This window comes from Aythya marila, assembly GCF_965140915.1.
Source record: "Aythya marila genome assembly, chromosome: 11".
Classification (NCBI taxonomy): Eukaryota; Metazoa; Chordata; class Aves; order Anseriformes; family Anatidae; genus Aythya; species Aythya marila.
Window position 1 is genome coordinate 18,588,078 of NC_139052.1, and position 281,699 is coordinate 18,869,776.

General features: G+C 48.9%; 6 protein-coding genes across 11 annotated transcripts; 2 read left to right on the forward strand and 4 right to left on the reverse strand.

Annotated features, from left to right (window-relative positions):
* The first annotated feature begins 43,924 nt into the window (after positions 1-43,924).
* ALDH1A3 (aldehyde dehydrogenase 1 family member A3) lies at positions 43,925-79,313 on the forward strand. Its single transcript, XM_082769390.1, has 13 exons — positions 43,925-44,081; positions 47,538-47,642; positions 52,665-52,805; positions 55,380-55,509; positions 56,717-56,778; positions 59,495-59,623; positions 62,140-62,253; positions 65,341-65,443; positions 66,378-66,562; positions 71,583-71,747; positions 73,990-74,147; positions 75,317-75,391; positions 76,754-79,313. Exons 1-13 carry the CDS (start codon positions 43,983-43,985, stop codon positions 76,824-76,826), a joined length of 1,539 nt encoding a protein of 512 aa, XP_082625516.1. The 5' UTR covers positions 43,925-43,982; the 3' UTR covers positions 76,827-79,313.
* A 3,060-nt stretch (positions 79,314-82,373) lies between these two features.
* Positions 82,374-157,638, forward strand: LRRK1 (leucine rich repeat kinase 1). 3 transcript variants are annotated; one of them, XM_082769603.1, is made up of 34 exons: positions 82,374-82,533; positions 85,562-85,777; positions 101,910-102,073; positions 103,983-104,154; positions 105,176-105,355; positions 105,993-106,141; positions 113,223-113,449; positions 113,533-113,660; positions 113,924-114,087; positions 114,643-114,780; positions 118,221-118,333; positions 119,471-119,547; positions 122,918-123,047; positions 123,582-123,694; positions 124,565-124,779; positions 126,829-126,993; positions 129,061-129,233; positions 131,223-131,343; positions 131,589-131,748; positions 131,970-132,246; positions 135,287-135,458; positions 136,888-137,051; positions 138,311-138,450; positions 139,859-140,108; positions 141,554-141,720; positions 142,621-142,818; positions 143,477-143,754; positions 143,877-144,071; positions 144,894-145,045; positions 146,623-146,740; positions 148,051-148,167; positions 153,249-154,084; positions 154,662-154,763; positions 156,182-157,638. In XM_082769603.1, the coding sequence occupies exons 2-34, from the start codon at positions 85,711-85,713 to the stop codon at positions 156,357-156,359; spliced, it is 6,000 nt and encodes a 1,999-aa protein (XP_082625729.1). In that variant the 5' UTR covers positions 82,374-82,533; positions 85,562-85,710; the 3' UTR covers positions 156,360-157,638. The 3 variants fall into 3 exon arrangements, with proteins under 3 accessions (XP_082625729.1, XP_082625730.1, XP_082625731.1); XM_082769604.1 differs by lacking the exon at positions 82,374-82,533 and adding an exon at positions 84,616-84,727; XM_082769605.1 differs by lacking the exons at positions 82,374-82,533; positions 85,562-85,777 and adding an exon at positions 86,560-86,776.
* A 6,565-nt stretch (positions 157,639-164,203) lies between these two features.
* CHSY1 (chondroitin sulfate synthase 1) lies at positions 164,204-221,322 on the reverse strand. Its single transcript, XM_082768876.1, has 3 exons — positions 220,809-221,322; positions 213,551-214,046; positions 164,204-166,767 (listed from the first exon to the last, which is right to left on the reverse strand). Exons 1-3 carry the CDS (start codon positions 221,105-221,107, stop codon positions 165,175-165,177), a joined length of 2,388 nt encoding a protein of 795 aa, XP_082625002.1. The 5' UTR covers positions 221,108-221,322; the 3' UTR covers positions 164,204-165,174.
* An 8,275-nt stretch (positions 221,323-229,597) lies between these two features.
* Positions 229,598-235,019, reverse strand: SELENOS (selenoprotein S). The gene is made up of 6 exons (XM_082768757.1): positions 234,922-235,019; positions 234,426-234,563; positions 233,194-233,300; positions 232,624-232,713; positions 232,442-232,520; positions 229,598-230,479 (listed from the first exon to the last, which is right to left on the reverse strand). Exons 1-6 carry the CDS (start codon positions 234,998-235,000, stop codon positions 230,400-230,402), a joined length of 573 nt encoding a protein of 190 aa, XP_082624883.1. The 5' UTR covers positions 235,001-235,019; the 3' UTR covers positions 229,598-230,399.
* A 487-nt stretch (positions 235,020-235,506) lies between these two features.
* On the reverse strand, positions 235,507-240,942 carry SNRPA1 (small nuclear ribonucleoprotein polypeptide A'). The gene is made up of 9 exons (XM_082769491.1): positions 240,788-240,942; positions 240,361-240,508; positions 239,805-239,883; positions 238,829-238,875; positions 238,603-238,705; positions 237,983-238,062; positions 236,589-236,664; positions 236,095-236,188; positions 235,507-235,584 (listed from the first exon to the last, which is right to left on the reverse strand). Exons 1-9 carry the CDS (start codon positions 240,867-240,869, stop codon positions 235,526-235,528), a joined length of 768 nt encoding a protein of 255 aa, XP_082625617.1. The 5' UTR covers positions 240,870-240,942; the 3' UTR covers positions 235,507-235,525.
* A 4,153-nt stretch (positions 240,943-245,095) lies between these two features.
* Positions 245,096-268,845, reverse strand: PCSK6 (proprotein convertase subtilisin/kexin type 6). 4 transcript variants are annotated; one of them, XM_082769303.1, is made up of 21 exons: positions 268,616-268,845; positions 265,778-265,882; positions 262,485-262,595; positions 261,892-262,035; positions 261,596-261,672; positions 261,186-261,274; positions 258,701-258,873; positions 255,621-255,833; positions 254,507-254,607; positions 253,499-253,602; positions 253,165-253,282; positions 252,062-252,250; positions 251,762-251,898; positions 250,594-250,767; positions 250,115-250,217; positions 249,486-249,682; positions 249,032-249,119; positions 248,726-248,817; positions 247,712-247,841; positions 247,106-247,218; positions 245,096-246,720 (listed from the first exon to the last, which is right to left on the reverse strand). In XM_082769303.1, exons 1-21 carry the CDS (start codon positions 268,838-268,840, stop codon positions 246,623-246,625), a joined length of 2,781 nt encoding a protein of 926 aa, XP_082625429.1. In that variant the 5' UTR covers positions 268,841-268,845; the 3' UTR covers positions 245,096-246,622. The 4 variants fall into 4 exon arrangements, with proteins under 4 accessions (XP_082625429.1, XP_082625430.1, XP_082625431.1 ...); XM_082769304.1 differs by lacking the exon at positions 247,712-247,841; XM_082769305.1 differs by lacking the exons at positions 245,096-246,720; positions 247,106-247,218; positions 247,712-247,841; ... (2 more) ...; positions 249,486-249,682; positions 250,115-250,217 and having other exon boundaries at positions 250,647-250,767; positions 251,784-251,898.
* Between the last annotated feature and the right edge of the window lie 12,854 nt (positions 268,846-281,699).

Below are 281,699 nucleotides of genomic sequence, written 5' to 3' on the forward strand. Positions count from 1 at the left end.
TCCAGGCTGTTCTGTCCTGTCATGAAAGATTAGGCTGATTAAGACCAGTATGTTTCAAGAAATCATTTGTCCCTGCAGATCCATGCAGGATGTTCTTGTGGGCTTAAAGAACCTCTGAGGAGGCAAAAAACTAGCGGTTTCTGGAGGGAGGAGAAAAAAGAAAAAAAAAAAGGAAAAACAGGAGAGAGCCTGGATTAAAAATGTTAAAGATCCTCAACCATCCTTAATTTTCATCAATGTACCTAGTAAAAGATTTCCTCCTCCCCTTGTAGAATCAATTGCATGCTGCTGTGATGGGTAGGAGCCGCTCTGGGTGTCTCTGGTCATGCGATGCTTTCTTTTAAAGATCAGAGCTGCCCGAAATAATTCCTTCTGTGCAGGGAGGCCTAGAGGGGAATTAAAAACTGGCAATGGCTCCATCTGTACTGCTCTTCCTCACTGCCAGCTCGCGGGGAGTTTCGGCAAAGGGGGAAAATACCCAGCCTGGACTGTAAGAGCCCCTTTGCTGCTGCTAGCTCGGTGCTAGCTGAGCTGCCCCACAGCGGGAAGGGCAGCTCCCTTATCTCAGCCCTTCCCACTGAGCAGGGTCCCATGCAGCGTCGGGCAGCTTCCCTCTTCAGATCAGTTGTTTTCTTCCTTTTTGCTTAAAGATGAGCCTGGATTCAGCTCTTTCCTCCCCCTTCCTAACTTCTGATAAACTTGATCTGCGGACCAAGCCTCGGGAGCATCTTAGCCATGCGTAACGGACAGAACAAGAGCTCTGACCCGCAAATCCTGAGCGTTCAGATCCACCTCCAAGCTCCACAGCTTGAGCCCATCTCCCCTTTTAATTATACCAGACCATTCCCATGTGTCTTTGACTGTAAAAGACACATCCCCTCGTATCTGTATCTGCTTTAAAATTATATCAATTGCCGTTTTTCTAAATCCCTCTATCAAAGAAATCCTCTCCCCTCCCTGCTAAATCTCTTGCACTTGGAACTTCAGGGAACAGAGCAGATGCAGTTTGATGCCCTCATCCAAACTAATGATTTGTTTCTGGCCGAGAACATGTTACCATCAAGGGGTTTTAATATTCTGCAGAATTTAGTGGAGGCCAATAGAGTAGGAGGGGGTTAGATGCTCTGCCTTTGCCAAGATGTTTATGCAGCAGGAATGTTATTTATGTAAATCTGGAAGCACTCTTGAAGCGATAGCCTTGCTCTTGCATCTCAGACTTTTTTCATTAAGTCGTTGATCTTCCTTCAAAAAAAAACTTTTTTATTTTTTTTTTAAATAAAAAATCCCTCTGAAAAACCTTAAAACTTGAGCATGAAAACTGCTTGGGGAAAAATATTTACTGCACAACTGCTCCAAACTACCCACATTATACAGACCACGGCAATTTCTTGAAGAATGTTGGGGTGACAGCTGACTGATTCAGGGTTTCACGCATCCTCTCCCCCTCTTCTCTGACTGCCGCCTTTCTCCTTATAAACGAAGTTATTGCATGCTCCATCATCTGACTCTGTCCTCTTCAGAGTGAGCCTCTTTCACCTAAACAGGCCGTGCGCAAACGCTAAATTAAAGCGCAAAGCTCGGAGAAATCCTAATTGCCAAAGTATGTGTGCTAGGGGAAGTACTTCTCTTCATCCTCAAGTTACTCCTTTCTCCCTGGTACAAAGCCCTGCAGAGGCCGTGTTTCTTGCATGAAGCAACCAAACTCTGGCAAAACCCAGTTTGTGCTTCTGAGCTTTTTGGAAGGGCTTGCTCTCCTTGTAAAGTTTTTAACATGTTTTATAAATTTCCTCCCTGTAAATAGCACAATAAATAAGTGCCGCTTACAGCTTTGTCTGTTAAAAAGCAGCGCGTAATGAGAGAGGTCAGCAGGACAGGCTGGAGGGCACGGCGTGGGTATTGTGAGTATTTTCTGCTGCATGGGAAATCGGGCGAAAGCCAAAGCGTCAGAGTCGGGCAGCACTTGTCTGGGGGATGGCCTGCTGAGTGCTTACCAGATGAAGGGAATGCTTGTTTCTGAACTTGCTCTTTTTCTCCATCCTTCTATTGCTCTGTAAGAGAAGCGTGGCTAATCAGAGGTGCTGGTGTGCGTTGTGGCATGGTGCAGCTTTTGGTGTCTGAGGAGACAGGGATGGCAGCTCAGGGGATAAGGCAGAGGAAGCTGGGATGGACGTGTTGCATGGAGAACAGGGCAGTTGCATTTTGTGTGTATGAAGCTTGACAAATCGACCCTTACCCGCCTTCTTTGGAGGGGCAAGGGTGGCAGGCTTGCAGAGGTACTGCTCCAAACCCCACTGTCTGTCCTGAAAAGCTTTAAAAATATCTCGCGAACAGCTAATGGCAAGTCTGGTCCCTGCAGGGATGTACTGTGAGAAACCATAAAAAGCTGATGACTGCTGTGACCTGCTCCTTTCACCTTCAGGTGCCTGGCGAAGCTCCCCCAGCACAGAAAAGGCTCGCTGCCTCTGCACAGCACGGAAATGAAAAGCAGTAGAGAGGTGGGTGCTGTGTTTCGGGTATTTGAATATGATGATTCCCATATACATGCATACAAAACTGTGAACTTGTAGACAGCAGCCCCTATCACTGCTGGTGCAGCTAAGCGGGGCCCTGGTGCTGAGTATTAATACAACGTGTGCAGTGAAGTAGCAGGTTTGATAAGCAACGTGTTCCTGCACACCAGTAATGGGAACCACTCATGACTAGGAAGTAAGCAAAGTGTGGACTGAAATACCCTGGAAAATATCACTGATCAGTAACGTTGCCAACTGTTAGGTGGGCAGTGGAACCCATACAGCTCTTGAATCTCCATTAATGCAGAACTCTTTGCTTGGCATGTAATTCCAGTGACTTAATACAGATAATTGAACTCCCTTATCATCGGGGGATTTGCATTATCTGCAGTAGCAGCAGAATTTGACCATATCTGATCCTTTCTGAGTCCCAGCCAGTCCAATGGCAAAATATAAACATCTGCCTGGAAACTATTTTTGAAGGGCATATATGGTAATAGTGGCTCAAAGGCAGGAGAAAGGCACCTACAGACAGCACAACTGGCATCGCAGGCTGGTATTTTCTGCCTGTTGCTCTTTTAACTATAGCAAATGTATGTAAATCATGGTAGTAGCAAAAGGCAGTGAAACAAGTGGTGACTACAAGCCAGATATTAATGCTTTTACGACAGAACAACCCAAGCACTTTCTGAATGCTGGGGAAAACAGAAGGAAGTTGTTTTACAGTCAGCACCTGATTGCAGCGAGGCCATCGTCATCCAAGTTTGTCTGAAGCTGAGAGCGTGCGGGGAAACATCTTGAATCTCCCATTAATTAACCCTTTACACTTTCACATCCCAAGCTGTGCGAGACGGCTACTTTGAGCAAAGGAAGAAAGAAGTGCTATGGGCCAGACCCATGGAAGTAGGCAGATTACACCAGATGTGCATCTGCCTTTAAGCTCCAGCCATAGAGCTAAAATTAGCTTTTAGAAAAGAATGTTAAAAGCAACCAAGATGCATTTTTTTTTATTGCATGTTTTCTTTTGTCATGATTTTTTTTCCTAGTAGAAGGTATGAGTCCAATTATCTGCATTTTCTCTGAGCAGTTGTTACTGAGGTTTATTAACATCTGGTGTTTGACCTAGACCATCAGTGTGTGGCACTGGTAGCAAACAGGATTATGATGTGGCAAGGGGACATTCTTATGTGCATAAAGAATTCTTGGACTCCTTCCCGCCAGGGATGCTTGGATCCCTCAGAGATGGGTGTGGGGTTTATGAGGAGGGGGAGGAGGGGTTACTTGCTGGTTTTCGACTCTTGATGGGTAACACCCTACCCGTGGGGCAAATAGCAGGCAAATCAGAACCAGGAAGTGATGTGGCACATGCACATGAGAAATGATGGGTGGGGAATGTTAACCAAACTCGAAAGGAACTTGGGATAGGTGCCAGGTTGTGTTCTGGTTCAAACCCTTCAGCTTGGCTCCTAGTTCATCTCAAGTTAGTGGCCCATTCGGTAAAACCCTTATCTCTAAGAAGACCTGTGCAGCCAGGGGCAGGGAGGAAGTTTCTCTTTGTTTTTGTTGTTAGACGTAATTTGGACCAGAACGTGACAGGGATTGTCTGACAATTGCTTACTCATGGCTCTTGCGTTGCTCAGCACTCCTTCCTACTCTGTATCACACAATTTATCTTGAAAGCAACTAATGCTCTCAGCATGTATTGTTGATTGGCTAGGAAAGGTTTCTTATGCACGCTTGGTTTCTTTAGTACAGTCTAACAGCAAGAAATGATGCCAGGAGCCAGAGCCCAGGCAGCAGCTCTAGCACTGCACAAATTTTAGAGGAGATCTGGCAGTGGCTATGTTTGGAAAATCATCGAAGTCACCTGCTGCCTTCTCTGGTCACTAAACTTCATGAAGAATAGCTGGTTCTTCTTAGAGCTAAATGTGCAATCTCCACTCTGGTGTGGCTCTGTGTATTCATAACAGGATACTCTTTAGATACCTAGTAGGGCTAGTCTTTTGTGCTCATCCAGCCATGAATCTTGAGATTACAGTTTAAGGGGATGCTAGATCTTAGATATATTTGCATTGCTCTCGTTGTGAGCCCTGAAATCAACCATTATGGGATCAGAGCTTTTCCAGCTTCTTCATGAGAGAAGTCCAGTCAGCTCCTATGCCACCCTGGAACAACCAGACCAGTTGTCAAGCCCTGGGTCTTCTCCTGAGATGCTGGATTGAGGGGAGTGGAGGGTCTACAAGAGGTAAAGAACAAGGATTCCTGCGTTCCGTGTGAGATCTTGTCCCACTTCAACAGCTTTATTGACACAACACATCATGTGAAAGGAGCACAGTGATCATCGCATGAAGCAGCATTTATCTTTTGAATGTAATTATTCAGTAGAACCAAAAACTGCAGATTAAAAAATGTCCCTCAAGAAATGCTGAGTATTTGAGCCCAGGGAACTGCTAGATACACGATCTGATGAAATAATTGAGAGAATATGCCTGGTTTCCTTCAGTGAAACATACAAGCCATCTCTAAATGCTCATTTGTTATGTAGAGATTTTACTGCTTGGATCCTAATTTTTCACAGCTGTAAACAGAAGACAAAGGGTGGTGGAAAAAAAACAGTCTTAAGTAGGAAGGAAGAGGTGTGTGATCAGAAAACCTTTGGCAAGTTAAGAGGATTAAGAAAGGCCCCAATGTTCTGATTTTAAGTTCTCTGAGTTGGACTAACATCATGGATTAAATTTGGGTGGCTAAGAGGAAGAAAATACCTCATTAAAAAGAAGCAATTGGGTTTAAAGTTGTTGTAAGACAATGGCTGAAACAGCTCAACTGGAATGGTCTCGCATGCTTAATTCAGGGGTTTTGTGTGCATGTGTGTTTTTAATGCCCTCCCCCACCTCTCCACTCCCAATCTAAAAGCCCGAAAGATTTGCTTTAAAATATATTACTTTTCCTTCTTCCCTCTCAGTATTGCAGTATTTGGGCTGTGTCAGTGCTGTTTAGAATTGTGCTCAACAGTGAAGCTGGGCTGATGTTGGCAGCTGGGAAACCTTTGCTCTGGGCTGAAAAATGTGAGACCAGTCACAGCAATTATTTCAAGTCCACCTCTTCTTTTCCAAAAGTGATATCGGTAAGATTTTTGTACCCTTACTCGTTGCAAGGTGGTAACTATTGGCAATTAAGCAGGTGATTGTTCTGGTGGGATTAAACTCTGTGGTGAAGAGTGTTTCTCCATATTTTGGAGAAAAAAAATGGAAAAAAAAAAAAAATGATCTGAAAGAGCAGGAGCTGTGGTGAGACTGATGCTGAGAGCACGGCCAGAAAGCAGCTGGGAGGCGGTAGGGTGGCAAGCAGCGAGGCAGATAAATTAGGCTGTGTCCCTGACCCCTTTACTGAGAAGTCTCCTCAGGACTGTTTAGTGCTGGGTTCATGTGGCAAAGTTGCTCACGACCAAAATCTCTCGGTCAGGCTGCTGACAGCATGTGGCCGCTGCAGGAAGCCAACAGGAGGAGAGCTGAGTGCCGCGGCCTGGGCAGGTGCGAGCCCCGTCGGCTTCCTCCCAAACAGAGCCCCGTCCAAGGCAGGGATTAGTCCAAGAGGAAGCCAGAAGGGACCGTAACCCTCCTCGGTTAACCAGGCTTGGGTTTGAGAGGGATTTGCTCTCTCCTCGCTGCCAGCAAAGCCAGCGGCCAACCTTCCATTGACGTGAGCGGGCCCGGTTTCCACTCGGCCTATCTCGCCGTTACCTCAGGTGCCTTCTGCCGCGCCTTCCCCTCGCTCAGCCGGGCAGGCTTCTCGTTTTCGTACTGAAAGCGGAGCAGTTCCACTGAGAGCAGCTCTCTCAGCCGTAATATCTTGCCAATGGAAAAAGTGACACTAAAAATAAACTTGTTTCGGAAAGAAGCAAAGGCGGCTTCCAAAAAATCCCGAACTAAAAAGGAAAAAGGGGAAAAAAAGGAAAAAAAAAGAAAAAAAAAAAACAGTCTAGACAGCTGCAGTAGGTGGAGGCAATAACAACCAAAAGGAATAAATTAAACTGTGGTTGAGGGGAGAATTTGTCTCCCCTGATTGCAAGACAAAAGAAACCCAATTCCTTGTTTGTAGAAAGAGATGTTTGGGAATTTCTCGGGCCAGCTGAGGGCCTATTAGAGTGATGTGAACTGGAAATGGAGTTAGAGGGCTTTGGCTGGTTGCATGACCCAACTCCGGACCACACACAATACACGAGGCTTTGACAAGGCGGCGAGTAGTGGTAGGTGGCAAAGCCGTCTGCTATGGCCCTGAACAACACGACCAACTTCTGCTCTGCGGCCTCGGCACATCTGCAGCGGCGGTGGAAGGCAAAGCCGGCTTCTTTCCTCCCAGACGTCTACCTCTGCTTCTCGAAACCACCCTGCAGTTATAGCTGGATCGACACTTAATGGATGCAAGTTGTGACTGTGGTTTTAAAATTCACAAAACAAAGTTGTGACTGCGGTTTCAAAATTCACGAAGCAGTGGATTTCCCCTCTTTATTCTTCCAGTTGCAAGCAAACTGTAGGCTGGGTCCTGCCAATGCTCTGGGTGGGTTTTGTTGGTTTGAGTTTCTTGTCATTCCTGGGTGTTGAGGCTGCACAGTTTGCAAAGAGTTTGGTGCTTTTTATGTGTCCAAAGTGTACATGTATGTATGCATGCCACACAAACTTTGACTTGTTTGCCAGTTATTTGTTTCAGTGTGGGCAGGATTTCATCCTGTGTCAGTACTCACAGAGACTTCAATGGAAGCTCTTTACCATACTCATTTATTTTCCAACTTCTGAAGGAACAGATGAAAATCCATCCAAAGAAAATAGCCACAGTCAAATTCTCAGTCTACTTTGTCCTCTTAATGAAATCTGTCGTTGGTCTCTGTATAATCTGTCTTGTAAAAATGAAACCTCTCTCAAGACTGGGCACTTGGAACACAAAAAAGGGATCTAAATGTTTCTGCTTCAGGAGGTGTACCTGGAGTTAGGAGCCCGGGCATCAATTCCCATCTCACATCACACAGCAGAGGGGTATCCATGTCTCCTGTGCTGGGAGTTGTTAGCTGAGGTTAAAACACGAGGCTGGCTTGCCCACTGCTAGTTGTTAGGGGCCACTTGTCATTTGATAAAAGCCCAAGTGTCCAGACCGAATTCCAGTTTGCTTATTACAATTTTTCCTACATGAAACTCATCCCGTGATTTCAGTAGAAACTCAGATTTTCCTTTGCTTTTCCTGCAGCTTTGCACTGCAGAGTGGCTGCAATTTGGGTTTAAACATGACCTGTTTGTTGTTTTGATGTTGTTGCTTGTTTTGCTTTTTTAACTCTAGGACCAGTTAGTAAAATAGGTATGAGGTATTCTGACATCCAGCTGGAAGAAAAAATTGCAATTGGCTTATTTATTCACCACTTGCAAGCTTCCATTTTTTTTAATTGAATTGAATTTTTTAAATGAATTGTTATTATTTGTGTAAGGTTGTAACTAGCTGTATACCCCCAGACACAGATAGCTAATGAAATCCCAGTACCTTGGCCCAGCAGTTATTTGGTTTGACATCAGACCCGAATGAGAAGACGTGGAGTGTTGTGTTTTTTTTCAAAGCCCCAGTGAGGTCATTGCTGGCACAACTAGCAATCTCAGGTAGAGCTCATCTTGTCGATCCAGGGAGGTTAAACTCCAGGAATTTGATGCTCAGAAACATTCTGTGAAGTATCTCCATCTGTGGGCTTGCTTCCTGCTCGTGGTCTGTGGCAGCCTGGGTTTGTTTGCTTGGGAAGTGGCAACACCACTTAGAGGGTTTGGGTTGGTTTTGGCTCGTCTCCTTCCTGTCAGGCAGGCTTTAAGGAGCGGTGCTGGGGGTTCAGCCTGGTTTCCTAGGGAAATGAGCCTGATGTGAGTGCACTGTCCATGTCAGCTCACTCTTCCTCAGTGGTGCTTCCTGCACCTGATGGTCTGGGAGACAGCAAATAGCTGCAAGGTTTGTGGAAACATTGGGCTAGAGAGAAAAAAGAGAGAGATGTGTCAAGTTGTCATTGCACCCTCTTGCGAACAGTGTTGTGTTTTTTAACTTTGGTTAGAATTTTTTCCTACATCTGCATGAAATGACCCAAGACATACAGCCACAGAAAGTCCCTGGCTTCATGAGTGCCACTGCTGCTCTAAAAACTTCATATAAGTTCCTGTGTTTGCCCAGAAGCTGTGCTGAGTGTCAGATAAGCTCACTTGGAAATGACAAGCCTACTAAAACGATTTAGTGCGACCTGTGAAACTCTCTGCAATAATAAACCCGCCCTGTGCAAACAGAAAATACCCAGGGTGCTGGGTGCTGGGCACCTTTCCTGGCTGCACTTCAAGCATCAGCCTCCCCGGGAGGTGTGGGGACTGACTCAGCCCCGGCTGTGCTTACGGTCCGGGAACCGTGGGCACGGACAGGGATCCAGGCAGATAATGGGAGGGATGTTCCTGTATGAAGTGCGGATAAAAGGCAGCATGCTATTTCTGCACCACCTGATCTGCTTCCTCCTCCCTGGTTCCTTTTGATGTTTGCTTTCACGGCGATTTCTTACAATGTGAAATTCATCCTGGTTTTAATGCTTTGGGGATGGCGTGGTTTTTCAGATGAACAGAACAAGGATGTAGAGCTCTGAAAGATTCCTCTGCTCTTTATCAGCTATTTCTTTCAAGTACTAAATGCCTTTTCTTTTCCTTTTTGTTCTGTAAAGGTGAATTCTTCCCCTGTGCTGTTTACTAATTAAAAGTTAGTTGGTAAAGAATAAGCATATTGTCCCTGCTGCGGTTTGATCTATTGTTATTAGGGCTCTGTGTTGTTACAGATGAGATCAAAGAATTTAATTTATGATGGGTGGATAGGTCAAGTTCAGTCGTCTGAAGCGAGCGCTGGGTGGAAAGCACGGTCAGGCAATAATGTCTCAAGCAGCAGCCCAGGCAATAAGCTTTTCCTTATAAATAATACAGTCCCACTTTCTCCACTTTTGACTCAAGAAGCCCAGCGGTCCTTTGGATATAAATATTCGAGGACAGCTGGATGCAGGCTATTAAATCCCTTCTGCCTTTCCTTGGTACAATATACACAGGAGATAATATAGCACCAGAGGAACCCGAGGCTTAAGATAAAGTAGAAATCCCAGGACCACAACTGCATGTTTCAGCCAGCCTGGTTCACAGGTCTGCATCGTGTTTGCATGCATGCTGCAAGTTCCTATGATATTTTTAACATGGTTTTGAAATATCCCTTGAGCTTGCAGCAAGAACCTCTAATTAAGACCTAAAGCTGATGCTGCTAAGTCTTAGTCACACCCTAATAACAAAAGGGGAATGGGGCAGCGGAACAAATTTATTGGGTCTGCTTATAGTCTCTAGCTGCAATATTTTCCTTGAACTCTGCTCAAAGAGGAGTGGGTTGGATTATTTCCATTTCATCTTTATTTATTACACACCAGCGTGCAGCACTGTTATGAAACCAAGAAAGACACCCACCTCTCCCCCATGCCTATGGAAACCATGAGGACCGGCTTGACGTGCAAGATGAGTAACCTGGGAGCAGTTTCTGGGCTCTATTATTAGTCTGTGCCTATGAGTGCATGGCTAATATAGCTGCAAACGTGGTTTGTACTTTCCCTGTATTCTGCCCAACTGGAGCCTGGAAGCTTTTTTGGGTGGGAACCCCACCTCCTTGTGTGTTTGGAGAGCGCTCAGCATGCCATGGGCTGGCAGAAAAGGGGCAGGAGAGCCCATGGCTCTGCAGGATGGACTCACAGAGCTTCATCTCATTGTGTGCCTGCTTGTCCATGTGTGTTTTTCTGTCCCGGCAAAAGCTGAGGTTTCTTTGGGCCAGGCAAGCACATTATAAAGCAGCCAAGCTGCAGCCTGTATACATGAGCCAATGTGAAATATCGATGCTTTTAAAAATAAAGAAATGAATAAAAGCCCCTTTCCCTGACCTGATTTACAAGGGAGAAGTGATTGATTGGTGCTCTGATGGATGGCTCAGCCTGATCCTCCGCAAGGTCTGTTTTCTTCCCGCTCATGTAGCTTTAGGTTTGATCAGAGCCCCCCATGTGGAGACCCCAGGGTGTCCTGTCCTGTGCAGGGATTCTGCTCCTGGGCTCTCTCTGTCATCTGCCCCCAGCTTGTCCAGTCCCATCTGAACCACCAAAGTTACTCATAAACTTGGATTTTTTTTTCTGGGGTGTTTTGAAGCATGAGCAGTTCCTCAGGCAGGATCACGGCGCGGTGACGCAGTGCTGGCGTGACGGGGAAGCGGTGCACCAGGAAGGAAGGAGATGCTCGAGGAGGGAAAAATCTTGCACCCGCGTCCCAGTTGGGCTTCCACCCATGACACGGTCTCAGGAGACCAACTGGAAACCCTGTGCTGTACAGTAACAGATTCCTCCGCCTGTTGCAGGGGAGAAGTCACAGGACTGGCAGCAGCCTTTCAGCTGCTGTGATGCTTACAATATTTTCAGTTCCTGATACCATCGTCAGTTCCTGATTCTCCCTTTTTAGTGACTCTATTTTTAACAACAAGAGGTCAAACTCTACCGTGAAACTGCAGCTGGGCAGCTCCCTGCCCAGCCAGTGTGTCGAAGGGTTGGGGATTGGCCTCATTTCAGCTGCCGTGACTGGCTGATGCTCATGATTTTCAGCATCTCTTTGCTGTTGGGTCTTTTTTCATTATCACTGCACCCCGGGATCTTTTGCCCTGCTTAGCTACTTTTGGTCTTATCTGCTGGTTTCTTTCTCTGTTACTCTTAAAGTCTTTTGGTCTGCTTTTTTTTTAAGGTCCATCTCTTTTCCTGCAGTTGTTCTTCCTGTCCTTTGAGCACCTTATGGGGTCTGATTGCTAATGTGGGTCATAGCAGGGTGATACCAGGATGGAAGATGCTCCCAGGGTATTGTTTTAACCCAAGCAAAACCATGAATCAGTGTCTTCTTGTAAGTCTTGCACCCCATGAGTGTAGGTCCAGAAAATCCACACAGCCTGGGAAAGCCTTAGGGATGCTCACAAATGTGTTGCTCAACCAAACCTAAGGTCCAAAACCTTTAAAAATGTTCCCACTACCACTCTGTCTGCCACTCAGCTTGAAAGCTTAAAAGGGGAACTGGTGGGTGCTGCAGTGTCTGCCTTTCTGTCTTTGTTGCATTTACTGTGCTTTCATTTTCTGGAATAAAAGGTTAAGCTTTTATTTGTCGTGACTTTACAATGTATCGTCTTGGAAATCAATCTTCCCTTTTAGTTTACTTAATAATGCTGTCTAAAGTCATCAGCTAGAAAGCATTCAGTGGCAATTACAAGAAATCTTCTCAGAACCTACTCCCAGCAATGGTAAGCTAGAGAGACAAAGAAAATCTTTTACAACCTATTTTTCCTGTCTTAGTAAAATAATAGCAGTCCCCTGAGAGACATTAGTAACTGTTGAGAACCAATATTTAGATGTAGTAATTTATCTTCTTGTTTATAGAAACCACAATTAAATACTTTAAAATCTCCAGAAAATTATAATTAGGGATGCGTAGCCAAATTTGAGGGGGGGGCGGAGGAAGAAAAGAAAAAGAAGAATGACTTCTAATGTCTGGGGATTTGTGTTGTTTGTTTCTGTTGACTAATATATACAGTAAACTGCCCGAGTCCTGAGGTGACTCACGGGCTGTGCAGATGGTGAGCTTTCCTCCGGGCTCGCTGAGTTAATTGAGTAGGAAGAGATGCTGCACAACCGCCTCCTCCGGTCCCATGTCCTCTTCCCCTGCTGCAAAGGCAGGGGGTGTGTGAAAACCCCTCCTGCAGACCCAGCTGCAGGAACATCGGGGTTTCCAGGCGATTACGTTTTTTGGGAAGCTCGTGCTCTGACCCAGTGTGAGCAAAATGAAATTAGTTGGGGTCTTCTGGAGGCTGCCAAGATGAAAGCCATGCGAAGGACACAAGCACGTGGGAGGAGAACGGCTTTTTGAGGATAAAGTAGCTTATTTCAAGCCTGAGTGTGGAGTCTCAGAGGGATGATTCCTGCCTGGGAAGGGCTGTGGTGTGAGCAGCAATCTGCCTTTCTTTCACTGCTAGGAATGAGCATTTATCACCTTTATGGAGCTTTGGGAGAAAAGAGGTGTTAAAACATAAAAAAAAAAAAAAATATATATATATATATAAACTGGCCCTGGACAACCCCTTTCGTTGCCCATCCCTGCTGCTCTCACAGTTGTGCATGGGCTGCTTGAGGCTGGCTTTTGGGACCTGGGCAACCCCAGAGAGGGTGCCAGTGGGAGAGGGAGCACAGACCACAAGAACTCAAATTCTACATGAAATTCCCTGGAGACCTCTCATAAGTTGCTGCTTGAGTGAGATGCCAAGGAGCTGTGGTCTCTTCACCCAGCCTCTCAGGGCACTGTGCTTCTTTATCCAAGCTCACCTCTCACTGGCTTGTGCGTTCCCCATAAAACTGAAGAGCCCTCATGTTCCACAGTCCCAAATCACTGTTCCTTGTGAAGTTTCATGAAGATCCATTCCCCTATCCTAGGCTCAGGGAGAGTTCCCTTTACACCAGGCACAGGGAACAACAGGACGCCCCGAAGCGATGCTGGCCCCAGGACGTGGCTGATGAGATGTAGCCGAAGCGGAGGGTGACATCATGTTAGCTCTGGTTGGAGTCATCTGCTAATGGCACTGAGCTCTTACAGGAACCTGGCCCTGGTTGTGAGTATCGAGCTTTTCTGAAAATCCTGACTCTGTTCTGTATTCACAAGGACAGCCTTACTATGCAAAGCCTCTTCTTGGCATGGGGACAGATGCAGGCTTGTAACAGTATGCACTTAGTTATAGATGTAATTTTATTTGCCTTTGTTAGAATCTTTAATATAAAACTCAGTAAAAGGACCTCTCTAATAAAAATGGCTCAGAGAAATAACAATAAACAGGTTTTATGATACGGAAGATGCATTAAAAAAATCCTACTAAGAAAAATGATCTTAAGAGTCTCCAAAAAATATGAATATGGAAGGAGAGACTTTTTTCCCCACCCGCTGCAATCAAAGATGGGTGGTCTGCGTGCCATGTGAGCTTCCTCACTCCGGCTCTTGTGGGCAGGAGGAGGGGAAGCTGCACTCTGTCTCGGTAATGAGCTCTGACTGTCCAGGAAAGCATTTATTTTTGCAAAATTAAAAAGGGGGGGAGTCAATGGATCTGTTTATAGCTATATAAAAAGGCAGAAAAGTTAATGCTAACATATGTTGCTTCATGTTCCCAGAGCAAAAACATTTGCAGGATAGTAGTCCGGAGCGCAGGTGGTAGGCGATCAATACCTTTATTTAGTTTGGGGGGATGGCAGGACTGCTCACCTGCAGGAGGAGCTGCCGCGAGTGCACAGAACCCCTACAGACACGTTATGGTCATGTATGGATGTTGTAGGCACCATATTACAGAGACGTTAAGGGTTTGTTCCCCACTACCAGGATCTCTAAAGCTCAGGCTGAAAGCCACAGGCATCTGTGAGGCTGGTGGTGCACCCAGGCCGTGTCCAGGTGTCCTCCTGAGCACCCCAGGAGCCAACGTCCCTGCACCCAAAAGGCTTTGTTCAGCAGAAGGTGCCCCCACAGCCATGGTGACGGTGTCCTAAAGGGATGGGAGAAAACATGCACCAGGGGGGCAAACGGGTGGCACGGGGACCCCTCTCTGAGTTGTGGCCACGGTCGTGTCTTCTACTGAGGGAAGAGTGAACAACGCAAGGGGTAGAGCAGCAGTGTCAGTGCTCTGTGATTACTGGATTAGATTTAGGAGGTCAGGGACCTCAGCTAAGTGGATCTCTTCTTCCGTCTTGCACAAATGATGCACCATTTCCAGTGCCACAGATCTCAGTGTATAAAATGCTGAAAATCCATTCTTTTCCCTCCTTACAGAGGCAGACCTTTTAGGTCAGGGGCTGACTCCTGGCGTGAGCTTTCAGACTTTGCATCCCAAAAGCTGCAGGCTCTTGTAGGCAACTAACCGTGTACTACCATGATGATGATGTCCAGAGATGACATCTCTCTTTGCAGACCTACAGACGGTGTATTTTTCTTTAGGGATATGTATCCTCGGAGATAAATCTTTCTCCCCTTAATCTGAAACACTCGGTTGGCAATTACTCGTATCTCATGAAGATTTCACTGGAAGTGACCTCTGGTGGTTTTGTGACAGAACGTGAACCTTTCATCTTTTCTGTGGCTGTAAGTGATCAGATAGAGGCAAAACCCTATTTCCTGCCTCACTGTGTCTGCTGAGAGGGAGGCAGGGGGGCTGCTGGTGTGAGATCATCATCTTTCAGAGGACAACGAACTGCTTTATGAGACCGTGATCTCAATACAGATGAGATAACTGGCAAGGCTCCGAGTTACTGCTTCAGGACCTCATATATCCTCCCTGCCTTCAGGAGCCAGGTGTTGCCAGTTACAGAGCTGATCTTCCTGACATCAGATATGGTTTCCTCGATTCGAAAGACCAACAAAAGGGTTGACCACAAAGGTCCAGAACTTACAGGCGTTGTGATGGTTTGATTTGCAGGACAAACAGTGCTGTCATTATCTTCCATGGAGGGGGAATGTCTGAAGTGTAGTAGTTTGCTTTCCCATGCAGACCTGCCCCAGGTAGTCCAGTATAAGTTGGGACCTTTGGAGCTGGGACTTTGCAAGCTGGTTGCTTCTCTTTGTCCCCAGAAGACTTTCTAGAAGAAATTCTGGTGGAACAGCAGGCAGGACTGGTGTGACAGGCTGCCTTCTGCTGGGACCCTGTCTCTTTTCTCTTGGACTTGTCCATATTGATGTCTTCATGGAGTGCTTTGATCACTGGCAAATTGTCTGCCAACAATGTGCCACCAGGGAGTTTGCAAACTGATCTTAAGAGTGGGTGAACTAAGAATTAATGATGTTTTTGCTAAATGCATTCCCACAAGACCAATTGCTGGTGGTTTGACTAAAAATAAATAAAGAATGAATTAAGCTTTATTCCACTTCTGCAAGTTAGAAAGATACATCATTTTAATTTTTTTCAATAACATAAGCAGTTTTTCAGAGCACTAAACTAAGTGGACGCACCACAACTAGTGTCAAACCAATAGTTCTGTCCATTTCCCTTAACTGTTAACAGAGCTGAACCTTTTCCCAATGTAATAGCAGGATTTGCTGCTAGCAGGACGGGCTGTGTCCGAGGTCAGCTCCCACCCAGCCCCACATCACGTCACGCCTGCACAAAGGCCACCTGAAGAGCAGCTGAGCGAGCCCGCCTTGGACAGTGTGCGGTAAAGAGCGCTGGGAAAATTGTTCCAGAATTGAAGGCTTTCCTGATGTCTTTACTAGCAATATCTGTTTTAAAATCAAGTGAGCTCTGGCTTGGGTCTCTATATGTTCCAGCTGTAGCATTATGGCTCGAGGACAGAGGCGCTCTCCTGGGTGTGAAATGCTGCGAGGAGGGAGCGCGTTTTGAACACAAGGGTGGCCTGGCAGAGCACGGCGCCGGGGAGAGAAGTGGTTGGACTAGGGAAGAAGCTGCACATTAGAATTGCAAAGACGTTTCAAGCTTGCTGGTTTTGAGGGAGCTTCCTAGGATTTTAATTAATCATTTTGCTTGTTTTTGCAATTAGAACAATAGCGGTTACCTCACTGCTCTGGGCTTGTGCTGATGGAGGACACTGGGGAATGATCCATCACTGCTGTTGCTGAGGCTTCACCGATAACCTCTGCCCAGGGCTGGGTGAAGCTACAAACACTGCCCGCTCCTCTGAGATGGGAGAGTGCTTTCTTCTCTGCTTGATGTATTTTCTTAATGCATGTTGATGCTATATGTTATTAAAGTCCATTACCTCCTTCATTTATTTCCTTTCCTCTGGACTCAATTACTTCTCATTTCTTTTTTTGGAAAAGTAGGTTGAAGCTGATACATGAGATATAATATCCAATCTGTATTTCTTAAGGTACAGGACCAGTCTGTCAGGCTGTTGGCACAAAACAACAGTTGTTTTATTGTCAGAGCAAGTAAATAAGAACAAGAAGCCTTAAGTATTGGCATATGTTGATACGTGGCCAAAAAGGTCTCTAAACAATACGTTTTCTATTCATTCCAGAAACCTCATACTCCGTTATTTCTCATTTAATGCTGTTGGCAAATACCCATGTCACCATCTAATTTTGACTATAGTTCAACTTTTTTAGTGCAAAGCTAATCCTCATTATAGTTGTAAACATGTGTTTCATTTGGCCTCATGCTCATGTGCTAAAGTGACAAAGGCAATCTAGGATTTGTATCAGAAATGGAGATGTATAGGTAAGCATTTTGTTCAATCTACTTCATCTTTTACACAGTGAAAATCAGCCCAGTTGCTTAACAGAGAAGAAAGTTTTGTTTTTTTATAGGGTTCTCTGTACTCTTGTGCTTGGCCTGATTCCTGCTCTGCGTTGTTTTTTGGAAAGATGGGACACTTCAAGGAAAAAAAGAACAAGTGAGTCTAAGAACAGTTGTGAGAGCCATTCTCGATCTTGTGTAGTGGTTGTGTGCATCTCCTATGTCTTCATGTGCTCTTCAGACATCCATTTTTCATAGAATCATGTTTTTTTTTTGTTTGTTTGTTTGTTTTTAATTTTGTGCCTCAGTTTTCACACAAGAGATTTACAGGTTTGGCCCTTAGTATGAGACCCTACCCAAAGAGGATCCTCTTTAAAAGTAGATCTCTTATAAAGGACAAGAAGTGAGCATCCCAGAAGTACAATTCACTATCAAAAAATTTTGTATTGTAAAACATTTTATAGTTTTTAATGGCAAAATTCAGCTGGATTTCCCTGCCTCTGGAGGAGCAAATGACAAACTGTTGACCAAAATAATCTAATTCACGGGAGCCTGGTGGTAACCAGATGAAGGTTTGGCACTCTTGTGATGCCAAGGGTTGTCACAAGTCTGCAGTGCATGATGTGATGGAGGGATGCTCGGTGACCAATACCATCCTGTGGCAAAAATGCTGAAACAGGACATCTCCGGAGAAATTCCTGAGCAGGCACAGCCCATCTGCTTGGGCTGCTGCAGGGACCAGAGTTTGAACAGCTGGCAGCTTGGTCACAGTTTGTCCGCGCTCAAAGAAAAATTGTTTGCCACAAAACATTTTTCTATATTCAAATACGTGCCTGAGCCACAAACATTTCTCTGTGTTTGCGTATACCACCAAGTCACAAATTGTCTTCTTGTATTTAAGTAGGTCCCAAATTCAATCCATACATTTCCAGCCATTATCACCCCATTATCCTTTCTCTTTCTTGCTATTTTTCTCACCAAGCGGTGGTAAACCCCAGGCCCTTTCTTAAGCATGTGGTTGATATAATAGCAAAGGAAAGTTCTTTTCAAATATAAAACTGTTTTTAAATACTGTTTTATAACAGCCGTGGTCATCTGCAAGGAATCAGTTTTCAAAGAAGCATTGATGGACTGACAGTCATGCGAGCCCAGGACGAAATGAAATGATCCAATTCAAAGTGGATTGAGACTTACTGTTCTGGAGGCACGTCAGTTTGGAGAGGTTGATGAAGCTGATTTTTGAAACTACCAATTTGGCTTTTAAGGTGTGTTGGGATCCAGACTGGCAATAGGAAATTGAAGTTTTACAATATAAAATGGTTCTCCCTATATGACAGTGATGGAAAATTGTGACTGATAGCTGCTGGACAACCTGAAGCATCCATACCACAACACTTGGCATTGCCTTTAGCACCATCCAACAAATGTGTTGAAGTCAGGGTGAAAATGAAAAAGACTTTTGGAGATGAAGGCTGTAGGACACCTCGCTGCCTTGCATCAGATAAGCTTGGAGGTGCAGCACGTGGAGAGCTCACCTCGCTGGTGCTGTGGGGATACCGGCAGGGCTCTGATGTCTCAGATGCGTGCAGCAGCCAGGAGCATGAAATATGTTCCCAGAGGAAAAAAAAAATTCTCCTTTGTGTCATTGGCTTAGTGGAGTCTGCTTAAGCAAACTTCATCACTTAGGCGTTGCTTTTTTTCTGTCTGATTTTTGTTTGTTTTGTTTTGTTTTGGCGTGGTTCTTTTGTAAGGGATTAACAGAACTGTCCATGGAGTGAATTGGGGAACTGCTCTTGATGTGCGGTGTATGCATCCTAGGTGTCTGCTCTGTGAGGACTACAGCTTGCTGAGAACTTCAGGCTATGGCAGAGCGTGGCTTGCTTCACAGAGAGGGCAGCAGTAACGAGAGATGCTAAAAGTGTCAGGCAATCATCCCGTCCTTCATTGGAATGAGGGACAAATCCAGTCATGACCCCTGATCCTCTTGATTAAAGCTCTCAAGTTTTTACTGTCCCCCACCCAGTATTTCTGGTGCATTTGTTATATAGCTTCCTGCAATCATGTTTATTGCTCTCCAGTGCATGCAGAATGTTTGCTTCCTACATACCTCAATTTATATTTTTGCCATTAACTATAGACACTGTTCTGTTTGTGTATTTAAAGAACTTTCAATATTAAGTTTCAACGTGTTAATACGGAAGAAACTAGAAAGTAACTACTTCTTGGTTGGAATTCATCCCCTGGATGGTTGCATTTCGAGTTGTTGGGTTCTCTGTGCCATGGCTGATGTACGCACAGTGTGAGCTAGCTGTTGGATTTTCCATCAGTTGTGTTATCTTTACTGCACGTCCAGGTTCAGAAGCAGCAAAACCTTCAGTTTGAGGGTTTTGTGTTATTTGGTTTTCGTTTGTTTGCTTGTTTTAGGTTTGTTACATTTTTTAGTTTCCTTTTTATTTTTTTTTTATTTTTTTTTAGGGAATGCTGGTAAGAAACAGCCAAGTGATCACGAGCCGACGCTGGCTCTGCTTTAGAAATCATTCATGCTTTTCAGGTGTCCAGCTTCCAGACTACTTAGGGCAGGAGGGGAAATGTAAACATCGTGCTGTTATTCAACCTACTACACGAAAGCATTGAGTCTGACAAGGCTGCAGGTTCCCCCGTGCCCCATCCTGACCGAGATCGGGCGCTGATATCCCTGCCGGTGACATGCAATCCGCCGGCAGCCGTACGGCACAACAATCGCCCACTGTCCCTGCTGGAGGTGGGAGCTTGGTGCTGCCTTCCTCAGGAGCCCAGCTGGGAGCAGATTTTTAGTAAATACAGTTCGGGTGCATCTAAACACACCTTCAGGTGCGTGCGCCTTCGCCTGATCTGTATAAGACTTCAGGTGCTCTTTTGAACCTTGTATCAAAAGCCTGAACAGGCTTTTGTTTTGCCTGGTTTCTCTAAGAAAGATATTCAACGTAAGAAATATCATGAGACTTCATGATAGAGCTCGGGCTGTGCTGGGCAAGGTTGTCCCTAAGGCACGGAATTGGCTTCGAGGTGGGTTTAGGGTGGATGTGAAGCAGATAACGGAGTAAAAGAATCTGAAAGCAGCTGCTGCAGGAACCGTATACATGCTGAGGGCTGAGAGAAGCCATGGTGCTCTCCTCGTTACAGAGAGCAAAGCCTGGCAGCCTTGTTTCTGCACCGACCTTCTTGCAGGGAAAACAGAGCAGGAAACAAACCCTACCCGCCCGCCAGCGTACGCTCTGCTCTGCCTTTGATGAAAAAAATGATTCATATCCATACCCAGGCCAGCAAGGTTGGGAGGCCAGGTCTGGTGAGCAAATAGGAACAGCATAAGAGCATTCAACATGCTAATTTAAAGTATGAGGCTTATATATGAATTATAAGCAGCAATAAAATGTGCTCCGACCCAGGCAGGGGAGAATTACTTCTTCTGATCAGCTGGCGGAGCTGGATGTAGAACAGGGCTCTGGACTTCGCTGTAGCTTGAATGGAGCTGGATTTCTGCATTATATTATTTTTATAGTCTCTTCCTGTCCGACAGAGATCTCTATTTCTTCGGTAACTTAAAGCGTATGACTCTGGCCTGTGCGCCCCATGTCCGGGAGCTGTGCCGGGACAGTTTGGGCTGCCCTGGGATGCTGTTTGTGACCATCTGTGTGCGAGGAGAGACGGCTCCTTCCCAAAAACCTGCCATCCCCGCTGCCTCGCTGCAGGCCCTCCTCCGCTGGCCCCGCAAGCAGCGGGGGAAACATTTCCATCCAGAGCAGCTTGCTTCTCTTTGCTTACCTTTGGCCTGCGGGTCAGGAAACCTTAATAATTTCCTTGTTATTAATTTAATCCGTGGTTCCTAGTAATTACCATAAATTAAGCCTGCTGGGGGTGGAAAACACAGGCCATAAACCGCAGGAACGGCTGGCTTTATTTGCTAGCGTCAGTGCCCAGAGGATCGTTTCCTGTAGGTCAGTGCCCTGCTTGCTGTGATTAGCGCAGGATCAGACCCAACGGCACGGCGTTTCCCCCTCAGCCACTTAAACCCAGTCCTGGCCTGCCAGGAATGCTGTTAATACGCGGGGTCCTATTAAACGCTTAACCTCGGTGCGAAGTGAACTTACGCCTGCCCCCGTTCAGGCACCGAATATTTCCCGAGGATGGGTTCGAGTCTGGATTCGCGGCAGGAGATCGCGCAGCATCCTTCTGTGCCACCCCTCCTGCCATCCTCATCCCCCTTCCTTGGGACATGGGGTGCCCAGGGCGTTGAGCAAGAGGTGAGAACGACATGAGGGGAATTACACGGAGGCCCCATGGGTATAGGATCGCCGGTTTCCTCTCGGTGCTGGGCTGGAGCCAGGCATTCCCGAGTGGCACCGCTCTGCAGCGCCGCGCGGGAAGCGTTCCCGGCTGGGGAAGTGCCTGCCTCAGCCAAAGGTTACCCGGCCGAGGTGATAGCTTTGCATTCCTGCAATGTCTTAGCTTTTTAAAATTAAATTCTTGCAACATGAGGATTTAATCCCTTCTGCTATATATGGCGTGTGTGTGTGTGTGTGCGCGTGCGTATATATATTTTTTTCCCTACAAAAATTTCATCAGGCAAGTTATTTGTGTGTTTGAAAATTGGCTCGGATACAGGGTCAGTAACTTTCCACCCAGAGCCCATAGAAAGTTTGGGGTTTGTGGCTGAACATGGGGTCAAGTTTAGGGTTGTGCTTGAGTCGAAACTAGATCTGGAGTTGAGAGGCACTGGGGATGAAATCTACTGTGTTGCTCTTGATTTTTTTTTTTTAATTAAAAATAATGGAAATGAGCAGTTTTCCTGTGCCCAAGTCTCTCAAAAGCAGCAAGTTCTACCACATTGAAAATGGTAGAATTGGTAAAATTAGTGGTTTCCAGTATGGAATTGGTTTCAAAATCCAATCCTAGAAGGCTAGCTTTGAATCTGTGGACTGAAAATTAAGCTCCTACAGAGGTTTTTTTTGTTTGGTTTTGGTTTTGGTTTTGGTTTGGTTTGTGTTTTTGGGAAGTGGGATGGGAGAGAAGTTAATAAGTGAGGCTGTGATCTGTTGAGGGTTTTTTTTTGGTTGGTTTGTTTTGTTTTTTCGTTGTGTTTGTTTAATTAATTATTTATTATCCTTCTGTCAAGCTGCTCGGTCAGCTTGCAGACCATCAGGATCCAAACCCATCTGCACTAGTGCCCTGGAGTAAAACACCAGCAGCCTGGTCCCAGCCAAGGAGTCACCAGCTCTGCGGGTACAAAGGTGCTGAAGGTTGATTTGCACCTTAGAGAAACCACGATCCAGGAGCACAGCCCTGGGCAATAAATGCCCTGCTGCCCTAAGCCAGGGCCCAGATTTGAAGCACCTACCTTCTGGTGAGGGCAGAAATCTGCCTCCTGTTCATGGAGACCTCAATATTTTGGTAGCATGAAGTCTTTTCTCCCTTGGCTCAGTTCTCCATGGCTCGTGGTGCTGCCCGAAGCTTTTCAGCTCTTCCCTCCACGTGGCCACGGCGTTGGGCACAGACGCAGCTCTTCCTCGATGAAGGCATCGCTTTGTGTCACCACTTTGGTCTCTGGAAGAAAAATTGTTCCTCCAGGTCTTGACATCTGCTGCTATTTAAAGGAACATCATCATCATCACCAATACGTTCCGCTGGGGGTCCTAAGGTATGCGCAGCCTTATTCTTCCAAACCTTGTGATTGGAAACAGATATTGCACCATGGCGTCCCTTTAAATGCCATGTCAGTGCTGGGAAACTTTTTAATTAAGGGTTCTGCATGAGAGAAGCCTGCAATGAATGGGGGAGGTTTTAGGCAGCATTTAGCATCCCCGGGCAGGTCCTGCAGGCATTCAGAGAAATCTGCACCTCCTGCAGCTCTCTGCCTGTGCTGCTGCCTGCCTTGCTCAGGGATCCCCTCGTGCCTTTGGGCTCTATCGAAGGCTGGTGTCAGAGGAGGAATTTTTAGCATCCCCCTCTGCTACCCGTCACCTGGCCGTCCTAAGCTGGGGAGCTCAAATATTTGCTCCGTTGGGTGTGTTCTCCATGCAAAATGCTTTTTGAAGAAATGCATTTGTTGTTGTTTTTTTTTTGTTTGTTGTTGTGGTTTTTTTGACACACTAGAAATTTTTTACTGAATCATCTGGCTTTGCAAATATTTGAAAAAAAAAAAAATGGATTTTTTACCCTTCACTTTAAAATAACGCAGCTTCTTGCCCACTGCAGTCTGAAAACTGATGAGTAAATGTTAAAGCTGATAATTTGGGGGGAATGTGGGGTATAAATATTTTTATGGTATTGAATGAACAGACGATACTTTTATAATTAGAATTGATATAGCATCCTAAATTATATAATCCTAATCTGAGTTCTGTTGGCATAGGTAGAGCTGGGTCTTTTACACCTAAGCTGAACTTTAAATCTTTGCCGAGACCACAAAGTTTCAGGAAACCTTTGTCAGTGTGATCCAGGAGGAATAAAAGCTTTTGTTTTCCTTCTGACCCACTCGTGTTCTTGTTGGAGATTATATCTGAGTCCCTTCACTGATGGTTTTTGCTGTGTTACCCTCTGGTCTCTCCCAGGACACAGGCGACTGAGGTCAGGCTCTGCAGAGAGGAACCCGGAGCTTCCCCGGGCAAACAGAAGTGCTCTGAGGGGCTGCAAACCCCTGATGGCCACCGCAGCTGCTGCAGGCTTTTCGCAGTTATTGCTTCCTGGGGATGACCGCGAGGTCGCGGGACCTGCCTGATTTGTGTGCCGCCCGCTGACCTGCCGCATCGTGGGGTTTTTCTTCTGGTTCCTCGGGTACAGTTTCGGAGAAGATGAGAGAACCCCCTGGGGCTGGCACCTGCATCTCTCACATCCCTGCTGAAAGCCCTAGGGACTGCATGTGGTGCAAAAGGATAACACACATGAAAAAAAAAAAAAAAAAAAAAAAAAAAAAAAAAAAAAAAAAAGGTATGAAATGTTGTTTTGGCCCTCATGTTTGTCCCACAGTATTAAAAAACATAAATAAATCTGGAAGAAAACACAGGGACAGGGAGCGTCCCTCTTTGGAGGTCTTCAGAACCCAGGTTCTTCCCAACCTCAACTTTTCTGCAATTCTGTGACAAAATCCTGAGCTATTTGGTTTATATAGATTTACTGAAGTGCCACTGTGATTGTCTCTGCCTGGTGCCAGCACCCAGGCTCCTGTAACCATCCCTAGCCATGTGTACCCATATGTGACGTGCGAGCAGCCATGCGCAGGAGCTGCCTGGCGAAGCTTTGCAGTGCCCACAGCTCGGCACAAGCTGGGCGTTTGTAGCTCCTGGTCCTGCTCCGTGTGCTCGGAGCAGCTGACCAAGCTGTGTGTCACCCCCCTGGGCTCAGGACCAGGGCTTTCCAGAAGAGGAGCTCACACTTCGCTTTGAAGACAGCAAGGGACGAGGAATCCGCGGCATTCCTGGCGTATTCCGGCGGCGAGCTGCCCTTGTTGAAAACCAGATGTCTCCTTTCCAATTCGCATGTTGCTGACTTCCAGTTCCAGCCCTCACACCTTCTTCTGCTTTTTTTTTCGGAGCCCGAATCGATCGCCTCTCCTCCCTCCCATCTGCCGCTGCCGCCCAGCGAAGCGCGAGCCTCACCTGTCCCCCAGCAGCTTGCCCTCCCTTGGCGTGAATAAAGCAGAGCTATTGGGGTCGCAAAGATCAACGACGTCGTAAAACACTTCAAGCGTATTCCTTTGCATCGTGCCTGGGCTGTGATGGCCATTCTGTGGACACAAGGCCTTAATGTGCACAGCCCTGATCTGTTTTTCCCATCGCTGACACTTCGTTGACCTACCTGCTTAGGAGAGTGATGTGGGTCTGTCCTTAGTGCAGTTTTCCTCCTTTTGGAGAGTGATAAATCTGTTAGGGCATGTATTTTTTTTTCCTGCTTTACAGCTTGCCATAAATACTCAATAGTATCGTCTTACTCAGGCTGGTGGCTCCTGGGCTAGCAATGCTCAGTGCCCCCACGAGCAGCTCCTGGTGGGGCACGGGGGAGGCTGGGGACAGCCAAAGCACCCACACCTATGATGCCAGCACGGAGTCCTCATGAGCAAAAAAAGAAGGATTTTCTTCTTATTGATGGCTTAAAGGTCAAGCTTATTCTGTACACGCAGAATAATTTAGCTTTTCTCTTTGGTGCTCTCCCCTGTAGGTAATAAATTAATTTAATTTGATTCATTGGCAGCCTCGCCTTTGGTAGCGGAGGCAGCAACACTGCTAGAGACGGGGCATGAGACTGGAAAACTTCCCCAAGGGGTCTGGTCCCACAAAACACAGGGATTTCAGGATGAAATGCTGGGGGCACCTTGTCTCAGCTTGCTCTGAGCCAGATTTGAGTTTCCTGAAGTAACTTGGGAAGATGGAAAGGAAGTGAAGTCGTGTCCATAGGGCCAGTGGAAGCATCCTGCTCTCTCTCCCAGTCCCGTAAGTACATCATGGTAATTCAGAGCAGTGCTTGCTTGTTTACAGAGCGTGTGCTGCAGGAGAGCTATCGCTCAGCGGAGCAGGGATGTGCTTAATGCAAAAAAGAGCCCACGATTGCAGAGCTGCTCTGTGCACTCTGTAGCTGAAGCGTGTTGTGATACCCCTGGGTAAAGATCAAACTGGAAAGGACTCGCCGACATCTGATTCTCCTCAATTTTAGTTGGATCCAAATCTAGCAAAAGGGCATTTTATGTCTGGTCACAGTCCAAAAAGATATAGCAAAATCACCTGGAGTTACAAATGTGTTGCAGAACCTGTCCCTAATCACATTAAGAGCTCTAAACTGTAAGGCTCAATTGTTTGCCAAATGAAATATTCTCCTCCGGTATTTGCAGAAAGGAATTACAGTCTGTGAGTAATGTTTTTCATTTGGTATCGAAGTACAGTTTCTGTTTTATGGACCCAATCCTGAGCTTGGGGAAAGAGTCATTAAAAAGGCTTTGTTTTGCTGGGGAGTGAGGGCAGCGTTACTCCAACTTCACCCCACCTTGGGACTGGGCTCTGAGCTCCCGGGACCAGTTGCTTCCAGTTCAGACCAAGCTCCCTGCTGTCCCCACTGGACTGGCATCACCTGCCGTGCATGGCGAGGCGATGGTCATGGTATGAGACCCAGCAGGTCTAGGACGGGGGCTTTTCCCTTCCCTGTCACCAGTTTCCAAGGTTTCAAACCCTTGAGGTTCACGCCGTGACCCTTTCTTCTGCACTTCTGAGAGCAATGTTTGTTGTTGTTGGCTTTGAGGTCATGCTTAAAGAGAGGGGAAGTCCCGATGCTCCTGGTCATCAAGGGGCTGAGCTGTGTTCCTGGGGGGCCAGGAGGGTGAACCCGATGTCTGTGCTTGCTCCTCATCTCACGGCGTGTGCTGGTGTCCCTGCGGTGGCTTCTACATGTAACGGTGACCTGGGGGCTCTTGCTCAAAACTTTGGATGCAGCCAGACCTTCCCAGCGCAATGATGGTGTCACGGCTCCTGGCCTGCTGCTGGCCATGCTTCGTGCATCAGCTCCAGCTCCATGGTGTCCCCCAGTAAGACAATGGGTCAGGCAGCAGTTCTGAAATAACCCTGGCCAGTGACATACAGCCTGCAGTGCCTTTACCACGTATTTTTCCTTTCCTTCCCTCCATCCCAACATGTCTCCTTCTGCCCATCCTGCTTCGCCGCGGTTCCCGTGAACAATTTAGTAGTCGGGTAGCAGGAGTCTTCTGCAACAAAGAAACTACTTTACTTTCTGCTATGGTTAATGCCCCAGTTTAATGAGTCCTTCATATCATTCTCAGCACCCTAAATTAAAGGGTAGCCTATGCAATTAAACCGTTCAGCTTTCAGAATGCCCCTCTCAGGGTTATCTGCAAAATGGGTTGAAATGCAGCTGCTCCTAATATTGCTTGTATTAAAGCTGGCAAAGGAAAAACCTCTTTCTTCTCTCTGTTGACAGTCATGTGCCTTTACTTTCAATTAAACTGATTATTTGCACCATCTTGTTCCTGATCATTGTCCCACGAGGTTTTCCTAGCCAGGAAATATTTTATGCAATACATAACTGTAGATGTTTAGACCTTCGTGTTTGTATCTTTCAGGAATGAGGGGAGAGCTGAGACTTGCAGCCAAATCTTAGTCCAATTCACACCAGTATTAATCCAGAGTAAACCTGCAGTTTGCAGTGGAATTACACCAGATTTGTGCTCAGTTGGATCCATCAGATTTTGTTTGCTTGTTTTTTTTCCCCAAATAGCTGTTTAAGGAAACAAAGCAGTTCCCCGGCACCCCCTCCCCAAATCTCTCCGTTGCATCTGGAACATATTGCTCTATTACCAAGGGTCAGATAATATCCTGCGTTAACAGAGCATCCTCCAGGCCCCCCAGATTCTTTCCAGCCGATTCACTTCACCCACCCCTGATGTGCAGCCTGCTGGGGGGGAAAGGCAGCTGCTCCTCGAGGGTTTTGTTGCTGCTTTGGCCGGGAGCAGAACGGGGACCACAGCAGCACCGAAATCACACCTGAGGGAGGGGTGGCTGGGCTGATTTTTAGGCAAAAGGAAATGCTCCCTGCGTTTCGCTGAGCCTGTGGGGCTCACATCTCCATTTCCCCACCTTGCTGGGGTCAGGCACTGAAATCAGCTGGTGGGGCACAGCTCGCAGCAGAGCTGGGCTGGAAGGTGGTTGCACTGGTGCAAAGAGCCTTCAGCTCAGCATCCCTGGCCCCCAAAATGTCACACACGCCATCATCCCACATTGCCTCTTGCATAAAGTGCTGTAGACTCTGAGACTCAGCATTTCTTTTTCTCTTTTGTCCCCAAAATGTCAAAACAGAAGCATGAATCAATGGTGTAAGAAACAGCTCTTTTCTGCCCTTTCACTAAGAAATGCTCTGCGGTAATCCAAGGTATTATATTTGGGATTCATCTGCAGTGAAATTTCTTTCTGCCCCAAACCTGTCAGGCTCCAATTCTCATTTTAATGATCTCATTTTATAAATAATGGAAAGAAAAACAATACATTCAATAGAAATGAGATTAGAAATGGGAGGGGAGTGAATTACAAATGCAAGAGCCTGTAGTTATTCCAAGGAAGATAAATCTAATTTTTAGTGGTCTCCGGTGAAACAGCATCTTGCTAAGAAACAAACAAACAAACAAAAAAATACTTTTGCTGATAAATAAAGGTGCGAGGTGATGGCAAGGAGGGTTTTTTTAACACTAGTTGGTCGTTATAGCGTCTTGGGACTAGCAATACCTGGGGTTTATTCCTGGCCTCGCCACAGTCTCTCTGCAATAAATCATTTAACACCCTGTGCCAAAGTTGCAGCAGAATCTGGAAAATCAAACTCCAGTGAATAAATGTGCAAATGACATCACCAAGTAACGCTCAGTGCAGTTATCAATGCCAGGCTTCTACCTCAACAGAGTTATGAAGCCTGGTGTACACAATGAGCAGGGAGGTGCAAATTAGTGTCATTTCAGCAGCCCACACACAATTCACTGCAGACTGTTGTGGGAAAGAGTGTCACTGCGAATGATGTTTTGGTTCAGGGCTGGAGCCTGCCTGGCAATGAACCCTGTACACGTCCCAACATAGACATGATGCCAGCGGTGGCTTTAAAATTCCTCCTTTTATTTTTGTTTACCTTATGTGTGTTTGGGCAGATTTTCTGTTTGCGTGAGTGACAGAGCCACCCTCCTATAGGACTCAGAGGCGAGTGCACCTGTGCAATTCTGGGACCAAGCATCCTACATGATTCTGTGATTCGGTGATCTCTTGGAGGTCAGGGCCTCCTCCCCTCTGGAGGTCTGGCTGCTCACTGCCTCTTTGCTGTTGAAGCTTGATGAGGATGGAGAACATGAAGGATGGCTGAGGATTTGAGAATGTGGTGAGGGAAAAGGAGTATGGGGAGCACTGAAAGACTTGCTTGTATGTTGGCATGAAGATTGACGCCAACACGCTTACCCAATCATCAGGAAGCAGAGAACAATTTCTCAGGAACTTTAAACACCTCCTAGGAGCACATATGAACATCAGTTTGATGACCAAAAAAACAAAGGCATGGGTATAGACCGGGCTGGATGGATACAGACCTGATCCTTGCCTCTGCAGAAAGGTTTTATCTCAAGATATCTGCTGTGAGAGACAAAGTGCAGCCACTGATGATGATCTTGGATCATCAAGTTCATAGAGATGTGAGGGTGTTTATTAGAAACAAAGATTCTGATGTCTTTGCAAATAAATTACTCAAACGTTCATCTAATGAGGGTTGCAAATTAATCCAGAAGTACATTTAATAATGGGGAAACTCCTCCATAATCAAATATAGTGAAGCCAGTGACGTTCCAGTGATGTGAGCCAGGAGGTAATGAAGACAACAGGCCAGCCTAGCGTCCTGCCATGCTCCATGCCACGCTCCAAGGGACGATGGCAGGACGATGCTGGTATGGCCTCACCAGGAGCAAGGTGGTGTAAAGGAGCGGAGCGAGTTATGGGTCGAAGGAGAGGATTTAAAATACAACACAGGGCATCACCAGGTCGCCTCTCTGAGCAGAGGTTGGGCCGCAGAGGGGTGGGTTTTGTCAGACTCCTGGCAAAAAGCAGCTGCTCAGGGTCGGGTCAATCGTGTGAGGGGAAACTCAGCAAAAATGCAGTGAATTTGGATATAAAGGGTTTCTTTTGCTTCCTCTGTGAACAATGTCTTGCTACAAATAACTGCATACCCCCAGCCTTGTCCTGTCCTGGCTGATGCTTAAACTGTCAATAATCATCAGGTTGCTGTCAGGGTGCTTCTCAATGGGGCTGACAGATTATATCTCTAAAGTCCCTTTATTGGACCTTGTTCCCAGAAAAGCTTGCAAATTGCTCTCATCTTACCAGACAAAGGCGTTGCTCACACTCAGAGTCCTTGGATATCCTACACAATAACGTATGAATTGGTGAGAATTACCCGAGATAAAATATCCCTTACAACATCAAAGTTCCTGATCTTTTAGCTGTCAGCCGCAGGTATGTGAAAGTCCTGACAGGCTGGAGATAGAAGGAAGAGATAAAGCAAAAGAGGAGAAAAGAAAATGGAGAAATTCTCTGAATGAAATGTTATATCGTTGGATTTGGCGCAGAGATTTCAGTGTGAGGGGTCTGCAGGGCTAGCAAAGGTGTGAGCAAGGCCCAGGGCTTCTGCCTTTCCAAATGAGCGAACAGCAGCTGGTACCAAGCAGCCAAGGACAGATTCTGCTCTTAGTTACACCCATGGATAAAGCGAGCGGGGGAACAGAGAGCAGAATAAGGCTAAATCACACTCAGACATCATTCCAGCGTGTGCAGTCAGTTCTAGGCCGCGCGACACTGGGGGGGTGGAACTGTTTTTAGCAAACAGTAGCTGGCACATTGCAATTAGCACCTTGCAGCTGCTGTCAGGTGAGATCCTGATGGCAATTAGGGAGATTGCCTAATTGAGATGGGGAGGAAAGCACTGAAGAAGAGGAGGGCAGGGAGCAAGGCTCCTTGTTCCTTGTGGGAAAGCTGTGCTTGGTACTACCAGGCCCCAGTGCTGCCCTGCACTGGACCAGGGGTGACAAGGATGAGCTGGTCTCATTCTTCCCAGCTCCTGGTGCTGTGCTGGTGGCTGGGTTTGCACGGTGAGATGGATGGAGCAGGTTGGCTGACAGAGGGAGATGCTGCCGTAACCAACAGCAGGCCGGCCTCACTTGCGTTGTGCTCGCAGGTAGGCCCAAAGCCATTGCGATGAGGCAAAGGGGCTGAGCTGAAAAGAGATCTGAAAGCTGCTGAAACGAGATCTGAAAGCTGCCTTCAAAGCTGCCCTTCCTCACTGTGAAGATGGGATGAAGCTTCCCTTTGCGTACCTAACCTCCTCCTGGCACCGCGGCTCCGAGCGCGGATCAAATACCTTGCAAAGGGCCGCTCTTGGCAGAGACACGAAGTGCTTTCCTCGGGTGACATAAATATCGTACGTTATTTGCTGCCTTGCCAAAATGCAAACACACACATGCACTCCTAACTAAGCAGCATTCTTTAAAACTTAGGATCATTGCTTAGGAAAGAAATATAGAGCGTTTTATAAATCCAAATTGATCACGCACGGCGTGTGTTGAAAATATGTACAAAAATAGGACCCCAAAACTCCATTAAACCACTTCTGAGACAATACATCACTGCACCTTTATATTGCACAGAGGGGTTTAACAACCCTTCTCCAGGAAAATATTTTACTAGGTAACAAAAAAAAAAGTTATTGAAAACACATATATTTGATACTTTTGGCAATTCATTTTACTACTTGCATTTCCAATTCATTGGTATAGTTCATGAAAAAAAATATTTTCGCAGTTGGGTCATGTTATTATTTCTCTAATTTTTTTTTTCTACTTGAAAGTCACGATAGGATTTCTTTCTGTGAAACAACAAAGAAAGAGAAATGCTGCTTGCCTGCTTTGGGGATCCTGTAGATGTTTTAGGGAACTGGGGTCTGCTGGAAGTATAGATGTGTAGGACTATGCCTACAGGAGATTATGGCATGTTTGTGTATTTCTGTGTAGCCAATGTTATTTCTGAACCAACCTAAAAAGTGCCAGGGAAAACACTGGTGTGCTGACCTTTCTAAGGAACAAGAAGTCAGCATCCTTTATCAGCCAATAGTAAGATCTTTTCTAAAATTATATAATTTTACACTGGATCAAACCCTTTCTCCCAAATGTTACTACAAGTGTCCCTCGTGAACCACATTGCTTTCAGTTGCTTGCTACTTGTTCTGTATTGCAGGAGCCTGTATGTGACCTGTTGCTCAGCTTCTGAATGTGTGCTTGGAGGGTTTGTCACTGTTCAGCTGATGCACAGCAGCTTGCAAGCGGAGGGAGCTGCACTGTGAGTCTGTCCTTGGCATCCGAGCTGCCCCTGGCACTCATCTTGGGTGAATGACTTTGTTCTGCCCCAGTATTCCTCTTCTGCCTGCAGTGAGCACACCTCTCCTGAGTTTGGTCTGCCCACAGGTGGTCCCAGAAGAGTGCAAAGAAAGGGAGAGGAATGGGTGAGCTCTTCCTAACCCAGGCTAACGGCACATCTGCACCACAAGCCTGACTTGGGCTCAGGCTCAGGTCTGCTATACCCTTGTCCTGCCTAGACAATGGCTTTTCAGCTGGCGGTGCTTGTGCCTCAAGCCCATTCTAGCTGTTCACCATGGAAATGTGGACATGTGCTAGCCTCTGCTTTCCCTCGTGCAGATTTTGAAGCCAATTTAAACCAGGCAATTGCTTGTGGCCCTTCAGTGCTTGCCTGCAATCTCCTTCCCCTCCTGTTTCTTTCTGTCACATATGCCCAAGAAGATTTTGGTGGAGGGCTCAGTTTACCAAAGTGCAAAGGAGTGATCAAGCCATGCCCCTGGGAATGCTAGTGTCCTAGAGACCCAGTGATCTCCTGGTTCCCTGTAGTAATCTCTGGTTCCTCAACCCCAGCAGAGGTCATCTAAGAAAGCTCCAGAATGGGGACAACACTGAGCATCCACACGAGGATATCTGCTTGTTCAACCAGTCATCCAGGCCACCTGAGCACTTATCCCCAAGGATCTTACTTCCAGCAACAGTACAGGTAAGCCCAATGTTTGCTTTGAGAGAGGTACTGTAAGTACCCACAAGCACGATGTGACCCTATTTGTGTAGAAAACAGAGACTTTCCATTTTAATTGCTTCCTGTGCGACATATTTCGTTAGGTCCCAGCTTCTCACCAGTTGAGCTCCTCACAGCACTTGTCTCCTGCTGTGCATTTAATTACTACCGTGAAAGTCCGTCAGCAAAAGGCCAATCAATTTGAAAGATTAACGAATCTCACGCTTTACCTGTCTCCTCCCCCCCAAAATTAGAAAGCCCACTCTGTAGTTTCCAGCGCGCATCTATCATTACATACTCCTGGGTCTCAGGTAAATTAGCAACCTGATTCTTTCCCCTGCTGTCACTTAGAAGAAAAGGGCTTCTTATTTGCCATCCAAGGAAAAGTACAGTAAGCCTAGAACTAGATAAAAGGGGAGTAATCAAATATATTTAACTGTACTCAGCCAAATCCCATTATTTGTATAGATGTTAGCTGGAGCATTTGAAGAGTTAGGATAGCCTTGTCTTTATTGGGAAATAATGCTGCTTTATTGAAAAGTGCAATTTCTGAGCTAGTGTTCTTCCTTTTACTTAAAATGAGAAGTTCACCTTTATAAACACATACTTACATATATATGTAGGAATTGCTGTGGTCAGTTTAGAAGATGTTAAAAAAAAAAAAAAAAAAGTTACATGTCCTTGCTCTTCCATGAAGCATGTGCATCTGGGGTGCATACAGCATCCCTGCATTTTTCTTTTGAATGGAAAATGCCTGCTTGAAGTGAAGAGGTTCCCTGGGTTGCCCTTCTCTCTTGTACTTGAAGGAAGTAAGGAAAACCATTTGAAATATCACCTCCCATATACCAGCACCACCATCCTGCTGCTGTGGCAGAGAGGAGCGTGGGGTATGGTTAAGATGTAGCAGGGAACCGAGCAGACAAAAGGAACGTGCTGGGGGTACCTCATGGAGGCAATAACCCTGGTGAGGGTCACCTGGCGAGGTGAGTTTGCTGTATTTCCCAAGTCCTCCAGTTTTCTCTGTGGATCAGTGCTATAATCTGGGTTTTGCTGTGAAACCATTTGGTTAAGATGCTCCAACACAAGCACTAGGTCCATAGCCTGAGGGAAAGCCTCCCTTGGGTTGTGCTCGTGCCAGCATGCAGCTCGGCTCGGTTCGTTGCTCAGGCTCTGCGGGGAGCCCTGCACCCTTAGGGTGATGCACAAGTTCACCCTGCTTTAGATGGGCATGATGATATGAAGTGCATCCTGGTCCCTGGTTCCCAGTTCCACTGCAAAACATCACAGCGCGATGCTGTTTCACTACTCTGTGAGGAAGAAGGAGGGAGATGAGAGTCCCCACACTGTTTTTTTTACGTGCCTGAGTCAAATTACCCTCCCTTCTGCGGGGCTTCTTCTGAAATAACAGATCTTACTGTAACCAAATATTACCATCCAGGAAAGCCATTTTGCAACCAGCAAGGAGGCTTCTTCCTCCTCAGCAGCCGTTGAAAAGGCCCTTTGTTCTCAGGCCGAACACCTGGAGAGTGTTATCTGCAGCGGCCTCTCGGGGCTGGAGTGCTGGGAAGCTGTGGCAGGACCTGGTGGCACTGGCGTTGGTGGCAGCATCTGGGAGCTGCTGGCACCCAAAATCCATCTCGGATGGGTCATTGCATGGGCAATTTTTGGCTGTGTCTTCCATGGGGACTGGGAAAACTGGCCTGGTCTGGGTTTTCTTTATTTTCCAATGCTAAAATGAACAGCTTCAGGCCAAATGGTCTTTGGCCAAGCCTGAGGAGGTGGCACCTCTGCAGAGAATGGAAAAAAACCCTTGGGTGTTACAGTGCCTTCCTGGAGGAACTGGTGATGTGAGGGGTAGTGGGATCACCCCAAGCCCTGGGGTTCTGGGCACACATTTTGGAACTGCAGCGTGAAGAGATCAGGGTGAAACTGCTTGCTGGCAGCATCCTGACCCACCAGCAATTGCCCCAGCACAGAGGGTTCCTCTCCATGGGAACCACCTGAATGCAGACCAGCACCATGTAAACCATTATTGCCAGGCAAACCAGCTGCAAAAGCCAAAAGATTTTCATTCTTTCCCTGTGTTTTATACCATTAAAAGAAAAATCTGGCTGGAGGAGGAAACCTGGTGGCTCTGAAAGCAGGGCTGAGTAGATCTGCCGTGGGGTGACCTGGAGGGTTGCCCTCACCAGCTGAATCTGTGCTGGTTGTGTGATGAGGTTACCGGTGACCTCAGTGGAAACTGGACTTGCACAGTGTGAGTTATTTAGCAGGTCCAAGCCTCCAGGCCTTTCTCTGTGTATTGATTTTTCCACTAAAGTCACAGGCTGGAGAGCCCGTGTCAAAAAGCAGCCCAAGATCACTCCTTGTTTCCTGATGACCCAGACAAAACACTGGCTCCTTCAAGGGACTCGTGTCGGGGGATTTCGGCAGTGCCTCATCACAGGATGTGCAGTGCTGTGAAGTAGTGGTTCTGGAATATTTCTGACAAGTCCTGAGAGCAAACTGCACGATTTGCAAAGGGACAGACCACAGCTAGAGCTTCACGGTCTGCACCAGCACCTCAGGGGTGAAGTCACTGCTTCTTCCCTGTGCAGCAGCATCCTTGCCGTTTTTTTGGGGACTGGCTGGAGCTTAGCAGGGAAAGAGCAAACATTGCCAGAGATCCACGTGAGGCCTGTGGGTACCAGCTCCAAACCCCCATGAGGCTCTGATAAAGGGGCAACAAAATGCCCCGCAAAATTTTACCAGCCACAGACCATGATTTCTCTGCTCACATTCAGGCAGCTTGTAGCATACGGGTCGCTTTAAAGGTTTCTTGGTCCCTGTCCAGGCACCGCGACCGGTTCTCCCATGACTTTATGTTTATGTCTCTTTCTAACATTCCTCCCTTTCTTCCCCACGAAGGGAAAATTTCCAGGTTTGTTCCTTTCAACTTTGTTCATGGTAGCAGTCTTGACAGAAGGACTTAGTGTCCGTTTAGTGTCTTTGCAAGGAAAAGGGAGAAACTTCTCAGTTACATAAAAGTTTGTATCAAAATTCAAGAATCCAGATTAATTATAGGAGACTTGCCTTGTATCATTCAATTTGTTTGAATAGCTTTAAAGATTAAGCAGATCCAAGGCCTAACAGAACCAGAGCCAGTAAGACAATAGCTGAGATTTTCCTTTGAAACAAAATATACAGGTGGTTTCTGTGACTTTCTGTGTCTATCTGCCCGGCTTTTTTATTTTTATGTCGTATCCAATATCAGAGAACCTGGCAGTAGAAATCATATAGCAATTTGTGAGAGCTTGTTGCTGTTCTAGATATCATATAGTCTGTTCCACACCAGCAAAGACAAAACCAATGCCTTTACTCCTCGAGTTTTCATTCAAAGGATAATGATCTCTGGTAACAAAATATTTGGCAGTGGCATTATTTAAAATGCACAGAGGAAATGTTTGTCCCTAATTCAAGGGACTGTGGTCACACAGTCTCTATTCACTCGGTATTTACCAACGAATGCCAAAGGCCAATCTGCAAAAGCCCAGGAACAGAGTTAAGTTTATCGCACTCCGGCCTCAACCCATCCCATTGTAAGGGAGAAAAAAAGTAATTACTGGATTTCTTTGTGGTCAGAGAACTTATAAATTCTCTGTTTTACCCAGCAGGCTGTAATGGCTCCTTCGGTAAATATCTAATTAAGTGGTCGAGGTGCCTTTTTTTTTTTTTTCCCCCCCTTTCTCCGCATACTTTTGTGTTTTAAAATCCCTTTGCATTAAACGACTTCTCGAGTTCTCCACATTTCTCACACGCACGGCAGAGGGAAGTAAGAAGAGGAAAAAAAAAAAAATGAAGGGAAAAAAAAAAAAAAAAAGAAAAACCGGCCGAGGGGAGATTTCGGTCGTGGGAACAGGAGCCCGAGGCGGGGATTTGCGCGGGCCGGGGGCAGCCGCTGCGCACAACCTGCGCGGAAAGCGCCGGGAGAGGGACAGGGGAGGAGGATGCACCCCGGGAGGGAACCGCCTTGGGGTTTTGTTTTACTTAATTGATTAATTTATTAATTTTTCTCTCTCTCTCTCTTTTTTTTTTTTTTTTTTGGTGGGTGGTTCTTTTTTCTTTTTTTTTTTTCCTTTTTTTTTTTTTTCCTTTTTCTTTTTCTTTCTCTTTCTCTCTCTCATTTTTTTTTTCGTTTTTGCTTTTATTATTATTATTATTATTATTATTATTTATTATCTTTTTATTATCTTTTTTTTTTTTTCTTGCCCCGAAGCTGGTAAAGCCCCAACCGGGGCCACTTTTCGCCTTCGCTTTCTTTAACCGTGCCAACCCCGCGAGGTTTTACCGACCCCAGGAGGGGGGCTCCGGGCTCTCCCCGCGGGCAGCTGAGCCCTTCCAGCCGGGACCAGGACCGGGGCAGGACCGGGATCCCCTCCGGGACCCCCTGGGGACCCCCCCCCGACGCCGTTTGTGGGTTTTTAACGGAGCCGCGCCGGGGCTGGGCTGCAAGCGGCGGAGCCGGGCGAGCCCCCAGCAGCGCGGGGCTCTCCCCCTGCCCCTTCTCCCTCGTTAGGGAAGTGTTGGAAAATTGCTGAAGTGCGAAATGAGCCTGCGAAATCCCGTTGTCCTCATTAAACTCCGACGAGGAGGGTGACAAGAAGCAGCGGAGGGGAAAACAATGCGGCCAGTGTGTTGGGGGAGAGCCCCGAGCCGGGCCAGCTTTTGTCCCGGCCAACAAAAGCTCTTGTTTGCATGTGTTAAAACCCGGCTGCGAGCGGCGGCCCCAGGTGCAAACGGCAGCCCCCGGGCGGCCGCGCAGCATCCGCGCCCGCTCAGCACCGCGCAGCAGCGCCCCGCAACGCCAGGAGCTGCCTGTGCTGCCCCTAAGGAGAGCCCTTCTTCAACAGGACTGCAAAGCCAGCCTGCAAACCTTGGGGGGGTTCTCTCCTTTTTTTTTTTTTTTGCCCCCACCTTCTTTTTCTCTCCTTTTTGATTTATTTTTTTTTTTTTATGTGCTCTTTGGTTCTTCTGGCCCGCGCGTCGCTGTTAGTGAAAGGGGGGATGTAGGGTACCGGGGTGGGACATGTTGTGGATTTTTGTGCTCGTTTTTACCCCCTCGGTGGGGGGACAGGGATAGGACCCCCAGGGTCCTATCCCAGGTGGTGGATGAGGACCTGGTGTGAAAGAGCCCAGCAGACAGATGCCCTGCTGCCAGTTGGTTTGCCCTCGCTCGCCAAGGATGCTGTGGAATCCTGAAATTGTTAAAGAAAAGGACCCCGAGGTGAGGAAGGGAACTGTTTCTCAACACAAACAGCAGGATTCAGTCCAAAAAGTGGAAAAGAGAGGTGCTGAGTGAAGAGTAACCACAAACTAGCCTCGCACAGGTCAAAGCCTATCAACCCACCGTAGCGTTGGCATTTCATAGGACTGGCACCACACGTTGTCCAAGAAAAAGTAATTCCAGGTCCTGTTGCAACAAGCCTGCACATATCGCTTTATCCCCAGTGGGTCTGCCTGGGATCTGCCCCACGGCTATTTTAAAATGTGCTGTTAATAACAATTCATTACAGCTGATAGGACTGGGAGACGTGCCTTTTATTTTGCAATTAGACATAAAGGCTCTGATCTGGCAAACTCTCTGTGCTGTAAGCATGCGAGGAGCTCTGCTGGAGTCATCTGGGACTGCTCATGTGCTTAACATTAAGCCCGTGCAGGATCAAGGCCTGAGATGGTATCTTCTTTAAGGGTACGTGTTTACCTGCTCTGGGCTGTATTTTCTAGATCCGTGACTGTGCCCTGCAAAACTATTTCTCTGGGAAGCCCTGAAGTGGCCGAGCCAGCTGGGCACAGCTCTCGAGTAGCGTTACGAAGCCGAATGATTCTTCTTGTAAACAGAAATTGTGTGCGGGAGCTGGGTCGGTGGGGACGGCGCTGCAGCACGGGGCATGTTGCATCGCAGGCTGTTCAGCTGTGCGAGCCTGTGTGTACTGAGGCGTTAACGCAGGGCTGTTGGGCATCGGGCCCAGAACAGATGTGATGATGAGTGAGAGCGAAGAGGCAGGGAGGAAGGCCGAGGAGAAGAAAAAACGGTTCAGGCCCCTCGATTCCTGACCAGGCAATCATGGCTTACAAAGCCTGGGCACTCCCCCCAAATGCCTCTTATCAAGAGAAAGTAGGAAGCAACACGATCCGGGGAGAAAACAAACATATTTGTTTTTTTCCTTTGCCAATCCTGCTAACAATAGCTGTTTGTAGGCAAATAATGCTCAGGTCTGCATCGCTAGATCAATTCAGGGAGTGGTTCCCATCAGCTCGGCGGTGCCAGACACACTGAATGCTTTGTAAGGAACCGGGTCCTTGAACTTCTTCACAGCGCAGATGCTATCTTAGTGGGTTATCGTGCACTTGCTCCTGTTCCTGCTCCCACTCTCCTCATTTTCCAGTGCTAGGCCTGGCAGGGAGAAGTGAAGGCAAGAGGAAATAGAAGTTGTTTTAAGAGAAGGCTTCAAAATGTTCAGCTGTTTGTTATTTCCTTGCCACTAACCTTTCCAATTTATTTTTGGAGACAGGAAAACGAAAGAGAAGGCCAGTCCATGTGCACGGTCACAGTTTAATACCTCTGATACGCATGAAGAAAATTAATTTGATTGAGGATTTTGCTTCATGAAGTAATTACAGTGCAAAGTATAAAAGGCTGCCTTTCGTCTTGAGCTGCCAAAGCCTTGTTTTGCATCATGAGGACGTATTTAGGGTTACAAATAGACTGCCTTGCTTACACAAATAGCATCTTACAGTATCTCGCATTGTTTCTCTTCACCTTTCCTGGCAGATTTTGTGGATGTGGAGAGAAGTGGAAAAAGAAACTCTTCTTCAGCCCCAGATCTGTTAAAACAGAAGGGTGATAGAAATGCTGGAGAATGGTGAGTTCCTGGGTAAGGCTGCTCTGACTCCAAAATACATCCCATGCATACAGCCCTTCGCCACTGGTATTTGACACAGCCAAAGCGAGGTTGGGTTGACTAAAAAAAACAGAAAGCAAATGTAAGACACACAATTTCCAAAGGGTTTGCACAACAGCCTGATCATTTTTTTAAAATGAGGCACAACTCTAGACTCCAGTCCTTTTGAAAAAGCACGTGAATATTTTGATAAACCAAACAAAATCTGGTCTGGTATAAAATGGCAGCCTTTTAAATTAGTACTGTGCCATTGGCAGTGCATTTCACAGCTGAGCGCCGCAGTTCAATTATTACCACTTCTTGTTTTATATTGCATGTTTGGCTTCAATGAACTCATAGCAAAAAAATAAATAAATAAATAAAAATGCAGAAGCCAAACTTTTAAGCAGTAGAAATTGGCATTAGATAGCTAAGTAATTGTTTGGCCACCTAAATAAGCAATTAGGTACATTTGTTAATAGATAACTTCTTCAGATGGGTATCTAAGGCACGGTTTCTCCCTCCTGCTGCTAACCTATATCATGGGTGAATTTGATCAAGAAGGATGAAATTTTTGAACTTCAAGTTTCCCTAGAAAAATGAACTTCAGCAGTAGGAAACTATACCCAGAAAACAAAGTTACAGAAATTGTATGTCTGTAAAGTCCGGCGCTGACAAAATGAGAAAGTCCTCAGAGAAAAGTCACCGGTGAGCAATGCCCTGCGTGCTGTGGGTTCTGCCTTATCTTGGTGTTGGGGTGGGAGATCTTCAGATCGGGCTCCTTGTGCAATTACAGCTGCAGCTGAGCTGATGGGAGCTGAGCTCTGAATGCTGGCAGCCAAAGCACTCAGGCTGTAGGTGACTTACACCGGGAATCCCAAATGAAGACCCTTTTTAATTCATCACCTCCCACCTTGTTTTCTCTGGGGTCAGCATCCTCTCAGAGTTTCTGGGAAAGGAAATGCTGCTTGTGAAACATTCAGGCACAGCTATGATGAGCGTTAGGGAAAAAACTTATGGAAATGAATAATTTTGTGCCCAAAACACAGTCTGAATAACAGGCAGCAAAACACCTCCTTGCTGCACATTAAGCAAGAAGAGAATGAAACATGCAGATTGAGGGGGACACCTGTAGGAAAAGGACATTGATCACTCAATTATAACCCATCAGGATACACACAACAGGCAACTTCTGGTCACTCCTGGCCGAGTGCTGGAGTTCCCAGCCTCAGTAGCCTTTTAGAGCACACAGTTTCCCAGCCCTATTCCTGTTTGTGTGTGCATGTGCTTCAGGGTGTTTGTAAAACAAGAGGAATAGGTTTTGGCTCTGTGCTGTGCTCACTACTCTACACAGCTACGGGACTTTTGCTTGGCTTGTGGCACAGGCAGAGGTCTAAATGCAAGATGTTTGAGTATCAGCCAACCTGCTTGGGGTCTCAAGGGCTACATCCCTGCTGACCAGGCTAGGTATAAACCACGGTCCTGTGGGTGAATGTCAAATCTGTCTCCATCCACAGCTCTCCAGAACCAAAATGCTCTCAGGTACCCTGGAGACATCTTCAACAATCCTCTGGGTACACTGCACCCTGACATGGAGCCAGGATACAGGACACGCATACAGGAGCAGGGAGTGTTTGGAGTTACCACCCACAGTATTCCCTTCATCAAGGTTAGATAAGGTTGAGAACTCGAAGAAATTAATTTCTGCAGAGACGTGGCATCTACAGCAGATAGGGAAACCACTCGATCACAGCATGAACACGTCCTGGGACTGCTCTTGGCACAGACCGACAGACTGGAAGAGAACAGCATGCTCAGGTCCAACTGACGGTGGCAGATTTAGGAGCGTACATGCCTGACCCGAACCAGCAAAGGCAATCTTTGTGCTGGCTGGCAGACAAGAGCTGGTATACTCACAGTCTAGAAACTTTCTGTGAGATACAGCTCTGCGGAAAAGCACAGCCAAGCAGGAATTCACAGTTATCGCAGTCAGTGCATCAGGTTAAGGATACATATTGCAGACATCTCTGCAAACACTGCTGCAACAGTAGAATGTAACAGGGTGACTCAATAGTAATGTGACCTTTCATTAACAGGCTCTTTTCCTCTTTGTGTCTGTTTCTGACACATTTATGAACTGTTACAAAGTTAGGTAAAACCCACTTTTTCAGTGCTTCCATCAGAATAGCGGTGTGGCCCTCATGGAGCATGGGAACGAATACAAAACGCCTCTCACTCGTTCTGATCCACACCCTGCTGTTGCTTTTAGGGCATCTCCCACTGAGCTTGAGTGTCTTCTCCACTGTGGGGATGATATGAGCCCTGGCAACAGAGGACACATCTCCTGAGGCCGTGGAGTTGATCTAGGATGGTGTCCCAGTGAGGGACCACCCAGTGTCTGCACAACTCTTCAAAGGTGGAGCGTGTTGTTACCCTTCCTGTGATGTTAGTAAGGGAAATGTTGTGTACTGCTACATATGCTGGTCAGAGTTTATTATTTCAGCTCATCCTTATGTCAGTGACTCACAATTCCTTCGCTTTGTACAGCCTTTTAAAGCAGTCATATATCCTCAAACGATCCACTCAGAATTTTTACCTTAGGTACCTCTCACATCTACATTAACTCAAAGAAGCAATAATGCCTTAAAATAATGTTTCCAGGCCTGCCCTGTGAAAAATCTTCCTCATGAGCGACTGAGACAAGGTCATTCCATATGAAACAAACCACTGGAATGACTCTCTAGACACTGCTTGTCCTGGAACTTCTTATTCATCTTTCTCCTCGTCCAGAGATTTTGTTCTCTAATTACAAAAGTACTTTCCATGTCTGCCGAGTGTTTCTGTGGGCAAAATACAGACAGAGGGAAATGGACAAATTCATTCTATCGGTGTTGTGCCACCACTGTAACAGTTTCCTCTCCTCTCTCTGATACTCAAATTATCAAATTATTGTTGTGATACATTAGTGTAAAACTAAAACTGGCAAATTGTCAGAGAAACTAAAAAGTTCTGTTGCCAGACCATGCAACTAGCCCTAAAATGGATCAGTGGCCACATCTTTTCCAGAGAATAGACAGAAATGTTTTCCATCTTTGACTTTAACTTGCTCGATCCCATCATTCACCTTGTAGTCTTGTTGGTGACACCCAAAGATCACTTGGATCCAAATCCCACTTTATTGGGACCAGGATTACATGTGGATTTAGTTAAGGGATTCTTCTAGCTTTGACGCTTCTGTAGCTTTGTGGAAAACAGCAATTGGAGAATTAAAAAATGGACAGCTTAGAAAGAAACATTTCTGTTGTAATGCAACCCCTTATTTTCTAAGAATTATCTCTTGATTTCACCATTGAATACAAGGATATTTCCACAAATTTATTCATAACCGAAGCACTTTCTCATCTGAAGAGAAAATGTGACCTTACTACTGCGAGGCAGGATGGGTCCTCCTCTAGTTAATGGTTCAACAGAAATTGTGTTAGTGATTTGTGTGGTAAAGGTATTAAGGAAGAAAGGTCCCCTGCCTTACTGACAGCTCTTATCATAGAATCACAGAATTATTAAGGTTGGAAAAGAGCTTCACGATCATCTGGTCCAATTGTCCCCCTACCACCAATGTCACCACCAAACCATGTCCCCAAGCACCACGTCCAACCTCTCCTTGAACACCCCCAGGGACAGGGACTCCACCACCTCCCTGGGCGACCTGTCCCAACGCCTGACGGCTCTTTCTGTGCAGAAATGTCTCCTCATCGTCTGAGAGGTTTCCACCTGGAGCGGGGACCTCCGAGAACACCCCACGAGCTGCAGGAAGCGGGGTTTGATTCCCCGGTGGTACTTTCCCTTCTGAATCAGCACCAGCCCTCACGCCACGGTGATATCACGGGCGATCTGCCGATGGAAGCGCTGAGTATTTTGGAGCCTTTTAACAGCAAAGTGCTGACTATTGCTGGGGATTACAGATCCTGCGAAACATTTTGTAAGATAACTGCTGGCACCTCGCCACGTGTTATATGGAAAATATGTCGCATTATCTTCCATGTGTGTGGGGGCGTTCAGGGTGCTCCTCGCCTCCTGGCCCCCAGCCGGCGGAGCCTTACACATATTTTATTCAGAACGGAGTTAGGCAATACGCAGAGAGCTTGCTTGGGCGCGGAGCCGAGCCCTGTCACTTCAGACAACTTCCATGTCCTCCGGGGCTTCCTGACAGAGCATCTTCCTCACCGACCCCACCGCCACGAGGGCTGTGGGCGCCCACCAGCCCCGAGACGGAGCAGGGCGCTCCCCACCACCCTCAGCTTCACCCTCAGGGCGCCTCCGGGCTGAATCCCCTCAGTTTGAGGGTCTCCCACCCCTCACACCGCGCTGCGAGCCCCCCTCGCTGCCGCCCCCCGACCCCTCTCCGGCCGGGGCGCCTCGGCGGGGCGGCGCCGCCCGTTACCTGAGGGCCGGCACGGAGGGGCGGGGCCTACGGGGGAGGGGGGCGGGGCTTAGGGGTGGGCGGCGGCCAATGGGAGCGGGCGGCGGCGCCCCGCGCCTGGCGCGCGCCGCTCTTAAGGCGGCTCCGCGGGCTGTCAGCGGCAGAAGGGCGGCGGGGGCTCGACGGGGCGGCCATGGCCGCGCTCAACGGCGCTGTGGAGAACGGGCAGCCCGACAGGAGGGCACCGCCGCTGCCGCGGCCCCTGCGGAGCCTGGAGGTGAAGTACACCAAGGTGAGCTCGGGAGGGGGAGGGTGGGAGGCACTGGGGGGTTGTTGGGGTGTTGCGTGGGGCTTGGTGGAGTTGGGGTGTCGGCGAGGTGCTGTCGGTGAGCTGCTTTTTTTTCTTTTAAAAAAGTTGTTATCCCTTCAGAGGGAGTTTTATTTATTTGTGTGGTCTCCTGTGCTGTGATAGGTAGTGGGTTAATGGGGATGGACGGGTGGTTGAGTTGCTAGAGCAAGTGGATGGCTGCTCCCAGGTGAGCTGCAGTTGCCATGATCCATAAAGCCTGAAAAAATCCAACTGATTTTTTTTAACAACATATGAAGAGCTGCTCTGGGTGCCCATGAGCATCCCTGCCCCTCACTGTGTGGCTGGCACCGAGCTGTGACAGGCCCCGTGCCTGGCTGTGGCATCTCGCTGTGATGGCCATTTTCCCCCACGCAGTGTTCGCAGAACCAGCCCATAACGCCTTTACTTATACTGCTGCCTTTACTTAAATTTACTTATATTGCTGCTCAGAAAACCTGATTTGGCTGGAGTGAGGTCAGGCAGGGCTGAGATGGGGTTATGTGTCAGGGGGCTGCTTGCACGGGGCTCCTGCAAGGCTGCCCTGAGGTGGGATTGGCCCCGTGTGAGGCACAGGAGGGTTGGTGCCCGAAGGAGGCTTCTGAGAGGACTCTAACATGGAATTGGGGCCACCCGGCAGCTCTGTAGGGTGAGTTTTTGTCCACACACATCTTGCTGCCTGCCTGCTGTCCCAACAGAGCTCCTCCATGGCCTCCAAGCGGGATAAAAGCACCGGGATGGCGAACCCACGCCAACCCGTGCCTCTGAGCCTCCTGCTGCTGTTATCTGCCACCCCTCACGCTTAACCGAGGGCTCCTCGGTTTGGTCACTCCGTCCTTCAGAGGTGGTGTTGGTTTTGCAGCGAGGCTCAGCTCCACTCCACAGATCCCCGCTGCCTCACTCCGCTGTCGCTCTGCCACAGCCCGGCCATGGTCTGGTGTGGTGGAGCAAACATCCCGGCTTGTGACACTGCTGGCAGCCCTGCCTACCTTCGTGTGAACCATCAGAGACTAAAAGGGCTGAAGGAGTGTATTAATTAGTTACATTTCTGTGCTAAATAATTGAAAAAAATAAAGCAAAACTATGTTTATTGTCTTGCAGCGGGAGGGAGTAAACAGCGATAGCTTATCCAGCAAGGTGTTGATTTGAATTAGCCATTCAAAATACTGGAACAGATTAATCTAGTCCAAGTGATTACCACTAATTGTTATTTTTAACATCCTGAATTTACCTACTTTTTTTTTTAAGATAAACTTGTCACTTAGCGGCAAATTGGATCTGCGGCCGCTGATTGTCGAGTGGCGTAATGCTGCACAAACAGCTCTTTCCCGTGTCAGAAATGGACACGGCCATTAGGGTTCTTCTTAAACATACAAATGTTCTGTTTTGTGTTATTTTTATTGTAGTGAAGGCTTTTAAATACTCCTTTGGGATCCAATCCTGCAGCCGTGTGCGCTTTAAAACACGCGTTTTCTTAATTCTCCAAAGTTTTTGCAGGAGGCTCTGTGCACTGAAGGCATCAAGGTAGTCACTTAATAGTGGAAACCAACATTAATTAAAAGTGTGAATTTGACATCTGATCTGATGCTCCCGGTGCATATGAGAAAGTAACGAGCAGCAGTCAGTTTTCATAAAACTGCGAGGGGTTTTCGACAAGCTCCTTTGAGTCTCACCAGATGTTTACAGCTGACGGCACGCTTCCTTGCTTAGCAAAGATTTTATTTTCGGTTCCACCAGTTACTGGGCTGGGGGAGAGGGAAGGAAGATTACCAGCAAAGATCCCACTCGCAGAGCAGCTTAGTGCTTGTCCTGGGTGTGTGATGGAAGTGATTTGTCCATAATCTCATGTCCCGGGGTTGGGGTGGGAAGCGTGAACAGCCGATACGCTCTTCTGTTTGATTTTAGCTCCTGGCACCAAAACCTCAGGCTTGTGGCATGATTCCCAGAACAGTGCCAGCATATATGTTGTGTTTTAAAGGGTCTGATCCCAATGCACTTGTGTCCTATAGCTTATAGGAATGCTGCTTTCTGATCTTAATTCCTCCACATAGAATTAATGTTTAATGCAGAGGAATAACAGCATCTTCCCCTGTCCTTAGTTTGAGTATGTATCAGACTGTAACTTTACAGCTTTTGCCATCTCTTATTTAAAATGTGATTTTGCTAGTGAAACGGTGAAAACTGAAGTGCAAAACATTTAATTTTTAAAAATAAAATGCAGCACTTGAATACTAGAGGTAGTTTGGGAGCACTAGTTTAAGGTTAATTAGTATTTCTGACATTGACTTCACTTGGCAGCCTCTTTTTGGTGGAATTTTCTTCTCTGAGGCCTGTATGAAACAGGTGGGCCCAGAAGCGCAGCATCTGTGCCAGTTATGTCTTGGATGCTTTCTGCACAAATAGTTTGGGAGAAACTCCTTTCAGGGGGAAAAAAAAAGCTGCCCAAATGGGGAAAAAAATGACCCAAAGCAGAGGGAATTCTGAATGTAGGGGACGCAACATTAATCTCCTGGTCGTGTGTAGGGACTCATAAACAAGATTGCAAACGTGGAAGGCTTCCAAGTAAAAGTACTAGCTTATAGCCACTAACAGGCTACTAATAAAGATTACTTCATCTAATCTTACTTGAAAAGTATCTTTATTTATAAAACATAACACTGCCAAGTTAGATCAGCGTGGATGAGATGCATGCGGAATCAATTAATTGTATATAGGTATCCACGCTCTGTTTACAGCGTGTAACAACACTCCAGTATTTAATGCATTTTGGGTTACGCAACACTGGGACTGTTTGTTCTTGCTCTGGAAATGCAATATTTTGAAACACTTAAATCTTGTCACAGACGACTCCAAGTGACGTGGGAGGCTCGGTGCATCCTGTGATGAGGCGTAGCGGGGTAGAACCGAGCCTGTTCCTACCCCGTGCCCTCCGTGAGGGCAGAGTCCTGGAAGTAGCCCAGGGCAGGGCACTAATAACCAAGTAACATCGAATGCTGGTGTTTTGTTTGTAGCATGCGATGAGGGGTTCCTTTTGCCTGAACCATATGGGTTTCTCTTGGTGTCTACTTGCTGTTCCCATGGAAATGGATTTCAAACTGTCTGTTTCTCATTGCCAAATTATGGCATTGCACTGTGTGGGCCCCATCCTCTGTCCTCCTTTTGCTCAAAGCTAACTGGGTGCATGAAGGCTTTCTCGTCTGTTCCCTGGCTCAGGTTCTAGTTTGGATAAATGCTGTCTGTGTCACAAACAGTCTCACTGGGAGAGACTGAACATGCCATCAATGGAAACCAAAGAGCCTCAGGACCTTTGAGGAACACTTGTGGGATTTCTTTCTTTTTCCTATTGTCTGCATCAGTGTTTTCATTTTCCCACCTGTCCCGCTCCCCTTGCTCTCTCTTCAGATATTTATTAACAATGAATGGCATGAGTCTACAAGCGGAAAGAAGTTCCCCACCTATAACCCTTCAACGTTGGAGAAAATCTGTGACATTGAGGAAGGAGACAAGGTAGGTGTTACTGGAAAAGCAGTGCAAAAGACGGAGTTTCCAGGGGACTTGCTGTCTTAGAAAAATACCTAGAGGAAAAGCTGGCTCTTAACACTGACGTGTGGCCAGCCAGGCTGCAAGCTGGAGGCCTGGGATGCTGGATGTGCTGCCTGAGGATTACATGGGCTGGGTGGGATCAGTCCTCTGCAGCTCAGCTGAGTCACTTTCCCTGATAGGAACTGTCTGCTGACATGGTCAGAGGGATGAGACTCAGCATCATTCTGGCTTTATAGAGCTGGGAAGAAGCAGCTATGTTGAGGAAATAGCAATGACAGTGTATGTACATCCCTGATAGAGCTTCAGCATCATCTTGGGAGTGGTTTATAATACAAGCTGCATGGCAGCCTGTTGGAGACCCTGAACTGGAGCTCACCTTTTTTAAAAAAAGAAACAACAGATAAGCTGTTTGGGAGAACTTGACGTCAGGCATGCATCAGCACAGAGAAATCTCCCACAGAAAGTGAGCAGTGCTTGCTTTTCCAACTGGTATTGTGAGTTCTGCCCTCTTGTACAAACATGGCATCTGCCATTTGAAACCAAACCAGTGTTTCTGAAGTTCTTCAGAAGTCCCTGGTTTCGGGGCACTGCACAGTTGCCTGGGGCATAACTGCTTGGATTTGGTAACAGTCTGAGGTAAGGAACAGTCAAATATGACACTGTCCAGGACAACTCATCACACACGTGCCATGCCCTGCTCAGCGGGGGAGAGCTGGCCCAAGAGCTTGCTCCTGACAGTCTGTCACGGGTGGGTGATTCACAGCTTCCCAGCTCTACCATGCCTGTGGCTCATCCCTGCTGTGGGCAGTAAGTGGCAGGCAGCGTGCACTGCCTGTGCTGTGTGGCTTTTGGGTCAACAGAGCCTGGCCTTCCTGGAGATGGGAGCAAATTTATTTGGGAATGCAAGTCTGCAGCCTCCCTGCAGGTGGTGCACGAGGTAGCTCTCTGGATGGCACTAAGGCAGCCTCAGAGCCCTGTTACCACGGTGGATCTGTGCATCCGTGGGGCGACTATACATGGAGGTGGAACTTAACAGGAGAAAACAACACATAATAGTTGTGTTCTACCCAGTTAAATGTTAACTGCAGTGGCATATAAACAGTAGAGCTGAAGCTAACTCTGATGCAGCTGCATTTTTACTAGCTAGAAATCATGACACTGCTATTGTTCTCTGAACTGAGTGCCTCCTCAAGCAGTTACAGAGCATTACATGAGTGTTTCAAACCTGTTCTTAGAGACTTGGTGAAAGAAAACTCTTATGCAGAAATAAGAGGTCAGTGAATTCAAGGATAGCTTTTTATGTTTGTAGGGGAGCTGCTGAAAAACCTTGCCTTGAGACTGGTCAGTGGGGCCCTCTGCCCATGGTGCACAGAATAATTATGGGCTAAATGCAGTTTAGGTGCTGAAAGCCTCTTTGCCTCACACAAACTGACTAATTTTCCTCCAAGTAGGCTTGTGTGAGGGACTGGGAGAGGTTAGACCTGGATGCAGGTGAGGTGGAAGGCAGAGCTGGGCTGAGAAGTGCCCAGGCTGGCTGTTGGGCTCCTGGCGACACGTGGCCATGTCCCACCACCCTCTGGGCGGAGTCCCTGAGACTTCATTTGCCCTGGTTGATCATCCCCATCCTAAATCTGTGACTGTAGCCCATTGGGGATGAAGTTCCCTGTTAGTACTGGGAATAGTGGGTCATGGTTGGTGCCTCTCAGTGGCTTGTCCCTGTGAGCTGCTGTGCTGGGCAGTCCCATGGCAAGCCCTGGTTCTGCCTCTGGCCCCAGCTGTGCCAGGTTTGGCCCTGCCCTCAGCGCAGGCAGGGAGCAGGGCTCCACTTCCCCAACCCTGCACAGAAACCTGCCCCTCCCTGGCCGTGCAGGGTTTGTTTTGCTTCGGCTGCATGTGAGGGGTGGGAATTTGGCAGCCAACGTTTCAATGATGACAATCGAGTCTGGTGCTGAAACTTGGCCAACGGTTTATACGACTAGGAGCAAAGGTTTTGTTTGTCTTTCAGTTACAAAACTTAAGACGGAATTGCTCTTGGTGGGATGGTTGGGGGATGAAGGGAAGTCTCGGGTGGAAAATAAGCACTAAAAATAAAATGGCAAAAGCTTCTGCTGGGTGCTGGGAGGCTTTCTGCCTCCTAAACAAGGGCTCAGTGTCCTGATGGCTTCCAGGTACAGTCACAAAGGTAAAAGCCTGCAGGAATATTGTTCCCTACAGCAGTCTCACAGCACCCAACACGACGCTTTTGGACACTGAGGGCTGTGGAATTGCAGTCTGCATTACTTCTGAATCCAAGTTCCAGCCAGCTGCAGAGCGTTGGCTGTTTACAGAGGGCTTGCAGGGGAGCAGCTCAGCTCTGGGCATCTCCTAATTGAGGAACTGTGGCATGGTCGTGCCCTGTGTCAGAAAAGTGCCTTTCCAAGGATGTGCACAGTGGGATTTTCCAAAAGTTAATTCAGTGCAGGTAAGACAGTCTCCATGGGGTGTGCTCTGCCCCTGGCAGGTCTCAGTACTGAAGCACGTTGTCTACACTGAGCCTGAAGCAGAGCAAGGCTTTTCCTGCAGGTGTTTTCCCTATTTTCCCTTCTTTCTGAGCCACTGGGGTGATGGTTTCCCTTGTGCTGAGGCAGAAAAGAAGAAGGGAGAGGGTAGAAGTGGAGCAGTGATGAGCAGGACTTGAGCTAGAGGAGGAAGGTGGAGGATGTTAGCTTAGAACAAAGAAATCCTGAGTTTGTTCAGGGGAAAATGGCATGCGGTTGTGTAACTGGGCCTTGTATCATAGTGCAAACACCCAGGGTGGGTATGAAGGCTCACAGGCGTTTCTCAACGCCAATTGCTTGACTTTGCAATCTGAATATCCTCTTAGTGGAGCTTTTTATGTAATAATAAACCTGTGTAGGTCAGAACTGAGCACCAGGATGCACAGACCTCCTCCTCGTGGCTTCACACACCACGGTGCCCTTGGCATCTTGACAGCTGTAGGTCTGTCTCTGTCACACCTTGTGCTTACTGATTGCAACATGCCCGTGGTGAGCACACCATTCAGACTCCCCTAATGCCAAGTCATAACAGGATGGATTAAGAACAGCACTGCAGCCTTCCTGGAGAATTTCCTTGTTTTTGCTGGTCTCAGGCCTATAGAGACACTGCAGGCTCACAGGATCTCGCTTGGTGGTGCTGCCCCTGAGGGTGTTTTGGGAGAACTCTTTTTGCTTGTGTGACAGCGACAGTAGCCTGTGACCTGTCATGCATGCCCAAGAAAAAGGACAAGAATGAATACAGCTTTGACTAATATTCACCCCAGAGCTTCTGGACAGTAACACTAAGACACTTCTATCTGTAAAAGGCACCTTTTGCCATGCATCTGAAATTACAGCTGTGTCCAGTAGTAATCTCTGCAGGAAAAGAACAAAAGCAACAGCCTTTGTTCATTTTTTTTTTTTCAGTACAACATTACAAAAACCAAAACAGTGCTTTAGGGGAAAGAGGCATGGGGCAGCATCTCCATAGCCCCTGTGTGCAGGGGCTGCTTGCTTGGCCAGAGCCACTCTTAACCCTGTAACAACACAAATTTCTTGTAATGGTTTCCCCATCAGTGCCCTTCTGAAAGGGTGGAGTTCTCCTGGCAATGCATGTCAGGCTGCTTTAAAGCTGTGCAATCATGTAAAGAGACAAATTCAGTGTAAGGTGATGTTTCAGAGGGTGCTTGCTTGCCGTTTTCTCTCTGAACCTGTCTTGGAAGAGGTTTCTCTCCATAACACTTCTCCTGGTTGAACACAACAGCCTTATGAGGGCAGGATGGCCAACGCTTGTTGGATCAGAGCAAAGCATTACCCTGTAACTGGATCCAGTCTCTCTAGATAAGACTTGAGATAAGACTTAGCCCTTCACCAGCTGCTCTCCTTGGAAGGATGATGAAGGCCTGAAGCCCTCCCTCCTTTCCCACCTCCCTTTAGCCACATTGTGGTGGGGTGTAAGGACTCCTCCACCAGCTGAAGGGAGGCTTGGGCGTGCCAGACATTACGTAGAGCAGGAATCTGACCAAAGACAGGGTGAACTATGCTTTTATGTATGCTCGGGGTACAGTCTTGGCCCCGTGGATGTTCATGGCAGTGTTCCCGTTGACTTCATTGAGTCGGGAGGTTGCCCTTGGCTCCACTCTCTTTAATCAACGTATGCTAGTGGAGGGGAGAAGGGAGGAGTCTGGGGCACACTGTAGCCAGAGCAAATGCACGAAGCTTCTCTGGGGGCGGTGGTGATGTGGGAAGAGAGGGAATTTGCTGCCCTCCTGAGTAGCAACTTATGTAAACAGTTAGATTTGGGCCAGCATGAGCAAAGCATTTGAGAGAGTGACACGAAGTCTGTGTAGGTGAAAAGGCTTTGTCGAAGCACGGAACAACACAAACCCCTTCCCATCTGGTAGAAATGTTCTTGAAGTGCAACCTAGGATCGAAGGGAGCTTTTTTGGTGCGTTAACTGTTGCTGGCCTGGGCTCAAGTGGGACTGAATAGTGGGAGCTGAGCTCTGGTTGCTCCCCTGGATAAAACTGTGGTCTCTCGGGGTGGGACTTTCCTTCCTGCATTTGTTTAGAGTAGGCTGATTTCTGGAGGCCAGCAGCCTGTCATGCTTAGGGAAGCCCCAATGGGAACAGAATTGGGATCTCATTTTTCTGTTCTCCCCTGATGTCATTTACATCCTGTGTCAGCGGGAACATGATTCTGGATTATTTTATAAACAAGCCAGTTGCATAAAATTACCCCTGAAAAACCCTTTTGATCCTTTGACCTCAATGTTGTTTATCAACCTAGAGCAAACCTAGAATGGCTTGCAGGCTTGGGTCCAAATCCAGGAGTGAAATGAAGATGGTCTTGTCAAATGACTTGGGTTTTGCCACCACCCCGTCCTGTAGGAAGAGGCCTGCTGGGGTCTCAGTACTGTTGTTCAGTTCCTTACTTGTAACCTCACATTTTCTTTGTGTGGCTGCTGCAGCCTGATGTGGATAACGCAGTGGAAGCAGCGAAGGCAGCGTTCCAGAGGGGGTCTCAGTGGAGACAGATGGATGCCTTGAGCAGAGGACGGCTCCTACACAAGCTGGCTGATCTTCTGGAGCGAGACAGAGTCATCCTGGCAGTAAGTACTGTGACTGAGCAATAACAAACCAGCAGTGCCTGCAACTCAGCTCCATTCCTCCGGTTTTGCTGCATCCATATCTCATATCACGCTACTCCTAAGGACTCCCAAGAAAGAAGGAAGCCCGCAGAGAGGTCCCACCTTCTAGTTTCTCATTTTCCTGTGCTCATTGCTGTCTTAGGCTGCCTGTTCCAGTCTGTCTGGTACACCTGGGAAGGCCAGGCAGCTTTTTCAATACCTGCAGTCACATCCATAAATCCTTCCTGGACTAATCTGTCCTTGTGTTACCCTGGGCTTTGTTATTCCAGTCCTGTATTTTAGATTTCAGTGCCTCTGAAAGGGAACCATAGTTTCAGACCTGACCTAGCTCCTATTTCTCCTCTTCCACAGAGGAGTAGGGGATTTGGCCCTGTCCTTTGAGTCTAGGGTGAAGATCAGTGACACTGTCTCCCACTCAGAAACAACAGTGGCATGGGCCCAAGCTTTCTCTCCTTGGTCTGATTAGAGCTCTGACTCTATATGCATTTTCTGGAACTGGATGCACTCCCTGATTTCTTTTTCATTCTCCCTATATGAATCCAGGCAGGAGTCATGGCTTATCCTCCTCTTTCTGCAGGAGGATTTTGGGGGTCTTAGAAGAAGGCTGTTAGCTCTCCGTACTTGAGTTCTCCAAAACCTTGGCTAGTTCCCGAAGTGATTGCAGATGTCAGTACTTACATTTTTAAAGCAATAAACATATTAATTCTTGGTTTAACAGTCATCAGTGTTCATGTGTCTACCAGGTTAGGAAATATTTACATATTAAAAAAACAAACAAACCTGCCTTGGTCCTTCTTTATTATAAAAATGCAAGGCCAGTTTGACTTCTTTTCAAATTTCTTTTCGAATTGCTTCCCCTAAAATGGGGGGCTGGGAAAAGAATCTTTCCCTTGTTGGATGTCATCCAAAGATTGAAATGTGTATAAGTGGGAACTGGTGCTTTCCCCACTGAACGTCCTGGCTCAGGAAAATCTCTTTATAGCTGTGAAGCTGCATTAACTTGGACTTCTGCGCTGAAGAACTATTGCTAATGGTTCCTCATCCTGTCCTCCAGGAATCCTTCTCGTGCAGAATAAGGAGAGTAGGACCTGAATTAAAATATGCTGTGGTTGGCAGAGGCCTTTAGGCTGTGTGGGACGTGTATATCTTTCAAATAGTGCCCACAGATCTTTTTATCTCTCAGCTTTGAGCTGATGTCTGTCCATACATCACCTGTTCAATGCAGTACTTTCATTGTGCTCATCTTGGGGACTATGGCACTTGTCATTCAGTGCTGTTCTATGCAAAACTTCCTGAGCTGTTGTCCCAAGTCTGTACTTGCATGAGCTGAGCCTCTTTCCCCCAGCACATTGTCTCTGAACCACATGGCAGTCTCCAGTTTCAGCAGGACAGAAGCAAAAGCTCCAGGTCTGAAGGCAGTTCTGGCCAGCAAATAAAAGGAAATGCGTGTCTGTATATGTGTGCATGAATACACCCTGTTCATTTTCTGCTCGTTTTTTGATGCGACTTCAAAGAAGCCTCCTTTTTCCATAAACCAGGACACTTATTTCAAGCTTTCTGCTGTCCTTCTGATCTGGGAGGGCTTGTTTGGCATTGTTATTCTCACTGCAGAAAACCAGCCCTAGCTGCCTTGGCTGCATGCTAAGCAATGACTTATAAAAATCAGTCCTTTTAGCAGACGTTCGCAGTGGATAACAATCCTAGCCATTCCAAGGGGAACGTCTGTTTGAGTGCTGTTTGGGCCCTAATGCCTGTGGAAGATGACAGGGGATGACTTCATTTATAAACAAAGATGTTTCAATCTACCAAGGGATAGTGCTTCCTTTATGGATGTGCTGGCCACTTCCACCAACGTGCCATTTAATGACCTGAGTAGGGAACAAAGCCTTCACTCAGCTAATGTCCAGAACAACGAGAAGGACGTGGGCTGAGACTGGGTTTCATTTAGAGCTGCTCAACGTCGGCGCAACTTCAGCGAAGTAACTTCTCCCTTGCACTTAAGCACAGTTCTGAGCCCGAAGGTTACTTTACTAGATCTCTACAAAATGTGTTTTCTATCATCCTGTGGATAAAAGAGGCTTTTCAGAGGTTGCTTTTAGGACCACGAGCAGGAAAAAAATAGATTTCCAAATAAAAGGAAAATGGGTCAGGCTGATTTCAGTGACACCATCTGGAATCCAGAACATCTGTGTCAAGAGGGTCAGATACAGCGAAGCTGTGACACTTGCGTAACTGCTGAGCGGTGCCCAGACCACAGCCTGAATCCCACCCACAGCTGCCTTCTGGGGTCTTCCAGAAGATGTGCCTTTATTGCAATCCCTGAACAAAGCAGCTTGTGCATCTATCAGGGTTATTGGGTCTAGTTGTCTCCGTTCTACCTTATATTAACTAGATTGTTCCTTAAATACAAGGCAAGGGAAGGAAACTCCATGTCTGTGGCACAGGACAAAAGAGAATTGAGAGTTTTTCTGAAAGCTTTTTTATAAAGAAAAAATATGGAAGCGTCTGATGGTACATTTAATTTATTTTTTTCAGACTCTGGAAACAATGGACACAGGAAAACCTTTTCTGCAGGCTTATTTCATCGACCTGGAAGGTTGTATAAAGACACTTCGATATTATGCTGGATGGGCTGATAAAATCCAGGGTAGAACTATCCCAGTGGGTAAGTTCCTTCAGACCCAGTGTCAGAGCTGGGGAGGGATCAGGCTTCATGGGGCAGATTGGGAGGGAGATGCATGAAAAGATTTGCTTCTGAAAACCTGCAAAGGAAGGTGTTGCCTTTCTATCTTAGGGTGCATTTTAAGTGGGCGTGTTTTGAGAATTAAACTCACAGGAGAACAGTGAACGCCTGGAAGGATCTTTGGAAAATAATGGATGGGCTCTTCAGTTGTTGTTTTTGTTTGTTCGTTTTAACAGAGAAGCATTTTGATTTAACATTTAGGCTATTTAGTGTATTTTCAAAATGAGCTCTTGCTCCTGCGCAGAGGTGATCCCCAAGGGTGTATGAAGGAGAAGGATGGGCACTGCACACAAAAATTAGTCTCCAGAGGAAGAGCTGTGAAGGGCCAAACTAGTTCAGCCTGTGCAGTCAGCAAAGGGTCTAAAGTCAGTGATGGCAGTCATACAAACTGAGATCTGTCACCCTCGTCCAGAGAAATGTGAAGCTTTGCGTTCTGGATATTGGTCATTGGTTCTGATTGGAGATCGCTTTCAAGAACTATAATTCACATTCATATTTTCTGTCAGATCTTCCTAGTGAAACTAGATTTTATGCAAAAAAAGAATGTGTAAGGAAGATGTCCTTCTCACTGTCCTTCCTACTTCCTTTTGGAAAGTGTAGTATTTTAAGATGAATGGTATTAGTTTACTCCTAGAGTTTCTTCTTCTTTTTTTTTTTTTTTAGTGTGATTTCTTACCAGAAATGCAATTCCTCTTAACAATGAATGTGATTCCTGTGCAAAATAGGTTTGAGAACTTTCCCACTCAGGGAGACGAGTGCTTGCTTCTTTCATGAGATACAATTTGAATGAGATTTGGGCTTGTTCTTCAGTGCAGTAAGGAGTTGTTCTCCTCTAAGCCTCAACACAGGGAATCTGCAGAAGGAATTGACCCGCTGGTTTTAAAACTCCACTGTGCATGCGAGCAGTGTTTGGCTTTTGAGCTAACATAAGACCAATTCTCAAACAGGTCTTCATCCATCTGGGGTATCCCAGAGGCTTGAGTGAAGATGAACAGATATAGGCTTGTTTGTCTAATGTGGTTTTGGTTCTGTCCCCAACCTTCCTGTGAGCACTCATCTTACACTGTTTCCCTAGAAGCAAGGATGTTGACTGTTGTTTTTTTTTCCCCTTTGTTCTTCTGTTTTGCAGATGAGAACTTTGTCTGTTTCACCAGGCATGAACCAATGGGTGTTTGTGGAGCTATAACCCCGGTAAGAAACAGTGATGGTGCCCGGAATCTCTCTGGGAAATGGAAGCAGTGCATGCGCGCTTCCCATCTTCTGCTGCAGCCATTTGCTTCCTAGTTAAGTACAGCTGTTCTGCAGGGAACTCCCATTTCAGTTGCCTGATGTAGTTTCTTGTTTTACCCCCATGCCAATTGCTCTTGGCAGTGCAAAGTCCTCTGCAATGGAAGGGTGGGTCTCCTAATCAGATGCTCTGTTCCTCTCAAAGGCTGACAGCAGTCACCAGAGACCAGTCAGAGCTCTCTGACTCTTCCACTGCTAGGACAACCATCTTGTCATTACATGTGCTAGCTTCTCGCTGCCTAGAGCTGATGCATAGTTTTGAGTTTTAAATCATATCCATTATTAATAACCCCTGGCAGTTCTCTGAGCTTCCTGCGATTAAATCTCACTGGATACAGTTCTCTTTTTTCTTTGAGGTCTCATTCTCTGCTGAGGGGACAGTGTGGCTAGCTCTTGGAATGCCTCCAGTTTTAGTGTGTGTTGCTCGCTCTGTTTAAACAGCCAGCTAGAAAGGCTTTTACAGCTACATGGGAGACATAGTCTGTTCCTGTATGGTTGTAAAATGCTTTGAACATGGTATCCTACAGGCTGTGAGGCAAATGGTGGCGTGCCAAGATTCTTTGGATACTTAGATCAGTAGAGTCCATGGAAGATTTTGACCCTTGGGATAAGGTTATAGGAGAGGCTGAATGAGATACATGTGGGGTTGGGGATTTTCTGGACCCTGGGAATACCAGGTCTGGACTGGTTCCCAAAGACATCTGGATAAATTTTGCCTTTTTCTTCAGCTGGACTGAGCTTGTATCCCTGGTGATAAAGTGGTACGGTCTGCTTAGCCCTGTGAGGGTGAGGCAAATTGGGAGGTGGTTGGTACTAATTATCAGACATTTGGCTTTGTGACTTCTGCACAGCCTTCCTGGGTGAACCAGCAATGTGACTGATCGTAAGTAGCTAGAATTTGTGACATAAGATCAAAACATCAGATTCCTTGCTGATGATCGTCAGTGTTGTGAGATTAACTATCATCAGTTAAAAGGTATCTCCCTGTCATCCTTCAGCTACCTTTGGCACTTGGCAGTGCTTTCAGAAATGATGACTTCAAAAGCCTGCATATAGGATGTTTTGGAGGGCCACTGTAAGGGGAAATCGTGGGACTCTTACTGTTTCAGGTCGACCTTATATCAGCAATAAATATAACAGAAAGACCAAATTTGTCTCAAGTTCAACAGTGTTTGCAAAAAGGACGATTGGGGTCAACAGAACCACATCTGCTTCCAGTTTACTTAGAGAACTCCTCTCAATTATTTTCTTTCCAGTTTGATCTCTAACACGAACAGTCAGTGGATGTGTGTATTCCTCCTTGATATCAAGGGATTCTGCCACTATTCTGCATGTCTCCCTAGACCAGTTAACAGTCCTCTTGTGGCTTGACTTTATTTAAACCAATTTTCTTAGCAAGGGAAGTTCTTAGAAAGTGCAGCGTATGCCTGAACTTTATCCCAAGGTGATGTCATCAGGCTGCCCTGATGACCTTTTCTAATTTACTTTCACCAGCCATTCTGCAACAGAAAGGGACTGGTAGAGTTATGTCATACTCTGAAAGTGTAGAAAAGTAGTGAAGGTGTAATTAAGACCTTCAAAAAGGCTTAGGAGAAAAAGTCAAATGGGAAAAATTGTGGGATTTGGCCTTTGGAGAAGATCACTGAAATGAAACAGGCCTGGGAAAGAAGGAGAGATGAGCTGAAGAATAGCACGTTAGACTGAATTCCACTTTGTCTCAGGGCTGCTGGGTCAGAACAGAACTCATCTCTTAAAAGCTACACTGCTAATTTATTTGCAAGTGTGAATTTGTGGATTCCTAACATATTTGGCATCTTTGTTGATAGCTGAAGGCCTGTGGCTTGAGGCTTGACAAGAAGTCCCCTTGCTGTTGGCCTGCTTCCATCATCCCTAAAGTAGCATTAATTATTTTTAATGAAGAAATCCTTTCTGCTGCCAAATGACCTTTCCTGAGATTCAGCGTGAGCTAGATTTTCCACTTCTTGCTTAGGTTCCAAGATCTACAAATACCCATGAACATGAAAGAGATTAGCACAGAGGAAACTGATGGGGACTGGTTCCTAACTCCAAAAAAGAAAACTAATTGGAAAGGAGCAATTTATTTACAATTTGAAGGGAGAATAAGAGCTGCCCTGGATTTCCATGACTGAACACCCACTGGTTTCCTGGTTATAAACTGGAAATTAATGATATTGTGTAACTCCTAACTATTCAGACAACACCTGACACAGAAAAAAATAGTTTCTTTCATTGAGCAGTTTCTCCCCATAAGGATGCTGTACAAAAACGATGCATCATAATGCTGCCTCCAGCATGGTTTCTGTGAACAGCCAAAACCCTACACAGAGTGTGATCAGACTCCTGTAAGGAATGAGGGCACATCGTGCAAAGGTTTGGTCAACTTCAAGGATTAACTTGAGCGTTGCCAACAATATTTGGGATCTCAGGGGGAGTCGAGGAGGATGCACTCTGTAGTCCATGCAAACACAGCATTGTAAGCACTTTTCTACGTTCCTATAGTCCCAGTTGCTGGTTTCTCCACGAGCTGCCTGAAGGTGGGGAAAATGCTGCATGGAAGTGAGTAGGTGCCTCATCCAACTGACCTCTTGTGCTCTTGCAGTGGAACTTCCCATTGCTGATGCTTGTGTGGAAGATGGCACCAGCACTGTGCTGTGGAAACACTTTGGTTATTAAACCAGCTGAACAAACGCCTCTGACATCGCTGTACATCGGCTCGCTGATTAAGGAGGTAAGGCAATCTGAACAGCCTGTCTACGGACTGTTCTTCTAAGATCATAAGTAAGATTGTGATTTGAATTGCTGCTTTTATTCCTCTGTTCTGTCTTCCCTTTTCCCAAATGAGGGAAAGACTGCAGCTCAGTTTTATTAGGCAATGAGTGTGATAGATAAGTGTTGTGTTCATAGCGTTTTTAAGTGGGATAACTCAATTAAGACAGAGTGAGTGCCATGTGAAACAATTCTTCATATTTATGTGGCTTATAGAACAATTTAGCTACATCTGGCCTTTAAAGCCAACTCCTATACTGACACAGAGGGAAGATTGTAGGCTGAGAGTTCAAAATGTTGTTTTAGGTCTTGTCAGTAGGGATCCGAGGTATCCTCAGGTATTCATCATATGGAGGTGGTGGGAGGTGCACAGTACCTTTCAGGACTGGTTAGTAAAATGTCAGCCTCTTATATGTAATTATGTGACTAATTGTGAGCAAAAACTAAAGGTTTTGGAGGTATGCTTTTGCCTCTCAACTGGAAAAGTCTGTTTGTTAGGCTCAGTCTAATGAGGATGATTCTATCTGTTCTTGGCTTAGCCTGGGAGAAAGCAGAAGGGCGTGCTAATAAATTGACACCTAGGGCTTCTCTGCCTGGAAAGGCAATGCAAAAAATACTACCACGTAAGTACCTCCTACAGCTAATTGACTTAATAAGATTACACAAGGTGAGTGACCATAGGGTGCATTTATCATGACCTGCCACACCAGTGATCTTTTCACTCTGCCATACAGCTCCCCAAATGCAGGTATAGCATTCCCCCAGAAGAACCATTCCATTCTGGTGCAATTAATTTTTTGAGCTGAAAATTCAAGCTGTCTGTTTCTTGCAGCTAGTTTACACTTCAAGGCAGAAATTTAATTAGAGCAGAATAATTTTATTTGAAGATGTCCCTTTCTCCACCCAAAATTAGCTAAATTCCTTGCAGGTTTTCAGAACAATAAGTTCAACTTTTTCATTTTTAATTCTTGATAGGATGCAGAAGATGTTAATAAAGAAGCAAAACTATGTTGCATTGAATGAAATAATTTTGGGCCAACCAAAATATTTTGGCTTTTATTTTTGCTGAAAAACAGAAAAAAAAATCTACCTCAGGGTGACCTGAAACATTTTTTTTTTGCTTCTTTGTGGCTTTGCTGCTGACTCCAAACACCATTATTTGCACGGTTTGACATGCAACATTCTCCTGAAAACTCATTAGCCAAGATGCAAGCTCTATCAAATTCTTATTTATCATTGGTGCATCCATAGGAGAATCAGACTGCCCGTCTAATTTATTAAAAAAATATATATATATTACGAAAGTAATTTTTCCAAGGTAGCACATAAGCATTTTTTTCCATTTTGTTTCCATATTAGAAAGGAGCAGCTGCATAAATTGAGATTCTTTTATTAAAAAGCCACGTGAAATGAATTGGACGCTTAATATCTTGCAATTCCATTGTTAGTAAATTCAGGGAAAACAGCCTGTCAGTAGTAGGGAAGGGCTAGCCTAGAAGAACATAATCCTTGAAACTCTTATTTCAGGAAGTAAAAAAACAGACCAATAAGTTCCACACTTTTTCTTGCACTAGAATTTCATCTAAAGTTTTGCCATTTGTCTCTTTTGGCAGAATGTCTACTTGGCTAATCTAGGTTGTAAATGTGGTGGAAACTGGCATAAGTCTATTACCATCTGCTCTTGTATTCCTGTTTTATTAGCCCCCATCATCTAGTGAGATTTTACTGACTTCTTAATCCCTCTAGCCTCTGAAGAACCACAAATGTCAACCTTTGTTCAAAACAAACTTTCATGCAGTTACCCCTTGGCTCCAGCTGCACGGCAGTAGCTGAGGGCCAAGTTTGGCCAAAAGACTTGCTCTCTTTTGATTTTAAACTGGGACTCCTCCAAGAATTCGTATTGAATCTTGGCATTTCCTAAGCATGGCTGTTATTTTCACCCACATCTACTCCAGCTGGTAGCACGCAGCTATGTTACTGGAGAGCCTGGAAAACAGGAATGTATCTAGTATGGGCTCCTTCCCTGCAACTTGCAGTTTTTAAGTGCTGTGTGCACCTTGAATTACTTTATCATGCACTAGGCACATTAAAGATGTGGTTTTTTTTGCATATCTGTGTTTTGTATGTTAATAGGGAAATGTATGTTGGTGCCCTAAACTTGATTTCAGTGGGATTAGTAAAATGAGGTGATGCTGTTGATTATTCAAGTGCTAAGGTATTTTGCTCACTTATCTTGTGTGAGGCTACAAAGGTGGATGGGTTTTGCACAGCCTTCCTATAAATGCTGTAGAAATGCTTGCAAGGGAAATGCTTTGTAGGAGTTACTGTGATTGTTTTTAAGGTTTCTCATCATCCTTAAGAATACAGTGATGCAAATTCAAGCTTCCTGAAAACTGAACTGCAGCTCCCAGGAGTGCAGATATCCTTCAGAGTTCTCAAAATCCCTCTCTACAAAGCTGTGTTTAACCTCTGTTTTAGGTGGGTTTTCCTCCAGGTGTGGTGAACATTGTGCCAGGCTACGGCCCCACAGCTGGAGCTGCTATTTCTACCCATCACAGTATTGATAAAATTGCTTTTACTGGATCAACAAAGGTAGGTGATGGATTTCTCATAAAACACCTGCTGTTTCTTTTTCTCTTTGCATTCTCTCCTACGACAGCACCAATGAAATATTGGTAATTTCTGTGTTACCAGCTCTATTTTCCATCACGTTCCATGTGACAGGATTTCTCAGAAGTGTTTGGGATTTGTCTTGGTCAGGTCTCTCTGCTTTTGCTACTGATTCTTGCTCTAGTGGAAGTCCCACCTCCGTAAACTGGATTTTGCCAAACGGGCACATTTCTTAAGAACTGTAAGCAGCAGATGTTCTGAAACCAGGTAGGAGAGTCTACAGGAGAGGCTGGCAGGGATTTAACATCATGTCATCGACCTGATGGAGCTTCTGGGCAAGATTGCCCACTAATCCTGCCCTGCAAACGTGTGCAACTGGAAAACATGTCAGTCAGGGCCCCGAACAATTCTTCCTTGGCTTTAGTTACCACTGAGGAACTAGGACTTAAATAAAAACATGGCCCTGTGCCCACAGCTTCCTCTGCTGATGTGGATGGGATTAACATTTGAGCTTCTCTTGAGACCTGCACAGTAAAGCACCTTCTATCCATTTTTTTCCCATGTAAATAGCTACAGCTGCCTTGCTTGGGAGAGAGATGGAAGCGAGGCCTCTACAGTATCAGGCACCTCCAGCCATCCTCTTCCGTGCCTATGTGGCTTGGCCTAGTCCATAGAACTGAGCACAGCTGTGACATGCAAATAAATTTGTCTCCAGTAACAAGTGCTGCAAATTCTCAGACAAAAGCGTGCTTAGAAACATGAATGTTTTTCCACTTGCTGCTCTAGATTTTTCCTTGCAACTTATACGTGCGCCCAGAAGACGGGGCAGCATACAAAGAATGGAAATGCTGACACCAGTGGGTACAACTGAGGCAGATATAGTCTCCTCACTTGTATTTTCTTGAATAACGTTATTCTTGTCAATCATTTGCTGAATTCATCCATTCTTATGCCTGTCCTCATAATTTCAGAGTGTAATCGAATTGCTTAATTATGACAAATTACCTCAGATTGTATCTTGGTCAGTAAAGGTAACTCACGAAACACTCAAAAGCTGTTGCATTTAACAACAGTACCATCTAGTGGCTTTGTGTACTTATACTGGCTGCTTAGCTTATCCCAAAGGAGAAGGTGTGTTAAGCCTCCGTTTCTGTACAGAGATCATGGGAACAAACAAGAACACAATAAAGTAAAAGTTCACAGTGAGGTTTTACTCTCTTGATAGTTGCTCTAATCTAGAAGCTTATTCAGATTCGTGCTGGTCTCCAAATCCTAGATCAGAAACTTTTAGCCAGGATTAGATGCTGGCTATGTCAAAACAATAGAGCTTATTAGACTCATCCAGCCCACATGGATCTGTTTGGGTTTTTAATGAAAAAGGAGTATCCAGTGGATTAGGAGAGAAGGAAAACCTCAGCTGCTGGAGCCCATAGGCAAAAAACTCCTATAGAAGCTGTGCTTGTCTTCCTAATCCATGGGTGTGCAGGAAACACCAAGGGAGACAGATTCTTCGCTAATGCATGTGTAATTTAAAGTGTTTTCTTCCCCCTCCACCCATCTGTGAGTTCAGCTGCACCTCTGCAGCATTTGCAGCATAATGCTACTGTTTCTGAGCCAGGAAGTGAAGCTAATTCAAAATACATTTTGACTTAGTTTTTAAGCCCCAGTTTGGGCTCGGGGCCAGCCTGGAAATGCTGATCACAAACTCCACGAGAGTTTTCCCGTCTAGATGTCTTCCTCTCCCTCAGCCTGTTAACTTGCTCCTCTTTGGCCAGCTAGTCTGTAGCACTACCTCTTGTGAAGCTGTGTTCCTCTGCAGCATGATGCATCACTTTTTCTTGTGTCTCTGGGACTGGGCTGCTGGGTGACTGGAGATGTCTGTACTGCTTGGTGTAGGAGTCCTGCTTGAGTTACAAAGGCAAGCCACGAGAAATGCAGAGCTAGATCTGCCAGCTAGCTGCTGCGTGCTTTACTTCCTCACAGCTTCCCTGCAGGGCAACAATATTTTTAGGCAGAAAGGAAGTTAATTGCCACATGCAAAGGTAAGATACAAAAAGAACAGTTAGAAAATGAAGAAATTCAAATATAAGGTCACACTTAAAATGGTAATAATAAGAACCTGCCTTCACAATTGAAACTCCCACAGTGTTTTAATGCAGACTGTCTCTAATAAAATTACTTAGTGATACCAACATTTGATTTATGCCCTTCTTGTGAGGAATTCTATCTCATAAAAAGGGAAGATAAATTGCTGTTTGGTGTTAGTGGTATAAAAAAAGAAATAGCATAGTCAGAATTTGGGAAAAACACTTTTTTTCTGGGGGAGGTGGAGAGGTGAAATACCCTTAGTTTGACATTATTTGGATTAAAATCTGGAAGTAGAGTTAATCCTTCCCTGTGGCCAGATAAATTCCACCAGATCATCAGAGCAGGCTCCTGTGCAGAGAGCGCTGCAGCAAAGCTGGCCAGAGTTTATCTGTTGCCATCATCAGGTGTGGCCTAGGAAGGGACATATCTCAGCCACTCGTGCATGAAGCAGCTCAGCCTGAACTAAGGGAAAGATGTGGGTTTCTCCAAATGTCAAAATCTCTCTTTGGCTTTCTGTTTTGGGAGTGGTAGCAGATAGGAACAGTCAGTTTTTATCACCGTGTTGTCAAATTCTACTTGAAGAAGTTTAATTCCTCATTTTTAAAAAATAAAACATAATCCTTGGAGCTCCAGTGAGTACCAGTGCTGCTCACTACCTTGCAGTGGGTGGGAAATGCCTTGTTCTGCAGCTCTGGGTGGCAGGTAGCTTCAGAGTGCAGTTCCTGTAGCTCTCCCACATTGCCCATCGTTTCAGATCTGCCTAACGCAGACATTAATTCTGGGGCTGCTTTTAACCCAGCCCATCGCAGCAGTAGGAAATTCAAGGCATTTAATAATTTAATAATTTAATAAAGTCCCTGACTTGTACCTGCTTCAGCCACCCGCTAGGCTCTTTTATTCTTGTTAGCATCCCACTTGATGCACTTTGTTAGGACTTTCAGGGGAAACAGCCCACGTCCTGTTTGTGTCTCAATGCTACAGGTCGGAAAACTGATCAAGGAAGCTGCTTCTAAAAGCAACCTCAAAAGGGTGACATTAGAGCTTGGAGGAAAAAACCCCTGCATCGTGTGTGCAGATGCTGACTGTAAGTATGGGCTGCTGTGTTCGTTTGCTGTAATACACCAGGTGTGGTGCTCTTTGTCTGCCTCTGCTGTCCTTTGGCAATCAGTAGGGTGGTGTTTGTTCCTTCTTCCACCCCAAAGGCTAGAGGAAGCCCCTGTCCAAGAGCAGGAGGATGTTGTGCTGTCCTTGAGCTCTTCCCCAGCACAGGGAGTGTTCCCATGATGAATGAGCAGACCATTATCCTACTGTCTTCCCCGGGGATGGCTGTAGTTGCAGATAAATCTTGCTTTTGTGTGTCTTTGCTATTGTGGTGCCTTCTCTTTGGTGGTACTGCAAAGCCTGAGCAGAATGGTGGGGAAAGTAGTTTCCTAAAACATAGTCCCCCTACAGGCATTCATGGCAGGAAGGTTTTGTAGCAGTAGGAAATATAGGTAAGCTGTGGCCACCAAAGGGATTTGAAAATCATGTTTGGCTTGGGAAAATACTCTCTCCTCTCCCGTGGAGGTTGAAAGCCAGAGGTACTTGTGCCATCTGTTAACGGTGGGTGTTGCAAGGAGCTGGCCTGAGCTGGTTGTGCGAGACAAGGGCACGCTGCTTTCTGAGCAGTCACCACTGAAATGAGTCTTCAGGAACCAACACGTGGCATCTGGGGATCCACATCTCAGTTCCCACAGTGGAGAAAACCTACTTGCTGCCCTCAACAAGTCCTTGTGAAGAAAGTGTCTGTGGCTGTGGCCAACTAGACACAGACAAAAGGCAGGAAGGGGGGTGGAAATAATAAGAGAGCTGGTCTGAGGGCAGTGCGAGGCCGTGTGAGTGTCTTCAGAGGGTGTGGGCTATTGTCAGCATTTTTTTAAGAAGGCTTTCAAAAGAGAAAGGAAAAAACAAGTCTGGAAACACTGAAAAGCTGAAACTATGCATGTGGTAACGCTTTTTCCTCCTGGGCCGTGGTGCAGTGGACTTGGCAGTGGAGTGTGCCCATCAAGGCGTGTTCTTCAACCAAGGGCAGTGCTGCACGGCCGCCTCGCGCGTGTTCGTGGAGGAGCAGATATACCCGGAGTTCGTCAAGCGCAGCGTGGAGTACGCGAAGAAGCGACTCGTTGGAGACCCCTTTGATGCCAGAACTGAACAAGGGCCCCAGGTAACTGTGTGCCTGAGAACAGTCGTTGTTTGGTTATTGGTTGCGTTTTGGTTTAATTTTCCTTGTGTAAATATTATCCTTGTGAATACGGTCCCAGCAGAAGCCCAGAGGGTGAGTAATGTATCATGGCTTTATTTTTCTCTCTATTTTAAATACCAATCAATCACAACTGTTGAAATGTTATGTTGTAATTTTTTAAACACAAATGTATTTAATTCACTTCTTATCCAGCTTTATGGAAGGGGCTGCCTCCCTGGTACAGTAATACAAAGCATGTTGCAGCGAGGAACAGCGATGCACAGATGGGTGCAGCTGCAGAAACGACCATTCAGCTACTTGGCTGTGCTGGTGATGACAAGTAGTTAAAACCCAGAGACTCCTGAGTCCCCACTTTCCCTCTCCTCCTCTGCCCCGCTTCTGATCCTTTGGAGAGGTTTCAGCTGAATTAGCAGGAAGAACCATGCCAAGCTGATGTCACAACCCGTTTTGTCAGAGCTTCCAGAGCCTTCGTCTTATTTCTTCCTTTCAAAGCCGTTCGAGCTGAAGTCGAGAGCTCTGGAGGAAGATGATCCTTGAGTCAGATCTTCTGCAGGGCCACTGCTTGCTTCCAAAAATAAAGGGGGAATCCCAGAAAGCTATAGCCCTGGCCTCCTGTTCTCAGTATTGCACTGTGAGATTTTGTTCCTTGATGCCATATGGGATCTCGCAGTGAGGGGATGACCATGGGACATCTGCCTCCCCTTATGTGGATCTCTAGGTCCATTCACACTTGATCTGTGCAAGGAAAAACTTAATTAAGTGTCCTCGTGTATGGGGAATAAAACGATGTATGTCCCCAGATCATGCAGGTGCCGCATCTTTCCCTGTAACTGGCCTAGAATGGACTTTCAAATTGCTCATCATTCTTAGGAAGATAATCCCATGTTGGAACTTGCTTCAGCAGAGATGAGATGACCCTCGAACTATCACAGGGTCTGCCCTTCTGTTAAGAGCTCTCAGCTTTTCTTTTTTGTTTATTGTTTGATATAATATCATCCCAAGCCTTACCCAGCTTTTGATAGCAGTGGACGAGTTGCGTTTATAATTAGTCCTGTGATGACCATGTTCATCTGGCTGCTCAGAGACCACTGACTTCATGAGAGGAGCCCCTGAAATCATAGGAAGTAGTAGTGGGGTTTTAAAGGGTGAAACCCCCTGCACTGGGCAGAACATGTAGGACTGGGCTGCTGCTTTCAGCTCGTCCTTGCCCTCAGTACTTGGCAGGCTGGCAGAGCACCACGCTCTGGTATTGCTGCTGTGATTTAAGGGAGATTGCCGACAGAGCTATAATTAAGGGTAACAGTAAGTACAAATAGAGTCTGGCCAGGTTGTAAATATAGCTTGTACGTCCTCTTTCCCTGTTCTACCTTACCTGTTATGCCCGTGGGTAGGAGAGATAGGACCCAATACACACATACCTGAAGTTCTCTGCATGCAGCTGTCAAGCCCAGGATGGAAAAGTGTTGAGAAAGTGGAAGGAAACTGCTAAACCCTAGGCTTTCATGTGGCTCCCAGTGCAAACCACTTCCTCTGCACCTATTTTTGCTTTCTCTCTGGAGCCTATTGTAAGATGCAACACGCAGAAATTCAGGTAGAAGAGAGAAATGATGTAGTGTCACAAGGGCTTAAAATACCTCCAAAGTAGCAAAGATTCACACCTGCCCACCAGCTACCATTGAACTGTAGTTTCCAGACCAGATTTCTCCTCTGTTCCTGAAGTAACCTGCTGTGCCGTGAGGAGAGGGGTTTTTCTGAAGTGATGGAGAAGGGAAGAAGTCACTAGGAGAAAAAAAAATCTCTTCCTCTTGCCCTTCATCTCTCCACTTTGGGCCTTGGTTGCCTCAGATTCGGGTCATTGCTTTTACTCTCCTCCTGTGGGTCAGAGAATGAACAAAACCTGTACAGAGGCTGCTGTATAGCCCCCATTCTGAGACGATCACCGGCTTAGATGCCAGCAATGTGAAGAAGTTGGAGCCAGCCCTTAGGCTCTGGGGTTTGTAGCCCATCATCTTTTTGCTCCTTCACCAGCTCCCTGTGCTTTTAGCCAGACAACGGGACCAGGAACTTAAAACAGAGCTCAGAAAGTGTGAAACAGGAGATCTCTGCAGCCCAAGCTCTGAGCTGGTGCTGTGTGAAACCAAGCTGAGCACAGTGCTCTGGGTAGCTGCAGGGGACCTCCTGGAGTGGGACAGACAGTACTGCTCTGTGAGAACTTGATGTAAGCTAGTCCAGGAAAATAGGGCCTGTCTGCAGCTGTTCCTTCCTATAGTGTACCGCGTTTATAAGCTAGATTGGGGAACTGGCTGATTCAGGTCTGAACCAGCCTTTTTGGAGGTGAGGAAGAAACGTTTTAGTCAGATCAGTTCCCTGCTATGTGTTACCGTGCACTGGCATGGATGCTTGTGGTATGGGTATAGGGAAAATACTGTGTCAGCTGCAATATTGGGTTATGCTGATATAAACTGTGCTTCTCTGATCAAAATTAAGTCAAATTTAAACAGTATTAAGTTTAAATAGAAGAAGTGAGGCATGCTTCTGATGTGACTTCTCCAAAGCTCACATGTGTCTGACTGTGTTGGCTGGCTGGAATTCAAAGGACACCACAAGAGACCTGAGGGGTAATCAGGGCTGCAGGGCTGTTTGAGTAAAGTGCCAACCTCAAATAACAGACCAAGGGCATTTTTCAACTTCGGATTCCTGTGAGCTGTATCATAGGAAAGAATAAAGTAAATCTGCACAGATGGCTGGCTGGTTAACCAGAGTATTTACAAAGCTGTGAACAGCAGACTGCGTTAGGTAAGACTAAGGTCCTGGTGGACAAGAACAGGGATTAAATCAGAACAAGACTAGGCTGGTTTTCTTGCTGTAAAGCCCCAAGTACTGGGGTTTCTGGACTATAAAGGATGGTTTACAGGAAGCAAATAAGCTCTAAAGCTGCTGTGTGGTACTTGCCAGCCAGAAGTTATTCAGCCCAAACCCCACTGCTTGAATTTTGAGACGGTGAATATTTTCCTTAGACCGTAGTTGTTTGTGGATGTTAGGATTAAAGTTTGAAAGTAGAGTATGTGAGTAGAAAGAGCGTGTGTCAGTCTGTTGGACACAGTTGTGGGATTATTCTGTAGGATTACAAATGCTAGGTTTGGAAAAGGAAAAACTGCTTCTGGCAATCTTGACTTAAATGAAGCAAGACGTGAAGATTTGGGGGTTCTCAGCATTACAGCAATCTTTAAAAGCCTTCCTCTTTTTTGAATTAGATGGACAAAAAATAGAATTTGCTCTACTAGTGTGTTTTTAATAGAAGGCAATAGTCAAACCATAAATAATAGTGGAGTAGGGAACAGAATTTAAACAAGCCTTGCAAGCTCTGGTTACAATGACAAACAGTTCCACCCTTGCATGTCATTTTTACAAATGTTTTCTTTCCCCAGTGTCTTTTCATCTAACTGTAGTTTGCCTTGCAACAAGTTACAGCTGTATAAATATCCTTGTTTTGTTTTCTGTGTTGTGAAGTGGATGAACTGGATTGGTCTGGATCACAGACATGCCAGGATGGAAAGCAGTTGCAGATATTTTCAAATTATTTACATTTGGCAGCTAAGCAACCAGGCAAAGAGACAATATGCGTGACACCTGCCAAGCTTACTTATGTGACACCCTGTATCCTACACGAGGGCACGCATTTCTTTGTGCAGTAGCATGTATCAAGTGTTTTCTTGGGTAGCATCATAACACATGAGAGAACACGAGCACTTAGTACAAGCTGTCCGCAGCACATGTGATATGCACATCTGTGTGGCAGGAGATGTGCTGTTCTGGTTTTGCTGTGTACCAGAAGTACCCTAAGGACACCCTCCTGAAGCTTTGATATTTGTCTGCAAGCATGAAAACTTGGATTGTGTGTGGCCAGGATTAACAAGGGACAGGATATAGTCTGTAATCTGGGGGAGTCGAGCGTGGAACGCTCCGTGTAAACAGTCCCAACTGGCAACTGGCCCTGCCAAAATGAAAGCAGATGTCTAGGGAGGGGTACTGAACCAGCACAAGCATTTGGTGATAGCTGGCATTCAGAATCACCTCCCAGGCAACCAGGAGCCAGTGGTGGAGCCTTTTATTTAATTCACCTCCATGGATTTGTTGATTTTGTTTGTTTGTTTGAAGTTCTCCATTAGTCTTTGACTACCTGCAGCATGCTGCGAGGAAGTGTTTCATTGCTTAATTGTGCATCGTGCAAACAGCCACGTTCCTTTGTTTGAAGGCTAATGGTATCTGCAGCACAATGCTGCACGTTGGAGCACAAAAGAAGGACCAGTGCTGGTCAGTACTGGGCTTCTGCACCTCTCCCCAGCACACAGCCTGCTGTGTTGATGGAGGGATGTCTCCTGCCAGTGCAGAAAACCAAAACATGCTGGGATGCTACTAGTCTCTGAGATCCTCGAAAGGTGATTCCATTTTTACAAATATGACTTCAGTGCAGTCATTGCTCTGAAGTCACCCAGGTGACCAGCTGCCAGCCAGATGTAGCCCCGTTCACTACGGGCTCTGGGTTTCACCCTGTTCGTCACCCAGTGGAGTGTGAACCTGTTTATCTCACAGCTGGACAGTTTGTCCAGAAGGATGCTGTGAGGGACAATTGGTACGTCCCAGAGCTGGTGTGAAGTGAGCCATGGGAGTGCGTGTTTGGGATGCTGCGGAAGGGAAAGTGGAGAGACTCCCTCCGTGTGGCAGCAAACTATTAGATCAGATTAAGTATTAGATTAGATTAAGCTATCATATGTGTTTTCTGTGGCTCAGGGATATGCCTATCTCATGTCTTTCATCGTGCTTATTGCCTGACTTGCTGTCATAGATGAAGTGTAAACTTTCTTGCTCTAACGGTGCCCTGCAAATATGTCCCTGGACATACAACCTGGCAGCAGCAGGTCTCAGTCTCTGGAACAGCGATGGTAAATCACTGATGTTTTCTTTCTTTTTTGTCTGACAGATTGACCAAAACCAGTTTGATAAGATCCTGGAGCTGATAGAAAGTGGGAAGAAAGAAGGTGCAAAGCTGGAGTGTGGGGGTCTTGCCATTGAAGACAGAGGCCTCTTTATAAAACCCACTGTGTTTTCAGAGGTCACTGACAACATGCGTATTGCCAAAGAAGAGGTACAGTACAAGTCACGTGAACCTTTATATACATTCCCATGATGTAAATGGAAAAGCAGCTGTAGAAAAGAGGTGTGGTTGTGGTTTGAAGTGAAAACTTGAAAGGAGAATAGAAATTTCACATATTTTACTTATTATGATGTCCTAAAAACTGTGGAATCCATATTCTTCTGATGAAGTGTCTGCAAGGTGAGCTTCAATCCAGAGTGGTATGGGGGGGAGATGATGTGAGGAGGAGAGCAGCACAGGCAAAAATGCTGACAAAATATTTTAGCAGCATTTTATTCTTTTGTGCAATTAATGGAGTGCCTGCCTGCCAGCCATTTCTATTGCCTTGCTGCTTCCCCCATTTTATTTTGTTTTCCAAAAGTGAAGTAGCCCTGTGAGTGTGCTCCCTGTACAGTAACAAACCCACATAAAAATCTAGTAGGTATCGTTACCCGAAAGCTTTTGGGTCTCATTTCAAGAGAACTCGGTATAACAGAAAATAAAAACAAACGCCTTATCTAGATTTAGCTGCTGTGAATGCTGTTTGTGGATAGTGATGATGGACTGGTTTCTGACAGAATCCTAGATTTTAAAGCTCAGTAAAAATAACTGAAGTAGCATCAGGCTGGAGCAATTCAATGTTGCCCTGTAGTTTGGAAGGTTTTCTGAAGACAGAATTATACACTCCTTCTCTGTACAGACTGATGGCTGTGTGTGCCACGTGCTCTTACGCACCTCCTGCTGAGTAAACTTGAAATTGCTTAGCTGATTTCAGTACATGCTGATTCCAAGTGATAGAGGAGAGTATGATGTGTGTTCTTGATCCGCTTCTTTGTAAAAAGGAGTTGCTTTATTGCAGAAAGAGGGAACTAGAACTCTGGGACCTGAAGCTGGTGAGCAGGGAAGAAATGGCCCTGTTATGCTGCCACTGAAGAACATTAATCAAGTAGTGTTAGCATCTGAAATAATCTCAAATTCTCTTCCCATAGTAAAATCCCCTGAGGCTGACCATTTTTTCCCAATAAGAAATATGGTCAAAGCCAGCAAAATGCACATCTAATACTCTGGCTTCCATTATCCATACACAGAAAAAATGAACAAGCTGCATGTGATTAGATCCTGTGATATTCCTTTGAAATATAGTTAATCTACTTTTCATCATGTTTCCCAATGGAAAATAAGTAGCTGCTGAAGTCCAACTGGCACTTGTTCTTTATAGTTTAGCCTAGTGCATTTTATGGGGCTGCTTACTGTTCATTCCCGACAAAATATTTAGATGTCTCAGATCTGCCGCAGAATCTCCAAGGAACCTGGGAAAGATATCAGTCAGTCTGGGCATGAGTTGCATTCTAAAAATAGAGGGGGATAAAAGTTGAAAATCCCATGACAGGCCTTTTTTTTTTTTTTTTTTTTTTTTTTTTAATGAACTGACTCCAAATCCCCAGTCATGATTCATGAGGTTTATCCAGTTTCATTCATATACGGTTTTGTTGCAAATGCACATTTTTTTTTTGCCTAGGATCAAGGCTCCAGTTAAATACCTGCATCTTCCAAAAGCGTGAAAAAATAGAAACACTTGTATAGGCTAAAGAGCCAGGCAATTTGGTTAGCCTAGCCCTCAATGGGGCACAAGTGAGACTTTTTCTCACCTTCAGTGGGGGAATGATTATTGTATTGCAAGACCACGCAGGCCCCACCTTTGGTAGCGTTCATGATGGGAGGTTCTATCCCCGAAATTGGGAAGTACTGTGTGCACTGGCTGCTTCTATACTGCCAACCTGGGATGCCAAATCTGTGGTCAAACGTATCCGTGGTAAATGCTCTGCAGGCAAATTAACTGCATGCACTTGCAGAAGCGAAGTTAAGGCCAAGGAAGAAAACTTGCAATGCTTGACGTATAGTAATTTCTTTTTAAGCGCATTCAACTTCTTCTGAGTCCAAAAAGAGAATGAATTGTAAATGAAGTAAGGATGAATCATCTGAAACTTGTCCAGATCTAACTGCTTATTTGATTGTTGTAGATGATCCACTAGTTGTTGGATCTTTGCATTTATTAACCACTGCAGCACATCACTGTACTTTCTTTAAATTCAGTTCAGTGAGTAGTTTTTAAGAGACTCAACCACTGACTTCTAGAAAAGCTAGTATATAAGACTTCAAATATAATATCCAAACAGAGCTGCTGATTCTGATTACGTCAAAACTACCGTAAGTAGCAAAGACTTTCCCATGCTAATGTTTAATTTGTGTGCAGATTTTTGGGCCGGTTCAGCCAATTATGAAGTTCAAGAGTATAGAAGAGGTCATAAGAAGAGCCAACAATACTGAGTACGGACTCACGGCTGCGGTGTTCACAAAGAATCTGGACAGAGCGTTAATGTTGGCTTCTGCATTGCAATCAGGAACTGTCTGGTAAGCAGTGTGAGATCGCAGTTTGGGCTGTGCTTTTGTCTGCTGGGAGTGGGGAGGGCTGTATGATTTGTAGTCCCATATAAATGCTGGAGGTCAGATATGTTAGTAGTCTGTTTAATTCTTGATATTCTCCTAAGCAACATCCATTCATCAAAATAAAGTGGTGAGGACCAGACAGTCTGGCATGAAACGGTGCATTTATTCATTCAGTCACTGTAGTTCTTTACATCTGGAGACCTCTGAAAATATAAGGGTTGTACTAAGCTCCACCAGATGTGATGCCTTCCAAAATCATGTATGTAGAAAAGAGCAACTCTTATGATCTTAAGGTAGCATCAATTGGGGTCTTGCACAAACCGTTACGGGCAGTAGATGGCATCATACCACTGTCAGAAAGATAAGTAGCTATTTTGCTTAAAACACTTCTTATTTTATATTAGTATATTTTAAAAGATGGAATCCTGATTATTTTTTCCCCACTGAAGATAGGAATTTGATCTGGTCTCTGAACTTGATGCATACAGAGGACTGATTTCAAGAATTTGTGCCAGAAGAATTCACCTCTTTGAGAAATATTTAAATAAAAATGGGATGTCGGGCTTTGAAGGATCTGTGTACTGTACTGAAGGTGCAGTCCTACAGCACCAAGCCATAACTGGCTCTCTTCAGTCATTTCATCTCCCTAAATTGCTGAGGAGGTATCTGCATGAGCTCCTCCTACCCGTTGTCTACAGAAATGGGGCTAGTGCTTCTCTTTTCCTGTGGCACAAGTGTCTAATGGAGGCCAACTCTTCTTCTATACCTGGAAGTGGGTGGTAGGGCCTGGTTTTGAGTGTTTAGACAACTTTGTGTAAACATGTTTGTTTCAGAATGCACTTCATTAATCTGGGGCAGACTTTCATCTACCCTCAAGCATGAATCTGAACGCAGCATAAATTCCAGCTCTAGCATGAATGTCTTAGCCGTTAGAGATTATGAAGTGAGATATGAATCAAACTCAGAGCACTACTCAAATGCCTTCTGTTTCTGTAGCAAAATAAGATGATATTGCTAAAACCTGATTTCTCAACTGAAGGAACTGTAACGGATTTCAGCCTCTTGTAACGCTGCTGTTGTCATCACCTTATTTCTCCCTGGTATTGAATTGTCTTTTTATGTTTTTATCACAGGATCAACTGTTACAATGCTCTCTATGCACAGGCTCCTTTTGGTGGCTTTAAAATGTCAGGCAATGGCAGAGAACTGTAAGTTTTGCTTAATGTTTTGTTTATATATGGTTGGTAAATGCAGTAGTGATTGTGGCTTGGTGATAATATTGTTGAATTTGCTTTTAAACTATCAGGCTTGCAGCTTGCTCCATCGGTTGGTGCTAGGCCAATACAGCATGGAAATAAAGCACAGATTTGAGAACAGTAGCAGTGCTTTCATCTACTTGATAAACTATTGCCAGCTTCCATTCAGCAAATTCCACTTGCAGGCATTATTTTCTTACTAGTTAGATCTTTAGATCAAGAAGGATTTTTAGATCACTTTGGTCTGGGGCCACTTGTATCTACCTCAAACCTCTTCCATCTTTACATGCTGGTATCTAGGCCTCCCTTTACAGCTGCATCACACTTCTAGCTTTCAAGTGTTGGAGCTAGAAAAACAGAATGTTCTCCAAGAAGAGATCCCCACCTTCTAAGCCTGCCTGTAATTTAGGAAATTACAGAAGGTTCTTCTGTCCCTTTTCCCCAGCCTGACTGGGCTATCAGACATTCCGGCTCTCTAGTTACTAATGCAGAGCTTTTTAAAACAAGGTCATCCTACAAGTTAGAAGAAGAGTTGAGAAATTGACTTATATCTTAATTTTCTTCTTGTACGGGAGAGAGGTGGGTTTTATTACACCATACAGAGGAACCTGATGCACCTCTTCTTTCATAAGGCAGATTTGTTTCCAGGAACCCTTTCCAGTAACTGTTCTGGTGCATCTTCTGCTCTGAGATATTCAGACGCCTCACTTGCTAAGCACAGCAGATGAAAGAATCTTCAAAAGAGACATGCATGTTGAGACCTTTTGGTTTACTTTGCCTGACTGCATGGCTAATTAAAGGATGTCAGGGGCATATCCCTTGGGCAAGGCATGGCAATGAGGGCAGCTTCCACCAACTACAACACAATGCAGTGGTTGGGTTTCTCATCAATATCGATTTCTGGAGTAACTGTGCCCCCCGATGTGCAGTTACCTGGTTGACAGAAGCCTACCTACTTTCAGTGAAAAAGTAACTTTAGTTATTGTTTAAACACTGATAAGTATGTTCATAAGTATGGCTTCTCACAATAGTACTTGATTTTCACTAGGCTGAGAGACACAAGCTGTGACCACAGTAATGACAGGGTGTAGTTGTGTGTACATACATGCATGTGCACAGATTATTAGATGTGGGGAGCCAAAATGATAGCTGATGTAAGTTAATTTGGATCTGGTTTTAATGGCCTGATGTTATCTGCAGCAGCTGTTGATCTGTGGCTAAGATACACTTGTGCAGAAATCTCTTATCTTAGGGAAGCACACATTAACATGCTGCAATCGTTTGTCCCTTTCCCTCCTCTTTCTTCTTTTCCAGTGGTGAATATGCCTTGGCAGAATATACTGAAGTGAAAACAGTCACCATTAAACTCTCCCAGAAGAGTCCATGAAAACAGAAGGCCTAAAAATGCTGACACTCTGAATGTGACACATCGGGGGTGTATTCAGAGCAAGTGGGAGGGGAGGGGTAGGAAAGAAAATGGAAACGCCTAACTTTTTTCCTCTAGAAACATTGAATCTACTGGACTCCATTTTGTCAACTGGCTCTTGGAAAACTGATTTAACTGACCCTACTGGCAGCATAGCACACACGTGTACTCTGCGAGTCCCTGGCTGTACATCTGTCTGCTACCTGTGACTAAAATGCTGGTCAGTCACCTGTCAGCGGGACATCTGCTTTCAAACTGTACCCCTGAAGGACTTGGACATCGAGGGCGTGTTAGAGAGACTTCCGGTACCTTTAGCAATTAGTTGTTTGTGAAACAATTAGTTGATTGTTAAACACCTTCAGAGGCATGTGGGTTTCTCTTGGCATGAACAGACCTGAGCAGTAGGGCTAATCCAACTTAACTGACGTTGATGGAGTTTGTGTGAAGACTGCAGATGAAGTTTTGGATGGGAGTGCAAACTTTCAAGGAAGGATCTAAAGAAATTTTGTTTGAAAGAGCTATCTTGGTCTCTCTAAAGATATGTGCATCCTCCATATTGGTGATATTCTAGCCCTGAATGAGATTGATGGGAGTTTCCTGGAGGACTCTTTTGGGGCCATTATTTCACCCAACAGAGCTAGACTTTAAAGTGTCCTTTGAACCTGATGTTTTGGTGTGCACACATTTCACATGCTGCATATGCAAGTTACTGACTTGCTAGCCCTTCTGGCTCCAAATGAGTCGCAATTGTATCTCATACCTTCACTATAGCACTTTTTGCAAGAGGATTTTGCACTGTACTTACCGTGATGACACAGAGTTGAATTCTAAACATGTAGCATGGTAGATACCCCAGAGAAAACATCCCACACCAATCCTCCTGATCTGGGAGAGGGAGCAGAAGAGCTGCAAGAAGCTGTCCTTCTCTCTCTTTCACTCTCAGGCTGTGTGAACATTTTTTGAGCCAGAGCTGTCATGATGAGAGTAAAACAAGCTCTTCTCACCACTTCTTTTTCCCTTGTGAATGTAGCTTAAAATCGAGTTCTGGAAGTACAGTATAAAAAGGCAGGTGCTCCCAAGCACATACTGAATGCTAAAGATGTGGGTGTACAAATGAGTTACCAAGGAATAAGCTATGGCTGGACTTAATATCTCAGCACCTCTGCAGTAAATGCCCCTGAGAGTGTCATCACCTTGTAGCTGGTCCTTCACTGAGGAATAAACTGCTTCGAATTGGCTCTTGCTTATAGTCATATAAGCATGCACATACACGAATAGCATCCTCGGAGTGGCTGTCACATTGAGTTCATGCCTTCGCATCTCCTGCAGTAATTTCTTTGCACACCCAGGCAGTACTTACTACAAGACTGATGAAAAGCCACCTGCTGTCATCAGGTCCTGAGCTCACTCCTTTCCTTCCCCCTCCTCCTGGAACCACTGGTAAGAGAATGGGAAGTCCCAGGTCTGCAGGAGCTGTACATATGCAGATTTTGAAGCAGGAATGAAAGTCTAACCTCTACTCTCCAATGCAAGCAGGAACTTAACTGTAACTTCTGTGATCAGAGAGACAGCTAGTCAGTAACAAGTTCTGTTGTGAGTGGACCTTTTTTCGGAAGGGGAAGGAAGGTGGGTGGTGGTAAGTAAGGAAAAAGTTTGCATGAGCCTAAACTTCCTTATTAGTTGTTGAACATTGAAATTGCACTTCAACACTGCTTAATTTCTTAAATGACATACCTCCAACAGCTGTGTACAACTAAGTGCCTGTCCTCCCACGGATATGTGGGACAGGTAAATCTCCCCATCCAGTGAAGAAAATGTCCTCCCTACCCCATGAAAGGCCAAATGGGAACATTGTAAATAAGCTTCTATTTTTGTAATACACTTAGAGCGCAAACATCTTCTCAGACAAATATTTTACTTTTGCCTACTTGACGGTTTTCTAGGGCTGCAGTCAGACAGTAGGGAGGTAAGGCAAACAGTAAAAGGCTGGTTATCTTGATGTATCTCTGTATTCACTTTTGATAAACAGTGGTTTTAACTGAAATCATCTGAGAATCTTAAAATCCTAGTATTCTGGCTTTATATGTATAATATATATTTCAACACTTTTTTTTCCCTTATCAAGTTTTTAAAAAGTTGATGTATCTCTTATTGTATAAATCAGGGTTTGACTCTACACACTGAATTTTCTAAGTTATATAACATTAGACACTAACTTTAAAATAACCCCTTAGAGGGTATATATTCTTTCATTGCACAGTAAGGCTTTCATATGAAATACTACTTTTTTTTTAAAGAACTATATTTATAAATTAGGATACAGTTAATCTAATGTATTTTTATAGCTAAAGGTACATGAAAATGCTATGTTTAAACCTCTTGTATATATCTAGACTATGGGTATCTTTTTGTAATAGTTCTTGTTCCTAATAAAAGTTTAACTTTGTGAAACGCTTTTTGAATGCTACATATTGGTATGCCTCAAAGTGAGATGGGGAAGTGGGAAACTTCTGCTGAGTGTACTCATTGTAACAGAGGAGTAATTAATACTTTATTTACACTGATTAGTGTGCCTTGAGATAATTCCGGCCCCTCTACTGCACACGTTAAGACCTTTTCCATCAGTGTGTAGCTTCCACTCAACCCAGTCCTCCTGCCACCGTTTCTTATTTCACTCTGAATTTGGCCCATTGTGTTAATAAAAGGGATCGCTGGAAAGAGTTAAGGTTTCGTGCTTCTGAAACAAAATGGCCCTGTATTGCTCTAGTTACAGCGGGCTCTTCCTCGAACAGCCTGGTGTCTGTTTCCCTCGATTCAGTGACCCAGCAGTATTCCCCAAACAGAAACATGCATGGGGCTCACAAGAGGCAACGTAATTTCAAGGTATCTTTATTTCAAGGTACCTTTTACACTCAGCAGGACTGAATGTAGAGTGTGTGTTGGCATTTCTGTATGTGGGGATTCAGTATCTCACTGGGGGACTCTGAAGGAATCTTAACTTGGATTCATTTCTGCAATCTGTGAAGAATAGCCTGTTTTAAAAAGGGCAAGGGAAGTGAAGTGCTGAAGTGTGGTCAGTGCTCTACAAATAAAAGCCGGATCATGTGTCTGTTAGCTTACCCTTTAAGCAATTGCTTTTGCCACTTACAGGGAGTAGAGCAAGGAAGGAGAGCAGGGCTGCAGTAGGCAGGAGCAAGCACAGCTCCTTCCAGTTTAGAGCAGGATGGATCCTTTCTGCCTTCAGAGGTGGGCCTCAAAACAGAGAATTTGAAGGGACTGTGGACCATGCTGCCGGATGGGATGTCCTGCCTTGGGCTGGCTGCTTCCTAAACCCCTTTGTGACACAGCCATCACTAGTAAGACTGCTCCACACCTTCCCTTTACTGTCTTATTTCTTTCATCTGCAGTGTGGACAGAGCAAGAAATTACCACTGTCTTTAGCTCTCTTCACATCTAATACACGTGTGAGAAAAGACACAAATACCTGTCATCTCCCTACACAGGGCAAGCCAAGCCCCTTGAATTTTCCACTTGGTAACAGCATTGCACAGGAGCTTTGTGACCAAACATTAGAAGGGAGAAGGCTGGAGATACAAATTATTGTAACATAATCAATGGAGACGTAAGCCAGGAAGAGGGGGATAAGGTATGGGGGAAAAATGGAGAAATTCTTGCTAGGGGAATTTATAGTCTCTATCAAAATAAAAGGAAAAATGTGATTTCAGTGGGTTTTTAATCAATGGTGCTAAAAAAGTTCTTAAAAAGCTCTGGGTAAGAGCCAGGCTGCGAGGCATAAAAGACAGCAGACTGGATAGAAAGTGGAAAGGGTGCTAAATAGATAGCACTCGTGGTTGCAGCTAAAAGCAGATTAGTGGGCACCTGAACAGAGAGGTAGGAGCACCAATGACAACCCATCCTCTCTGTGTCTCCATGAGCATAGCAAAGAAGCACCGTAGAGCAAGTCTAGTCTCAGACTGCAGCAGCCATTCAGTGCATGGATGTGGCTTTTTCCCTCCTCAGGAAATCATCAGAGACCCATTTCTTGGTTTGGGCCAGGGAACAAATAAACAAACAAAACACACACAAAAATCTTTGTCCATAATTTAAGGAATCATCATGAATAACAAAACAGAAGTCATGCAGAAATGGTGTTCTCTTAGTAGGTCCAGTGGGTAGGGGAAATAAAGTCGTAGTAGTACCAGGTTTTATAAAAGTCGCCTGGTATTAGGAAATTAATTGGGTTGTGATGGGGAAAGGACGTGTCCAACACCACATTAGCTGAACTAACACCTTCGGAAGAAAGGGGGCGATCTTGCTTTGCTTTTCCTAAAAGGCGCAACCCCACTCCACAATCTGGAAAAGGAGCAATTAGCACTGAAACAAATCTCAGATGAACTCTGCGTGAAGAGTCAGACTTGTCAGCGTCACTGATAAGCACCAGCCTCGGGCAAAGGGGCTGAAAGTTGAGCAGTTTGCTCGTTTCTTACACCAGCTTTGTGGATGGAGGGCCGCAGGCTCAGTACGAGGCTGCTGAGGGAGTCTTTTGTTGGTGGGATAGCCCTGTTTTGGTGGCAGAATTGTGAGGGCCATGGTGCCTGAATGAAAACCTTTTGCTTTATTATGTATAAAATGAATATTAAAGTTAACACTCCCTGAATATGATAATGAGATTAATAAAAGTACCTCCTAAACATATGTGGTTATAGTACTCAGCTGTACACCCAAATCATGCTAAATGCCTCCCCAGGAAGGGAACAGGTAAGGTTAGGATATAAAAGAGTTATAAGGGTTAGTGTAAAAAAAAAAAAAAAGATGGAAAAAACAAGTTGGGAGGAAAAAAAGAAAAGCTGGGGGGGGGGAGGAGAAGGAATTGGAAACCTAGAAGAGGCAGTCAACGGGCTGTGCTCCTTCACCAAGAGAGGGACACCTTGGTAAACTCTGCACCTTTCAGCAAGGAGTAATACCTGTGATAGCATTTTGCTTGCATTATTATCGTATATTAGCCCTATTATATTTATCAGCAGCAATTCTGAAACTGTTCTGTCACTTTATTAAATATGATCAACTTTGTGAAACTGTGTCTCAATGAAAGCCCTTGGCAGGGCTCTGAAACAGACAAATATTGGACTGTGGTAAATCCCCTTCAACGAGCAAGGCCAAGCCTCCACCACGAAGCTACAGGACTCATCTCCAGCCTGGCAGCCACGCTCTGGGCACAGTGGTGTGGTGGCAGCACTGACGAAGCCATCCAGATAACGTGGCTGAGAGACGGGGACTTCAGCTGCTTCACCTCAAGAATCCAGTATTTCCTAAACAAATAAATAAATAAATAAAAAACAAGCAGCACGAGCCTGTGTAGATGTGCCCAGAGAGCGGAGAGAGCCCTCAGCAGCCCCTTCTACCCCGCGGGGACCCGGTGAGGACGGAGCCCCCTCACGGCATGGCGGAGGGCGCCGAAGCCCCGCGGGGCGCCGCCCGCGCCCTCACCGCGGCCTCCGGGGGCCGGTGGCGGAGGAGGCGCCGCCGCGCTGCTGCTGCCCCGCTCCTTTTCCTTCCTTCCTTCCTCCCTCCGCCTCCCGAGCCGCACAGCGAGGCGGGCGGCCGGCCGGAGGAGGAGAAGAAGGAGGAGGAGGAGGAGGAGGAGAAGAGCCCCGGCAGGACGCAGGAGGTACGGCCGCCCCCGGCCCCCCGCCGCCCCGCACGCACCTGCCCCCGCCGCCGGGGCCGCGCTGAAGGGGAAGGCGGCGAGGGGCTGGGAGAGGTGGAGGGGGGGAGCGCTGAGCACGCTGAGGGGGGGAGCTGGAAAGAAATAAAAGCGAAATAAAAGTTGGGAGCGAAGTTTCGGGGCGAGGGGGGGGGGGCGGCTTCTCCTCAGCAAGCGGCGGGCGGGAGGCGCTGCCCCGGGGAGGAGGGAGCCCGGCTGGGGCCGTGAGGGGCGGCTCGGCTCGGGGTGGCCGGGGGGGCTCCGCCGGGCTCGGGGAAAAGCCCCTCGGTGCTCTCGGCCCCTCCGTGTGGCCGCTAGGAAGGGGGGAGACCCGCAGGGAAACTGGGTGTGATTGAAGCTCCTGCTTCCTGCTGAGCTTTACCCCCGGGTAGGGCGCAGGGTGGCTGGCTCTCGGCGCCTGGTTCGTGAAGGGGGCAGCAGCGGTTTCACAGAATCACAGAATTTGCCGCTTTCTGCAGATTTTTCGTGTCGCCGAAAGGCCCTCAGCAGGTGACAGGTCTGAGCCACGCTCTGCGCCTCACCAGGCAGCCGCTGCTGCTTCCTGAGGAGCCTTCACCCAGCCCTTTTGGGGGCACCCCGTTGGTGCCACCCACCTCTTCAGACCCCATTGCCTTGTCCACCACAGCTCCAGGCCCTAAATGAGCTCTTCAGAAACATCAAAGTTTGTGGAGATTGCTCGTGGGTTGGGAAGCGATGCCAGGCACAGCAGGCACGGCTGGGTGTGCTGGGGCATCACCTGAAAGCTGGCAGTAAGGAAGGCTCAGGAGAGGTGCTGGGAATACACGAGGCGGGATGTAAACCGGCACCCAGATCTGGTCTTCGCCATCTCCCTCCTGAATGGGATTCTGCAGAGCCCATAGGACTCGAGTAGTGCAGTTTTTCCAGGCTCTCTTTCTCCCTAAATCAAATTAAGCTCTGGTGTTTGCACGTGTTGCAGTTGAGTGCGTCTTGCTTGAGGTAACAGCACTACCGGGACGTTTTTAGTGTATACACAAAGGTCCCAAAATAGGGAAATACAGGAGTCTGCACGGGGGCTTTGTGGCAGTAATGCACTTACAGATAAAGCATTCACTAGTTGTTGTTAAAGGGAACTGACTATCACAGTTTCAGGAAAAATATAAGTTTTTTCCTTTCACTATGTACAAGGAAAGTTCCATCCCACGCAGTAATCCGGGTAGAGACTTAAAAATTGGGTGCGGGGTGATTTTTCTCAAAGCTCGTCAGACATGGTGTGCCCCAGTAGTGCAGCAAGGAAACGCTTCAAAAACCAGCATCTGCTAAAAAGAGTTATTCTGTTTTTTTTTTTTTTGCATGGGGAAGTGTTTGAGGGTGTGAGGGTGTCGGGAAGGCAGGGGCTCAGTGCTGCGAGCATCAGATCCCCTTCATTTTCAGAGGGAGCGACCAGGAGAGCTTTTAGGAGGCACGACAGCCTCCCCAACACCCCCACGTGTCTGCTGTGGTCTGCGGCAGGGATGAACAGACGGACAGATGGACAGAGGGACGCCCTGGTGCTTGGCTGTGTGGCCATCTGCGGCCGCTCAGAGCTGCGGCCGTGCTGCCGCGAAGGAGGTGTTGGGCCGTAGAGGGGTGTGAAAGCGCTTGCCTGTAGCCCGCTCCACGCCTCTCAGTCCGTGTCATTATTTGCTCTGTGGCACCCAAATCATTTTTCCCGTCTTTGAAAAACACCCCAGAGCCAAACCGCAGGCTGTGGCTTCGCCCGCTGCCCAGCTTGCAGGATGTGCACGGTGCTCGGGCTGCGAGTTTTGGTTCCTGCTGCCGGCACCACGAAGTAGGGGTCATCAGAAGCTCAGTTTTGCTCAAAGTGTGCCTAAAACTCAAGTCTTTGCCTGGAAACAGTTGATGTAGCGTTCAGTCATTTTTAACGGTCTTGGCTTGCTGTTAAAACGCTGTGTGATGAGGGAGGAGCAGGCAGCAGCTTCCTGGGGAGTGGGGATGGATCCGCGTGTCCCTATGCGCCCCCTGGTCCCGATCCCAGCACAGGATGCCACCTCTGCTCAAGGGGCAATGCGCCTGGGTCTTGCTTGCTGAAGCACGAGGTGGGCTATGTGCTTTGCAGCATTGGATCAAAACCTCAGCATCACATGGCAAGCATGAGAAAATCTAATCAGAATCAAAGGTAAAGGGCACTGTGTTACATCTGAGAGGCGTTCACAGGCTGAAACTGAAAGCAGAAAGTGGAGGAGCGCTGGTGGTGGCTGGGCACATGCTGCAAACTCACCTGTAGCGGTGGGAGAGAGAAAATGTGCAGGTGTGTGGATTTGAAGAAGTCAGAGCCCTGGGAGACTGAGCTGTACAGTCTTCTTCCGAGCTGTCTTGTGCAGCAGCAGCCAACCTCCGAGAGCTCCTAGGGGCTTGGTTTGCCTCTCTGGATGCATTTGAAGAAGCCTGCTGCTCTGAGAGCGCTGGACTTCTCTAGGACTGGGCAGAAGGGAAAGAAGCTGGTGTGCTTGTCTTAGCTCTGTTTTCTCTTTTCTATAGAGAATGGGCTCAGTAACCACGTCACTATTTTTCAGTTTCTCACGGTGGAGTTGCACAAGAGCCACAGTCTTCTTTGCGGATGGGAAAGGTTTTGAGGTTGCATTTAGGATTTTTCCAGCTGCGTTTCGTCGTTTCAATGCTCTGCCTTTACACTAGCTTGTGGAGAGTCTGAAACTGCAGCTGTGACCCCTGCCCACCCCCGCCACCCTCCACCCAAAGACTCACCAAAGAGTCAGCTTTGGTGGAGAAAAATTGGTAACATTTATCTATCTTTTCTATAGTGCAGACTTTGTTAGTCTCCTCTGTTAATTCACGTTGTGTTCTTTGAACAAAGCCATTATGGAAATAATTGTATTTATATTTGCATAGGCTGATGGGTGCATTTCTGCAAAGTAGCATTCAGACGGGAATAAGCATCTTGCGCTTTCTCTACTAGAATGATTAATTTGTTTTGCCATTTATTTTTAAACAGGGTAAATTATGGCTCTTCAAGATGGTGCTCACTAGCAGTTACTCCGTTCCTGCACTTAATTGACAGAGATCACTCAGCTTGGACAACACTACTCAGTTTCGAGTGCTGCAGAAAGTTTGCCTGTGCAATCTTCACAACTACGACCCAGAATGTACTGGTGTGTGGGAACTGAGGAATCCGCTGTTTCCAGAGAGAGCAACATGGACCCACAGAATGGTAAATAGGACGATTTCTTTTCTTTCCTGTTCAAATTGGGAGCGGAAGGTTTTAAGGGAACTCGCTAGCCAGCTGCCACTGAGTTTCAATGAAATCTGAATATATGAAAGATCTTTGAGTGCTTTGAGCCTTAATTTTAGAAAATCTACAGTACAGAGCAAGGAGTTTTACTTGCAAGGGGAATGACGTTGGACTGTTCAGGTGATAAGAATAGCATTTCTGTGAAGACCAATTTTCTCCCAAAGCCTACGGAATTAGTCAATACATGTATCATGTCTCAGCAGTTCCTAAATATGTTTTACAAGATCTGTGCTTTTTCAGCATGCGAATGCAAATATGTTCCCAGCCACTGATGCAGTGTGTATTCAGGGTATGAAAGCTGCTAAAATCAGAGCACAGTTTCTCAGGCTGAGCAGATACTAGCCTGCTCCACTTTTGCTCTCAGCTTTGGTTCAGTAACTTACAGTAATGTATTGGTGGGATGGATTAGGAGGTCTGCATTTATACAACATAATAAATCCATAGGTGGAAATTTCTCTTTAGGAAGGGACGTATGCTTCAGGTTGTTTCCTGTTAATTAGTTTTTTTATTGTTTTTTTTGTTTGCTTGGTTTTTTGTACAGCCGAATTATTTTTGGCTGTTTCTTAATGCAGAACCCTTCAGTTCCTAGGCAGTGCTGTACTTCTCTGAGCCAAAACCCAGTTATGTTTCTGCATCAAGAAATAGCCTTCTGCTTATTGTATAATGGTATTCCCCCCGTGCAACAAACAGTTCATTAGGAGGCGGCATCTGCGTTTTAAGTGTGGGATGAAGGTGTGTTTGACGCTTCGTAGTGAGTAAGCAGGCTTCAGTAGAAGCTAATGTTTTTGCAGCCTTATTTTGGATTTTATCAGCAACTATGAAGCAAAACCTGGTACTTTATTCAGAGGCTGCCTTGTCTTGTCTAAAGACGTTTCTCACCAGCGTCACAGGGAGCTCTGGGAACTCTTTCCACTCTCCGTATGTATTCTGCTTATTCTGTGCTACTGATTTTGTTTGGTTTTGCTTTCATTATTTAGCATTGTATCTCTCTATAATAACTGTAAGCATTTGGTTATTGAATATCGTTGAAATAGTTGAATTCTATCCTATGAGTTTCTCTCTGGAAGAAATTAACTCCATTTGAATACTAAGCTATGTGAAGTATTCTTAATGAGAAGTATTTTAATCTGTGCTAAGTGTTAAGAATTGCTAAATTTTTGTTCTGCGATAGTGATTTGACAAGTTTTTCTTGCTTTTTAAAGATACAGCAAATAAGCAAATCAGTTTGAGTGAATAATGAATTCAGAAGAGGAGAGGGTATAAATTATTTTCTACATTGTGAACGTGGTTTTTATTCTGAGAAATTTCTTACATGTTTGTTATGTAAATATATTCAGTTAAACCGCCTAGCTGGAGGCATACGAATCTTACTGGTATAACTCTGCTATCCTTACATGCCTGGACTGTTTTATTTGATAAACAGTTTTTGGAAGACTGGCCAAGTGACCCTAGGAAAGCTTAAGACCTGGTGCTGCCCTAGCAGATTAGTTTTTTATGAGCATACTGTACATGTTTAAACTCTTTTTTTTTTTTTTTTTTTTTTTTTCCTGGGCTGAATCCTGCCAAGAATAATTGTTATTAGCTAGCTGGTCCACTCCCTAAGTTAGCTGGTCCTCTTTCTGCATTTGGATCCTGTTACACAACTCGAATGCAGGAATGCAGTGACTCATTCAGCCTCCACATTTGAATCTATTGTTTACATGCATTTATTCACAGCCTGGATGCAGCCTCCTGCTCCCATTCAGTGGGACCCGCAGGGAAGTGACACCACAGACGGTTCCTGCGGCGCTGGGGACCCCCTGAGCACCCCAAAAGCTTGGAGCCTGCTTCAGGCAGGAAGGATGGGCATAGGGTGCGAGGGCTTTCACAAGGTACAGCGGTGCCTGGAAGGCTGTAGGGCTTTTTTTTCCTGACAGCTACACATTTGGCCAGATCTTCACAGGGAGAATGCACCCACGGCGTCACTAATACAAGTCAGCAAGTGTAGCATAGGAGAACGTGGGCTCACCTCACTGCATCTGCTCGTGTCTCCGCTGCTGCTTCGCTTGGCTGCGGCAGGAATCTCGCCGGTGTCCCAGCAGGATGCCCGCTTCCCCCGAGAGCGAGTGAGAGCCGTGTTTCACCACCGGACCCCGTGCAGCCCCCGGGGATGCCGTGGGGCTTGGCTGGCCGCTGCCAGCAGAGCAGGGAGGGTTTGTCACCGGAGTGCAGAATGATGCTCCCCTTCGGGTGCTGTCAGCACCTCCCTCGCCTCTTCAGACCTAGCTTCCCCTCTCCTAGATTGGTTCATGTTATCCTAATTAAAAGAAAGAAAGCGAGCAGAGGTACGGGGGCGGCTGCAGTATCTCGTGAAGCAGTGTGTGTTTTTTTTTTAAACTGGGTTAAAGAGCTCTGCATAATATAATGGAGGTGACATAATGTGGTTCTTGTAGGAAATACAATGGAAGCCCAAAGATATCAGCACATGAATGTCTAGAACATAATAGAGATTCATCTCCTTTCTACAGGCTGTTTGTTTTCTCTGAATCGTACAGAATTTTACAGCTAGCATTTAATTCTCAGATGAGTTTCTAGGAGACAGTTCAGCAAAGACGTAGAAAAGCAATCATCGTCCTCTGAAATGTAAGAATAGTTTTGTTAGAGAGCTTATCTCTCTCTTACCGATAATTTTATTCAAAGTCCCAGAGCGTTCGTGTGCGCTTTGTGTGTGTCTCTGAGCTGGAATTGGATTATCTTCCCAACACACCAGAGGGTGTCTCTTCTCTCCTGCTAAATCTAGAGATGAATGTTGAAAAGGTGTGCTGCGTTAGAGTGTATGTAATGTTACATAATGAGGAGCAACGATGCCAGTGAGGGTTGCTTGAAAAATTTATGGCATTCACGACTTCTTTGAGGGAAGCATGCACATGCAATATGCCTGGAAAAGGGACACGGATGTTAAAATGAGGCAAGTAGCTGGAATATACTGATCTGTGCTGGAATTTGGGGCAGACCAGCTGCGTGTCAGAGGGGCCGTGGTGACCCTGCAGCTCCTGGGGCTTCGTGTTTTATCCGGGCGACCCACGATGGCAGTGACCTTTGCAACCCGGCCGTGGCTCAGCACTGACTCAGAGGGAGAGCTGCTGCCACCTCCTGAATCACAGGCAAACCTCCAGCCCGAGGAGCTGAGCTGGAGGAGCTAACGGGTCGTTTTATCAGAGGCACCGAGAGGGAGCTGCTGCAATTCTGGACGGAAAGTTTCACAAGCGATGGAAGCGATGGGCAAACGGGGCTGAGGCCTTCGTGGTGAGGAGGCCACGGTGCTGGAGGTGGAGGGCTGGAAACCTCCACAGCTTTTCTGTTTGGTTCTTGCTGAATAACCTGAGCCTCCCAGGCTGTCAGTCTGGCTTCACATGAAACCCACGTAAGCAGAACAAGGCTCCAGGGAGATCCTGGCTTCTCTGTAGCACTCCAAGTAGCCAGGGCCCACCCTGTGCGTGGCCTCCAGATGAGATCTCTGCTGTCTTTCCTTCATAATTCGCCCTGCTGGTTTTGGTGCCTTCCACATGAAGGGCAGGAACTTGTGTTTGGTGGTGTGAATATCTTTGCTCATAAATTTTTTCCAGCTGAATAGAGGAAGAAGCCAAAGCTGGTGCGTGCAGCACCCCTGGTATCACTTCGTTCCTTGTGAAAGTCCCGTGTGAAGCTTTGCATCTTTACAGCCCTGTGCACGGGGCTACAGCCAGTGGCTGCATCTCAGGGCACGTCACCTTAGCCCCATTTGAGGCATGTTGTGCTGTATGAGAAGGAAAAAGGTACTTGCACTCTCTGCCCTGTTTTTTTCCATCCTCACAGTGGAGGTAGTGGCATCACCTGAGCCTGCTACGATGGTATGGCAGAGCAAAGGGCCAGGAGAGCATCTGGGAAGCGACCCGAGCGCACTTGAGGCCTGCAAAGCGTGCTGCTTGCTTGAAGCTCTGTGCAACGAGCCTTGTAGGTTTTCTGTTTTTCTTCCTACTTGTTAAGCTGCAAGTTAATTTGAGACTAAAAAGTGAATTGAAAGTATTCCTACAAGCAAAATGTAAAAAAAACAGGCGGCGTGGGAGGACACAAAAAATAGAGCAGGTATTTTATGTGAGTCTCAGCAATGCCCTGCAGAAGGAGAAGTAGGAAGTGCTAGGCAGGAATAGGAAGTACACTAGTACAGCGGTAATAGGCTTGTATTTTTAAACATATTTAAATACACACTTCATACAGAAGTGGTGAAATCTCACATGGGGCCAACTGCTAATGCGGAAGGCCAGCAGAACATGCCTGTGGTGAGCCTGCTCTGCTCTGCAGGCTGTAGCCCAGCCGCATTGCACCATCCCGCTGAGCCCAGCCAGGGTTTCCCAAAAGGGCAGTGAACGTGGGGACACGTGCAGTTAGGTGCCTTGTTTGAGATGCTCTGAACTGGTTTTTCAGAGTCTGGGTGCTAAGCACTGTCCTTCAGAACATACCCTAGGAGATGCCTCTCTTTGTGAATCAGAGGGGTCTGAAGGAGCTGCTTGCATTGGAAAATGGATTCTTGTGCTAGTGGGGAGTTTGGCTTGGGGGTGCTGTGCCCTTCTGGAGTCACGGGATGTAAAGGAGCACTTAGGTCTCAGTGGAGGCAGGAGCAGCTTTTCCTGGTGGATGCCACAAAAGCCGGTCTGTTCTTGAACTCGAGGGCAGAGGTGCTGGGAGAGGCAGCGGTGCAGTACAGACCCTGCTGGGCAGAGAGTCCAGCCTGAAAGGTAGGGATGTACGGGCAGTAGTGGAACACCAGTCCCTGTCTGAGCTTTATATGGCATTACCTTTTCCTACACAGCTTTATTTTCCACCTTTTTATCCAGCTTAGGATGTATCGGTACACTGAAATGTAACTTAAGACAGCTCTGTCAAGACTCCTGGAAAAAAAACAAAGATGAGCCGATAAGGGAAGTAAAAAAAAGCCTTGGCACGTAGAACCTGCACACAGAGAGCCCTTAACTACCTGACTAATTATAAAGCAGGTGAGGTTGGCACTGTGGTTGTAGCCAGAACTGTTACCCTCCGTTGCAGTGGGGAAAAAACAATTGATACAGTTCACACTGACTCGGTCTTTACCAGGCCTGTAATTGATTTACTGTTTTGCCAGTGATGTTACAGACAATTTTATACTTGCATTAAAGAAAGTGCTATGAATTTATTTTTTTTTTCATCCTCTTCAAAGCCTTTGGGAGCCTTATGTAAGACCCATTAAAGTCTCTGCACTGGCGTAACAGGCTCTGGATCCGATCTTCAGGGATCCTTAGAGCATCAGGTCTGCGGTTTGTTTGTTTTTCATTTCTCTGATCAATAAAGGAGCTGCCAGGGCTGCGCTTGGCAGCAGGCTGCTAGCTGGGAGGAAATGTTTGCATTGTAGATGAGGGTGTCGGGGGATGGATTTAATGCCATTCAGCTCCCAGTCTGCCACATAGGTGAATTATGGCCCTTAATAGGTTCTGTCTTGGATTTTACCTCAAGTTAGGCCGATATTTAATTCCTTTCCTTAATCAGCCTGTGCTCTTTAGTGGGTCAGCATTGCTTCTTTGCATATACATAACTACAGCAGCAGCCCGCTGATCTAGGCTACTGATAGCTTCATGATAAAAATGTGCATGCTTTGAATTTGTGCATTGCTTTAGCTTAAGGGGAGGCCCTACAAAAGAAGTCTAGGTTTTAGGAAAAGCCTTCATGCTTCAGAAAGCCCTCCTGCAGGCAGAGGGGATGCGTGGGTTGAAGTTTCTGGTAAACAAACAAACAAAACAAACAGAAAGGAGCGCTTTGAGAAATAACAGACTGCCCTTAAAACGTGCACAGCTGTGTGACAGGCAGGCAAACTGGGAGGCTGATCCTGAAACTGAAATGGAGTCAGCAAGGACATGTCCGACCGTGGTAAAATGTGACAGCTGAAAAGAAAAGATTCCTATAGCACAACAGCAGTATCGATGGAGTAAGATCTTAGAGATTATGCTGCAGGTTTTGCAGACACCCAGTGCCTCTTGCCATGGCAATCACCACCTTGGGCATGTTGGAAGAGAGGGTGGAGACCCGTGACGTCTCATTGATGATTCAGTTTTTGCATCCCTGCAATCCAAAAAGTGCATCACCTGCTGGTGAAGGTGGTGACCCCTTCCCAGGCTGAGCTCTCCTGGTGTAGGGCTCAGGACCACAGCGAAGGGCTGGGGGTCTGCTGCAGAGTGGTGTGGGTTCTTCGTTCTGCAGCCCACCATCTCCTGGAGGGGCAGGACAGCAGGTCTGCAGTGATTTGGGGAAATTCTCAGCCACAGAGACGAGCCTCGCGTTGCCTCACAATGTGGAGGAGAGGAAAGGGGTCATTCTGCCACAGGAAGGGAGGAGGAGGGTGAAGGGTGAAAGAGCAGGGACCTGGGGAGATGGGAGCTGGACAGCGACCAAAATTCCCTACTAATAGTCACTAAGTGGCTTGCAAGCACGAAGATTGGGATTTCAGACAGTGCTGCAGAGAGAGCCCCGTCCCAGGCTGCCCACAGCTCCTTTTCTGCACGGCGCTGAAGATCGTGGAAAAATAACGAACCGAAGCAGTGATTCAAACAAGAAGTCTGGATAAATTTAGCTCAAATATTCTTGGTATGTTTGTGGTTGCTGTGGAAATTACATCACTGCTTGTTTTAATGATCAGAATATCGCTTGGAAAACTGGCCTGGCTGCCCGAGAAGAGCTCAGAATGAGACCTTTGAAAAGCTTCAGAATTGCTTCACCTGGATTTAGTTGGTTCGGGGTTGTTTGTTTTATTCCCTTGTTGGGCAGGGAGTATTTCGACTACAGGTTATTGCTGCTTAATTGAAAAGCCACAAGGTTTAGAGCTGATACGCTCTGCAGTGTGATTATCTACTTCACATTAAAATTCTGTCTGGGGAGTAAGATTCAAAAGGAGTGCTGGTAATTGCTTAAGACAAGACCTCCTTCAGAATCTGCCTGCATGTCTTTCTGTCTTGCACATCAAAGAGCCTTTGAAAAAGCTTTTATTTTTGCATCAAACAGGAACATTTTTTTTTTTTTTAACACTAATGGAGAGGATCCCTTTTCAGATCTCAAATGTAGCTTGGAAAACAAAAATGTCTGGCTCCTGAAGTTGGCTTGTAATCACGGTCACAGCTCTCCGATGTGTTGCATGTAGGACTTTCCACACAATAACGGGGTATGAATAAAAGCTATTAAAGTTTTTTTTTGGATGGATTGGGCAAGGTTTTCACATGCACTGGATCTGTGTTCATCATATGTTGGTAGGAAGGAAACATGCCTTGCCTGGTTTTGCCCTCTTCACCTTGGAGCAACCATCTAACAATGCTGTGAGCTGCAGTGGGTTCACAGCACGCACCTTCAGCTGAACGCAGCATCCTCCCAGACAAAATCCATGTCTTTCTTCCACTGAAATGGATGTTGACATTCTCAGACATCAGGAAACGAAAGGGAAATATTTCCCCTCTCAAATACAGGCACTTCTGCCTCTTGTAGGTTTTGTCACCAGATATGGAAGGTGGTGGGGTTTTTTTGGTAGCCCATTACATTTATGGCAGCACATCATCACGCAGCCTGATTCAGGACCTGCACTGCCTTGGCCAGCAGCAGAGGCATTTTCAAAAAAACTTTCTCTTCTGTTCCAGACACAGCTGCTAAAGTAATCTTCCCTACTCGATATTTTCTCCTGGAAACTTCTGAGGATCTGCTCCTTCTGCATGGATGCTGGTGGAAGCACTCACAGCGAGTTCAGTAGAAGCTGGAGCAGAGCCTCGCTTTCTCAACTTTTATTTTATTTTCCAGAGTATTGCTCTTTGGTTTGATAAAGGACACCCTCCCTTACTACCAACTTTCTTCAAAGTAGTCTTTTTTATACCTGTTAGCGCCCAATAGCTGTGTTAACTTTAGAGCAGGCGTAAAGTAGGAATGCAGGCTGTGGGACTGGAGGGTTGCGTGGGTCAGTGTCCTGCTGTCACCCTCCTAAACCTTGTTCAAAGCATCTTCTAAATGAGTTGACGGGTCTGTCCTTTCTGCTTTTTCTAGAGGACTGTTCTGAAGCCTCATTCCTCCAACACTTTAAACTTTCTTCTAATTGGCAGCTGAAATGTGTTTGTACCCTGTACATAAATAGCTCTTCTTCCCTGGTGTCTCCCTCTGGATGTATTTATAGACAATGCTCGCATCCCTGTCCAGCCTTCATTTTTCCATGTGCAACAAACCAAGCTCTTTTCATCTCTAATCTTGTAATTAGACTGTCCATTTCTTAATTCATCTTCTTCAGCTCTTCAGATTGTTGTAGCTCTCCTTGAACGTGATAAACTGGAGTCACGCAAGTTATTTTTACTTATCTTTTTCATGTTGCTTCCCCTTTTTTACCTCCTTTCGGGCCAGTCTTTCCAAAACCTTCATGCATTCAGGTTCTATAAGAGACCTGCAGTGCTTCCTTGGGGAAAGGAGGAAGGACTCTGGCAACCGTGCAGGTTACAGCATCTGCCCAGGACCCCTGTCATACGATGGGGCTCAAAGCAGTTGCTTCTCCCTTAAGCTGGCTTTAAATGTACGTCTAAGGAGGATGAAGCATAAGGGGACTGGCTGTGACTTGCTGCTTCCCCTGTGTGCTGAAGTGCCAACTTTTTAGAAGAATATTGAGCAAATGATCGGTCTGAAAGAAAGAGAACAATGATGCATGGGAATTTTACCATTCTGATGAAAGCTTGAACATTAGGGAAATGGGAAAGTTTCAAAATAAACCCAAGTTAGCCGTGAAATTCTATTTTGTGAAGTTTCAAATGGAAATCCAAGCCTGGTTTGGTTTCATGGGTGTAATATTTGGTTCAGTTGGACAGGAATGGCTTCATTAGAGACACCTTTCATGATTTAATAATCCTCTCTTTCCAGCCATGCCTGGAAACGGACACGAAGAAAACCCAAAAGCATGGTCATACTTCTGCATGCTTAATGTATATCCCAATTTACATTTTGGAAAGCAAGAGTGGCATAGCTGGCCTTGCATGTGAAAGCATATTTCTGAATGATTCAAGCTGTAGGATTGGAACCAAATCACTGAAGCCAAAAGATGAAAATAGAAACTTTCACTTAGAGCTGAGTCATTTGTATTTTCAATACCGCAACCGTGGCTCTGGCCATTTGGAGCTCGCTTGCTTTCCTCAGGCTCTCTCCCTTAGGAGTGGAACAACACGGTGACATTTCTGTCACTGTGTCACTAATCCCTGTGGTCTTTGCTGATCCTTTGCACCCCGAAGATGTAAGGGAAGGATGTGGGGGTCCCCTTTCACTGCAGGACCCAACCTGTGCCTGGTCCTTGCAGGAGGTTGGCCTCTACCTCATTCCTCCCCTGCCTAGAAGCAATATTAGAAATAACTAATTCATTTGAACTTCTTGGGCAAAATAAGTCATTTGTAGAGTCTGGGAGGCATGTGCACAAATGCAGGAGCCTGTTCGGGCCTGGCAGAGCTTTTCGACCCCGTCTCAGTGCTGTGACAGGCAGAGGCTTCATTATCAGTGTTAGTGTCCACCAAACCTGCCAAGTCTCATTGTTGTCAGTATTTGAGGCTTTTCTGCCTTCTCCTCTCCTCGTTATCCCGGGTGATGGAGAAATGACTGTATGGATGTAGAGCTGAAGCTTTCTGAGCTGTCTGGTTTTTGTAATTCAATTCTGGAGCCCTGAAAAAGGCAGGAGTCCAGAGCAGTTTTCTGTCCAGGACTTAATTTTTTCCTCTCAGGTTTGCATTAGCAAATGTTTTTTTCCTTGCAGGTTAAGAGTGGTTCTAAATAGGAAATTTCCAGTGGCTCTGGTGGTAATTGGTCACTTTGCATTGCTGTACCTAAAATTGTCAGCACGTCATTTCCAAAATCCTGTGTGCTTGCTGGCAAGCGTTTATTGCAGCTAAGCAGTTGGCATTCATTGTACTGGCATGTAAACAATTTTAAAATAATACTGGATTATGCAATAATGTTGAAAAAGATCCCTTTAGTACTTAATTGTTGTATTCGAAGCATTTTTCTATGCTTTGAGTCTGGCCTTTTATAGGGTTATTAGCTTACTTTTGGGGCAGTGAGCATCGGTTGTGAGCTCTGTCGTGGAGGCAGGTTATACTTGTACTAAATATATCAATTTTTCCACTGGCTTGGCAGGCAGATGGTAGTGTAAAGCCATGCCAGTAATTAGCTTAAATAATGGATGTTTGGGTGAAATCAAACCACATAAAATAGGCAGAAAAAATGCGCGTGGAGGGTTCTCTCATTGTCCTGAGAAATTGGCACGTCTTACTCATTAAGAAGAGATGTTAATTAGGGTTGGAAGGACATGGCCCAGCTCTGTCATGGCCCCTGCACAGGGATGCTGGATTTCCCAGATAAACCCTCTTGCCACCCCGCAGTCCAATTCCCCATAACTTTCTCTCCTTGTCTCCTCACAGGGACTTTTATAAGTGCTCCTCACCACTTTTTAATCCTGCTGGCTTTGTTTGATACAAGAATGGATTGGGCCATACGTATTTTTCCTAGATCTGAAAACAAGACAAAACAGATCCCAGGCTTTTTGCTGCGGGACCTTCCCTTGGGTGGTTCTGGGCCAGCTCCTGCCTATGGGGCCAGGTGGGCAGGCGGGGAACAGCCCCCTCCTGGGGCCAGATCTTGGCCCATGACTGTCTTTTAAGTGAGAAATGAATGGAACCTGCTAACATATATATATATATTTAAAAAAAAAAAAAAAGTTATTTTGAATTATTAGAGAAGGAACAGAAAAGATGTATTTGTTTCATGAGACATTTTGACTGACTGGGACTGATTTAAAAATATATTTATGTTATTGTATCAAATGGACGTTTGTTTTTTCTTCCTGCCTTGGGATGGGAATATGTTTCACTATCTCAGAAATTTCCCTAGGATCAACAACATTTTCATCCCCAATCTCATTGGAAAGCACATTGTAGGACAGATCCATCATCCCTTGAAATCGCTGGAGGCTTCCTGTTGGCTGTTGTTCCCTTTGTTAATCTGGAGTTTTTCAGGGCGATGGGAGATAGATGAGGCTGTTACAGAGACTCTAGTTCCGAGCCTCAGAAATAATAGGGCTTTCCATGAATGTTGCAGAGCAGCCTGCCAAAGCTTTGGTAGAGCAGCGTTAAAAAACATCCAGCAACTCTTGGGAGTTTTGAAGAGTTCGGGAGGGGTGATTTTGAATATTCAGGGCGCTTTAGACCTCAGCTCTGGGGCAGGGCTCAGAAGTCAAAATGGCCAAAGATTAAGCTGGTGGAGGTTAGCTGGAGCCATCTGGTGCTGTTGAGGAATTAATGTCTGAGCTCAGCCCGGAAAGGCAGCCTCCCTGCCCACCCCCATCCCCAGATCCTCTCTGAACCAGAGGCTTGGATTTCACCGTAATGGGACATGGGGATGAAAATAACTGTCAAGGCTAAAATGCAGTAGTTAATTCAGACGAAGCAGCCGCCAGCCAGCCAGTGGCCACTGTAAGAGCTGCTTGTGCTGAAGCAGAGGTGGATGGCTCACGGTCCTAGGAATTAATAGCTAAACTGAGCATCGCCGAATGGGAGGCTGTGCTACAGCCATCGTCTTGATTTGCTTCTCTCTCTGGAAACACCTGCACAAATTATGACAAGGTCAGTAGCAGTTTTAAAGTCTTATTGTTGTTGTTAAATCTGTTGTGGAGTAAGTTAGCTTCCTGCCCTATTTTATCCTGTGTTAAACATCTCATTTATACCTTTCTCTAATGAACAAAAATATCCTAGTCAGTTCCCCAAGCACCTACCTTATCAAAGGGGCTAATGCAGCACTTAAAATTTCTGAGGCTGTATGTTAAAGACAGGGATGCAGTGATTTGGGACATAAAGGTAATAATCTGTACAATGTGCTGTTCTGGTACGCAGCTCTTTGCTGATTCACAGCATTGACCTGCAGACCCTCACCTTTTTATTGATAATGGCACAATGTCAGTTTAGAAATTTTATCTTTTTTTTTCACTTGCTCTAATAACACGGCCTAAGACTGGGTGTAACTGCATATCTCTCTGACACTCTTCTGGTACCCCTTATTATTAATTAGACCTATTTTCATTTTGCTTCTCTCAGCTGGGACCGTGCAGTCTGTTGCATTTTTAAATTGATGCTGCTGTAACCTCTGAATGGCAATAAAATAACACAGTTGTTGTTGTTGTTGTTTTTGTTTTTATTGATAACCACTGTTTCCACTGGAATATTTTTAAAATGAAAATTAGTCTTGCCTTTAGCTTTTATTAAAAGCTGTTGCTGCAAAGCCAAACTTAAAAAATCACTTCCAAAGTATTAAACACTGGAAATATTTCCTGCTCCTGATTTCAAAGGTAGTTTATTTGGTGCAGGCTGTTAAGTGCTGGGAGGAATAGGTGAAGGATATGTATTTAATGTCGGCAAATGCCCCCATTTTCCTTTTACAAACAGCACTTGGTTTGCTTACAGTCCTTAGCAGAAAGCCAGCAAAGCAGCTGTGGATCATTGGAGAAACTAAACAAAGAAGATGCAGAAATAGGGAGTAAATCCCATGGCCTTATTTGCATGGAAATTCAAATATGTTAGAGAATGACCCCACACCATTCCTCCTCAGTCCAAATAGGCTTCGTTTATCTGCTTTTCCCCAAACCAGGGGAAATCACAGTGAGTGTGTAAGAGCTTCTGGAGTTTCTCGTAGCCCTTTATTACAGGAGTACCCAAGAAGTGTATCGTAACAGAATATCATAACTTGCTATGCCGCATGCATTGTCAAATATTAATGTAGACCCTACTGAGCAAAGTGCAGAAGCTGGTTCCTGAGTCTGTGTAATCCAAGAATTAAAAACATTTTAGGACATCCAGGTGTAAATAATCAGCACATGGATGGATATAGTCTGAAAACAGTTTCAGTATCATTCAGTTTCACTTACTGCTCTCCTAACAGTGTTGCTCGAGGCTATATGGATTTGAGGAGACCCTATTATGACAGCCACAAAGAGTTCAGGTAAAAAAAAAAAACATGAGATTTGTAGGGTTAAAGATATAGGCAGAATTTCTTTGGACTTCAGCCCAGATTTTTTACTAAAAATAGCTGATGCATATATTGGCAAAATTTTATTCCCAGCCTACATGACTGCAGTACTGATGGTAGTTCAGCCATGGATCTTTTAGAAATAAACCAGCTTTTATTCAGTAGAATTTACTTCTCCTCTTTCTTTTTCCTACTGGCGAGTATAAACTGAGCTCATAAAATATGCTGCTTCTTATCTTCCATTTGTATACCAGAAGTCAGTAGATCATTTCTAAAGTCACCAGAAAGCCCTCTGTGAACTGGGTAGTTTGCTCCACGCCACGCTTAGCTTTGCGATGGGTGGCTTGGTGTTTTCTGGGAACCCAAGGGCGGGTGGCCCACCTTGTCTCATTGAACGCTTGAAATCTCAACTTCACTTTGACAGAATCGTGTGGGTACAGCTGCTGGTTGGGGGCAAGCTTTTTTATCACTCTGTGACTCATCAGTTTTGCTCTTTTCAGGCTTAAAATTAGTTCAACTGTAAGATCTTTTTTTGGTAAAGATCTTTGACATCTTTTTTTTCCAGGTCTTCTTAGGCGAGAGGTCGATTTACTCTGCAGAATACAAACACAGAAGGAAGTTTTGATGACAGCTACATGAGAAACTTGAATGACGAGCAGCACTGTCTTTCTGCCAAGGATGTTTAAATACAAATATATCAGTTTTAAACAGTAGAATTGCCCAGATTACTTACATTCAATGAGGCTTTTATTGACTTCTACTTGATGGATGTTCAAACGTAGCCTCACTAGTATGTTTTTATTAGATCAATAGAAAAATTATATTTGCCTAAGACAAGGCTAAAAGTTCATTTAGGGACTAAAATTACTATCTTGAGGACTTTGCCAGGTAACTCTGGGAGCATATAGGCTTCGTGAAGCCAGGCATTTGTGACCTTCCAGTGCCAGAGTGTCCAGAAGTCCGTGATGGGTGAGGGCCAGCCCATGTTCTCCTACTGGTGGTGATGTTAGCTGTGGTTATAGCTCAACCATTACGCTGGAAAGGATTTAAGAAGTGTTGCGGGGGCCAAAAGTGCATGAGGAAGCATGACACGTCAGTCAGATACATTCGTGAAGTAGTCACTGGGTGAAACACAGAAGCTGTCTTGGGGTTGGGGTCTGTCTTGCTGAGTTCCTCCTTCCCTCGGTTACAGTAGAACTGTTGCTCATTTCTTCAGCTTCCTTGTGGTGGCCCTGGTGATACACACTTGCTCACGAATTACTTAGTGATGGGCACATCTGAAAGAGGGGGTCAAAACGAGGAAAAGCGAGCTCGAGATGTCGTTAATTTTGGGTTGGAAGGTCTGTGTTGCAGCTAGAGAAATTGTGGTCCTTGTGCGAGCTGGCCCAGTGGATTTGCTCATCCCAACTGCACAGCAGGGCTGTTCCAGCAGGAGAGGTGGGAAAGGCTTCCCCAAAAAGATATCTGGTGAGCAGGGTGTGGAGGTGCCTGGAGGCCTGCCTACTAGGTGAGGAAGTGACACTGGGGTCTCCTGGACCCTAAATGAATCTCTGACCACGAGACACTCGTGCCTCCACCTTCCCCAGCCATGGTTTACACAGAGGGATGGCCCTGCTCAATGCTTTGGTGGAAAGGATGTGCCTGTGCACTAGGAATTGGCTCTAGCTCTGGATCTTGAGTGATAGCCCCCCAAATTAGGATCGAGGCTGAAAGGAAATAAAACCGGTCCCTTCTTTCAGCATTTATTTATACGAACTTGCTTCAAATCTCTGTGTTCTGTCAGCCCCGATCTGCAGGGCTTCCTGCTCAGCTCTCCAGCTGGTTTGGATCTCCGACACGAGGCATTCTTTCCTCCAAGGGGAATTCCAGAGCTTCTCTCTAGGTTCGGGATTTCATCACAGGGCACCGAGCACGGGGGAGGCTGCATGTTGCAGTCACTGCAGTGTTCACTCCCATCTGCGCTAGGCCAGAACTGAACCGGTTACATTGGAGAATTATTTTGCTTTAAAGTTCTCTTTTCCATCCCCCTAGGAATCATTTGAATTTCCTACCTGTGGTGTCTATGAAAAAGAGGATTAAAACAAGCAATATTCTTAGAAATCCATTATAGGTGGCTGGTCTGCTCCGAAATACTGGAGCAAATGCTGGATTTTTTTTTTTCCATGTACCTCCTAAAACTACAGAATTATGAGGCATCTGTCTGTATTACATGAACTCTGAGATGCTGTTAATTGTGCTGTAACTTAATATCACATTCATCTGCCTTCGTTTCTGTTGTTTGTCCTTCACACGTTCTGCATCATCTGAGAAAGGTTATTGATGCAGGCACGTTTTTAATGGCACAAATCTCTGGAGCTGTCTCCAGTGTCTGAGTGATTCGAGCTTCATTTAAATAATTGATGAGAAGCGTTAGGCAGAATGTATGGATGATTTCAGACTGCATTATTCAAAGATACTTACTGACGGTTATAGATTGGTCCAAATTTACTTCTTTCTCCAGACTGCATTAAACTACCCCCTGAATTACATGTGTGTCTATTTAATATATAGATAGATATTATTAAAAAAAATAATCCTTGTTTACTTGTGAAAACCTTTGGGCTTTAAGGACTTTAACCAATTGCAAATAAGCATTTTTTTCCCTGTTTTCCTGTAGCCAGGGGCCAAGCATGGCAGGTTGCAGCAGAGCCTATGTATCCGTGTCTGTGTGAGCTTTTTTCACACCTTCCTTTGGAAACCACCTCTGGGAACAACTGGGGAACTTGTTGTCCCTTTCACTTTCATGTCCCTGCTGGAAAGTACTTTATTATCACTTTCCTATATCAGAAAATTTAGCGTTGACATTTTTTCCTCTTTTTTATTCAATTGTATGCAGTAAATATTTTGCTGTTAATAACTCACCACTTTGTGTTGCCAGGGTGCATTGATGTTGCAGCTGTACTTGAGTAATAAAGAGGGACTTCTTCCTGACACCTGTTTTCTATTTTTGCTGCAGGAACTGTGGACATGGGTGGCAAGCAGTCCACAGTCGGCGAAGTCTCCATAATTCAGACACCCGTTACAGAAAGCATTCAGGCTGCTTACAAAGCTGGAGACACCACTAAAGCCCAAGAGTTGATTAAATTGTCATGTGAGGAGACGGCACTGCAAGTGGAAAAGGTAGGATTAGATTACTCCTCTTTCTCAAATGTTTTTGGGAAAGAAACCCTTGAATGCTGAGCTGCTGTCTTCCACTGCTCCTCGTGCAGACAATCTGTTCAGTTATGTGTGTCACACTGGTGCTACAGGGTCCCAGACATGTCTGGTTGCGTGGGGCACTTCAGGATTGTGCTCAGGGACAGTATTTGCCCTTGAAAACAATGCTCAGAAAGATGAGACAGACCACAGGGAAAAGTGTACATGGGAACAGCATCAAGGGCTGGAACCACAGGGCAGAAATCCTGTCGACACTGAAGTGGATGGTAAAACCCCTGCTGGCTTTACTGGGGTCAGTGTTGCACGCCAGACTGCCAGTTTGTTGGGGTATGTGTGGGTGTGTAGGCCTTGTCAGATGCAGAGAGTCCTGGGCTCTTCTGCCTGCTCTCCAAACGCAAGCCAGCTCAGATTCAGGAGCTGTGTTGCCACCTGAGAATGGCACTGACCTCCAGCTACCTGCGTCGCAGGTTGTACGCATCACTTGATCTAAAAGTGTGCACAGCACCTTAGGTTTTTGGGCTAGTGGTGGAGTGCAGGCACAACCCCTGAAATATTAACAAGGGCTGAAAGCTGCTGTAGGGTGGAACTCAGACCTGTGTTCAGTAAGTACACACAAAACAGAAAACCTTAAAATCTCATGGCAGACTGATGTAACATAGCTCCTGGTAGCTTAGGAGGATGGTTACTGAAGAGATTTATCTGCCAAAAGCTGAAACATGTACAAACAGTATTTTTAAAGTTCTGATTGTGCTGAAGTTTTGCTCCATCTCCAGTAATCAGCAAAACCTGTATTAAAAGTAGAAACACTGTGCAAGATTCTTAGCTGATACAGACACATTATACTAATTGTGCTCCTGGCCCTGTCTTCATTACCTGTGTGTGCAGTACTCTTCACAGCATACATCTGCCTGAAGGTGAAGGTCTGTGACAGTGTTTCAGAATTCATGTATGTTTTTAGATGAGAGAACACGTCACAATCTCTGTTGAATCAGCCAGAATTACATCTTTTTTTTTTCTTCTCCAAACACCACATTAGTCTCTTTCACCCTAACCTCCTTGCCTGAGCCTTTCTACCATCCAGAAGATCCCCACTGAGTAAATGCAGCCTGTGTAGAGCCAGAACAGGTCTGGGTAATGTCACAGAGCAAAGGACACACCACAGCTGGCAGATGCATCAGCTTAGAGAGCAGTTACTTGGGTGGTCCCTGACTCTCTCCTCTTGAGGCTGTGCAAGGAGGGGTGCTGATGCTGTGGTCTCTAGAAGAGAGAAATGCATCTTTCCCCCTCAGAAAGAAGCAGTTTATAGACCTAGCAAAAAAAAAAAACTTATTTCCCTGTCATTCCAAAGATGGTTGAGGGCCCACTGGGAAGATGTTGCTACGTGTGTTTGGAGCTGTTCCTTTGTGCCAGCTTCTGCACTGTTGTGTCTTCAGAGCCCTTGTTCTGAGCCAGCTCATAGGACAGGCTTACCTTGGTGTGTTGGGAGAGTACCGGAGCGTGAAGTCCAGTCAGCTGTCTACAAAACACGAAATACTACACCTCTTGGCAGAGCACAAAAATGCTGTTTCTGTTGGTCTGTGAAAAATTGTTTTACGGTCACCGTTCAGTGCCTTGGGCACTTCTGCAGTAAAGTCATACAAAAAACTATTAAGCAAAACCAGCAAATTAATCTAATTACTTAGTATATCAACAGTGATTATAATGGCTACTAGTGTTTATGATGTTCTCAATTAACCACTGTGACAGTTTGTAAGCATTTGCTTCAGCAGAAATAAATACATTACTCTAGAAATGCTGTCTTCCTTTGTTTGCTCCCTTTACACAGAGGCAAAGAAAAATCAGAGAGTTTATTTTGCTGTGTTTTCTTTGCCAGTGTCAGCTTTTAGGTATTGCAGCAGCGTATGGAGATCTGCATGCGGTGAGGTATTTACTGAAGGAAGCATTGGTGGTGTTACCTACAGAACCTAATGATGACAATGCTGCTGTGGTGGCTGCATATTTTGGACATAAGGATGTTGTGAAAGAGCTGCTGGATTCCCTGCATGGTAAGCCTATTGGGTTGCCTCTACATTTCTTCAGGCTTTTCAGTAGCTGTTTGGTATAGCTTCAAGCAGGCTTTTTTGTGTTATTTGTTTATTTTTTCCCTTAAAAGGGGAGGGAACTCAATCATGGGAAAATGCACGGAGCGATCTAATCTCCTCTGTGTTTTAAGAAAAATTTTCCCATGGGAGGAAAAATACATGAATAAAAATATTCCATGTTTGCAGTTCAGAAGCAGAGGAAGATGCCACTTAGACGATTCATTCCCATCAGCCCTCACAACTGGATAATGTCCCAGATCCCACAGAGAAATCAGGGGATTTTCAGGAAGCAGCATCATCACACTCTGCTGATTCTGCAGACACGGTTTTGCTGGGAGTCAGAGTGCTACATGACTGCCTGGCGAGTAACAGCTTGGGTGCACAGCTGGTAGCATGCTCTGTGCTCTCCTGTTGGCATTTCCGTTTGACTTGCAGGGGAATTCCTTACCTTGAATTATCATTATATTGTATTTACATTTTGTTTTTAAACTTTACTTTTAAACTTTCAAGTTTGAGAGATGTGATTAAACCTAGTATCTCCTTCAGCCAGAAAGGAGGCTGACAAGGCTGTGTGTATAATCCAGTAGCAAAGTTAAATTATATTAATATAATAATAGTCAACCCTTGCAACCTCTGCCTGGGATTAGATGTTTGACTTCTCTACTGGCACCCCAGTAGACATCCTGGAAACCTTCCACTGTTGCCAGTTTATGCGTGATTAAATCAGGGCCAGCCAAAAAAGTTTGCCCATTAGCTGAGTAGGTAACAACCAGTTAAACAAAGCAGGTAGCGCTCTGCTCAAATCTAAAGTCTGTGCCTCATCCACCTAGGGCTGTTCTCTAACACTTAAACTCTTACAGTGCAGTTTGCTTCCTTCTCATCAGGGGCTTCATCTTACACCCTTTCCATATCTACTATTTATGGATGAGTTTTGCACATCACAGTCCAGTGGCATCAACTGTCGAACACCCTATCTTTCTGGTAGGTCCCAGGACTTGCCAACAACTCCTGAACTGGATGCTGGCCATCGCCTGCCAGCAGGGACACTTGGACATAGTGAAACTCCTCATTCGTGCATACAGTGCTGACCCAGAGAGCTGCGCCGTCAGGAGGAATGAGTTTCCAGTTCTTATACGGTTGCCCCTCTACGCTGCTATAAAGGCAGGTATGTATTTGCATGCTTTGAAGCCTTGTCCTTGTTCTGCAGTGTCTTTCAAAGAATGGGCTGAGTTGTTCCATTCTGGGAATGTGTTAGTGTGGGCTGGCTTCCTGGGATTGTTCTGGATTTCCAGTGAGATAAATTAAGACAGAATTGGCTCTGAATCTTTTGTCTTAGCCAAATTTTAGTCAAGGCCTTCCTAAGTTAGGTTACTGTAAATGCTGAGAGGCTGAACTTTCCTCTTTAATTTTAAACTCCTAGGGAAAAGGCCCTCCAAAAATAGAAACCTCGCAAGTAAAAGCATTATTGTTATGGACACTATGGCACACAGCTTGATTTAGGCTAAATAATTTACACTTCAAAGCACAGCTGTGTGTATTGTTTAATAAGCTGGGGTGAGGGGAGGGAAAGAGAGAAAAAGAAGTAGAGCTTGGGCCAGTCCTTTTACAGTATCTTTGCTGTCTCGGTTTGACTAAACTGAATCCTACCACTGGAAGAAACAGTTTTTACATGGTTCAGTTCCCTTTTTGCACACCCCCATGATTTTTTTCAGAAGTGGTTATTTCCCAGGATTTCTGTTCAGGTCCTTGTTGATTCACTTACATGAGAAGAAGAGAACAGACAATCTGCCTTTTCTCTAAAGGGAATGAAGATGTAGCTGTGTTCTTATTACGGAATGGAGCTTTCTTTTGTTCCTACATCCTGATGGACAGTCCTGAATCCAGCAAACACCTTCTGAGGAAGTATTTCATTGAGACAAGTCCTTTACCAGGCAGTGCTCCAACAAAAACAGTAAGTAGCCATTTATCTGTCTGAAGAAATGTTCTTTGAAAGGAACATCACCTTAATAATTTATATTTGTCTGCGTACCATGTGGCCGGTGATTCTTCTCAGCTAAGATCCTCGTGGTTCTCTACCCATTTAGAGAACAAGCCGTGAAAGTGCTTTCATGCCAGTGCTGAATTGCAAGGTGTAAAACATTAGGCCTTTAAATGGTGTCATTGTGCAAGGTGCTGTGTGTGATACCTTCCACTTGGCCATTTTAACATCAGCATGTGAATCAGGCTTACGCTGTGGAAAGGAATCTTTGGCTTTTGCTCAAAATCTTATAGAGAAATAAGCACAAACATGGGCTTCCTCTGCGACCCCTGGCAAATCACTTCATTTAGGCTTCTGTAGTACATCCTGGTAGTGAGGTAACACCACAAGCCCTGTGCTAGCCAAGAGAGTCAGCATGGCACAGAGCTGAGCACATAAACCCTCCTCTTCCCCTGGGTCTGTTAGCTCAGATACAGCACGTACAAATGGGCTCATGTGGCTTTTGGCTAACTGGAGCACAGGTAGAGCAAGCTCACATCTGTTCAATAAATGTTCCTCCTAGCCTCAAATCCTCATCAGCAAAAGATGGCTGGTAACCTTTACTGTCCCACTCAGTAAGGACATCTCTGTCTTTCTGGAACAGCATGGTGAGTGTCATGTGTGATCAGTCCATATCAGTTTAACTGCACTTGTCCCACCAAAAGCAATTAAAGCCTTTTTAAGTTGACAAGAGCTTGTTCACTACTTAGTCATTAGCAGCATTTTGACAATTTTGTTAATCTGTTTGCATTTATTTCTCCCACTGTGAAACGTGGAGATTTAAGTTCCTTGTATCTCACAGCTGTTGGAAAGCTTAATATGTGGTAATGATCCACAGACAAGTGGCATTGTTTTCATGTGAAGCTTTACTACATTTCATGGCTATCCTGTATCTTTGTGGACCAAGGATATTCTCTAAATCTCTATTCAAGTCTCCTTTATTCAGAACTAATAAATGTCTCACAGCACATGCTGTTGCTGCTTTGTAGGGCAGCATGTAGTAGTCTGTATTATTTGTACAGCTATTCAGCAATTTAGCTATCAGGCATCTTTCATTTTTCCCTTCAGAGTATAGATTAACTGAGGTTAAATAGGAGCATCAGAGCCCCGAATTTTCAACAGTTACAGCTTTCATTGGGTCATAAAAATTGTGTGGTAAAAAACGTTAAGGTAAAGTTTTCGATCCAGGCTCTGACTGCATGAATCCCATTGCCAGTTGAGTATCTGTTTGCTCAGCTTGTAACATTGTGGGGTGTTGATTCTTCTTTGGTGTTAAGTAAAAATAAGCAGAGAGGGTTTCAGAGCATTTTGAGCTTCTCCATTCTCTGTTTTCCTGCCAACATCCTGTCTCACTGGATTCCAGACAATATTGCGAATGGTAGGAGCTGCAGTCCATATATGTGAGCTTGACTTCATTAGGTTCAATCATAAGATTGAGAGCCCACCCTATGCCGTTCTTTGTTTCATTGAAAGGTGAACAAAAGGAAGCTAAAATGTTCCTGAATAACAGTTGATAAAACTCCATGCCTGTTTATAAGGGGAAAAAATCCAACTAACTAGATAATTCAGCTTGAATAAACTTTGGAATAAATGTCTGAATCACAGGGAAGAAGTCTGTTTTCCATGTGAACTTGCTGGCAATTTTTAACTTAGCTGCTGTAAAAAATGACTCAGCCTTGCTCTTGTCACACCCTGAGCAAAGAAGAGAAAAGTCTTAAAACATCAGCTAATTGCCAGAGGAGCCTGGTTTAAAAAAAAAAAAAAAAAAAGAAAAAGAGGAAAAAAAAATAGAAAAAACACTTAGAAACTTGACCTTGATTCTTCAATTGGCTGTTTATTTTTATTATGTTACATATTCAAGGTTTTCTCTTTGAAATAATTTTGGCAGCCTGGGCCAAATTCAGGAAGATTTGTCCTAGTTTGTCTCCCGAGCTCAGGTCTCTGGGAAGTGACAGTCATGCACCTTTTATAATTTTTTAAAACAAGACTTTGTGACAGTTGCAAACAAGCTTCCTCAGTGCTTTCTTCATAACCGATAAAGTTGGTGAGCGTCAGTCTTCCTGAGTAAGCCCTGTGATGTATTTTTCACCGTTAGGAAGCAGAAGAGGATTGTGCAGAGGCGGCGATGGGTCTGGCAGCCAGCTCGATGTCAGAAGTTCTCCTCTTGGACAGAGCAGGCCAAGCAGGGATCATTTCAGAACGAGCCCAGAATTTCAGCAGGACTCGTCCCATCTGTGCTATCTCTGAGTGAAAACACTGCTCAGTTGACCTCCAGTTGATTTCACAGCAGCAAACGCTACCAACTATGCATAAAATGTGGTTGGAGAGCCCGGGTTGGCTGCCATGCCTTCCAGGCTGCTGTTGTGGTGTGTACAGTGCTGCCCTTCCTGAGGCAAGAGGAGTTACATCTCATTTTTCTAATACCTGTTTCTCCTTTTTTTTTCTTCTTCTTTTTTTTTTTTTTTTTTTTTCTGGTGTATATTTAACCCTATACCAAGCCACTGTCTTTCTTAGCAGAGGAAGTGCTCCATTTTTACAGGAACAGGTAGCAAATGCCGAAAGTACCCCCTGCAGTAAGATGGCTAGGCACAGATGCCAGACTTCGATAGGTGTCTTGAAAGCATGGAAATATTTAACTTTCCAATGTGTGCAGCGTTAGATTTTTTTTGTGTGTGTGTTCCATCATGGACTGGAAAAGAGATTAAACTGCTGCATTTTCCCAGGAAGTGCTTTGCTAGGATTTCTCGCATACAAATGTTATGTATATGTGTGTGAACCTCCTCTGATTTCTCTACCCACTGCCTGGCTAATCTCAGTTACATCACCATCGATACAGAAATCTGCAGCAGTTCTGCCCAGGGTTTGCAGCAGCATTATCGATGAAGTAATTAGATCACCATCCTCTGGATATCCTGCCTACAGCAAGAGTGAAATTCTCTTGGGGCCCGTGGTGCCAGTTAGGAGAAAGGCACAACAATCCCCTTACCAAACTGTCATAAATTCAAGTTAATACTTCCTTTGTATTTGGAGTTCATTGCCCCAAAACAGTGGGGTTTCTTGCTTCTGCACAATTTCTAGTCCCTTAACTTCCTTCTAGTCCCTATCTCATTGCAGCCCTTGCTTAGGGGCGTAGCTGGCCCTCCAGTCTGGGTACTCATGCAGGAGAGACGCTGTCACAGCCGGGCTCCAGAGCAGGAGGAGGAAGAGGAGGGCTGAGCACAAGGTGCTTAGGGCTCAGATTTGAAAAGCTGCCCTGCAGTGGGTTGGATTTCACCGTGTTGTCTGAGGTTTTAGTAGTCACTATCCGAATTCTGCAGTTATCTTTCTATCGCATTAAATACCCTGAGGCCAGGGCTCTGCATTTTTGAGGTAAATGACATGTGATAATCTAAATAAAAGTTGAGATAAGTATCAAAGATGAATATCTGAGAAGCGGCAGAGGCTCATGGTCCTGTAGGAACCTGCTCAAAGCAGGCTGTGTATCTTAATATCACTGCGGTTAGTTGGGCTGCTCAAGGACAAGTTCTTTTTTGTTCTGAAATAAGAGCCTGGGCCTGCTGTAGGGAGCATCCATTTGAAACAGAGCAGGAACAGAGGGAGAGGATAAATGCCAACAGTTCTTTCTTCTGATTTATTTTCTTGCAGCTTTGCTGAGAATAGTTTAAGCAAGAAAAAGGGGAAATTTGGGAGTTGGGGTGTGTAGTACGTTTTTCCTCCTTGCTCCCCTAGGAGAAGGGGCAATGTTCCTATTATATGGACTGGCAAGCAGAGCCTGGGTAACTTGAGCCAGTGACTGGTGTTGCACAGGAAATTTGAGGCTCTGGAGTCTGAATTCAGGAACTCAACACAAAGAGCCTGCTTTCTGCTGCGAGGTGGAAACCAAATGAGCAAGCCAGCTCAAGGCCTTTGTTCCAATTACTGCCAGAAATCCGTAGCCCTACATGGATATATGCACCCTGTGTTGACTGAAGGACCTGCGGATATCCTCTGGAATGGAATATTCACCCTGACTTTTGTCTGGAATTCTGCATTTTATTGCTTCTGCATGAATAGGGGAAATACGTGAATAGTTCCTCCACTTCTGAAGTTCAGTCTCCCTCTGAACAGTATATTTGTGGTGGTTATAGGAGATAAATGATGGTTCCAATAGAGACTGAGAGACAAATCCACCTTTCTGTGTCCTGCACTGCTGTGTTAGCAGTTAAAACTCTGTTGCAGACCCAGTGTCTTGATGATACAGGTAAATGGGAAGACCCTTACTTGGCAGCAGTTGTTTTTGGAGCACGGAGATGTCTGGAACTGCTGCCTAAAAGCTTGTATTTTCCCCTACTTATTGTGGTTTAATCCCCACACCCATTTTTGGCTGAATCTAACCATAGCTTTTGACAAAAAAAAAAAAAAAAGTCTGTATTCTTGGATAGGAAGGAACAGAATGGAATACTCACTGCCAGCCGAGGTTGTTAAAATGGCTAATTCCCTGTTAAAACATTTCTCACATGCCTAGGCAAGCTGTGCTTGCATTCTGATTTCCATAGCGGGGTCTTTACACCTTTCTCTTCTAGCCTGAAGAGGTCTATTAAAATATCCTACCCCCAAAAAAAATCCTATTCAAAAATCCACACGGCACACATTTAGTAGGGTATTGGGCCTTTTCTGAACTCTTTCTGAGAGTGGGAGGTTTTGTGGTATGTGATTTTGCTAATGCAGAGCGTGTGATTTTACCCAGCGCTGTTAGGTAGGACTGTGATGGGTTTGTTTCTGTACCAGCAGAAGTCGTGGTGGAGATGTAATTGTCTTGGCATAAGCCTTTTGCTGGCATCACTACAAACTGCAATATGGTATAACCTGCATCAGTAGTAGAATTTCCTTGCTGATTAAGCTGTATTTCTATTAGGGACAATTTTAACTGATGTAGGATGGAAATACAGTGATGCTGCCCCCCTCCTCTCCCCACCAATGTGTTCCTCCCTGCACTTGCATCAGTACCATTGTAAGTCTGGTTTTGGTCACCATAGCTGGGAGCTAAACCAGCTGAAAATTCTCTAAAATACAGAATAATAGGGTTAGAAGTGCTCTGAATATGCTCAGAAGTGTCTGGACAGGTATCAGTACCACTTGAGGGCTTTGTAGTGTAGAAGTGGCTTTCTGCATTACCTGGGTTAAGGTGTCTGGCTGCTATTTGGAGTTCTTGGGGTGATCCAAAGCACTAGGAAAAAATAGTCAAGTGTATCAGAACAAACGTGCTCTTCCCTGGTGAGGTTTCCTTATGCCAGAAAAATCTTCTAGTGTGTTGGCATCAGTACCACATCCTAGCACAGGGTACCTAGGAATGACTTTATGCCCTAAATCCCAACTGATTGCTGTCCTGTGAAGAAAACATGCTGGCTCGTGGGCCGTTACAGCTGAGAGAAAATTGCATACAGAGTTGAAAACAAGATTTTGTAAGTGGAAAGCTGTTAAATATTCAGGCTTGGAAAAGCTAACAGTAAAGCAGAATTTGTTTGGTTCAGGGTAACTCTGTAAGTCTGCGTAATTTGATTTCCTGTTGCAGTTAGCTTGGTGTGTTGTGTGTGGGATGCCTTGTGGCACGATGGTGAATGTGGCTTTAGACAGCTTGTTCTCTCTGCCTTGGTTTCCCCAGTGATACCATGGACGTAATATTTCCATTCATATGTATTGGGCTGTCCTGAGGATTTGCTAGTGAACATTTGAAAAGCACTAAATATGATTGTTATTAATTTCTAAAAAGTGCAACTTATTCCATCCTCCTACATATTTACCTGTGCTGTCTCCATTACTTGGATTTCTGAGTCTCAAATAAGCATTTGAGTTAGACCTTTGTTTCCTTTTTCTTCTCCCTTCCCCAAATGTATTCCTTTTAATTTTAATTTCAGAGTTAAAAATCTTAAATGCTAAATACTCGAAATTGAAAAGCAAATTAAACTTGCTGTCAGGTTCTTGCTGCCTCCTGGTGGTGAATTAATGATCAGTTCACTGAGGCTGTTTTAGGAATGAGTTGTGTCAAAACCACTGAGTTTATGAAAACATTTTGGGACTAGCGGATTTAAAATGAGTATTTTGCATTGTAGATCTCATTGGAAGGCAATGAAAAGATTTTGAAAGTGAAGCCTTGGGTTGTTTTCCTGCATTAATGGCCATTACGTGTTTGTGTTTTCTTCTGTCTGAGCTGGAACCTGAAATAAGTAGTTTTTCCATCCACAACTTCTGTTTTATTTATTTATTTATTTATTTCCCCAAGGAGGATAAAATGACTTCCTCATATAACTGTCAAAAGCAGCAAAATATTATCTAGAAAGGAGGTGACTGCCAAAATCATCTCTCTCAGATAATAAAGTATCTTCCTGAATTATACTGAACAGACTTGTAATGTTGAGAAATGCTTTACAGGAGAGTGTTTGCCTTTCCCTGTCTGTCCCAGATGTTGCTTTTCAACATCTAATGTTAAACCTAAACCTTCCCAGAACAGCGCTGGGCTGCTGTTGCTGGAAGGTTTGTGATGGAGGAGTGGTGCCCAGGTATATATTAATTATTCCAGCAACAGGCATCCTCGTGAGAAGTCATCATCACGCTCATAGACCTATCCATGCCCTCTTAACGAAGACCCACAAGCTTTTCAGATGCTGGCTGCTCCACAGGGCTTCCCCTGGAGCTGAGAGAGGTGGTTTTGGGCAAGGGCAGCTCACCCTCCGTGGGGCAGACCAGAGCTAGTGTTGGACAGGCAGAGAAGGCCTGGTCCTCTGCCTGCGCTTGGTCGTGGTCTTGGGAGTGAAGTCATGGAGCAGCTATATAGTGCGGGCTGCTGATATCCAGGCATGATTTCATCTCTGAGTCAGTTCAATTCCTAGAAGCAGATTGGAAAGTGAGCAAAATGTTTATGCCTGGGCTCTGATCTGCCAGATTCCCAGCGGTGCGATGGGCCGAGAGCAATCAAGCAAGAGGGCTTTTACTAATGTGGTTTTCCCTTCTTTTTTTTTTTCTTCTCTGAAATATGCAGGCTTTGTGTGTGAACTGGTCAAACCTCAAACTGCCCTGGGTGGATCTGGACTGGCTGATTGATATTTCCTGTCAGATAACGGAGCTTGATTTGTCTGCCAACTGCCTGGTCTCCCTTCCGTCCGTGATCCCATGGGGCCTGATAAACCTCAGGAAGCTCAGCCTGGCTGACAATCAGCTGACGGAGTTACCCAGCGTACAGTCATCTGACGAAATTATATGTACAAGGTGTGTGTGCTGGAAGTCTTTGGCAACAGGAGTTTTTGCTAGCATTTTGTTGATGCCTGACTGAGTAATTTCTGTAATCACAGGTTGCTCGAGGTCGATGTATCCAGCAACAGGCTCTCTACTCTCCCTTCTGGATTCCTACATCTTAAAAACCTTAAAAAACTCATCGCTGCCAAAAACCATATGGAGAAGTTATTTGACGAGGAAAACAGTACGTGCAGTCCCTTGTTATGCTTGCATTTCAAGGCCTGATTTGTAGAGGAGAACCCCAAACTGTTATAATAATGACTTAAAGCCAGTATTAGCTACAGATGCTTAGCATCTCTCAAGTCTTTGTCCAAAGAACATGAAATGCCTGTTTATTTTTTATCCCTCATGATATCTTTTGGCTCTTGTCTAGCGAGTATTCATCATCTGGCTGGATGAGACTGCTCTCATGCTTACACCAAGCCTGCAATGCTTTGTGTTTTCCAGCAACTAATTGGATTGGCTTAAGGAAGCTGCAGGAGTTTGACGTCTCTGACAACAGGTTGGTGGAACTTCCAACGGTTTTTCTATACTGCTTCAAGTCCCTAAACATACTGAATGTTTCCAGAAATCAGCTGAAAGTGTTTCCAGACCCCTGGGCCTGCCCCTTGGTAAGTCAAACTGCTCTGTCAGAGTCACAGGCTGTAAAAGCTGTTGAAACAGTGCAAAATCTATGCTGTGATGCTTACAAAGCTGTCAGATGTCTTAGGCTAAAAAGGTTTTTATAGAACAGTCAGCCTTTGTTCAAAGTTAACTTTGCCCAAGCCCATGGATAAATAAGGCATCCATACCTGCACGTTACTGTCACTTTATTCATTATTACTACAGGAAAAGTTAATGACAAGACCCTGTGGATAGCAGGAGAACAGTATTTTTTGGCACAGTGTTTGTTTATGATTGAAAAGCAAATGGAGATGGTTTTCAAAATAACTTTTGAAATAGTTTTAGCCCAGCAAAGGATTTGCCCATCAATTAAGTGAATGCATCTGCTCAGCAAATACTCTGTGCCTGCATGTGCAATAGCTTATCTAGATCAAAATATCTGAAGAAGTAGCCTGGAATGATTGTGTTAATGCCTTAAATGCATGACATCTGACCTGCCTGATTTTCTAAAGAGATGATTACTACTCTTTGGGTGTTTTTTTTTTTTCTTTTATGTTTTCCAGAAATGTTGCAAAGCATCTAGAAACTTACTGGAATTCCTACCTGACGCATTCACTGTTTTCTGGAAAAATCACCTCAGAGAACTGGATTTTTCTGAGAACTCGCTAAAAGAAGTTCCACTGGGACTCTTCCAGCTTGAAGTAAGTATCATTTCTTCCCACCTTGCACATATTTCTCTTAATACCTACTCAGAGCTCAGTGTCATAGTGGTGACTGCCTGCTAAGGTAGGAGACTGCCTGCTGTTTTATGGTCACGAATGCAGCCGTTGTGCAGAGCCTCTGAGCACCCCAGGAACCCCATGAGTGATTACAGTCCGGCCCTTATTAAGTGTCATGGCATATCTAGATTTTGATGCAGGTCTTTCAAGAATTCTTTGGATGTCTTTGATTTTTGGGAGCACAATGCAGAAGACAACCACATAACAAAGGTTATAACATGGCTGCATGTCATAACCTTTGAAATACAAACATTCTCAAGTGTGCTCACAAAAAAATATGTGTTTTTGTAATCTGGCACACTGGTGTTATGTGGTTAAGTAGTAGTTGTTCTCTGCTGCTATTATGATTTGATATGATTTGAAAATGGCATATTTGAATGCCCTTAGCAGTGCTACTTGACATCTCTTATCTTTAGGCTTGTGCAAATTAAATAATTCTTCCCAGTGGATGGCAGAGACCCACAGTTTTACTTCAGAATTCTTCAGAATCTGTGGCTTCACACAGTTTTGACATGAAACCAAGCAGAACTTGGGGGTTTCCTCCAAGGTTCCCTTCTAGATTGTGAAACTCAGTGATGTAGACAGAAACAGAGGTAAATATTTCTGCAGAAGTATGTTAGTTTTTCACTGCTGGCCTCTGTGGCAGGGATGCAGAAGTGATGGTTCATATCCGTGTCCAGTTTGGATCACGGCAGTCTGCTGCAAATACGCCTCTTGCTCATGCCTAGAGGAGTGCTGAGGATCATTTGCTGCCTCGGTTGTTTCTAACGATCCCTGTAGATTTGTGCTTGCTTTTTGAAAATTGAAAAACATTTGTTTTCAATTGGCATTTCTCCTGAAATGGAATGAATCCTATGGACTATTGTCTCCAAAACTTTTTTTTTTTTTTTTTTTCTCTGTATGCATTAAAAATAATCCCCCTGGGTGGGAACTACCATGGTAGATTTTAAATGCCAAATGATGCTTCAAGGGCACATTTCCTTGGCTGCTGCTGCTCAGAGGCTGCTGAGGGATATGAAGGTGCCAAGCACGGGGCATCAGAGAAGACCTTAGTGCAATCCCTACTGATGATCTCTCTTTAAAGATAGAGAACTCTGCCGTAACTAATGCCAGTTTTTACCTGTATCTCTTCAGATTTACTGTCACAGAAGAAATAAATAACAGGTATTTTCAGTCCTGCTGGGGCCAGACTGTACTGAGCACCTAAAGTCCGTGCCTAGATCAGCTGTAGCTTGGTCTACTTGATTATAGAATTCATGTCAGTGAATAGGGTTGCGCTTGCACTCCACCCCTCCCCAACTTAGTTTTGAGACTAGTTAGCTTCTCTTGAAGAGACCTGACCTGCGTTGTGTGGATGTGTTCAGGTAAGGCTGGTCAGCTTTTCCACCTCACGAGCTGACTGAGGCAGCCTAATCTAGGTGCTGCTGTCCCTTTCCTCTGGTATAATCTAACACGCCAGGGCTCTTTTTGCATGCCGCAGCAGCAAATTTGAAGGAAGCTGTCTGCTGCTGCCATTCTCTTAATTCTGGAAGCGCTCGTTCCCTTCCTGAAAGGCAACAAAAATGGAGAAGTTCGAGATGAGAGAGAAGAGGCAATTGCAAAACAAGGACCGTGGATCTCCAGAATTAGTCCTGAAGAGTCACAGCCAGTTGAAAGTACCTAATTTTCCCCCTGTGGAGCAAGCACATAAGCATTGCATATAATCCCACCAGGCGCTCAGCTCTCCTGGAGCGTGGCCTTTGTCAGCGTTTGTGGGAGACATGTAACGTGGATGCAGCCGACTGAAAATGAAGCGTCCCAGCTAGACCACACAGAACTGAGTTTGTGCTAATTCTGGACTGTGCAGCCTCCCTTCCCTCCAGCCCCCTGCTCAGGGATATTTCGGGAGAGAAGTTTGAAGCATTGTCATTGAACGGCCTCATGCTGATACTTGGAGAGAGCTCGACACCAGGCGCCAAGGGAGGACCGTGTCTTCCTTCCAATAGGAGGTCTGAGCCAGCAGCAGACTGATGATGATAAAACCATTGGCTGTCAAGACAAGAGTGGTGGGGAGGGTTTTATAAGTTTGCACAGTTCTCCAACCTTTTCCTCTGGTGGTTCGCTCTGCATATTTGCAGTTTTCCATTTCACTTCACCTTCCTTAGGTCCCACCAGGGCCCAGTGCTGCACCTCTCCTATCACTAGAGGGAGCATTTTGCGCGCTAATTGCCATTGCAACCACTGCTGGATGTCCATTGCTTTTGTCACATGGATACCTCCTATTTTTTCCATTTGAGAAAAAGGGAGGAAGGCCAACAAGGCTTTGTGAAACACTGTTAATCTTGCTTGATGAAAAGGGGCATAAACCTTTTATATTATGTCGAGCACATAAAACATTTAACACACTTGAAGCCAAAGTCTCTGCTGGTAAAACAGGAGTTCCATGAGGTATAATTCATTAATACTGCTGTACTTATGGCATGAGATAATTAGCTGATGATTTGCTTATCTCATTTTTTATGGGGGAACTTGCAGAATAAACCGGCTTGGAAATCCTACATAGAAAATTGTTTTTCAGCGGGAAATTGGATTTTCAGCCAAATGAAAATGCTCATTTGAGCCTTAACATTATTTTTAAAAACAGATTGAAGAGCAGAAACTTTACACATCTGAATGCGAAATGCATTTTTTCTTTTGCATTTCAGTTAAACTTTAAAGGAGGGCCTGTGTTTAACTTTACTGACGGTATTTGCAGCCGAATCCTATCTGTACAGTGTTAATGGTATAAATCAGCTTCAATTCTTGTTTTTGAAATTTCTTCCTGGTGTGAGGAGAAAAAAAAAAAAAAGCAGGTGAATTCTATAAATCAGAGAAAGGTGATGTAAATCCTTTCAATTTTAACAAACAAATACTAACAAAGCAATTGCAAACTTTCCTTGCATGAAATAGTTCACATCTTTCACATTGATCTTATATATATGAAACAGGTATAAGCCCATTCTGACACTAGCTTGCAGAGACATAAACGAATTCTCATCCGTATGTGGCTTACTGTGTACATAGATCATGCTGTTCTTTTCCATTTGGAAGGGTTTCCTTACTAAAAGTAAAATGTCCTCCTAAATGGGTTGTTTCCAATTGAATCTGTCAGCAAGTAGACTAATAATCTCCCCAAACTAATAGTGGTATTGCTTTGTGCAAAAAATATACTTGCTGTAGACAGAAATGAAATTTTTTTTGCATGCTAGGCAGGCTGGACAGGATGTTCTGATGAAAAAGATGTGCTTTCTTCTTGTTTCAGTTCTTTAAAAGCCATGCTAAAAAATCTCTTTCTGTGTGTTTGATATACTTTGTCTTCTAACTCCAAGCTACTCTCCTTTTAGTCTTTGGTGTCCCTGAAGTTGCTGGGAAATCAGTTAGCTGCATTGCCTTCACAAGATAAGTGGAATTGCAAACAGCTGAAATCACTGGATCTTTCAAAAAACCAACTTGGGAAGTAAGTGTGGTGTGATTCTTTTTTTTTTTTTTTTTTTTCCTGAGAAAACAAAAGCTGAAGAAATTATAGCAAAGCCAATCCCTTGTGTAATACAAAGGGTGTCAGTAGTGAATTAATTACCTGCAATGAAGGCGTTGACATCAGCATACCACGTCTCCAAGCATATTGTGTGTCTGTGACAGTGATGAATTATCCGTTACTGCTTCTTTAGATGCTTAGCAGACTATATCATTTATTAAATAGATTACTGATAATGGCAGTTTAACTTCAGAACATGTAGGAATTTCTTTAACCCAATGTGTGGCTCATCACTACAGATACTACTTGTGGGGATCAGAACCATAAACCATCTGGCTGGGCTGCAGTTTGCAGTTAGTGTGGGAGTATTGTTTTGGAAAATATGAGAAATCTTAGTTATATTTTTTTTTTTTTTAATGGAAGTGTAAGCAGCTGCAAGTTCATAGAGCATACTGACATTAATAAGGTCATCCAATGAAAAGGTGACGTTCTTCTATCTAGAAATTACAACAGGAATGTTTAACACAGAGACTTAAAGGTCCGTTGTCTTCTCCAGAGCTGCGTTTATCTGTGTTATACTTCTGTCCTCCCATCTGGGTGACTGCCCAAAAAAATTTCTGGAGTCTTTATGAGTTGCTGTGTCAGTTGCTAAGGTCATATTATCATTTTTCAGCCTCGGTGTGTTTCCCTAGTTGTGTTGTTGGGTCTCCTTGTCAGAGACTCTCTGGCGAGAGCAGGGAGTGGCAACAGGTCGGTTCTCCAGTGCTCCTTGTGAAGCTTGTTCAATTTGCTGTTTGACAGGCTACTTAACCTTGACACCCATAAAGCTGGGGGTCAAGTGCTCTCGCCCTGGGAACTGAAAGCACAGCCTTGCAGAGTTCTGTTAATTTGCCAGAAGAAAACCATTGGGCCTGGACAAGTGTTGGTGGAGTCTAGCTCTGTGATAGCACAGCGGGTTTCAATACTATCAAAACCAGAAAGGAACCCGTAAGAAGCGTGCTGTGCATCCCACAGCCTTGGGTAGGGTCCAGCTCTGCTCTGCATCTGTCACAGGCACAATTCTCAACTGCCACATCTAAGCTCATTTTCCCACATGTTGCCATTTTGTCTTGCTGACAGGAATGACGAGGGATTTAAAACGAAGCGGATTCCCTTTTTCACCACGAGGAGCAGGGTGCGTTGTGGCCCAGAGGCAGGTAAGGTGCACAGCAGTGCAAACGCTGAGAATGGGGCTGAGGTGGGCTGTGAAGCAGCAGGAATCTGTGGAGTTTGCCTGGGGGGAGATCAGCATAAACTCAGCTGCAATTTTAAGTGCAATTGCACTTAAATAAAGAGAAAATGTGTTCAGATAAAATATTTCTAAAGAAGCAGTGCAGCTGGTTCGTATCATCAACATATGAAGGTAAAGAATGGGTAAGACCTGTTTCTTTCAGGGAACTTTTATTCTGTTGGTGAAAATTATTCTTCTTAGCCAGAGCACTAACTGGTGCAGTGAAGGGAAACTAAGCCATAATTAGTTACTCTTAGGATTGTCTCTGTTGTTGATTTTGCAAATAGCACGTTTTCCCCTGTCTCTGTGATTTGCCTCTGAAGTTTGCAGCAGAGCACAGGAGATATCCTGGATTTAACGCACATGAAACACCAGACAGAACAAAGAAATATTTGAATATATTTTTACGGTTTCCTGCTCACTGTGAGATTCATCTGCATTTCTTTTTGTTTGTTTGCTTTATTTTAAATCGCTTGGAGAGCTTTCTCATTCTGAACTGCCTGCAGAATGACTTGCTCTAAAGCAGTCTTTGAGAATCACGGCGTGGCATAGAGCTGGCATTTTTGTGACACGCAGCAGAGCAGTCCTCAGCTGCTCATGGGATTGAAAGGCCTTCCTGCAATTGCTTTCATAGTGAGTTCCCCTGAAAAATGTGCATTTGCATCAATGTGAATAGGTAAAACTGGTCAGTGCACCGAGTTATAATAAGGAAATATGTATAGCCATAGTGGTGTTTGTCCTAACGTGCAGTCTGTCCATCTGGGAGGCAGAGGGCCTACCTGGAGCTCCAGGTAAAACTAATCTTGCCCCAATTCCTCTGTGAAAGTAGAGGCTGCTGTGCAGCAAGTCATGTGTGTGCACATGACTTGAGGAGAATGAGGTTGGACTGTGGACAAATGAGGAGAAAGGGTTGGACTATGCTGTTTTGCAAGTAGAAGATGGAAAGTTGGAATGGAAATGCTATAACATCAGTGAAATCCTGAACATGGAAGAATTGGAAGGAGTTTGAATCTTGCCAATCTGTAGTCTTGACGTATCCTGGACCTCCTGTGTGAACAGCTACCGCAGCTTTTCCCAAGGGAGAGGAGGGCAGAAGTAGTAGGCAGAGTGCAAAGGGCACAGCTAAAACCAGCTCTAAAAGGGAATTGCTGTCCTAATGGAAAGTTCTGCGTGCTGCAAACCCAGCATAACCCCTCTGCATAAGGCAGGAGAGGATGGACTCTGCAGTTGTAACATTTGAAAAACCTTGGCACGTAATAGCCTGGTGAAACTCCGAGCTGCCTGAGGTTGCCTTGGGTTGTGGCAGGGCACAGGGTAGCCCACCTGGCTGGTGCCATGGTTGAATAGCCACAGAGACAGAGCAAAGCCAGCTCATCCTTTTCTCTCTGTTCCTGTGCCAAGTATAGCTTGGTGAGACTAGAGGATGTGGCCAAGAATTTAAAGAACAAGAGAAAACAGAAGTTGGAATACATCAGCAGCTCACAGAAATCTCGTAGCGAGGTGGGGGGCAGGTTTCCATATGATTTTACCAACAAAAGTGTTTACACAAGTCTAGATTATATAAAGAGAAGAATTTATGGATGCTCACTGTACCTGTTTGATAAGTCTCAGAATAGCTTCTTGCACACGCACGTGGTGTTGGTGGCATTTACTCATCCAAAAATATATTTTCAGGATGGGATTTGTTTTAATTTTTCTACAGTTCTTTAAGAGAAAATTTGAGCTCAAGCCAGAGGAGTCATAAATAACTCATGAATAAATAATTGCAATTCATAAACACCTTGAGCTTGCTTCCAATACAGTACAGTCCTTTTCGCTTTGGGCTCTTTGGTGAATTGAGAGTATTGCTACTATTTTAGGTGTTTGCTTCTATGTGTCCAAGGGGGACTAAATCTGTCTGTGCCTAGGTGTGCACTGAAGAGGAACAATGAAAAGTTTAAGTCCAGCGATGAGCCAGAAAGGAAGTAAATTGAATCCATGAATAAGCCTGCTGTTCTCCTAAAATAATCCCAGAGATGATTTTTTATTTGAAAACTCAAAGGCAGACTGTGACACCCTGCCCACAGCAGACAGTCCTGTCACGTACGTGAACACCCCTGCAGACAGTGGGTCTCTATCTTCCTGATCATAGCTCAGGCCTGAAACGCTGTTAAAATTAGAACTGGGGAACTTTCTCCTGTGGAAACCTCTTCCATTTTCTTTTCTTTCTCTTTTCTGCCTAAATCTAGTTGCAGTTCCTCAAGCTTTCTCTGTAAGGGAGGAAGATCGTGGTGGAAGTACAACTGTTCCATCCTGGAGGAAGGATGGGTATCACATCTCCGAGTTGCTTTTACAGACTGCGGAGGCAGCAGATGGTGCTGCTTGTACTTTCCTAATCAGAGGCTCAAAATCTGCTTGTCCCTGTGTGGCCTAATTTGCCTTGACTTCACGACGCTTCGTGGTAGATATATGTGACAGTCTTAAGACAGCAATACAATTCATGGCAGCTTTTCATGCCACCATCCCTGGAGTAATTTGTGGAGCAAAACGATGCTCTTTGGAACCGGGTGAATTTCCCTTTGTCTGATCCTTTCCAGCAACAGCAAGTCAGCCATGCAGTGTCGCTATTATTGCTTGGGTTGCTCCCAAAATAAGCTAGTTTCTGCTCAGCCGTGTAGGAAGGCTGAAGTGCCGTGAGATCCTGCAGTATAAAACGGAACGGGGGCAAATGCAGGCTGTGTGTTAGAGGTGACATAGGGTAGCCATGTGTCAGCTGCAGTTTGGGTTTTCTTCTCTGATGTTACTGACTTGATTCACCATTTACTGCTCCAGGATGCAACATGGGGGCCTGAAAGTAAATTCTGCCCAGTTTGGGGCTTTACTTGCACAACATGGAAAAAACATGTTGAGAAACACTTGCGCCTTTGGTATGCCCTTTCACTGCGAGCTGTTGGGCTGGAATAGGGGCAGTTGGCAAGGTGTTAGCAGCTATCCAGCAACGAGAAACAAAATGCCACTCGTGCTCTGAAGTATAGTTATCTTGGCAGGCCTGGAGTTCCTCCCTTGGCACCTCAGAGGTCCTGGAGATTGTCACCTTCAAACATGCACATCACCATGGCTTTAAAAACTTGAGATGTGAGCGTTGATGTTTGGTCACTCTTGAAGGCTGTTTGCTTTTCTGCTGTTGCTTTGTGGTGGCTCCTGCCAAGGAACATGACCTCATGTCCTGCCTACAAAGTTAAGGTGAAGGTTCTTGGTACAGAGCCTTGGTGCCTGTTATGTTTTAAAGGTGCAGTTTCTTTCCTGTCTTGTTTCAGGTCCTTTTTTGGAGTTTCCAGCATTTCTGAGTGATTCTCTGGAAGTCCTTTATCTGAACGACAATCAGCTGGAATCTGTCCCGCAGTCCGTTTGCCTTCTAAAAGGTTTAACAGAACTTTATTTAGGAAAGTAAGTCCATGTTCTGGAAAAGCTATGCAGTATTATTTCCATGTTGTTTTAGTGACCAGTCTTCTGCGGAGCCCCACCCCAGATGTCCAGTGCTTTTGAAGTCAAAAAGCTGGAAATAGTCAGCCCCTTGTTAGAACTGTGCCCATCATTTGCTTTAGATAAGGAGGAAGCCAACCTTTTAAATTAGGGAAGATGATCTAATGCTTTGAACACAGGCCTGGGAATCTAGTGTGCCTCTAGTTAATGCTGGCTTTCTGCTGTCTGTTTCTATAGCGTTTGAGTCAATAATTCATCATTTTTGCTTATATTTCCTCAACTGTCCAATAAAGATGATTACACTTGTCTGGCCCAGAGGATAAACTAAAGTTATACATCACTTTTAGGATGAAAATTACTATTAAAGTGCTGAGTAGCCTTATTAAAATGTTAATGGAAGATTTCTACAAGGAGAGAATAGTGTAATCCGAGAGTCTGTGAGAGCAGCTACTTACACACAAAGCCTGGTTGTTGGTAGATCTATTTGTTTTTGTACAGTAACCCTGGTATCCGAGAGCTTCCTCCAGAGCTTGGACAGCTGGCTAATCTCTGGCAGCTGGATATCGAAGAACTAAGTATCAGTAATGTTCCTGCAGAGATCAGAAAAGAGGGTAAGTCTGATGCTGCGTGTGCTTTATGAAACTGAATGAACATTTAATGAAAATTGCATCCTTTTAATGGTCCCAAACAGGAAAAGACAGCGTGCATCCAAGTCCTTGTTGCAATTAACAACTGAAATTGCATAGGACAAAACCTCCTACACATATCTGTAAGTTTGATAGTCAGTGCTAATCTCTGCCTATAGGATCAGTTTAAGGTAGATCACATGTTCCAAGAACAACTTACTGCAAATGAAGTATTGCATTTGTATGCATGCTGGATACATTCTGTGGCTTGCTCCCTGAATGTGTATAGTTTAGGGTATTTAGACACTCTTTCTAAAGACTGAAGTGCTTAGGATCAGCAGTCACAGTCACATTGCAGTAACTTTATTGTAAGCTGCTAGGTTTTTGGATCAATTACAATACTGTCTTCTTTTTTGTGTGTTTTAATAAGAAAATCCTGTGGGAATGAAGTTATTAGGAATTATTCCTTCTCCAGCACACTGTTGAAGCCTAAATCTAATTTTAAGTAGAAACATAAAAGTAGAAGGAAAAACTGAGTATTTTCCAACACTAAATTAGTATTTTATGTTTCCTTTGAGCTTCTGAAGCATACGAGCCACAGCATTTGTTTCTCCTTACAGTGCTCCATTGTAGAGTCTCAAAGCAGTGACCTTTTTCTGGGGTCTCTGTCTCAGGTTTGTCCACTAGAGGTTTCTTTGTTTATTCTCTGGGTTGTCTCAGCCCACAGCGAAACTCCAGGGAAAATATTAATTCAGCTGATGTGTCTGCAGCAGTAGGTTTTGTGCAGTTCTGCTGTACATATGTACGTTTGTAACTGCTAACCACAGATAAAGCTTGTTTGCTTCCCCCCCGTAGGCCCTAAAACAGTGCTGGCGTACTTACGAGCCCAGCTGCGCAAAGCAGAGAAGTGTAAGCTGATGAAGATGATCGTCATCGGCCCTCCACGGCAGGGAAAGTCGACACTGATTGAGATCCTACAGACTGGAAAAGTCCCTCAGATGATGCACAGCGATGCCACCATACGTACAACGAAATGGGAGCTACCCAAGCCAGTGGGACACAAGGCAAAGGTGAAAAACAATTGAAGATCCTTAGCCCCTGTGAGATGCTTGAGCCTCGTAGTGACCCTTGGGGTCTGCAGCTGCCTGTCCTTTTACAACAAGCAGTTTCCCCTTACCTGTGAACCAGACCTCACACGTGACCTGTTTAGAGCTGTCACAATTCCTCTGTTTCATTTCCAGTTGATATTAGAGGACAGTTTTGTTTTTCTGAGAACTCAACCTTGACTTTTTGTCCTAAATGCTGAAAGCTATTTGTAGACTGCCTGAATTCTGGCTGTCCTAGCTCGGGTGGTTTTTGGACACTGATTTTGAGAGGATATTTTAAGTCAGCTTCTCTCAAGCAGATTGTCCTTTCATTTGGGGCCACAAAATGGGACATCATACCTAAAGCTGGACTCCCTTGGTGTCAGAACTGTTCTAAACGTAAAAGGTGTGGGGAAGGTAGGACGCCTGACGTCTGGTTGTGATCTAGGGATATCTAAGGCATACCTTAAACTCCTGAATCTCAAGCTCCTCATCCAGGGATTATGTCAACCCACACTGAACTGTTTTGGACAGCACTGAATTTATTCAAGTATTTGAGAGATTTGTAGGTAGCTCTGTCTACTGCTTGCATAGTACCACACGGATTAGAGTGTGCAGAACTGATCATGGGCTCTTGTCAGAACTGAGGGTGTGTAAATGCATGGCTCTCACTTCTCAGATGAGAGCCGTGGCCACCAGGCTGTTTTGGAAGGGGTAGAAGAGCCTGCTGAGTTCAGCTATTCTACAGCAAAGAGTGCCAGGCCAGAGACAGAAAGAAAAGAGCAAGCGCAGCCCAACTCTTTAAAGAGAAGACTTTGATGGGAGAAGAGAGCTGTGGATTTTGTGTTGAAGAGCAATTGAATGAAACAAAAACCTAGACAGTGTCAAAGACCTGGAGTAGGGTCCAAGTTGCTGAGCAGGCTTTTGTCCCTACCTCTGAATCTGTCTCTCCATCCAAGCACCCACAGCTGAAGGTCATTTGGATGCACAAGGCAGCCCTGGTGCTAGTTAGGGTTTGGTTTAAACAATATGGAAATTCTTCCAGCTGTTCCTGGGAGACTTCAGGCTGGGACTGCTAGATCAGAGCCATACCAAGATACTTAGACTGCTCTCTGAAATCTCATGGAGTGACTTGTCATGTGGGATCAAGCAGTATTTGGAGTTGGACCAGTAAACAGAGCCCACTTGGAGTTACATGATGCTCTGAGGATGGTGGCTGGAGAAGGGTTTCCTGCTGATCCACAGCTTCTTGCTTCCCTGGGGTAAAATAATTTAGAGACAGAGCCTCCAAGGTATGCAGGTACTTCCTACTGCAGCTGGAAGCTCGAATACCATTTAAGCAGAGAGCTCTTCTCCCTCTTTGTGCTGTTGTGGGCCTGCACTGAGGAATGGGTGCTGAGCTACTCAGAGGAGAACCCGAGCTGGAGAGACTTCCATTCACACGTTCCCCTGAAAGCCAGCAAGTCTGAATTACAGCGAGCTGTAATTCGTGCCCATCTCTGCTGTGGCATGCACACGTCAGCAGCCTCTGAGTGACAGGCAGGAAATGTTTGTGAAAGGCTTGAGAAGCTTCCCACCTCCCAGGCACCTATATTTGGGGCTGAGCTCTGTGGAAATGATTTCAGCAGGAGGCTTCCTGCTCCCCCTCGCAGCGGCAGATAACTAGTTTCGGCGGTCCTGTTAAGTGTGGCACAGACGAGGATGAAGCAGTTTCTATTCAAGATGCAGTGAAATACAGGGCTCAGAATGAGACCCTTGTTTGTGCTGGAGAATCCACAGCATTAACTGGAGATTTACCAGCATCAAGGGCACCTCTATCATTTTAGCAGCAAGTAATTAGTCTTGATTTCCTGTGGGGAAGTAGTAGCCTTGCTTAACAATTGCTTGTTGATTTTTCTTTCCTGGAGGCACAATTAGGACATTGAAACCCTTCTTGTGTCATACATTATGCAGGCGTAGGTTTATGCTTCAGCTATTATCTCCCTGTGATTTACTGCAACCGTTTGATTTGAACACTTCTCTTTGTCTAAGTAGGTTGATTCAGTGGAGTTCAATGTCTGGGATATCGGAGGCCCAGCAAGCATGTCTACAGTCAATCAGTGTTTCTTCACAGACAAAGCATTGTACATAGTTGTATGGAACTTGGCACTGGGGGAAGAGGCTGTGGCAAACTTACAGTTCTGGTTGCTGAACATTGAGGTAAGAAGTCACTGGTGGGCTCCAGGGTATCTGTTTATCAAGTAGTATCTCAGCACATAGATATGTGGTATTACTGAGTCTTTTTAGTCTCCTCTTAGAAACTCCACAAACTATGAATTTTGCATAGCTTTTGGAATTACTTTTCCATTGCTCAGTAGGCATTATCACAGTATTTAATGGTTTAAATTTAATTTCCTTTGTTCTCCCTCGCACACATCAGAGAATGAAACAAAAGCTGATTTATAAACCCTTGCTAAGTACATACTTATTTTGGAATTAGTATTTGACCACACTAAGCTCTGAAGAAGTTTTGAAGCACCTTCTTTTTTGTGTGTGTGGATTAGACACACATTGGTCTTGATATTATGCTTTTTAACACTCTAGATTCAGATAAAATGGTATGTATCTCCTGGACAGCTCTCAGCTGAGACTCAGAGCTGCAGTGAGTTAATTGGTGTTGACTGGGTTTTTATTCAATGTTCATTACTTGATACCTGCCTTAACATTATGCACACAGAAACGAGCTCTAAGCTAATGCCTCTTAAAGAAATATCTTGACATTGCAACCATACTAGCTTAGTGTTCAATAGCAATCAAAAACCCAATCTAGATAATAAAGCAGAAAACATAATTATGGTATTTCAAAACTGTATGATGTGCTTGTGTCCTTCATACACTCCAAGAAGCACATCGTAGCATCAGAAACGATATTGAGAAAGGTGAGTGTGATGGTTATAAGTATGGAAAAGTTTCTGAATGCAGACCAGTTAAACAGATTAGGCCTCTGCAGTTTGGGAAAGAGGTAAATGAGGAGGGCTGTAGTAGACTAGGTCATGAGGACATAAGGCAAAAACCCCAAGGGAGTATTTGTTAGTTATCTTTTACAGTAGAAGAACTAGGAAAGAGCAAATGAGATGGTAGCTTTGAAACAAGAAATAAGAAGTGCCCTAAACACAACAGATAACTAAGCTGCAGAGTCTATTGGGATTACTGTGTGCTGTGGGTATCAGAAGTTGAAAAAACAGATTGGTGGAAGAAAAATACATCAGATGCTATTAATTCAGAGATACCATCTCATGCTCAGGAATTTGGTGTCCTCCAGCCTGCTGGGTACTGGGAGAACATACCAGGGAAGGTCTCTATATGCTTACCTTGTGCCCATACTTTAATGAAAAGTATAGACACAGATTCTGTCTGTGCCTCCAAACAGAATACTGGGCCAGGTGGGCCCTTTGGTCTGCCTCAGTACAGCCATCTCTCCTGTGTTTGCATAAGATCAAGCTTGGTGTCATTCAGATTTGAGTTTTCAGTGAACGCTGTAACGGAGACATTGATTGTCTGCAAATCAGCACGTGGTTCTGCAACTGAATTTTCTTCTGTGCTCAAAGTCATTTTGATCCAGTGGCTGATCCCTGCTTAAGCCTGTGCAATCCCATTGTAATTGGCAGTGTGTTTCCTGAAATCCGGATACTTTCCAACCCTGTAATAAAATCATGGAAGGGTTGGAAGAAACCACAGGATCATCTAATCCATTCCTTTGTACTGATTCAGGATTAAGTAGACTTAGACATTTCTAACAGTTTATCTCACCTCTCCATAAACCTCCAGAGCAAATGTTTGCATAACCTCCCCAGATACCCATTCTGGAATGTCACTAGCCTTTTTTTGGGTATCAAAGTTAGATCTTCTAGCTACAGGTTAAGCTATCTTCTTCTCCTTTGCCTGTGCAGACGTAGTTCCCTTCGTTTAGCTGACTTGTAGCAACTTAATACGACATGATGACTCTTTATGTTGAGCCCTTATGTAACAAACCCTAACTGACAGTCTCCTGCTCTGCAGTAGCTTCAGGTTATTGAGCCGTGTTCTGCAGGAGAACTTCTGTAACACCCAGATCACTTTTTGCTATTGTCAAGCTGCCAAGACAGGTTGCTTTCATTTTATTTGTATATTACACATTTTAGTCATGTGTTTGACTCCCCCTGTTAGATAGTATATTTTTCACATGTCCTCGCAGAATGTACCATGACATAGTGTAGATGAGATCATTGTCAGTGTTTTCTCTTACAGGCCAAAGCTCCCAATTCAGCGGTGTTAGTGGTAGGAACACACCTTGATTTAATTGAAACTAAGTTCCGTGTTGAGAGGATAGCAACTCTGAGGGCGTATGTCCTGGCTCTCTGTCGGTCTCCCTCTGGATCCAGAGCAACCGGATTCCCAGATATCACATTCAAGCACCTGCAGTAAGTATCTGTGCTTTTATGAAGCTCAGTCACTCTATTTTATGTCACTTTGAACAATTTTGCAATCCTTGATCTCCTTGGCAACGGAACTGATTTGAAGACTCGTCAGCGTGGCATTTCATCTATTTTTGATTGGGATAATGTGGCATAATCAGAGAGAAGTTCAGTGCAGCTCAGGGGTCTGATCGTGGGTCTGAGCTGGAAGCTCCAAAGTCATGACCTTGGTCTGCCTGTTTCAGTGCTCCTGCACTGCTCAGCTTCCTCACTGCCTAAATGGAGATACAGCTTATTAATTAGTCACAGGGAGAGAACACACAGATTGGGTAATTAATGCTGCAAAGCTTCCTTTACCAAGCATGACTGTTATGTGGTGGGTGCTGCAGGGTTTGGCAGGGGAGGCTGCATGGGAACTTCTCACTACCTGAGTGTGGCAGTGTTCACAGTGCAAGCAGTGAGTCAGCCTCCTGAGCCCCCAGCAGTCCAAACCTGTGCTGTTTGAGCTCTCCTCATGTGAAAACAGAGAGGCTGTGCTGTCTGGCAGATCCGTCTGTCTGTCAGGCCATGGAGTCTGACACAGCTCCCTCCCTTCTCCTGATGGAGAATGCCCCGAGGGGGACGAGGCTTCTCTGGCTGGGAAAGAAGCCGGTCTGTCAGCCAGGGGGGTGCACAGCACAGAGGGAGCATGGATGCAACCAGCTGGCACCAGCCAGCTCCAAACAGTGTGAAATTGCCAATGCCTGGGGCACGAGCAGGTGGCAGCTGGCAAGTAAAGAAGGGTGCTGCTATGGCCCATCGCGCTTTGCATCTGCTGCCTGGCAAAGTCGTCAGGAGACCTCCCACACTCTGTTCTGCAAAGGCAAGTGCTGCACCAGGCACCCCAGCTGGCTCTTTCATCTGGCTCTGGTTAGAAGTACCAGGGACCCAGTTCGAGGCATACAGATGCACAGTGTGAGAGAGAAAGCTCTGTGGTTCAGTCTCCTCAGAGATCTTTTCCCATCACCACAGAAATCCCATAATTTCATTTATCCTTTTTCAAGGATGCTTTCTTTCACCTACGCCACATCCTGCACATTCCCCTTCCTCACCTTCCTTTCCCCTGCATTTTGTCACAATTTTCTGCCCATTTTCCTGCCTCCTCCTTGCCGTGCCCACTGCAGACAGTCTCCTTCACTCCCCATAATCTGTCTGCACGGAGCAGTGCTGGAGGAGTGCAAGGAGTGTGTTGTGAAAGCCATGTGTGGGTGAGCCCAGGGTGCCTTCATCAGTGCTGGTCCTCCAGCATCCCAGTGAGCACACACTTCCCAGCGTGACTCATGGCTGAGGTTTAAGATAAATCTTCAGAAAACCATTTTCTGTCGGCCCCAGGAACATGTGTGGGATCAGTTAGAAAGACCTTTTGTTGAGGAGAGTGGAAGAGAACTGTTCTTATCCGGCCCACAAAAAAGGCCAGAAATAGCAAGAGTTGGAGAGAACAGGTTTTTAGCTGTTAAAGAGAGGGTGGAGGCCAGCTTTCAGGATCTAAGCATCAATTCCCAGATAACAGGACCCAGCTGAGCGAGGGCCGGAATGAGGGTGGGAAAAGGTGTCTGGTAGTCATCATCGTGCCTCTTTGATCTGAGGACCAGACTCGTCTCCAGTGGTTGCTGGAGCACAGCATTTTCCTCATTCTTGCAGACCCTTCCAGGATGTGTGCAGCACTGAAGGGAAAAAAGGTGATGGCTTTGGTTGGTCTGCCAAGGAAGTCCCCAAGGTCAGAGTGCATTAGGGGATAGACGAGCAGCAAGCAGAGAATGAAGCAAGCAGTTTGGCTTAATATGTCTTTTCCAGGCTTCTCAGTATTTTTCTCCAAACTAAAAATGCTCACTGACAGCCTTCCTCCCATTCATTTGACACAGGAAACTTAGGCAGTGATAAGGGAAAGTGAGCCTGCAGAGGAAGGCGCTGTGCTGATAAGGTTTGGTAATCCTCCCCCTTGCATGACTTTTGCAGTGAGCTCTCGTGTAAGACTCTGGAAGGCCTCGATGGACTCCGACAGCTGATTTTTCACATCACTTGCAACATGAAGGATGTCGGCAGCTCAATTTGCTCACAGAAACTTGCTGGGAGACTGGTGAGAACTGTGCTTTCTAGCAGTGAGCCTTACCAAAGATGGGCTTCCTGGGGGTTGGTTTGGGACTGGGAAGTGAATTTTTGGAGTTACTGCTGCCACAAGAGGTGTGTGAAGTATACAGAATTGCTTTGGAAAAAGCCATCACTTCAAGATCCCTGTAAAGGGTGACAGCTTAGGCAGTTCATCACCAGCAGTGTGGTTGCTGTCTAATACTGATCCTGCTGTTTTTCTCACGTGGCTTGCAGATACCACGAAGTTACCTCAGTCTTCAAGAAGCTGTCCTTGCGGAACAGCATAAAAGAAGTCAGAACGATGATGTACAGTATTTAACAGACAGACAGATAGAGATGATCATTGAGCAAAACCCTGGAAATGATATCAAAGACTACGAAGACTTGCAAACTGGTAGGTCACAGCAGACTGGTGATTTCTTGGTAATTTGTGCCCAATTGAAGTGTTCCTCAGATACATGTTATTCTCTTGGCTCTTATTATCATGTTATTCATGCTGGCTATCCCTGGTGTGGATAAAGCTACCCTGATTGCCTCCTAGTCTTCCTCATCTTCACTGTATTATCCTAATGTTGGTCTATTACTGATCTACAATTTTTTTTCTTTTTTTTCCAGCAATTAATTTTCTCATAGAAACAGGTACACTACTACATTTCCCAGACACAAGTCACGGCCTGAGAAATCTCTACTTCCTCGACCCCGTCTGGCTCTCAGAGTGCCTGCAGAGGATTTTCAACATCAAGAGCTCGAAGTCTGTTGCTAAGAATGGAGTTATCAGAGCAGAGGATCTCAGGATGCTGCTGGTTGGGACGGGCTTCACTGAACAAACTGAAGAACAGTACTTCCAGTTCTTGGCCAAGTTCGAAATTGCTCTGCCAGTAGCCAATAACAGGTAGGTTGGTAATTAGAGAGGCTTAGCCAGACTGGAGAAAAATGACCATTTAATCAGTGGTTGCTAACAGGCTTTGTCACTGTAAGCAATGGTCTTGACAAGGATCCTGTTGTGTTAAAATATTTGAGTGCTTTAAGCAGCGTAGTGGAAGACACCCATCCATTTGGGCTGTATTTCCTTTCCTTGGAAGGGCTGGCATGAGCGTCCTTTGGTCCAAACAAGCTAGGCTGGTGTGAAAACTTTCCAAAGCAGGTCTGAGCCCACTCAGTGCATTAAGACTGACGGGGTAAGGGACACTCGGGGGTGGCTCGACCACCAAAACAGAGGGGCAGTGACACTGGCAGGGATGTGGCGATGAGCAGGTGGGAGCTGCAAGTGCTTGGCTGGCACAGCTGCAGCTGAGAGGATGTGGGGCTTGTGGCTGCCGGGCCTGAAATGAAGATGGGCTGGAGTCATCTGCTTCCAATGAGTGATCCTCGCTCCTGGCTAGGGCAGAAAACCTTGGGTAGTCAATAAATATGTCGGCCCTGAAAGCGCTGTAATTTATTTCTAGTGAAATCAGGAAATTGCAGCTTCAGTAGCAAAGCGATTTTCTTATTTCTATTTTTTTAGCCTGATCCAAAGGTGTCGCTCAATAGTTTTCCTAGAAATGGTGTAGGAAACCTCCTTCTCTTTAAATGTTAATGAATCCTCCTCTCTCCCACCCCCGATCTCTTTTCCTCCGGGCACAGTTCCCTGCTATTTTTCTCTCTCCCATCTGCTTGGCGACCGCCTGTTGTTGGGTTAACGGTGAAACCATCGTCGTATTGCACTTCTGATGTGGCATTTGCATTTCACTTCCTTGCCCTTCCAGGACAGCAGGGCTGCATCGCTCTGAGCCTCTTGGGAGCTCTGAATGCCAGCACAAGTGCAGCATTCTCTGTGCTGTCATTATGCCTGTCACTTATCCAGTCCCGGATGCCAACAAATTTTCTCAGGCTTAACACAGATAAAGCAGCAATGTTTCTGCTTAGTCCAAAGTGCCTTTTGGACTCCTTGTCACTATCTGCCATTTTTCTCCGAGGCAATTACATTGTCTGTGCCTCGGGAACAAGGAAACTGCTTTTTCATGGCCTGCCCAATCTTTTTTAGAGCGATCCAAGCCACATTAACAGAATATTCTTCCCACTGACGAGCTGTAGCTATAGCAGGTTGGATTAATTTAATGTACTAGCCAGACACAGAGCAGTTATTTGTTACTGTGCTTCTGCAACTATTGTCTAGATTGCCAGATAGGATTTCTGTGCAGTCAGGAGAGAAAGCAGCTGCCAGTTTCTGTTCTGAAAGGGTGGATGGGGGCATGTTTCACATATTTTCAAAATTTGCATTGGCTGTTGTTCAAAAGCATCAAATCTCCATCTGCATTATAATCCACTATATAGTTGTGGTCCAGGAGGGCCTCACTGGCCTTCTTGCTTCTAACACTCCTAGACCCTTTCTTTGATGTGCTGAGGAAAATTTATTGGCTGTCATACAATGCATCAGCTACCTTTACAGGGGAAACTCAATGCACTCCACTTTTCTGCTTGAGGTGCCTATAAGTTAGCTTTGATCAGCTTGCAAAAAAGGGATTGAAAATATGACCGTTCTTATTGTAATTTGTAAGTGAATTGAATTTTTTATCAGTATTACATTCCAGAGATGATTTATGGAAGGGATAATTTGATCATGTAAAGCATCATCAGATGTTATGGACTGGAACATATGGAGAAAGCTGTTGTCTAGTGATGGCTATTTTTTCTGAGCTGATTTTTCAGTTTTTACAGAGTACTGCAGCTGCTAGAAAGAAAACGTGATAGGCTTAAAGCATTGGATTTGGACCCAGCATTAGTTCTAGTTGTGTGTGTAGTCCCTGTCACTGTTACTTTGGTCAAGTCCCTTGGCTGTTTGCCTCATTGCTGTCATTATGCCCGTCAATGATGAGCCCCAGATGCCGACAAATTTTCTCAGGCTCAACACTGAGCAGTGTTTCTGCTTACAACCAAATGTGATTTGGACCGATTTTTGATCGTATAAGCATCTTGGAACGTATTTGGTGCAGAAGAGTATCACTGCTAAGGGATTTATTGGCAGGTATTGAAAGCCATAAGATCATAGTTCTCAAAACAGTTTTAGTCTTCCAAAAGTTTTTAGCTTCCCAAATACTGAAGATCAGCACAAATGAATATTCTGTGCTTACTGAGAGGTCTGAAAATAATTTGAAAACTTTGTGGGCCTCTACCCCAGCGTAGCTGTTACTTCGGATGAGTTGGACTCTGGTAGCACTGAGTCTCCTCCCACACTTGGGAAAAGATCCACTGCTGGACCTAAAACCTGCCCGCAGGAGGAGGTGGAACGAGGCTGCTGGCATCAGCCTGGCACAGTGAGCTCTTGCTTGTAGGAGTTTGTCAGGGACGTGTCAGGGAGTCCATCAGCTGCAGCGTGGTACAGCAGGAAGCACTGTCATGGTGACGCATAAAATGCTCTAATTCTTGGGACTAGGATGAGAGCCAGAGCAGTCCAGTCCCTGCAGCCCATAAATGTCTCGTTGCCACCTCCCACCTTCTGGGCTTACAGAGGCTGAGCTGCTGTATGTTGTTTTTGCATTTATCTCCTGTTCCACCTAGCAGCACAGCTGTAATTCTCTGTTTACTACTGGAGCACAGTAGTAAAGATACCAAGTCTGAATGAGCCTCAACATCACAGCTGTTCTAATGACTCCTATATTTTAACACATTTAATTTGTGATTACACAAACGTCCTGCTGATTACATCAATTTTAGCCCTGTCCAGTAGCCCTGGCTGAATTATGTCATGTCTATTTTGCCTCTGCTTACTTCCATAGTGTAAATGAACTTCATGTATTGCTGCACTGCCTTTAGTCTAAAAGCTTTTTTATATGCAGTAGGCTGTGCCATTAAAAATCTCTTTGGAGACTGAATTGCCTTATTATCCAGTAACAATGTACTCACTGTTACACGCTGTAGCTAAAATTTGAGCTGTTGAATTTGATTTGTTTCAGGTACCTCCTCCCTCATCTGCTTCCTACCAAGCCAGCATTAGATATCCACGGGTTCTGCCACCAGACTACAAACACAGTCCAAAGGGTCTTCAAGATGAGTTTTGTCCCAGTTGGCTTTTGGCAAAGATTCATAGCACGAATGCTAATTAGCCTGGCAGAGATGGACCTCCAGGTAGGTTACTGTATCTCTCTGCAAGCAAAAGGAGACAAATGAAGTTAGCGTTCAGTGTTAAATTGCTTGTTTCTGCACATCCAGTGTGATTTGGTCACAGACTTCAATAAAATTATTGAGTAAACAGAAATGCAATCTGCAATCAAAATCTGAAACTGGTTTTATGGTAGGTGTCATTTAGAACAACAAATTAACACTGGGAAAAAACCCTGCCTTTTCCACTGTCTCTTTATAGCACGATTCCCTGGAAGGACTCAGTACCCCCACCATCTTCCAATTACAAGTAATTGGACTTCTGCCTGCAGCTCTTGTCCATGACGATTCCACTGGGTCAGACTCTGCTTTCACTTGCCAGTGGAGATCTGGAATATCTCCATCAAGTCAGCTATCTGAGTCTGTAAGGGTTTAAATGAGAAACAAATTACACAACTCATGTCTTAAAGGGATAATGAATGCACGGAGGCACCCTATTAGTGCGAGTAATGTGCATATCATTAAAGTAGTCTTTGTAAGGTTCTGAAAGCTAAGTGAATTTTGTAGGTATTGACAATTTTTTACAACTGTTTATATCTGAAAACACAGCTCTGCTGGAAACCATGACAAATACCTACAGAGTATTTTTACTACTACCATGGTGTCTTCTTTACAGCCATCCATTTACATTGTGTTCTGTCCCTGATGTCCAGAACATGGAAAACATGATACTTGTTTTTGGAAGGTCCTCCGAGTTCCAGGTTTCTGAACCCATTTAATAATTTTGCCTGTTTTAAAGGGCTTTCTTGGCAACCCCTCGCTTACATCCTCACAGACACTACATAACCTTAACGCCCCATTACTAGGGACCTCACCCAATCCACAGTGAAGTGAATGGAAAGGCATCTCACCAGTCTGCAGACAACAAAGCATAAGGACAATGAGTACAGTGGAGTTCTGCAGATTAATGCTTTGGTTTAAAAACAAAAATACCTTTTGCTCTAAGTACTGGTTTGAAATACCTTGGAGGAAAGCCATCTGCCTCCCACTGAAACAGGTGGAAAAGCTGACTCTCTACATTGAGAACAGACTTGATCATTCACTAAAGCATTTAAGCTCTTCTTGAAGTTTATAAGACTTCTGCAAATACAGAATTCATGTAACAAATGTCATGATTATAGAATTAACAGCTGTTTGCTAACATGAAATTCTTTCTTTTTGAGTGGCATAGAAATGTTTCGATGGCTGCAAAACCAACTTTTACTGTGTGTATTTTCATTCTGTTGCAATTTTTTTTTATGAGTGCAGGTCGCTCTGTATGGAAAAGTTATGATAGCATCTGTGAAAGCCAAAAAAGAAAAGTCACCTTACTGCTTGATTAAAGCAGTGTTTTCCTGAGAAATTTTGTTGATGTAACAATTATCATGCTTTTTTTTTTTTTTTTTGCTTGTTTCAGCTTTTTGAAAACAAGAAGGACACCAAGACAAGAAACAAAAAGGTGGCCATCTACAGCTTCACAGGCACTCAAAGAAATCGATGCAGCACCTTCCGAGTCAAAAGGAAGCAAACTGTTTACTGGCAGGAAGGTCTGTTCGTTACCTTTGATGGAGGCTATCTTAGGTAATTTGTGTTTGTAATGCAGCATGCGTTACAAGGGAACTAATAGAGTGTGTGAAGCACATCATCTGAATGGAGATGAATGGGCCTGACTCATTGTATATGCTCACTCATCAGTAGAAGAGGAGGCTCTTCTAATAGCCATAACTCATCTGGTAACAACTGGTGACAACAATGATGAGTAAGTGATTGTTTGGCAGTTCTGAAAATGTCAGCTTATGTGTTATTGCAGCCACAAATTTAAAGAGGTCTGAAAACAGAAAATGATATTCAGAGCAGAACTCTTTGCCAGGTAAAATCATGCATTGTCACGTGCAAAAATGTCCTTAAGTCAATGAATTTTCCACGGAATCCTAAAACCTCACCAGTGTATGGCAGCAGTCCATATGGGTGGAGGTGCTTCAGTGCTATCAGCGTGCATGTGACAGGGACTACAGGGAATGGGTTTAAGCTGCGAGCCTGGAGGGAACCTGCCACCCATATTCTTTCAGAAATGCAGAGAGTTGGCGGCCACATAAAAACTTTAATCTCTGCACTAGCTGAAGATGCATTTATTCTTCCATTCCCTGGCAAGACAGGGGGGAACCATTGGTGCTGTTACGTCATTGGAGACCAGAAGGGCATAGTGACTTTCCTGAGTTTGTTTAGGCAGTCTGCAGATGAACAGACACTTGGATTCAGATGTTGCAAATCACGGGCTAGAACCCTAAATTCTAGAACGTGGTTGTGGTCGTACTGTATCTTCCTAGGTTCCGTGCTTCAAAAAATTAAAGTTCTTTAATACAAAGATGCTTTTTTTTTTTTTTTTTTTTTTTAATTACTTGTCCTTTTTGTGGGAATTGCACAAGAATTATTCTATCCATTCCTTTCAAACATTTTTTGGACGTTTGGGGGATACTTTAATTATTATTATCATGAGGCATTGGAAAAATCCTAACCCTCCATCATTCTGGATGGAGCATTTCTGTCAAAACTCTACATTATACTTGGTTCACTGAGGCCAGAGTTTTCTCTGGGCCAGACCTTCTGTAGCATTTATCCATTGTGAGGAATCAGCATTTCTGTGCAAGACCTCTCTTCTCAAAGGCATTTGAAGAATAGACTGAATTGAAAATCATTTTCAAAGCTAGATCGAGTTTTATTTTCATTACTTGTGAGATACATGTTATTTTGTAACTCAGGTTTCCTAGGAGAAAAAAAGTTTGTTGACACTGATACTTCACAAAAGTTTCATTTGTCTGTTTTTTGGCTTCCTTGTGCAGTGTGGAGTCTTCTGATGTGAACTGGAAAAAGAAAAAAAGTGGAGGAATTAAAATCATTTGCCAGTCAGAAGTGAGAGACTTTTCAGCGATGGCGTTCATCACAGATCATGTCAACTCTTTGATAGACCAGTGGTTTCCTGGTAAGAGAAGTGCTGTAATTTTCTATGCAGTATTATGTCTGTTTAACAGAAGGTTTTTTGACAGAGCTCTCCAGGTGCACAATATTGTGCATTAAATTAAGAACCCTCAGGCTCTGACAGTCTCAAGCCAATAAAGTTTGAGAAAAGCTGATAACCTGCAGACAGATTGAGATTCTTTGCCAACAAACCTTGGTCTAGACATTGTGTCTTTCATCTCATCAATCACAGGTGAAACATTACAGTTGAAACAGGACCTGCTTCCAGAGGAGTCTGAGAGACTTCCTGTACTCACAGCAGAGGCAGGATTTTGCCCAAACTACTTGGTACTGTCCCTCAATGCCAAAACTCATTTTGGCATCAGCTGGGATCAGCATTTTACCCACCATTTCTAACAGCCTGTAATTTACAAAATTGTGATGTGAGAGGCATGAGTGAATATGATACCTAGGATTCTGTGCCAAGGTAACTTCCTTGATTCCAGCAGTTGTTTTTCCTGTGATCAGCACAGACCCTGCTGTTACCCAGCGGGCTGTTTGCAACCCCAATACACTTTGTTTAAAACCAAAACAAAATCTGAAGTATTTTTTGTCATCCCACATTGGTCACACACGGGTTTAGAAAACGGTGCCAAATCTCTTAATTGGAAGTTCTCTTGAGGAAACAGTTGTGCACTCTCACATAACCATGTTCTGCATGTTAGGAAGATAAAAGAAAATTTTATTTGCCTTTAGATTAAAATAATGATAGTATTAATCACTGAAGCTTGAGAAAAGTCATGACTTCAAAGGCTACGGCCCGGATTCACCCTGCCTAATTGTAGGCATGTAACAGAAGCTGTCGCCACAAAATCCCTCTGTAGTCAGTGGGAGAGGTGGAAGCCTCACTGAGGCTCTGCCTTGGTAGGATCTCAGTTTCCCCCAGAGGGGCTGAAAGCATTGCTCATGAGGGAGCCCGCTGTGACTGTGTTCCCAACTTTGGTGCTGCAGCTGAGTGCTTCCTCCCAGCCTGCATCTGAAGCTCCCAGGCTGAGCGCAGCGTGTCGTGCCTCCCAGCCCCTTCCCATTCCCATTCCCATTCCCATGCCTGCTCCCCACCCGAAGCCATCTGGCAGCTTGCAGGGGCTGGGGCTCACGGGCAGCCTCACAGCTGCCATTCTTCTGCTGCATGGTCATGCCCTTTATGATACGCTGTGATCCCTATAAACAGTTCACACGCAGACATCCAGCAAGTAGGAAGCTCTCTCTAATTCTTTATTCGTATGCTTCACATTTCTACCAGTCCATAATACATTTTCTTTGCAAGCCTGTGCATTACCTGCAAACTGTGAGTGTAGACATTTGAATGTGCTAGGAACTGTTTCTCCTTCTCAATTTGTGAGTCACTTTTTGTTTGTTTGCTTGGTTTGAAGCACTCACAGCCACTGAGAGCGATGGCACGTTGCTGATGGAGCAGTACGTGCCCTGCCACATCTGTGCAGCTTCCAGGATGGAGGAGAATGATTGTGGTGAGAAGGCGGAGGATGCACAGTACTTTAACATGGAGGACTGTGTCCTAACTGCCATCGAGCTGGACTGCATCACGTGTCCTAACCACCCTGACATCCCCGTTTCGCTCCAAGAGCTGGTCCCAGAACTTTTCATGACAGATTTTCCTGCCAGGTAATGTTATTCGGTCGCCTTTGGTTAGATTTCAGTGTGTCTATGTAGTTCAGTTGGTTTTGTTTTCCTAAGTCATCTCTGCTAGAGGAACCAGGTCAGGTTGGATGGGATCTTGATCAACCTGATCTAGAGGAAGATGTCCCTGCCCGTGGCAGAGGGGTTGGAACTAGATGGTTTTAAGGTCGCTTCCAACCCAAACCATTCTGTGATTCTTTGATTCACTTCACAGGGTCCTCGGAGGTCACTGCAGTACAATGTGACAGTCCCTTTTTAACACCACATCTGTTCTGCATTGTTCTGTATTCTGGCTAGAGCCTTCTGTAGTTGGAGCTTTTCTGGGATCCCTGTTATAAACCAGAAAGGAGACATTAATATGCAAACCCAAAAGGCAGTGCTGCTTGCATCACAAGACTGGCACTGAAATCACCTTTAGGTTTGAAGAGCCTTTAGGAGAGTGAGTTTATGTAGACACCACTACAGAATTCACATTGGGTTGAGGCTTCTGCATGATTCAGAGCTGTTATTTTTGGAGTAGTAGTGTGGTAGTCCTGAACAGCTGGAACAGCACTTCCGTATCTGTAGCAGCATTGCCAAATATTTAGCTGCTTACCTGCATTCCCAGAAGAGTTTGATCTTTTACCCCATATTTCTTAGTATGTAGAACAAGAGTGGAACGAGAGATGACCTGAAAGCAGGTAGAGGCTGGGGTCCCTTTCAGGTCACCTTTATCAGACCTCTTTGGTTCCACTGTAGAGCTGTGAGGCCTCCAGACCAAATGATATCCTGTCAGCTGCTGTTGGAGCTTTCTCTGCTCCCAATGACCCCTGTTCCTTTTTTACAGTCATTTTAATAGGCATTCTGGGCCAATACTCAGTGGCCAGTCACGATGGCCTCCTCGCGGCGTTTTCTCCTATAGGTTTATTTCAATGGTGTGAGGTGAGCGGAGATGTTTCAAGTACAAACAGCTGTAAAAGTGGGCTCTGGAAGAGTGGGGAAATTATGAATTACAGCCTGGGAATAGTGAGCTGATTGGAATAATCAGGTTTCAGAGTGTGGGGCTGTTCGTAAACATCCTGTCCTGCCTCAGCAGGGAGGAGAGGAACTGGAGGTAAATGAAGCAAAAAAATTGCTAATACAGATAAATGTTATAAATATTGCACCTGTGTCATCTGCTTGCAAAAGGGGCTTATGTGCTTTCCAGATCTGTTTGATTCTCACAGGATAAGTTGTCTCAGTAAAAAGCCTTTTATTTTCTTTCTGCAATGAATCTGTTGAGCCATACAGGAGCCAGAGTACCTTAAGATGACAAAGGTAGCTGAGGTGACCCATTCCTCTCAGCAAATAAGAATCTATGAAGGATCTGTGAAATTGGCATTAAATATGTGAATTTACAGTGCCTTTGAAGCCTTTCTTTTAATTAAAAAGCCCCAATATCTCTTTGGCAGGCTGTTCCTGGAAAATAGCAAACTGGAATGCAGTGAAAATGAAAACAACGTTCTTGGCCAGGGTGGAAGTGGAACCGTTATATATCGGGCACGATACCAAGGAAAACCAGTGGCTGTGAAGAGATTTCAGATAAAAAAATGCAACGGTTCTCCCACTTCAGCTGTAGGTACAGTACACAAAATTAGTATTGGGAATCAGCTCTTGCAGCCCGTGATCACAAGCTAAAACCAAAGAGCCTTTGCTCTCCAAAGTGCTGGCAGCACCTGTTTATATGCTGCTTCGAAATTCATAGAAAAATTGATGTGTTTTCATGGAGGAGGAGGATGCATCTTAACGAGTATTTCATGAAAGCACCTGTAAGATGTAGAGAAGGTCGTTGGCACTGTAGAAAACTTCTTATCTGCATGTCACTGGGTGAAACTCATAGGGTGCCACGGCAGAGACATTGATTGGGGTGGAAGGTGAGACTTCATCTCCTGTTCCCAAGCTATTTAGCAATGAGAAGTGTGTATTTGCATGGGTTTGCACTAAGGACTTGCAGGTCTCTACCTTTTCATGTCTTACCCCTTCTGTACCAGCACCTCAAGAAAGGAAATTGGAAATTCTTCTCCACCTGACAGATCCGCCAGGTGGGGACAGCCTCTCATACTGCATATGCTGGGTGTTGAGCCCAGGTTTCCACCAGAGGTTTAGTCCATGAACAGAAGAAATGGGGAAAGTGCCTCACTTCCTCGTTTTTATCAGGGAAAGGTGCAGTGAACCCCTGAGGTGTGGAAGAGGCCAGCTGCTGTCCCAGTGACAGATAGCCTTCAGAAAGAGCAGCCTGGGGTGTCTCATGGCAGAAGGACAATTACCACAAAGGGTCCCTCTTCTGGCAGGGCAGGCAGGAAAGGGTAGAGCAGACTCCTTCCACTGAAGGTTCTTCTATATAATGTCTACACTGAGAGAATGTTACTTGAAAAAGGACAGCATGAGATTTCATTTGTTCTGTGAGTAGCACCCTGCAAAAAGTCCCTAACATGCTTTCTTAGCTGGAGAGTGAGAAGGGGTTTGTTTGTCCTGCCAGATACCATGCTGAAACACCTGAGAGCCATGGACGCCATGAAGAACTTCTCTGAGTTTCGCCAGGAGGCCAGCATGCTCCACTCGCTGCAACATCCCTGCATCGTCTCCCTCATTGGCATCAGCATCCACCCACTCTGCTTTGCACTGGAGCTGGCTCCTCTGGGCAGCCTCACCACTGTCTTATCTGAAAACTCCAAAGGTAAAAGCATGGTCTCCCCCTGGGAGAGCTCACTCCCCGAGTCACAGTAGAGACAAATGGTAAACAGCACTGAAACTACTGCTTAATTTACTGAAGGGGATTTTTTTTCCATACTAGGGGAAGTAGGAGGGATGGAATTGATCTTAAACTATACCTTTGGTAACCTAGTAAAAATGGATGTTCAGGGTTTTCAGAACTTCTTTGGAGACCTGGGTTTTCAATTCCTCTGCAAATTAATAAGAAGTGCATCTCACTTCAATGCTGCCTGAGTAGTCTGGGTTGGTGCCCCTGCAGATGAGTGTCTGGCACTCTAAATTCGCTAGTAACTATGTTTTTCTCACTGTCAAATGAATGACACTCCTTTTGAGAAAGGCTGAGGCCATCTGACCCTCTTGGCACCTTGGCTGTGTGTCAACTTGCAGTCAAACACTAATTTTCACCAGAAGATTCAGGTGTCTAAAAGTGAAAGGCTTTTAAAAAAATCTAATGGAACCGCCAGATGCGTATAGTAACATGAACAGTGTCACTTCAAGTTGTGCCGCTGAGTGATGTTTTAAATGGTTACTTACTGCTCTGGAGTTTGAAAGAGAAAGAAATGCGGAAAAAAAGGAGCTATTACAATTACAAGAACTGAAGTCAGGCTGTTCCTTTGTGACAGGGTCTTCCTTTGTGCCACTGGGGCACATGCTGACGCACAAAATAGCATATCAGATTGTGACAGGCCTTGCCTACCTGCATAAGAAGAACATCATCTTCTGCGACCTGAAGTCAGACAACATCTTGGTGTGGTCGCTGGATGTCAAAGAGCACATCAACATCAAACTCTCTGACTACGGAATCTCCCGGCAGTCGTTCCATGAAGGAGCACTTGGTGTGGAAGGCACACCAGGCTACCAAGCCCCAGAGATCAGGCCTCGGATAGTCTACGATGAGAAGGTAAATCTGGCATATCTATGGGGGCAGCCCCTGGGTGACAGGCTTTCCCACCGTGGTCTTTCTTGCTCTCCTCTCCACTCACCAAGAGAGGTTTGCCCTTTTCTCTCTGTTGCTGCCTCTAGGTTGACATGTTCTCATACGGGATGGTCCTGTACGAGCTACTGTCGGGTCAGCGGCCTGTGCTAGGACAACACCAGCTCCAGATTGCAAAGAAGCTGTCTAAAGGGATTCGTCCTGTTCTTGGTCAGCCAGAAGAGGTGCAACTATATAGGATGCAGGCACTCATGATGGAGTGTTGGGACACTAAGCCAGAAAAGGTACGAGACAAGCCTCAGCACCAGTGTTCTCTGATCATGTAGCTACAGGGCTCTGGCAGGCCTCTTCACAGAGGAGAGCAGGGTTCTGTCTTGGTACAGCAGAACAGCTCGGTTGCCTATTTACCCCTCCTGCTGATTTGACCCAGAACTTCTACTAAATTAAATGAGAGTTTTATGAATGAAACAATGGCAGATTGGTGGCCTTAGACATCTGGGGTGACACGAAGGTCCCTTGACGTCAATGGCAGTTAAGCTATTGATTTCACTCGGGCAAGACATTACCCATAATTTCTAGAAGCAGCTACAGTATCATGCTGTGACTGTAACTACAAAGACTTCAAAAACCCTGAGATTATAAAAGGCAGTATGAGGGGATAAGAAAAGGGTTTAAAGTTTGAAAAAAGGATTTTGCTGCATTATATTTCTCATTAATTAAGTTGGCATTTCAGAACTCCTGTCCTTCAAACAAAGGTTGGCGTGACTCACAAACAGCTAGACTCTGTTGTGAGATTGGGTCAGCTTCCAAAGTTGTTACATCTGAAGAAATTCATAAATAAAACGTGTAAGAGAAACATGGGCCAAAACGTGGAAATACAGAAGATATTTGGTGTCAGTGTCTGGGATACAGAGGGATGCTAAGAATGAATGAGGTGGGATTCGTAAGGAGGATTTGGTGCAGACTTGAATACATAGCAGGAACTTTTATGAAAGAAGTCATATTTCTTGACTAGCTTCAATAAATAATGACTATTACGATTGTTATTTCATCAGGGCCTCAGCTGCCTGTGTGATGCATGTCTGTCTCTTTTCCTTTCCCCACAGCGTCCACTGGCCATTTCTGTTGTAGGACGGATGAAAGACCCTACCTTTGCAACATTTATGTACCTGCTGTCATGCGGGAAGCAGTCTTCCTTCTTCTGCTCCCAAGGACAGGAATACACTGTGGTGTTCTGGGATGGAAAGGAAGACACCAGGTTAGATGGCTCATATTAGTCATTTTTTTCCCTTTTTTCTTATTATAGTAAAAATCCTTCAGTGTCTTCACTAATGCCTCTGGGAGGGAGGTAAGGAAGGTGAAAGTGAACTTGGGTGAATGCCAAGGATACATTGAACACTGTTTTCCCAAACTCTTTTAATTGGGAACAGTGGTTGCTTTATAAAGGATATTTAATGAGCTTAACTCTGCTTCAGTTAATATGAGGAGAAGATTAGGGCAGTGTAATGATTCATACACACAGGATGAAGCATTTGCACATGAGAACAGACGTGTTCTGCCTTTCCTAATGAGGCCATTTAACACTAAACCTTTCCTAATTGAGACTGCAGCTCCATCTCTGTTCTCCAAAGCAATTAAGCACATGCTTAAACCCTATTGAAATCATCAGGAGTTAGCCACATGCCTGAAGCTGTATGTGCATCCAAGTGTATACTTCCCGTAAAATGTGTGCTACACTGAGTAGGCATGTGCTTTAAATGTTATTAAATTGTGACTGAGATGATGGCATTTTGCTCAGCCACATGTGACCCGTAGCTAGTTAGGTTTATTTTTATGGATGTTACGGATTTTTATAGTCCCCATTTTATTTGGAAACATTCACAAACTGATCTGAATTGTGTATTCATGTATTCATTATTTGTAAGCATTAACCTAGTGGGAAAGGTACGGGATTTGTTCGTGAACTGTTTGCTGTTTGTGGTGCTTGGTCAGTCGCTCAGCGCAGCCAGTGTAGCTATTCCTGATGTAACTGGTGGGACACACGGCACTCGCAGATGTATTTTGAATACATGGATGCTGTCCAAATATTCACAGCAATATATCTCAGTGAATCTGCTTCCTGACTGGACAATCCAATTGCTGGAGAGTGCTGAATAACAAATTACTTCTATATGACAGATTTCAGGATGTGTAATTGCTTGTGCCACAGTTGGTGAAACATCTGGGCTCGCAGATGTGATTGTGAATATCCAGTTGTTGTTGAAACACCCAAACCCTTCACCGAGCCCAAGACAAAACAAAAAAATCCTTGTAGTTCCAAAAATATTAATTAGTCATATTTATAAATGTTGTTATCAGATTACAGCTCTTTGCTCTTATGTGGAAGAGGCGTCGTCTTCTGTTTATGTACTAGAATAAGTAATGAAGCAAGATAATACTGAGGCAGTGGACTTGGAGAAAGAACACTTACTCTCTTGAGAATCTTAATGGGCAAGAAAGGCTCAGACCTCCCAGCTATTAATTACTGCTATTCAGCTGGAGCTAGTTGTCTCGCAGCTGAATTATAGTAACAGACCATGGAAGTGCTCCTAATCCATTTCAGTGCAAAGTCAGATAGCTGAGTTAAACCTTCACTGCAGCAATCACGCATCTGTCCCCTGAGGAAGAGATGTGGCACATCTGTATTTCTCTTCCCTTATGACGACCTTTTGGAGGGGTGGGGAGCCTTGTAGCACTGTCCACATCACGTTATGGGTTGGATGAAAGTGCTGAGTACCATCCTGTAGCAGACTGCAGGCTGGCTGCTGGCAGTAGCAAATGATTTTCTCTTTTCAGAAACTACACGGTGGTGAATCCAGAGAAAGGAGTCATAGAAGTGGAGAGGATGAGCTGCCCAGGAATGAGGCTGTGCTGCCAGCTAAAATTTCAAAATGCCCTGTGGGCTGCCACAGAGGTAAGCATGTCCTGCACTTCAGTGCCCTGCTCACGAGGAGCATCATTAGAAAAGACAAATGAAGAGCCTATTAAATTGGTAAAGCTAAGAGTGTTTGAGACAACGGGCACCTCAGATGAGCAGTATGACTTCATGTCTGCTGTTCCCTGGTGTATCGTTTCTGCCAGTTGTTTAGCTGACACCTAGATCAAAATCATGTCTCCTGGTGTTCAAAGCGGTCGTGGGAACCTCTGCTGCCTGAGATGAAGCTGTCCAGGTTGTAGCATATCTGTGCTGAGGGGTTTCATCTGGGAAATGTCCTTATCTGTAAGTGATAAAGGGAAACAGTGAAAGAAACCATGTGTTAAGGGTGGGGTTTTGAAAGAGGCCTGAGGGATTTGAAAGTTGGTGGGAAATGGGTACCCGAGTTTCGTATTCACCCTGGAAAACTGTGACTGAAAAGATAAGAGTGAGGGAGCATGGCTGATTTATCTCTCAGAGCCCCTGTCTGCCCATCCAAAAGGGCTGTGTTAAGTCTCAGCCAGTTCTGACACAATCATTTGACAAAAAACAAATAAAAAATAGTTGAAACACATTGAAATGTTCCTGAAGCTCAGTTTCAGAGAGAGAGGAAAAGGCCACACTTGCTAAATAAGTAGTTTGTGCTGGTTAATTCACTCAGCTGTAGTATAGATGCTGGAACTGAATGAGAGTATTGATCTTTCTTCCATGTAGGAGAATAAGATATTTGATATTTTCTGTCCTCACAAATTGAGGCAAAGTTCAAATATTCCTATTTTTTCCATAACAAGAAATATGGACAAAGTGTAAATCGGAAATCTTGAAGCATTTTATTTCCACCTTTTTGATCAAAATTAAATGTGTTGATATTCCCCAAACCAGGTGTTCTATTTCCATTTAGTGGACACAAGAGGTGTAAAGCAGGTGTAAGTCCACCTACAGTGTAATATTGGCTTTACTTGAATTGACAGATTAATGCAAAATAACACAAAAAGTGTTTCAGTTGTCCTGACGTGTTCTGTGCAGAGTTGTCAAATTCTGTTAGAGATGTGGTGATAAAACACCTGTAGTGGTGATTTTGGTTGCTCATGGATGGTGCCCACAGCTCGTTCAGGGGAAGGCAGTACCCAGTTTCTACCCACAGACAAGGCAGGCAGTCTCCAGAGAAAACAAAGAGAAACCCAAGCTTTGGATATCAAGAAACACAAATAAGAACTGTTTTTGGAACCAATTTGATCTTGTCCAGATACCAAATGTTAACAGCATGAAAGGTGGTTGAAATTTATTGGATTTTATGTGCTTTTTCACAGGACCAGAAGATTTCAGTGTACGGATTGCAAGGCATGTGTCCTCTAAAGGCTCCACAAAAAGATTTAGACACTCCTGCTACTGTGAGCTGCTTCCTGGTAATGCCTGTTGTCAAAAAGGTAAGGAGGAACCCAGCTCTTACTTGGAAAGTGAACTTTAGTGAGACACGTCTGCCTGCTTCTGGGCCAAGCTGCCAGAGTTTGTGCCACTTGTCACTAGCCAGCATTGAAGGACTTTGCAATGTCTAGGAATGTTTTGGCAGTGGGAGGAGAAGGTTTCCAGGTCTTTGTGCCTCTGCCAGCAGAGCAAGAGACACAGGCGTGGGCATGAACCTGAGTCGGGGACCAGAGCTGGCACTTCCAAGCCTGCTGGGAAAATAGTCAAAATAGATCAAATTCCTCCACAAGGAAGTTTTCCAGCTGTGTTTCCACATCACTGCAAGACAAGGTTTAGGCCGATCAAGCAAAGTAGAGGGGACGTGAACTAATAATTAGTATAGAGATGTGTTAGCTGTTAACAGAGGACTCGGGTATAGCTTAGCTGTTGCACTCACTATTTCCTTGGCATGTGTGCATGCTGTTGTTTGTGTGCACAGTCATCTTTAAATATTATCTAGGCCCAGCCACACTTTTTTTTTTCTCTTTCCAGTTTTGAATGGGAACATTTCAATAATAAATGCAGTCCAAGAACTGCCACCTATGGGTAATAACAAAAGCTGTATACTATCTCTCTGGTTCTGGAAATGATAACATCCAATTACTGGCAAGCGAAATCTGACATTACTGCCTATTGTGGGCAAGTCTTGGGAGATGTATAAAAACTGGTTTGGGGCTAAATTACCTCCGGTTTGCCTACAGCCACCTTGAGTGAAAACATATAATTATATTCCAACATTATTGGTAGCTGTGTAGTTTTTGCAAATGCCAGTGTACTGTTAGGAGTCTAAAAGCTCAATATGGAGCAGTTCTCAGAGCAACAGTGAAGCTGCTTTATAGCATGTGTCCGTTCTGCATTGTTGTCCATTTCTGGCTCATTTGCTTAGACTGCTGCAGACTGAGGCCAAGGCAGATGGTTAGTGTAAGGTGTACCACTCAACTTCCAAACATGGTGTACGTAGGACTCAAGGAGGGCATAGATCTAAAGCTGGCAGAGGGATGAATTTCACCCACCGGGAGGCTGTGTCTGTCGGCTTTCTTTGGCTCCCAAACCTGTAGCGTTTCTTCACTGTGGAGTTTCATTTCTCTTGTGCAGGGCAAATTTCTTTTTCGTGCTGTCTAAGGTTTTGTCCAGGACAGTCGAAGGAGTCTTTCACTTTCAGCTTTTCCACTGTCACACAGCTTGCAAAGCCATTCCTCAGGGGTTACGAGTGGCTTTATGTCTCCTGGTTTCTATTTTCAGTTTGTGGCTTGCCTAGAAAATGTCATAAATAATGCCAGGCCCTACAATAGTAATATTGAGTCTAGACACCTCCCTTCCTCCCCCGACCCTACCCAACCTTCCAGAAATCCACATCCCTTCGGCGCACTCCTTCTCAGTTTATTGGACTTACTTTTTCCTCTCTCCTTTCTATGAATGAATTTGGCAGTGAACTAGCCAGAGCAGCAGCCATGGGGATGTGCAGACCAGGTTGGCAAGAAACTAAACCATTTTTCAACACAGCCAGTTCTTCCCAAAAAGCTAAGTGGAAAGCTTACACTTGTCAAACTTACTGTATGGCCCAGCGAGTTGTATCAGAGTTATCGCACGGTAATTATTGTCCAGTGGAGAAGAGAATTGCTCACATTTCCCTGGGAAGAAAGACTTTAGCTGATGAGATGTGAGGTAACTTGCAGTCAGAGAATCGCCGAGGGATGTTGCTGGGAAGGGGAATTCTTTATGACTGCCTTGGGAAGGCTGATCCAAAAGAAACAGTTTCCAAAACTTGGTTTCTCATCCAAAGGAAGCATCATGGAAATTTAAAAGCAGCAGAGAGGGGCCCAGAATCCAAAACTCACCCGCCAAGGAAAAGTCTTGTACAATTTAAGCTTTTTTGTTGCATGGTTTCTGTCACCAGTATCGTCCTTTCTGACAAAACAATAAAGTTTTCAGCGCACTCCCTTTCAGAAAAACCAGCAAGTACACAAACAGGTTAAAAAGACCGAAACGTTGCTTTCTGAATGGTTTTGCAGCATTCTCACAAAGCAGTGCTGAAGGAGAGAGGGATGTGAATGGGTGCGAGTCTCTGGCCTCCTGCAGAAACCTGGAGCACACGAAAACAAAAGCTGCATTTAAAGGCTGCGGCCTGCTGCGGCCTTCGGTGCCAGCAGTGCCAGACCCCGCGGGGAAGAAGGGAGGAGGTGACCGAGGCCATGGAGCTGGGGGCTTTTTTTTTTTTTTTTTTTTATTTTTTATTTTTTTTTTTTTATTTTAACCTGCTCACTGCGGCTCTGAGCCTCGCACTGTCCTCGGCTCTGAGGACGGGACGTCTGGAGCCAGCTCATCTTCTGTGCTGCCCGTCACATCCCGTCACAGCCCTGCTCGGAGGCCTGCCTCGCTGGCACAGCAGGGCTTCTGGCAAGACGGAGACTTCAAATGCAGTTTTGTTGCTGCATGTTTTTCTTGGCTCCTTGTGGGGCTCGAATGTTGAAAATGAATTCTGAGAAAGTTACTTAAGGTTTCTGGAGCCTGCCGCCCTGCCTGCGTTTGGTCGCTGTTGTAATACCCCGATGGGGAGAGCTTTTGCCTCACCAGCACCTAACGAAGTCTGGTGGGTCCGTAGCACCCAGGGGCACTCTTCTGTGAAATGGATCACATCCTTGTCCTCGTCAGGCGTGGGATGGCAGGTAGAGGGCATTTCTCAGGATTTTGAGCTCTTACTCCTCCTTTCCTAAACAAAGAGGTGGTAATAGTGGATTAAAGAATCCTGACAGCCAAGTCTACGAGTTGTAAGTGCCCCAAAGCATAAAACATCTTTCAGATTTGCTCCCACCGTAGTCTAGACAGGCTAAAATTTGGCATGGTTGGTCCAAGCAGTAAAGCTCGGTGGGTATAACTGGTGCTGCTCTGCCCGGTTGTGGTGTTGCTTTCTCAGTGCAGGGGGGCTTTGGCCTATCAAATCCAGAGGGAATCGTGATTCTTTTACGGGAGCTGACACTAATCAAGGAAATAATTTTTTTTTTTTGAAGACTATGCTTGGATAATTCAGCATTTTCAAAGCAAGTGAGACAAAATTACAGAGAACTCTGAAGCCAAACAGTGTTCTGTGTCACGCGAGGAGCAGTCCAGGTTGGCAAACCCACAGTATGTTTAGCAGAGCCAGCGTAAGCCCTTGAAGCAGCACAGCCACAGCATCATGGAACTCCTCACCCTCTTGCAGTGCGCCTGATAATGAAACTCAGCAACAATTTTCTGGTCATTAAAACAATGAAATTCAACCTTTCAATTTCACATGTTCCCATTTCAATTTAAATTTTCCATTTTTAGTAAGAAATACTCGGTATGCAGGGTCCTTTGGACTGAAAAGTTGGACCTTTTCCACCAGAGAAATGTGGGCTGTTTTGCTTTGTTTTGTTCTGGTTTAAATAATCAAACTCCTTTCCAAAGGAAAAAAAAATAAGAAATCCAAAGCCCAGCTTGTGCAAAGCACTGTGCCATGTTCCAACCTATTGATGCAACCTCCTGGCATCTCCAGGAGCCTTCACACCAGATCCACATGGCAGCAGGGCCGTGGCACCGAGCACTGCAGGCCACTTGGGTTTCTTTTAATTAGTTGTTAGAGAATTGGGACTGGACTGAGTTGAAGTCCAAGTCCCATTTCACAACTTTCCACTGTCTTCTCGAGTTTTTCCCATTACAGGGAAGTTCTGCCGTGATTCGGATTAGTCATACGGGCTCAGCACACCGATGGCTTTACTCACACTTTGTGTGCAGATAGCGGGGTTTACTCCAAGGCTCTTAATGAGCCTTGCAAACAGTCCTATCAATTAAATTAATACTTATCCCTGTGCTATCTGCCCCTCGATAGCTGAGAGCAGCTCAACATGCTGATTTTGGCCCCTTTGGACCTAAGCAGCCTGAGAGCTATCTCACAGGACTGGCACAACCAGGATCCCTGGAAGGGCACGAGCTTTCCTTGATTTTTGAGCAGCAAGGGGTGACGCCAGGTCCCTGTCCCACCTCACAGAGTCAGGCAGCATTGCTGGAGCCCCGGGCATGCCAGGAGGCAGAGCTTTTGGCCGCGACGGGGCCGTGGAGGGGTGAGGCTGTGTCAGGTCAGCCGGCAGCACTGCGTCGTTCGGTTCTGTTCGCTTTGCTTTGTATCCACGCAAAAGCCCTGGGCAAAAAGGCTTTTTTTTTAGAAGTTATTGCTCCCTGGGGAGGAAATAAAGGCCTTTGAGGTAGGCATTGTTTTATCTGCTGCACAGATGGGGAGTTTCTGGTATGGACCCAAGGTCATGGGGAGTTAATTCCCAGGAGAGCCATTTCCCTGTCTGTTTAACAGCCGCTTGCGCTGCTGCGGGGAGCTGGAGCTGCAGTGAGCTGTGGCCTTCTCGCCAGCCCCCTGTCCACAGGACACAGCATACCGGAGCTCAGTGCTGGCCTCAGCTCCTGCAGTGAACACATCTGTAGTCGGGGGCAGGTTTTTAGCAACCTACAGAACTGTTCCCAGCACTCAGCAGCCGCTTTGCTGAGCTGCTGCTGCTTCTGTGCCCTCCGCTGGGATGTCCATGAGCTGCTATCGGGGCAGCAGACATCAGATGCAATCACTCCATGCTCTCGTTGGGTTGTCTCCCTCTCTCTCCATTTCCTCCTGCATTTCTTCCATTCCTCTCCTACCTAGCCTGATAGCAATAGCTTCACTGTGCTTCACTCCTCTCTGGATGTGAGCCGGGTTTCTACAGCTGGATTCCTGGGATCGTGATGGCTGTCTCTGAACATGTTCCAGCTTGAATTTGTTAACCTTCGGGGCTGGCTGCCAGGCCCGTCTATCCTCCCTTGCCAATAAAGAGAGAGGTAATACTGGGTGAGAGGAGTGTGGCTCTGCAGCAGCTTCCATGTAATGACTTCTTTTTATGTTGCTGTTATCGCCGAGTGATTTGGGGTAAGTTACTCGCGTACTCATCGGCTGGTGAGAGGCAGCCAGAGCCTCTGGGATGGAAAGGTTTTGTGTTGGGAGGAGGTAAAGAATCCAGAGAGACAAACTGCCGACTCTTTCTTGCAGAACTCCTACGTGGTGCTGGCCGGCCTGTCGGATGGCCTGGTGGCGGTGTTTTCGGTCGCTCAGGGCATCCCAGCAGACACCTGCTCCTACCTGTGCTCCCACACGGCCAACAGGTCCAAGTTCAACATTCCCGACGACGACGCCCGGCAGAACCCCTACCCCGTGAAGGCCATGGAGATCACCAGCAGCGGGGCGGAGGTGTGGTACAGCAACGGCCCCGGCATCCTCATCATAGACTGCTCCACCATGGAGATCAGCAGGAGGCTGGAGCCCTTCAGCCCGCCGTCGGTGATCACGTCCATCGCCTGCAACTCCGAGTGCCACGGGGAGGAGGTGGTGTGGTGCCTGGACGAGAAGAGCAACTTCCTGGTCATGTACCACGTCACCACCTACCAGCTCTGCGCCCGCTACTTCTGCGGGGACTGCAGCCCCCTCCGAGACATGTTCACCATCCAGCAGCCCTCCGCCGTCATCCCAGCCACCGCACCCATCAACCCCAAAGGCCTGGAGGGAAACTCGCTGGCGGACATGAGCATTATCTACAGCCCGGAGGTTGGCACCCAGATTTTGAACCACCAGGACTCCCTCACAGACTATTGCTCCATGTCTTCCTACTCCTCCTCGCCCCCTACCAGGCTCGCCCGGTGCCCCTCCAGCCTGCCCAGCTCACCCACGAGCTCCTCCAGCGCATTGCTCTCCACGGATTTTGAGGAGCCTGACAAATTCCATGAACTGAAGCCCTCCCCGGATCACGACGCGATGCCTGCAGGCGACAGCGCACGGCATCTTCAAGCTGTCAAGGTTCTTGCAGTGAAAGACCTCATATGGATCCCCAGGTAAGTGGGTCACCTACCAGAGCAACTTGAGCCAAATCCCTGGGTGAGAGATGAGCTCCAGCTGATTCAGGAGCTGTGGCATGCCCGGTGTGATTCACCTGCCCAGAAAACCTCAGTACCATTGAGAAATTACATTCCCAGTACTACGGTACATCAATTTTTTTACTCTTTTTAAAAGAAATTTGGCATTGAGCAGAATGGTCACACCTAATGTCTCGTGAGACTGATTTCAGCAGCATGGAAAAGTGGGTGGTGAGGCTCAGCACCCCGTCTCCCTGGCTACTGAGGAAACGAAGAGCAGCAGGCAGCTCCCTCGCTCAGACACAGCTCTGGCAGCTCCCACTGCCTCCTGTTGAGCTGGTTGAAATCACCAGAAATGGGATTTTGCCAGTCACAGGGGCTCTCATGGTAGATTTGGGATCACACTTGGTCATACCACAGCACCCCCTTTCCTATAGAAGGCCATATAGCTACGGGAGGGGTTGTGGCAGGGGATGGACACCTAACGTGGGTTTTCCTTGGCTGCCAGCGATCCCCACTGCAGGGTGCAGGTACAATCTCCTTGTTTCTCTTCCAGGAGAGGAGGCGATATCATCGTGATCGGACTGGAGAAGGAATCCGGCACCCAGCGGGGCAGAGTGATTGCTGTGCTGAAGGCTGGGGAACTGGCTCCCTACGGGTGAGGCCGGCTGGGACGGCGCCTTCCACACCAGCTCCCAGGGGCACAGGGGGACTGAGGGTGGCAGAGGGTGGCTCTGCACCCTCCAGGGGCTCTCGGGAGCTTCCTTTCTCCTTCCAGCACCATCCAAAACCCCACAGGCTGGAGCGCTCCAAAAGCCACAGCCACCAAGCACCCCGTAAGGTGACAGCAGCACCGATTTGTCCCCGGTGTCAGGCCAGCAGTGTCGGTCTGATCCTGCCCGGTGCTCGGAGGGCTCCGGCACCTGGCAGGAGCTGGCTGGAGCTTGGCAGGCCCGGGCCCCGCGTTAAGAACAAGCAGAGTATTTATGCAGAGCGTGGTGCTCGTCTGTGCCTTCATTCACGTGGCTCAGGTTGAAGTCCTGGCTCTAAATGAGCACCTTTGTGCTGCCGGCAGGGCCGGGCCGGGGGAAGGCTCCCGGAGCACAGGGGGGGAGCAGCTCCATACATTAATGTGAAATGTTTCATGCAGCAAGCCAGCGTCCAAGTAAATAAATAGCTGCTGGAGAGATGGGAGGGTTCCTGCTGATCACTTAAATACCGGGCGAGGATTGTACTATTTACGTCCAAACAAATGGAGGTTAAGCAGTGCTAAGGATTATAAATGACCATTTATTACCGCTGGGTAAACACGGCGTGAGATCAAAGCGCTGCTGCCCTTCCCTCTGCTCGCTAATCGAGTGTCTCTATCGGTTAGGCAGCACTCAGCTATCGGTGACGGCTAGCTGGGTTTTTGCTTCGCTCGGTTCCTGAAAAGAAATAGGGGAAAAAATGAAGTGTGGAGCCCGCTGAGTCACCCCGCAGCAGCGGGATGAGCGCAGGATCCTGCCTGCCTCCTCCGAGCCCGTTACTCACTTGGGCGTGGGGAGTTTTATGGGTGACCCAGAGCCAGCCCCAGCCCTGCACGGAGCGGGGACGGGAAGGGAGATGGCTTTTTAGGGTGGTTTGTGATAAAAACCAGCTGCCAAGGATGCCACGCAGCCCTCGTGGCCAGCGCTCCCTGCCGAGGTCTGGGGGCCTTTCTGGGGGATGTTTTGGGGCTGGTCTTCCCCCATCTGCTATTGGAGTGGTGGAAAGAGCCCTTTTAGGGCAGGACTCCTGTCCTTTGAACCCTGCGAGGCCACAAGCACCATCTTCTGCCTGCCAGCTCCTTCTGGGGTGCCTGCAGGGCCCAGCTTCAGTCCCCGTGGCTCGATCAGGGGATGCACTAGGAGGCTGTGAAGCCTCCTGATCCCTCTCCTTGCTGCACTCTCCTTTCCCAAGGGTTTGCAGCTTACAAAAGGAGATTCAGTAGCTGGAAAGGGAAGCCCATGAGCCAGAGCCTCCCAGATTACGGGCCAGGAGCTGCCTCAACAGAGCTCCCTGCGCTGATGCCATTCTCTGCTCTTGATTCCCCAGGACACTGGTGGATGCTGCCCTGATAGCGAAGGACACCGTCGTGTGCTGCTTCGAGAACGAAAACACGGAGTGGTGCCTGGCTGTCTGGCGGGGCTGGAGCTCCAGAGACTTCAACATTTTCTACCAGGCCTACGAAGAGCTGGGGAGGCTCGAAACCTGCATGCGAAAGCGGAGGTAGTGCTTGAGGCGAGGGAGCCAAGGACCGAGGAAGAAGGATGGACGCGTCCTGCTCCGGGCATGGCTGGACTCCGGGGCACGGCCCCGCGCAGGGAGGGGATGGCAGGGGTGTGGGGAGCGTGCCTGTGTTGTGCTGCTAACCAGCTCTGTGGATTTTCGGTGGCTGGAGCCCCGTTGGGGATTTTGGAGACTGACAGCCCCGGCGTGAGGCCGGGCCGTGGGCACTCTGCATCCGCCTGCCACACGCTGCCCTGCGAGCAGGAGGTGGCGGTGGCTGCACTTCTGCTCACGCCCTTTATTCTCAGCTTCCTTCTCCCTGTTTTAAATTCCCTCCTCCCCCTCAGCATGCCCTGGCTGCTGCTGCTGCTTTTTTTCACGGTGCGTGTTGTCAGCCAGGAGAGCTCCTTTACTACAGCGGGCTCTGGCCTGGGAGCCCCAGCACGTGGCAGTGCCCCACTCGCCCTGCTCCTGAGCCGTGCCTGCTGCCAGCCCTGTGCTGCGGGGCTGCTGCCCGCATCCCTGCACTTTTATCAGAGGCTGCTCCAGGCAGAGCCCCTGCCCTGACCGCTGTGCAGGGACGTCCAGGTGCAGGACCCGGCGATACGCTTTGGCTGGCCGGTGCTTCGCTGGTTCCTCCGAGCTATTGCGGTGTGGTGTTACTGCGAGAGATCCGAAAATTAATCTCTCAGCCACTAACGTTGCACAACCTCAGTCAGTGAGCTGTTTAATTGCACTGTTGCGAAGTCAATTGTGAGACGGAGCTGATACAAAGCAAAGCCGCTCGGTTTGACAGACGCTTCCTGATGTGTCAAGAAGGGAGCCCTGTGACCAGGAAGGCTTACAAGCTGGCTTTGTTCTGCTCCTCTTTCTCTTGGTAAATGCACTCTGGAGTATCAGGAACACAATAAGCTTAATTTGCCTCTGTATCTGTTCAGCTTCCGCTCACTGCAGCTTTTATTTTATCTTCATTAGCGGCCTCGGATGGCGCGTTGGCTCCGAACACAACTGCACTTCGTTACCCCGAGCTTGTACAGCAGTGTAAAAAGTGAGCCCGGCCAAGCGCCCTGTAAAAAGCTGTTGTACAGTTTGGATTTTGGACCTTTTTTTTTTTTAATTTTTATCCCGAGAAACTTGTGTGAGCATCGGCAAGGCTGGCCAAGGCCGAGCGGGCAGGTTAACCGTCTGGTTCACGTTTCTGTTGCAGGCTGCTAAAATACCCTTCTTCGGAAACAAAGTGTATCTTAAAATAAACAGATCCCTCCCCACGGCGGCACTGCGTTGGTGGCTCTCCTTATTCACAGCCCACGCCTGCATCGGCTGCGGCGCGTTCGGCGTTTGCAGCAGCTGATTAAAATTCATCTCCTGGTGAGCACCACGGGGGGGGGACACAGGATTTATCCTTTATCAATCAACCTCCTGGCACGGCCCTACCTGTCTCCATCCCTCCAGCAGCTGGTGGAGCCCCAGGCCCTGCGCTGTCCCACGCAGAGATGGCTCAGCCCTGCCCCAGCAGTTGCGTGAGCAATCCCTGCAGCCCCCCTGGGGGCTGTAAAACAGCTTGTACTTGATCCATCCTCGGTGTGTTCTTTGAGAGGACAATGTCTGGAAGAACAACAGTGGATCCTTATCGACCCCCTCACCCCGAAACATCCCGGGCACTGCTTCAGGCACCGCTTCCCGGGCCGGTGTTGGGCCGAGCTCCCCGGGGGCTTGCACCAACGCCCCCAGGAGTCAGCCCAAGCCTCGCCGGCACCTGCGGTGGGCACGGGCACAAAGCTGCCTTTGTTCTGCTCCCGCGGCCAAGCTCCCGGGCTGTTATTAAACGCCCGCCCACCCCCAGACACATCATAAAGCCGCTGCTCTGCAAAGCCTGCTGCCGGGAAAGGACGGTCTGCAGCGGGTCGGGATGGTCGGCCGGGAAGGGAGAGGGGCTGGGGGGGTGTGGTGGGGGATGGAGCTGCTGAGGGGCTGATGCTTGCCTCAGGACAGCTGACTAAATCCCAGTCCTCACTATTTAACCCCAGCTTCTAAACCCGGGGCTGAGCAGAGGCCTGGAAGGGGCTGGGAGGGGGGCGTTATGCCATTAATTACTTGCTAACGAAGCAGGGAGTGCTCCCTGCGTGGTGCTGAGCTGCTCCTGCCCCCTTGCAGCAGGTTGGTGCTGGGCAGGACCGAGTCCCCTGCGCTCTCCCAGCGGTGTCCCCATGGCTGTGGGGCTGGGCGCTCCCCACGGGCAGGGGCCGCGCGGTGCTTCGTGTGCTGCTGCCCAAAGACCGAAGGAAATTGGTTTTCTTTAAGCAAATGTTAAAAGGACAGGAAATAGGGTGGCTATTTCGGGCTGCCAGCGTGTCCTCGGCTCACCCTGGGGCATGTTATGGGGACAGGGTTGGGATGGGGGCACAGGGTGGGGTTTAGGGGCACCGTGTCCCCGGGCTGGGATTTGCTGTGGGCAGGAGGCAGCTGATGCCCTGCTGGGGCGAGCCGTTCATCTTCCTCACTGCATTGCCTGGAGAAATGTCACTGGGGTTTAAAAACTCGTAAGAACGGCACCTTCAGCAGCTTCCTCCAGTCCCAGCCCGACGGGGATGTCCCTGGACACCACCTCCTGCCTGAGACGAGCCCTCCCCTAGGTTTTTATTCCCCATCCCCATCACGAACGGGGAGCCCCGCAGCGGGGCCGTGCTCTCTGCCACCCCCAGACCTCCCGGCACGGCCACAGGGCCCCATTCATCGCGGCCCCGCTGGGCCCTACAAGGGGACTTTATGGGGCCAGCGCTGCTGAATGCAGCATTAAGGCGCCCGCGCCGCGTCCTGCGGGGCCCCCGCCGCCCGGCCCGCTCCGTAGGAAAAATATGAGCCGGCGAAGGCTCCTCCGCACAATTCGGTCCTGTTTTATTTCTTAGTTCCTCAGCTTGACAATAGGGCCTTTTACGCAGAGCTTTCACGGGGCGGGAAGCCCCCCGTCGGCCGCGGGGTCCCGGGGCAGCCACGGGGGGGTCTCGGCACCCCCAGGGCCTTGTTACGGGAGGTGGAGGTGCAGGGGGCTGCTGGTTTCCGCCCCATTAAGCACTTCTGAGCATCTTCCGGCCCTAATCAACGCTCCTCGGGGAGCCGTCGCTCTGACCCCTGGGGATTGGGGTTTCTGAGGGGTTTGGGCAGCACCACAGGGATGCTCTGCACCCCGAATCCCCAGCTGGGGGGCCGAGGAGCTGTCACAAAACCGGGAACTTTTCAGCTGTGTCGAGTTTCCCAAAGAAGACCCAAACAATTCTCAAGTCCCTTTGTGCTCACACGCGGCTCCTCATTTCCTGGGAGAAGGCGGTGGTGCTCGGCTCCTCAGCTGCTGGGCCCTGCCAGAACCGGCCCAGGGATGCTCGGGGTAAAAGCAATTAAAAAAATTCAATTAAAAAAAAACAAACCAAAACAAAGTCCTTTCCACTCAGACTCCCAGCCCTGTCTGTGTTTTGACGTGAATTACCTTGGCCACGTCTCAAGGCGGGGAGCTGGCTGGGAAGCAGGAGGAGGGGGCAGTGATCCCGGCAGTGCCCCGCTGCTTTGCCTCTTTTAATTTTTTTCTTATTATTTTGGGGGAGAAGCCAGGGCTGGGGGGGGGGGGCTGGGGGCCAGGCACAGGACCGTGGCGCTTGCTCTGAAGAGCAGAAATGAAGGAAAGCATCGGCCTGCAGGGACAGAAGCCATCGGTCATGTCCCTGGGTTTGCAGCCTTGGAGATGGGTTGGGGATAAGGAGGGGAATGGAGATGGGATGGGGCTGGGGGAGGAGAAGGGATGGGGATGGGGACACGGAGAGGAAGGGATGAGGAAGGGGAGGAGAAGGGAATGGGAAGGAGACGGGGAATAGGCTGGGGGTGGGGAAAGGGATGAGGATGGGGAAGGAGCCAGGGAGAGAGATAGGGATTGGGTTTAGGGATTGGGATTGGGATTAGGGATTGGGATTAGGGATAGGGATAGGTGCCCCAGGGCCCACCTTTGGTTTCAGAACCACACAAAACACCCCCAGCAGAGCCAGCGCCAGCAGAGCAAACAGCACCCGGCTTCCCCATGTCACAGCCTGTTTGCTCTGGGCATTTGTTTTAGCACACAATCACTCAAGCGGCTTTGAAGTGTGCCCCTTGCAGGAGCCCTGTCACTGAAAAGTCAATAAAGCAGAAAGGTGTGGGTTCTGGGGGTTTTTCCTTTTTGTCTTCCTTCTCTAAAGGAACAAAGAGGCGGCGAGCAGCAAAGCAGGAGCCTGGAGCCGGCCCCGCGCCCGGCGAAGCTCCCCTGTGCCAGGGACCCCTGCTTCCAGTCCGCTGGAAACCTTGGAGCCCATTCAGGTCAATTAAAGTCGAGGTTTTTATTGAATTAAAGTGTGAAAGTAAATACAGCCAGCCCCGTATTCCGTCTGCTTTTTTTTTTTTTTTTTTTTTTTTTTTTTTTTTTTTTGAGGTTAATTCAATTTTTTTAAATTTTTTTCTCTCCCCGCTCATAAAGGTGATTTGCAGCCCGGTGGATTTCTGCGCTGGCAGCGCCGCTCCCCCCAGGGAGCTGCTTTGGGGGCGCCTGCACCTGGGAAACGTTGGCAGCAGCTTGGAAAAGGGCAGAGAAGCTCCTGGGGCAGCGGTGCCAAGGGGCAGGACATGGGGGGGGGGGGGGGGGGGGGTAAACCCATGGGATGAGTCTGCGCTGCAGCTTGAATGTGCCCAAGCTGGGGGAGCTGATGTCCCCAAAACTGCCCATGCCCCGTGGAGAAAAAAAGCCTTTGAGCGCATTTTGGCCCAAAAAAAGTGAATTTGCTCCAGCCAGAGCAATAACTCATGGCCCCAGAGCAGTAGAGATTACAGAGCTGGGCACAAAACCAGTTATTAAAGCAGGGCCCAGCAACCTGATCCCCAAGCAAAGGGCTCGGGGGGACCCGGCAGCGGCTGCCCGGGCGAACAGAAACCTGCTCGCGCAGCTTGCACGGCCTCTGAAGGACGGCTTCCAAAAACCTTTCGAGTGAGGCTGGCTGTGCAAGCGGAATATTTTTAGCAAGTATTCATGCAAAACGACTTAGTCTAATGATTTGCAGCGTAAAGTTAGCGCTGCACCGAAAACTCCAGACTAAGCAGATTCGGGGCTGGGACTTTCTTGCTGATGTTGCTGGAAGGCGCCGTACGGCCAGGTCCAGGGAACTCGCTTGGAGGCCAAAGCTGGTAACTCATTTTCAGGGCAATAAAAACCCACTGTGCCTGAAGGACCAGAACTTGAAATCCTTCCACGGACCGTGACTCTGCAAAGCTGCACACAAATGTTTAACCTGCAAAGAGGCGCTCCGAGCGCTGTGGCCACTGAAGCGCCGTGCTGCTGTTCCCAGTCCTGTTTCCTCTCGTTCCCCATCCCCTCTCTTCATGCCATTTATCCTTGAGCAAGGGCAGAAGCTGCTGAGAGGAAGCGCTTTTAGGAAAGGGTGGCAGTAAATCCAGCTCCTCCCTGAAGGGTCAGGTCTGATTTAACTCCTGTGTTAATGCACAAAGCACAAAGCCCAGCACAGCCTCCATCATGCGCCAGCCTGAGGCTCACTGCAGATTTGCTGCCCTTGCCACCCTGCACCATGGCTAAGCACACAGGGAGAACGAGGGAAAGAAGTGCCTTGCATTTTTTTTTAACAGTTTTAAAGCGCAGGAGAAGCAGCTGAGCAAATTGCTCTCAGTAACCGCGCTGTTTCAGACTGACATCCTCACACCCTGTGGATCTGAACAGGCTGCAGGCAAACGCTCCTGGCATCCCCGCTGCTAATTCACCTTTCAAAATTTAGAAACCTTCTCCCTGAACTGAAGAAATGAAGCAAACTGCAAGGGCAATGTCCCAGCTCCAAAAGTAATTTCCGTCGGAGGCTGGGTTAGCACCTGAGACCCAATGGCTTCCACCTGTGCAACCTCCTTAAACTCGGGCAGCAACTAGAGCTTATTTTAGCATAAAATGTTCTTTTATAAGGTTAGACTTTATCATAGATGGTTATAATTTAAAATTGAACTTTAAAATGGATTACTTTGAAGCTGCAAGTCCATAAAATACGTGCTGAATTAAACTGTGGGCCTCAGGAGCTGACTCCAAGCTTGGTGTAAAATTCGTGTTCACTCCTTGGGCTCGTCTGGGAGCTGGAGCAAACTGCAGCAACTGAAAAAAAAAAAACAACTCTGGACGGGTGCTTTTCATTAAATGGCTTTTTGCATTTAAATGCATTCTGCTTCTACCAGCTGTTATGGGCTAAAGAAGTCCTGCATAATCATAAACCTTAATAAATATGGTGGAAGTATAAGTTGTTCCCTCCCCCCCATCCTCTGGTGCAGTTCTTTAGGGTTCATATTCTTTGAGCTCTGTTCTGCAGCCACAAATACAAGTCGTTGTTTTCCCCCCTCCCTATTGCAAAGAAACATTTCTGTAATCCCTAAAACTCTTGCTCTGGGACTTTATTTTTCACATCAAAAAGCCCCACACCGATACTGAACACCCGTGATAAAGGCAGCAGAGCTATTCGAAGTAAGCACTCAGTGCTTTCCACAATAATTTTTACTGTCTTGAATTCACAAAACGCAACTCAATTATTCAGCCTTGTCACTTCAGATGTGTCGTTACGGCTGTTTTCAGACATCTCTGTTAGCAGAGGGAGCACTTTTAATCTCTCCCCAGGGACAAGCCCAAAGCCCCCATTAAACCCAACCGGGAGCACCCAGGGACCCACCACAAAGGCTGCTCTCCCTCTCCCCCAGCCCAGCGAGGTGGCACCAGGCTCCTTCCAGGCCAAAACACATCAGAGAGGTCAAAACCCTTTGGAAGAGAGGGGCTGGTTTGCCAGGCTCCACCTCCCCAGGCCAATTCACCTTCAAGGCTGCGTCACGGGCACGGACGGAGGCAGACGACATGAGGAGCTCCGGTTGCAAATAAAAAATCTTTATTGCATCTTAGAAGCAAGTCTTAAAAAAAAAAAAAAAAAAATTCCATGCACTGAATCCATCCAAGTACCTACATCCTTGGGACTGTCACCAAAAAACGATGAACATTATAAGACATCGACTCTACGCTAGTTGCAGTTCATATTCCATACATGTGTAAACAATGGTTATTTTTTTTTCTACTGGAATAGCAATTACTCCATAAGATCCCCTCAGACGTGGCAACAACCTAAGCATCGGTTTTTCTCCTTTCTTTCGCCATTCTCCACTTCCCAAAGAGTAGGCAAAGTGGAACTGAGAGCAACGAGACAAAATGGTGCTGGAGGATACGATAGAAAAATATATTGTTCGCTGGTTTTTATTTTTTGTTTCTGCTGAGCAAGATATTTACAGGTAGGTAGGTCCCGACAGATCATCTGCTTCAACGACAACGTCCATTCACTGCTTAAGTCTCAGTGTAAAGGGTTCCCTTTCTGGCTTTAAGGCACTTTATTTTGTATATTTTCTCTAACCTTGCTAGGTGTTAATTCATAGGGATCACACTTTCCTTGTATTCAGCCTCCCCATCCCCGATTCCTCTTAGGATACCAAGAAAAATTCCTAAGCTTTCGTAAGCCGTTCCAAAAATGTTAAAGAAATTTGGGAAAGAAAAAAAAAAAAGATCCATGAAAAAATATTTTAGAAAGTAATCTTTGGAGATCATTTGCTGCAAATATGATGTACACTACCTTATCAGTGAGAAGATGCAATACATTCCTAATATATATATATATATTTACACACACATATATATATATATAAAATATTAAAATGACTAACAGATATTCAAGGAAAGGTCAAGAACCTAAAACAATGGATATTAAATAAATTAAAGGTCTATCAGATACAGAAAACAAAACCAAACAAAACAAAACTAGTAATCAAATGTAATAATTGTTCCCATTAACATCACGTAACTGAACAAAATCGATGCAATCGGGTGCAGTACACTTTGTTTGGAAGTTTTTTCAAAGTCCTCGTTAGGGAGCTCTAATTGTTCGGTGTGTACTGTCGCTTTTCTGCGAGGGATTCTCATTTGATTTATTTCATTCATTTATGCTTCAGCCTCTCTCTACCACGCGGCCTCGGCTCCGGACAGGACAGCGGTTGAGGGTAAAGCACAGAATCCACCACGGATTCTTCCAACCCTGGATCCACACACGGACCGAATATAAAAGACAAAAATTTCTACGAGGACTCATCTGATCGCAGGCTGTGCTTACTTTCTCCCCTCCCTTCAAGTTGCCTGGCCATAACAAGTGGAAGTGTATTTTTAACTGAAATAATCAGCCATCTGAAAAAACTCCTGCAACGAACACCCCTACCATCGCCACACTGATTCGTTTTGTTCCAACACAATTTCAAAAATAAAGGCTATCCTCAACAAAAAAAAAAAGCAGAATCTGTGCACTGCAGCAGTCACAACGACTTTTAGATACAGCGTTCTGTCACTCTGCTTGAACGCTCAGGTCCCAATTTACAGAATCCTAGCAACGAAGACAGCAATGGAAAAGGTAGGAAACAATCTTTTGTTCATAAGGAAATTCTAATTCAAGTCAGGCTTCCGCAGATCGGTCAGATAATTCTTAAAACATTTTTTTTGTTTGTTTGTCTGAAGGCAAATATTGATCACAGTTTTGTTCAAAAACAAAAACACAACAACAACAACAACAAAAAAAAAAAACAACGGCCTTGTTCTTCTCAAAATGAGCACTTTGTAAGAAAACAACGATGATTTCTAAAATATATCCTGTGTGGTCTTTTAAAAGTGAATTATCAAAAAACATTTTCCCAAAAATAAATTAGATAATTAAAAAAAAAGTCTTTTCCAGCATAGCTGGACATTAGGCTGTCCTCACTGAGCCATTAGTATTGCTGCTTTTCCCAAAACTCGGGTCATTTTTTTCAAACCATATTTCAGCCAGCTGCTGCGTGGACCCATACGTCGAAGCTTTGGACCCCAAGCACATTTTATATTGTTTTGGATCAAGGTTGGGGTCACAAAAAACAGGGTGATGCACGTGGACTACTCCAATTTCTTGGCTTCGGAAAGTTTTTAAGCCAGCTTGAATGACTTTGTTAAATAGATCTACGTCTTCAAGGCCCCAGCCCTGGATGGAGACATCAAAGCCGCCGGCTCGAAGCAGGTCACCTTTGTAAATACAGGTAATACCAAAGCCATAGTTCCTCCAGAAACCTGTTTTCTGGGTGAAGGCAAAATGATTGTCACTAGGAACCTTTCCACTATAAACAATCTTTGGATCGTACTGGCTAAAAATGATGGGAAAGTATACTTGTTGACCCAAAACCGTGTTGGCTCGACACCTCTGGAGGAATTCTGTGGTAAACACTAAGTCAACATCACAGAAGAAAAGTAAAGACTCGTTCTGGAACTGAGAGGATCCGACTTCCAGAGCCAGTGCCCTCGAGAACTCCCCAGACACCGGTAAAACCTGCATGTCGGCCTTGGGGTATTTGGAGCGGTAATCTCTCATCAGGTCGATTTGTTTTGCTTTGTCGGGGTTGGAGTTGGAATTGAAGAGCAGGACGACCAGCTTGACGTTCTGGTTTGGAATGAGGCACGTCTTCTCAAAATTCCCCATGAACCTCGCGAACATGTCAAAACGACCAGAGAGAGGAATCAGGATGTTGATCTTCTGGTCTTTGAGCTCCTTCCTCTCCACTTTTGATCTGCTGAGCTGGAACGGAACAAACATCTTCAGCGAGTTGGAGAGGAAGGACAAGGATCCGGAATCCTGGTTGATTTTGCTGGCCAGCTCTTTGGCGTCCATCTCTTCGTGCTCCATGAACTGGATCTTGCTGAAGGTCTGCTGCAGGTACGCGTGCCTCCTGACGGGGACGGTCATCTTCTTCCCCTTGTGCTTTTTGTAGAGGAGCAGCAAGTCCAGCACGTACTCTGCCCCGTACATGGGATTCACCCTGCGGTAGCCGTACTGGATTTCCTTGAAATCGATGATCCTCCCCCGGGTCTTGGCGTTGGCGTTGATCATTTCCATGACCTGCATAACGATGTCGTCCAGCGCCTCCCGCTGCGACGAGTCCATTCCTCGGCGAGGGGGCTGCCCGTCGGCACCCGAGTACAAATACTTGCCCGTGAGGAACTCCCACTCCAAGATTTCCTCCCGGTGGCGGGGCTGGAACCGCATGAAGGAGGGGGGCATCCCCAGCTGCAGGTCGTCTTTGTGGACTTCTGTGTTGCTGTACTTGCTCATCAGGACGATCTCTCGGTGCAGCTGCACGGTGCGGTGGCGCAGCTCCGCTATCTTGCGGCTCAGCATGTAGCTGTGAAGTCGGTACTGGTAGGGGGGGTTCTTGTTGGGGTGCAGCGTGATAGCCCGGTGGATTTTGCTGTTCCTCAGGTCTCTGATATAGCCCTTTTTGTTCTGCTCGTAATTTTCGTAGAACAGCTGCTGCATCTAGAAGAGAGGAAGGAGAAGTTAGCGGCCCTGCAGCGCTGGACTTGGGAACCTCAGCCCACGCAGCCCCCACGGGGAGAAAATGCCTCCCTGCTCGCGCGGCCAGAAGGCTTTCTGAATAAGCCCTTCTTGGTTTTAGGCACAGGTTGTAGCAATACCAGCTGCTAGTCGAGGAAATTAAGAGGATTATTCATTGTAAACTGGTGAAAGAAACATCTACCGTGGATCTGGGATTACTACAGCCCACTCTGGAGACGCCAGCGTCAGCCAAACAACTGAGCAGTAAGGAGATCCTAAGCTCATTGCTTCCTAACAGCGATCGCCAGGAAACACAAACACGAAGCCTCCACTACAAAACTCTCACTATTCCTCTGCTTCCCTTGGGCTTTAATAATGATAATAAAACAATAAGAAGGATGCCGAATATATAGTAAGCAAGGATGATGACAGCTTTTCCATTACACCCAGTTGCTGTAAAAGGTATTAAAGCTACAGAGTACAGGCACACAAAAAAAATCCAGTTTGATGAATGTTTTGGTCAAGGTGCTGAATATGCCAGCCGAAAGTACTGCAGTGCCATGCAGGAAGGATGAAAAAGCTGCAGATCCCCTGTCAATTAAAATGTCAGTGGAAAGCCCAATGCACCCGAGATTCCTGCAGCAGCTCCAGAAGGCTGGAACGAGGAGACGGGGAAAAAAATCTAACCCTCAAGGTCAGTGCTGCACACCAGCCTGGACAATGGGCATTTTAAAAGGTCACGGGTTGATTCTGGATCGAAACACAAATGCCATCGACCTGCCAGAGGAGTGGACACCGAGGCGTTGTTTAACAGAGGAGCCAGTCTGTGTTGCTGCCAACAGAATCTGCCATAGGTAATACAGTACCTACAAAAGGGCTGTAAAAATTATCGGGGCTAAAATCCCAAAGACAAACATAACAAAGACCCAAGTGTGACGACAGTTGAACTGAGCACGAAGAGGAGAAGCACAGGCACAGAAAGGCCCCCTCTCAGGCAGGGAATCGATGCTCCTCCCAGCTGTTCGGGCCCCGCAGAGGCCCTGTTTTATTAGGCCCTCGATCACATTTTTCCCATTATTGTGGACAGACATTGAACCCCCGGGATAAGCTGACACCTGGGTTTAATCGCCGCTGCCCCAAGGACCCAGCTGTGCACATCCCTCGACCTGAACCTCAGCGGTCACTGCGGGCAGCGCAGGAGCAACCTGCGTGTGCTTGGGTTTTAATCTCAGCAAATGTCATTCATTTTGGGGGGGATTTCAGCTGGGCTGAGAAAGCCAGCACATTTTTCCACGTCTCTTCGCCCTCCCCATCTCCACTCCTGCCCCCGTTCACCTTCTTGCCCGCTCTCCCCCGAGTGACTCCTGCTGCCTGGAAGCAATTCGGGCCAGAGGCTGCCTCTTATTAATATCATACCACGACGTGGCTGAGAGAGAAGCTCCTGGCTATGGGCTCTTGGCACGGCACAAACGAGCCGCCCAGGATTTAAGAAAAGTGCAGGATTTAAGAGTGCCATAGGCAGAGGCTGGCTGTGTGCTCCTGCGTGCAGCAGAGAGGTGCTCAGGCTTTCCCGAGCAGCCTCTTCTGCCACTCACCGGCACCCTGTTCATCACTGGTGTCCCTGTGCTGCTTCCTCTGCTACTAACACATTATTTTTCGTCCACTTTGACCCTTGCTGCTTGGGCTAAGGGCTCTCGGAGACCTCAGATCACATGCACTTAGGCAGGAAGCACAATTTATTACAACGGAGAGCTCACATAGCAAGAGAAAGCCACAAAAGCTGCAGTACCCCCATGTATATTTGTCCTGACTCCACTGATCTACCCTCTGCAACACAACATATACATATATATAAATATATTTCTATATATATAGCACTACGAATAAAATGTGCATGGTAACAGGCAGGAGATCTCATCGACATTTTAACTACAACCACAGGCACAAGCTTTCCAGGGCATTGTAGCATTAGATAAATATTCTTAAAACTCATAATTAGGCAACTGTTATTTAAAGGGAAACGGACAATGGGGTTTAATTTCAGATCTTGTTTTCAATTTATACAAAACCAAAATCAAGACCATGCAGCCTGAGTGCATTTATTCCAGAACTGCCATCTAGGGCATTCCGAATTAGCTGCGAGAGGAAACCATGAAAGCAGAAAGGCTTTTAGATTACACAACAAAGTTTTAATGGGATACTGATGGGTAGGAAAATGTTATGAAACTTCCCAGTGGAAATACAGATAGGAACCCCTAGCAAAAGAAAATTAGCAGGAGTATTTCCAAGATGTGGCTTGCCATGCAGGAATAGCCCCTTGGCCAGGCAGGTTCACTTCTCAGTGCTCAGTAGCACTTCTCTCCTCTTCCAAAAGCTGGAATTCTGAGCTGAGAATAAAACAAATCTCTGCGAGACTTTCCCAGTGCTCCAACCCAGAGCGAACGGGACTGGAGATGTCTGCTCCACGCTGGCCACCTTGCTCCAGCCCAGGAGGTGACACCTGCAGGGAGCCAAGCGCTCTGACCCACGCTGAGTGCAGCTCATGGGAAGCAGGGCAGCGACCAGACATTTACACAACCCTACGACTAGAGATGGGTGGGCAGCAGGAGATGGAAGAGACAGGGATCCCTACAAGCTGCTGTCCCTGCCCCGGAGCAGCTCGGAGCTCCCCGTGGGCTGTGACAGCAGGGCACGTGTCTTAGGGCGTTACGTGCCAGCTTTCACATGGCTCTGACCCGGCTCCTGCTCGCTGAACTCTTGCAAACTCATCTTTCAGGGAAACAGGTTTCTCTGTGATTCCCTAAAAAAAAAAAAAAAGAGCCTTTCACGGATATTAATTTTGCAGTGATTATATTCTAAGCATGCTTTATTCTAGTGCGGAGCGCCGAGAGCGTAAGGATACAAAGAAGAGCTACTCTTTATTGATCACTATTTACTCTAGACCTGTTGAAGCCTTAAAAACCCTAATGTTCCCCAAACCATTAGAGACTGAAGGTTTAAACTGTGGTACAGCTGTTGTGGGCACTCCTGGCGCCCGGCCAGAAGACCAACTGAAAGAGAGAGTGTTATGTTCTTCGTTTTAAATGAAGAAGTCTTTTGCAGGCCAAAAAAAGTGTACCGGAGAAAATGGACTTAAAAAATAAGACCGGTTTATGCAGAACCTGGCCTGCAGCCACGGATCGGCCCCCGAGGGCTTTCTCTCACAGCTCCAGATTGTGCTGCCACAGCCCGGAAAACACAGCCCCACAAGTCTCATGAAAAGCACTCGCGGACAAGACATGTCGTACGGCAGCCTTGGAAATGCCCGAGATGTGCTTTAAATACAAAGCCAAACTAATTAAAGCCCGAAAAACCTGGCTCGTGTCACCTAGCTGGGAGGAGATGCCCGTGGGCGGCTGGCAAGGGGCTGTTCCCCCATGGGGGCACTGCTCATCATCAGGCTTTGCCGCTTCGGGGCAATTAGCCACAGCAGGTTGCCAGCCCCCTGCTTCCTCAGCCAGCAGGGACCTCTCCGAACACAGCTCTGCATCCACGAGGTTCTTATCCCGCCAGCCTTTCTGCTTTAAATCCCGAGGTGCAGTCCCACAGCCAGCCACTGCGTGACTGGAGATGCTCCTGGGCAGTTATGGTGGGAGGAAACATGGGGAAGGAAGGGGTCAATGTTTGTTTCCAGCCAACTTGGCCACTCCTTCGGCCCCGTAACCCCCTCAAATGCCAAAATTTAGGAAGGGATGCAAGAGATGCCACTAGGCTGGGACACGGGGCTTTCTTCCCAGCTGATCCCTCAGCCAAGTCACTTCTCACACCAGTGCCATCACGCACCACTGCTTCTCGTTTGCTCCATCTCCTAAACTGAGAATCTCTGCCAAACATCCCGAGCAGCCAGCACCCCAAACTGCCACAGCTGGCTGCCAGAGGAGCAGAGGCAGCCCCAGATGTGCTCCACCGTGACCCGAGGGCATGCTCTGAGCAAGAAATGCACTCGGTCAGCACAATTTCTTCTTACGTGGCACCGGGTGAAAGGCGCCTGCTTCACCCCGGAGCCTCGCAGAGCCTCGCTCGCCTCTGCAAAGCATTTGGGAAAGGAAGCCAAGTGTCTGAGGCAAGATTCAAGTGCAGCAAACTCAAGGTCATTGAATTCCCAAGGCATCTGTGAGTTAGGAGAGTCGCTGCCGAGTTTAATCTTTTGTTAACAATACCAAGTAGCTGTTTAATTACACAACCGCCCTTAAATGCTATCTCATTGAAGCAAGAAAAAAGCTTAAAAATATCTATTCATTGAGAGCTTCTCAAACCAAGTGAGCCTAACTCGGCAAGAAAAAGGAGAAAAGCTGCAAATGTGAATGTGCCTTCAAAGCTGGCATCGTGCACTTCACCTCTGGCCTCAAGCTCAACAGTCTCGTTACCCAAGACCTGCAGATGGCCAAGTGGAGGAGAACCTCCCTCTTTCTGGCCTGCGTTAAACAGAGAGCTTCATCCTCAGCTAAACAAGGATAAAGGAGCCCGGACCTCTCAGCTGGGAAGCAAGCTGTCCTCCTGTGGATAGGGGGGACAAGATGAACCGGAGCTGACCTGACAGAGAGAAGAAAGACAAGTGCCACCACGGGCAACTCTCAAGAGAAGACCTTGCTCATTTTGTGAAACGTCCTTCCCCGTGGGTGTATCTGACCCACAGATATGGGCTTTGTTTTTAAAGAATAAACCAGAATCTAACCTGGAAGCCTTCTGTACCCCAGAAGAAACCAAGAAAAAATGAACGTGCCATTCTGGGATATGGAGACACAACTGCAGGCCTTAGGAGATCTGCCTGCAACAGCGGGCTCTGCTTCCAAAAGGTTCTGATTTAACAGAAACAAACCCCAAGAAAACACCACTAAGTATTAACAAATGTTCTATCCCCCGGCTATTAAGGAAGCAAAACATGATAGGTGCTAATGACTAATTATCGTGGCTATTGCTTGAGAAAGTGTGCTCAGAATCTGTTTTGAGCTGAATTCCCAAATGTCGGGTCCTGGTGAAAAGCACATGGCTTTAACCCACGGGGCAAATGATTCAGCTCTGCTTCTCCAGTACAGGGGGGCTGCCTCTGACCCAGACCCGAAGGGAAGCAGGAGCACAGTGACTCGCTGCTGATGTGTTCATTTAAAGGCCAGATGCGGGGATGACGCCAAATTACTTCCCCACCAACAAAAAACTGCGTCTCGGGACTTCTTTTCCTTGTTGTCAACTCCTCGCTTTTCGACTCGGCAGTGCAGGCAGAGCACAAGAGAAACTTGGTTTTCATTAGGACTTTCAACAGGCCCGGGAAAGAAATAGGCGCAGCCTTGGGAGCCTGTATCTGCTCTTTCTCATGCGGAGTGTTAGGATTTCGGAGGAGCTGCACATGACCCTTGCGGGGCCGTTTCTTGGAGATGATGAGCAGAAAGCTTCTGACACCCTGGCAAATGTTTCCTTGGATGCTGTAAAAGGATGCGGTCTCCGCCGAGCAGAGACTGCAGAAGAGAAGACCTCTTCTGGACCGCTGTTTGATTTTCCACCATGTGTTTTCAAGAGGCAGTAATGTAATCATTTAGAAATACTTCTGTTCGTGGAATTCAAAGATTCCCGTTTGGGAGCTGCTTTCCACATCCAGGGATTTTGTAAGAGTTACGAGCCACGCTGGACGACGAGCTGCTTTGGTCCCGAGGCACTTTGTGAGGCCACCCTGAGCTTCTGTGTGCCAGGGGGGGACAGAAACCCTCTGCCTGGAGAACCTCAGCTGCAGCCTGCGTAGCCCGGCACCATCGCAGCAGCAGGAATAATGCTGGGGCGATGCTGGAGAGCACATCTGAAATGGTCTCAGGGTCTACTAACATCACATTCTGTGAGAACCACTGCAGGATCAAGCCCTGCCTGCTCTGCCCACATCGCCCGCAATATTTTCTGTGTTAATGTGTGCTTTTTTGGGTGCCCCCAGCCCTGGGCAGGTACACGGTGCCCAGGGGTCGTGGTGGTAATTGTCATGGTTACAGGTCTGGGCTGTCACAGCAGATTACAGGGAGTTTAATTAGGAAAAGCTTTGGCCTCACCATAGTTGCTGCTGCAGCTCTTCCCTGGGTGTAGAAAGCAGGTGGGGGGGTATTAAAAAAAAAAAAAGATCAATTTTCAAGACTTTTGGTGCTTCCAGCCTCGGCAGCACTGTGTGAGATGAGGAGGGGTACGGCTGCCTTTTCCTACAGCAACAGCCCACACCTGCTGCTTCTGATCCCTTGTAAAGATTTGTGGCAGGAATATACCTTTTAGAGGGGGGCAAAAGGGGAATGCTGAATAAAACCACCGGGACAGAGCCAACTGCACCGCCTGCATGTCAGAGCTGCAGCCTTGCACCGCGCCCTGCCAGGAGCCGTCCTGACGTGCTGGAGCATCTTTCACAACTGCATTTGGAAATCCTTTCCTGACAACCGATGGCAACACCACTCCTCTGCCAGCAGCCTTGGCTAACAAAAAATGACAGAAAACTGGGAATTTATTACATTTCTGATGTCTCTGCTAGCAAGCCCTCCCCACAGCTGCCTCAAGTCCTCATGGGGGCTGCGATGCCGCTTGCTGTAGGGTCGTAATTCAGGGGATGCTTTCCAAACCTTACCCCCTTCCACACCAGCATCTATCAGGGCTGATTGCAAGGCACCAGGGCTAGTGAATAATTCCACACCAGCCCCCTGGCGAGGCCCACGACCCCCTGCTGGAGGGCTCCGAGCGGGAGCAGCCGGCACCACAGAGCCTCCCGGGCTTCTTGACAGGGCTGTGGCCAGCAGGATGCCCCTGCAGGCAGCCAGCAGCCGAGTGGGAGCTTGCTCCTCCATCCTTCCTCAATTAAACGTGATTTTAAAAGAACATGGCCCTTTTCTTCCCCTTAGTGGATGGGAAGAACGAGCTGCGTGGCTCCTTACACAGCCCCGGCACCCCAAAGGGTTTTAGCACCCGTGGCCCACACTGGTGATTTCAGCCAGCCTCTTGCCACGGCCCGCGAGCTCGGGTGGGCTCTTCGTGTTCAGTTTTGCTTTTCTGACAGTTCCACCATCTCTGGAGCTGGCTTGAAGGGCGTCCAAAAGGGCATGGGCTGGATCCCCAGCTTGTTTCACAGTGGGGGCGGCACGGGGTGACGATTTCCAGGGGTGGCCGAAGCCGCGCGGCATTGTTCTGAGGCGTGCATGTGAAACGCGTGCAGGCTTTGCTGCCAGGAGAATTGTTTAATAATTGCTCAGAGCAGGGGAGGGAAATGAAGCCACAAACTCTTGTTTTATGTGGAGAAGCCCACATGTTTCAGTCAGCCCGTGAGGATCTCACAGCTGAGGCCTGGCCCGGGCCTAACGCCGCTTCAGAGGGCGCGCTGGTAAAGAGCAGAGCGCGGCAACGCCGCCGCCGGAGACAGAATTTCCACAGTCGGATGCCATGATTGCGAAAGTGTTTTGTTGTCTTTTTTTTTTTTTTTTTTTTGTGCTCGTATCATTACCACACAGGACTTTAAGCCTGCCCGCTGCTGTGCGCTGAGCCGAGAAGCAAACTTTGCGCTTTGTCTTGTCAATGCAAACGGGCGTGCCCTGGCTAAATTAACGCAGCACTGCCAAAGCTGAGGTAAAATGCCACAACGAGGGCTCTACCTCCAAGCCTTCTGCTATCTAAGACACACACAACGCCTGTAAGTGCACTCCCTGATAGTTTGGTTATAAAAAATATGGCTCCTTGGTCATCCAGGGGATCAGCAGAGGAAGCCTGCCCACTCGGAGGGCTGCTGATCTCTCAAGAATTTGACTTCTGTGCCCTGTACGTCAAAAGCCCCATAAATTATGCAGTAAGGGCTCGAACTACAAAGGTCACCTACATTTATTACTTGCTGATGTTTGCACAAGGAACAGTGTATTTCAAATAAACCATGCTTCAGGAGAAAGTATCTATCACTACCAGAGCCTCCAGCCTCCTTTTGCTGGGACTCGTGGGGTCCCCACCCCGAAAAGGGGCGAAAAGCGGCGAAAGGGGTGAAAAGCAGGGCTGCACGTGCACAGGTTTGGGACCAGCCCATTCCTCTGCTGTTCCTATACGCTCTGAACTATACGGAAGGCCCCATCTTTCTGCGCAGCCACAGCTTTTATTGTCCTGCCGTCGGTGGAAGAAGTTTCTCGTTATGAAAACGAGCTGTCAGGCAGACTGGCATTTCCCCCTTGCGGTATCCAAGTCCGCCCGTTAGTTCAAATATGGTTAAAGATTTTGCGGAGCGCTGCTGGCTGGCTGTATATGGGCTGAGGTTTTCTGCGAGCTGGCTGTCTGGCACGGCTTGGAGAAGTGACAAGCAGCGCAGGGCCGGAGCCGAGTGCCTCTGGCATTACACACAGTCTGGCCATGCTGCGGGCTCACCTCCGAGCTGCCGGGCTTCACCTTCGCCTGTAACCTGCCCCGGAGGGACAGGAGATGCTGCTGCCCCTGCTGCTTTTGTCCCGCCCTCGATTAAAGCAGATGTGGATAGCGACAGAAACGTGGTTATGCTGAAGGCTACTGCATTAGGCAGCGCTGGAAATGGAAAAACAAAGAAACAAACAAAACAAAAAAAAAATCCTGCCGCAAATGTTCCCAAGCTTTGGGAAGGATTTCCCAGTCCTACAGCACACCGAGCTCTCCTTCGACCACCAGCCAGGCACATAGGCAGGGTTTTTTTGGTCCCTTCTTGGGTTTTTCTTTGCTCCTCTGCTTCTGAGCTGCAGGATGGCTCGTTCTGCTGGCCGGGACCAAGCTGCTGCAGCTGCAGGTTTGGGGAGAGAGGACCCAGCTCCAAAATTTGTGCCTGGTCCCTGTGGACACCACTGCTCGGTCCCTTGTCCCTCCAGCAGCCAGCCTGCAGCCCACACGTCCCCATCAGCACCCAGATGGCATTTGCCTCCTCTTGCCTCCACCTTGGGGGCTGCAGCCCTCTTGGAAGTGGAAAGCAGTTTGCTTTGAGGAATTTAACATCCTCACCTGTGACTTCCCCTTACCCCATCGCCACTTGTCCATCCTGTAGGAGAAAGGGCGATGGGAGGAGCAGGGAGACAAGGGGATTGGAGCGGGTCTGACCACGGGGCCAAGTCCAACCCCTTTGGGGAAAGGCAAGGAGGGGGGAAAAGCCATCGCTGAGAAAGCAGAAGCAGCTTTTGCCAAGTGATGGAGAAGGCTGGTGGGGTGAGCGGCTTCGTTCGCCAGACAGCGATGCCTTGTCTTCTTCTGACCCATTTTTAGTTGTTGATCGAGGACGTTTCAGGGATTTGACTCATGAATAGCAAATGACTTGTGCTGGGGCTGCCAAAAAGACTTCTCCTTGCTGCAGGAAGGCAGGGAGGCTTTGAAGTAGCTCCCGAACCAAGACAATTTACGGCCTGACAGCTTAAAGCAGCATTGAGAGGGGCACATGTTTCCTCGGGGCGTTATAAATCGCCGCGGTTCAGAGGCAGCCGGGCCATCGGGCAGGGTGCATGGCTGGGGACTGTGTTCTGCTGCTGTCCCACGAAGGCATGTCCGCGAGGGAGCCAGAGCCCTTCAATGGGGCTTTCAGCGGGACACACAGGACTACTTTCTGCTGCCGTCGCCTCGGTGCCCTTCTGAGATACCCTTCTATCATCTGACTGGCAGGTCGCTCCCAGCTCGGTGCGGTTTCGAGCTGGAGCTAAGAAGGGCTCTGAGGTGACGCCGGCGAGCAAACAGGCGTGTGCTGCTCATCCCCTGCCCGCAGCAAGGTGGGCACCGACAGCGTGGCTGTGTCCTAAAATCGCAGCTCCGCTCCATGCAGCTCGCCCGGCAGGGCTCGGAGGCACTCCGAGAGTCACGATGGGATGAATGATCTCAAGGACACCTGGCAAGGATGTGTTCATTAGCAAAATCCTGATGTGGGATGCCAAATCCAGCGTTATCAGTATTTTCCCTTGAAGCCTACAGTAGGAGCTACTGCTTGTGGGGTTTTTAATCGAAGTGCCAGCGGGGCAGTGTGTGGATGCTGGGCCGTGCTTCCCATCACACCGTGCCTCTGCCTGGCCTCGATGCGAGCGCCAGAGTCAAATAAAATCCACCCACCCCGAACAGATGTTAGAAACCTGTCTCCCCGTCTTCAGCTGGCCTCTGAGGGCTGGCCTCCTTTCAAATGCCCAAGGGAACGGGTTTCTTTTATATTTTTAATGTAACGGGAATATATCCAAAGGATTTTTTTCTGTTTTTTTTTTCTTCTGAGAAGGTGAATCTACACCTGGTCTAGAATAGACACCAGTGAGCGATGTCCCTCTGTCTCAGAGGGAAATTCGACCTCTTAACTTGTGGAATAGCTGCCTCCTACCTTCCCGTGTCTTAATCCAGAAGTACTACAGGAACACTGTGAATAAATCGAGCCAAATCTGTTTAGTGCAATATTTTTCCCCAGCAAATGGTCAAAGGACAGAATCTTTCCTTTCCTTGGGTATTGCGTTTGTTTCTACAGCACTTTAAGCCAGAAGAATATGGAGATGATCTCCGGGGCATTTTGCTCTCCATGGAAACAGTTCGCTGTTATGATATTTCACATAGATGGAAAAAAAAAAAAAAAAAAGAGGAGCAAAGGATGGGCAAAGATGCAGGGAGAGAGTGGAAGGGAAAGGGCACGGTGACGGACCAGGAGAGGCAGGTTTGCAGCACCGCTGTGTCATCTTCTGGTCCTTCTTATGCAAGACCCTCCTTTTGGGTACTTGATGTACCGAAAAGAAGCACAACAGCAGTCCGTGTTGCGTAAAGAAGCAAGATGGAAAGCATTATGCTAACCTTCAAATGTAGCTCGGGGGCCTGGTGCATCACGGACTGGTTAGCATTAGCCTTATCCAGAAAAGCACTGAAAAATGCATCGCAGGATATTGAAGAAATCTACGTCCGGATATTAAAACTAGTAATCAGTAAACTGCTGGGAGTGGCTACCACAAGATGGTCCGACCACAAGCTTAATGAAGCCTAGGAAATAAAGCACCAGGACTAATTTGAAGCACGTCACCAGAAATCGCATACAAACCCCACTAAATCCGCTAAATCGGGAAGGATTCTTCCCTGCTGGACGTGGGATGGTGAGGAGACAAGAGGCAGGCGTGACTTACAGGAGCTGTTGTGCTGTTCACTGCTTTCTGCCTGTTCTTCTGGTCTGGGATTTGCCACCTGTAGGATTCCTACGAGGGATTTACAGCTGGAACTGGGGCGGCATGGCCCCAGCCAGAAGGAGCAGTGCCTTTGGTGCCCGTTGCCTCCCCGTTACACAAAGCAGTGTCCTCTGGCAGCAAAGATGAGCAGCCAGGTTTTGTCTAAGGGCTAAAACACACTGGGAAAGTAGAACAACCCCACATGGTCAGAAAGCACGCATCAAAAAAATAATAACCCCACCCTACCCGAAGCACCCTCCTGACGCTCATCCTGCAGGCGGCTCCCACGTGGTGCTGAGACTGGGAAGGGTCTGGAAAGGACATCGGGTACTGAGCCCGTCTGCTCCGCTCCCCTTGTGCTTGGTGGTAGAAATTTGGGGCCTGAGAGCTGCAGGATGACGGGCAGAGCCCTGTGGGAACTCACCAAGCTGCAGGTCTGTAAGAGCAGCACCAATTTGTGTCACTGTTGAACAAAGTCAAACCCAAAAGCACTCCGCTGGCGAACGAGCCTGCTCTTCTCTACCCTTCCTCCCTTGGATGCTACCAAAGCCCTCGCCCTGCCGTGATGTTTGGGTTCTCAAAGAGTGAATTTCTTCATCATAGCCACGAGGAAAAAAATGATAATAAACCGTAAGCCTCAGCAGCAAACAAAAGAATCTAATCTTTATCCTCTTGCCCGCTAAATAACTACGCTTACGTGCTGCTAAAATGAAAGCCTAGGTTGTGTTTTGGTTTTTAAAAAAGCAAGGAAGAGCTCAAACCGTCCACAGAAAGAACTGCGAATCCAAGCCGTACACAGCCCAGGCCCAAGGATGTAATCAGGACCTAACGAACGGAGCTTAATGCTCAGAGGAAACCCACAGCTCTGGAAGGCATTGAAAGGAAAATTTCCATTTTCCTAGGAACTATATCAGGTTCTTGGCCAGACATTTTTGCTTGCACTGAACTAAAAATACAGTCCCAATTTCAGGAGACAAAAATTTCAGAAGCATGACGAAATGTGCAAGGTAATTGCAAGGCACCGCTGGGCTGTTTTATGACATTATCTGCCATCTTTAGAGAGCAGATTAGCTCACAGCGCAAACATTCTGGTTTCCCTGATGTTTAAGCCCTGGCACCAACGCAAGCAGCAGAAAGATTTGGGGGAAGCGGTGCTCGGAGCTCCTGCAGCAAGGTTTCCCCGGCAGCGTGTCCCTGCCAGGAGCTGGGGGAGAGCCACGGCCCCGCTGCAGGGCAGCCCCGAGGCGTGCAGCCACCAAATTCTTACAAAGAGGTTAAAAAGCTACAAACAGCCCCTGCTGATAAAGGCAGAGGGGCTCCCCCCACCCCCTGCAGCAGGCACAAATCCCAGTTTCTCAAAGCTGAGGATCCTTTTTCCTCCCACAGGCACACAGAGCCCTTCCCTGCCCAGGTAGTCCCAAAAATGACCCGGGTATCGGACGCAAAGCAGGGAGATAGGCATCTCTGTTCATTAAAACAATTATTAAACAACAATATTTCCCAATTTCATAAGGGAAACAATAATCCCCTGTGCAGCCAGGCTCAGCACCGGTTAAAGGACAGCTTCCCTCACTGAGCACGGGGCAAACTCCTCGGGGCATGGCTCGGGATGGGGGGCAATAAGCAAACGTATCTGGAGAAAGGCAAACGGAGGCCAAGCACCCAGGGCTTTAGTTCTGAGCACACAGCAGCTGTACGTTGCTGCCATCCCGTACAGGAATCCGCAGTTTATTGCCTTATAAAACCGATTTTAACCCTGGAGGCTGTCTTCAAGCAGCGCTTTAACTTGAGGCTCTAAAAGGCGGTGTTACAAAACTGAAGACTCGCTTTAGAGGCGATTGAATGAATTGTGTTTTGGAAGTTATTTTCCCCCAAATGCACAGACTGCTGTAAAAGCTAACCAGAGAGACGACGTCCAGAATACGAGGTGTCAATGGTCAAACGTATCCTCCCGAGGTGGTGGCCAAGTGATATTTATTTAAAGTGTTATGCACGATGAATTAAACATTCATTTTGTATCACCCAGTAAAATATCTGAACCTCGTTTTGGCAGCTGTGCAAGTTCTGCCCTGACTGCGCTCACGACTTACTGTACTTCCTTTGATTTTCACACAGTCTCTTCTCGTTTTCAGAGAGAAACCCCAAAACTGGGAACGCCAAAAACGCAAATGTTTGGGTGTCAACCCACGGCGCGCAAAAGGAGGAGGAGAGCAGATTGCCCCTCAAGACATCATCTTCATTAAGGTCGCAGATGGAGTCACAGCGTGGTAATTAAAGCATTCAAAGCCTTGGCAGCCTCATCCTGGGCGAGCAAAGAACTGGGCACACGGACTGCCCGCTCCCGGAGCGGTGGCTTAAGCAGGACCCGTGTTAAATACAAGGCCCCTTGTGTCCTCGGGGACCTGCCCGCCGGCTCCTGCCCCATCCCAGGAGAGAAGGAGCCTCCAAATTTTGGCCAGGCACCCCCGCAGGTCCCCCTGCCCAAGGTGGCTGACGCTGGAGATGGCAGCCTGCAAGCAACCCTCGTCAGCCCGCTGCTAATATTTACCCAGTCTGAAAAGTGTTCTGGCACGGTTTTAAGGGGACTGCCAGGTTTATTCCATTTCAAGTGCTCCCTGGTCCATAAAGCAGAGCGAGGCTGCTGCGTGTCACTGTTTCACTGCAGCACCGTTAGGAACGTGCTGGTTTTCTACCTCTGAGCAGAATCAGCCTTTGCTGCCCGAGGGAGGGTGGCTGCAGATGACAACCTGTTACAAGGCACTGTCCTTTCCTCTGGGTCGTGCTGGTGTCAGGAACAATTCCTGTCCCAGGGCAGATGGCAGAATAAATCCTTCCTGCAGGGTGCTCTTCTGCACGCCTCTCTTTGGGGTACACTTAAGAACCTCTCCCCTGACCAACCAGCTCTGGAGGAGCTCAGAAATGAGCCTCCCTCTTGTCTCTCCTGAGCAAAATGAGACCAGGCTGAAACCCTTCAGTTAATAGAGAGATACCTGGGTGAGACACGACAGCCTGCAAGACATGCAGCATGAAACGAGCCAAATCGAGGAGGGGCCACGGCTCAGCGCTCCGCGAGCTGCTGCTGAAGCACAAGCCCTGCCTGCTTTTCCCATTCCTCGTGGAAAAAAAAAAAAAAGCAGTTTTGGAGCCTGCGGGGCTGCAGCACGGTGCCCTGCTGCGGGGAGCGCAGCGGCCGTGCCAGCCACGAGCATCCCAGCTCTGAAGGAGCAGTGGCACAGCAGCAGCCAGCCCTGGGCACGGCCGTGTGCTGCACCTCGTGGAAAAAACATCGTCAGAGGCTCTGCGAAGCCAGCGAGCTTAAAACGCTGCCAGGAACCGGTGGCGAGCGGCTGCAGCCTCCCCATCAACGTGGACGGGCGAAGCTGCGGGGACACGATATTCCTCCAGGCACCCGCGTGTCCGGCTGCATATTTTATGCCGCCGAGGTAATGACATGAGTTTGGAGCAATGCGAACCCCAGCCACGAAGGAGCTCCAAGTCAAGCTGTGGGCACAAGGAGGGATTTGGGATTAAGCAGTGTTTTTGCTTTCCGCAGCCGTTTACCCTGGGTGGAGCGCAGCAGCTGGTGCAGATGGCCCCGAGAGGCACGGTGCTGTGCTGCACGGCTCCACCACTGCTGGAAGCCAAAGAAATCCTGCTTTGGTCCTGGAGGAGCAGCAGATGGGGCAGGCTGACCCGGGTTTAGCTCCCCACCACCTCCCAGTAATGCTAGAGGCACCGTGCTCCCACTCCCAAAGCAAGAGGATGAAAAAAAATCAGCCTGTGTGATGGAAAAAAAAAGGCATCCTGTGTGATTTCTGTCCTCTTGTCCTCTTTCTGTCCTCTCGAGCCTCGAGAAGCGGGGAGCAGCAGGTTGGGGTCAGGGGGAAGGGAAGGGCTGAGGGAAGGAGGCAGATCCCTGGCTGTGGCCGAGGATACACTCCTCGTACAAAAAGGAGATGAGCAGCTTTACTTCAAGTGCCGACGTCAGTGTGATGTATTTATAAGGGTTCAGACAAGTCCCACAAGCACAGAACCGCCCTGAGGAGCTCTTTGGTCCTGGAATTTATGGCTCTTTGTTCACTGGAGGCAGGGAGCGGCGCTGGACTGCAAGGACCTGCAAGCGAGGTGCGGGCTTAAAAACACACTGCGGCCAATTTTCTCTTCAATCCAGTGTACTGAACACAAGCTATAAAAAAACCCTGCAGCCTTTTGTTCTGGGATGTATTTATATTACTGGCAAAACCATTATACTTGAGGTTTTCTTATTTTATCTCTGCATTCAGCTTCTTTTTTTTTTTTTTTTGGTAATCAAAATGGCAATAGTTTATTATGTGCTTTGAGGTTTCTTGCACACACAAAGAATAAAAAAAAAAAAAAGAAGGCTGTGCTACTATTCCTGTCTCTAATTCATCCCTTTTGCTTGCTGTGCTGTGGGCAAGACATCAAATCATAACCAGCAATTTCGTCTGCCTCCTGGTTACCAAAAATGACGGCTGCACCCACCGGTGATTCATGGAGCGAGGGTGACGGCACCAGCAGCTGAAGCTTTTCTTCATTAGAAGACGAAAGGAAGATGGGGATAAAGGTCTCCCTGATAAACGAGGGGAATCACACGTGAGATTTCAAAGGGGTTTTGGGCTGATTAAGAGCGTTTTCCAGCCAGCGCTGGAGCATTACACCCCCCTGAGATACGCTCTCCGAAACGCACCGCGCTGCATCGAAGCAGGTGTGTGCGGGGTGGCACCTCCACCCGAAACCCACCTGCCAGAAGTGCTTATTCCTAAAGAAAGACGTGTAAAAGGACAGAAACCTCTTTCATCAGTATATTTAAGGAAAACCCCAGCTCCTGGCTGCCCGGCTCCTTTCCCCGACCTGCCTGGAGGACGAGCTCCCAGCACGCAGCGGCTCGGCGTCCCCAAAAACGCACCTCCCGGCCGGGCTGTGCGGAAGGCCAGGCTCGTTTGCAGCCGCAGAACAATAGAGGAATTAACGGAGATGACTGCAATTCACAGAGCCTTGTGTCTTCATCAGTGGAAAGGTCAAACAAATTAAGGCTCTGAATTCTGGGCAGAGCGCTCAGGCTGGCTCTCTAACACGCGCAACACGAGGGAATAATTAGAAAGCATCCATCAGCTCCGCTTCCGTTCGAAAGCCAGTTTGTGCTAACGCGGTGATGAGCTGTCCTCTGCCTAGCTAGATCTGCTGGCAGATTAGGGACAATTATTTCTCCTCAAGCATTTGGGCTCCCCGAACTGGGATCCCCTTCCTGCAGCTCGCCGACCACACACGCCACCCCTGCCGAAAGCCACCGCAGCTCCCGGGGACGTCGAGGAGGGGGAAAGGGAAAGAGCCTTGAGCTCAAAACGGCTTGGGGAGCTTTAAAAAGTCTCAGGAATTCCAGGCTGAGCACAGCAGAGCTGCAAGGCCCTGCCCAGAGGCTCAGCACCACGAGGAAGCATCCTGCTGAGCCGTCAGATGTTCGCAGGGGGGTACAGCACAAGTGCAGGACACCGCAGCTCCACACCTCCATCCCCCACACTCCAACCTCCTTTTTCCAGCTCTCAGCAGACACCGGGACCTGCAGCATTATCCCATCCCTGCCAGCTCCTCCAGCCCTACCTGGAGCAGGGAGCAGCAACAGCTCCAGGTCTGTTGGGATCCGGGAATCCCACTGGTGCTGATTTCCACCCAGCACCCTCCCCACGCTACAAAAACCTCTCCTACACCCCCTCTATCACAAACTGACTCCCTGACGCAGGAAACCTGACAACTGATGGATGTTTTTTCTGTCGTAGCGTATCGACAGCTGGCCCTAAGGCTTCCTAACCCCGCAGAGGGCTTTGGCAGAGCCGTATCCACCAGCAACGCGGCTTTGGGGTTAACGGGTGCTACACAACAAGGGTGCCCTTGGAAGTTGTGAAATGCGCCTCCTCTCACATGTTACAAAGACACCTCCCACCATCCAGCCAGCCTCAGCGCTGCCCTTGCCCCATATTCCCAGTTTGCATTTGTGTCCCTTTTCCCCCATTTATTTTTTTTAAATTCCACTTTAAATGTTTCTAAGCTCTGGGTGAGCTGAAGCTCCGTTACCTAGAAATGGCACCGAAAGAAAAAGAAAAAAAAAACATACAGACTTTTCTGCTCTATCCCTCTGCCTTTGGAAATAAAAATGTTCTGCCTGCCAAAGAAAAGAAAGAGTTACACCCATGTAAAGCTTTCACTTAGGAAGAATTAATACGGCCAACTGGTTTTGGGGGGACTGCCAGCTAACTATGGTACGAAAGGGAAAAAAAGGTAAGAAGAGGCCCAAGCCCTGTCCTCTCCCATCGAGACTTGCTCCGGTTTCTGGCTTCTGCCGGGTTCCTGTTCAGAGGGAAATCCTCCAGCACCTCTGTCTAGACTGCTGAAGTGTCCCTTCAACACAGTAAGAAGCTGCATGGCCAATTCCTAGAGTGACTTATTCCATAAACTACTTGGTAGGACGCGAGCTCGACCCCAGAGCCTCCCCCAGTGGCAGCTCTGCCCCAAGGACAGCGATCCTGCTGCCCCCACAGCACAACGCCCAGCCGGGGTGCCTGGAGTTTGTTCCTTTATTATCCCCCTACAGCTTTATTACAGGATCGGCAAATGCCTCGCCTTTAACCTCTCCGATAACCACTGGCAATAATTAATCCACCTCTGATGGGATTTTTACAGCCCCACCAGCTGCTCGGCCCTCCCCCCGAGCAGCGCGGGGAGATGCACGGAGCCGGCGCCTCCCCAAATCCTCAAACGCACCAGCTCCAAGCCAGGCCCAGCTGGTAAGCTTATTTTAGGCCTGAAAGCACCCCTCCAACATTAACCGAGACAGGGGATGTGTACTGCGAAGAAACAGGACTCTCTGCAGTGGACACGATCCTCTTGGGCAACACGAGCTGGAGGAAACCCATTAAAATGCAGCCCTTGCAATTAGCAGCACGCTGACTGCACTTTTTCCACTGAACAATGCTAACAAATTCAGCTCCCGAGGACGTTTCCGTTCCTCCCTCCCTGATTTGGAAGTCTAAATTCTGACCGATTATTCCTGTGAGGAGCCGGCCCCCGTGCACAGCTCCTCACGAGCTCGGACATCCCAAAACCGTTCCCAGCTCCCAGCTGCTCCAGCTCCTTATCAAACGAAGCCGGTGGAGACGATCAGTCTGGGCTCTGGTGGCTCAAGCATCCCACGCTGTTGCTCAATTTTGTCCTGCTTTTTTTTTTTCTAGTTTCTTTCAAAAAAAAAAAGAAGGGCGAGCAGCTGTTCCAAGCAGACAGCTCCCGGATTTCCCTCGATGTGCGTCAGTGCTCTGATGCGTGCGCCTTCCCAATCTGGCGGCCATCCTTCAGACAGAAGGAAGTAAGACAGTGGTCATAGCTAAGCTACCGAAAATCTTGGACATAATCTGCCGAGCGAGCCAGACAGACGGCTCTCCGAGCTCCTGCTTTCTAAAAATGAGCCTCCAGAAGCCACGAGGACAAGAAGCCAACCGGTCTAAAACACAGCCGGAGCTGGAGGGCACTGCCAGCGTTGCTCTGCTGGGTCATTTCGGGTGCGGGAAGGTCTTACAAGCAGTCGCAGAGCCTTAAATTGGGAAATCCCAAGGGTAGCAGGATCTGTTCTGGGCCTGCTTGTTCCCACAGGGCACGGCAAGATCCTGCTGGAGGCGATGAAAAGGGGTCAGATCCTGCGAGGGAAGAGCTGACCCCGTGGGATGAAAGGAGAGGAGCGGCTGTGGGTTTGGCCCGGCCCAGGGGGGAAGGCAGGCGTCTCCCCCTGATTTGGGGTCTGAGGGGTACACAGGGCCTAATTAAACACCACTCACGAGGCAGGAATTTTTGCCAGGGCTGCAGTGGAGTATCTATGCTGCACATGGAAACCAGATCTGTTTCCTTTCCCCGCCACCTCCTGCCTAAAAATTCAACACAGATAACAACACCCTAACGCTGTCCTGTTGCAGGCAAGCCCAGGGACCATACCTGGCTTTAATCCTTCATGCACCAGGTCCTGCCTGACATTCCTGCAGATCAGGATCCAAAAAAATCCTTTTACCCCCTTAGGAGGGCTCGCCACAATTCAGATTTTGATTAAACATAACATTAAACCCCCCACAACCCTGGTCAGGCTGAAGAGGTGCAAGTGGCCGAGGAGGACGATCTGGAGGCGATCTGGCCAGGCAGTGACAACCCAGATGTTCCCCGTCCCGTGCCTCCCTCCCACCTCCCGGCGGCATTAGTCACTCGGAAGAAATGGGAACAAAGCCACGCTCAGGCTCGCCACACCAGGTTTTTGTTTGCCTCGAGACCACAGGGGTGGACAGCTGCTGCACGCCTCACCCCGATGTCTGCGCGAGCTCAGCGCAGGGCTCCAGAAACCGGGATGCTGAAGGAGCTCTGGGGGTCTGTCACCCACCCTACAAGCCTGATGTGGGGCTCCTGGCACAGCTCCGAGCCTCCTGAGCTGCACTTCTGGGATGCTGCTCCTTGCTGTGCTGCCACGAGCTTGGTTCCACCTTCCCAGCTGCCCTTCAAAGGGCTGGAGGCGGCTGGTGGATGAGCCCACGGCATCTCCCTCACCTGAGGACACAAGTGCAGCACTCTCAGCTTCTCCTTGGAGGGTATCTTTGACTCTTGGAGGGTATCTGTGACTCTGGGCACCTCGGTGGCCTCCTGCTAGGCCCTCTCCAGCTCGTCCATGACCCTGCTGAGCTCAGAAGATAATATTTTAGGTGCACCTCACCAGCACCAAGCAGAAGGGGATATAAACTTCACTTCTGCTGGCCTGGCTCCTCGGGTAGATTAAGGAAACCAAACCCCCAGACTAAACCCTCTGCTGATATCCTACGGCATGCAAGGAAGCGTTCCCCATTTAAGAAGAGATAACTAGGCAGATACAAGCACACAGGCTGGGTAACACAGCCCTTCCCTGCCTGCCAGGGGTGGTTTTCAGTGCAGTGCCAGGAATCCATTAAAGATGCAAAATTAACGTGACAACACGAACACGTAGGCCTTGCCCAGAGCTCTATTGTTTCCTGCTTCAGACAAACTGCGAAGGTATTAAAATGTATTTAAAGCCTCAGGATTATGAACAGTTCAATTCGGAGCGTTTTTACCTTTACACTATATACAAATCAGCCCTTATGCAATCAGAGAAAACCAGGACGCTTTAATCCATAGCGCTTTTCTCCCCTGTAGACAGGCATTTAATCAACAGAAGACAAAACACGGCATCCCCGAAAACCACCAAAACGATCAGATTTTGCAAGCGAAGCCCTGGTCCTCCTCGGAGGTTCAATTCCTTTAGGGAAAAGAAAGAAAAACGGAGCTGGAGGCCTTTCGAGAACAGCTGCTCACCTTAAGGGGAATGCAAAGAGCTGCTTCTCCATATCGATGCTCACTGTGCTGGGAAAGGAGGGGTGAAGCCCCAAAATTAAAATCGGAGCACTCTGCTCCAGAAATCGTGGTTTTATCTGCTCAGTGCCCGACCTCAGGCTCGGACACTGAGGGTTTGATGACCGTGACGAGCACCAGCACCGCCCCGTCGAGGTGAGCCCCGCGGGACTCCTTGCCCACCCAGCCATACCCCACATCCCCCATTTTCACCTCACTGACTTCAGCTGATGTCCTACAAAGGGTTGTCGAGGTGAATGTGCTCCCCAACAGCAGGGGAGCTCAGAGCTGGAAAGATTAAAGATTAAAGAAGGAATGGAGGTGGGGAAAGCATCTCTTCCCCCAGCAGGCTAAACAGAGTTTTTTGGGGGAGGCTCAAGCCCCAGAAGGCAAAATCCCAGTGTCAGCCTTACAATGCTGACCCCAGTGCTGCTCGGGACACGTGGAGCTGGATGCGTGCCCCCAGGGGATGTGCAGTGACTCCAAACTCACCCCCGTGCCCCCTGGATGTCACCTCTGAGGACTCCCGCGCACCAACCCGCCACGTCTCGCTGCGAGTGCTTTGTTCTCGTTTATGGCCTCCCGGACTGACAGCTGTTTAAAAGTTCTTTTTTTCTTCTTTTTCTGTTTTTTAAAGGAAGATGCTGACGCTGCAAGTGACCACCCAGGCTTTCAAAGCACCGCAGAAGGCCAGAAAGGAAAGTCACCCATCAAGCCGTTTGTTATCCCGATGTGCCTGTACCCGAAAGGCAGTTCCCACAACCAGCCCCACGTACTGCAGGCTGTAATTTTGCCCGAATGGTAGCACCAGCTCCTTGGGTACTGCTCTAGCAACATGCGAAAGCTTTTGAGGCAATATTTAAAATTAATGAAGGCAGGATCTGGGTCACTCTCCGCGCGCGGACGATGTCCATTTGCAGACTGTCAGCTTTACCAGCCTCACGCGATGCTTTTTGGGGCAGAACATGCAGAAGTCACAGCCTGGCGAGGAAAAGTTGTGCCCGTAACGGTGCTGGGAGGTGACAGACCTGGAACTTGCAGTGCCACAGCCTCCATCTCCGATCACCAGCCCCCAGAACAAGCGCGATTTCTCTTGGCACGAACTGGGGGGACTGCAGCCGAAGGTTTCAATCCCTTCTGAAAATCTCAGCCGCGCTAAGTCAACGACAGGGAACATATGGCTGGCAGCCACCTTATTTGTTTTAGTTTATTACGCGTGGCACAATACGCACAGCAACAAGTGCGTGTCGAGATGCAGCCCGTCCAATGTGTTGAAAACATTGACTGGGCCATTAGCACCGCAAGGGTTCCCTGCCCTCGCCTGACACCGATAGAGGTTCATCACACGCAGCCCCCAGTTGAAGGCGTTGCCCAACTTGGAGCCAACAGCCCCAGGTCTCAGATGTTTTAAGGGCACGTCACTTGGCCTCGTTCTCCTCGATGAGGACAATTGCTCCTAGCCTGAGCGATTTCAATTGGCGTTGGGTTCACACATCCAACCCGCGGCACACCATGGGTTGCAAAAGGCTTGCACAAAGGATTGCGTCCTCCCGTGGTTAGCACATGGCCAACTCCCACCCCAAAGGCAGTTGAGAAGCCTCGTTAAGTGTAACGGCACGGGGCTGGGAGGGACTTTTGGCAATCCTGCTCGGGGAGAGCCACCTGAGCAGCTCAGGACCATGCCTCCAGGGATGGAGGCTGCCCGGCCTCTCCAGACAGCCATCTGACCACCCTCGCCATAAAGATGTTTTCTCTACTGATTAAATCTTGAAGGTCTTTCCCAACCTAGCTGTTTCTACGCACAATTTCATGCCCATCCCTTTGGCCCATGGCCTCTTGTCCAGTCTCTGGGTACCGCCGCCTTTCTTGGCACCCATCACAGGACTCACTGCAGTACATCCACGCCTCGTGCCAGGGAGCCTGGCACAGGACCGAGTCCCAGTGCAGGTGCAAAAACCCCGAAAGGACAAAGCTCAGAGCAGATAAGGATAAGAACGTTGGTGTTAACGTCGTAATCGGCGTAATTAAACAGACCTTGAACCACAAGGAGCGCAATGAGGAAACGCTGTAAATCAGCAGGCAGTGGTAGTGCTAGCACAGCAAGTCTTGCTTTCGGATTTAAAGCCAACAGCAAGGTAACAAGGAGTGGACCAGTCAAACCGAAGCTGGAGACCTCATATAAAAAAAAAAACAACACCCACAAGCAGCTTTAAAATTGTCCTAGATTAGATTTGTGTTCTCTCTGCACAAAAAGATGGCTCTCTGCTCCCAGGCAAACTGTAAAACTGGGCGAAGCAGCAGCCCTTCTGTTACACCGGTCAGTAAATCACGTTTTTTTGCCCAAGATATCTCAACTTGAGGGCACAGAAGATTTCAGGCACGAGCTGCTACGACCGAGCTGCTGGGCTCCTTCAGCTGGAGCGCAGAGCACCACGCTGGCCCCGATAGGAAATCCAGGAGCAGCTTTCCCAGGGGTGACATTGAGCTGCACATGCCTATTATTTGATTTCCAGCTGCATGTGTAACATAATTAAAAGGGGAAGAGGAAATCAAGTTAATTTTACCGAAATGTAATTGGGAAGGGAAGCCAGACAAGCTACCACACGCTCCTTTTCCTTTCAATAAAAGTTCCCTCTGTCAAAGCCTTAACCTCTTGTAAACGCATGCCAATAAATCCTCGTAAAGCTCAAACACAGAAATTATTCCTCTGTGTCCACAACACAAAATCGATCATTTTTCCTTCATAGTGCTGGAAGGATTTGGGCTGAAAACTGGCAAGAACCGAATTTTCAAGCTGGGTCACTGCTTCCCCCACCCCCTGATCCTGGGAGGGTCTCGGTAGCAACCTTCAGTTTCATTCAAAGGAGATTAGGGAGAAGTTCAGGAGCAGCACAGAGAAAAAAAACAGAAGTATTACCTTTAATAATTACCAAGAAAGACTTTCACGGCGTTACCATAGGAATTAATCCTTATATTAATATTTAAAGCATGAACAAAGCAAGGACTCTGGAAGAAACCACGAGGGGAGAAGTGCTAACAGTTTGCTACTGCAACGCACTAAAGGTAATTTAAAAATCATTAAAAAAAAAAAAAGACAGCAACTGCCAATTAAAAACAAACAATGAAAAAAAAAAGAAGGGCTTTTGTATCTTTGAGACCCCTGAGGAAACTGTGTTGTCTGGAGGACCAAGCAAGCTCCAACCCAGGAGCACCCCAGGCACCTTTCCAAGGTAACAGCAAAGCCCCCTCAAGGTTTCTGCACGCCTCCAGCACCACCTTCACTACAGATTTTAGGAAACAGAAGCCATCGATACAGAGCACTCTCAAGGAAGCTACAGAAATGATGGGGACGCCACCAAATTCGCTTCCAAATTCGGCAGGGTTCCTCTGAGTAAAGGCAAAGTTTGGCCCCGCACCAAGTCGCGGCAAGCAGGGAGGCGTCGGGCCGAGTTTCAAACCGGATTTGACAGAGATGAGAGACGTCGGCCTTCCGCTCTGGACCACTGCCTCACAGCACGCCTGCTGAACAGCAAACCTCAAAAACCTCACCGTGCCACAGGAGCCAGAGCCCGCAGGGATGCTGTGCCCTCGGCAGCGATGCCCAAAGCGCCGGGGGCGCGCGCGGCAATGTCTGTGCCGGCCCTGCAGAGCTGGGCACACGTGGCTCTGCCCACGTCTCTTGTAGCTCTCTTTAAACCAAGATGCAGGGAAAAGCAACTGCTTTTCGTGTGATTAAATCCTACCCAAGCGCTGTGATACGGCAACAGGTGACTGAAAATGAGAGTCACTTTCAGCCCCGGCCATCAGGAAGATGGGGGCTTGGTGCTGGAACAAGTCTCCCCCTAAAGCCCATTATTTCCAGAGAGCCTGCAGATTTCACCACTCCATGCAAGAGCTGTGATCTTCAGCCTTTGTTTCCCTGCCAATTCTCCTTTTTTTTTTTTTTTTTTCTTTTAAAGAGATCTGTGCTCCAAATGCCGCCTTTCTCAGCTTCCCACACTTACTCCCTGCCTCACCGGTCGGTCCCAGCTCTTCCAGGCTGAAACATTTGGGAATACCTCCCCTGTGGGGGACGAGCACAGCACTCCTGGTGCCTTCACAGGCAGCTCAGAGGTGGAGAACACATCACAAAACACTGCAAAGAAGTTTGGGGGAGCGTGCATGGAAAGGACGGGAAGACTAATAGCTAATAAGAGAGCTCTCCGGCTCCAATTTCCCAAAGTTGGTGCTCTGAGTACTGCTATGACAGCAAAAATAACAAGTCTCTTTTTTTTTTGCCCTTCCCCTGTTAGCAACAGCTATAAATGTCATCAACAGTACCAGCAGGAAACCTCCACAGAGGGTAGGATGTGAAGAAATGAGACGCTGGTCTGTTTTAGAAACCATTACATTTGCCATTTCCACTGAACTCCTACAGTCGTTTCTTTCTGAGAAGTTCAGGGGCTCGAAAAATGGCAAAGCTATCCAAGCAGAAAGAGAAACCTGCCTCTGCAGAGGAGGAGCAACGGTCCTACCCATCCCTCCAGGTCAAGAGGCTCAGAAGCTGCGGGCTGAGCCCTCTGTCCTCTCCCAAAACCACACCATGACTTCAGAGGAAAGAGCTCGCAGCCAGAAGGCTCTCCAATTCCCGTGAAAAATCTCCCTGCTCTGCCTACGTGTCTAAGAGAATGAGCTCCTCTGGGGAGAATCTGTTAGCTTCTATCTTCAGACAGGTATTTGCCCCACTCAGTCCAATCTACTGAATTTATATTTTTCCCAGAGGCACTGGACAGAGTTTGCAAAGGTTTTTGTACTTAACCTGTAAGCCCGTGTGGAACTGGAAGGCACAGGGGCAGCAGCTATGTCCCTGTGATATTTTTACGCGTGCTCCTACAGGATCTGGGGACTGAACAAATCCGCTGTGTACCAGAGATGTACGGCTAAAACCAATTCTTCAAGTCCCCTTGAAGGTCTTTCCCACCCAGATGATTCTCTGAAAGCAACAGCACCTGAAAAGCCTGCGCAAGCAGCAGGACAGAAATCAGCTGCCCCAACTTTCTGACCTGCCAAGCACAAACCCTTTGGTACTGCCCCTTGCTTACCAGTTAGAAAAAAAAGAGCTCAGATCTGGCAACGGGCTGCAAAAGTTTCGGCGTGATTTTAAAAAGCAGCAAGGCCACTTAAAAGGAGACCACCGTGTGCTTGAAAGGCAGACCTCTGCGAACACTGGAGAGCCAGAGCCAGCTAATCCATGCCTTCGTTCAGCAGTTTAAAAAAAGAAAAAAGAAAAAAAAATCAGCTGAGCTGCCTCATCCTCTGCAGATTCTGGTACAGCATCAGGCTGACAAATATTGCTCGTTGGAATAAAAAAGAAGAGAAGCAAGAGCAAGAAGCAGCACCTTGCTTAATTCTCTGCAGTGCATTCGTGGAAGGGAACGGACCCAGAGCTGCAGCAGCCTGCCTGCCTTCTCCCTTCCCTGCACATGCTGAATACGACCAAACACATTTTGCTGTAAAGGGCAGAATTTGTCAGGAGAATGTTAATGGCTTCACAGTCGTCAAAAAAAGCACTCGAGACCCACCTGCAGAAGTACTTGAGAAACAGTGGTCAAGAATACGAATTGCCAGCTAATATTAGGAAAACCAATAGCCAAGCACTGGAGCATTTCACCTGATTTGTGTGCGCCTGACACCTCGGCACAGCACTGCTCCCTGCCAGTGACACGGGGACGGATCGATGCTGGAGGCTGCACTCACCTCCCCTGCAGCATGCCCGTGGGACTTCGGGAGATGTTTTATTGCTGTATCTGCTCTGGAGGGATTATGAAGCCTGCTGGCACCCAGTGCTGACCAGGGCACAGCACCTCGTAAAGCAGGCGAGGTAAAACACACTTGTGCTGCGTTACCTTAGGAGCTGGTGGCCGAGCCCCGGTCCCAGTGCTTCCAAAGGACAGGAACACGGGGTTATCTCATGGAAAGGAGAGAGCTGGGTGAGCTAGGTGGCCATCAATAAATAAAGCAAGGATTTCTGCAGGAAGGCGTAACAAGAGCTGCAGTTAACGCTGGATGATAAAGCAGCAGAGGCTCCAGTAACCAAAAAGCCCAGCTGCATTAAAAGGGAGAAAAGCAGAGCAAACATCTGCTGCAGGACTGTTTAAAGAGACGCTGGCTTTCAATAACTAAAACATTAAAGGCTGCTGTATTGTCCATCACGCTTTACCACCCACTTTTTAAAAGCTGAGCGGCGCTCCCAGATCCATCCTCCTGATTCTAGACGCCACTCAGGAGTGTTATGGAAACCTGCCTAATTCGCCGAGACAGTTTTGACAAATCCAAGCCAGTATGTTTAAATGTTTAGTGAGGAAACATTTCTCAGGAGATGTAAGATCTTTTATTAGACCAACTGATACAAACAAGGAGCGGAGGGGCGGGGGGGTGGTGAAGAGACGGACAAGCTTTCCGCATCTAAGTTGCCTTTTCCAGCCTGAAGAAGGGCTGTTGGCCTGAAAACCTCTCTGCTCAGACTAAATAATATCAGAAAAATTAGGGAAGTTGGCTGCTCCTCCTCCAAACCTCACTTCATTTGTATCCTCAAACTGTCAAGGCTTCACTGTTGCTTTGTTAGATGATGAATGCACCTTCGGAGAATGCACTGGAATGTACCAAAAGGTCTGCAAGGCTTTTTTTTTTTTTTAATATGATGAGGAAACTTCAATCTGTGCATGGGAAGCATACAGTGACATCTCTCACTGACCTCTGCAACACCGTAACCTCCATCCTGACGTCCTAATCCAGCACCTCCTGGACTAGAGGAGCCCCAAGCTGCTCATGTGGGGGATCACCAAGCACCGCTCAGCTCAGCAGCACGGGAGATGCTCGTTCCTTCAGACTCTCTCTCTGCAAATGTTGCAGAGCTGAGATGAGCTCAAGGCTGTGAAGATCTCAGCAAGCCAACCTGGTTTTCTAAATGAACCACTTTGGATCTTGGCAGCAGCAAGAGCAGCTGGTGGCAGATAGCTGCTCATGAGGTTCCTCACCAATGTCCCTTGCACTGGCTGGGGATGCACGATACAGCTGCCATCAAAGACACGATGCTGACACACCCTCCTGGAAAATTAATCCTGGGATTTGGTCACTTCAGGCCAGGAAGCCGAATGACAGCAGTGTCGGGAGATCCCCACCACCGGGGCACGGCTGGACAGCTCGAGCCGCGAGATGAGGAGGAGAAAAACACCAGCAGCACTGACAGCCGGCCTCCGTGCTGTCTCAGCCAAAGGAGCAGAGACCACGGCAAGCTGGACACGGCAAGAGGGACAGGGAAGGAAAGCCAGAGCTGAGCCCATCCTCGCGGCTGCTCTCACACCCCTGCAGTTCTCAGAAGCCAGCCCGGTCTCCCTGCCAAGCGGCAGCTTCGGCTTCCAAGCCGGAGGCAGGCGGCTGCCCAGGGAGGCACCCGGCCCGTCTGCGTGCCAGCAGCTCTCCCAGATGTGGCTCTAGGAAACGACACCTCTGATGGCAGGAGATCTTCGGAGGGGCTGAGCTCGGGGGCTCCTCACTCAGGGGAGTTTCGGGAGGACCCAACAGCGAGGGCGAAGCGCAGGGTGAAGCCACGCCGCACCGCGACTCAGCGCTGCTAAAGGCTTGGAAGAGAACCATAAATAAAAGACTGAGATGGTTTAAACAGCAGCTTCCCTGCTCCTCCCTTAAAAAAAGGGAGCAAAAAGCAAGTCCAAAATGAGGGCTGACTGGCTAATCCGGCACCTAAATGAGAGAGGTCGATTCTGCATTTGACTGGAATTTCAGTAGTGTATTAAACCATATTATTTTTTTTTCTCTACCCCATAATAATAATGAAAAAAAAAACCTTAAATAGATGCCTGTGGTCTTTTGCTCTGGTATTAACAGCAGAGACAAGTGTCTCTGAAACACACACCCTGCAGGGATCTCTGTGCACATACCCTATTATGGACATTTCTATTTCCAAAGGTTTTTTTCCTGGTAAGTGTCTGGAATAATTTGACATTTCTGTAGCATGCAATACTCCTGGGACGGATCCATATGAGTGTCCCCAGCATTTTATGAACAATCTTTTCCAAAGAGTAAAACTAAACGACGAGGTCGAGGCTCCAAAACAGGTTCTGGGCAAAGATTTGCCAAAATATTCAGAGGAAAGGCTGCTGCCCGGAGCCGATTTCGTTGTCTGCGGGGAGGACCCGAGATCACGTGCTGGAATCAGAGAAGGATGATACCAAATACAACAGAAAAAGGGAAACAAAGAGAAGAACGTGTCAAAAGATACATTACTACCTCAGAGTCGGAGCCAGCTGTACATTGAGGACTTTGCAGGATGCAAGCAGCCTCGCCAGACAGCTGTGAGAACTTCACACTTGTCAGACAACCAACCTCAGCCCTCAGCCCCACCTCCAGTGCTACCCTGAGAAAGATTTGCTCGAAATCTGCAAGTTAAAGACAATTCTGTTTATGATTTATAGGCTGGGGATGGCTTAGGGCTCTCTCTTACCCCAGGTGAGAACCCATCAGGCTTGGGAACAAAGTGAATGCAGAGCAACAAAAAATAATACTAAAAAACCCCAACCTCTCTCTGACCTCCAAAATTTACAGCACAAAATAAGGCGACAGGCAACGGGCAAGTACAGGCAGAGCAGAGAGCACGAGGCAGGAGATGAGGGAACAGCTCAGCATCAGAGGGCAGCGGTGTCTGCAGACCCAACACACACCTGGAACCGACACGCAGAGGAAAGAGGGCTCCAGATGAGCCTGCTGATAAGCAGATGGCATCTGATCAAGCAAACACAGCTCCTTCCATCACTTTTTACCCTTTATGTGGAGGTCTTGCAGGCTGAATACACCGAGAACAAACACACTGCTACTTGCAAATACAGAGCCCAGATACAGAACGAGTGATTTTCCTAAGCTTGACCCTGTGGAGACATTTCTCAGCACTCGCTTTGACCAAAGCACCCACTGCAACAATTATTTAGAGCACTGGGAGTCCAAGGATACAATGGGAAAAAAAAAGGCTCCTGCAATAAAACACACGTGGGTGTTTAGTGCTCTGTGTGGACGTTGCCCTTCGCTGCCCAAAGCTTTGCCTTTCAGCTGTGGCAGAAGTTAGGAGAGGACAGACATCGCATCGCACCGCTGCGCGATCTCGGGGAGCTCCGCACGCCGCCGGCTCAGCAAGGCTGCCGTTTGTAATCACAGCTGTGCTGAGAGGTAATGGATTCACCCATTAAGGCCTGCAACTGGGAAACATTCAGGGAACGAACAGCATGTTAGCATGGCTTCGTTTCCAGCAGCTAAAAGAGGCTTCTGAGAGTCCTCCTTAATGGTGTGGACATTTGTTTCATTGCATGAGACTTCACGCTCCGGCTTAGGATTAAAGTGTCATAGGGGGATTTACTGAGTTAACTGAATACTTGCTTTCTGAGAGAGAAATTCCAGTTGTCTGCTTCTCAGCTCTATCTAGCCATCAATACAAGCCAATTTCAATCTCAGGTTTTCTGAGTGCCTGGATTAAAAGAAAAAAGAGGTGAAAATAAAAATCCACTTTCGCATGGAACAAACAAACAGAGAAAACAACAACAAAACCAAGAAATATGTTTAAAAAAAAGCACATTGGGTTTTCCTAAAGATATTCAGAAGCCTGTACTGCTCAGCTTTTATGACTTCCAGCTCCCCGTTTGCTCAAACACCCGAATTTGCTGGCCTGCCTTTTGTCTGCTGCCCCAACTTGTCGGATGCTCGGCTTGCTGCAGAATGGGAATGAGGCAGGAGCCTCGGCAGCACAGCCTTCCCTCGCCGCCCCGGGCAGAGGAACACCCATAAAGCACAGGAAGCCGAGCTCCTTCTCAGTCGAGCTAATCAGATCAGCAATTATTTTCCGTAGTGTCGTCATGTTCAAGCATAAACACGCTTATCTTTGAGCTTGAGATAGAGAAGGGACGAAGCATTGCAGCACTGATCCCTTTTCATGCCTGATGCCGTTGCAGGAGCTATAATCCTGGATGGAAAAAAGGCTAAGGAGTCGTTTCATTCTGTCCTTAAACCTCCAGCATTTCCAGAAGCCTGTGGGACTGCAAGTATTTGTGATTTTTTTTCTTTTTTTTTTTTTTCTTTTTACCTTTGTATAAGACAAACTAATACCATTTATTTTAAAGGTTGCAGGTGAAGGAAGAGGACATAATCAATTCAGTACTCTAAAAATACGTTCCAACCACAAAAATAACTATTAGCAACAATTTTTTGGGACACAGCTCTTTAGGGGGACACAATTTTTTAAGGGCTTGGAACCAGATGACCCTTAACGTCCCTCCCAACCCAAGGCAATCTATGAACTCCGAAGCTGTTCACCTTTAAAAACCAGTTTTGACCAAAGAAAGCCTTCAGCTTAAATATTCACCCCTCTAACAGCAATTTTAACAGATACGATGAGCTGCCAAATCCTCCTCTTATTGTACATGAGAAACAAACCAAAACCCACTCCACAACCAGAACGAGCAGGGCCGAGCTCAGCCCTGGAACCACCCCCAGCAGTCTGTCCTCCTCAGAAACGCTTCCAGCTCTAAAAATGAGATATTTCGTACAGCATCAGAGGCAGAAAAGCCCTCCAGAGATGTGTGCTAGGTCGGGCACCCCAACACCAACAAAACCTTTAAGGGGCCTTCCTCGTCCCTGTGGCTGAGCATCAGAAAGGCAAATGACCCGGGCTGTTCCCCGTTTGGGTGGGAAGAGAAAGGGCATTGGGATGGGTCGCCCAGGGAGGTGGTGGTGTCACCGTCCCTGGGGGTGTTCAAGGAAAGGTTGGATGTGGTGCTTGGGGACAGGGTTTGGTGGTGATGTTGGGGGTAGGGTGCACAAAATGTCCAGAGCTGGCACTTACGGGGCTGACAGAGAGGCCTTAGGCTCTCCCTGAAGAGTAGGAGGGAGGAGAAAGGTAAAGTTTGCAGACGTGACCTGAAGTCCCATTACTCCCTCCTATTACAAATCCACACTCTGCTTCATTCCCTTTCGGAAATTTCGATTTCACTGCATAATTGCTTTCTCCGTTACTTTTCCCGTTTATAGGTCAGAGCCCGGCACAGTGCACCAGCGGGGTATTTCTGGCCTCTGTGCAGACAATTAATGCCCGTCACACAGCTCATGGAAACCTCAGCTTCCATGGCAATGTGCACAGGGTACCTGCTACCTTCGTTAATTGTGTAAGCACCGAGACAGTTGGGTGTCCAGGATGGGCTGGAGCTGGATTTCCACTTACACCTGCCTTGCAACACCTCACGCACCTAAAAATCGACTGTTTGGCTCTGCTAAATTGCTGCCTGAACAATGGAAAAGTGACTGCAGTTCTCAGAAAACCAACATTTACCGAGCAACACGTGCGAAAATAATTGAAACTGATGAGAGGAACTGGATTATTTGCAGTCGGGGATCGGGAAACCACAAAAAGGGCTTTCAGAGGACAGGTGTGTGCTCAGGTCAGCAGCGCAATGCGGATACGAACGCGAGGTGCTTGCACTTCACAAATAACTTCCTGCACTGCGGAAACATGGTTCAATATTTGCATGTCTGGATGAATGCATGGCAAACAGTGTGGAAAATCTTATCCGTGTATTTACCCAGGGCTTGCAGGGTTGTATTTGTCAAATCACTGTCATCTTGGGGACTTTTATATCACGTGTGCTTTTTATAAGCAATGGTATTTATTAATGTACAGAGTAACTTCAGTGGTTTTATCTACGTAAGGCTATTTTTCACAGCTCTGACTTCTCATTCCTTTTTCCCCATTTAATTTAACCTCCAAACATCAAATCTAATATCCCACCAGTGCCATGGCAGTGCTCAGCTCTCCCCTGCTGATGGGGACAGCGGGCAAAACAGGTAACTCAGCCCATAATGAAATTGCTTCTCCTGCCTCTCTGAGCACTGAATTTTAAGTCCTTCCCAAGTCACAGTCAATGCAAGACATCATTGACATCTGCTACCAAGAGCAGATCCTATATAGTTAATAAAATCAGACATTCCGCAGCTTGACACCTAACCCCACACACGATATTTAGGGTGTGCTTTGTGCATTTCCAGGGGAGATTCCCAGCTAGATACTGGGAGACTCGGTGCTGGAGCCCAGTCTTGCAGAAGCCCGAGACACCGGGCTTTAAAGTCCTGCCAGCCTGATGTACAGAACAGCTATTTTGGGTAATTACAGAAGCTGTAATAATGCCTTTGGAGTCCCATGAAGCTGAGCTCACTGCAACTCAGATGCAGCCTTGCAAGCTTTGGAAGAAGGGACTCCATTTGCTTGAATAAAACCCTGAACAAAACCATCCTTTAGACCAGCACAACCTTGATCAAGTCTCATGCGTTTCCATCAGAGGAAAATTCAGCCTTGGGAGAGATCCTGCTCAGAAGTAACTCATCTGAAAAGCAGGGCGAGGACCCGCTGTGTGCCTGCACCCACCCACCTGGGTCTGTGGGCAGCCCTGCACGTGCTTTCTGTGCCCTTCCGTGAATTTTTATGAATTTACGTGAATTTTCAAGGCTTCAGCCCTGCAGCCGAGGGCTCTGCTCTCCTGGTGGGAGGGCACTCTGCTCCTCGAGTGGAAAAACGTGGTGAAAGCCAGCAAGAAATTACAAAGAAGGTCTGAAGCATGATAAAATACTGCGAGCTTGCTAGCTGCCGTGCACCTCGGCTCTCGGTGACGTCTCAACGCAGCCTCCACATTTTCAAGTCCCTTCTGTTAAACGGGCAATGATTAATTCCCCTGCAGTTTTCCAAGCCTGCTTCTGCTTGGAAGCCAATTTAGCAATTAAATTAATCGTCAAATATTTCTTGCCAGAGAATAAAAAGGGAGTTTCACCTCGCCTGGGCAAAATGCAACTCCCAGCGGATTTGAGAAGTTAATGAGTGGAACAGTTATAAAAAAAATGTAAAAAACTGGCAAATCAGACGGCCAAGAAAGAGACAGGAAGTGACAGATTTAAGAAAATACCTCTAAAGTAGAGGAAATGAGTTATCCTTTAAGAAGAAATCATACATATAAAGCACATAAAACAGAGTATTCTTTGTAGACTTGACTGAAGAAAGAAAAAAATAATAATAAAAAAAAGACGTCCTGACTAGCATTAAAAGTAAGACAGCTTCAGTGGCTAGCCTCAGCTACTGAGGATGGAAATTTGAACGATTTGAAAAGCAGTGGCCAAAACCTATCTATAAAATGTAAGAAAGAAAGAAAAAAAGAAAGAGAGAGGGAAAAAAAGCCACTAAATGCATGAAGAGGAGTGACTTAAGCCAGTAAGGACACGCAGCCTCTCACTACGTGCAGTGCTGCTGTGCTGTACCTGCTCCGTGCAGATAAAGTACTGATGGTGATGGTCTTGAACAGAGATGAGGAACTGAAAATAATGACAATATGCACAGGCACCTGCTGGGAGAGAGGTGTTGAGAAAAGCCTTTTGTTGGCGTCAATTTGGGTGAAGTTCTCCTCAACTTCTGCAGTGAGCTACAAACTGGAGACCCCCTGCAGCAAGGGGGTACCACGCACAACACACACCTGTACCACGGGCACATCCCGAGCTCAAACCAGCAAGAATTGATCCTGAGCTCACAATTACCCCACACAGCACCCCCGGACATCCCACACAGCACCCCCAGACACCCCACACAGCACCCCTGGGAAGGGATGGGCAGCAGCAGCGAGGAAGGCGTTAAGTGGCGCTGACATTTTGAAGAGGAAGCTCAGGGCACGCACACTTCACGTGAAATGAAGCCTTCCCGAACTGCTATTTTTAAAGCCAGCAGCTGTAATGCAGTAAATGTCACGGATAAAAGTGCTTTATTGTGTGCAAACACCTTACAGAGCAAATGTAACCTCGGAGATCATGAGTTCATCCCTACAAAAGAACATTTCACTGTCCAGACGTGTTCAGCAAGGTTCTGCCCAGAGGGGGAAGAAAAAAAAAGGAAAAATGCAAAGGGGAAAAAAAATCTTTACTCCATTTTAGGACTGTGAAAGGCATTTACTAAGACATTTCTGTACAGCTAAAACGTTCTCTTTCATTATAACGTTATCTCATTAAATATAAATTTACCTGGACCTGACTCCTCACTATCGGAATGATTTAAGACCTCTTCCACTCGGTAGAGAAATTAGAGCAATTAATAAACCTGAAATCCTTCTGCCACAAGGATTTCTCCTGAAATCCGGATTTCAGATAGCAGCAGGTTTAGCACTGGAGGGCTTCAGGGGAGCTCGCAGCCCAGCTCTCCCCGGCTGTGAAGGCAGCAGCGGCTGCAGCGAGCAACAAGTCTGCCTCTGTGCTGGCGTGATAAAGTGTCTGCTGGGGAGGGTCCCAACAAAGACCACTTCATCTTGCATTTCCTAGAAATCGGTTTAAAAAAAGAGAAAGAAAAGGCAAGGAAAAAGCCCTCATCCCAAGCTGTGCTGATGGAGGAAGCCGGGGTGCTGCCAGCAGGTCCCTCCAGCAGCTTGCTGGGTGGGTGAGAGCTACAACAGAGCTGCATCGACCAAGGTTATTGCACTGCAGAGAGGAATAAAGCTCGGGTTAGCCCCCTCTTATGCTATTTTGCCCCTGGTCTCCTCATTTCCATGCTGGGATTTGGATTTGCCCACCAGCCGAAGCCCTGCGCGCTGCCAACAGCTCTGGTTTGGAACTCAAAACCCACGGGTGGTCATGCCCCAGTGCCCGCCGTGTGCCCTTCCATTTCCCTTCACTTTCAGCTCTTACAGACCTCCTAATTCCTGAGATATCTGACTTTCCCTCGCTGTGCCTTACACCTGGGAGGGCTGCCATCCCGGCACAGCCGAGTTCCCACTCCCCAGAGGACAACTGCCAAGGGCTGCTGACTTACAGACCCCTTCCTATGGCCAGAAGACAGCTTACCCACCACCCCAGGGACCCGCCGGTGAGAGCTCAGTGGGACCCGGAGCAGCCGGCTTTACCAAGGGGCTGCCCAGGAATAAAAGCTCCCCTACAGCAAGAAACTCTCCCTTTACCAGGCTGCTTGCCTAAACTGTGTTAGATTTACGTTAAAACCCCGTTAAAAATATGTGTCTGTTCTGGCTCGTTTACTGCTCCCCAAAGACCCGTTTTACCGAGCCTCTCCCAAAATCTCCTGGCCCCGGAGCTTTCCCAAGCCAGGGCTGCAGCTCACGGCCCTCTGCATTTCCTGCAAGACTGCTGGCAGCCTGTCACAGGTTCACTTGAGGAAGTGAAAACAACCCCAAACGGATCGTATTTATCACCAAAACTGCATCCCAGGCCACCAGGGACACTGCCCTACCAGGACACGGCGCCAGCAACCAGGATGGGCTCGAATCCACCGGGGCAGCTGGCTGGAAGAGGAACGGACAATCCCACGGCTTGCTGGAAACCTTATAGAAGACACAGGTTGAATGTTAATCAGAAAGAGAAAAGTGCTGATCATCACCATATCAATGGGCTCGGTTTAGCTTCCAGCGCTCGTTATTGTCTGGTGCGGGGCGCAGGGCTGAGGCTGCAGGGGTGTTTCCAAGTTGCAAAGTTATAGCTGCGGGCCGCTTCCCAAAGGCTGGCGTGGAAAGGACTGCAGCCACTCTCAGGATTTGAAAATAAAAATAAAGAAAACCATGACAGCGTGGTCCAGGTAGCAACGCTCAGGAACGGGGTCTGGAGTATTTGAGAGCGGTTCTGGTACAGCCCAGCACACATGAGGATGGGAGCATTTACTTTAGCTAACCACGGAGCTCATGAGCACACAGGGTTACAGGAAAAGGGGGGCTTTCCAGCACAGTGCACAGCAACCAGGGCAGCCCAACCAGAATATTAAGAGAGGGCCATATTTCCCTCTTATTTACCACTGAAACACCACGAGAACACCACTGCAGCTCCTTTCTTCTGCGTATAATCATCATATTGATGAACCTGGCACCGACCCCGAGCTGGACACGGCTGCTTTGCCCCAGCACACAAAGAGACACAGGCACAAAGGCCACCAGTGAGTGACGTTATGTTGGCTACCGGAGGAAAAACAAAACCCAACTGCACACCCTCTGCTTGGCCAGGCAGAAAACACGCTCCCAGAAGTCACTTTCAGACCTGGTTTCTGAACGGAGAGCTGACTGCTTAGCACGGTAACGAGGCATGAAATGATACCTGCTATGACGCAGGCTGCTCCGTGCTTCATCCGTGCTGGCCACCAGGCTCGGCTGCCACGCCAGAACACGTCCCTGCAGCATCCCTGTAGGGCAGGACGGTTCTGCGGGGGTGCCAAAGCAGCTGAGCCTCGGAGAGCATTGCTTTCTTGGCAGGTTTTCCTCCTCGCCTAAGGGAGACAGACGCAGGGGAGCTCTACGCCTGGAAACACGGCGATGCCTGCGGCCCATCAGATACGATATCCAGCTCCGATGCTCAGAGCCGTGTCACAGCGAGAGCCAGGGCAAACAGCAGGTTGTTCCCCAACTCACACCTTGTAACATTTTGCTGTTTGCTTCTTTTTTTTTTTTTTTTTTTTGAGACCGATTTCCTTTCTGAAAGCGCATCTCTGTCCTCCCTTGCCTTTCCCTCCCCCCCGCCTGTATTCTTACCGGAGAAACCGCCTGCACCTAGGAGGCCGTGGAGGTCTGCATCACCTTCAGGCTCCTCAACGAGATATTTTCCTCAGGAACTGCACGTCTGCTGCTCCCCCAGCACCTCCAACCTCAACTTGTGTCACTGTGCTGAGCACACGAGCACCCGTGCCACGGCTACCTGCTTTACATGGGCGGCTGGAAGCAAAAGGGGTTTGCTGTGAGCTGCAGCTGCAGCAGGAGCAGCGTTTGCTCAGGACCCATCCTGCAGAGCATTGCACAAGAGCAGCTCCTTCAGCCAGCCCGATATTGCAAACGCCAGAGGAATTTGGTTCCCTTGTATCTCTGCCCGTGGGACCTCTGTTTAGAATATTTGGAATTACTCGGACTCCTCCACGCCACGACCCCCCTGGGTTTCGCTCTGGCTCTCTTTGTTTTCGCCACCTTTCACCTCCAGGAGGTTGCTCCCCATCCCTGCTCCCTATACCGGGGGGGGGATCTCCTCTTTCTCAGCTCCCCTCATCTTCATTAACAAATTGCCTTCAATTTGCCCTGGGCTGTGGTTCAGAAATGCTGCCGGAGAACCCCAGCTTTGTCCCCGCAGGGCTCCTCAATTCCTTCACCCTTTGATGCCCTCTGGGAACCGAAGCAGACGATGCTGATTAATTTTTTGCAACTTCTACCTGTGGCTTTCCTGCACCGAGCTGGTGGAGGAGGTGGTGGGGGGGGAGCATTTCCTGAGCTCACCCTGAGCAAAGGCCCATTCCGGCAGAAAATTCAGCCCTCCCTCCCGAAAACAAGTCTGCTCCTGCCTCCCCTCGCTCCGGCCCTGACGGTGGAATTTTAATTGAAGTGACTGGGGCAGGAGGGGGGGGAAGGTGTGGTTTGGCTGCAGGACGCCGGGCCAGGACCTCCTGGACTCCCCACCTTGCCCTGACGGTTCCTCCTCCGGTGCCTGGGGATAACCCCGTGCCGTGCAGAGCTCTCCTTCCACCGAGGGGCACGGGAAGCTTTGCAGGAGCTTTGATGCCGAAGCACAGGGTTCAAGACCTAAGAATCCTCCCTCAACGTCCTGGGAAATCTGGTTCCTCTGAGTTTCCCCCGCCAGCGAGGTCAAAACCGCGCTGCTCCGAGCTCGCTTGAGAATGACAGCCAGTCTGAAATGAAGTGGAAAAGTCATTTCTCAGCTGCTTGTGAGAGAGAGAAAAGCTTCGCAGAAAGCTTCGAGTGTCTTCAAAGCCCAAGAGACCTTCAGCGAGAGCACCACGGTGCCCAGAGGGCAGAGCAAGTGTGGGCACACGTCCCCGGGGCAGAGCTGCTGCTCTCGAGGGACACCGACCCGGCGGTGGCTCGTACCCCGGACCTGCCCCACGTCCCCTTTTGCCACGCTCAGCTTCCAGTTTTCAATATTTATCCACGCTGCTGGAGGACAAGAAAATGTGGAAGGCAAAGAGCTTAATGGGGAACAGGGCACGTCCCTCCTGTGTGCTCTTCCTTCATCCCACGAGACCCATCTCTGGGTAATTCGATGAGAGGCTGTTTTTCCACCCAGGCTCTCCTTCGAGTCCCAAAGCCAGCGGTGACAGCATGAGAATGCTATTTGGGAACGGAACTGCAGGGCTGTCAGCTAGCCTGGGGGGGTTAAAAAAAAAAAAAAAAAAAAGGCAAAGAAAACCAAACACAGGAGGCAGGAGATGGCAAACCGGGAAGATGCCTAAAAGCCAAAGGACGGTGCAGGCTGTGTTTCAGGCCAGGTCTGTCCCCAGGTGTGTGAGGGGAGGATTTGGGTCCTGTTTTCACAGGGACAGCCCCCGGGGCTCCGCTCCATCCCCAGCAGCTCCCTGCCCTCAGCAGGACGGGGAGGCAGCGGGCGAACAACACCCCCCTGTCCGTCGCAGCCCCAGCGCCTGCATACCTCCAGCAGGAGCCACCGCGAGCAGGCTGAGGCACCTCGGCAGGCGTAAACCAAGCGCCTACAAAGGAGCCTTTGTGCCGGCTGGCGGGGAACAAGGCCTTTTCTGTCCCCGACCACCTAGCCGAGCGAGCGGGGCCGCGCGCTTCCACGCTTCCTCCGCCCCAGGAGCTGCGAGGGCAGATGGTGGGATGCAGACACGACCCGCAGAGCCCTGCGGGGGGATGTGGGGAGCTGTGAGGTGGTGGCACAGAGGTGACACTGCCCTTACCTCTCATCTTCCTCCTGCACCAAGCCCGTGCTGCGTGGCGCTGGGTGGGCAGAGCTGTGGGGCAGCAGGGATCTGTCCCCACGGTGCTGAGCCCTGCCATCCCAGCGCTCAGCCCCCCATCTCCTGCCTCATACCTTTGTATCCTTCTCACCTTCACCCTAGTTCCCTGTCCCGGGACCAGGCTCGTTCTTTGTTGTTTTTGGCCCAGAATAGATAAGGAGCCACGTGGAGGCTTTCTCCCCCCGAAGAAGCGCACACGGCGCTGAGGATACCAGCGGCAGACGTCAGGGCTGGGCTGCTCACGTTATCCCACGCCATCAGAGGTGGCTCTGCTGCCAGCTGGGCCCGTCACAACACAGCAGCGAGGTGGCACACGGCTGTAGGGGGCTCTCGCAGAGGCTGCGGCACGGTTTCAACGCCAAAGAGCCAGAGAAGGGGGAGAATTATGTGGAAAAGTCAAAGAAAAATCGCTCTGCTCAAAACCTGGAGAAGTCACAGCTCAGTAATATTCGCAGGGAGGCGAAAGCCCTGCTGCTTTGTGAGGATGAAACCCACTATTGTCTCTTGGTTGGGTTTTGGTTTGGTTTTTTGTCTTTAATGAAGTTCCCCTTGGCCAAAGATGTTAGGAAGTGCCTTCAGCAGGAGAAGGATATAAAACCGAGGGCGTCAGCTCAGTAAGCTGTGATAAGGTTAAACAAACACATAAGGCAAGGTAAGGGTGAGGCTTCTTGACAAATCATCCGTGAGAAGGTTAAACAAATATCCCCCTTGTCAGGACAGCAGAGATACGCGTGCTCACACAAAACTTCTGCTGACCTGGACGGTGAACACGAGAGGTGGGCGCGCTGGATGCTGGAGGCACTGCAGGCCAACGAGGCCATTGCTAGGGAAGCATCGGGGCTGAAGGCTGTAAGAAACCACTGAAAAATGGGGTCAGGCTTCCAACCCACCCATAAATGGAGGAGCGTTGTGGGAAAGAGGTTTATAAAATGCCAGAGCTGAGATGCAGACAGTTGGCCATCCGGCACTCGTGCACGACGAGCATTAATTCTGGACGCCCGCTTACTGAGAACTTTCCTGGTCCTTATTAAGGACAAAGAACATTTGCCTTACGCAGAAACGCTGAGGAGGGAGCTCTGCTGTCTCACGGGCAAATGTTTTCTCTCCCTGTAAGACAGTAACACATTACAAAGCACGGCTACGAAGGATTAAGGCAGCTCAGTTAATCCAAACTAGCACTCTCTCCTGCATTCCTCGCTAATGCGGCGGTGACACAACCAGCCAAAACATTTAGCTTCAATTCAAATAAGGTTTCAAGAAGTTCCTGCCAAGTAATTAAGCCCATTGAAGGCTTATGAGCGGAGGAACCTTCGTTAATGCTCAGCTGTGACTCTCGGTGCCCTTTTCTCACCGGTGGCACCGAGCTGAGGAGCTTCCAGCACCAGCCTCGTGCCTCTCCGAGCCACCCCACCACGAGGGCTGAGAGTGGTCGCATCCATGGTTGGGGTTTCTTGGTGTTTCCTCGCTGTGTTTCCCTCCTTGTGCCAGCAGGGAGAAGAGGAGAGGAGAGGAGAGGAGAGGAGAGGAGAGGAGAGGAGAGGAGAGGAGAGGAGAGGAGAGGAGCCCAACGGGACCCCCAAGCAGCTCTTCTGCTACCCTCGCCCTGCTTTCCAATGAACTGTGCCTGCGCCCAAACCGGGCTCCTGCTCCCTGCCTTGCTAATCCTAACCTCTGCCTAAGAACCTGTGCTTAATCCCCAAAGAGTGCCAGATGCTTCCGAAGGCAGCTTCCAAGAACAAAAATACAGCTCTCAGCTGGAGCTCCCCAAAGCCATTCAGCAGGGAGGATTAACCCCGGGGCCTTGGATGGAGTTTCGATGCAGCGGGCACGACCCTGCCCGTGCTGCGTGGTTACACAAGAGCGCGTCGTGCCTTCTCCCAGACATCTCTCTAAGCTAATTCCTCTCAAGTACGAGGTCCAGGAGCTGCACCTCAGCCCTGCACCATCACCTGGGGCTCCATCCTGCTCCGACGTGCTCTCAGCCACACGTGGAGTGGACACAAAGTGCCCCAGCAACGTCGCCAGGGCATCACGAGACGCACAGCGCCTCAGCTCCAAGGGCACCGTGCAGCCTGCAGAGCTTACCTGGGCACAGGGAACCTGCTGGGCTGAAAAAGAGCTCCCTGCAGGGGCCTTCCTCCATCCACAGGGCTCCTCGTCACGGCACGCAGTGCAGCACGGACGTTGTGTAGTTGGATAAAGAGATTTCCAGCCCAAGAGGTCTTAAAAAGCACTCGGGGCCGCCAGCAGCGCTGTAAGTCACACGCAGGCTTTTGGCTCTTTTTTTTTCTGAAGCCTCCACCATCACCACGCGAGCTGCAAGCCCCCAGCACGAGGCTGAACCCGTTCTCGAGCATCCTGCCGATAAAAATCTGCCCCAGCTTCTGCTTGCCTGCTGCAGAGAGATTTTGGACTCACTCAAGACGCGGCTGAGATCATCGCTGACGCCTGCTGTGCTTTCACTGAGGGCAGCAGCGGAACCACACTTTCAGGAGTGGGGTTTCGAAGCTAACCAGCCCCCAACTTTGGGTTCTGCAGGGACCCCAACCACGCTTCCTACCCAAAAGGTCAGGGTGGAAGAAATCGCCACCGGTCGGTTCCCCCCCGGCCCTCCCAGATCCGTTCCCAACCTCTGGGTGCCACATCGAGGTCGTTCTGTTGGAAGATAATCCCCACCCTACAGGCAAGCAGGATTTCTGGCAAGATTTTAAGAGGGCTCCAGCTGATAACCATGAAAGTTGGCACCGCCAGGAGCCCCGAGAAGCTTTTCACACAGGAAATTAGCGCTAACGTCTTTTAAGCACTTCAGCCATCAATTAAGGATGGTGCAACAGCCCAAGCAAAGTAGAACCGAGTGCTTTTTTCCCCGAAACGGGTGGGTTTAGAAGGCAAAACAACAGCAGCAGGTCTTCGGTGGGGAGGTTTCTGCAGGAAATGAGGTTAGGCAGATGCTGAGCAATTAATCCTCCTGCGGCACAGGGCACAGGAGGATGGCACACGGCACCCGCAGAGCCGTCAGACACAGACATGAAACCCACAGGCTGCCCTCCTGCACCTTCTCCAGGGCCACCCCAAAAGCAGCAGCCATCCCACAGCTGATGCTGAGCCTCGTGGCACGCCTCGGCGGCACCGACAGTGGCTTTTGGAGGAGAAAATGTGGAAAGAGAAGAGGAACCAGCAGTTCCTGGGCTGAGACGGGGACTGCCCTGGTTTTGAGAGCTGCCCCAGCAGCAGACCTGTGACTGCAGCAGGAAGGGGCTGCCCCAGCACACCCAGCACGGGGAAGTGCTCTGAGAGCACAGCGTCGAGGCAGAGGCAGCCCACGGGGTGTTATTTCCCCCAAAAAGCATTAAGAAAAGCCTCCCAAGCAGGTTGATGCCACACGGCTGGCTGCAAGAGGTGTCTGGAGCAGCTCTGGATAGGTATCGTACCAACACCCATCCTACCCATCTATTTAATAGATCCACCTTGTGTTACTTTGCAATAATTTAATCGCTTTAATTAAAAGAAAAACACTAAGTATTCCCCCAAACACCAAGCACAGTGCAGCCAGAGCTGGAAGCACCAGAGATGGAGGCGGCACCGCTGGGTTAAGAGCAGCCGGGGGCTGAAAAGGGCAACGGGGGCTGAATTTCCCCGTTGGCCTTTCAAGGTCTCCAGGCAGGTGGGATTCGCCCACGGCTCTGGGATTACAGCACAAAGTCGTCGGCGAGCTCCTGAGGGCACAGGAAGGATTTTCTCCTCCCGCTGTGCCGCCGGGACGTAAGGCAGGCACCCAGCCCGCAGGGTCGGGGCAGCTCTGCTGCAGCTCAGGAGGGAAAAATCCTCTGGGGGAGCTTCTGGGCTCCGATTCCCCTCCCTCCTGTCCCCACGGCTGCTGGGCTGAACGAACTCACAGCCACACACACCTTCCGTGAGTCTTAATTAAGCAAGTGGGATGATGAGGTATTACACGGGGGCCTTCATCCTTCCGTGCCACGGCGGATTAGCCTTTGCTGGCTTGTCCTCAGGCTAAGAGCTAAGCCAGACAGCCACCAAACGCGGCAGGCTGACGGGTCCTGGTTCCTAGCACCTCGAAAAGCCAATAATGGGGAAAAAAAATGACTACTTCTGCTTCCTGGCTTCATGGGGGAAGCCTCCTCGGTGTCTGCACTACAGCATCACGCAGCCCCCAGCGCAGGCACTGCTCTGAGACATCCAGCTGGCCAGAAGCACGCTCCCTGCCCCTGTGCTCACAAAAACGGGTCAGTCCCAAGCTGCACCCACAGCTCGCAAGGCGCAGGGAAGCCCGAATCAGGCAGCCTGCCCCTCTCAAAGCCAGTGGCTGGCAGAAAGTCACCGAGATCCAGGCTCAAGGGACCTCGGCACGGCGCTCGGAGCTCGATGCAGGGCAGGTCTCGATCCCCACAGCGAACAAAAAGCCTTCACCAGCCTGAGTTCAGAGGTCAGGCAGCGACGACCTAGCGGTGCCAAGTCAGTTTTTCCCCTCTGAAATATTTGCTCCTCCAATAGGTCATCATTTTCTGAAGTGAAAGAGCTTGGTCAGGACCTGGGCGCAGATCTGAGGTCTCTCCTCCGATCCCGAACCCTCCCAGCCCACAGCTTGGCTTCGCCAACCCCGGCTGCTCCCTCCTGTGACCTCTCTGCCCTGCTCCTGAGCAAACACCACCTCTAAAATTAGAGCCCCGTGGCCGTACCTCGCTGCCACAGCCTGCCCATCACATTGGGCAGGTATTTCAGTCTCTCCAGGCTTTGCTCAGGGAGGGTCCCTTCCAGAAGCAGCACGTCCCGGCGCGGCCGACGTACTTGGCGGATCCGAGGCGCACGTTAAGGGCTCTCCTAACCTCAGTGGATCTCAGAGCAGCAATTATCCTCAATTACCGCAGATAAAAGACCGCCCAAAACGCTAATTCGAACCCACCCTCCTCCCAGGAGCCCCCCGGTACCCGCAGTCACCACCAGGCCTGCGGCCTCGGGGCAGGCAGGCAGGGCACAGAGCACCTCCAGCACCCCCGGGGCGGGCTAGGAAGGAAGGAGGCTTTAAACGAAGGAGGCTTTAAACGTGTAAAGTGCTGCTCAGGAAAAGCACCAGACGTCCAGAACACCAACACTCCCTACAAGTGCAGAGTCACTTCCTAGCGGGCTCAGCACAAGCCTTTCCTCCCCTGCAGGAGAAAGGCCGGCGCTCTGCATTGCCTCAGACCATGAAGCTCCCTCAAATATTTCACAGCTCCTTTTTTTTTTTTTTTTTTTTTTTTTTTTTTTTTTTTTTTTTTTTTATGGCTTTTTCTCCCAGCGTGCCGCACAAAGCCCACAGCTCTGGCTGCTCCACTCTGCAGAGGGCTGAGTTTCGGAGCTATCTGTCAGGCAGCCTCGGTTTTGTTTTCACAATGAGAACCCCTCGCCATACAGAGCATTTTAAGAGGTCTGTCTCATCCCTGACCCGTCTCCTGTAGGGCCACAGCTACAAGCCTGGCCTCAGGAGCCTAAAATCCATCCGCTGCTCCTGATGTGCTGTGGACACAGAGTTTCAGCTCCCCCCAAACCTGCCTGCTATTTTTCTGGCATCTCATCTGGGGTGGGGTGAAGCAGGAAGCCCGAAGAATCGCGGTGTCCGTTCCCTCTGCTGTGCTTACTGAAAAGCTCCCGACAGCAGGAAGAGCACGAACAAACCCTCACGAGCCCTGAAATGAGCAGTGCTGCTAATGAAGTGCTCCGCGAGGCACCACGGAGAGCAGCGAAGCGACAGGAAACACAGGAAAAGGGGGAAAAAAGGGTTTTGAGGCAGACTGCTGAGAGCAGAGAGACACAGAGCGGGGACTGGAGCCGCGCTCGGGCACAACCCCAGGGAACGAGGCGGTGGAGATGAGCAGCACAGTGAGGACATTGTGGGCTCCCGAAGTCAGAGAAAGGGGGCAGTGACAGTCGTGGAGATGAGTAAAATGCCTCCGGGCACAGCGCCCACGGCGAGAACAGCCGTGGTGGGAGCTGTGAAAGGCGCCGTGCCCTGGTGCAGATCAGCTCGGTGCTGCACCAGAAGCTGAAGCAAAACACCTTGCACCGCGCTCTCAGCCGCCTGTTGGTTGACATTTGGGGACGTACGAGGCATGGAAAACGTCGCTTTTACCCCCAGCTTCTCCTACCACAGCTGTAAGGGCAGCTGTGTTATTTCGCACGGCTACTGCTGTGTCTTAAATAAAATATTGGGCGCAATTCATCCAATTGCCCGGGCAGGGAGAGGGCAGCATCGAAAAAACGGGAAGACGACAGGTTTTTCAGCTGAAAACCCTCGACTGGGTGAGAGCAGGGCTGCTCCTCACAGAAGAGGCATGCTTTTACCACCTGGAGTCCTCCTCCCCTCCCAGGCAGCTGGGATCTGGCATCTCACCTCTTTGCACAAAGGGCTCCGCGGCACTTGGGGGCACCCAGCGCTACGGATAACTGACCATAGGCTGATCAAACCAAACTGATCTTGAGGAAAAGCCCAGCCTCACTCTGCCAGGTATTATTCCTAGCGCAGTTGTGTGTTATCTTTAGTTATTTCAAGCCCAAACGTGGTCGGATTGACTCCAAGGGGTCTGTGCCAGCCTCAGCAGAGCCCAGGTGCTGGTAGCCCAGCAAGCCTTCAGGACCAACAGCCAGGAATAAATTCCTGCAGCTGGAACCCTCCTTCCCATTCCACAGCAGCCTTCCTGTCACTGAACTGTGAACTGAAACAAAGTGAGAGCTCTCAGGAGCAGAGGATTCAGTAAACACACCAGGAGTTTAACACCAGTCCTTGCTGGTAAAGGCGAGTCAGCAGCAGCAGTGCCTGGTGGCGTCTGCAGCTCCTCCGTCACGCAGGCAGGAGCATCTCCCTTCCTCACCACGCCGCACAAAGCAGCTTTCTGCTGGCCGTAAATGCTGGCATAAAACAATAAACTGCTTGCTCTCTCCCCTGCTCTCTCCTCCTCTCTCCTTTCTCAGTGAAACCCTCAGTGTTTTGCCTGGGAGTAGCGCTAGGAAGCGCAGCTCGAGCCCCGCAGGTGTTTTCGATCAGACGGTCTGGAAACACCCAGGGCTCACTTCAGAGGGTGCAGAGGAGCACGTTTGATCCACGGCAAGCCACAGGGCACCGGGAGCCTCGATTTTCCACACTGACACTGGGACACAACCAGCTCAATAAGGACGGCTTGACCAGGCGGGACCACAGGGACCTGTGGCCGCTTGGATTTCGGTTTGTTCCCTTTGTGTCTAGATGGAGACACCCATTACGAGCACCCGACGTTCCTCCCACCACCCCGACGTGCCTAAATGCTTCCCTCCTTGCTTCTGAGTTCGTGTATGATGGGACCATCAGGTGGCAAAGCCCCGGAGCCACTTCTGCCAGCCTCTCCCTCCCCCAAAACGCCCCCCTCGTCCTTACCTCGTAGGACCAGACGCACTGCACGCCCGCGAACCTCCGCACGCATCTCCCCACCTCCACGTCCTCGTGGGTGGTGTACATCTCCCGCAGGCACTCTCCGATGTGGGGCACCATCCTGCGCAGCACCTCCCGGCTCATGATCACCCCGGGGCCCCCCATGCAGAAATTCTCGCCCGGTTCCAGCGCCAGCTTCCCCATCTCCTCCGTGGTGCCCAGGCCGGTCTGGCCGAGGAAAAGGGGCTCGCTGCTGTTCAGACTCCTCAGGAAGTTCTCCAGTTTGTCCCCTTTGATGTAAACGTCGTCGTCGGCTCTCATGAACCATTCGTATTTGTCCAGGTAGTGGTCATGCATGTACTTGAGCATCATGAACGATTTCTTCTGGGGAGGGTAAGAGTCATCCACGCCGGGCAGCGGCACGATGGGGATGGGAATGGAGGTGTCCGAGCCCTCGCTGGAGAAGAACTCGACCTTGCCAGGAATGGTTTTGGACCAGGTTCTAGGTGGCAAAAAGACAACAAGAGCTAATTGAGCATGCAAACGGAGGCAGAGAGAGCTACCCAGCAGAGGTAACGCGGAGCTGCGCCTCATCTGCTTCACAAATTTTCTTTTTTGAACGCCTCCCAGGGTTATTTTTTTGCCGTGCAAACAAGGACACTCACGCTGCACCCCGAGCAACTGGCTTAACATGCAAAAAAATCTGACAGGGCAAGCACCTGAGCACTGCTTTTGCAGCTGTAGCTGTAAAAAATAATACAGTAAGAGCGGGTCAGGAGGGGTGGGCAGGGTTTCTTACACGTACTTGGTGTTGGTCTAACAGCAAAGGGAACCAAAGACAGGCCAACGACTCACACAAATGGATTTCATGCCTCAAAAGCTTCCCTGTGAGCTCTTCGGCATCATATCCACCCCACACACCTCCCCTAAGCACCCCCAAAGCTCAGATACCCATTCAGGAGCACTGACTTCCAAGGAGCAAACAGCCACTAAATTTCACGTGAACTTGTCAAGAGCCAGGATCCTGTGGGAAAGCAAGCAAAGGGCGGCTTCTCCGGGTGCTGCAAGGCTTTGGGAAATGCCCCTGGGTGTTTGCAGCCACCGGAGAATCCCAGTAACAATAATCCCATAAGGGAGAATATTTTCTAGTTATGTTTGGTGACTTTGCTCAGTCTCATCTGCATTCAGAGCCCGATGTGGAAGCCCTCTGGAGGTGAAGGACACAGCACCTCCATGCATCACTGTCGCTTTCACCAGATGCCTCCCAGCACAGCTTCCTGGCCAAAAGCAGAGCGGATTTTGGGCAGCGCAACCCACGTGCAATTCAAAACTCGACAGAGTTAGCTGCCGCGCCGAGGTGGAAATCTAGAAATATTTCCGAAGAATGACACCTTGGGTTTGCCTGGGAAATGCTGAAGCATTTAATCAGGGCTGAACATCAACTCTGACACTTGAACAGCTCCAGCTCTGTGTAACGAATGCCATACAATCACTCTGAAAGCTTTGTCTTCTGGATCTCTTACTCATAGGGGCAGTGCTCCGCTGGAAAAGTTGAGGTCCCGACGTCCCACGGGAGCACATGGTGAAGTCAATGGAAACATTCCTGTGACTTCCCAACAGAGGTGATGAGGCCTTTAATCATCGGTGATGTAATTAACGCCTGGTGCTCCTGCTTATGGCTACGTTCTGCTAAAGCACTGAAAAGTGCCCCTTCTAAAACAAGACGAAGTTTCGCTGCTTATTTTGAAAGACACCCCCTGCACACCAATCACCAGGGTTCAAATGAAAAGGCTACGTGGAAAAATGTTCTTCCCAAAGCAATGCATGATCTAAATTTACAGGCTTCCTCCCCAAAAAGCCGGTTCTTGGTGCTTTCCCATTTCAATCCCTCGTTTTTAATGCTCTCGATACCCTGCGAGATCTGCCTGCGTAAGGGCTGGGAGCCACAGACAAGGTGGGACATCTTCTGCCAGCCCAAGTTTTAGGGCTTTTCGGGGCTCTCCGGGAGCAGCCTTCCCTTTTATTTATCTATTTATTTGCCTCCCCTCCTCTGTTGGTTCCCGGTTTAAATTTCCTCCCAGCTCTCTCCCCAGCTCCCCCTCCCCTGGGGACCCCCTGGAGCATCGCCGGGACAGAGCCCCCATTCACCACAGGGGGAACAAAACGCATGGACGTCCCCAAACCCTGGCAGATTTCATTTCCAGCCCTCCCGTTGCCTCGAGCCCCTTGGCCCAGGGCCAGTTTGGCCCCATCATTTCTTGGGCCCTGTCCACGGTTCAGATTCACGCTAAAACAGGAGCCCAGCGCAGAAATAACCCCAGGAGCAGCTCGTGCCCAAGCCACAGCTCGCTGCCTCGTGCATCCCCTTTTTGGGGAAAGAATACCAAAAGAACAGCTTGTTCAGGAAATGTTACTGCACCTAGGGAAAGAAGCAGAACCGCAGATTTTAAGGTCGCTGCAAGCACATCCTTCTGGCCCCAGCCGCCACCAGGACCAAGGATTGGTAAATGTAGGGATGGATTCGGATCAAAGCTGCTTTTAATTGCTGTCTCTGACGCTGCAAAGAGGCAGACCTGGCTCGGCCAGGAGTGATTGTGCAGATCCACGTGTTACTGGCTGAATTTCTTGCCAGCCCTCCCATCTTTAGCTCGGTTCCCTGTCTCAGGTTATGGGCAGCAACCTGACCTGCTGGGCTCCTTGACAGAGCCCTGCTCTCCAAGCACCACCTGATATTGCTCTTCTGGTCAAAAGCTTCTCCAAGGGAAGATTTGCAGAACGTATCTGCAAATTAATTCCACCTTTGATGATAGTAATAAAAAATAAAATAAAATATTTTGAGAGAAACCTGGCACCCTCCCAACCCCCCTGTGGATTCCTGGGTCCTCCTCGGTTGTTTTAAGGAATTGCAGCCCCGGTGTCACTGCCACTAGGCTCCTGCAGGGATCACCTCCCCTGTGCTCACCGCTGGTGGCCTCGGCCAGCTTCAGGTCCTGCCGTGCTCGACTCTGTCCAGAGCAAAATATCAGGTTGTGAACACAGCCAATACGTGCACTGCGCCGGTCATTTCAAAACCAGGCAGCTCCCAGGCTTATCTCCTTGGTGTAATCTGAGTCTGCTCGGTTAAACGGGAGGATGTGCATGAATCAGGACAGCAGGGCTCTCTGTTACCTGCCTAGGAGTAGCACTGGAAACACGCGTGATGTGTGCGACCTGCTTTCTCTCAGCACACCAGGCACAGCACTCCAACAAACGAGAAGAGGAATGAAAATGCAATTTAAGCAAGCATGTAGACATAAAAATTAGGCAACGCTTCCTTAGAAGAAACCTCTCAGCAGAGGACGTTGGGACTGCTCCAGTGTGGTTGGCTAACGAGTCAATTTTATCATCCCTCAACTGGCCGGGTAACAGCTGGGATATCCCACATGCTCCTTAATCTGAGCAAATCACCAGCAAACTGGATGCAAAGACTTGGACAGAGCTGTTACAGGTATCTGTGCGGTACAGAAAGCCATGTGCACAAAGATGGCTCTAAAAAATACATGAACATTTATTATAAGTGACCACTACTGTAGTTACCGAGTCGTCACAAGCAATTTCTTCATTTAAAAGTAAGCTATAAAAGCACAGCTTGGAGCAGCACAGATCTGGAACGTTGTTTCTTCATTTTCCGCAGCGTTTATTATTTGTTTGAGTTACCTTGCTTTATCCTCAGCTCCGCAGACTTGGCAGAAACAGCCTGCTACCTCCTGCAGACAGTGCCCCCTTTGTAGAGACCCCGAATTAGAGACAATTACAGAAAAATGTGTTCTGCTTTTGTCCGCGCAGTTTGGGAACCTCCCTTAGCTGAGACCAGAGAAATCGTTTTGAGTTTGCAGAAATGGTCATGTTGTGTAATTAACCTGAAGGAAATCGTTATCAGCAAGATAAGGGACCTACAGGACTTCCTTCTCGGACACACATTTCCAGCAAACTTTATGTTCAATTAGTGCTAACTTTGCACAATTGTTCTTCAGAAAGCCAGGTCCCACCTTTCCACCAAGATTTGCTACAGGGGGATTTAACAGAGAACCTAAGCAGCTTCCACAGCTCCTTAAAGTCCTCTGAATTAATGAGATGCCAGGTTTCTGTCCCTGGGTACACATGGATTTTCCTTGTGGAAGGGACAGAAAGGGATCCATCCCCTGTGGGCAACTTAATTTCTCCACATCCCCTTGAACCAGTTGATCCTACTTGATTTGTTTCCTTCTGTCCCATGAACATTCTCTGAAATTTTAGGAAAAAATCCTGTTTCCTGCTACGAAAGCCTAGGTACGTCATATTTGTGCCAGATGACACAGGAGCAGGAATTTTCCTGTGGCACTGCTGACAAGCTGAGCATCGCTCCATCACGATGTTCAAAGCCACTGCACGTGAATTCTCCCAGGAGATGTGAACGCACACCCCCAATCCACCTTCCCACCTCGCTAGTGACCAGAAAACCCCACAGCCGCCAGCTCTGGGCTCTGAATTGAAAAAAAAAAAAAAAAAAAAGCATGGAAATGTGGTTTGCATTATGCGCCGGCAGCAGCTGGAGTGGGCTTAGCCAGATAATACCCAACCTGGGAAACGCCACGGCTCTGCTCCTGCAGGGACACGGGGCACTCACACCGTGTCCCAACCTCTGCCACCCGGCCATCAGCAGCATTCGCACTGCTCTCCTGTCGGGTTTCCCTGGAAATCTAGTTGCTATGGAAAACGCTAAAAAAAAGGGAAAGAAAAAAGGGTTAACGGCTCGATATTTCTGTTCTTCAGACAGCAGGCTTAAATCTTGCAGGGAGAGTGCTTAGTCCTGACTGCCTCTCCTTCCTGCAGCTCTTTCAGGACAACTCCCCTCAACTGCAAAGCCATTAGCACGCAGTGCTGCACTTTCCCTGAACCCCGGCCGTCCTTTAACTCCTTCCTGCACTGCTCTTTTCCTGGCTATTTCACGCCCTTTGATGTGACACTGCTGTTTCTGCGGCTGCATTTTGCCAGCCTGCTCAAGGGAAGCTCCTCTAACCTGGCTGTCAGATGCAATCACCGAAGCTACGAATCCGCCCTGCAAAAAGAAAAAAAAAAAAAAAAAACACACCAAAACCTGGAGATCTGAAGCTTATTTCTCTGCCTCGCAGAGCACAAAAGCCCGACTGTTTCAAAGGGCCGGCGGCTCCTGGAAATCCAGCGGGCCCGCTTTGCCTTGCAGTGGTCATTTGGCTCGTGATTGATGTTCAGGAAGTGGATTGCTTCCCCTCTTGTTAGACCCTATCGGGATTCACAGCAGCGAGGAGCAGCGAATGCTTTCCGCTCCGGCCCCTTTTAGCTCTGCCCGTCAATGGCCTTTGAGCCGCGGCAGCGCGGAGGCATTCAGCCCCTGAATCCCTAATTCCTTTCAGCCGTATCAAGGCCCTGCACACGCTGCCACCCCGGGAAAGCCTTGCGAGCAGCTTCCCGTTTGGCTCGCTGTGCCAGCGATTCAGCTCCCCAGGATGCTTTGTCAGTGTGGTAATCCCAGCGATTGTCTGCCCCAGCGCTTCATGGCAATCAAAAGCCATTTAGGATTTCAGGTTCGTCTTCCTCTTCCCCCTCCCCACCTTCCCCCGAAGATGCCTTCCTGTCACCAGGACATGAGCTCGTTTCTTTTGCCAGCAGCGGGGAGAAAAACGCCCTCAGCCCTACCGCAACGCTCCCAGCTCTCCCCATTCGGCCCTTCCCAGAGCTGACAGCCCCTCTGGAGGTTAAACCAAAAAGAGAAGCACAATAAAAAGTGATGCTCAGCCCTCCTTCCCGGGACTGAAGGAGCCCGACTCGCCAAGCTGCATCTTTAACTGTTTTATTCGTGCACAGACGCTGCAGATCTGGCTCTGAGCTCTCCTGCAAGCACAGGCAAATCCAGGTGGGAGAGCCCTTCCCGCACCAGCACGGGAAAACATCCAGGGCTAACACCCGTCTCCGGACAACGCCGCGATCACCGTCCTTTCGGGGATTCCTGCCCCAAAATTGGGTGGCTGCTAGACCGCTGGCTGTGCCACAGGACCCAGTAGGGGATGTCCCAGCGTGACTCCAGCCTTCCCCTATGTAAATGGGCATCGCAGGGCTCCTCGTGGGATTTGCAATCCAAAGCGCTCCATCCCACACGGGGAAGAAAAAGACAGAACCCTGAAGAAACGCATTCCTTCACCCGTTTCAAAGGATCCGTCACATGCCCTCTGTAACTTAATTACAGGTCTGCTGCCGAAAGAAGGCATTAAGTCTCCATTACGGCCCTCTTTGGTGCACAATACGCTGCGGATTGCCCAAATTAAGCAATTTGGCGGACTTTTGGTGCTGATACCAAGAGCTGCCCCTTCCTAGGAGAAGACAGCCCCCGTCCATCGTGCCCTGCCCGGCCAGCGGGGCCACGCGTTGCCCAGCAGGGCAGGGAGGCGATGGAGAAACCTTTCCTCCAGCACAGGCACCGAGGGGATGTTTTAGGAGGCCAAGACCCGCCCCGCAGCCCCTGTGGCCTGCTCGGAGCCGGGCTGACATTTTCAGCTCCCAACTCCTCCGGCCTCCCGGAGCGAGGGGCGTTATTTCGGCAGGGCCACGTCTCCGGCACGCAAGGGCTGAAGCCCCGTCCGTACACCACCACCTCCACCACCGGGGTCTGAGGCACACCGTACAGGGCACAAATCATTCCCTAAGCCCAGCACAGCCACCAGGAGAGGGTTCCTGAGCCGGCTCCACCTGGCACAGCCGCGAGCAGAGGCAGCGAGCGGCTTCCCCCTTTGTTCCCAGGCGCGTTTGCTGGGGCTCCATCTCCTCGCCCGGGCGCGGGGTTGGGAGGGGGGATTTTTTTATCCAGCTCCCTATCCGGCAGCCCCCGAACTTTTATTTTTGAGCCTTTTATATATTATTACGGCTGGTTTCGGAACGGGAGGTTGCTGCCTTTGGGAGGGAAGAAGCAATAGGGCTTTTTGGGAAGGGCGGCCGGCCTTGTGCGCGCTTCCACAGCTCCCCATTTGGGAAGGGGAGGGCGGCAGCGCTTTGCCCGTGCCGGGCACACCGAGGCGAGGGTTTGGCCATCCCCAAACCCCTCAGCGACCACCACCACGGTCCCCCGAGACCAAGCCCGGAGCCACCCCTCAACAACACGCCTGTCCGTCCATCCATCCTCAGGGCACCCCATCCCAAGGTGATGCTGGGGAGGGGGGGGGGGGGCACCCCCTTTTCCCCCAAAAACCTCCCCCGCTTCGTCCCCGCTTCTCACCGGTGGGCAGCCACGGCGCGGCTCCTCAGGTACTTCTGCGCCGTCATCACCCCCACGAAGAGAAAGCTCCGAGCCTGCGGGCCGGGGCGGCGAGGCTGGGAGGCGGCAGCGACGGCGGCGGCGGCGGCAGCGGCGAGGGGAGGGGGCGGCGGGCGGCAGCCCAGCGGGCGGGCACGGCGGGGCCGAGCCGCCGCAGCCAGCTCGGAGGCTCGGGGCAGGACGAGCCGAGAGGCGAGCACGAAGCCCAGCACCAGCCCCAAGAGGACGCTGAGCCAGGCGCGGCGGCCGCGGCCCGCCATGCCCCCGCAGCCCGGCTCCAAGCGCCCCCGGAGCCGAGCGTGGCGGTGGTGGTGGTGGTGGTGGTGGGGGGCGGCTCTCCTCACAGCCCCTCCGCCACCACAGCCTCCACCGCCTCCTCCTCCTCCTCCTCCTCGGCCACCGCCGCCGCCGCCAGCCGCGCCGAGTCGCCCAGCGCCGCCATGGGGGGAAGGGGAAGGGACGGGAAGCGGAGGGAAGGGGGCGGCCGCCTCCCCTCCATCATCCCCTCCCCTCCCGGCCCCGGTCCTGCCCCTCGGCACAGGCGCCGTGTGCGGGCCCGCGGCCGCTGGCTCCGCCCGGGGTGGAGGGGGACGCCCGCAGCCAGCCCCCTGCTGAGGGGATGGGGGAGGGAAAGGGGGAGCGGAGAGCCCCGGGGTGGGGGGAGCAAGGGGTGGGCTGTGGGGATTTGGGGGTTTTGGGGTGTGGGGTGGGAGATGTGAGGTAAAAGAGAAGGATGGGAAGCCGGGGGGTGTGGAGACCCCGGGGGTGAGGAGCTGTGGGGGCTGCAGGGGATGGGTTGTGGGGATTTGGGGTTTCTTTGGGTGTGGGGTGGGAGCTGTGAGGTAAAAGAGAAGAATGGGGCCCCAGGGAGTGCTGCGGCTGAGGTGGCACTGTGGGTGCTCAGGGAAGGGAGTGCTGGGGCTGACACTTCAGCAGGACAGCCAGGGACGGGAACGCTCCATTGCCCCTTCTGCACCCTCACAGATCGAGCACAGGTAGCTGCAGCTGTCCCCACACCACAAAACACCCCTGGGACACAGCCACACGGCCCCGTCCCACAGCAAGGCCCTCAGTGTCGTCCCCTGGCCATGTGTGGGGCCCCAGTCCCGGCTTCACCCTGTGCCATGTTGTTCATCTGCCTGGGAAGAGAAGGCCGGGGCAGTTCTCTTTTCCCACCTTGCTAATTAAAGCTAGCAGAAATAGGTCAGGCTGTTTCCATCCTAAGGCCGTAAGGACTGCTCGGCAGAGGGAAGGCAGGGTGAAGTGCTTCTCTTTAATCTGGCTGCACTAACTCCCCACGTGCGTTTCATCTGCAGAGTGCTTCGGCTTCAAACAGCCCCAAACCCTTGACATTTTCAAGCAAAAAAAGCCTGCAGTCTTCACAGAACAAACGCAGCTGGCCCAGCCCACTGACCATCCACTTATCGGCGTGGTTCCTTCCACTTCCCCTGCAGTTCTGCATCTCCCGTTGCCAGCCTTTCCCTTTGCATCTTTTACCATTTCTTTATGTCGTGGTCTCATCCATGGCAAGCTCAGAAAGTCTGTTATTGAGCAAGGGCCGTTGTGAAAGAGACCACTGTGCCAACCTAAAGTGACACCAAACTGGGCACATACAGTGGATTTTTACAATCTTCCTATAACGTGTCACATTTCTGGGAAGCGTCAGGTAAAATTGCAATCCGATGGTTTAATAAATGCTGGTGTGTCTTGAAAATAAATGTTTCTGCACGGTTTTATTGGCACTCTGACGTCGCAAGGCTGATACTGAGGTCAGCACCGATGAACTCTGGCGATGTCAGGAGCAATGAATTACCCGAGTGCCATGACAATTGATGGCGTTAAACAAAAATAAAACAGAAATAGAAGCGGAGAAGAAATGCAAGCAAGCAAACAGAAAGGAGCAGGAGGTCTCCTTTCGCTTGCCAACAGGCAGAACGCAGCAGGATCGCGTGAGATGTACGTTTATAGGAAGAGGAAGAAACAGACGAGAACTAAAAAGGCAGAAGGCAGGGAAAGTGAAAAAAGGCCAGACAGGAAGAGACGGGAGGCAGAGAAAAACCAGGGGAAGGAGAGGAGGAGAAGCACTGCCTGGCGAACACCAGCCCAAAGGCAGGAGGGGTTTCCGAGGCTGACACAGTTTGCCTTCCAGAGCTGCAGAACGCGGGGAAAGGGTTAAAAATGCAGCACTAGCCTGGGTGCAGCAAACCTTTGCAGTTTCCCACCAGTCCTGCATTGCTGCCAGGCAGATAAGAGTGGTGAAGATCCCCCAGAAGGGCTCCCCAAAGGCTCGCCAAGCATCCTCGTGCCGCTCGGAGCAGGGCTGCGCTGCCACCACTGTCACCGGCACAGAGCAGAGCAGGCAGAGCCCCGCGGGCTGGGGCTTGCCGGGAGCTTTGCTTTTGCTCTGACAAAGCCAGCACAGAGTTGTTCACCTGGAAACTTCATTTTGGGATCAGGATTTGGGATGAGGTGGGACCCAGCATCCACCTCAGTCCATTTCTGTTAAAATGATCCCAAACGAGTTATACCACGAAACCCCTTTGTGCTGGGCAGTGCTTCCCTTGCACAGGAGGAAATCCCCACCCTGTCCCCACTACTGCAATCCCCATCTGCCTCTCAGGATTATTGTTATTTCTGCTGTTTCCCTGATCTCTTTCCACCAGGGTTACCCTCAGCCCGTGCCACTCTGGCTCCTTTATTTTCAAAAGCTTTTTTTGGTGAGGGGCCTCCCCAAACCCTGCTCCTCCCCCCTCCCCAAATAAACCCGAATATCGGGTCCTAAAACTCAGCAAGCCGACAGATGTTGAAACTAAACTAAGGAGGCCTTTCCTCCTTTCCAAAAGAAGATGTGGCAAGTCCGTGAGCAGGAACAGGCTCACTCTCAACGTGCTCCAAATCAGCAGGAAAAATCTCCTGATTCAAGGGAAAGACACTGTGGCCTGCGGATTACAGGAAAAGGCAGAGCTGGTGTGGTTAAAAGGCCATAAAAAAAAAAAAAAAAAAAAAAAAAAAAAAAAAAAAAAAAAGAAGAGTTGGGGCTGAGGAGCTGTCAGCTGGCTCCTTCCCATGAAGAAAAAGAAGTTAGTCATCAGAACTGAAAGCTCCAGGCGACTTCAGCACACATGGAAACGATGAGGCGCGGGAGCTCGCAGAACCCAGGGGCCACACGGCATTGGGAGCAGGCAGGGCAGCGTTGGGGACCCGGCTTTGTCCTCGCTGTTCTCCAGCTCCAGGACACTGCTGCACCTCCTGCAGCGGCCTGACACCAAGCCTGGCTTGCACGGCCTTGCAGGGCTTCAGTTCTCTGCTGTCCTGGGGTTTGTTTCGGTGTTTTCCCACCTCCCAGCCCCGCAGCTTGCAGGGGGGAGCAAGCTCGCGTGTCCCGCTGCCAGTCAAAGGGCTGAGATGCCCAGCAATGTCCTTCCAGGCAGTGCCCAGCCACGCAGGACTCCCCAGGCACAGCTACGGTGCCTCACCTGATCTCATCGTTTTTTAAATGATTTTTATGCCAAACTCAAGTTCAAAAGCAGCAGAGGTGCGAATGCCCCTTTCACTGCTCCTGCCCCCTCCCCTGTCCTTGCACAGGGCAGCTGCTGTTTCCATTACAGGGTTAAAAAAAGAAAAAAAGGCAAATTCAGGGAAAACTTGAACACAGGTTAGTTCCTCCAACACGAGTAAAACCCTGCCCTGACCCTTGGTGGCCCAGAGTAAGCTTTAAATCTGTTTGGCCCAGAAAGGTCGTACTTCAATCATATTTAAGTGCCTTCCTCTATTAATACAGCATTTATTTTCAATGATTACTTGATGCTATGTATATTCTTGCTGCTATAAATTAAAAGACAAGGTATTTTTCTCATATAACTGTACGAGCATCAGCAGGCATACTTTTATGCAGTGTTTTGTATTCTGCATGCAGTTCGTGGGACTGCTTGAGGACATTTCTCGAGGACTCTCTGAAGCCTGAGGATGCTCGCTGTGTGTGTCCCACTCGAGATTAGCATGTGGACAGGCCAGGGAAAGCACCCTTGTCAGACCCCAGCAGGTTAGATACACATTCAGATCAACAAAATAGCAATTCTCTTTTTTACATGAAGAAAAAGCCACGCACGTGAAGCAGAGAACTGCTTGGTACGCCCGCAGAATAGCTGTCATCCTTATGGACCAAAGCAGCAGGGTAACAGAAGAGGGGACACTACCCTACATAGGAATGAGATTATTTTGCATTGCAACCACTTTTTCCCATCAGTTTTGATCTCTGATATATCCACAATAACGACCCCACTCACAGGATGTGCCTTCTACCCTATTACCATCCTCACCATATTTTAAAATACGAGCTAAAGAAGTGAACTAGTTTGCCAGTGCCCCAGAAACGTTAATTATTAATGTTCCAGTACTTCAACCGATACTTTAAAAACTACCCAGACGCTGGAAAATGAGCATACTTCGTACATTCAAGGTAACAGACTCATGGTGGAAAAAATCTCGCTGGGCAACCGGCAGCATTCGTCTTTGTCACGGTATTTCCAGCTCCCTTGCATTTTCCTGAGTGATGCAGAAACTCCTGCCCCGGTTCCAGCACCCACTTTTTTTCAACCCCATCCTCATCTGGTCCCGACCAGGACCAATCCCAGCTTCTCCTCTTCGGCTGAATCACTCGGAAGACAGCAGCTCCAGGGCCACGCAAACGCCACCAGCTGCTCCTTGCGTGAAAGCCAGGCCGACATTGCCATCCCACGGCTCAGCACCGCAGTGCAGCACCGCAGCTCCCTAGGTGCTCTTTCAAGGCCCCTTCCAATCCCCGAGTTCAGGATATCCATTTTTCCTTCTGTTCTCTTTAAATAGAGTTTTTTACGTTCTTTTCCTTGCCCTCCCTACCTCGGTGTTACCCACGGTACCAGCACCGAAGCTGAGCTCGTCAAGCAGCACAAAAGAATCTTGATTTGCAAACTGCGGCGGACACAGAGGAAGGAATGAAATTATTAATTTCTCACTGGAGATCTTGCTCTGTGCTCAAAGTGCCTTTTAACAGGTGTGCACTTCAAAACAAAAGCAATCACAGAAGAAAGAGGGATCAGAGCAGAGGCTGCGTGCCTGCCACAAGAGAAATCTGCAATAAAATGAGCACACACACACAGCTCACCACCAAAACCGAGCTGAGGAGAGCTATTCCATTGCAGCTTCATAAAAACTCATGGAAGTTTTTGAAGATGCTGGCTCCGGAGCTGGGAATATAGGCAGGGTGTGTGTCAGGGTTGGAACAGCTGGGCTGGAAGCTCACAGCCATCCAGCTACAGCAGCGCAACCGGGCCAGGACACCACCCAGCCAGCAGCCGTATGCTTTTCCTTTGTGGTTGCAGAGCTGTTCCAAAAGCTAAGCTTTCATTCCAAAAAGGGGAGGAAAAAAAGAAAGCCACATCTTCAGCCTATCCAAGCCTAGCCCAGCTTTTTTCTTTTTTTTCTACAGCTGGAAATTATATAGTTTCAGTGTTCAGTGACAGCACAGACAGCAACGCGCTGTGGCACGCTCCTGGCTAACCTGGCCACCGAAAAGGTGTCGCCTCGTGGCCTGAACACGCTCAGAGATCTTCCAAAGCGTGGATCTGATCTGCTGTAGAGATGTGAGCTGATGTGCAGCCAGGCTTCAGAAAACGCTGCTGCCAGAACTGGGAACAGCCTCGCTGAGTGCAGGAGGCATGAATTAGTGTGAGGATGGTTCAGACGCAGTCATTAACCATAGCACTGCTGGCAAAACAGCCCAGAGTTTGCCACGCTGGATGTCCTCTCGTTCAGAGAGCTCTCTGAACGCAAACACTCTTTAGCCATCTTCCTAGGGAGGGGGAAAAAAGACACACACACACAAAAAAAAAACACAATCCAATACAAACACCTGTACTGAGTATCAGCCCAGTCCAAGGATGAAACCTGACTGCGTACAGAGCCACAGCTGAGCAGCCCAAGTCCTTGAGTTCAGAATCAAAACAACACAGGGCTGCATAAACCACAGTGACAGACAGCTGTTAGCTCTGTCCTTACACACCTACAAAGTCCCTGCCAGGAGAGCAGTTCCTTGCAGAAATGGGTGATCGTTTCCATTCACACGATCTCTAACAACACACAGGTAATTCTGGGACACAGGGGAACAGCTCTGCCAACAGCTTTCCTGTTTGCCCTCACTCCAACAAGTCCATCTTCTGCTGTTCATTATTAAATATTTCCAGTGTAAGAAACATTTCTGTTTGTTAACATCTACGTATGTGATGCATTATCGCTCTTAGAAGCTTTTCTTCATTTTACAGTGTTTTTGAAAAGCCCAAGTAAAGCCAAATAAATTTTGAGTGACGTGGCTTTTGCTCAGTTCTAATTCCAGTGCTCAGTACTTCTTGGTGAAGATTTATCAGAATGATGCATAGACCAAACCTCGTCAGCAATTTAAAGAAAACATAACCCTTTGTTTCTCCACCATATAACTCATCTGAAAGGCAATGAGAAATACTTACCTATGTTTCTCAATCAACTGACATTTACAGAATGCTTTTGTACCTCTGTACGTTGGTTGACTCGGGATTTTTCGATTCCCAAGACAGATTTACTGTTCAGCAGCTGAGTACTATTATGTGTAGCACATTAACACCATTTTATCAGCTCTAAGTTTATCTTGTTGCTTCCAGATAAAGAGATTTCCAGAACATCTGCATCAGTAGAGTAAGAGAGTTCTTGCATAACTGCTGTAAAGGGAAAAAAAAATTATTTCCTGAAGGCTTTTTAATATGCTCTTTCATAATTTAAAGTTCTTGGGAATTCATACCAAAACAGGAACAATGGATTTATTAGAGGGTTCACTTTCACCTAATGCCTTCTGCATGCTTCACTCTTCAGCTGTAAAGCAACAAGCAGCCACGTTTCCATACTTGTTTGTGGTCAAGGGAGATCTTTCTATTTGAAGTCAGAGGAAAAACCCTTCCATCTGTTTGCGTAGTTTGTGAGCCAAAAGGAAAAGTTTTACAAACTGAGGTTCTTGCTCCCACTCTGTTCAATAGCTTAGAAGTGTCTGATCAAGAAAAATTTAAGGACTTCAGGGTTGGGAAAAAAAAAAATTAAGGGAGAGAGAAAGTTGAAGTTGCAAGAAATATGTAAATCACTGTTCTCCCTGGATATGTCTCAACATCTTAAGAGTTGGGCAAAAATCCATATCCCAGCCCCGGCCAGAAGCAAGTTTTGGGACACAGAAAAAGATTAGCATATACTCAGCTCAGACCTGCTTATTTATTCCTTTAAATGCTTTTACCGAGCTAAATCAACCCATCTTCACCACTTCATCAAGACAAGGAATTCTGTACCTTTAAGACAACAATCTCCCATGGCTCTTTTTCTGAAGACACCACCTCAGACTTGCCTATTTCCCCAAACAGAAGGTGAAAATGTTTCTCACAGGTACGAGCAAGATAACTTAGCCCTCCCCCGGATGAAGATCTTGAAAAATATTCCCCCGCCTCTGTTTTTTTCTGCCTTATTAAAGAAGAAAACCTGACGTGACATTCTGCGCTCTGTGTTACAACAATGGAAATTGAAGGTTATGTATCAAAATGCACAGAAGCCAGGAAATGAAAACTAGTTTCCATAGGAACCTTAATGGCCTTCTCACTTCATCTTCCACATGCAGTTTAGCACACACTTCATGGGTCTGAAGGAAAAGGTAATCCACTTTTCCATTTCATTACTTGGCTACTTTAAAACTCCCAAGTAACGTGCCCCTGCTACATTTACAGTCATAGGAAATCAGCGAGGATCAGGTGACACCTGGAAGGAGCAGTGGCTGTATGAGCAGTGCATTTGGAGCTGGCAGTCACACGTACAGATGGACACAAATAATTCAAACACAAGCGGAGACAAGAAAATGTTATGCATTTGCTAGTCATAGGCTCTTTTCAGCCTCCCTGCAGCCCACCCCCCAAAAAAAAGAGAGAAAAAAAAAAAGCTGCACCCTTTTGTGCTGCATGAGCTGACAGCAAGGTAAGAACACACCCCAGCATCTCACCAGGCTACTGAGGGCAGCGGGACAGCCACGCAACGCAGCCAGGCTCTCATTTCACACCCTGAGACACCTTCAGAACAGCAAGTGGAACATGGTTAAGTTCTCAGTGATCCTGAGGTGTAACCCTGATGCTGCATGGCTAAAGCTACAGGCAGTCCTGCTGCCCAGAAACAAGGCACCACACAGGTCTCAGCACAGCTCGTGGCTTCTTTTTTCCTTTTGAACATCTTGCAGCTCAAGCTGAACACGCCCATGTAAACACTCCTCCACAAACCCTATTTGTCAGCAGCAACTTGAAAAGAAACCCTCTGCTGTGCCAAGAGCAAAAGACTTTGTTATACATATTTCCTTGATTTAGATTCAGCTATAGCTGGAGAATTTAACAACTACTCATCCAACCTACCCCGCCTCACAGTCACTTACTAGGGGTGGGGAATGGGGAGTCTCATTTTTTAAACTTGAGGAAAGTTTGATTTGGTCTTAACCTGAAGAGGATTCTTCTAGGAATCATGATTTGGAAGAGCACACCCAAAAAAAAAAAAAAAAACTTAAAAACGCAGGAACCGCTTGAAACGACAAACCAAACCAGAACTGTTGTTTATGGTGCTAGCCAAATGAAAATCACTCCACTTGATCTCTCGTATGTTTTCCTTTACACATACACACAAAACGCTCTAGCGTTTTGCTTTGTACACATTTATTGCACTACAACATATGCCTTCTATAGAAAAGATGCCGTAGAAAAGCACAAGACTGTAAATACTAGATTTAGGATTTGTTGGCAATTGTATTTAATATTAACGGTATCTTGTTTTTACAAAGCAGTTGAAATTGAAGAAAAAAAAAAAAAAGGAATAGCAAGAAACCCCCATCTGCTGTCTAGCATCAGTAATCCTCACTGGTTTGTTCACCATTTCTAAGGAAAACATCATTCAAGGTAGCTTGTCACAGAGACTCTTCTAAAGTAACTGGCCTTCAGTGCAAATCCAGGGCGTTTGTCAGGTCATCTGGGTTTTCTCAAAGTCCCTCCTCCAAACATTGAAGGCATCTGCCAATGACAATATTCTTCCCTTCTAAAGACCTTCCAGCCAAACACAGTAAATCCCATTACAGGTCTGAGGATGGCAAATATCCTCTTTTTACACAGGTAAACTGAGGCCTAGATCCTTCATTCACCAGCTCAAGGCCAGTCTTTTGAAAGGCCAACCACAGAATCCTGCTCTCAATCACAAGTGACACATCTGGGCTGGAGACTAGGTTTCCTCCCTACAGAGGGAAGAAAATGAACTGATTGTACTGACTTTGTTTCTTTCTTCCTCCTCTCTAAGAGAACCGGGTATTTTTCTTGTGTAGTATCGTTGCTGTTAGTATATGCAAATGAAGTAAAATCTGTTTTTAAATGAGCACCTGCACTAAACCACACCCCAAAGGAGTCACGGTGACACGCCAACTGTAGGCAGTCAGACAGTGGGTAGGAGTAAGCCTGCTAGTGATGTGAGGCACTAGGGAGGTTAGCCTCATCCACCTGCTGACGGGCCCCTGCGGCCTGGTCTCCAGGAACACGTTCCGCCTCCTTCTCCAGACAGGGGGTTATAGCCTAGAAGAACACACGAGAAATCCACCGTGTTAATACTCATCAACACACAAGTCCAAAATAAATTTCAGAAGTGTTTGCACCTTATTTTTATTTACTGCACAGGCAGCGACTTAAGGAAAATGAAAGCAGAGAAAATATCCAGACGTGAGATGGTTTATTTTATAGGGCTAACAGTAAAAGCCATTGCAAAACATTTGTGTTTTAATTTGACCAATTTGGATTAAATCAAATTGATTTCAATTGCCATATAACTTCGCTAAATCTGCATTAAAGCCTTAATGCTGCTCTGCAGTTGCTGTAGAGCAGTAAGAGTTTATCTGTTCTCCCAGAGCCCTACTATTTAGGGACTTACAATAATCTTTAATTCCAGTCCTGTAAGGAATATTTTGAAGGTTGAAAAGCAGATTCTACTACTACAAGATAATTTTTAAATGAATTTGAGAAGCCAAGTGCACACAGTGAGGCAACTTTAGTTGAACCTCCCAATGCCATGCTACAAGCAACTTCATTTTATGAGCATGCACTTGGAAAGGTACCGCTTGGCAAACATATTTCATTTGTTCTGTACAAGGCAAAGAAAAGGAAAACCAAAAGCCTTGCTAACCAAGCAGGTTTCAAAGCACCTTCAGTTCCACTGAAACTTCAAGCACCACCTCCATCTTTGAAGTTTGTTTTTGTTGTAAGAGCTAAGTTCTGCTTTCTAGCTTAATTCAGCAGCTGAACAGCGCAGATGGTTCTTTCACTTCATCCTCAGCTAACTCATGAGAAGATCAGAGACCTCTAATTCCATAATCCGTTAAACTTAAGCAAAGATTTTGCTTAGGTTGAAAATAGGACAGGTAGCAGCTGGAAGGATGCCTCAACCTAGTTGCCCTGATCATGTTTCTCAGCACATGAAAGAACCATGTGCTAAGGATTAGCACACATTTCTCATTCCTGGTAGCAGTAAATATTCTGTGCGACAGCTACAAAGATATCTGACAGTATCAGACATTTATATTAATATTACCTCACATCAAACACCCTAAGATGAATCAATCCATAATACTCAAAGCAGAACTTTCAGCACTCTACAATTACTGAGGTATAGCACATATAAATGAAGGATCTTTAGGCTTGATACATTTAAATCAAGTGACTTGTTCACTGCTGCACCCTAAGTGTGTTTCCCTTTTAGTCTGATACGGTTGAGGTTGTCTAGGATGATCCCTTCTGCTATGGAAAACTGCAATTAGAATATTATAGCCAAATTAGCACTTTCAGGTATGGCAAAGGCTGTTCGGCCAAGAGGAGAGGAAGGAGAGGAGCTGCCTGGCTGATCTAGAGCAGTGACCCTTACGGGGAGGATTTCTGGCTACAGAAAACAGTTAATCCATCGAAACAGATTTCAGGTTGACAGTGAGTTTAATGAAACCACCCTATGGTGGTCTATTGGAGTTGGTACCAGTTTTATACCTCTGCAGGATCAGCATATTCAATAGGTTGTTACTGTAATACCTGATTAACAAGGTCACATCTACCTTAATGAGGTGTTTCATGTCCCTGAGTCTACATAAGAGAAAGTAAAATATTTTCTTCCTGCATTGAGTTAGTAGTACGGGTGACTGGAAGACAGGTCAGATATTAAGTTATTGGACTTCTCCAACAATAGGAGAGGGGTCCCAGAAATATTGCAAGAACCTGTATTTTTGAGTACAACAATCTCCCTAAGTTATGGCAAAAGCATTTACAAGAAAACTGAAATATTGCCTCCCTGGGGAAAACAGGACAGAAACTGCCCACCACGTTTTGTACAAAGTGTAAGCAGACCACAATGGGTAAAGCAGAGAACTTGTTCATAAGGTACATTTTGTTTTCTTCCTGCACAAGAGGAAAATTAGAGGTATTTACACAATGACTTTGTGCACAGGTAGATAAATGCTCTGTTTCAAGCTCAAAACATCTGAAGGATTTCATACTCACCACCTCCTCGCAAAGGCTTTTTGTTTGGTTTAGACTTTGGGACTGCTGCTGAGGTGGAGGCACCAGGTTCTACTTCTTGCTGTTCACAAAAGTAAACGTTACTCAGAATTTAGATAATGTGAGCTTTGACTTAACTAATCACACATACATAACCGTAACCTGGTTAACAACTCAGCCATTACCTGACTCAGTTTCAGGTTTCCTTTGTAACTTTTTCCTTCTTGCATGCTTTCCCACATTGCTATCTTCTGCCTTCGCTTCTCTTCTTCAAGCTAGGAGACAAATTGAGGATATGTAAGACAATGATTTTAGAACTAATAGAATTGCCCGTGCTACAGGAACAGCTACAACAGACCCATCAACACCCAGAGGATCTATCTTTACTCGATGCAGTACCTCAGCTTTGTGAGCACCCAAATCTTCCCAACAACAGGACTGCAACCCCCTCTTCCCCAGTATACACAAAACTGCATCTGCAGCTTCTTTTGACCCCTTCATGCTTAAAAATACTTTGGAAGTAAAACAGAACTAAGTGGAAAGCTTAAATCATCAGTCTATAAGAAGTGCTGAGTAAAGAACGTTGCATCTGATGGCCATTTGAAGCACAATGGGAGGTTCTATGGAAGAAAACCTGTTTTTTTAAATGAACAAGCCAGCTACGTATTTACATCCCAATGTATTATCAAAGGTTCTCCCTTCTCTCTTCTGATGTAATGAATCCAAAAAAATAAATAAATTCATAGTTAAGTTACCTGTCTTTGTTTTTCTTTGTATCTTTCTGCCTGTGCATTCAGCTCCTCTTGCATCCTGAGGCGAGCTGCTGCCAAAGCTTCCTGCCTCCTTACCACCAGGTCGGGCTCTAGGAAATTGCAGAAGAGTTTGCAAAGCAGTTCGAAATAAATTCTAAATGGTATCCTCAAGGAAAGGTAATAAGGAAAGGCTCCCATCCCTTGCTGCAGCAGTTTTGCAGGAAGTCACAGCTCAAGTCCAGTTTGCAGCTTATCTTTTACAGTAATTCATACACTGATTTAAATCTCATAATATTTGAATATTTTTAGAGCAATTACTTCAACGGGCTTTTAATGAATACAGACACCCACGTAACGAACCCATCAAAATTAAAATTCCAGCTTCTAGAATATTTGCTTCTATTTCTGAAGGACTTGTTTGACACCAATAACTTCAGAAACACCATCCATGCTTCGCAGGGATTCCATTTTTACCCAGAGAGCTTGTTTTGTGCACAAGCACACAGCAACCAGCCCACGTTCCCTCCTGCTCCTTCTGGCGATGGGTCCTGCTGGTTGGATTACGGCAGCGGGGCACGGGCAGATTTGATCTGCTCTGTCAGCGGAGAAATTACTCACAAACATCAAACATCTCAATGTAAGGACAAGTGAGTGACACTTTCTGAGGTCACACCAACTGCCGTGCCAGCCAGAGGGCTCAGTGCCAGGCACTTTTCTTTCAGCAGACGTGTAAGTACAGCCTGTGCTTTACAGCAGCAGGTCTTGGAGTGGGGCAGGATCGTGTGTACTGTGTAAGGACTGCGTAAGGTTTTCCACCTCTGCCACACTGCAGAAGGCAACGCACACAGGAGGCAGCTACACCCCAAGTGTACACAATCCCGATGGAGTCAGGGCTCTTTCCCTCCTTACCACGTCACTTCCTAACAACCCCACCACAACACAGACTTTTAAAAATATTTCTCCTGTTCAAACCTTTCCCCACCAATCTCTTCAGCAAGAAGATCTGCATCTTCCATGGGCCTAAAGAGCCACCCTGAGTACCCCTCATGGTTAACCCCCCCCCCCCCCCAGAGCAGAATCTTTTTGTTGTCATTAGGCAAGATCCTGCCTGTGTGGAACCCAACAGCTGCCAGCCATCCCGTGGCAACCGAGGAGTGCCAGGAGGCACCTAGAGGCTGACACCCACACCTCAGCACCACCACGCAGCCCCGAGGAGCACGCGAGGCTTTACTGACCGATATCTGCTGCATCAACCGCTCCCGCCTGGCCACCCCGCCTGGCGGCCAGGCTTTGGGATATCTTCTGGACGATGGCATAGATGACAACGCAGCCCAGAAGGATGTACCAGCCGTAGTTGGACAGCAGCGAGCCCACTGCGATGGGGACGAGGCGTAGGTTAGGGCAGGCTGCCTGTCACCGCCAGCCTCGCACCCCCCCCACCCCAAAACACCCCTCAGCCCCCTTCACACCCCCTGCCTGAACCCCAGCTCCCCTCACAGCCCTCGCTTTGGGCCTGGCTCCCCCTGTAACCCACCCCCAGCACCAAATTTCACCCTCAGCTCCCCTCACAGCCCCCCCTCAGCCCCGTTTCTCCCCCCAGCCCCCCTCAGGCCCGGTTTCCCTCACACGCCCAGGCCCCGACCCCTCTCAGGCCTCAGGCGCAGGCCCCGGCCCCCCTCACAGCCCCTCCTCGGCTCCGGTTCCCCCCCGGCTCCCCTCCCCGGTGCCCACCCGCGTGCCGCAGCAGCTCGGCACCGCCCAGGCCCCGCTCCAGCTCCGCTTCGTCGCCCTCGGTGCCCCCCAGACCCATCCCCGGCCACCGCCTCCTCCTCCTCCTCTTCCTCCTCCTCCTTCTCCTCTTCCTCCTCCTCCTTCCGGCCAGGCACCGCCCCACCAATCACCGCCCGCCCCGTGCCGTGCCCCGCCCGCTGGGAGGGAGCGGGGAGCCAATGAGGGTAAAGAAACCCAGCCTCGCGGACCAATAGCAGGGCGCCAGAGTGGAAAGGGGGCGGGATCAGGACGGCGAGAGCCAATAGGCAGACGCGAATGGACCAACGGGGCCGCAACGGCAGTGAACGGCCCCACCTCCCTTAATGCCCGCGCGGGGTTTCCCTATAAGGTATGACCACGCCCACCACCCTCGAAGGTCCGCCCCTCCCGGCCGTGACCACGCTCCCACCCCTCAGACCACGCCCCTTGTCCCAGACCACGCCCCCAGCAGCAGCTGAGCACCGCCGGCCCCCGGCCCCGCTCCTTTATTGAGGGCTGAGCGCGGCGCGGCCCCAAAAGCCCCCCCCAGCAGCCCCACAGGCTGCGGCCACCCCCCCACACCCCGCTAGGATCCGTTGGGGACGGCGTCTTCTTCCATCTCCTCCTCCGCATCCTCGGCCGGACCTGGGGAGACAGGCAGGGTTCAGCGGGGAACATCATAATGCCTAATAACCCAAATTGTTAACAAATATCCCAAAAAAGTCCAATTGTGCGGGTCTCAGCTGCAGATGATGAGCAATTGTGGCAGCCTGAAGCTACGGGGTGTCTGCTCAGAGGTCCCAAAGACCCCCCTGGGGAATCCCAAAGACCCCACGGGGACTCCCCGTGCCCCAGCTAATGCTCAGGACAACAGGGTGAGTCCCAAAATAATGGGATCATTGTTCTTTAAACGACAATAGGGTTTACAGCTGGTGTTTTGGCACCTTGCTGCTCCCCATGAGACCCTGCGCCAGTTCTGAACCTCATATGGCAGCCAGGCAGACCCCCGCTGGCTGCAGAGCCTTAGGGATGATCCCCGGTCACTCTGGCCACCAAATTATGGGAGTTTTAAAGAGTTTTTTCAACTCTTCCACTGTTTGGCCCTTCCACGAAATGTGGATTGTTTGGAAACCAGAATTAGAAGCAGCGCGTGACCTGGTTTTCGCTCTCTGCCGGGTATCTGACCAGCCTGCAGCAAGCCTTTCAGCCTCTCCACTTCAGCCAAAGTCGAGGCGTTCGCTATGGCAGTCTGAAAAACAGGCAAAAGAGCACAATGGATCTTCACACGCAGCACGTCAGTCTTTAAAATAAACACACCACATTTTTTTAATTAAGTGAAGTTAAGCTTTTACATCCTAGAAGGTTCTACACATGACAAAGCACGATCTTACTTCCTCCCTTATTAAGCAAACTGTTCTACCCTGGGAGAACTCTAAGCTCAGGACAAAGTTTCAGTTAAATTCTCAAAAAACAGGTATGTCATAGAAGAAAACTTACAGGAAAAGCACCTGCAACAAACAGGACATACTATTCTATCCATCTGAGCAGAGTCAGATGTTGCCAGGAAAAAAAAACAAACACTTGTTCTGTTTGGATTCACAATTTTTCTCCTCAATTTTTGTCCCCGTGTGCTGTCCCGCTGTACCTACCTTAATTGCCTCCACGTCACCTGGGGAGGGTCCGGTTTTCTTTTTGTCTGTTGGCAGACCAGCGCCTGGATTGAAGCTTCAAAGAAAAAAAAAAAGTAAAGTATCATTACACCCTGGGAGGAGCAGGTGCTTCTCTTACTTCCAAATCAGGTTTGGAAGCATTTCAATCAATCAAGTGTAGTATCTTATCTTTGTTAACAAACTGATACAGTGAATTGCCTCCTTCAGAAACACCAGCAACTTGTCCTCAGGGTCCCAACCCCCCTCCCACCTTTCATCTGCTCATAATGAGAGGCAGAGCATAATTTATAAAGTGTTTGACAAGAGCTGCTCGATTTGGATGTTGCTGAACACACCGTTTTGTCTGTCAGCATGACAAAAGCCAGGTGGATAAATACAGGGTAAAGGAAATTGGGGTTTCCTTTTCTTAACGATCTAATATGCCCTTATGGCAGCCTACGTTAAAACCTGCACTACTCTAGGTGCAATCTTAAACTTCTGCTTCTCAGAGTTACCTGCTTTAAGAAAAAAATAAACATTTGTAGTCTGTGAAAATGGGAGTTACTGACTGCCGACCCAGCCTCAGGAACCTGCAACCTCTTCCACAGCTACAGAGAGGTTTTCTTTATGTTTATCAAACTATTTAGTTTTAGAACAAGTAAATCAGTGATCTATCAGACCTGAACTCTTTTTTATTCACAAACCATTGTGAAAGGCCACCTGTTACAGTTTAGGTGCTACATACATTTGAGATACTTCTGTTACTTTGCTAGGAATTTGAAAACGCTGTTGCCATGCCTGATCTGAATTCTGTTTTCCAAACAACTCGATGAAAAATTAAACAAAATGAAGGCCAGGTTTGATGGGGCCCCGGACAACCTGATCTAGTGGGTGGCATCCCTGCCCATGGCAGGAGGGTTGGAACAAGGTGATATTTAAGGTTTCTTCCAACCTGAGCTATTCTGTGATGTACTATTTAAGAATCACACTAAATAAGCAAATATTTTAACACTTGTAAACTAAATGTTTTCAGTTGCATTTATCCTCCTAGTTAAAGCAGGTTCTACTGTTTATAGTCCCTAGCAAAACATCAGATTTTTCAGTTACCAATCATCTAGAGTGGAAAAATAAACACACAAATGGCCACCTCTTTGCAGTCAAGTCACAGAGGGGAAAAAAAGATAAGAATCCACCCTGACCAAATATCTCTTTCAGAAATATTTCTGAGATGTATTCACCACCATCCAAAAATCAGCCAGAAGTGCCTTTTGAAATCACCCTAGCAAAGTTAAGCCCTCCTGCCAATGAGGGACATTTCGGTGCAGCGCGTAGTGCCGCACGCCAAGTGGTGTTTCTGAAGGAGAACGCCAGTGGAAATTTATTTTTCATCTTACGTTTTTGTTCTCCTGGCAATATCCTTTGCAAGCTGTGCACCCCGTTTGCCCTTGAACATTTTCTCTGCCTCCTGTCGCTCCTACAGCGATACCACACACACAAAGTTAATTTGAGAACATTGCATTTTGCAAAGTTGCTGTCTTTGCAAAGAAAGATGCTTTGGCTCATCTTCATCAGCGAGCATTGGCACACGGAGAGCAGACGTTAACAACAAGCACATAAACATTGCCCAAACACTCAGACTCAAGGCCTATCAGCCGAACGCTCTGAAAAACAACAGCTCTCCCACACTGCATCTTCACTGAGAACAGAGGGCTCCGCTGTGATTTCTCGTTCCTTTCTCCAGATCTCTTTTTACCAACAAAACTAGCCAGCCAGAAGAGAATCAGATTAAAATGATGGCAGTAAAACATAGTTAAATGTAATTAAGCAGACTAGATTCTTAACAGAATGAAATCATAAAAGAAAGCAAAGCAGGTGTTTTAAAGCCACTTCGGATTCATAGTTTCAATACAACTTACAAATATGGAAAAAAGCTTACTGTTGCCACTAAAATTTCAAGAATGTAACACAAAAAAAGGTTTTCAACTTGTGCTGAATCAGAAGATGGCAGACTTACTTTGAGTTTGACTTTCTGAAAATCCAGGACTCTGACTTGAGGAACTTTGTGGATTACATACAGTCTGTAATGCTTCTTATTTGTTACAGGGTTCCTTAAAATGCTACAACGTAAATAAAGGTTACAAAGAGGTACTTAATATGAAATATATTAAAATAAATTAAGATATATCTATATTCATACATAGAGGGAGGGGAAAAAAACTTCTCTTTTCAAGATTACCTACCTCAGGTATGTCAACGATTTAATACTTGATAATGGATCCAGTTCACCCTACATAATGGGAACACAGAAACAATTTTGAATGCATTTAATAAGAATCCAATATTTCAAAACAAAAAGTTCCTAAACTTCTACTAGTCTTTATAAGTTACTGCTTCAGAGGCAGAATAATCTCACATTCATTTCAAGCTTAATTCTCTGAAAATGTAGACAAATAGCAGCATTTGTACTGTCGCAAAGGACTGCAGCAAGTCAGTAACATTTCAAACAATACTCCTATATGCAATTTAAGGCAGCCAACTGAGCCAAAAGTCTTGGTTTCTACTATGGAAAAGATACATTCTAGAAACAGGGAGAAAAAAAGAGCAACAAAGCAAGTTTCAGTTTTAACAAAAAATTAAGAATTAGAAAGCTGCAAGCAGACCTGCTGGTATTAAATCTGCTCAAATGCTACACAAAGAATTCCAATCTGCTCATCTTTACACATAACACCACTAACAAAACCAATGAAACTGTGCTCAGGCTCTTGGCTTATGAATTAAATAATTCAAACAGAGAATATTAGATGTGCTTGGGTTTTCTAGTTTTGAATAAGTGACCAAAAAGAAATTTTAAGAGAATTTTCATAATTTTTTTAAAAACAGAGACTGTTTGTTCAGTCCAATATTGGACCTAAAAGTACTTAATTTCAAAGTAATTAGATCACCTTTGTGAATGCTCCTCACCAGACTCTCAAGTACATTTTAGACATCAAATAGAATTAATTAAATTAACTACAGTTAAACAGGAAACCCACCAAGACTTTTTTGACTGCCGTTCCACTGAACGCTGCAACTTAGGTTAATTAAAATATACACACCAGTATACACACCACTCTACCAAATTCACATGGTATTTCTCTAAATAAAAAGGTTAATTAGAAAGATGACAAAACCACACAATTTAGCATTGTTTGGGTTTATTCTGCATCAGCAGCTTACCAATTCAGCAATGTTATTGTTGGTGAGAACGAGCTCCGTGAGGCTGGGCAGAGCCTGTTCAAGTCCCTCACCGATCCGACTGAAGAAGAACAAAAATCCAAAAGTTTAACTTAGGCTGGAAATTAGCAATGGTGAAAACACACAAATACGAAAATACAGAGCTTCTCTCTTCAACACAACCAAGTCTGACACTGGCACAAGTTTGGGTTAGCATCAGCTACAAGACTTTTTCTAATCAAAGCAGCATAAAATACCAGCTGGCACTGTAAGAGCATTAGATGCATGATATGTGTTACATTCCATGTTTGCCTGATCTTTATGGGGATGGTAAATGAACACCAAAGATTCCAGCCAAGTTCCAGACTCTGTGTGTCGTTATCCTGTCTGGAAATTGAAGCCTGATCTGGGACAGATTTTTGCAACGAACAAAGCAAGCAAAACAGAGGGGTTATACAGTATTCACTGCCATTTTTTTCCCCACAAAACAAACATTTCTACAACTATCCTGCCCTGACAGATGCTCCTCTGCCCCAGGGCCCCAAGCACAGCCCCTCACCAAATCCTGTTGTTATTCATCAGGAGCGTTTTCAGCCTCCTCAGCAGGGGGAACCCATCCAGCTTGCGGATCTCGTTGTCAGAGAAGTCGATGGCATCGAACTGGTCCAGAGTGGCGCCTAAATTCTCGATGACGGGGATTTTATAGCCTGGGGAAAAGAGAAACGCGAGGCGGGAATTAGAGGGTGGCTACAGGTGAGTAAAACACGGCGAAAAACAGGGCCTGGGGGAGATGCTTGGACAAAAGGATTGCTAAAAATCCCTGCAGGGCGCCTTCACCCCGCTCCCACACGGCATAAATCCTCCAACAGCCCCCAGAGAACCAAAAAACGAATCCTTGGGCCCAAAACCAGCCCCACGGGGCCGGGCCCAGCTCCCCCCTCAAGGGCCCAGCTCCCCCCTCAGGGACTCCCCCCTCAGCCCCGCACCGCGCAGGTCGAGCTCTCGGTCTCGGACGGCGTTGGTGTACTGCGCCGCCTGCTCGATCAGCTCCGCCGTGAGCTTCACCATCCCTCCGAGCCCTCGTTAGGCCACACCAGGCCGCACCAGGCCGATCCGAGCCGTGCCCGCCCCGCTCCGCCAGGCCCCAGCCGCCCACAGCCGAGCAGGCGCCGCCCGGCCCCCGGCTCCTCCTCCGCGAAATGGCGGCCGCGGAGGGCGGGGAAGAGCGGGGTGAGCGGGGTGGTGCTCGGCTTTGGGTTCAGTTCCGTCACCTGAACAATAAATAAGTTCTTCCTCACGTGGCGATGAAGCTTCTTGTGGTTCAATTTGAGCTCATTAACCCTTGTGCTATCACTAGCCACCACTTAGATTAATTTGGTCCCATCCCCTTTACGCTGCCCCCTCTGGTAATTTTAGAGGTTGATAAGATCCCCTCTCAATCTTTTCTCTAAGCTAAACAGGTCCAGCTTGCTTAGTCCTTCCTCATAGGACAGATGCTCCAATCCCTTAATCATCATCGTGGCTCTACATTGTATCCTTTCCAGAAGCTCTATGTCTCTTTTGTCACTGAATGATGGAGGAGCATGGACTCCAGCTCCCAGCTCCTCACAGGACCACCCAAAACCCAAACCGTGTGTCTGAGAGCAGTGTCCTAAATGCTTCTTGAACTTTTCCAGGCTCGGTGCTATGTCAGCTACCCAGGGTAGCCTGTGCCAGTGCCCAACCAAGTCACACTGTTCCCTTTTTCCCTCATATCCTCCTAAATCTCATTGCTTTTAAGGTCCTTAAACAGTGCTTTTCTATGCTTTTGGAACCTTGTCGCCCCTAGGGAGCTGGGGGGAGCGACACCAAGGGCCCAGGGGAGCAGCTCTGCTCAGAAGTGGCCTTGATTTGGGGAGTTTGGGCAATCCCCCATGAGCCCAGCCATAGCACTGCAGCACTTCGGCAGCTCGTCAGCAGAGGGAACTGATGTCCTACAAACGCCTCAGCCTTTGGCCAAAGCAGCCCCAAGCGTCCCAGGGTGTCTCTGTCACCCCTCTCTCCCCAGGCCTTGAAGGTGGTGGAAAACTTTTGGTCTTTGATCTGTCTGTGGCAGCGCTGCTGAGAAGGGCAGAGATCCTTCTCTGTGGGCTCCTAGCAGCAATTGTGAGTGTTGAGGGAAAAGGTACAAAATTAGAAGTTTTTTTCACTCCAAGCCATCCTCTCATGGACAACATGATCCTGCCAGGGGTCACTGCAATCTCCTTTGTGGCAAAATCTGTGTTGAGCTGCAGTTTCTCCACGTACCCCACTGCTCAGTTCTGTGCACAGCCAGAGAGAGAGTGCAGAGCTCTGCATCCAGGCACATCTATCAACGGAGTAAAGGCTTGGCTTTGCTACCCATTAAACCCTAAAGCAGGCAGAAGCTTTTACCAGAGCTTCCCTCTCTGCTTCTGGCATTACAGATCAGACTAGGTCTGTAGGAATCCAGGCAGAGCAGGCTGGGGACCTGCTTCCCGTGGGCTGACACGCAGCAAGCAGGCTGCTTTCCCTTGGACAGTAGCTGCTTGTGCTTCTAGCCAGTGGGACTGTGCTTTTTCAGACAAATGCTGCTCCTTTCCTGCTACACAGCCAGGACAGCCTCACACAGTAATTACAGCTCTCGGTGCTTTCCACCATCCCAGCAGCAGTTTGGGCTTTGCTCCTGAATACAGGGCTGCCCATAAACACCTTCCCACTGCAGCGCTCGAGACAGTTGCTCTGGCATCTCCACGTGCTTTCCAGCTCTCAGGGAAGAAATGATGGGCTGGGAGCTCTGCAGGCTCCAGCACAGCATTCACCTTTTGCCTTCAAACTAAAGCACGCTTTCAAGTGGCATCACCCCCCTCCTGCCCCACTTTACGGATTTGGAAAGCTGAGGAAGAGCTGGGTGTATCTCTCGGGGAGCTGAGATGGCTCAGCCCACCGTGCCTGGGCAGGCAGCTTCACTTCAGTGTAAATCAGGTCCACGGCTGGTGAGCTGCCTGGCATTAACGTCAGGTTGTCACAGCCAAGGCACTTGGCCCCGTTGGCAGGGCTCGGCTGGCAGCAGCAGCGCTTTGCGGATGGGTGAGCCCCAGTGCAGATGACGCTAACTGGAGGTGGCATGGGAAGGAAGTGGTTGGTCACCCCCAGGTCCCCAAATCCTCTTGAATGTCACCAAGCCACCACCTCTGTGACCCTGGAAAAATACTTCTCCAGCCCTCAAGGCTCCCTCTGTGAGATGAGGCAGAATGATTTCTGCCTCTACCGCTATCTAGGGAAGGATTTTATTTTTCTGGGCGCTGTGACATTTCTGTGAACTCAGAGGATGTGATGATAGTTTAAGTGCTGCAGCCACGTTTGGCACCACACAGGGATGGCTCATACTTTTCTTTTGGGAGCATCCAGCGGCGGCATCCTGTGAGTGACGCCTGGCTTGGTCCCCAGGATTACAGTGTCAGCGCTGGCTCCGTTCTGGCTGGCGATGCCTGTGGAGGTGTCGGCTGGGGTCACTCAGTTCCTGGGCTCCCTACTAAAGAAACACCCTCACTGCTCTCTGTGACCAATGCTACATACGACAACACACAGTCAGGTTTTTATAACATCTGTGTTTCTTTAAAAGAAGTTAGGAGAGAGCAAGAGAGAGAGGTGTCATGAGCAGAGACAAAGAATTAGCGGCGTGGTTGCACATGACTCAGGAATCACACGATGGGAAAGTTGATGCAACCTTCAGTCATTTCGGGCAGGCATTGAAAGGAGATTCTCTTCAGCCTCCTGGGAAGCAGGTCCTGCCCCTGCCAAGGCTAAACAAAACGGGGACCTTTCTCCTTGAGCACAGTATAGCAGCATGCCTCAGCTCCCTGGCTGTAATGGAGCCGTAACTGAGAGCAGACAGATTCTTGGTGTCAGATGCGCTACACGAGCTCTTAAAAGCCCCTGCTTTGTAATGGAAAGTCAAAGCGATGATTTTTAAGATGTGTGTTCTCCACCTGCCAGCTATGAAATGGCCGATGGCTGCGAACGCAACCTCACAGCCAAACAGCAAATGAGGAGTCAGGCTACTCTAAGAAGGTTTTCCAGAAAACAGCTATTATGGATCGGTCACTGGTGCCAAGAGACAATAGAGAAATGTGCTTTAATACACTGCCTAAGTATTCGTTTATCTTGAAGAGACAGCCACTTTGATCCTCAGAGCATACCAGTGTCGGAGAGACTTTAATAGCTCCAAGCTAGCATTGCAATAGCTTAGATAAATAATCTGAATTTTATTACTTTCCAAGAATGATTTCTGAGGGAGTTAGAGCCTTGGGAAACACTGGAAGCTGGTGTTGTTGCACGAACCCGATGTGTAGAATTTATTTCTTTTCCCGGCAGGCCGGAGGGCAGCAGAAAGCCAGATAAAGCTGCGACTGCTAGGGCTTGGTCATCTTAAATTGCATTGCTTCACCCACGGTGTATTTTTGTATTTTAAGTTATGCCAAGGATGTAAGGGTAAACAGTTTTTTTTTTCTCTTTTTCTTTTTTTCTTTTTTTTTTTTTTAGCATTTCAGTACATGTGAATAAACCATTGAGCAGTGTTACAGGCAGGCTGCTGTGAGCCAGAACTGGAAGTCAGAGTTGACGCAGTGCTCCTGCTTCACAGCTCCCGTTTTTGACAGTGACACAGCAACAGAAATTAAAGTTTGTTATTTTACAACCAAAGTGGCAGAAGCCAGAAGCATTTCACCCCACTTCTGACCTCTGGTTTGGCCCGAGACCAAAAAGGGGATCCCAGAGCAGCAGAAGGACTCAGTACGTGATACATCATCTGGTTAATTCACGTTTATCAGATGATAAATGGGCAGAACTGCAAGACGCACGAGCCCTCAGCAGCACAGCTCTGAGACAGCATCTTCCCTCGACTTGGACGCGCTGATTCTTGTGGCTCCCTTCCAGCTCGGGATATTCCACGACTCCCTCATGAGAGGGCTCAGTTCTTTCCCTTTTCACACTTAAAAAGCTCAATTCCAGATACCCAGGCACTATCCTGGGTGCCTGACCCAGGGTAAAACCCTGTAAAAGAAACCCAAAAAGGCTCCACGGCTCCCTCCATCCCCACCACAGCAGCAGCTCCTCTCTGTCCCCAGCCAGAGAGGGGAGGGTGGCCCCACAGCCACCAGCCCACGCTGCGGCCAGGACTGCACCATGAGCTCTGCAGGCAAAAGGCCTTTTTTGAGAAGAAACACGAGCTTTTTTGCACGTGCACCATCTGCTCAGGAGCCGCTTCTCCCGCAGGAGCTGGGCTGATGGGAGAGGCTCCAGCGAGGGCAGCAACGCAAAGCGAGGTGCAGCACCACCGCCCCGACCTGCCTCCGGAGGCAGGAATTTGGAAAAAGCACAGACCCGTTGCTGAGGGGAGATCAATAGTTTATTAACTTAAAGGTCGGTTCGCCAAAGCTCCGTCTTTGCGAGGGTTTGGTCCGCCGCTGGCGGTGTGGCTCTCGCCCCTTCGCCTGGCGGAGGTAAGCTCTGTCGGGCAAGCCCAGGCAGGGCGCGTCGTCGCAGCCGAAAACAAGCAGGGATTAGCCCAGCTCCGGGAGGAGGAGCGGGTGACAATCAGCACTGCGAGTTTCACTGGCAAGAGGTTTAACTCCTTAAATCTATTAACAATGAAAAATCAGAACATGCAGCGCAGGGGGAGGCTGTTTACATACGTCTGGTGAAAAGAGCGTCTCGGCAAGGTCGGAGAGGATAAGGACGTAAGACAAGATTCCCCGCTCCCCATATAAAAAATAGTCTACAGAGGAAAACAAGGACTGTATAAGTTATTAAAAAAAAAAAATCTGTAAAACAACATAGCCAGGGATATTTTAAACACAATTATATAAACACCACATGACGCACTATTAAGAGAGAGCATGAAAAGGTTTGTTTCGGGGGAGGGTTTTGCAGAATTAAGAGCTTCCTGGCCAGATCCCTGGAATGTCTCTTTTTTTTTTGAAACAGATGCCCGAGAAAAAAAAAAAATCACTGCCGTGAACAGGAGGGTTTGTGAGAGGTATACCAGCAAACCGGGGGAAGGACGGTGATGCGAAATGCTGGGACGGGTTGGGAAGCCACCTCGTTCAGCTCCCAGAGGACGGCTCTAGCTCCTTCCAGAACTGAACTAAACAGCAATGAGGGAGGGAAATTAATTTTACAGTAAGGCTGCGGCCCCCCAGGCTGCTCCACGTGGATGAACCCCCCCCCCCCGAACCTCCCTGTGGACACACAGCTCCTGCCTGCCCGCGGGGCCGCCTCGATTCCCGGAGCTCCGGTTACGGCCACGCTGAGGGCTGAACCCAAACGGGGGTGGCAGGACGGGCTGCACAGCCTGCTCCCGAGCCACCCAACTCCTCGTTTTCCTGCAGGTGCTGAGCACGGTGCTGGCTGCTGGTAGTGCAGGGCGCTGGCACCGTCACCCAGCAGGGCTCAGCCCCGGCTCGTGTCCCAGCAGCCGGGCTCCCGCCAGCCGCGCACGTCAGTAGGATTTCTGCGAAGAACCAAGCTTGGGTACATGGATCACGCCTTGCTCCCTGCTCACGAGGAGTGTTTGAGAGTATTAATATCACCGCCTGCACGGTGCCTGACCGGGCTCGGTCATACAGGCTACGATCCGATCTCTGCTCAACGTATTGCTATAGGAACGAGCTGACAGTGATATTAAAGCTATCAAACTTACGAGGGAACGCTTGACAGCACCATGTAAACTCTCCCGAAGCTGAAAAAATAAACTTTTGTCCTAAACATTTGGCGAAACTGGGCTGGCAGTCGGTGGAAGTCCTGGATGCAGCCGCTGAACTTTACCCGGCCATGAGACACGTCTGACAGCAGAACTGCACAAACAGCTTCTTCTCACACAGCTTGTTGGATTTCACCATCTCACAGAAAGTCTTGTCAGCTGGCGAGGCGAGGAACAAGAGAAAAAGAGAGCAGATTAACATTTTAAATAAACAAACATGGCACGTAACAGGCGGCGCAATTCGTTCCAGTGTTTGAGGAGAGAGAATTGCAAAGGAGTCGCTTCTTAAGGGCATCTTTCACGGGGGTTTAATGAAGGAACAAAGGAGCTTTGCAGAGAGTGGGAGAATTAGCCCCGAGACTAAAACACAGCAAAGTACAAACGCTTGGATGGGGCTGAGCAACAGGCAGACATCCAGCAGCTCTGCCAGCGTGCCCACCGCAGCCGTGCCCCGGGAAGCCGGCAGCTTTGGGCTTTACCTTATGAAGGGAATCCCCAGAAACCCTCAATTTTTGCAGCCAGGGATTAGGCCACGGGCTCTTACCGTTGGTGCAGGTCTCGTTGGTTACACAGGAGCCGCCGAGGAGGCTGAAACCTTCCTTACACCTGATGCAGGTCCCGCTGGAGCCCTCGCAGGCCGAGCAGTGGTCTTCACACCTGGGGAGGAGACCCCGCAGCGCTGAGCCGGCCACCCGAAATGGGGAAAACTCCTGGAGCTCCCACGGTGCTTTTGCCTTTGCCCTTCCCTGGCACGCCGGCCCTAAGGAGGCTTCAGCGGATCCCCTGCGGCACCTCCAGCCCCGTGCTGGGTGTAGGAACGGGTTAATGCCACGGCCGCAGGGCAAAGACTCTGGTTGAGAGCTGGAATATTTGCCTAAATATCATCACCCTCCCTCCCACGCCTCCCCAAGGAGCCTGGGGCCAGGGCTGAGCCCCTCCACGTAGCCCTAAGACACCTTGGCTGGGTGGCTCTTAAAAATAATAAAAAAAAAAATAACAAAGAGGAGGGAGCCAGCTCGGCGCTGCCTTGCCCTATGGATTTATTTCCCCGTAAACAGCCCCAGCTGCGAGCCGTTTTCATTCGTTTTCATTTAATTTTGTATTTTGGTTTTGATTTTTCCCTCGTTCCCCACGGGAGGAGGCACCGTACCTCTTGCAGACCTTGCTGGGCAGCCCGTGGCTGTCGGCGGGGTAGAAACCCTCCCGGCAGGCGGGGACGCAGCGCCACTGGGGCGCGGGGGCCTCGGGGGAGCAGGGGGTGCACTCTTCCTCGCCTGGCCCTGCGGATAAACAAGATGCTGACGGGGTCCTGCACCCTGCTCCCACCCCAAAAACCCAGCCGGCGTCCTGCCCTGGGAGCCCTCTGCGGCTGGTTACGGGCTCGGCTGGGGACATCGCGTTGAAATCCCCTCCCTGTTCCCTCCAGAGAAATGGTTATGTGGGAAAAGGAGAGAGGAAAGGGCTCAAAAAAAAAAACTGTGGTGAAGTATATTTACACTGCCTGGAATAAGAATTACAAAGGAAGTCGTTTTCTTAAGGGATTAGGAGTCTGTCCCCTTCCTCGCTTGCCAACAGGATCAATAAATATTTGGGGTTTAGTCCTAGGCAATTGCCCGTGTGTGATGAATGAGATTGAGCGCTGAGCCTGACTTGTCCAGAGATCACATTATCCGATCCATGATGATGCTGAGAGCAGACACAAGCACGAACCATGGAAAATAGTGGGGCTTTCAAACGGCAAAAAAAAGGCAAAATTCAGGCAACTTGGGGACGCGGGTGGGTGTGGGGAGGGCAGGGCCCCGGGGCCAGCACGCGTCGGGCACCTGACATTTCTACATGCTGCCGAGCCATCCTCCATCCCTCCGGGAGGGTTTCACAGCCTCCCCCACAACCTTATTAAACCAAAGCACCTGGCTTCAGAGGGGAGAGCAGGAAATAAAGAACGGCTCTAATAAAAATAGAAAAACTCCCTAAAAGCCTTTCCAACGGGAACACATCCCAGCACCTGCAGCGTGCACGCGTGGGAGCCGGGGATGCTGCTGAGCTGCGTCCCTGGGGCGCTTCCCCACGGGGCACGGTTATCCAGGGGGGTGGAAGCAGGGAAAACAATGCAGCCCAAAGATTTGGGGGTTTTCACGTGCAGGTGCTGGGGGTGAGGACGTACCTGTGCCGGCGGGGCAGCTCTCACACCGCCGGGGCTCGCGGCTGAGGTACATGGTGGGCTGGCACTCCGGCACGCAGCTCTCCCCCGCCAGGCTGCCAGCAAAGCACAAAGCACGTTGGCACCCACACCACAGGCTGCAGGGACCCGAAGCAGCCCATCCCCAGCTCTCCCTGCACCCCGGCTGCTCCCCGAGCACGGCACCGTGACCGTACCCCGCTGGGTGCAACATTTATAGGGGTGCTGGCAGATCCGCAGGGGTGCAGAGGGGATGAAGATGTAAAACCTCACCCCGTGCTGGTGTTTTACCTGAAGCCGTCTTTGCACGCAGTACATTTATCCGGCTCGCCCAGACATTTTTTACAGCTTTGGTGGCATTTCAGACAGCGTTTCTGACCTTTCCAAATAAAGAAAGAAAAAAAAAAAAGAACAACCAAAGAGGTGAGGATGGCACCTGGACAGGGATTTGCCATCGGTGGGCAGAGCCGCACAGCCCAGGGATGGGACGTGTGGCCCCCCAGCAAGCCCCCCGTGCCCTTCTCTGCCACTCCATGCTACAAATTAATACATTTAGCAGGCAGCTAGGATCATTAATAACAATTCCCTCTAATTAACAGCTCTGAGTGGCCACATTTTGCCCCATCCATCCTCAGGGACAGCAGGCTGGGGCTGTCCCAGAGGGCAGCGGAGGGGATTTCTCCTCCTGCAAACAGCGTGAGCACACCCGGGGGATGATTTACAAGTGGTTTACGAGCGCCCTTACGTTCCTCGGCGTAGAAGCCGGGCGGGCAGAGGGGCAGGCAGGCGCCCATCTCGGGGTGGTGGTAGAGGCTCCTCTTGCACGCCGTGCACTGGCTGGGGCCCCTGCCCACGCAGCTCTCGCAGCCCTTGTAGCACCGCCGGCACCTCCGCGCTGCCTTGTCGCCAAAAAACCCCGCGGGGCACGAGCTGACACACATCCTGGGGGGGAAGAGAGGCACTGCGAGCTCCGTGCTCGGCCCCTGACTTGGTGTTGAAGGTTTCCCATCCCTGCCCACCCCGCATCTGTCGCATCCCGCACAGCCCAGAGAGCGGCGGGGCCTTCCCAAAATGCTGCATCCCCCTCCCTGCCTTATTTTCTTAAGGTTTAGGTTGTCTTGGATGCCGTGGCTCTGAAACGCAGAGCTGGGGATCCTCCAGCCCTGGCTTCAGCAGGACAACAACAAACTTCCAATTTCGGAAGTCATTTGGCACCTCAGCTCTGTCCCTTGTGACCCCAGCATGACTTCACCTCTAGCTCCGTGTCCCCCAAGCCACCCTACCCCGGGCCAGAGCCCCTCGATGCCTCCCCCATCTCCCCTCCACCCATCCCCTGGGCTCCCTGCCCCGTGCAGACACCCCGCGGCCCCTCACCTGCCGCTTTTCACGCTGCCCAGGCTGTAGTGGATGCAGTTCAGGCACTGGTCAGCACTGGGGCCGTCGCAGCCCTGGTCACCGCACTCGGGGTGGCAGGGACCTGCGGGTGACACCAGCTCAGGCACGGGGACCGAGGCTGAGGAGGGACCCCCGCGGGCTGGGAGGGCACAGCCGGTCCCTCCCCGGGCAGCCGAACACGGGGACACATCTCACTGTGCACACCGGGGTGGTGGGCAGGGGATTTTTTTGGGTTTGGGTTTGTTTTTTTGTCCTCCCCAGCCGCCCCCGGCACCAATTTGTGGCGGCAGCGCCGACAGGCTGCTTTTTTTTTTTTTTTTTTTTCTTCCCCCCACCTTCTAATTTCGCCATCCTGCTGCCCCACGCACCACTCCTCCTCCCTGCCAACCCCCCCAGCCCACCCAGTTCATCCCAGTTTGCCTTTTGGGGGTATTTGGGGCCCACCCCGTGGCTCTTACCCGCGTACTCCTCCTCCTCCTCCGCCATCTCCACCTGGCCCTGCAGGAAGGCCGCCCTCGACGGCTCCATCTCCGGGGCCTCCGGCGTCCTCACACGGGGCTGGGGGCTCCCCAGCGTGTTGTAGGGGTGCTCGGCCGTCCCGTAGAAGAGGAGGCTCCACTCCTTCAGCTTCCCTGCGGGGCACAGGCTCTGTCACCCAGACCCACGCTCACCCTGACCCACGCTGCGCTCCGAGCTCGGCGCCACCCAAAGCGCTGAACCCGCACCCCAAATTTTACCCCAATTGTGATAAAATCCCATTTGTCTTTGACTTTACATTTTCACCTCCCAATTTCACAACCGAGTGCCTACAAAGGGCAGCTCCCCACCAGTGGCAGAGGGAAGGTACCAGCCCTGGCCACGAGCATCTCCCCGTCCTTCCCTCCTGTTTCACCCTCTCTGCTTCATTTTTACGGAGTGGTTTCGTGTGCTCCTTTTGTGTTTTGTTTTTTCTGCACAGCCAGGTAGGGCACAGCCCCGGGGCAGCGTGCAGCTCGCTCCCCTCGTGGGAGGGGATCAGAAATACCAGCTGAAAACTAAACCCGGGGGGCAAAGCATCTCCGAGGGGGGGGCGTTTTGGTGCTGCTACAACGAGTTCAAAAAGATTTCGGGCTCGTGGCAGCAAACAGCAACGCCTTCCCGGGCAATTAACCCCCACGTGCCAGACAGCAGCGTGGGTGAGGTTTTTAATTTGCTGCTGGCTTTCTGGCAGTGCTAAGGTGAATCTGCACGCCCCCACAAGGAGCACCAGCCCGAGGCGCGATGTTTCGTGCCCCGCTGCCCCTTTCCTCGGGGTCGGATCCTGCCAGCTCGGCTCCTGGGGACACAGCAGGGCTGGGGACAGGGCATCATCCCCTCCTGCTGCTGCTGCACAACCAGCCCACGCTGCAGATGTTCCAGCAGCGAAGCCAAACAAACACCCAAAAATTACAGCTCTCGCCTTTCCTCCTTGTGCCTCGGTACGGTTTAATTTTGGAAACCTCGCTCTCGATTGCAGTAAATTCACCAGGGGGAAGAAGGGGGGGGGACACAGACCTGTTGCTGGCTCAGCCCAGCCTTTGCACAACAGCGTTTGGGTGTTTTTTGCCCACTTTCGGGAGCCCCCCCCCCGGGGTTTTGTGCCCTTACCTTGCGCGGCGGGGCTGCGCACCTGGGACGGCGTGTCCTGGATCTCCAGCGTCCACTCCCCCGCCGCCCTCTCCCCCCAGCAGTGCACCGTCATGAACTCCCAGCCCTTGAAGCCCTCGTTGGAGTGGTCGAAAACCCTGCAAGGAGCAGCACGAACACCACAGTCAATCAGAAGAGACGGGTGCTGAATTAAGGATGCGTTAAAACACCCCCACGCGCGCCCACCTTTGCGCAGAGCCCCCGCGCGCGCGCTCCCCACCTCCCCAAAAACCTCGGGCAGGCTCCCTTGGCTGCTCTCACCTCCTGGCCAGGAGCTGCGACCTGGTCCCCGCCGGCGAGATGAGGCTGATCTGCAGGTCCCCGCGGCGCGGGTGCGCGATGCTGAGCCGCACCACCACGTGCTCCAGGTACTGCACGTGCTGCTCGCGCTGCTCGCTGCAGGCGCTGCTCAGGGTGCTGGCGCGCAGCACGTGGTCGGGGCGGATGTACCTACCAGGGGCAGGGGGCAATCCTCATCAATAAACAACTCCCCAGCACTCAAAAACACCAGGCACCAAGGCGATGGCTGCTCCTTGCTGATTAAAAAACCCTTTTGAATCCCACCGATGGGAGCTGGGAACCCAAATGCCATTAACCCTGGCTGGAGAGAGGGGTTAATAATGCTCATGTTAAGCAGAGGACTAATTAATGAGACCAAATTTGGGATTATTTCCTTCGACTCCTTCTTAACACTGCGTTCCCATCAGCAGACACCTGGTTGTGTTTAAACCCAGCCTCCCACTGCTCCATGGCAAAAAGCAGCAAACCATCGCCTCCTCCAGCACCACGCCATCCTCCTCGCAGGGGGAAATGCTGAATTGCTCAACGGCAGCGAGGTGCTTTTGAACCGCCTCTAAGATCTACGCCTCATGGCTTGCAAGGGCGCTTCTTTATTGCAATTACCAGCGCAGCTCCTCTCCGGGTTGTAATTAGTGTCTGTATCAGATAAATAGTTTCGTGCACACACTTGGCTCCGAGTCCCTTCCTGCTTTGCATACTCGCTGCTTTCCAAAGGGGCTGTGCTGCCCCGCTGAGCAGCTTGCTGCAAGGTGAGGCACTGCCTGGTTGGGATGCCTGCCTCGGTCAGAGGCTCTGGGCTGCCCCAGAGGACCCCAAAAGCTCTACGGGACTCAGGGGTCACTGCAGAGCCTGATCCCCCTGCCCCGGGAGTGGAGGCACAGAAAGGGAGGAATAAACCATCCCCTGTTGGAGCTGCTCCCGCAGGACCTCCTGCACTAGTGTCCCATCAGCTCACAACACCACCAGACACCAAAAAACGAGGAGAAACATCTCTGGCTTGCCCACAAGGCTCACATTGACCCCAAATTCACAGCCCCAGTTCTCCCAAGGTGCCCACCACTCACTTGGGCACCCTGTCCAGGCTTCCCACGCAGACGTGCTGGGGGGGCACCGTCTTCCACTTCTTGGCTTCCACCACAATAGCTTCTGCATCCACCAGCCCGAAGCCATATAGATGGCTAACTGGAAAGAGAGAAGGCTCAGAAACCCCCCGCTCTGCCTGCCAGACCCTCCTCTCCTCCTCGAGCATCCTCCAACCGGCCGGGGCAGGAGGTGCTCCAACACACGGAGCTCATCGACCTGCCCAGTTTACACCCCAAAAATACCCCGGTGCCAGGAAAACACCAGGAGCAGCCCGTGGTGGGACGCTGCTTGCCAAAAGGGACGTCGAGTGCTCACCTTTATGCCCTGCTCCATTGGTTTTCCAGTCGGCTGCCCGCAGGTGCACCGGCCGCGAGGTCCTGACCAGCAGGTGCTGGACGTCCCTCCAGGTGAGCAGGGGGCTGCAAGGAGACAGGGTCACGGAAAGGCAGCGGGGACCCCAAAATCGGGTTAAAAAAGGGTCTTTTTTAAGCTCATGAAGAGTGTGCAGTGGTTATTTCCATGCTCACCCCCTGCCTGGGGGGTGCCCAAGCAGAGGGGAGCAACCCAGGGATGCTGCGTGCATGGATGCTGCAGGGATTTCTTCCTAGAAAAGGTTATTTAGCTCTCACACTAAATATATTTATTATATATATATATATATATAAATACACACACATTCATACATATGTGTATATATATCTATAAATAAATCCCAAAGGTTTTCCCCATTTCCTGCAGGAATGAAGCACAATGACAACACAAGCTGACACAAACCCTCCCCTTCTAGGAATAATGGCAAAAAAAGTGCTAAAAAAAATCCCAGGGTTGCACATTTATCATGAAAGTGAAACCCTAAATATTTCCAAAAAAAACTCAGGCAGGGTTTACGTGATGTCTGTGTGTTCGTGGTGCTGCACACTGAGCGCTGGGTGCTTTCGGCATCACCCAAAACCCCAACCCAGGGATATTTGTGAAGAATTTCCCACGCTTGCTTTCCTGACAGTCTCAGCATCTCGAGCTGTGATGGATAGTGCTCTCAAAACAGCGTTTAGGAAAACAAAATTCAATTTATTCCTTCTCATCATAGCGGGGCCCGCAGCCTGAGCGCCTGGCTGTCAGCAGTTTCGGGGCACTGAGCGAAAAGCCCGACACATCCCACAAAGCCCAACTCTCCACCAGACGGGCGGAGAATTAGCTCAACAACACACCTGCGGGAAGATCAGCTGCAAACAACAGCCCTGCATCAAACCCAGCCCCAAAGGAGCAAATCAGAGCAACTTTGCCCCGCTTTGAGCCACCTCAGAGGAAAAAAAAACCACTTACTTGGCTTCCAAAGCCAAGGCGATGATGCCAGCCACCATGGGGGCAGACACGGAGGTGCCGGTGTGGCCGTCGGTGCAGCGGTGCCGGAGGTCCGTGGTGACCTGGGGAGAGAGGAGCTGCAGCCCTGGGGTGCCCGAGGTGCTCCCAGCACTGACCCCAAAGCTCCAGGTTTGCTCACGGTGCGGCTCACGGGGAGCTGAGGTCTGGATACCAAACCCTTGCCACAGCATCAGCCCGAAAAAGGGTCTGCAGACACATCTGGCACGTGAGAAAACACCTATACTGACATTTGCCTTTGCTAAAAGGTGCAAGAAGTACTTGAAAATTAAAAAAAAAAATAAATGAATTTTGCTGTGGATCAGCTGGAGGAGAAGTTGGGGTGGGAGCAGAGCTGGCAGCAATATGCGCCCACGGGCTGGGGTTGAGCCACTCCGAATCAAACGCTGTCCTTAAAAGCTCCTCCAGCTCCTTGCATCAGGCAAGAATTCCCATTTGCATGGGGGAAAAAAAAAAAAAAAAAAAGCACAAAAGAAAACCATTTCCAGCTCTTCTGTTTCAGGAAGGAGCAGGGTGCTTGAGCTCTAGAAGCTCAGAAAGCGGAGGTGGGCAGAGACACCCTGTTGGTTACTTGTTGTTTTTTTTTTAAAGGCTGCTGGGTTTTGAGTTATCCTGGTGATTTCTGGAGGGGATGTGGCACCCGGTTCCTGACTGAGCTGCTCGCCAAAACTGCTGCTGCCTGGTGCGCCCACCTGCAGCACGGCAAGGGCTTTGGCTGGGCTTAATGCATCCCCGCCAACCGCCTCCATCCCTCCTCTTCATTCTCTGTCTCAAGCTAAAATCCTCCAAATCCCCCATTTTTTTTCTCTTAACAATACGAAAGTGAGCACAAGATTTGGGGGGCAGGCGAATATTTCCATTTTTGCATTTTTTCATGGGGGAAAACTCAGATTTCCGAGCCCTTCCCAAGCACGAAACAACCGCAGCTGCACCGAGCAGTTCCACTCTCACCCAAAAAAAAAAAAGAAAAGAAAACCCGAGCAAAACCCAAAACCCAAGCAAAACCCAAAACCCAAGCAAAACCCACCCGCCACGTCCACGCAGCAGACAAACTCACGATTTTCCGCTCGTAAAAGGCGCCGCTGCTGTAGGTGGTGGCCAGGGTGGAGGCGCACTCCTCCAGGTACCAGGGCTTGTAGCCGTTCTCGGTGGTGCTGCTGATGGAGATGGTGTAGATGCTGTTGGTGTAGCCGTCGCAGGAGCAGTAGTCGCCCTCCCGGCCGCCGTTTCCCGACGCCCAGACAAAAATGGAGCCCAGCCCCCTGCGACCCTGTGGGCAGAGAGGGGAAGGGGTGAGGGGAGGCGAGGTTTGGGTGGGATGAAGGCGGGGAACGGCGCGGGGACGAGGGGATGGTGGTGGGGCGCAGCCCCCGCTGTGCTGAGCATCACCCAGGGTTTGGGGCAGGATTGGGGGGCTAGTGAGGGCACAAGAATGGGGTCAGGATGAAAATACCAGTTTTTAAGTTTTTTTTTTTTCCCCCCTGTGCAAGAGCAGCCGGGTCACCCCATCCCATACATCCAGGAGGAACATCACGAACCCCCCCCCCAAACCTCGTGCCTGCTTCTCTGCAGCCCACAGAGCCCATCAGGAACGCACCCACCGCCCACCCAAACCATACGAAAGCTTCCTGCAAGGCATCTTTAAGGCTTTTTTTGTTTTGTTTTGTTCCTCCCCCATGGCTTGGCAGGAAGATCTGATGGAGCATCCCCACCGGGCACGCCTGCGGCAGCCCAGCGAGGGGATGGGGACGGGAGCGGCCGCGCAGACCTCCCCGGAGCCAGGGAAAGTCCCGGGTGGGAACGGCAGCCCTGCTGCTAACGAGGGGCCCCTAATGAAGCTGGGGGCCCTAATGAAGCTGGCGGTGCAGCGCAGGAAGCCCCCATTCACTGTCCCTTGGGTGGTGCCTTATGGCACGTCCCGGTGCTTGGGGACATCCCGGAGCACAGCGCGGGTACCGACGCCGACCGGCGAAGCCCAGCCCCACAGCCTGGTGTATCCCGCTCCTTTTTGCTAAAATCCCCTTCCCCGAAATGGCTGCTTCCCTCTCCTTTCTCCGCGGAGGCCGGGAGCAGCCGGGGCGAGCCCCATCCTCCCCGGGGAGCTCGCCCGGGCAGGTCCGGCGCTCGCCTCCCTCCCACTGCTTGGCTCTGCCTCGGCGGAAAAAAATGCGAGGGCAGAGGAATTCGCTGGGCTTCCTCGTGTTCCCGAAGCACTCGGGGAGAGGGCTGCTGTGCTACCTGCTCCCCAAATCAGGGCAGAGGCTCTGAGCTGCCCCTGGTGCTCGGGCTCAGCCCGGCTCCTGCCCTGCTGTACGCAGGGTTTCGCTCCCCGGGCGCACACCGAGTGTTTCCTAGCGAGGGGGGACGGAGCTGTAAGGAAAACAGCCACCACGAAGGACATGATCGTGCTGCCCTGTGTCTCAAAAAAGCTTGCTGGGAGCCCTGGTCCCAGTTTCTCAAGCTCCACACGTGTGGACGTGCAGATGGACAAGCGGCACGGACACACGGATGGCTGCGCACGGTGGCCACCAAGAGCCATCAGCAAGGAAGCCCCCGCTGGCTCGTGGCAACACTGAAATAAAAATCACAAGCAGACACAACCTAAACCACTCAAAACCCCTCCCCAGAAGAGATTTGGGACCAAACCACGGCCGTGCAGCGTCCCCTCCTCCTGCAGCACTGCCAGGGCTCGGGCAGCCACTCAGCAATGCTTAATTAGCACCAGGATAAATACAGCCCATTAGCTCGGGAGCTAACAAGGTGTGGCTGGAGGAGCAAGAACCACGAGGAGAAATCACCCCGGCACGGCCCTGTGGCGAGCAGATAAAGGTTATTTGAACGTTTCCATTAAAAGCTCGATTTGAAGGATTTATAACTCAATTACAGCCGGTGGCTCGGGCTGAAGGTTGCCACCGTCTGCCTACGGCTTTCCTCGTTATTTACGGGGAGGTGGGGGGCAATTAAGGGCTGTGCATGCGGGATGGGGGTGCCCCATGGGGACAGGAGCTTTGGGAACCCAAATCAGCTCGGTACCAGCTGGGAACACCAAGCTGGGGCGCGCTGCCCCTCGCCAAATCCTGCTTCACCCCCAAAAAACAGGGGAAATAAAGGCAGGGAGGGCTCAGGGTGGGGAGAAATGGGCACAGAGGGCACCCAGGGGCGCAGGACCCATCCTCACCCCCTCGCCCAACCCCTCCCTGCTGCTCTCAGCCTTTAAATCCGAGCAGATTTGGAGAAATCCTCCCAAAACGGCGGGTCCAGGCGGGGACCCCGCTGCCGCCGGCTCCCTCCCGCATGGAAAAAAAAACAAAAAGCAACAAAAAAAAAAGCTCTAAAAAGCAGCCTGCTCGCTGTATTTACACGGCGTGAACTCCCAGGCACTTCAATGAATTCCTCTTCGGCCCCGACCGCCCCGGCAGGAAATCAAGTAAATAGTGGGAAAACCACCCCACCCTCCTGAGAGATAACACGGGCAGCGCGGCGCGGGGACAGGAGGAAACCCAGGGAGGAATTGGGTTGGGGAGGCAAAACCCGACCCCGAGCTGCCCCAAAAGACGGGAGGAGCCCACCCTGTGCCCCCCACCACCCCACGTACCCACTGAGGGGCCACTGAAGGGCTTTGCCCTGTGATTTTAGCCAATATTTGGCTTAAAAAATATATATATATTAAAGAAGGGGAGAGCTTTGAGGACGACAATCTGAATTTTCCCTGCACCCACGCGAGCCAGCGCCGAGCCCACCCCTCCAACCCCTGAACCCTGGAGGACCCTGAGGCAGGACCTGCTTCCCACCCTGGCCACAAAACTCAATTTTGGGTGGAAAACCACAGAAACGCTGCACGTGACCCCCCGGGAGAGGATAACGGGGAGCTGGGGAGGGTGGAGAGGGGGAGATGGAGAGGCTGCGGGTGGGGGGCACCTCGCCGTGGGGTTTCCCCATGGGGTGCTCTGGGTTGGAGCATCCCACCACGGGATGCTCCGGCCACGTGCGGGGTCCCACCGCCGCCACCGAGTCCCTCGGGGGACCGGGAGCCACCAGAGGGGGATTTACCCTCGGGGTTGGGGTTTTGGGGCCGGGCAGGGGTCCCGCGGGGCCGGGGAGGAGTGCCAGCGCGGCTGGGCGCTGCGCGATCCACACCTTTTTAATGCCATGCTCAAAAGCCTGCTTGGCCAACAGACCGGGTCCATCAACTGTCTTCCCGTCATCATCGGGCCCCCAGCTCGCGCTGTAAATGTCAATGTAATCGGGTCTGATGCCAAGCGACTTCGCTTCGACAACATCTGTTACATCTCCATCTAACATACGAATGCCTAAAAGCACAAAAACATCAGACGTTAGGGGCTGGACGGCTCGCGTGGAAAGCGCAAGGCTCGCAATCGAAAGGCCCTTGGTGGTGGCGGTGAGGGGCTGGGCGCTGCTTTGGGATCTCTGCTCCTGCTTTCTGCCCTGCTGGCTTCATCGCCAGCTGGGGTTTTGGGGCAGCAGTGAAAAAAATCAGCTCCGTCAGGGCTGGGCTGGAGAGATTTAGCAGGGGAGAGATACGCTGCCAGCCCCAAACTCCCCGTGCTAAAGGCTTGTTCTCCCCTTTTTCCCCTTTTAACTCAAGAACCCCGCTGTCCCTGGGTGAGGGCAGCATTTCCCAGATGCTTGAGGCCCCCCAGTGCCGCAGGAGGACCGGGACCCCCGTTTGTGCCCGTCCCCGTGCCCCTAACACCACCGGGACGGTGCCGGGAGCAGCAGCAGCGCCAGGAGGAGGCTGCATGGCTATGGGAGCATCGCCCGCTCTCAACCACTGCAGGAAAAGCCAAGAAACAAGCCCACGGTCCCTGTAACGCCACCAGCACACCTCAGGGACACCAACCCCAAGGCAACGTGGCCAGGAACCGACTGAGAAGGGACACGAAAGAATCGGGACCGCAGGTTGAGAGCTGGGTGAAATGATGCCGTCGGCATCGGCAGCTGGAGAGGGACACAAAGTGCCTGTCCCAGGGCCTTGCCATCATCCCAGAGCCTTGGTATCATCCCAGAGCCTTATCACCATCCCAGAGCCTTGCTATCAGCATCGGGGGCAGCCCCCAGCCCGTCCCACCCCCCCCTCCAAGCACCAGGAGAGCCGGTGCCGGGAATTTCAGCTCCGCGTTTCGCCATCCGGGGAGACTCCGGCTTACAAAACCACGTTTCCCCCTTTCCACATGTGCATTTCTTAACGAAAACAAACACGGGCAGATGTGGTTACAGCCGCAGCTGCGCTCTGGACGACGGTCAACTCCAAGACATTTTTCTGACGCTGTCCCCAGCCGGCCAAAAACAAGCTTCAAAATGCAGGAGGGGGGAGCGCAGCAGCTCCCGAGCACTCCCTTCCCTTTCCCTGCCGTGCTCCCTTCCCTTTCCTTGCCGTGTGAACGAGAAGAGGCGAGGGGAAGAGGTGGAGAGCGGGGCCGGGTGCCGGCACCCAGCGCCAAAGCAGCCGCGGGATGGATGCCGGGTCCTGAGCACGCCCCAACAGCCCCCAGAGCCCGCTCCTGCTCCACCCCGCAGCAAAATGCAGCCCGGAGGGAAAACCCAGCCCCGTCCCAGGGCTGGATAACAGAGGCTGGAAGCTAAACGGGCTGCTTTCCACGCAGGCAGTGACAGCAGCCTCCAAAACAGGCGTCAAGGAGGGAGAGGAGAGGCGCAGGAGCCCTTTTTGGGGCACCCCGATGGATTTCGCCCACGGCGCACGACGAGCGACGCAGGAGCGCACACGCAGGAGCCACGGAAGGAAGCAAATTGAGACAGGAGCCGTAATAAAGGCAACAAGCAGCTCATCTCCACGGACATCGCTGGGGAAATGGGAGCAGCCTTCGCGACCCTGCTGCCCCCCCTGGTTGCCCTCCCCAGGACGACCCCTTCCATCGGGGTTTTCCCAGCACGGGGACCCCACGGCCAGCCCCGCACCGAGGAATTTCCAATTTCCCCATGGGAAGCAGCTTCCATGCAATGCTGGGATGCGAGGGATTGAGACCCCGGGTGCTTGGGTCTGGGATCCCAACATGGGGGTGTCGGGGGGGGCGCAGACCCCTTTTACCAAGCCCCTGTCCTGCCGTAGCCCCGCCAGGATGAGGGCCTGAACCCCCCCCACACCTCCGCAGGCATTTTGCTTTCCCCACCAAGGTGTGGTGGGGTCCCCAGACTGCTCCTGAGCGGCTCATTTACAGACGCTGACCCCACAGTGTGCTGGTGCCACCACACAGACCCCCCCCCAAAAAAAGACTTTTAGGGCAAAACCCCTCTATTCTCAATTAGCCTCACGGTGAGGGCACGACCCCAGCAGCAGGTTTCCACCCCAAAACACAAGAAGCCAGCATCCCCCCAACCCCAGGTCTCCTGTATGTATCTGGGGACCCCCACCCTCCCCACAGCCCCCCCAGACTCCCTGCTCCCCCCACCAGGATTTGCCCAGACGCTCGATAATCCACATTGGTGCCGACATCACCGAGCGCAAACCCTTCTCCCGGCAAAATTCGGAGGGGGACAACACCCCACCGCCCCCCTACCCCTCCCCGGGAGCCCACCCCCAAGCAGGACGCCCCTTGGGGGGGGGACACAAAGGGCAGGGAGCCGCGGGCAGCGCCAGCCTCACCTCCGATGCGGGCGTTGTAGGCGATGCCCACCACGCAGTACGAGTTGTTGGCTGCCGCCGCCACCTCCCCTGCGCAGCGCGTGCCGTGCCTGCGGGGACAAAAACCCCGTCAGCAGACGTCCCACGGTCGAGGACAACCCCTCCCCAGCACCCAAAAGCCAGCCCCAAGGACTGGGTAGTGGAAGAAAGCGCCCCAGGAGCTGCAGAGCCCTTACCCAAAGCCCCAGTGAGGGATGAGGACGGAGGAAATTCGCTCCGTGCGTTTTGCGCCCCAGCGCGACTCGCTCCCGGCGGTGCCATTTGGCTTTTCCCTTTCCCCCCCCCTGCCACGGCCTAGTCCTGCTTTAACCAAAGCCCAGAAAGTGTTTGAAACTTTATTATTATTATTATTATTATTATTATTAACGTACTTATTCTCGTTGCTGGCATCGTAGCGCGGCGTCGGGTCGTGGTCGTTCCCGTTGACATCGTAGCTTGCCAGAGGGTCCTGAAAAAGGTTTTCCCATTAGGTCCTGCTTGTTGGCACGGCACAGCAGCCCCTGCCCTGCTGGGGTTTCCCCAATCCCCAATTTTCCTTCTTAAAAACACCCCGAGCGTTTCAAAACCCTCTTCTCCCAGCCTCTTGCTGCACAGGTTGCGGCTGTGCTCGGGCTCTGAAATCGTCCCCAAATTCCCCCCTAGCCCTGGCAACGGGCGCCCCACTCACGTAGTTCTGCAGCAGGTCGGGGTGGTTCCTCTCTATCCCGTCGTCGAGGATGGTGACCACCACGTTCCTGCCGGTGTAGCCCCGCTGCCAGGCGGCGAGGACGTTCATCTCCGACCTGCAGCGGCTGCCTCTGTCCCCGCAGTGCTGCGGGCAGGAGCACAGAGCCTGATTTCCAGCCCACCCAGCTCAGAGCACATTTAAACACCCCCAAAACGTTTTGCCATCCCGCTCCTTCCACCTAACTCACAGATTTGTTACAACCTCACCCCCTTGATCGACCTCCCCGGCAGCAGCCGGCCCGGGGAGCGCCACCTCCCCGTTTTTCCTCCTCTCTCCCCCTTTCAAATACTTCAGGCTCTTCAGTTCTCCAGTTCCTGTTTCCTCCCTGCGCTCAGCCTTAAACAAATTTCCCTGTCAAACACAGATCGATGAGGCAGGCAGGAGGAAAACCACATTGCCAAGAGACGGCTGCGGCTCTACCAAGGGGAAAAACACCCACGTGGGGATGACAGCCCGGGGATGCTGATGCCCTAAAGGCTTCAAACCGGCCCCTCCTGGGGCTGGAAGGCTTTGGGCGGCGAGGAGACACGCACCAGGTACCACATGTTGGGCCACACCGGGTCGTTGAAGGGCAGCGCGTGCGGCTCGCCGCGGACGTGCCTCTTCACCCGCCGCTTCACCTCCTGCTGCTGCAGCCAGTCCACCTGCAAGCACACGGAGAGAGGCTTCGTTTTGGGAGGACAGACGGCCAGACAGACAGAGCTCAGCTGCTCGTGGGCTCCGAGCCCGGGAACTGATCCCTCTCACGGAGCAAAACACATCGCCGGCGAGCGCGTGCCTCGACCGTGCCGGCTGAGCGAAGCCTGTAAGCACGCACGGGGGTCCCATTGGAGACAAAACGCGTGCTGCAGCGCTCCCTCGGAGAAATCTGGCTGCTAGGAGGGGCTCAGGCGCTTGGCTTCGCTCTGAGCTCATCCTGCTCCCAGCTGCCGAGCCGAACGGGACAGCAAATAGTGCCCAGGGGCTCCCAGCGGTGCCAAAATGCGCCCCAGGAGGGCACAGAGGTGGCACGGGGGCACCCCGAGGTCTCAGGTCTCCCGAGGTTAGAGGCACAGAGATAAACCAAGGCTGGTTAGGAGCAGTTTATAAAACACATACCCAAAAGCTTTCTCTGTGCTGGAGTAGAAGGGAAAGCTTATCCACAGAGCCATCCTTCCCCAAAACTTTTTGCCCCCCATGGCTCAGGGTTTTTCGTGGCGCTGGCTGCCTTCGTGGAGATGGCTCAGCTCTTTGGATGAAGGTTTTTCAATAAGCATAAGAAAAACCCAAAAGGCAAGTTTTTGCGTGGCTTATTTATGCGGGAGCTGCCAGCTGAAGCAGCTTCTCCTCGCCTGGTTTATGGCTTTATGGCTGTGATTTACCGGGATCAAAGCGGCCGGGGGAGCGGGGTGTATCGAACCAGGCCATTTCCAGCCTAGAGCTTGGCTTTTAAACTAATATATTCTCCAGGAAAATAAAAACACATTGAAACAAACGAGGAAAAAAAACAAAACAAAACATAATTCATATGAAAATATCTCCCCGTAGCACCTCGGCTGCTGATAGTGCCGCTTTGTTTATGCGGCGATGGATTTGAATACGGGAAGGGAAAATAAAAATGCAACTGCACGGTCTGGTTTAAAGGAAGATGGATTAAATAAGGGAATGTGCCCAATTACACGGCTTTTCTCCTCAAAGCAGTGCTCCCAGGCCGTGTCACCCAGCCCTCGCCTTCGGATGCGGCACCTTCACCCCAAACGCCCCGCAGCCAGCGCACGAGGCAGGATGCGCCCCAGAAGCCTTGCGTGGAGCAGATCTTTAATTTAATTTAATTCACAGTCAAATTGGTGGCATCACCGCGCTGAATTGGGGCAGTCGGTGCCAAAACTGATGCCACTGGCATCCGAAAATGAGCAGCAGCAGCGGGAAGGAGCCCGGGGCCAGCCCTGCTGGGGGCTTGCGAAATTCCCAGCGGCTTCCATCAGCCCTTCACGGGGGGGAAGCTTCTCGGAAACTATACAAGGAAAAAAAAAAAAAAAAAAAAAAAGAAAAGAATGGCTTTTTGCTGCAAGAAGCGGCCCAAGTTGTTACGCCACAGTCCTGAGCCTGGGGTCCTGGCTCGCTGCTCCCTCCCAGCCCTGCTGGCCGGCCCTAATTAGCGCTAACGAGGCACCCGAGGACCCAAGAGGAGGTGCAGGCACCACGGAGCCGAAGCCATGGCCCTGGCTGGGGACAGGGGCAGCTTTTGCACCACTTTAGGGTTTCCAGGGGGTGAAAACCAGGCCACAAACCCCTCACACCTCCAGGAAAGCAACAGCTTGGCTCGTTCAGCTGGAGACGGAGCAGGTAAAACGCAGAGCTGGGACAACGCAGGTGGCTCCAGCACGTGCCCACGAAGCCCAGAAAGCAACTGGAGGGTTATGGGGTTTGCTATGGGGTTGTGCCATCCCCTGGTGCTGCTTTTCTATTAGACCTCGCCGCAGTGATTGGCATTTTTGGGTGCCAGACACAGGCTGCAGCTCACAGCATGGTGCAGCCGTGCTCCGTGCGTCTTCTCACCGCCACAATCTGCCCCCCCAAAAAATCACTGGGTTTGCTAAATCCTCCCACCCCCCGCTGTGCCGTTTGGCTGACACCATCCCCACAGGGAGCAGCCACCAGCTGCGGCTCCATCACCCCAAAAAGGGGGCTCTGGGGGGGCAGAATTCGGGTCCCCATGGGGATCAGCACCGCAGGGGCTGGCACGCTTCGTCTCCATCCTTCTGCCAGTGCCTGGGGGGGGGGGGACACAGCCCCCACGGCACCAACCCCCGTGGCGGAGCAGACCCATAAAGGCCGGGGCTGGAACAATAGCCCCCTGGAAGCCACGAGACGTGGAACATCTGCAAACGATTGAGCCGAGCGCGCCGGGGCTGTGGGGTTCCTGCACGATTTGTTTCCATCTTCGCCGTCCCAGCCCAAGACGCCGCGTTTTCCCCGTGCCTCGCGGGGCTTTTTGGTTTTGTGCTCGCTTCATCCACGCCGTGCACGCGAGCTCGGTGCCGTCCAGATGCCAGGACACCTCCGAAACGAGTTGGAAACACGCAGGGGAAACAGGAGGGGAGACAGCGCGCGCCAGGAGGGCTTGGACCCCGGGTGGCGGCCAAGAACAGGAGCTCATTGCTCCAACATCAGCCCGTGGAGCTCGGAGAGCTGAGCCTCAGCAGCCAGGAAGCCAGCTGGCTCGGCTTGTAGGGCAGCAGCGCTCCCAGACCCCATTAAACAGGCGCGTTTCCATCGTAGGTGAGAACTCATCGCTTGCTCCGCTGCCTCCCCGAGGGCGAGCGGCTTCGGCGCCTGCACAGCCACCTCCCCGGCCACACCTGAGGTTTTTTTTTTTCCCCCTCTGCACCGCCCCGTGCTCGCCCATCCCGGTCCCCCCACGGCTTTTGTCAGCCCAGCTGCAGCCCCAATCCCTTCGGGTGCTTGCTCTAGGACGAAGCGAGGCGCGGCACGGCCGATGATTTCACGCGCAGCAACCCTGGAGACAGCAAATGTTGTGGCAACTGCATCAACACCCCGCGCAGGGCAGCCTCGCTGAGCCGGGAGGGGTTTTTTGGGTTGTTTTCCCCCCCTTTTCCTTGCTCCCATCCTTCGGGCAGATGTTAGCATTTAGTCCCTTCTGAGGATTTTTCACCCTTGATTGCCTTTACCCGTCTTAAACGGGGCTGGGATCCAGGGGTAACGCGCTACCATCACCCCCGAGCTGTGGCTCAGAGCATCCTGCGGTGCTCAGGGAGCCTTTGGGGTTTTATGGGGGAGACTCCGGGGTTTTATGGGGGTCCCCGTGGCCCCCCCGGCCCCCTACCTTGGGGTCCATGCGCAGGAAGGTGTGCGGTCCCCGGCTGCTCAGCGTCGAGCGCTTGAACGTCTTGCTGTGGTGGAAGTGGTAGTAGTTCTCCAAGCTCCCGATCTGGAAGAGATTTGTTTTACCAGGGGAGGTGGGCACAAGGCTGATACCTTTTCTTCTCAGATTTGGGAAGCCTCACGCTCCCCCAGTAACTTTTTGTGCCTATTTTGGGGGCAGAAAGGTCCTGATTTTGCAGAAAAATGCGGCACCATCCTGCCAAGCCAACCGGGGGGTCTGTGGGCACAGGGATGGGGTGACCCCAAAGCTGGGACGTGCAGGGCTGTGCCAGGCGCCTGCAGCGCCAGAGGGTTTCCTCCCATCCCCTGGGGCTTGGAAATTGGTGCAAAAAGCAAAATAAATAAATAAATAAAATCCCACCCTGCAGCAAAGAGCAGTTGCAAAATAACCCCACTGCCGGCTCCCAGGGGGTTGTCACCACCCCTCTGGCATCCCATCTGCCTCCCCGAGAGCCACCCCGTGCTGGAGCTGGACACAGTGGGGACCGGGGCAAGCTGTCCCCACGTCCCCGTGTCCCCAAACCCCGGGCAGAGCCATGCAGACAGGGGCTGCTTCCACGTTCAGCGCCCTTTACACCTCTGCTTTGCAGCCCCACTCCGTGCACTGGGGAAGGTGCAGGAGGAGTCTCAAAACTCCCCAGATTTTGGGGAAGCTCAGACCTGCAGGGACGTGGGGAAGGACTCAGGAGAGGCCACTCAGCCTCTTGTTCTTTTTACCTGGGGATCCAGACCCCGCAGCCCGCCTGGCTGAGCTCCAGCCTCATTTTGTCCCCGTCCCTGCTCCCCCCCCCCCGGTGCTCGTCGCAGCAGGACCACGACCTGCAGACAGGCAGCAGCTGCAGGGATGCTCCTGTTCCCTCATTCTTGTGGGATTTATTGAAGGAAAAGTAATAAATAAAAAATCTTGTCCAGGGGGAGGCTAAGTGGAGAGGAGGAGGGAGGGAGGTTGGGCCTGGGGACCTCCGTGGGCACCCTTCAACGTAAGATAACTTAAGGAGGAAAGCTTAAAAATGGGATTTCCACCTAAAAAAAAAAATAAAAGTGATGGAGGCTGATCCCTCCTGGCTCGCTGGAGGAGCACGGGCACCCTCCAGCTCCCTCCTGGCAGCCCAGCACCCCAAAGGCTTCAAAGCTCCCTGGGGAAGGGCAGACTGGAGACCCCTCCCGATGGGGATCACCCCACAAATTTAATTCCCAATGCTAAGAAGCGATTCAGCCACAAGGGAAGCGCTTTTCAGGAGCTGTGCACCACCGAGTTCAGCACCAGAGCTGGGCAGAGCGTTTTGGGGCCAGCTGCTCCCCTCCCAGCACCAGGCAGGTCCTCGGGCACATCCCTGGGGACAGATCCAGCGGGGGTCCCCTGCCTGCTCGTGCCATGGGGACTTGGTCTGCTCCCCCCCCAGGGTCCCAGCTGCTGGCTCCTGCCTTCAGCAGCCCCAAGTGGTTGGATTCAAGCCCGGAGTGAGCCCACCAAGAGCCAGCACCCCCCCCAGATGACAAAAATTCAGCACAACCCCAAATCCGTCCCCAAACAAGTCCAGCCACGGGCACCCACATCCAGGACTGCCATATACATTGGAAACCTTCACGACTCACCCTGCTGGCCAGCAAACAAGTTAAAAACGGGGCAAGTCCCTGTGTGGGGACAGGGACGGGGATGGGGCCGGGCTGTGCCCCCCAGGACGCAGACACCCGGCCCCTCGCAGCGCCCTGGGCCTGCCGCAGCTCGCCCCGGGAGATGGAGGCGAACAAAGGGCGTTGGGGTGTGTGTGAGGTGCCTCTCCTGCTGCCGGGCTGTTGGCTGCTCTTATATAAAAGCCCAACAAGCGATGTGATCCCCCAGCACAACGCCAGTGAGGTGACCGAGGGCTTTAGGGCACCTTGGGCATGGGGACATGCAAGGGGACCCGGCTCTGGCACGGGGCAGCACCCAACACAGGCACCTTGGGGAGCCAAAAACAACCCCAAGGTGGCAATTCCCAGCCGGGGGGCTGCAGGGCAAGGGCCCCATGGCATTGGGGCTGTCCCCAGGGAGATCCCGGAGAGGGCTTGGGGACGGAGAGCGGCTGAGGGGAAGCCCCCGAGGTGCTCGGGGGAGGCTGCGCCAGGATCACCCTGATGCAACCGCAGAAATATTTCCCTTGGTCCGCAGCCTGCTGGGGCAGAGGGAGGGACACGGCCACGGGACGCCGGCGTGCGGGGTCAGGGGATGCTCCTGCAGCCACCGACAATGGCGAAACCCCAAAGCTGGGTTGGGGTTTGGCTGCTGGGAGCCGGGACAAGGGGGACGCTCACCCCAGGCAGCCCCATGGCGGAGCAGTAATTAACGCTCAGCCAGTAATTAAAGCCGGGGCTCTCCCAGTAGGTAAAGCTGGGGAGGAAGCAGCGCAGGTAGGGGGGCACAGGGGGGGTGCTGGCCCTATTCTGCACCCCCCCTATTTGCTTCCCCCTTTCACAGCAGCCCCCTGGTGCTCATTACCCATCCCAATAGGGCCGGGACAGGGACAAGGTCGGACTTTCCACCCCAGGAGACACCTCCAACCGGGGTGTGGGGGGTCACCCAAAAACCCCCAAAACCCCCAAATCCCAGTAAAAACCACGAACTTTAAAAAAAAAAAAACAAACCCACCCAGGACGGGGGGGGGGGGGGGAAGCAGCAGCACCCCCCCCGCGCCCCGCAGCTCTCCCAGAGCCGCTGCAAACTTTCCCAAACCCCTCAACCACCCCAAACCGGGACCCCAGAACCCAAAAAGGACCCCAAAACCTCCCCCCCTTTTACCTGCCCCAAGCTGCGGTACCCGTAGGCGGCGGCCAAGCGGGCGGCTTCGGCGGGGCCCCCCCGCACCCTGACGGCCCAGTGGTTGGTATAGACGGGGCGGGGGGGCTCGGCAGCCACCCCCCGGCCACCCAGGGCCAGGGAGAGGGCCAGGAGGCAGAGGAGAGAAGAAGAAGAGGAGGAAGAGGAGGAGGAGGAGGAGGAAGAAGAGGAGGCAGCAGCGGGCATGGTGCGCGCCGCGGGGCCGAGCTGGGCGGAGCGGGGAGCGGCGGCTTTTAAAGCGGCCCCGGAGCACGGCGGGGGCGGGGGGATGCTCCGGGAGGGGTGGGGAGGGACCGAAGGGGGGGTTTGGAGGGGGTTTAGGGGGGTTTAGGGGGGGTTTGGGGGGAGTCCGGCCCAAGGAGGAGGAGGAGAGGGGAGGTGGAATAAAGGGGGGTGGGTGGTGGGGGGGTGGGGATCCGCGGTCGCTGGTGGCTGGGTGATGGGGGGGTCTCTGGGGTACCCACCGCGGGGTCCAGGACGCACGGGGATACCCCCCCGTGAAGCCGAGGATCCCCCCCTTCGGGGTCCGGTATCCCCAGATATCCCCCCCGTACCCCCAAATATCCCCTCATACCCTCGGGTATCCCCCCCAGTCCCGTACCCCCAGATATTCCCCCCATACCCCCAAATATCCCCAGGTACCCTCGGGTACCCCCCCCCCCCATCCCATACTGCCGGGTATCCCCCCCTCCGGGTCCCATACCCCCAGATATCCCCCCCGTACCTCTGGATATTCCCCCGTACCCCCAGATATCCCCCCATACCCCTCGGGTATCCCCCCCCCATCCCATACCCCCAGATACCCCCCCGTACCCCTGGATATCCCCCCCATACCCCCAAATATCCCCAAGTACCCTCAGGTTTCCCCTCCTGTCCCACATCCCCAGATATCCCCCCCCTCAGTCCCATACCCCCTGGATACCCCCCCGGTACCCCTGGGTATCTCCCCTCCTTTGTGCCCCCCTTTTTCCCCCAAATCACCCCCCCATGTGCACCCTTCCCGCACCCCCCCGTGCACCCCCAGCCCTGAGCAGCCCCCACATGCCCCCCAGCAGCCCTCCCCGCACCCCTCTTAAGCACTGCACCCCAAAACCCCCCTTCACTCCCCCACCTGTGTACCCCCAGACCCCCCCAGCATCTCCAGTGGCATCCTGCAGCCCCCCCAGCCAAAACACTGCCAGCCCCGAGGGGGCTTCAGGAGGGGTTTGGAGGGGACCAAGGGGGGGTGGATGCTGGGGAGCCCCCTGGGGGGGTTTGGTCTTCACACAGAGGTCAGCCTGGGTTTGGGGGCTCTGTCCTTGGTGTCCTGGCTGGCCGGTGAGCCCCCCACCCCCCTAATTTTCGGCACCCGGCCTGCCAGGTCGTGGTGAACCTGACCTCAGCGCTCGATAAATCGGCTGCAGGTGAACTTCGGCCAGCTCAGGAGCTGCCCCCGGGGAGCTGCCCCGCACCACAGCGGGGTTTGAGCTCTCTCTGCCTGGCTCCGTGCCCCAAAAACAGAGCCACTGCCGTCACCGGGTGCCCTTAACCAATTTAAGGGGGATTTACGGGGTTTCTGTTCCACACCACGGGGCCCAAGCCATCCCCTTTGCACCCTCAAGGGGAAATTAAATCCGTGTTACCCACAGAGGCAGCGCTGCTGAGGAACACCTTTTGGTTTCAACCAGGACAAACAATATGGGTTATGAACCGCTCGCATCCCTGCTTTATGGGATTTTCCTCGAGTTTCCCTGTTCGTAGGGCGATGGACAGAGCTGGTGGGCACTGTGTGTGCAGAAAAGTTGTTGGAGCCCAGCAGGAGGGGAGGCGAAGGGGGCCTGGGACTGCCGGCCAGAGCTGGTGCCCACGGGTGCCCCCCTCTCACCGCCGCGATTTCACAATTCACCGCTTGCGTCCTGCCGATTTTTCACCCCGAAAGTGGAAAAGTTGGGGGGAAAAGGGCTCGGCAGCGCTGTGCCCCTCCGGCTGGAAGAGCAGCAGCTCTGCTCTGCTCCGCGTGCCAGCCAGGGAGGCGCCGGGTGCTGGCTGACCCCGGTGCTGCCCGCGAGGCAGACTTTGGCCCCGCGCGCTCTGCGACGTGGTGCGCCGGGGCAGAGGCTTCCCCTTAACTCTTTTTTCCGTGCTGACTCCGAGCCTGGCGAGACGCAGGCGAGGCAATCGAGCCCGTCAGAGCAGAGATTACAGCAGGGATCGGGTCCAACCCCGGTTATCTGCTTGCTGGGATGCGCAGCGAGGCCGCCGGGACGCGGCGAAACCCCGTTTGCGTGCGGGGCGCTGGGAAGGATCGTGCCTTCATGCGAGCCCTGCACCTGGAAATAGCTTTTTCTGTAGCTCCCAGGCTTAACCAAATGAGGGAAAATTGGGCTGGTGTAATTAAAGCAGTGTGGTTCCCGATCCTGTCTGCACTCGGGAGTCGTTCTGCAGCTCTCGGCTTTGGTGAAAAATCCCCGGCTGGCTCCGGCCACTCGCCACAGGGATGCCCACGGTCAGCCTGGTGCTGCTCCCACCCCAGCCAGAGCAGATGTTCCACGTTCAGTCCTGCTCGTGGAAAAATCCCGTGCAGCAAGGAGCTACCTGAGCAGCCCCACAGCCGAAAAATGAGGATTTGCAGCCCCCCTGGAGCTGCACCCCCACGGCTGACGGCTCGCGTAAGGGAGCGGGCGCTGTCGGTGCTGCCGCTGCTCACAAACCACAGCTCTGAGCCTGCGCCTTGGGACGTTCCTGGGTGGATTTCCAGGAAATTTGTGCTTGACGGAGAAATGCTGCACCTGCCTCTTGCACCCCGGCACCTCTGGGGGAGATTTGGAGGAAAAAGGCGCTGGGAGAGAGCTCCCATCAAGGGTGGAAAAACCCTGAATCACCCAAGGAGGGATGTGCTGATGTTTTTTTCGCCATCCTGCAGCTCTCCTGGCCATCAGAAGCTGGAGACAGCGGCAAAAAAAGATTTAAATTGGGTATTAGAGAGGCAGCACTGATGGCAGCCCGGCCAAGGTGTGGGCACATTTGGATGCTGTGCTGCTGCAGGTGAGGCTGGAGGTTGGCAGCAGGCTCCTTCTGCTCTGGTTTTCTGTAATTTGAGGGAAATTTGCAGTGCTTTCTATCATCTGGTGCGCTACTCCTCTCCAGAAAGATTAAATCTCCATCATCAGGAGCCGGCGTGGCGGGTGAGAAGATTTCCCAGACTAGTCAAAGTGTCATCCTGGTAAAAATGCTAGTAATAAAAAATAAAAGGAAAGGGCCCACTATGGACTCAGGCCTGTAAAAAAACATCCGAAAGATGGATCTGGAAGTTTAAAAACAATTTTCGGCACCGAAGCTCAGCTGCTAACGGCTGCTCCAGGGATGGAGAGGCCCAGCACAGACATTTGTGGTGTGGGGAAAATTGATCAATTAAAAAAAAATCAACCATGTGCCTGGTCTTAAATTAAAAAAAAAAAAAGGGGGGGAAAGAAACCAGATGTTTTTACTCGTCTCGGATTGCTTTTGGTTTTATTGCTGTTTAAGAAGCGAGGGGGATGAAGGAGGTGCCCGAGCGGGGCTTGGGGGGGTGCTCCAGCCCCTTGCTGCATCCCCAGGGAGCTGCCCCAGCTCTGAGCCCCCCCGGGGACACCCAGCCGAGCCCCACCACGTCCCAGAGCAGCATCCCAGCACAGGAGCTGGCACTGGTGCCAAGAGGGAGCTTGTAATAAACCCGGGACAAAGCCAACCCCACCCACTGGAATAGCAGGTCTGGCCAAGGCTGGTTTACGCGGGCGCCGGGCAGGGGCCGTGCCATCGCGGCATGGAGGAGGATATTTCGGGTCCCCCCCTCCCCTGGCCGGAGCCACACGTCCCTCGCTGTTATTATGTCTGTCCCCAAGGGCTAAAATGTCTGTCCCAGGGCTAAAATTGGGCCCCCGCGCAGCGGCGTCGGGGCTCTCCGAGGGCTGCCCACGTGTCCAAGAAGGATCTGAGTCACCGGGCAGGGACGGCCGCCCGCTCCTCGCCCCGGGGGCTTTTGCAAAGCAAATTGCAACTCCTCTGCCGTGTCCCCTGGTGGGTGACGTCCCCCCGGACCCGCTGTGACCGATGTGGGAGGCCCCCACGGTGTTTTCACGCCCGGGTTCAGCAGATGTGGTGGCGGCAGAGCAGGCACCGGGAGCACGAACGTGCGGGGTGAGAGGCGAGCCGGGGGGGTGGAGAGATGCCGAGATCAAAACAAAAGCGATTTCAAAATAAAATCCAACAGCCAAGGGAAAACACGGCGTGTCCCTGCCAAGACTATCATTTATGCCAATTAAAAAACAAACAAAAAAAAAATTATTGGCATGGCAATAAGGAGAGCAGCGTGGTATTTCCTGAAAAGGGTGTGGGGAGCATCCTTGGAAAGTCTTCCCTGCACAATGTGCTTGCTGTTTCCAGAAAAATAAAGTTTGCCCTGACCCACCTGTCCCCCAAAAGCGACTATTTAGGGCTGTAACATGGTCCTTGTTTCAGCCAGGCCGAGGAGAACAAACGTCACTGGCTGAACCTGTCTCACGGCACGGCAATTGGCAACTTTTCCCAGCCCTGAGGTCTGGGTATTTACCTGCAGTCCCGTAATTGCTGTGAAACTTGAAAAAAAAAAGCACTCTGCCCCTAGGGCTGGGCTGTAGCAGCCCATCTGAGGTTGGGGGAGAGCTGGTCACACGTGTCCCCACAACCCCAGAAAGCCAGGGCTGGGACACGCTCCCCAGCGGGGCGTGGGGACGTGCTCCGGGCTCACCCAGGGCGTATCCGGAGGTTTCGGCGGCGTAGCAGAGACTGCCAAAGCCCAGCCTCCAGGAGCTATTACCTTTTGCACAGCACTTGAAGGGGGAGCACGGAAAACAAACAAAAGCCCACAGATTTTTTTTTTGCTTTCCGCCTGATCCTGCCCATCCCTCCCGGGAGCTGCAGCCAGGCGGTGTTTGTGCGATGAGACCCGGCGCTGCCGGCGGACGGACGCGGGGCGATGCCGAAGAGAAGCAGCTCCACCTAGGCAAGCGCTGCTGCTACCGCAGAGCTGTGCTGCTGTGCTGCTGGCTCAGCCATCAGCCATCCACCTTCAGCCACCCAACTTCACCCGTTCATCAGCAAACGTCAGATATTGGCCATCAACCATTGACCACCAACCATTGACCGTCAACCATCAGCCATTGACCGTCAACCATCAGCCATTGACTGTCAACCATCAACCAGTGACCATCAACCATCGACCGTCAACCATTGGCCATTGGTTATCAACCACGGACCATCAACCGTGGACCACTGACTATCGACCATGGGCCATCAACCATCGATCACTGGCCATCGACCACTGCCCCATCCAGCCGGCCCCGTGGGCTTCTCCCGGTGTCATCTGGTTCAAGCTGCAGCCCGGTTTCAAGGTGCAATGGCTAATTTAGGGCTAATTTCAAAGTTTTCTTCTCACCACAGAAAAATGACACCTTCAAAATGTTCATTTTCTCCCCCAACAAGGCTGGCAAATTGGGCGGAAATGTCTGTTTTCAGCCAGGCGCCACGGGCAAGGACACACCGAGAGCATCGGGAGGGCAAATCCTGTAGGAAAGAAAATTCAGCAGCAATAAAAAGCAGTCTCAAGTGGGAAAAAAAAAACCCTCGACGGGCTTCAAAATTGCTTAATGACAGTGGTGTAAGGCACAGCAGAGCCCTGGACGTGTCTGGATTAGCCCCACAGAAATTTGCATCGGCAACTGGTGGTAAAGCCGGGCTTCCCCACAGGAGACAGCAGCGAGACGCTCACCTGGGCGCATGTTGAAAGCTGCTTATTAGCCCTCATCAAGGCTAATTAGGCTCCAAATCGGAATCAGATGTCCAACAGAATGTTAAACAGCCATTAGCACTTTTAGACAAGGAGAAAAAAGAAAAAAAAGAAAAAAAGAAATGCAGAGCAGCATTTATTGAGTGCCAGCCAGGCTCCGCGTGTTCGGATTGATGCTGCCGTAAGGGGGGCTGCGACTTCTTAACGGCTTTGCCAATTAAATCACTATTACTGACCAATTAAGCAGAAATCAGCCTGGTTTTAAGTGATATCTGATGAAGCTCCAACAAACAAGGGGAAGGAGCAGTTCCCGGCTGCCAGCCCCACCGGGATGCTGGCACCAGGCAGGCTTGCTGCCCACCCTCCCCACCAAAATGCCTCATTTTTATTTTTCCAGGGGAAACACACCCAAAAACAAGAAGGACGTGGCAAAACCTTGTGGGGCCAGCATGGAAATGGGCAGGAAATGAGGGGAAATGGGGAAATGGGACACTCTGGGGGGGTGGCCTCACCCCTGGTCCCCTCGGCAGGTTGCTGCCATCGTGCACAGCTGGGGCCGGGCGCTCGCAGCCTTTTCCAAATATTATCCTACTGCTTTCTTTCAGCCTGCAGATAAATGGGCCTCTTCAGCGGGCATTGAGCTCGCTCTGTTCCAACGTTTTCTTTAGGGCAGCAGAGGGAAAGTTTGGATTACGCCGAGCTACTGAATCCGGCTTTTATGGGTGAGCAGCGAGGGGGGTTCTGCCAAGTGAAAATAGGGCCAGTGTGCTTTTTAAATTATTTTTTTTTTCTGGTTTCATTCTGAAATAGGGAGGAGCCCACGCTGCACCTTCATCGCCTGGGTTTTACCTCCTGTCCCGTGCCTTGGGGCTGGGGGCTGTGGGTCCTGGGCTGCTCGGCATCGCTGTACTTGGTGTTTCCAAGAGAGGGTCCTTTGGATTCTCTACCCAAAATGTGCTTCCTCCACAGCCTTAATTGGTTTCTGAAGTTAAATAACACAAATAAGACCATAAAAAAGTCAAACCAAACCTAAAAAAGAAACACCAAAAGGCAAAAAAAAAGCCCCCACCTGAATCACGAGCAGGAATGGGGAATAGGGGCTGGGTGGGAGCAGCAAAGCCCCAGCACCCAGGAGAGCCCCCGGGGGCTGCGGGGCCAAGGAAATTGTGACACAATGGCCCAGGGGGTGGTGGAACTGGAGGCAGGACAAGAATGAGCCAAATTTGGGAACAATTCTCTGCAAGGACTGCGAAAGGAGCCCCTCTAGGGCTGGATGAAGGGACCTGGGGAGGCTCCTCCTAACCCGAATTATTCCGTGGCTCAGCCACCAGCAGGGAGGGCGCAGGGCGATGGCGCAAGCCCGGCCTCTCCCCAGAGATGGAGCGGGGGCAATTAGTGGAAGGAAAATGAGGAGATGCCGTCTGTGGCTCTGGGAGTCCGCAGCCTGCTATCACCTGCAGGGCAGCATCGCTAAAGGCTTGTCCTGGCCTCGTACGCTGCCCTAAATGTCTCCAAGAGGGCTTTTTGGAGCCTGGGTGGGCTGAGGGGTGCTGGGTGCACCCCGGGGGGAGCCGCAGCTCCAGCAGCTGCGCTCGGCGGGCGCTAGGTGGGGATGGCAGCACGCACACAGCGGGCTGTGGTCCCGGAGAGCAGCAGCAGCAGGAGGAGGAGGAGGATGAGGAAGAAGATCGAGGGTTGGAGGTCTCCAGGGCTGCTGCTGGAAGCTCTCACCTCGGTGGGCTCCGAGGGAGCAGAGGGTCCCGGCCAAAGGACGGGCGCTGTGTGCTCGGTTAGGTTCAGCTCGCCCTGCCCGAGCATTGCCAGCTGGTAGAGCCCAGGGGGGGCCAAAAAACATCTGCAATTTGGGTGTTTTGTCCTGTTAACCGGGAGCATTTGCCCTCCCAAAGAGCTGCCCCCGAGGGGATGCTGCTTGGTGCCCAGGTGTGCGCATTGCTCGGCCCTGGCGCTGCCACCCTGACAGGGAGGGGAGATTTTGGGGTGTTTATCGGCAGACACCGGCCACAAACAGCACGGGGGGGGATTCACACACTGCAAAAAAAAGGGGGAAAACACCACAGAAAAAGGGAAAACGCTCCTGTGTTGGATGGCGAGAGCCTTGGCCAGGCTGCAGAAAGGCATTTACAAATGTCACTGGAGTGATTGAGTCAGCGCTGCCCAGCCCGCGCGGCCAGGGGATGGTAAATGCACTTTCATCATCTGGAAGGGGGAAAATGGCCCAATTCCACGTGGAGCAGAAACTCATTTGCAAAGTTCACAGCCCCAGGGCTTCGTAACCTTTCCTGTGACAAATGGCCGGAGCTGGCTGATGGCTCCTGCAGGCCTGATCCTGCTGGGGAGCTCGTGGTGTTTGGGGGGGATTAGGGCAGGAACGGGGCTTCTCTCTCTGTGCATGCAGCATGCCCCGCCCAGGGGCAAAGAGGAGAGTATTTCTACCCCAAAATATAGCCAAAACGGTGGTGCAGCCCTGGAAAATGGGGGTTGCCTGGGGACGCAGCGCCCCGCTGGGTCTGTACGTGCTGGTGGCAGCTCGGCTGGATGCTGCCTCCCACCAACCAGGAGCACCTCACCGCCGCGGAGGTAATGAGTTTCCACGTTTATTACCAGCATTAATTACGTTGTGCAATTCCAGAAGGGAAGCATTGCCCACTGATGCTTCTCGGCCAAACCTCCTCCCGTGGCCACAGCGCATTTTGTCTCCAAGCCGTGGTGAGGCTGCAATTCAGGCAGCCCTCTGAGAGCCCCCCAGCCTCGACACCAACAGAGAGCAATGTTTTGGGGCACCAAATGTTAGTACTCACTGTGTGCCTGCATCCCTGAACCCCTGAATCCCTATATCCCTGTATCCCTTTATCCCTATATCCCTGCATCCCTACATCCCTCTATGTGCCACCTGCTCGGCCACGTGCAAGCCCTCCAAAGCCCATCCCGGGCACAATGGGCAAACACGAGAAATCCTTCATGTGAAAGAATTTACTTGCCAGCGCCCACTGTAAATCCCTCCTTAAGCTGCTTGATCCCAACCTGCTTCCCAAGCCGACCCAAAATCAGAGTGAGGCCCTAAGCTGCTCTGATCCGTGCCAGCCCGGCAATGTTTCTGGGGTCCTGAAAACCAAGTGCCTCAGGAACACCCAACCCTTCCTCTAGAAGGTTTTTAAGGAAAGATGAGGTTTTATTTTTTATCTGGAAACAGATTTTATTTTATTTAAGTTTTAAAAAGGAGCTAATTGGCCCACAAACACAAACTTTGCATTTCTTTTCAAACTACTCTGAGCTGGTCTAAAACCAGAAGGCTTGGGGGATTTTTTTTATCATGCTGTCTCCCGCTATTTCCCTTCAATCTGAACTGATTTATTTCACTTTTCCTCCTGTTTCTATCTTTCAGATCATCCCCCGGATGAAAAATCCCCCTCTCACCCCACAGCACGTGGGTTTCCCGGGCTGGTGCCGGCAGCGTGCAGGATGCGGCCACCCCGCGTGCTCACCACAAGGCAACCCAGACCCGCCCCAAGAGAGCTTCTCACGAAGCTCCCTGCAAACCCAACCAGCAATGAGTGCCTCCGCCTCCAATAGCCCCAATTTTGCCAGATAAATCCCTTTGCCACCATCACACCCCCCCAGTAAAACTCGGCAGCAGCTGGCGAGGTGGTGAGTCCCCAGACACAACGCCTGGGATGCCACGTTCCCAATGTCATAGAACTGTAATTTAAGAAAAAAAAAAAAAATAATAATAATAATAAATCAACCACAAACGATTTGCATTTTGAAATCAAACAGTTTTTCCTTCGTTAAGTTTGAGGGAGCCCCGAAGGCTGCACGTGGCGATTTGGGGCCATTCAGGCTTTGATTTTCTGGGGCTTTTTCCCGACACGCAGCGGTTTGCAGGGCTGCACTCGGGCCGTGCTGGTGTCAGGGCTGCTGTACTCAGCTTTCACCATTTAGGATTTCAGTGCAGTTGACAGCTCTGATTACAGTCCGTGAGCTGCAAGGCTACGCCGAGAAACCATCCTCGGCCACCGCAGGACCAAAATCCCCAAATCTCACTTCTCTGTCTCCACTGCCGAGGAGCCACGGCAGCATCTGCAGGGGATTAGAGCCTCCCTCATTCCCAGCCTCAATTTATTCCTGTCCGGTTGTTCTGGCCCCATTTGTTCTGGTGCCAACATTGTCTTCCAGCCCCGCTAGCTCGTCTCCCTTCCTGGTGCTTCCCCTTGATGTATTAATAGCGGGCCAGCAGCTCTTTGTTCCGTGCGCCCGACGCGCGCCGCGAGGGGGGATTTCGCTTTTTAGACCAGGGGATGAGGAAAGAAAGGGCGGCCAGCTGAGCCCGGGTTGAGCCGCCCCAGCTCCCCGGGGAGCTCCCAGCAGGGGCTGGATTCAGCAGGCACCGAGGTTCAGGAGAAGCCCCCAGCTCGGTGGCACCGCCGTGCCGAAACAGCCCCAAAAAACAAGGGGAGCAGCGAGGAGAAATCTCCTGGCGTCCTGTTTGCCCCCAAGGCTGGGGTGCCAATGTCACTGGGTTGCTCGGTACACCGCCCATAGCTGTGTTCTCCAGCTCTGCTACAGCCTCCCCCTTAATGGGGAGGCGAGGAGTGAGCAGGAGAGAGGGTGGCCGTGGTTTTGGGGTCTCCCTGTCCAGGTGGAGCCCCAAAGGCAGCCCGGTTTTGCAGCCCAGTGACACCAACAATCACAGCGTGTTTACATCCCAGCTTCCAGCCAAAGGAGCAGAGGGGGGCTTATTTGGGGTGTTTTTTGGTCACTGACTGCTGGAAACATCCCCAAAGGCCAGGAACAGTGCAGAGCTCATGGAAGGCAGAGGGGAGACAGCACCTGGGGCACGCTGGGCGCTGTGGGATGGGTGCAGGATGATGGGTGCGGGGCGATGCTCCAAGCCCATTACACGGAAATCGGTTTTGGTTGGCAGAAATCATTCCTTGCTGTGAAAGGCCTGGGGGTGCTGAGCAGCGGGTGCTGGGACAGCTCTTCCAAGCCACCTCTGGGCTCAGATCTGGTCCCCTTCGCCTAGAGAAGACAACCAAAGCCAATCAAAAGACATCTCCATTTGGACAATTTAAGACAACCGAAGGCATCCCCATTTTGCCCCGGCAAGCCACCTCCTTTCCCACGGCAGGGAGACGTGGAGGTGCTGCAGGACCCCAAATGCCATCACCCTGCAGCATGTGTGTGGCCAGGAGGGGTTAAAGTCCAGGGCTTGGTTACAAACAGAGGTCCTTGCGCTGTGACTCACCAGCACGAGCTCCTCGTGCCACGTGCGGCTCTGTCCCGCTCGTCCCAGCAGCACCACGCCGCTTCTTGTCAATGAATGCGATGCTGGGTGGGCTCCTGCCCCCGTGCAGTCATCAGACGGCATTTCTGGACCAGCCTCCACCTTCTCACACGACCAGCATCTTCCTCGCCTTCCTCTCGTGGACTCCAGCTCCTCCCGGGGACGAGGGGAGCGCGATGCTCTCCGTGCGCTCGCGGCAGCTGATAAACCACAGCGCCGCGGCCGTCCCCGTGCACACGCCCTCACATGCACGGTGACTGCATGCTAAAAATATTCTTCACTTTTTCGCCCATTAGAATTTTCCGGGAGAGTCAGAAGCACAGCCTACGGCCTCTTTGCCCTGCCAGATGTTTCCCCTCGTGCCTGGGATTTTTTTTTTTATCACTTTAGAGCCTTGCTGCAATACCAGCTATCCCATCCGAGAGTTGGGAAAACTTAAACCAAAAGCAAACGTTTTTAAGCCAGCCCTAAAGCTGCTCTCGGGCAGCACAGAGCTGTCCCCAGCACGGCCACAACTCTGAATTTCTGCCTGAGGGTCCTGGTCCCACCTTTCCGAGGTGCCTGGCATGGGATAGGGGTGAGGAAACCGAAGGGCTCGGGTGCTCACAACCCACCAGCTGCTTGCCCAGCACCACATCGGCGCTTTCTGGGCCCGATGCTGCTGCCAGGAGGGGCAGCGAGGCCGCCGAAAGTGTTTACGCAGCAGAGGTATCGCCTCGGCGAGACCGGCGCCTCTGCCAAAGCCACGGCTGAGCTGATGGGGAGGAGGTGCCGCCAGGGTGTTCCTCTCCCGTGACCACTAATAGCTGTTTGTGCGCTCCCAGCTCCGGTCCCGGATCCGACCCCGTACAAGTGGAGCACACGGGGGCCCTGCCGTCCCCTCTCCATCTCCCCTTTGCTTTTCCCAGCACCTTCAGCCCCCCGACAAAACCCTCGCCCATCACAGCAGGTGCAACGTGCAGCAAACTCAAGCCTCAGGTGGGATGCTGCAATTGCTGCAATCGCTTCCTGGCAGCCCCAGGATTTCCCATTCCGAACCCAGGGCGATTCCCGGCTCCTCCACTAGCCCCGTCCATGCAGGATTTGGGACAACCAGCCCCCGTGGGTGCTCGGTGCCACCTCCATCCCTGCTCAGCAGCCTCCTGTTTTTCTCCGAGGCACATTTAACCTGGAAGGAACCGCTGCCGATACTTCTCTCCTCTCCTTCTCACCCTCTATCTTCTCCGCCACGAACAATGGAGGCAAGGTTTGCAGAGGGAGGTGATGTCTTTTTTTAGACCGACTGAAATAATTAGGAGAAAAACAGGCAGGCTGTTGGGTACACGAGCCCTTCAGCAGGCCCGAAATAGAAGCAGAAAGTCTGCAAAGCTGAATGCCAGCGGAGAACAATAGCCGGAGCGTGACTAGTTGCGTTAACCACTTCTGCCACCCAAGACCACTTCCCAGCTGCTTCCCTTGGGGCTGAGATGAGGCACGGCCCCGAAACCTGCTGGCATGGGAGCACCGCGCTGCCCTGGGGCCGAGGGGGCCGTGCTGGTGCGTGGAGCTGAGCCCCAGGAGAGGCACCGGGGCTTTGCTCCGTGATGGAGCCACGATGCTCGGTGCCCACACGGCACCTGCGTGGGCATCCCTCGCCTCTCTGCGTCCTGCACCCCGTCCTGCTGCTCCTGTGCTGCTGTCCCCTGTCCCCATGGCACCGTCCCACCCTGCCTGACCGTGGGGTGGCTCCAATTCCAGGGACCCCGTCCTAGTGTGGGGTCTGGCCTGACCCCTGGGGACCCTAAGCTGGCTGTGGGGACGCTGGCTGACCCTCGGGGACCTGTCGCACCTGCACGGTCCTTTGCTGCACCCCAGGGACTGTGCCACACCGATGGGTACCCTGTCCCACCCCACGGTCCCTGTTCCTTTCCGTGCTCCGTGTCCCACCCCACAGACACGTCCCACCCCACGGTCCCTGT

Coding starts and splice junctions, on each gene's coding strand:
- ALDH1A3 (XM_082769390.1), top strand. CDS start 43,983: ATGGCCGCGCTCAACGGCGCTGTGGAGAACGGGCAGCCCGACAGGAGG. Junction 44,082..47,537: donor TGGAGGTGAAGTACACCAAG/GTGAGCTCGGGA, acceptor CTCTCTCTTCAG/ATATTTATTAACAATGAATG. Junction 65,444..66,377: donor CGTGTGTGCAGATGCTGACT/GTAAGTATGGGC, acceptor GCCGTGGTGCAG/TGGACTTGGCAGTGGAGTGT.
- LRRK1 (XM_082769603.1), top strand. CDS start 85,711: ATGTACTGGTGTGTGGGAACTGAGGAATCCGCTGTTTCCAGAGAGAGC. Junction 129,234..131,222: donor ATCACATTCAAGCACCTGCA/GTAAGTATCTGT, acceptor TGACTTTTGCAG/TGAGCTCTCGTGTAAGACTC. Junction 142,819..143,476: donor CTTATCTGAAAACTCCAAAG/GTAAAAGCATGG, acceptor CCTTTGTGACAG/GGTCTTCCTTTGTGCCACTG.
- CHSY1 (XM_082768876.1), bottom strand. CDS start 221,107: ATGGCGGGCCGCGGCCGCCGCGCCTGGCTCAGCGTCCTCTTGGGGCTG. Junction 214,047..220,808: donor CGCGCCGTGGCTGCCCACCG/GTGAGAAGCGGG, acceptor TTTGCCACCTAG/AACCTGGTCCAAAACCATTC. Junction 166,768..213,550: donor AGTGCGTCTGGTCCTACGAG/GTAAGGACGAGG, acceptor CCTCTCTTCTAG/ATGCAGCAGCTGTTCTACGA.
- SELENOS (XM_082768757.1), bottom strand. CDS start 235,000: ATGGGTCTGGGGGGCACCGAGGGCGACGAAGCGGAGCTGGAGCGGGGC. Junction 233,301..234,425: donor GGTTGATGCAGCAGATATCG/GTCAGTAAAGCC, acceptor GCAATTTCCTAG/AGCCCGACCTGGTGGTAAGG. Junction 232,714..233,193: donor ACAAAGAAAAACAAAGACAG/GTAACTTAACTA, acceptor TTTGTCTCCTAG/CTTGAAGAAGAGAAGCGAAG.
- SNRPA1 (XM_082769491.1), bottom strand. CDS start 240,869: ATGGTGAAGCTCACGGCGGAGCTGATCGAGCAGGCGGCGCAGTACACC. Junction 240,509..240,787: donor CCGAGAGCTCGACCTGCGCG/GTGCGGGGCTGA, acceptor TCTTTTCCCCAG/GCTATAAAATCCCCGTCATC. Junction 238,706..238,828: donor AAATCGTTGACATACCTGAG/GTAGGTAATCTT, acceptor TTTACGTTGTAG/CATTTTAAGGAACCCTGTAA.
- PCSK6 (XM_082769303.1), bottom strand. CDS start 268,840: ATGCCCGCTGCTGCCTCCTCTTCTTCCTCCTCCTCCTCCTCCTCTTCC. Junction 247,842..248,725: donor GAGCTGCCCCGCCGGCACAG/GTACGTCCTCAC, acceptor GTTTATCCGCAG/GGCCAGGCGAGGAAGAGTGC. Junction 246,721..247,105: donor CAACGAGACCTGCACCAACG/GTAAGAGCCCGT, acceptor TCGCCTCGCCAG/CTGACAAGACTTTCTGTGAG.